The 288358-nt window shown below is 44.1% G+C and overlaps 4 protein-coding genes and 3 pseudogenes across 20 annotated transcripts in view; 4 read left to right on the top strand and 3 right to left on the bottom strand.

Moving 5' to 3' along the window:
- ZMYM3 (zinc finger MYM-type containing 3) overlaps positions 1-13606 on the bottom strand; it is a 14113-nt gene extending 507 nt beyond the window's left edge. The window contains exons 1-24 of one of the 5 annotated variants that reach the window (XM_066357483.1): positions 13533-13606; positions 10895-11571; positions 9889-9932; positions 9487-9559; positions 8804-9098; positions 8416-8593; positions 7792-8010; positions 7350-7500; positions 7016-7131; positions 6769-6855; positions 6490-6640; positions 6102-6274; positions 5751-5916; positions 5004-5101; positions 4758-4923; positions 4361-4473; positions 4082-4256; positions 3754-3900; positions 3196-3299; positions 2699-2867; positions 2292-2443; positions 1606-1720; positions 846-1100; positions 6-123 (exon numbers count right to left, since the gene is read on the bottom strand). In XM_066357483.1, coding sequence (XP_066213580.1) covers positions 6-123; positions 846-1100; positions 1606-1720; positions 2292-2443; positions 2699-2867; positions 3196-3299; positions 3754-3900; positions 4082-4256; positions 4361-4473; positions 4758-4923; positions 5004-5101; positions 5751-5916; positions 6102-6274; positions 6490-6640; positions 6769-6855; positions 7016-7131; positions 7350-7500; positions 7792-8010; positions 8416-8593; positions 8804-9098; positions 9487-9559; positions 9889-9932; positions 10895-11571; positions 13533-13582 — 3992 coding nt within the window. In that variant the 5' untranslated portion in view covers positions 13583-13606. Of the gene's footprint in view, positions 1-5; positions 124-845; positions 1101-1605; positions 1721-2291; positions 2444-2698; positions 2868-3195; positions 3300-3753; positions 3901-4081; positions 4257-4360; positions 4474-4757; positions 4924-5003; positions 5102-5750; positions 5917-6101; positions 6275-6489; positions 6641-6768; positions 6856-7015; positions 7132-7349; positions 7501-7791; positions 8011-8415; positions 8594-8803; positions 9099-9486; positions 9560-9888; positions 9933-10894; positions 11572-12329; positions 12483-12959; positions 12984-13381; positions 13491-13532 lie in introns of those variants that run through there. The other 4 variants (XM_066357484.1, XM_066357486.1, XM_066357487.1 and 1 more) reach the window with 4 other exon arrangements.
- A 13189-nt stretch (positions 13607-26795) lies between these two features.
- Positions 26796-44589, top strand: NONO (non-POU domain containing octamer binding). 2 transcript variants are annotated; one of them, XM_066357489.1, is made up of 11 exons: positions 26796-26920; positions 33728-33887; positions 35793-35986; positions 37198-37499; positions 40176-40271; positions 40464-40660; positions 41001-41085; positions 41840-41942; positions 42481-42520; positions 42743-42852; positions 43561-44589. In XM_066357489.1, the coding sequence occupies exons 2-11, from the start codon at positions 33737-33739 to the stop codon at positions 43693-43695; spliced, it is 1413 nt and encodes a 470-aa protein (XP_066213586.1). In that variant the 5' UTR covers positions 26796-26920; positions 33728-33736; the 3' UTR covers positions 43696-44589. The 2 variants fall into 2 exon arrangements, with proteins under 2 accessions (XP_066213586.1, XP_066213585.1); XM_066357488.1 differs by having other exon boundaries at positions 42466-42520.
- A 764-nt stretch (positions 44590-45353) lies between these two features.
- ITGB1BP2 (integrin subunit beta 1 binding protein 2) lies at positions 45354-65676 on the top strand. 5 transcript variants are annotated; one of them, XR_010747879.1, is made up of 13 exons: positions 45354-45783; positions 46028-46077; positions 46166-46222; positions 46302-46444; positions 47331-47425; positions 47528-47586; positions 47708-47778; positions 47896-47995; positions 48607-48720; positions 48956-49018; positions 49335-49576; positions 54087-54125; positions 65503-65676. XR_010747879.1 is itself a non-coding variant. In XM_066357353.1 (11 exons), the coding sequence occupies exons 1-11, from the start codon at positions 45720-45722 to the stop codon at positions 49560-49562; spliced, it is 1044 nt and encodes a 347-aa protein (XP_066213450.1). In that variant the 5' UTR covers positions 45354-45719; the 3' UTR covers positions 49563-49732. The 5 variants fall into 5 exon arrangements, 4 of the variants coding, with proteins under 4 accessions (XP_066213450.1, XP_066213452.1, XP_066213453.1 ...); XM_066357353.1 differs by lacking the exons at positions 54087-54125; positions 65503-65676 and having other exon boundaries at positions 49335-49732; XM_066357355.1 differs by lacking the exons at positions 46028-46077; positions 46166-46222; positions 54087-54125; positions 65503-65676 and having other exon boundaries at positions 45722-45783; positions 46302-46455; positions 49335-49732.
- A 65831-nt stretch (positions 65677-131507) lies between these two features.
- Positions 131508-132739, top strand: LOC136386360 (rho-related GTP-binding protein RhoG-like; annotated as a pseudogene).
- A 10775-nt stretch (positions 132740-143514) lies between these two features.
- TAF1 (TATA-box binding protein associated factor 1) lies at positions 143515-257737 on the top strand. Of its 8 annotated transcripts, none has more exons than XM_066357606.1 (38): positions 143515-143726; positions 144583-144697; positions 144833-144949; positions 149775-149897; positions 150997-151238; positions 152005-152223; positions 153221-153439; positions 153778-153985; positions 155612-155788; positions 156533-156660; positions 156758-156865; positions 156985-157158; positions 157603-157776; positions 158009-158113; positions 160030-160230; positions 160379-160520; positions 160906-161036; positions 161687-161767; positions 165554-165703; positions 165882-166001; positions 166276-166451; positions 167243-167421; positions 169919-170132; positions 170624-170789; positions 172715-172926; positions 176930-177038; positions 177284-177382; positions 178054-178231; positions 183260-183327; positions 184924-185046; positions 186261-186353; positions 186436-186520; positions 201812-201879; positions 202557-202673; positions 206183-206308; positions 207719-207875; positions 208447-208624; positions 257355-257737. In XM_066357606.1, exons 1-38 carry the CDS (start codon positions 143547-143549, stop codon positions 257467-257469), a joined length of 5577 nt encoding a protein of 1858 aa, XP_066213703.1. In that variant the 5' UTR covers positions 143515-143546; the 3' UTR covers positions 257470-257737. The 8 variants fall into 8 exon arrangements, with proteins under 8 accessions (XP_066213703.1, XP_066213704.1, XP_066213705.1 ...); XM_066357607.1 differs by lacking the exon at positions 257355-257737 and adding an exon at positions 225069-225304; XM_066357608.1 differs by lacking the exon at positions 257355-257737 and adding an exon at positions 218994-219114.
- A 26227-nt stretch (positions 257738-283964) lies between these two features.
- LOC136386359 (suppressor of cytokine signaling 6-like) lies at positions 283965-285259 on the bottom strand (annotated as a pseudogene).
- A 410-nt stretch (positions 285260-285669) lies between these two features.
- LOC136386358 (suppressor of cytokine signaling 6-like) lies at positions 285670-286212 on the bottom strand (annotated as a pseudogene).
- Between the last annotated feature and the right edge of the window lie 2146 nt (positions 286213-288358).

Raw genomic sequence — 288358 nt, 5'->3', positions numbered from 1 at the left:
CTTACCATTTGGAGAGATAGAACTCATAGAACTTGACAGGGCAGCGGAGGGGATTCATTCGGTTCTCACGCTGCTCTAAGATGGGGGTTTCATCTTCTCTCTTCCGTTTCCCAGGACCCATGTCTGTAGGAGGCAAATGAGCCAGACTCGTTAAAGGCAGTCTCATGAAGCCACCCTAGGTGCACAGTGTGGGGCACAGCGGGAAGGCCTCAGGACACACAACACAGGCTCATAAAGAAAGGCAGAAGACGAGTTGGTCAGTCTTCCCACACCGGGGCCGTTGCTCGGCAACCTGCACCCCCCTCAGTCCAGATAGCATGGTTAAGGTCTTGCCTGACAATCTCCCCAAAGGTGATTTCGTGAAGAGGCCATCTCAGAAGTTGGACACATAAACTGACAAAACAGACCCAGCTGCAAGGTTGAGCTTGCCTTCTGGGCTAGAGAAACCAGGATGGCCTTAACCCCCAGGACAGTAGTCTAGGTAGAGGCTTGGGTCCAGAGAAGGAAGGGACCTTGGGAACTGTGCTCAGATGGGTTAGGATTTCAGGACCATCACGGAAACCGAGGTGCCATTCCTGTCACACCCAGCAGCAAAGAGCCACGCAAAGACTGTCATTCACCCTGTCAGCTCGCTCCCAGAGCCAGCACAGCCAACCACTCCCACCTGTCCACTCCCCTGCCTGACAGTAGGCAAAGCAAGGAAGTCAACTCTTCTGCAAAAGGGGGGCATGGAAGGAGAGGGAAGAAAGTGCCCCAGAGGGGGCCGACAGGCGTGGAGGAGGACACAGAGGGGGAAGCGGAGAGGAGGGGAAGCAGAGGAGAGGAAGCAGAGGGGCAGCCCATACCTCGCCCTTTCCTCTGGCGCACCGGGGCGTAGTAGCGGATGCTCACCACCTTGGTGGTGCCCCGAGGGGTGGTGCACTTGCGGGACTGCCGCACCACATTGGTGAAGGAGAGCTGCATGTGTTCCTCAGCCGTCTGCAGCCCAAAAAACTTCGTGTTGAAGAACATGAGGGTGTTGAGAAGGACAAACGGTGAGTAGACGCCCAGCTGCTTACACTCCCAGAGGTGCTCTTCCTCCACTCGGGAGAACACCGTATCTGCAATGGTCGAGGAGGAGAAGCCGGTCAGGAGCGAGCAGCTGCCTGAGCCCGGCCACTTCTGACCCAGGCGTCCTGCCCGTCAGCATTTCCGTTCAGCAGGTGACCACTATGTATAAAAGCCTGATGCCTCACTACATTACCCAGTAGGGACTAGACGGTTTTTCTGGTTTCCACCTGCATTGGGAGTTTCTCACACTACGCCCAAGGCATAGGCAGACAGATGTAAACTTTGGGGAGTCACACAACTTCTTCCCTTTTGTTTCAATTACCACCCAAACTCAGGCCACCTTTTATGGCTCCAGACATGGTTATTCAGAGCTAAGCGTTGATCCCCTTCTCATGAGGCTCCGAGTCCTCTAGCTCTAAGCCCCGAGGCACCCAGCTGTGTGCTCCCACCCCGAGACCCTTTGGGAAGAGGGGCAGGCCAAAGGCCTGAACTCGAGAAGGTGGAGCTGGAGAAAGGAGGGAAGGCCGCGGGGCTTGCCAAGTCCCTGTCCCTTACTGTTGGGGAGGAGTGTGGGCTGCCAGGTACTCAGAGATTTGTTGAGTTCTTGAACAAAAGTCAGGTAGTAAAGGTCCGTGAAAATGTTCACCATTCGGTTGTTTTCCAGCAAGTACTGGAGAAGGAAAAAGAGACACGTATAAGGCTCGATAGACTTTGGGTGCCGGAAGAAAGACAGCAATGTCAAAAGCCCAGGGCACAACCTTGATAATTAGGGGATGGTGGAAACCAGCTGTTTGATCATGTGACCCAGAGTGCTTTTTCCCAGGTACACCTCCAACTCTGAGGTGCCCAGGACTTGCTGAAAGGGGAGGTGGCCTGGAGGGGACGTGTCACAGCTGGTTCTTCACAAGCCCAGGCTCCTGGTCAGGCCATGATGCTCGGCTGTCCTGTCCAAGTGGGATCTAAGCATTCCCCATCACCCACAGAACACAGCTGTCCCCCAGGCCAGAACTGCTTGGAGGAGGACAGAGGGGCCCAGCGAGCTTGGCCAACAGTCCCGGGGTGCGGCTTTGGTTTTAGAGGAGCATGGACATATGCTGTGCTGCCTTGAGGAGATGGAAGGCTGCCCGCCTGGGTGGCAGGCGAGGTGAGGAACAGGGAGCAGGACAGAATCATTTCCGGGACCTTGCCTGCTGTGTTGACAGTGACTGACAGCAGTGAGGTGGGGTGCACGGGGTACCTACCTGCTGGATGCCGAGACACAGATAGTAGATGCTGTCAGGTTCATAACGTTCACCGTTGGGCCGAGTGATTTCTCTCACAAACTGGGCCAGACCGTAGTTGAGCTCGGCAGCTGAGCATGCCAGGATGTCTTCTTTGATCCGCATAGGTTTGGCTGCAGTGATGCGCAGTGAAGGTGAAGAGGATTCAGAAATGAGAATGTCATTTAGCTCCACCATGAACTCTTCCATCCCTTAGTCACGTCAAGCTCCAGAACAAAGGCTCAGTGACCAAAACCACCCTAAGCTTTGGAACCTGCAGCCCTCCCCATGTTCATAGAACGCCCACCCATAAGTGCCCATAGCCCCGCCCCCGCCCCTACCCCTGCCCCGCCCCTTCCCTGCCCTGCCATCCACCACTGGGGACTTACGGCCAAAGCGCAGCTCATCACCCTTGCTGGTTTCTCCATTGGCATACTTGGACTGCACCCAGCACTTCCAAGCATTGACACCGTACGAATAGTTGAGTCCAGTACAGCTTGGCTGGCTGCTCATGGAGTCCCGGGAACAGCTCTCCGAAAGCATCAGCCGCTTTTGACCCTGGATGGGAAGAGGAAGGAGAGGCGTGGAGGAGGTAAGGCCAGGGGACCCATGATAACCAGTCAGGACAGTGTTGACCACCAGGGCAGTGGGGGAGTGATGTGAGAACACAGCAAGCTGCCACAGCACAGAGCCCCGGGAATGGCTCTGATGACTTCGGGAACCGGGGACAGAGCAAAGTTCAGCTGCATCTCAGTGCTCACGGTGGTAGAGAAGGGAGGTCAGTCAGCGAAGGTCACACTAAAGCTGCTGACTGGGCTCTGAAAGCACCCCCTCCAGTCCTGTGAGCCTCCATCCCTTCCATGGACACAACGGCCCCAGTCCTCACCTTCCTCATGGTTCGGGGAAGGTCTTGTTCAGTAGAAACGTCCTCGGGCCCTACCAGGCCACAATCAAAGAGGAAGTCTACGCTGGGGTTAATGTCCAAAGGATCTGTTAGAGGGGAAAGGAAGCAACCTGATTTTTAAGATTCCACCCTGCAGCCCACCCCAACCCTGCCACCCGCGCAACTGACTCTGGACGAGCCTCCCAGACAGCTCCAGCTGCACCCAGTAGGAACCAGCAAAGCCAGGCCAGGAATATGCTTAGAGGTGCGCGCACAAGCGCAAAAACTCACAATGGGAAAGCTCATAACACTACTGAACTGCATGCTCAAACATGGTCAAGATGGTAAATTTCATGTTATCTGTTTTATCACAATTAAAACAAGACTCAAATGTCAAATCATACACTTGTCCCAGTATCTCTGCCACTCCTCCCTGTGAGAACCTTTGTCACTGGGTCAGAAGAAGCACTGTTAGGGTCACACTCAGGGTCAGAAAAAACCCTCCTTTCCTTATGGCACGATACTACTGCACTCAGAGGGTACATCTTGAATCCCACTCACTCTTGGGGAAATCCGCCTCCAAGTCTTGCCCAGGCTCATCCAAGACATTGGCCATTTTGACAGCCATGGCCAGGACATCATCTCGAGCTGGCCCAAACAGGTCACAATCTTCCAGAAGTCCCTCTGCACTCTGGTTGCTCACAAGATCTGGGAGGCAGAGAGGTTGGCTTAGTCTCTACAGCTCGGACCTAGTTCCCTCACAGGTGTTCAGGGGCCGAGTCACACAATTTCCGCATCCCATTAGGTCCCAAGGGTCACTGCTCTCCAGCCCCTTAGGCGGAGACCGACTAGAATCCCAACTCCCTCAGCGCTGCTGTGCCCCACGTACCGCAAAGGTCAGATGAGGCCTTGTCTAGCTCCTCAGCCTCTGCAATCATCTCTGCCATGGCCAGGATGTCGGCCTCCAAGGGGTTGGAGGGGATCTTCACCTTCAGCTCCTCGATGGTCTCCACAATCTTGTCTGTGCTCTCCAAGGTAGTGGGCAGGAACATGGGCACAGGCACCTGGAGACATGAATGCCAACTAAACGCCAGGAACCAAACGAGTGCATGAGGGCCAGGTGGAGAGAGTGCGGGCAGGGTGGGCCCGCTGCAGAGGGGATGCTTACCGGGATTGGCATTGAGAAAGGCACCGGGACTTTCTGGCAGTACAGGTGCATAGGCACTGGCACAAAGATGGGCACTGGGATGGGCAGCACGATCACCTGTGGCTGCCACTCTTCTGCTGACAAGAAAGGGGCTCTGAGAAGACTCTTTAGATGGGTCACACCCGGCCTGGGACCCAATGCTTGCCTGTCACCCCCAAAGCTCTACCCAACACCTGCTTTGCGTCAGAAAACTGCCTGGGCATCCAAGGGGAAGGGTCAACTCTGTGATTCTAGGCCAACCACGCCCATGATACCTCAGCCACATACGAAAGCCCTTGGGGCAGCTCCTAGGCACAGGGTTGGAGGTCCAGGGCTCCGGAAGACAGCCTGGGGTGTGCAGGCAGGCACACTGGCTCACCTGTCTGGCTCCCTTTAGACTTCATCTCCACCTTGCAGGAGACCCCTCGATTCTGCATCAGAGGCTTACACATGGCCGCTTTGTTTTTGCGAGGTGTGGCGGTGGGGGGCGGGGTGTGGGGAGGAGGGGTTGAAGCAGAGGGAGCCAACCGGATCTTCACAGGGATCTGCAGACAAAGGCTTGTCAGTACCACCCACTGCTAGACTCTCCCCCGAGACTGTCCTCCCCCTGGGCTTGCGCGCTGACCTTGCCCAGAGTCCCGTTATCCACTGGGGTCTTCACTGTATTGCTGGGCTCCACTTTGGTTTGAGAGGGTGTCTGGGGCTTCGACTCAGCAGAATGACCTGCAGATCAAAACAAATGAGTGTTTTCCTCTGCGGAACTAGCACCCCGTTTCCATCACCCTGTTCTAGGAGCCTCAGTAAGAGGCACATGAACTGTGGATGGGAAGGCCAGTTCTCCTCCTCACCGCCCCAGCCCTGGTTTTCACTAGGCCCCAGCAACAGCAGCCAAGGAGATTTTCACTGCTGGCTCCTACAGAGAATGAAAAAGATGAAGTTTTCCCAATAAGCTGTATTTTGAGCCCTTCCATTTAATGGCCCTCAGGGCTTTGGTACCCCTGGAGTGGCAGTGAGGCCAGGGAAACGTTACTGAAACGACAACAGTCCCCAGTCTCACTAAGGGCAGAGCTATGCTGACGCTGCCTTCTCTCTGAACCCTAAGCACAGCCCTCGCGTGCTGCATCCTACCCAGGGAGGTATCCCTCCCCTGAAAATACATCCTCCACAGAAAATCGGTCCAATCTAGCTCTGGAAACCTTTAAGCAAGATTCCCCCTAGTGCCTGCACAGTCCAGAAGCTGAAAGAGAGCGCAGGACCAGGAGTTCTGGCCAGGGATGAGACGAAAGCAAACCAGGAAGGAGAGAGGGCTGGGTCCGGGCCCGGCGAGTGCACCCGCTCCGCCGGCCAGCGAGTGCCCCCGCCTGGGACTCACTGTTCAGGAGGCTCTCGGGCCCGCTCTGCGTGTCCAGGTTGGGCTGGTTCTGCTGGCTGTAGAAGCGCAGCAGACACTGCTGGTTGCAGAAGTGGCGGATCTGCCCGCGCCAGTGGATGGTCTCAAGCAGCTTCCCCTGGCGCTTACACGCGTGGCAGCGGGCAGCCTGGTGGTGGGGGGCGCCGGTCAGACCTGCCTCCCCAAGATGCACCGGGCCCGCTGCCCTGGGAGAAGCCATGATGTCCCCTGCAGGCTGGGCCTGCCAGGGCCCCTCCTGGGTCAGGTCCACAGCGAGCACAGCACACGGCCTATACCCCTGGTCACCCAGCCCTCCCTTTCTGCCCGCCTCACCTTGCAGTACCACAGCAGGTACTTGCTCTTGCAGTCCTCGCTGCAGAAGTCCCACGTGCTGCCGTCCAGCTGCTCGGTGACTCCGCGCTGGCAGGTCTGGGAGCAGTAGGTGCAGGTGATGCAGCACAGCCCCAGCTTCTTAGTGAAGTCCTGTTTGTATAGCAGCACACAGCCTGCAGCCAAAACACAGAGATCTCTGTGCCATGTTCACCTCTCCAGGGTGGCACCCTGGACTCCTCTGCCCAACAGTCGCTCAGGCCCAAAGCCTTAGAATGGCCGGTCGGGCAGAGCGTCCCAAGCAGAGGCCATTGCCCAGGGCCATGCCCCAAGCCCTCCACCTTTCTCTGTCCTTCTCTGGGCTGTGTGGCCCGGGGCCTCTGGGCCTTACCTTCACTGCAGAAGCTCTTCTCCACCCCGCTGAATCGGAGCTTCTCGTGCAGCAGCTTCTCCTGCCGGCAGTGCTCACACTGGGACACCACACCCCGAAGCCGCTTGAAGTCCTCACAGCAATCCCGGCAGCAGAACTGGAACACCTGGTCCTGGGATGAAGGCACAGGGCAGGGAGGACAATGCTCTGACCTCTGGGCCTGGCGAGAGCCAAGCGGAAGGACCCCTTCAGTCTGAGGTCTGGTCATGTGGCAAGATGCAGGCAGGGTGGGGGTCTTACCTGCCAGTCCAAGACCTCAGGCTTGCCACTGAAGAGGCTATGGCAGTAGTGACAGCTCAGGTGAATGCCCCCCTCGGGGCTTGTGCGCTGGAGGGAAGGAAGACAAGTAAGGGGGCACCGAGGGTGTGGTGGTGGTCGGGAGGGGAAGTCAGGCTTGTCCTTCGCTCTGCCCAGGCCTACCTACCCCAGTCCTCATACCCTCTCTACGGCGCCACACCCTTTAACCCTGGTCCAGGGTCTCAAGTACCTGGAACTTGGTCCAGCAGCTGGGGCTGCAGAATTGGTAGACTGTGCGATCGACCTTGTTGTAGTAACAGGGGTCAGAGAGGCTGCGGCGGCAGAAGCTGCAGGGTCGGGGAGGGCCTGGGGCACAGAGAGAAAGGAAGAGAAAGAGAAGCGAGACAGGGAAGGAAAGAGAGAGAGTGCACAGAGGTGTAAGGCAGTGCAGAGATGGAACAGGAAGTCCACGGAAAGATGTGGTTGGGGCCGAAGTCAGGCAGCGGGGGTTACTTGAGAAGAGGGGAGCATGGGGGTAGAAGGAGGGCCAGCAGGGGTCTCAGAGAAGAGGGCTTTGCACCTACCAGTGAGCCCTGCCTGCTTCACTTTGTAAGAGGTGGTACAGCAGAGGGAACAGAACAAGCTCGTCTTGCCATTACGATCCACATGTGAGAGCATCTCAAAGTTCTTACACAGGGTCTTGCACCAGACACAGGGGTACACACGTGTGTTTTTCTGTGAGGATGGGGAAGGAGAGGCTGAGGCTGGGTTTGTCCCTTTGCTTTTATTTTTTAAATTTTTAAAACAGGAAATATTTCAAGCATACAAAAAAGTATAGATGATACTATAACAAAGACCTGTGTATCCACCAGCCAGCTTCAAAAAATAAAACATAACAGATACAATGGAAGCTCCCTTTATTCATTTTATTCCTCCCAGCCCTCGACCCATCAGGCACCTTTATTTCTCACCCAGGAACCGCACCCCCGGCCACAGCCCTCCAACGCACTACTCCCTCAGCCCCACCTTCTTGTACGCCCCCAAGCAGCTTGTGTTGCAGAACCGCTTTTGTTGGCCCTCATGGAAGAGGAGCTCGGGCCCAGGGCTCCCGGTCTTGGTGTAGATGTAAGCCCCACACTGGTCGCAACAGTTGGTTTTCAGGCCCTTGTTGGCCCGGAATTTGGAGAAGCAAGAATCACTGCAGAGGCGGTGCACCACGCTGCCATTGCTGACCTCATGCTGGACCTGCCACACACACGCACACACATGCACACACACACACACACCCTGAGCCGAGGCCTGGCCACCATCACTGTCAATGCCACCGCCACCCACCCCAGTGCCCAGTGTGAGGCCAGCCCGCCCCGCCTCACCCTACACCTTCACAGTACACACTGCACCCAGGGACCCCCCAACCTGCACATCAGGCTGCTGACTTGCTGCTGAGGTCCTGGGAGGCAAGGAAGGCGTGCCGCACACATCCTGGAGAGGCTCTAATCTTGAATACACTCCCTGTGGATGGCTGCCTGTCCTCCCCACACCCCGCCTCCACAGGGCCTGGCCCCCACAGCCCCAGGATCAGCCCCAGGATCTCAGGGGCGCATCAGGGCTGGCCAGGCTCTGCGAGTCAGCCCCACTTAGCTTCCTCACCTCTCCGGTCTTCTGGCAGATGCTGCAGCGAGTGGCATCGGCAGGGTCCCCAGCCTGAGGGATTGGGCGCTGCTGCTGGGCCTCATACAGGGAGAGGCAGACTGATGTGCAGAACTCGTGGAAGGAGCCTCCTGAACCAGTCTGCGCCACAACTAAGTCCTTGGTGTTCCAGATCTCCCTGCAGGTGGGGACAGGTTTGAACATTCCCTCATTTCATCAGCTGCCACCCTCCCCTGGGATCAGTGGCCACAGAGCCAAATGCTCTCAAACCCCCGACCCCAAGCACCTCTCTCTCCCAGTTCCATGAGGTTCTTGCCAGCACTGTCTGTCTCAGCCGCTATTCCCGGCCTGACGCTTGCCTTCCCCACACCCCAGGACCCTCACGTACTTTTTGCAGAAGGTACAGGTCTTTTTGCCTGAGGGCTTCTTGGAGAAAGTAGTGAGACAGGACGAGGAGCAGAAGAGCTGAGGCAGTCCTTTGCGCTGGTAGGCCGTCTGCCCCTTCTGCAATGGTGTCCGGCAATGTGCACAAGTCATCTTGGTGCCCGCCGAAGAGCGCCCGGCCCTCTGTGCCACGCTGGAGCGTAGAGACATGCGAGGAGAGCGCCGGGGCCGGAATGGCACAAAGTCCTCATCATTGGGGTCATCTACCATGGCGTCAGAATCCTCATCTGACACTGGAACTGAGGGCGGGGGGAGGAGCCATGAGAAAAGGCGACTGGACCAGGTCTCCAGCCATGCCCTGACCAACAGGTAGCTCTGCTGCTCCTGGGATCCCCTTGGTTCTTGCCTGGATTCTCCCCAACCCCATCACATTGGTATCTTAAGCCACTGGTGTCGCTCTCCCGCGGGAAGGTTCTAAGTGGGGAGATTCTTCAGCACAGGAATGGCAGAGCTGAAACAGGAAACTCCATTCTCCCTGTTCTTGTTTTCGATCTCCCCCACAGCCCCTGGTTCCCATGCCAACCCAGAGCAGAGATAAGGACATCACACTGTGCATGGAGCCAGGAGATCCATGGTGGCCACTTCCCACTCATCCCACTGGGTCACACTTCCTCGAGCTCTACTCACTGCTCTCGGTGGAATCCACAACCTCAGGTTTGGGAGGTTCTGCTCTTCTAACGCGCTCACTTCTCTTCTGCACCTTGGAAACATGGGGAGGGAAGGAAAGCTGACACCAGGGGCAGGCTGAAGGGCCAGCTGCACTAGCACAGGGCTTACGGGGTACAGAGATGGTAGGGGGAAGGCAGAGTAGGGACCCTCGGCCCAGCCCGTAACAGGAGGGGAGAAAAACAGGCTGGACTTCGCTTTAAGAAGCAGTAGACATAAGAGCTCCCTCCCTCCTCCTAACTCGCCTTGCCTTGCCTCACGCACACCCTCCACAGAACAACATCTGGGAGGGAAAATGAAGGGTCTGTCCTTCCCAGAGCTATAGGGGGAACTAGACTCCTTCCAATCCCCTCCCCCCCTCACCCTCTCAGGCGGCTTCTCACTCGCTTTCCCAGTCAAGCCATCTCCTGCAAAGGAAGCAGAAAGCAGCCTAAATATTCAGCCTGCCCTCACACCCCCCTTCCCTGGCCTTAAACGTCCGCCTCCATTCCTGGGGAAGAACTTACTCAAAACTGAAAGGGAAAATTCAAGTGCCTGTGGCTTCTTGGGGCCCCTCTCAGGGTTACCTCAAGCTCTGCAATAAGGGGAGGATGGTGGCACAACTACTCTCCGTGGGAAAAAAAATCCTACCCTTCCCACTAGCTTTCGGTCCCAATCTTTGGGAATCGGGGAAATAGAGGTAACATATCTCTCATCAAGAATTGATAGATTACCAACAGAGACCAATGCAATCCCCGCAAAGGCAGACAGCAAGGGGAGAAGTGGGGCCCCTGGACTCGGGCGGTTATATAAGCACTGAGACCCTGGTCACTGCCTGGGAGAGGCACACCACTAGGCAGAACAGGAGAGAAATAACAGCCTCTCCAAGTCTAGGCTGTCCCTCCCGTGGGCGATTCAATCCTAGGACCTGCATTTCTGCCATTCCCATGATTCACAATGTTGTCGGTGCCTCCAGAACCAGTCATCATTGATCAGACCCAGAACCCCTACTCTCTTTAGGAAGAAACAGCTGGAAAGATCTTAAGAGCCAAGAAGCCTGGAGTCTTCCTCAAATCCTAAAGGAAGGACCTGGCTCCAAAAGCCCACTGGGCTAAGATGGAACCTCTCGCACCAAATCCACACTAGAACCAAGCCCTGAAACCTCAGCCCCATCCCTCCCCCACAGCAGCAGAGCTGCCCCCTCCTCTTCCCTCCTTAATCTTCTTCACCACCCTCATTTCTCCCTTCCAAACAGCCCGTTCCTTTTCATACACATCCCTATCTTTCCACCCTCCTCCTCCTCCCCCTGCTCCTTCCCTGAACACACAGCAGCCCTCCTGACTTCCTCCCTCTCACCAGCCTTGCTTCTCCAGCTGAGTAGGCAACCTACCTGGCAAGGAAGGGTGTGCAGGGGGGCTAGTGCCCCCAGGTTTGGTCTGAGAACTGTTCTCCCTTAGAGCCTCTCCCACTGAAGGGCTGGGGGGGCCGTTTGGGCTCTGTGGCTGCCCCTGGGGAAGCTCGTCCTCCTGCCCAGGGGAGACCCTTCTCCCTCTAGCTATGGAGGTGGTGTCCTCCTCTTCTATATGTGGGGACTGAAAGGTTATTGGAGAGTCTGGCGCCAGCGGCTCTAGCAGCCCCCCAGGTGAAGAGGGATTTGCCCCAGTCCCTGGATCAGGTGGCACCACCTCAGGGGTCTGGCTCCCCGGTCCAGGCTCTAGGGCCTGATCTGCATCCCATGCAAGGGTCTCCTCAGGACCAGGGTCCACGTCTGGGGGGGAGGGGACCTTATAGAGCAGCCCCCCCAGCCCGAGCAGCTCAGTGGTTCCATCCAGCACTCCAGGGTCTTTTTCCAGGCCAGCAGGGGTATCAAGCAGGTCCAGGGCTCCTGAGGATGGAGAAGGGCCAGGGGGACCCCATCCTCGAGTTGGGGCAGTCTGGGATTCCAGTAGATCCTCTCCAAATTCCATGTCTACTGGAAGGTCTCCAGCCAGGGGCTTCTCTGGCAGGGTCAATGGGTCAAATGGACTGGGGAAGTCACTGGGGTCCATGAGGATGGCTGGATATGGGCTGTGGATTAGGGGTAAAAGAGGGGGCAGAAAAGGTGGTCTTCGCCAGAATTCCTTCTTATATAGGCTCTGGGACATACCCCATCACCCACTTGGATTTCTCATGAACAGCCCCCACCGCAAACGACAGGCATTTCCACAGGCTTTGGTCCAAACGACCACTCCTCCCCCCACCACCACCAGCAACAGCGCCCCCTGTGGGAAGAGGCGTTCCGCGCCCTGGCTAGGCACCCACACTCACCCGGCCGTCGTTGGTCCTACCGGCCCTCCTGCCCCCGCCACCCCACTGCAACTCCCAGTTTCCCTCCTCCTTTACCTTTCAGCCCCACCTCAACTCGGGCTTAATGCCCCATTAGAGTCTCCCAGGGCCACTGCCACCAGGAGCCCTCCCGCCCCCGCCATCTCAGTTTCCACCCCCTCCGCTTGTCCCTAGAGCCCCCCAGCTCCTGAGTCTCTACCCACCCCGGGCCGGTCCCACCCCCTCCCGCTGCAAGGTCCCCCCTCAGCCTTCCCCTCGCCCCCACAAATTGCCCTTCCTAACCCCTCCCCCCAGTTACCTCTCAGGGTCGCCCACTTCCTCAGCCCCGTCACCCTTTCCTATAGCTCCCTCAGTCTTCCTTCCCCTGTTGCCCACCCCCCACCTCAGGCATTTACAGGAAGACATTTTGGAGCTACGATCTCTCCTCAGAGCCCCCCCTCCCGGCTACTGCGAACGCCCGCCTGCAGGTTCGGTTCGGCTTGATCAGGCCCGACCCCTACCTGCGGCAGGGTTAGTGTAACGGCTATAAGCCTAGAACTGCAGACAGAGACGGCCCCGCGTTCCTTCTCCACCTCCCTCCCTAGCAGCCGGGACAGGGGTCGCGGCCCCTTTAAATGGCAGCGCGGCTCACAGCGCCTAGCGCTCTGCACCAGGCGGGCGGGCGGTGCCAGCAACCAACCCCATTGGCTGGCTCCAGGAGGGGGCTCGCGAGACAGCGCCGGCTCCGGGCGCGAGACTCCCAGCCCAGTGGCCGCCCGGAAATTGCGGAGTGGAGCCCAGTTGTTGGAGATGGAGCTTGTGCCTCCGCCCGGGGCCCCGTTAGTTGAAGAGGAAAACATAGGCTCTGGAGCTTTGAAGCCCACCCCCAGGAAAGGTGGCACCCCCTTTCCACCGAAGGGCCGAATACACTAACCCACAAAAAAACAGATCTACGCACCTGCTTCTCTTACCTGGCTCAAGAGTCTGCCCCCACCCCCCACGCCCGTGCCCGCCCTACCTCCTGGAGCCCACTCTACCCGTGATCCCCTCCTCTCATTCAAATGGTTCCCGGTCCCCTCCCCCTCCGGTGTCTCTCTTCGCTTCCCACTCGTGTTCAAGCCCCCAGCGTCCGCCCCCTCAACAGTCCCTACCTACGCCATGCAGCAAGCGTCTGCCAAGATTACCCTCCCCCCAACCCCACTTCTCCGGGCCCGCCCCCTGGGCGACTGTTGGGGTGATGAGTGACAGCAGAGGGTGGGGGGAGGCAGGGACCCAGCCCTCACGTGCCCCTCCTCCCCTTGTCTGCAGCCTCGGGGGCCCCCCTAACCAGCCATTCCCAGTCATAGTTTTGGGGTGTCTTAAGCTTGGTTTCCAACCACCCAGGGCGAGTTAAATGGCTCTGGTTCAGTGACAGCGCCTATGCAGTAACCGTTACTGCCTGATGACTCCCAAGCCAGGTCCCGCAAAGACAGTCCCCCCACTCCCTCAAGGGTCTTAGGGTAAGTTCTGGGATTTCGTCCCTGACTCTTCCTGCACGGGTTCCCTGCGTTATCTCCTCAGTAGTTTTCCTCACCTAAGCCGGTAGCTCTCCTTCCTCCTTTCTCTCTCTCTCTCTGCCTTTCCCTGTCTCTTCTCTCTCTCTCTGTCTCCCTCTTCCTTTAGGTCCCGGTCGATCTCTTCCCTCCCCCACCACCGTCCCCCCTCTCCCTCTCCCTGGTGCGTACTCTCTCTCCTGGTCTCTTTTTGTCTTGCTCTCTGTCTCTCTGCCTCTCATACGCACGAGCACGCACGCGCGCGCGCACACGCTCCCCTCCTGGATGGTCCTTAGCGTGTGGGTGTGGCTGAGGCTGAAGCTGGAAATGCGGGCTAAGGGGAAGGGGCACTAGAATTAGGCCTAATGGCTTTAGAACATGTGTGGCAGGATCAGTTCTCAGTCCCCACGATAGTTTGAGCACTTGACAGGCCCCGCTCCCCACTTTTCTCCTCCAGCCCCTAAGGGCTGAAGAGCATTTACTAGCTGAGATACTACAGGAGGCCCAGGCTAGAACAGAGAGTCCTGCCCCAGCTTTAGGAGCAACAAGGTTTGCTGTCCTCTGCCTCCTCCAGCCTGCCTCTTTACTCTTTTGCTCTGGCTCTTTCTTCTTTCCCACACTAAGCCTTTCCTAGCTTAAACAGTCCTCCCTTGTCTCATTCACTTTCCCAGAAACCTTATCCTTCCTGACTCCCACATGGTCTTGAGGTTGTCTTTGCTCTCTCCTTATACAGAGATAAAACCAAGAATTTCCCCCTTCATGTTCTCAAACCCAGCTTTCTTTTTATCTTAACTGATACTATGTGTACCCATATTTCCACCTTCTGCTTATTTATATGTCTGTCTCTTTCTTTGCATTTTCAATTTGTTCCATCTCATTTGAGACACCTTTCTGCCCTTCTCAACACCCGCTTGAATCCCTTGGCCACACTGATTGTGGAGAGTGCCTGGTTTCAAGTTGAGGGGAGACAATCTAAGGGTGAGGGTAAATGGTGTATTATTCACAGGCAGTGTGGTTGCATAAAACTGGGTGGATTCTGGAGAGATAAATGAGGATTCTAACTAATCTCAGTTCTACACACTTTTTAGCCAGTTGACTTTGGACGAATCACTTGTCAAGTCTTAGATTTCTCATCTTTAAAAAGAGATAAGAAAATAATCTAAATATCCAGTCATATGGGAACTCTGTACTATCAGCTCATTTTTGCTGTAAACATAAAACTGCTCTAAAATATAGTTTATTTAAAAAAACTAATAGCAAAACTGCTCCTGATACATTTTTAGAAAGGAGTTAAAATGTGATATTTGTAGGGAAATTCTATATACATGTACACAGAGAGAGACACTAGAAGGAAATAATGCAGATAATACCTCATATGCATGTTATTAAGATTAAGTGGACTTGGTGGAGGTGAACACACAATGTGGGGTACAGAGACGTGTTGTAAAAATGGCACCCCAAACCTGTATAGTTTTGTTAGCCAGTGTCACTGTAATAAATTCAATTTAAAAAAAGATTAGGTGGGAGGGTGGGGAGAAGGGGTGCCACAGCAGGACGGGTAGAGGACTGCAGAGGCCATGGAGGTTAGGGGCCTGGCAGGGGCAGTGGGGTGTGGGCAGGAGGGGCATGGCAGGAGGATGAGAGTGAGGGTGGGAAGGGGCTGGCTGCCCTGAGCAGTCTCCTTCCCCCCTCAGAGGCCACCTCCATGCAGGCCTATGGCCGCTGCCAGACAGCAGCTCTGACCTCTGACCTTGCACGCTGCCTCCTCCTCCCCTGACTCCAAAAAAAAAAAAAGGAAAAAAAAAGATTAAGTGAGCTATACACCTACCTGACATATAGCAGGTGTTTAACAAATACTGGTTACTGTTATCATTACAAGAGAAATATCTCCGGCTTCATGCACGATCTGGGACTTCATACCCTGGAGCCTTCATATTATTTTTTTGTCTTTGACTAAGCCAAGAGTGCCCACAGTTGATAGGTTTTAGTATATATATCAGTCACAGATGAAAGGCTCTAACCAGTGGTAGCATTAGAATAATTTTAACAACCGGTTCTCTGCCCTCATGACTATTTTAAATATAAAAAAACAACATATTGAAAGGTTGTTTATTATTTCATGCACTTAATAAGTAAGAATTATAAAAGATGTACACAAAACTAGATTGTTATAAGGGTTTTAAAATATTAATGAAAAAGTATTAAATAATATTTGACAATAAACAATAAAACTGTTATTTAAGATATTTCCTTATTGCTTCTTGATTGGTGTTCTCACTTGCCATTTTTTTCACCTATGAACGGAATTAACATTACTGCAGGTGCTTAAAATATGCTATTGTGCAGATAAACATAAAAAAAGAGTAAGGAATGTAAATCTGTAATTTTCACACTGGGCGGCTGCCAAGGCGCCCACCTTAGAAAGAACCCCTGATGACAAGTGCCATTTTAACAACCGGTTCACCGAACTCAACAACAATTTAAGTATTGGTTCTGCAGAACCGGTGCAAACTGGCTGAATCCCACCTCTGGCTCTAACAAAGAATGAGCTGATTTTGAGAGGGAGGGTGTATGGTAAGTGTAGTCTGCCATTCAAATGCTTTCATCTTCAGCCTTGATTGTAATAGTTATGGCTTGGTGCTCATTCTGTTATTTGTTATTCAACATTTATAAAACACTCCTTAAATGCTGTAAGCACTACTGGGTGGAACAAAAGTAGGTTTACATGGTTCATATGGAAAATAATAAAATAACTAATAAATTATAATACAAGAATAAACTATTTTGTGAACTCACAACCGTAAACCTTCGTTTGCCCCACCCTGTATGTTACGTGTAAAAACTCAGTCACTGTTCTCTAGAGAGTCATTTCATTTTAATTATAGATATAGTTTTCTGATTATAAAAATATAAATAAATGTTCACTGTAAAAATCTTGGAAAGCATAGAACATCTGAAGAAGAAAGCAATAATCACTTATATCCCACCTATTATACTTGGAAATAGCCACTGCTTTTTTAAATGCATATCCTTTTAGCTCTTTTTTTTGCATACATATTTTTTCTTACAAAATTGGAATTATCTTGTATAATGCATTCTATGTATAATTGCAATGGTTGTACACTGTCCCAGCATTTGGATGCACCATATTTATTTAAGTAATTGCTTCTGGATGTCAAACTTTGATTTTTCTCACGAGAGGCAAGTCTACATATAAATTGGCCAAACAAATGGAGTTATTATTTAGCAATTATTGATTAGAGTGAGGCTCACTTTTTAATTTAATTTTATTTTTTTACTAAGTGAGAGGCAGGGAGGCAGAGACAGGCTCCCGCATGCATCCCCATCGGTATCCACCAGCAAGCCCCCTACAGGTTGATGCTCTGCCCATCTGGGGCCACTGCTCTGTTGCATGGCAACTGAGCTATTTCAGCACCTGAGGCAAGGCCATGGAGCCATCCTCAATGCATGGGGCCAACTTGCTCGAATGATTTGAGCCATGGCTGCTGGAGGAGAAGAGAGAGAGAGAGAAAAAGAGAGAAGGGGGAGGGGTGGAGAAACAGATGGTTGCTTATCCTGTTTACTCTGGCCAGGAATCCGAACACCAGACTTCCACACACCAGGCTGACATTCTACCACTGAGCTAACCAGCCAGAGCCGTGAGGTTCACTCTTTAAAACTAACTCTGAAAAAACAAAGAAACAAACAAAACTAATTCTGGAAAGATATGGATTACTTTTTGAAATTTTTTTTTTAATTTTCAATTACAGTTGACATTCAATATATTACTTTCATGTGTATTGCATACTGGTTAGACATTTATATAACTGATAAGTCTAGTAACCCCCCGACACAATAGTTATTACAATATTACGATATTCTTCTCATACTGTACTTTACATCCCCATGACTAGATCGTATTAAGTGAAATAAATCAGAGAAAGACAATTAGCATATGACTTCACTTATATGTGAAATCTAAAACACAAAATAAACAAAACTGAAACAACCTCATAGATAGAACAAGCTGATGGTTGCCAGATGGGAGGGTTTAGAGCAGGGGTAGTCAACCTTTTTATACCTACCGTCCACTTTTGTATCTCTGTCAGTAGTAAAATTTTCTAACCCCCCACCGGTTCCACAGTAATGGTGATTTATAAAGTAGGGAAGTAACTTTTCTTTATAAAATTTATAAAGCAGAGTTACAGCAAGTTAAAGCATATAATATTAATTACTTACCAAGTACTTCATGTCGGATTTTTGCTAAGTTTGGCAGAATAAATCTTTATAAAACAACTTACTATAGTTAAATCTATCTTTTTATTTATACTTTGGTTGCTCCGCTACCGCCCACCATGAAAGCTGGAACGCCCACTAGTGGGCGGTAGGGACCAGGTTGACCAGTACTGGTTTAGAGGGTTGAGGAAAAAAGGTGAAGGGATTAAGAAGTAAAAATCAGCACTTACAAAACCCATGGATTCTTATTTAGTGTTTTATACTATTCTAAAGTACCCTGAAATGAAAAAGAGGGAAATGTGCCTCAGGGAGACACTAGGAAAATGCTAGCTTGTGAGCTCTTCAACAAGAGAACAGTTCTTACACATCTCTATCTCCAGCATCCAGCGTAGTCCCTGATGAATACTCAATAAATGTTTATCGAATGAAATCAAATTGTTGCCTGACCAGGCGGTGGCACAGTGGATGGAGTTTTGGCCTGGGATGCTGATGACCCTGGTTCTAAACCCTGAGCTTACTGGCTTGAGTGCAGGGTCGCCAGCTTGAGCAAGGGGTCACTGGCTCAAGTGGAGCCCCTTGGTCAAGGCACATATGAGAAAGCAATCAATGAATAACTAAAGTGCTGCAAGTAGGAGTTGATGCTTCTCATCTCTCTCCCTTCTGGTCACTCTGTACCTGTCTGCCTGTCTCTCTCAGGCGTGCGTGCAAAAAATAATCAAATTGTAACAATATTTATATAATTAATATAAGGCCTGATAAGGAAAGAAATGAGATCACTTCTCAGCCTTTTGGCTAAGATCAAATGTAGGAAAGAAATGCGAGTGAAACAAAAGAGAAGCAAAGGCAGGCAGGCAAAGATGGGGAGTTTTCATCTTTATCTTTAAAAAGAAGGATAAGTGAAATGTAGTAAAAAGGCACTTGTTTGTCCTTATCAGCAAGTCCAATGGTGGCAGTTTGACTTAATAGTGTGATTGAGGCCAACGCATTATTTAACATCCACTCTCTCTTATCCAAACATCTCTCGCAACTTTGTAGGCAACATAGCTGTTTAATCCACAGAAGTTCAACATTTTTTAAAAAAAAAACCTTTATGTATTGATTTTAGAGGGAGGAAGGAAGAGAGAGGCAGAAATATCCATCTGGCTTGACCTGTGGTGGCACAGTGGATAAAGCGTCGACCGGGAACACTGAGGTTGCTGGTTCAAAACCCCGGGCTTGCCTGGTCAAGGAACATATGGGAGTTGATGCTTCCTGATCCTCCCCGCTTTCTCTCTCTCTCCCACATCTCTAAAAGGAATAAAAAAAAAAAGGGAAAGACATATCAATCTGTTCCTGTGTGTGCACTGACCAGGGATCAAACCTGCAACCTTTGTGTATTAGGATGACACTCAAAACAACAAGCTATCTGGCCAGGGCAAGAAGTTCAACTGATTTTACGAGATGTACTCCCTAGGTTCTATGTGGGTCCCAAGGTCTCTATAGGACTTTATGCTATGGCACTATCCCTTGAGAAATCAACTTGGGTTAGTATTACATCTTTGGTTCCCACTTATACTGATTTTTAAACCTCTTTTTTATTGATTTTGGAGAGAGAGAAACATCGATTTGTTGTCCCACCTCTTTATGCATTCATTGGTTGATTCTTGTATGTGCCCTGACCAGGGATTGAACCTACAACCTTGGTGTATCAGGACGATATGCGTATTTAAAAAACATTAGAGCTTTAGTGAGATAGCATTCATATATTATACAATTTTCCCATTTAAAGTGTACAATTCAATAGACAGATATGTGCAACCATTACCACAGTTTTACATTTTCATCATTTTAAAAAGAAACCTGTACCCTTTAGCTATCTCCCCCTATGTCCCCATGTGCTACAGCCTATGCAAGCTACTATTCCACTTTCTGTTTCCATAGATTCATCGGTGCTGGATATTTCATATAAATGGAATCATATAATATGTGGTCTTTTGTGACTGGCTTTTTTCACTTAGCATAATGTTTTCAAGGCCTATCCATGCTGTATCAGAATTTCATTCTGTTTTACAGCTGAATAACGTGCCACTGTATGGATATATCATAATTTATTTAACCACTCATTAGTTGATGTACCTTTTGGCTAGTATCAATAATGCTCCGATAAACATTCACATGCACAAGTTTTTACAAGAACATAGGTTTTCAGTTCTCTTGAGTAGATAACAAGGAGTAGAATTTCTGGATCATATGGTAACTTTATGTTTAATTGAGTAACTGCCAGACTATCTTCCAAAGTAGCTGCACTATTTTATATTCCCTCAACAGAGCTCCAGTTTCTCCACATCTTTGCTAATGCTTGTTATCTGATAAATCAAAGTCCATTTATTTAGATCTTAAATTTCTTTCAATAATATTTTGTAGTTTTCAGATAACTTTTGCACTTTTTTCAAATTGTTCTTAAGCCTTTTATTCTTTTTAATGTTATTGTAACTGGAATTGTTCCTTAATTTAGCTTTCAAATTGCTCATTGCAAGTGTATAGAAATGCAATTGACTTTTTACATATTGATTTTGTATCCTGAAACGCTGCTTAACTTATTATTTTACTCATTTTTAGTGGTGTCCATAGGATTTTCTATATACAAGATCATGTCATCTGCAAATAGAGATACTGTAGTTTAACTTCTTCCTTTTCCCTTTTGGGTAACTCTGATTTCTTTTTCTTGCCAATTGCCCTGACTAGAACCTCTAGTACAATGTTGAATATAAGTGATATCCACTTATAGTTCTTAAAACAGAGTCTTGCACATTAGGCCATTGACTTTTTCTTTTACTTATTGATTTTATTAATAAGATTTTATTTATTGATTTTAGAGAGAAGAGAGAGAAAGGGGTAGGAAGTATAAACTCATAATAGTTGTTTCCCTGTGCCTTGACCCGGCAAGCCTAGGATTTCAAACCAGCGACCTCAGCATCCCAGGTTGATGCTTTCTCCACTGCACCACCACCTGGTCAGGTCAGACTCACTCTTTCTTGATTAACATTTTATATTTATCTAGTTATTTGGTAATTTATTGAGGACAGTAATCAACCTTAGTACTGATAGACCACATGTTATTATGTTCAGTACCTTGAAAGTACTCGATAAATATTATATGTCTGATAATAGTAGTAATTCGAAAAAGAATTACTCCTTGGCCAGATAGCTCAGTTGGTAAAAGCATCATCCCAATGAACAGTTGCGGGTGCGATTCCTTGTCAGGGCACATATAAGAATCAACCAATGAATGCGTATATGAGTGGAACAACAATTTTCATTCTCTTTTTCTTTTTTTAGAGAGAGAGATATCAATTTTGTCCTGCATGCGCCCCGACCGGGGATCGAACCTTTACATATCAGGATGACACTCTAACCAATCGAGCTATCTGGCCAGGGCATAAATAATTTTTTTTAAAAGAAAAGAATGGCCTGACCTGTGGTGGCGCAGTGGATAAAGCATCTGCCTGGAACGCTGAGGTTGCCGGTTCAAAGCCCTGGGCTTGCCTGGTCAAGGCACATATGGGAGTTAATGCTTTCTGCTCCTACCCCCTTCTCTGTCTCTCTCTCCTATCTCTCTAAAAAATGAATAAATAAAATCTAAAAAATAAAAAAAAGAAAAGAATGGCCTGACCAGGCAGTGGTGCAGTGGATAGAGCTGTTGATCTGGGATGCTGAGGACCCAGGTTCCAAACCCCAAGTCCACCGGCTTGAGCACAGGCTCATCCGGATTGAGCGCAGGCTTGCCAGCTTGAGTGCGGGGTCACCAGCTTGAGTGTGGGATCGTAGATATGACCCCATGATCGCTGGCTTGAGCCCAAGGTCCCTGGCTTGAGCCTAAGGTTGCTGGCTGGAGCAAGGGGTCACTGGCTCAGCTGAAGCCCCCCAGTCAAGGCACATATGAGAAAGCAATCAATGCACAACTAAAGTGCCACACTACAAGATGATGCTCCTCATCTCTCTCCCTTCTTGTCTGTCTGTCCCTGCCTGTCCCTCTGTCTCTCTCTATCTGTCTCTTGCTAAATAAATAAACAAATGAATAAATAAATAAAAAGGAAAAAAAATGACTTCTCAGAGCCTCACTTGGACTCTTTTCTTCCTCTTCTTCTCCTTCTTCTTGTTAAATTTTTTCTACTGATTTGAGAAAGAGAAGCATCAACTTGTTTCACTCATTGATTGCTTCTCGTACATGGCCTGACTGGGGGTTGAACTCATGACCTCTGGCATGCTGGGACAATGCTTTATCCACTGAGAGATCCGGCCAGGGCTTTTGTGAGAAAAAAATATTCTCTCACAGTTCTGGAAGCTGAAGTGAAAGTGTTCTGAAAGCTCTAGAGAAAAATACTTCTTTATCTCTTCTAGTTTCTGGTGGCTTCCAACAGTCTTGACACTTCTTGCTTGTAGCTGCATCACTCTGAGCTGCCTGTCTTCACATGGTCGCCTTCTCTCTGTGTATGTTTCTCTGGACCCTTTCCTCCTGTTACTTGGCTGACTACTCTCACCTCGAATTCAACTTGACCAAAACTGCACTGATTGACTTTCTCCTAATGGTGCTCTGCCTCCTAGATTTCCTCTTCTGGTTAGTGGCACAACCAGACAACCAGGCACCCAAAACAGAAATCCAAGAATCGTACTAGTTTTCTTCCTCTTCTTACCTCCTACATTTTTTTTGGTTAGTATGTCCCCTTGATCCTACCTTCCAAATATGTGTAATTAATTTCTTCTTCTTTAGCCTTACAACCACTGTCTTAGTTCATGCCTTCCTCATCTTTCATGTGAAATGATTATTTTTGTGTTTTAACTTGTGTCCCTATCCAATAGCTTATTTCCTCCAATCTCTTCTACACTGCTGCCAGGGTGATTGTGATTAGCTAAATGATGCACCCCCAAATAGATCCCTGTCCTAATTCCTGGGGCCTGGGAATGTTACCTTATATGGCAAAAATTAAAAGTAGGACTTTGCAGATGTGATTAAGTTAAAGATCTTAAGATGGGGAGATTATCAAGGTAGGCCCTAAATGTAATGACAAGTGTTCTTATAAGAGAGGCAGACAGAGATTTGACACACAAAGAGAAAAAGGGCATTTAACTATGAAGGCAGAGATTGGAGTGATGTAGCCACATGCCAAAGAACGCCAGCAATGCCTGACCTGCTGTGGCCCAGTGGATAGAGTGTCAACCTGGAACACCGAGGTTGCTGGTTTGAAACTCTGGCTTGCCTGGTCAAGGCACATATGGGAATTGATGCTTCCTGGTCCTCCCCTCCTTGTCTCTGTCTCTTTCTCCTCTCTCTAATATGAATAAATAAAATCTAAAACAACAACAACAAAACACCCTAGGTTCGCCTGACCAGGAGGTGGTGCAGTGGATAGAGCGTTGGACTGGGATGCGGAGGACCCAGGTTCGAGACCTCGAGGTCTCCAGCTTGAGTGTGGGTTCATCTGGTTTGAGCAAAGCTCACCAGCTTGGACCCAAGGTCGCTGGCTCAAGCAAGGGGTTACTAGGTCTGCTGTAGCCCCACGGTCAAGGCACATATGAGAAAGCAATCAATGAACAACTAAAGTGCCACAACGAAAAATTGATGCTTCTCATCTCTCTCCCTTCCTGTCTGTCTGTCCCTATCTGTCCTTCTCTCTGACTCTCTCTCTCTCTGTCAAAACAAAAAACAAAACAAAACAAAAACAAAAAAACAACCCAGGTTTGCTCTGGCCAGCTGGCTCTGTGGATGGAGCATCAGCCTAGTGTATTGGATATCCTGGGTTCAATTCCAAGTCAATGCACACAAGAGAAGTGACCATCTGTTTCTCTCTTCCTTTTCTCCCTGTTCCCCTCCCACTGCCAGTGGCTCAATTGGTTCAAGCATTGGCCGTAGGCACTCAGGATAGTTTGGTTGGTCTGAGTGCCTCAGCCTCAGGTGCTAAAAATAATTCAGTTGATTGCAGTGGCAGCCCTAGACAGTGGTTGCTGGGTGGATTCCAGTCAAGGTGCATACAGGAGTCTGTCTCACTATCTCCCCTCTTCTCACTTAAAAAAAAAAACCAAATAAAAACAACAACAATAAAACAAAGCCCCAGGCTTGCCCTGTTAGGGCACATACAGAAGCAACTACTACAAGTTGATGCTTCCTACTCCTTCTCTCCCTTTATTTCTCTCTCTCTCCCCTCTCTCAGTAAATCAATGCCTTTAAAAAAGAATCTATAGTACCTTTTAAATAATTTCCCTCCACAATAGATACTAAAAACCATCATGTGGTAATTAATATTAAACAGTCCTCATAAATCTTTATTTATATGGAAAATAGCTAAAGCACTTTTTTTTAGTGAGGTCATGACTCAGACAAGCATGCATAGCTAATCCTACATATATATAAAAAAGTATAAACATTTCTGTTTGGCCAGGGCAGTACAAACATAGAAAGTAGAAATGCAAAAAAGTGATCAAAATTGTAACCATTGGAATGAGTAAAGAAAGAGACTCTCCTTTATATACTGTTGGGTATTGTTTGATCTTTTTTTTCCATGAGCAGAAAAAAATGACTTTTTCAGAAAAGATAGAGGTAAAATTTCTTTTTTTATAATACAGGGTTGGTGTTTTTTTTTTTTGTTGTTGTTGTTTTTTTTGGGTTTTTTTTTAGTGAGAGAGACAGACAGACAGGGACAGACAGGGAGAGAGATGAGAAGCATCAACTCATAGTTGCATCATTAGTTGTTCATTGATTGCTTTCTCATATGTGCCTTAACTGAGGGGTCTCTAACCGAACCAGTGACCCCTTGCTCAACCCAGTGAGCTTGGGCTCAAGTCAGTGACCTTGGGCTTCAAGCCAGCAACCTTTGGGCTCAAGCCAGTGACCAGCGACCATGGGGTCATGCCTATGATCCTACATTCAAACTGGTGCCCCTGCATTCAAGCTGATGAGCCCACACCCAAGCCAGATTAGCCCGTGCTGAAACCGGCAACCTCCGAATTTCTTTTTTTTTTTTAAATTAAGTTATAGGTGGGGAGGCAGAGTAACAGACTCCCTCATGCGCACTGACTGGAATGCACCAGGCAAGCTCCCTACCCGGTGATGCTCTGCCCATCTGGGACCACTGCTCCATTGCTCAGCAACTGAGATATTTTAGTGCCTGAGGTGAGTCCATGGAGCCATCCTCAGTGCCCGGGGCCAACTTTTTCTCGAGCCATTTGAGCTATGACTGCAGGAAGGGAAGAGAGAGATAGAGAGGGAAGTGGGAGGGATGGAGAAGCAGATGGTCACTTCTCTCGTGTGCCCTGACCAGGAATCAAACCCTGGACTTCCACACACCAGGCTGATGCTCTACCACTGAACCAACCGGCCAGGGCTGACCTCAGGGCTGATGCAGGCCGATGCTCTATCCACCAAGACACTGCCTGGTTAGGCAATACAGGTGCTATTCTCAAAAAGTTTGGGGGGCCTGACCAGGTGGTGGCGCAGTGGATAGAGCATCGGACTGGGTTGCAGAGGACCCAGGTTCGAGACCCAGAGGTCACCAGCTTGAGCACGGGCTCATCTGGTTTGAACAAAAGCTCACCAACTTGGACCCAAGGTCACTGGCTCGAGCAAGGGGTTACTCGGTCTGCTGTAGCCCCACGGTCAAGGCACATATGAGAAAGCAATCAATGAACAACTAAGGTGTCACAACGAAAAACTGATGATTGATGCTTCTCATCTCTCTCCGTTCCTGTCTGTCTGTCCCTATCTCTGACTCTCTCTCTGTCTCTGTAAAAAAAAAAAAGTTTTGGGGAAAAAAGTTTGGGAACTACTGGCCTAGATACATCTGATATGGTGGCCACTGTGTGACTATCATATTTAGTATGTGACTAAATTTTAGCTGATTAGAATGGAATAGGATAGCCTGACTTGTGGTGACAGAGTGGATAAAGCATTGACCTGGAATGCTGAGGTCATTGGTTCGAAACCCTGGGCTTACCTGGTCAAGGTGTATATGGAAAGCAACTACTGTGAGTTGATGCTTACCACTTCTCTCCCCTTTCTCTCTCTCTCTCTCAAAAAATAAAAATAAATAAATAAAATGAAATGGAATTAACAATTCAGTTCCTCAATTGCACTAGTCATATTTCAAGCCCTTAATTGTTACATGAGGCCAGTAGCTACTATATTGAATAGAGCAGGTACAGAACATTTCTATCTTTGAAGAAAGCTCTATTGGATAGTGTAGGTCTAGGTCACTGTGTCCCCACATAAGGTGGAGCCCTGAAACCATGAATATGAATTAGTTAGAAGAATTAACTACAAATACTTATCAGTTGAGCCTTGTAGCACTTGATTAACCACAGGGCTAGTTAGGCATTACTGAAAAATTATGGTGATTACCTAATCGATATGTCCTACAGAATATAGAATCATTCTGGTCTTGAGTGGGACACATAATGTATCCATGGCAGTGATGACACCTGTTGAATCCCTGTAAATCCTTGGAACAATAGTGGTGTTTGGATTTTCTGGTTACCATGTAATTGAGTACCTGGCTACAATTCTGTGCAGTCACAGAGAATAAGGTATCAAGGCTTCCTCCCTTTCTCTACTCCTTTTTATATAACCATAACCATAACCACAACCACAACCATATTCATAAACCATAGTGATGATTATTTCAGTTGGGCTTCATGAGCAGACCTGGCAGCAGCAGAAGCAACTAGAAATCTGATTAAGTATGGAGTGTCAGAGTGCAAGCCCTAAGGAGGAAGTGTGAAAAAGAAACATGGCGGGGCCTTTTTTCAGTAGGAAAAGGCTAGATCTACTACAGTGAATACAATGACATTGTTACTCTTGCTTCTTGCACAGGCGCAGTACAGGAATGCTCAGAGCACGCCTACGCACACATTTTCTCCCCTTCTCTCTCTTTCCATATCCCTCTCTCTCCCTTTCGCCCTCTCCCTTCCCCCTCCAATCATTTGGCCTTCCAGTCTTTCCGTTAGCCCGGTTACGTCTCTTCTTTCGAGCGCCCACCCCCTCCCCCTATCCTTTTCGGTCTCAAGCGGACGCAAGTAGCGCATGCGCATTAGATACGAAGCCTCGCTCTTTGTCCCCCATCTGTCGTTCACACGAACCTAAGTCTTTCGCATTCGGCAGCCAATAGGATCGTAGAAATGGCGGAAAATTGATTCCGCCTCTGAAGATGAACCTTGATTGGCAGTTTAGCGGACCAATCGAGAATGCCACTTTGTACCTCTGGGGAGGCACCGAGCTCCGTCGTCTCGTTTCCGGCGGCCGCGCGCTCTTTTCTTGGGACGGTAGAGGCCGTGTAGTGTCGCCGTTACTCCGAGGAGAGACGTGTCGGTTGAGGGTGAGTTTGGGGATGACTTAGTTGTCGTTTGAGAGGGGAGTAGTTTTTCTGGCAACGATCGGTGAAAGAAGAGGATGGGGCCCAGCCAGATTTGGAGGGAGGCTGGCCATTTTTTCCAAGGCTCCTTGAGGCCTTGTCCCCGCCACCCCACGGGCTTTGCAGCCCACCTGCGCGCGGGGGCCCGTCGCACTCGAGCCTCACTCGCGCTGCTTTTCCCGCCGCGACTCTGGGCCGCGTGGCCTCTCGCCTTCGTCCTGTCGGCGAGTCCCCGGCCCTGGGGCTGCCTCGGGCCCGCCTCGGGCCCGAGGGTGTGGGGTCTAGCATCTCCCAGCCCCGGAGTCGCAGCAGGAGGAGGAGGAGGCGCTTTGTCGGGTGCTCCTCCCATCGGCCTCGCGAGGCCCTGAATTCCGAATGAGCCGCTGGGCCCCCCCGAGCGACGTTTCTTTGTCAAAACTCTTGGCTGGGAAGTTCAGCTGCTCTCCAGACCCCGCGCTTTCCTGCTCGGGTTCCTCCGTGCCCTCTTTTTAGTCTTGTTGCCTAGCTGCTTGACTCATGTGTAGCATCACTTTAAAAAAATGAAACTTAGGTTAATGGATTTTTTTTTAAAGTATTTTCCACTTGGACAAACAATTGTCGTGACACCTTTCTTTGTGTTCTTAACAGTGAAGTCAAGGTTAGAGAAGACTGGGAGTTAGTACTTTGCTATCTTAAATCTAGGTTGTAGCAGGTGTTGGGTAGCCAGATAAAATATAGAACAGCCCATTAAATTTGAGTTTCACGTAGACAACGAATTATTTTATACGTTGCATGGGACTTACAGAAGCATATATTTTTAATCGTAAACTCAAATTTTACTGTGATGTGTATTTTATATTTGGTAAATCTACCAACTCTAGTGGGGGAACACTGGGTAGATTTATATTTTGTCCAAATTCTTTGTTATTAAATGAAAGGTCCTAAGAAACTCTTAGACAATGAAAAAGGACCTTATCATGTCACTGTATTCTACAGCTTTCAGGTTGGTCCATATGCAGGCACCATCTCGGTCTGGTAGATTTTTACCAGGTTTCCCCCACTATTTACACTTAAAAAATTGATCCTTATCCTGGAAATTAAAGGAACACTTATTTAGATTTCAGATCTGTGATACAGTACTTGATCCTGTACCTAAATATTTCTGCAGTTGCATCTCAAACCCCAATCTTTCTAAACCAACAATACATATTTTCTCAAGCAAGTCCTGCATCAGGATTAGTCCTTCGGACAGAATTCTTTGCTGTTGGTCCTTGTACTTTGTTTTCTTCTCGGCTAGGCCCCATGGTTAGGGGGCAGTGGATTTATTACTCTTAGAGTTGTGCCCAGATTTCCAAATTATATTGGTGGTCATCATCAGAAGTAGGTGATGGGGGGGCAGTACTTACCAAGTACTTCGCTACTCTGTGGGCACTTTGAAATGGTTTATACAATATTACCTAGCCTGCTTGGAAAAGAACAAATTGAAGGGAAAGACTATAAAGCAGGGGTTGGGAACCTATGGCTCGCGAGCCAGATGTGGCTAAAAAAAAATAATGTTAAAAATATAAAACATTCTCATGTGCTACAATCCATTCATTTCCTACCTAACGCTCTTGTTCATGGCTGTGGGTGGCTGGAGCCAATCACAGCTGTCCTCCTGGACAACACCAGATTTTTATTGGATACTGTGTAAGGTACACTGGTGGTTATACGGTTCTCACGGAGTTACATTTTAAAATATGTGGTGTTCGTGGCTCTCAGCCAAAAAGGTTCCCGACCCCTGCTATAAAGATTAGTGCAACTATGTGTGTGTGTGTACATTTCTTTAACAGCATAAAGGTAGGGAATTTGGTTTTACAAATGATTTTGCTAGAATCAGAAGAGTGGAGAAATAATTAATGACGTGTTTAACTGAAGCACCCACCATATACAGAAATAGGGTTGTGGCTGCCAACAGAAACAAGTGCCTGCTATGTACATGATCTCATTTGGTCCTTAAAATAACCAGCCCTGTCAGGTAGATATTGTCATCTCGATCTTACAGGTGAGGCCACTGAGGCTCAGATGTTAGGTGATATGGCTGGTAAGTTTGTTGGCCTCTGAACTCTGAAATTGAGATCAGTTTGATTACAAAGCTCCACTCCATGCTTCATCACACTGTGTGACCTTGGATGGGCATCATTTTTCTTGTCCAGAAGAATTAATAGTGTGAGTACTAAATATGAGATGATGCAATGCAGTGCCTAACATATAACGATTGATAAATATCTTGTATTATCACCTTAATTACCAGTGTGCGCTTTCTAAAATCAAAAGCAATCTCTCTTGAAGTAATCTTAAATGGTTTAGAACAGTGGTCCCCAACCCCTGGGCCGCAGACCGGTATCGGTCTGTGGACCATTTGGTACTGGTCCACAGAGAAAGAATAAATAACTTACATTATTTCCGTTTTATTTATATTTAAGTCTGAATGATGTTTTATTTTTAAAAAATGACCAAATTCCCTCTGTTACATCCATCTAACACTCTTGACGCTTGCCTTGGTCACGTGATACATTTATCCATCCCACCCTAAAGGCCAGTCATGAAAATATTTTCTGACATTAAACCGGTCCGTGGCCCAAAAAAGGTTGGGGACCACTGGTTTAGAACATCCTAGCACTTGATCCTCAAAGAGGTAGGTCATTTCTACTACAAAGTTGTAAAATTGTCCTTCTGAAATGAAATGATGAGTGGTGGGTATGACATAAATACAGAATTTTTAATATTTCAGTTTTGAGTAGATCTCTAAGGATTTCTATTAACATGTAAATCATAAATTGTAGATTCCTGAATGGGATGTAAGGTACTGAGGCTAGTACCTCAGTTAAAGGCTGGGGAAAAAAAACGGTCCTTGAATTCTAGCCAGGGATAAGATCTAGTTGAAGAAATGGCCGGGAAGATATTCAGGTTTTTGTTATAGGCCACTTTGGGGTCAGGGAAGGGAGGTGTTTGATAGCTGGGATTCAAATAGGAAAAGATGTGATGTTTTTATTTCTTCTACATATTATTTTAAAATCATGACTTTCCATTTTTTGTTTGTGAAGTATTCCATTTGCCGAGAATTGCTGTGCTTGTTCATGGCATGTAAAGTTACTACAACTTTTTAAGAAAACAATGCTGCACTATGTGGCACGAGTCACGGATTCAGTTATACTATTTTATCCTGAGGAAATAATGAAGCAGAAAGCTACAAGCACAGAGATATTTACTGCAGCATTATAATAGGAAAACGTTGAGAACCACCTGAATGTCTCATAGTAAAGAGTAGTTCAGTACTTCAGTAAATCCATATGGGCTTTCTGCAACTGTAACTGTTAAAAATTGTAATTATGTTGACACTAGAAATTAGGAAAAGCTGAATATAAAATGGTGCGTTATGATTGTAGTTACTGAACTGATAATATATGTTTTGGAAAGTAAAGCAAAACTGTATGGAAACAGAAAATTTACTCAGGGATGTGCCCTATGAGCATTGTTTATAATGGTGAAAAATTAGAAACAACCCCAAGTGTCCAACATTACAATGGCTTCGTTGACAGCTGAATATCGTGTCCATTAACAATGTAGAAGATTTAGTGACATGAAAACTATTGTATCATAAAGTAGAAAAGGCATTATAAATCTGTTACAAATGGTTTTTGTAATATCTTATTTAGAGTAGGACAAGTATCTAAATTAGTGACTGAAGGGGTGTACCAGAATATTAACAATGATTTTTTTAGTTTTTGGTCTTTGGATTTTTATTTTATTTATTTTTATTTTTTCCTATAACAAAGAGGTGTTTTGTGATAGGTGCCTTATTAATGAGAAACATAAAATTGATGACATGTCATAAATGAGAAAATTCAAGTCTAGGTTTAATAAATCTATTTTAAGTTGCTAACTTCCACCTTCCACTCCCTGTCCACTTAGCCCCCTATAGCCCTTCCTCCGCCCTTTTCCCCCTTTATTTGTGATAACATCTCAAGTACTGTGCAGTATAATTATTATGTAGATTGTTTTGTCTTTCACTAGAAGGTAAGATTCCAGATGGCAGGAATCTTTGCTTCGTTCATTGATGTATCTCAAGCACCTAGTATAATACCTAGCAAATAATAGGCATTCAGTGAATATTTATTTGCAGTTAGTTAAAAAAATTATCAATGACTTACAAGCAGGACAGTTTTTATTTTTGCCTACCTTCTGTTCTTTGTTTACATTCATGCATTTTTAAAAGACCCTTTCCCTCTTAAATTATCAACATTTTTCATGTTTACACGTTCTTTATAATTTTTAATACTTGTGACATTCCGTTGTATAGATGTACCATAATTTATTAAAAACTATTCCCTAATTGTGGGTATGTAAGTAATTTTTATTGTTTTGTTACCATAAAGGCCTTTATAGTATTTCACAGGTGTGCGATTTTTTTATTTCAAAGTGATAGGTTTAGGATGAATTTCTAGGGCTAGAATTCCCAAGTTAAAGAATATGAACATCTTGATAGCTCTAGTTACAAGTTGTCTTATGAAACAACTTTTTGGGTATACTATTTCATAATTATATCAAGGTGGGATATGATATGAAATATATTAAAGCTTTTATACACATAAAAGTATTCTCATGCCCATCATCCAAAATAACAGTTACCAAGCCTTTGTCACATTTTCTTCGTCTAAGGCAGTGGTCTCCAACCCCCGGGCCACAGACCAGTACCGGTCCGTGGGCCATTTGGTACTGGCCTGCAGAGAAAGAATAAATAACTTACATTTCCGTTTTATTTATATTTAAGTCTGAACGATGTTTTCTTTTTTAAAAATGACCAGATTCCCTCTTAAATCCGTCTTAAGACTCACTCTTGATGCTTGTCTCGGTCATGTGATACATTTATCCATCCCACCCTAAAGACCAGTCCGTGGCCCAAAAAAGGTTGGGGACCACTGATCTAAGGAATATAAAAACTATTAAAGGAATCATAATGTTAACACAGTATTCACAAAAAAGTCCTTTTCTGCATCTTTCCTTCAGCTGAATTCTGACTAGAGGGTCATGTATTTAGGGGAAAGGATTTAGAATTAATTTTGCCCTTTGTTTCGTTTACTGAAGAATCATCCTTGGATTCTGAAGACTCTCCTTGGTTAATCTGATCAGTTAGAAAATTTGCATTTTAAAACCGTCAACTTTTGAATTCAGTCTGAATTATAGCAGGAATTTTTATTTTTTCTTTTAATCTTATTTTTTTTTACAGGGACAGAGAGAGTCAGAGAGAGGGATAGACAGACAGGAACGGAGAGATGAGAAGCATCAATCATCAGTTTTTTGTTGTTGTTGCGCATTGCGACACCTTAGTTGTTCATTGATTGCTTTTTCATATGTGCCTCGACCGCGGGCCTTCAGCAGACCGAGTAACCCCTTGCTCGAGCCAGCGACCTTGGGTGCAAGCTGGTGAGCTTTTGCTCAAACCAGATGAGCGGTCAGGCTGGTGACCTCCGGGTCTTGAACCTGGGTCCTCTGCATCCCAGTCTGACGCTCTATCCACTGCGCCACCACCTGGTCAGGCTTATTTTAATTTTTAAATGACAGAATTTAATATTTTATGTTTATATTGTATATTGAGCTTTGTATTTGCTGCTGTTTCTGCCTTGGTAGCCATTTATCTTTCTATTGTGATTAACAACATTTACTCTTAAGTGCTAATAGTATATGCCAGTACTTGACCTAGTGTTTATTTATTTATTTATTTTTATTTATTTATTTATTTTTTTTACTGAAGCTGGAAACGGGGAGAGACAGTCAGACAGACTCCCGCATGCGCCCCGACCGGGATCCACCCGGCACGCCCACCAGGGGCAACGCTCTGCCCCTCCAGGGCGTCGCTCCGCGGCAACCAGAGCCACTCCAGCACCTGGGTCAGAGGCCAAGGAGCCATCCCCAGCGCCCTGGCCATCTCCGCTCCAATGGAGCCCTGGCTGCGGGAGGGGAAGAGAGAGACAGAGAGGAAGGAGGGGGCGTGGGGGGTGGAGAAGCAAATGGGCACCTCTCCTATGTGCCCTGGCCGGGAATCGAACCCGGATCCCCTGCACGTCAGGCCGACGCTCTACCGCTGAGCCAACCGGCCAGGGCCTTGACCTAGTGTTTTCACATATTTATTAATCCTCATGGCCACCTTGAGAGGTAGATATTTATTGTACCTTTTAACATCTTAAGTCCATACAGAAGTAATTTACTAGGTAGTAGTACATAGGTAGTAATTAGGACTATGCTGAAACCTAAATGTGTCTAACTCTGCAGCCTGTACTTTTCCTGCAGTTCATTCCATAGTGTCTGGTGGAGGCTAGGACTGTGCACAGTGCCAGAGAAGAACAAGACTTATTCTTGTCCTTGGGAGAACTAGACTCTACTTCAGTCACATTTTTATAATGTGCTTTAATATATATTATGATGGGGCCAGTTTTTAGGGGTTAGAGTCTTTTGGGAAAGTAGTTTCTTATTATGTGTAAAATTATTGAACTAGAAGATTTCTCAGGTCATTGTAGTGCAAGCTGTTCTTGTCTGGTACTTGTCTAGTTTCTATGTGCAACATAACTGCTGATGCCTGGCTGTTTTTTTATTTTTGAATTGTACCTTTTCGCCAGACTTGTTCAAACCAATTGTTTTGATGTGGCAAAAGCCAGAATAGCAAAGGTGTTTGGTGACTTAAAAGTCATCAGGAAGATGACTGGTTGCATTCTTAGCACTGAATGTATTTGACAGTCCACATTTTCTTTTTAGGGTGCAAAAATGCAGAGCAATAAAACCTTTAACTTGGAGAAGCAAAACCACGCTCCAAGGAAGCATCATCAACATCATCACCAGCAGCACCACCAGCAACAGCAGCAGCAACCGCAGCCAACATCAGCACCTGCAAATGGGCAACAGGCCAGCAGCCAAAGTGAGTATATGCTAAGTAACGGGATAGAGATAGGTTCCTCTTGGGAATGGGTTCTTGGTTTTTAGATTAGGCTTTTGGGATTATAAAGGAATAGAATAGGCCTTTGTTCTTATTTTTTCTGTTTACCTCTTAGAACTTCTTAGGGTAGAAGAGGCTGAATCTCTCTTTTTTATTTATTTATTTATTTATTTAATTTTTTTTATGTGCCCTTGACCGTGGGTCTTCAGCAGACCAAGTAACCCCTTGCTTGAGCCAGCAACATTGAGCTAAAGCTGGTGAGCTTTTTGCTCAAACCAGATGAGCCTGCGCTCAAGCTGGTGACCTCGGGGTCTCGAACCTGGGTCTTCCGCATCCCAGTCCGACGCTCTATCCACTGTGCCACCGCCTGGTCAGGCAAGGCTGAATCTCTTAAACCAAGGAGCCAAACGTATTGTGGAATAGCTGTTAAACAGATGTCTGCATGTTTTACTCAGAGCTTGTTTTCTTAGAGGTAATCAGATAACTGGTAGTTAGGGGACATATAGAACAAGCCTTTAAGACTTAATGAAGAAGTAGTTTGGTACTGACTGTTGTTACACGTTCAGCCTGGGGGCTTTGCGAGCCCATTTTTAGTCAGTGAAAAAAGTGTGAAGGTATGTACCCATTCGTTCAGCAAACTTCTGTATGAACAGCTCTTGTGTGCCTCTAAGACTAGAACCTATTCAACCCTCTATTTCCAGAGATTTCCACAAAGACTACTCTTTCCTAACTCATTTCTTTTTATTCTATTACCTTCCAACCTGAAAGAATGGCAACTGTTATGGTTATGAAATTGGGAAATGGAGCAGTTAATCTTTTATATTTTAAAATTTTGGCCCTTCTCACATAGAGTTCCCTACTTGCTTAATTTTCTTTTTGGCCAGTAGCTCCTGTATTGTATTTCTGTTTCTGACTTAGTCCAGGTTGACTCTTGGTCCCACCTGGAGTCAACTGTTGAGCTGTTGAGAAGTTCCCCCCAGATCTCTGCATAGTTTTTTTTTGTTTGTTTTTGTTTTGTTTTGTTTTGTATTTTTCTGAAGCTGGAAACAGGGAGAGACAGTCAGACTCCCGCATGCGCCCAACCGGGATCCACCCGGTACGCCCACCAGGGAGCGATGCTCTGCCCCTCTGGGGCGTCGCTCTGTTGTGACCAGAGCCACTCTAGCGCCTGGGGCAGAGGCCAAGGAGCCATCCCCAGCGCCTGAGCCATCTTTGCTCCAATGGAGCCTCGGCTGCGGGAGGGGAAGAGAGAGACAGAGAGGAAGGAGGGGGGGTGGAGAAGCAGATGGGCGCTTCTCCTGTGTGCCCTGGCCGGAAATCGAACCCAGGACTTCTGCACACCAGGCCGATGTTCATAGTTTTTTTGTATGTTTGTTTTTCAGGGGCAGAGAGAGTCAGAGAGAGGGATAGATAGGGACAGAGAGACAGAAACTCAGAGAGATGAGAAGCATCAATCATCAGTTTTTCGTTGTGAGACCTTAGTTGTTCATTGATTGCTTTCTCATATGTGTCTTGACTGCGGGCCTTCAGCAGACTGAGTGACCCCTTGCTCGAGCCAGCAGCCTTGGGTCCAAGCTGGTGAGCTTTTTGCTCAAACCAGATGAGCCCACGCTCAAGCTGGTGACCTCGGGGTCTCAAACCTGGGTCCTCTGCATCCCAGTCTGACACTATCTACTGCGCCACCGCCTGGTCAGGCTCTGCATACTGTTTTTACATTCTAAGGTGCAATATAGTGAGAAGTGGTTAGTGGATAGATTGCTTTGGGAAAGGATGTTTGCCTTTTCTTACAGCAATTAGATTTTCTAATCTAGAAGTAGTTGTATCTCTTTGAGAATGACTGTACATCTCTTTCTTCAATCTTTTGAGTGACTGTATGTCTTCTCTCAGATGAAGGCTTGACAATTGACCTGAAGAATTTTAGGAAACCAGGAGAGAAGACCTTCACCCAACGCAGCCGGCTCTTTGTGGGCAATCTTCCTCCGGACATCACTGAGGAGGAAATGAGGAAACTGTTTGAGAAATATGGGAAGGCAGGCGAAGTCTTCATTCATAAGGATAAAGGCTTTGGCTTTATCCGCTTGGTAAGCAACTGTAGGCTTATAGAGCAAAGGTGGGGAAACTGGGGAATGATGGATATGGAGAATTAAGCAGTAAATAATTCTCAGATGGTCTGTTAAAGCTTGTAGTTGTACTTGGTGGAACAGGATCAGAACAATGCAGATAAAAAATTTTTTCTCCTCGTAGGTTTTTGTTTTGTTTCAAGGACAACATAGGTTTATTTGCCTAAGAGAGTAGGGCTAAGGTATGCCCTTTGGAACTTTGTTTTAATTGGGAAATTTTAAATATACAGAAGTAGACAGGATAGTGTATGGAACCTGCACATACTGCCCAGCATCAGTAGTTAACAGCTCATAGTTAATCTAGTTTTATCTATACTCTTCCCCTATTTACTACCCCATAAATATTTTAGTATGTTAGATTTTTTTTCCAAGAGAAATGATGATTCACATTTACTAATGGTCAAGGTGTATATAATTTATTTCCAGAGCCCTTCCGTGTGTAGTCTCTCACTTAAGACTCTAAAACTGTGTGGGGGCAGGGGTGGGGGTTTTTTTGTATCTAAATTTTATATGCACATAACAAAGTTTTATATTAATCCTTTTTAAGTATAGATTTTTTTTTTTTGTATCTGATTTAGGAAGCGGTTGAGTGTATGGGGGGCCTTTCTAGGCATTATCTGCATACATGAGGGCTGTGATTTGGTCAGCACTAGTATTCCTTCCAGATCTACCACTCACTTGAGACTGTAGACAGGTCATTTTCTCTGGAGCTCAGCTTCCTCTTTAGTAATATGAAGGGGGTCTCAGCAAGGTCTGGGGTTCTAAAGCGACCTCTTAGAGGGCATAAGTGATTCTGGGTAACTGTATGTAGCTAGCTGAAATTTAAATATTCTAGCTACTGTATTTTAAGGGTAGGTTTCAGGCTGGTCATTGTCCAGATGATCTATTATCACTTGGGCTAATAACCTGGGATACTGATGATTATGTAAGTATTAGTAACTTTCAGGATTTCCAATTGGTTTATTGTATGTAAGGCCATCGGGGCAGTTAGGTTAATCAGAGTTACCTGAAACACACAATCCCATTCTTCTAATTTTGTCCATGTTCCTTTGTATGCTTGTTGCCAAGCACTTTTTTGAGATATTTTGTATTGAGCTATGCTACTTCAGACACTTGAGAGCTATACCGTTGGTCTGTCTAAAGGAGTTATTCTAACTTTCCTCTGCTCCTAGGAAACCCGAACTCTAGCGGAGATTGCTAAAGTGGAGCTGGACAACATGCCACTCCGTGGAAAGCAGCTGCGTGTGCGTTTTGCCTGTCACAGTGCTTCCCTTACGGTCCGAAATCTTCCTCAGTATGTGTCCAACGAACTGCTAGAGGAAGCATTTTCTGTGTTCGGCCAGGTGGAGAGGGCCGTGGTCATTGTGGATGACCGAGGAAGGCCCTCAGGAAAAGGCATCGTTGAATTCTCAGGGAAGCCAGCTGCTCGCAAAGCTCTGGACAGATGCAGTGAAGGCTCCTTTCTGCTAACCACGTGAGTGTGGGGTTGTTTTCAGAAACAGACCTTAGATTGCTGCTTCCTCTTGTGGTCTGGGGAGTTAGCCTTTAGGAGTCCTGTTCCTGTGCTCATCTAAACACTGTTGATACAGTGGATCAAGTGTTGACCTGGAACACTGAGGTTGCCGGTTCGAAACGGGGCTTGCAGTCAAGGCACATACAGCAGTTGATGTTTCTTGTTCCTCCCCTTTCTCTGTGTGTCTCTCTCTCTCCTCTCTAAAATGGATAAATGAAATCTTTTTGTTTTTTAAGGTTTTCCTTTTTTTTTAATGGCTAATTTTTTTGAAAAACTTTTTGTAGTTTATTGATTTTAGAGAGAGAGATCAGAACCTAGAATTGCTCCTGTGTGTGCCCTGACTGAGGATTGAACTGGCAACCTCTGTGCTTTGGGACAGTGCTCTAACCAACTGAGCTATGCAGCCAGAGCCCCCCCTTTTTTTTAACAATTGCAATGGGTTTACCATTTCCCCACATTTTTTTTTTTTTACAGAGACAGAGACAGGGATAGATAGGGACAGACAGACAGGAACAGAGAGATGAGAAGCATCAATCATCAGTTTTTCGTTGCGACACCTTAGTAGTTCATTGATTGCTTTCTCATATGTGCCTTGACCTCGGGCCTTCAGCGGATGGAGTAACCCTTTGCTCCAGCCAGCGACTTTGGGTCCAAGCTGGTGAGATTTTGCTCAAACCATATGAGCCCACACTCAAGCTGGTGACCTCAGGGTCTCAAACCTGGGTCCTCCGCTTCCCAGTCTGATGCTCTACCCACTGCACCACCGCCTGGTCAGGCGACTTCCCCACATTTTTTAAAAATATTTATTAATTTTAGAGAAGAGAGGGAGAGACAGAGAGAGAGAAGGGGGGAGGAGCTGGAAGCATCAACTCCCATATGTGCCTTGACCAGGCAAGCCCAGGGTTTCGAACCAGCGACCTCAGCATTTCCAGGTCGACTCTTTATCCACTGCGCCACCACAGGTCAGGCATCCCCACATTTTTAAGCATTTAATTAAGGCATTCATTTCCTTATAGTTGGACATTGAGAGTTTTTCTGGTTTGGCACTGTCAGGATTAAGTGGGGGGAAAAATCCATGTAAGACCTTCAGTCCATTTTCCATCTTTGTGCCGGAAATACTAGGAGAGTGCACTTACTACTAACTTGGTGACAAACAGGCATTTTCACAATGTCAAGGTCGATAGTCTTGGTACCTGTTTTATACTGAAGATCAACAAGTATCATCATCTCTCTTATTTAAAACCTACCTTAGCGGAAGGCCAGAACCCCGCCACCAAGTGCCGGCAGTGACCCAACCTCCGGCGCTTTCAGGGAATGAGAGGAGGCCTCTAGTAGGGATTTCAATGTAGGGATTTGCAATGTAACGCAAATAGTGTGAGGGTTAAGAAAGAAACTTGCCCTGGTGGAGTAGCTGAGTTGGTTACAGCAGTGATCCCCAACCCCCAGGCCGCGAACCGGTACAGGTCTGTGGGCCATTTGGTACTGGTCTGCAGAGAAAGAATAAATAACTTACATTATTTCCGTTTTATTTATATTTAAGTCTGAATGATGTTTTATTTTTAAAAAAATGACCAGATTTCCTGTGTTACATCAGTCTTAAGACTCACTCTTGACACTTGTCTTGGTCACGTGATACATTGATCCGTCCCACCCTAAAGGCCGGTCCGTGAAAATATTTTCTGACATTAAACCAGTCCGTGGCCCAAAAAAGGTTGGGGACCACTGGGTTAGAGCATTGTCCCGAGATGTGAGGGTTGCCGATTCGGTCCACGGTCAGGGCACATACAGGAACAGACTGTTGACTGTTATTCTGCCTCTCTCACTAAAATCTGTAAATAAAAATTTTATAAAAAAAACTTTTCCAGTTCTTCAATGAGTCGTTGTATAATCAGTGTTAACTCTCCTCTTTGAAGTTTTATAACTGAAAAGTTGTTTTGTGGCCCTGGCCAGTTGGCTCAGTGGTAGAGCGTCGGCCTGGCGTGCAGGAGTCCCAGGTTCGATTCCCGGCCAGGGCACACAGGAGAAGCGCCCGTCTGCTTCTCCACCCCTCCTCCTCTCCTTCCTCTCTGTCTCTCTCTTCCCCTCCCACAGCCGAGGCTCCATCGGAGCAAAGATGGCCCGGGCGCTGGGGATGGCTCCATGGCCTTTGCCTCAGGTGCTAGAGTGGCTCTGGTCACAACAGAGCAACGCCCCCTGGAGGGCATGCCGGGTGGATCCTGGTCGGGCGCATGTGGGAGTCTGTCTGACTGCCTCCCCATTTCTAGCTTCGGAAAGATACAAAAAAGAAAAAGAAAAAAAAAGTTGTTTTGTGCATGCAACGTCTTACTATATACCCCAGGTTATTGTCTAGAGCTCTATGGATAACCATGTATTTAGGCTGCATGTAAGTACTATATCTGCTTACTTTGAACATCTTTTTTTAAGGCTGTGTTCAGAGATCTAAAGCCGGACTCAGTCCAATAAACCCCAGATTCTACATCATGCCATTGAAAGGAATTGGTTACTTGGGACTGAGTATAAAACCCCTTCAGAAGTTTAATTGTCTAGTCCTGACCCCTAAAACTAGTTTATTGAGTCAGCAGCAGGTTTAAAGAAGAAGCCTAATGTCAGGTATAATTTGATGTTTCTTTTTCTCAGATTTCCTCGGCCTGTGACTGTGGAGCCCATGGACCAGTTAGATGATGAAGAGGGGCTTCCAGAGAAGCTGGTTATAAAGAACCAGCAATTCCACAAGTACGTGGTCCTGAAAGATTCCTTCCCTATTATGTGTCTGACTATTCCAAAGGAAGCTTATAAAGGGACGTGTAAAAGAGGCAGGTCTTTGCTGTGTGTTTTCACATGCAGCCATTATCTTGGCCCTCAGGAGAAACGCATTGCTTAGTTGGAGTCTTGGACAAGCCAATAACCTGGGCATGTTGTCTTTAGGGAGCGGGAGCAGCCACCTAGATTTGCACAGCCTGGCTCCTTTGAGTATGAGTACGCCATGCGCTGGAAGGCACTCATCGAGATGGAGAAACAGCAGCAGGACCAAGTTGACCGCAACATCAAGGAAGCTCGTGAGAAGCTGGAGATGGAGATGGAGGCTGCTCGCCACGAGCACCAGGTCATGCTGATGCGGCAGGGTGAGTGTAGGCCTAGGAGTCTGAAAACTAGAAGAATGGAAAGTATTTTCCCGAGTTTCTTTGTATCAATCGGTAGAGAAAGGCCTAAACCTCTGCTTTTATTCTCTGAAATATTTTATTGATCTTGGTAGGCAGATGAGCTTGGAGATGTGGCAGAAAATACTGGATTCTGTGGAGAAAGAAATAATAGGTTTGGCTTTATTTTGGGAATCTGGATACCTCTGATGGCCACTCAGGGATTATATATCCCCTTTGCTTTCTGGATCTTTAATTATGGACGATTATTGGGCCCATATGAGGAGAGGGAAGCATACTCTCAATCAATCTGTTGTTTTTCTAGATCTTATGAGGCGTCAAGAAGAACTTCGGAGGATGGAAGAGCTGCACAACCAAGAAGTGCAAAAACGGAAGCAGCTGGAGCTCAGGTAACTTCTCAGCCCTTTTTCTCGGACAACTCTAAAAGGCGGTGTCTCCCTCCTGCTTCCTACGATGCGACCTTGTGCACTGTAAATGCATTACAAACGCATTTCCAGGCTGCTTCCAAAGCTCTCCCTTTGGAGGGCAGATGTTTCAGCTGCCCGTGCTTCTGGGAGCTACCCAGGGCCATGCCAGAGAGAAAGCGGCTGAGTGCTGGTCTCATGAGGCTCCTTTGGGAAGGGAGACCTTTGTGCCTGAGGGCCACATCTGTGCTGCTCTGGGGCTGGGCTGTTTCCTGGCAAGATTTCCTGGAGGGCTGTGGTAGTTTTCAGCAGGCTCTCGGTCCCCTTAGCTGAAACTTCTAGTGCAGGGGTCCCCAAACTATGGCCCACGGGCTGCATGTGGCCCCCTGAGGCCATTTATTCGGCCCCCGCCGCACTTCCAGAAGGGGCACCTCTTTTATTGGTGGTCAGTGAGAGGAGCATAGTTACCACTGAAATACTGGTCAGTTTGTTGATTTAAATTTACTTGTTCTTTATTTTAAATATTGTATTTGTTCCCGTTTTGTTTTTTTACTTTAAAATAAGATATGTGCAGTGCATATAGGAATTTGTTCATAGTTTTTTTTATAGTCCGGCCCTCCAACGGTCTGAGGGACAGTGAACTGGCCCCCTGTGTAAAAAGTTTTGGGACCCCTGCCCTAGTGAGATCATTGCTCAGCTCCTGGAGTGTCTCTCTCTAAATACCTCGGTGACTCTATAGGCAGGAGGAGGAGCGCAGGCGCCGTGAGGAGGAGATGCGGCGACAGCAGGAAGAAATGATGAGGCGACAGCAGGAAGGATTCAAGGGGACCTTCCCTGATGCGGTATATCTTCTTTGTGCCCATGCTGTATCAGGCCAGTCACGATATGACATGCCCACCATGAATTGTCTGCCCACTAGGACTGTACAGCACACCAGGTTATGATCAAGTTTTCCATTCTCTGAAACTTTTAGAAAGAATTCGTAGGAAGGGAAGGGAAGGTGGAAAGTAGAGCTCTTTCTGCCCTACAGGCAATTTAGAATGAGAAGCTGGGGCTGTTCAGACTCAGTGCCTGCAGGATGGGATGTCCTCAGTTCCGTAGCCGTCTCGCCTAGTCTTCTGCTGTCCTCGCAATTTACTGGTTAAAGCTGTAGAACAAAATCAGCTGTCTTTCTCCTCCTTCCACCTCTCCTGTACCTAGTAAGGGACTCTGATCTTGAACTCATCGTATAGTTAGTGAGGTGCTGTTGGTGTTCCTCAGCTTGCTCTCAGTGCACTTGGGATGTGTTATCACTCTTATCTGCCCACCCTAGTGTGTGCGCCTCGGTGGACTGTGGGATGCAGTGCTGTCATAGACTGTCTTTAGTGTTTTGTTTTTCAGAGAGAGCAGGAGATACGGATGGGCCAGATGGCTATGGGAGGTAAGGACTCAGGCGGTTAATGGCTTTGATTTCCTTTTTTGTCTTGTGTCTGGTGAACTAGATAGCTTCTCTTACCTAGTCCAGATTAAAGAGTTCACATTTTGGGGGAGTACGGTGGGATAATGTCTTAGCCTAAAGGTCTTGTTGGATTATTTCCTTTCAAACGGAGAGGCTGGCAGTGTCTGTCTCTTGTACTGATCACACTACTCTACTCTACTTTAGGTGCTATGGGCATAAACAACAGAGGCGCCATGCCCCCTGCTCCTGTGCCTGCTGGTACCCCAGCTCCTCCAGGACCTGCCACTATGATGCCAGATGGAACCTTGGGATTGGTAATAGACTGTGGGGCTTTACAGTAACTCTAAATTCAAATAGGAGCAGAAAGGACTTTGCCTCCACGGTCTTGCTACAGATAGCAGTATTTAGAACATTGTTACCCATTAAATGTAATCTCAAGATCTTGATTTTTGAATCTTGAACAAACCCAGTCTCAAACTACACTTAATTTAGGAGTAAGCAGTTGCTTCTGACTGTTCAGTGGTTACCCTGGGTGAACAGGTTTTTTGGGCGAGAAGGCATTGAAAATGAGGCATTATCACATAAAATAGATGGGAATCCAAAAGGCCTTATGGTTTGTACAGTCCTGAAATGGTTTTGGTTCTGTCAAAATATTAAAACTGGTGGATAGGCTTCAGGTTGCTGAGGAGTGATGGCCTGCCCTTGTCCATGTACCTAGTTCAGGAAAAAGGATGTAGGTAGAACTTAGCCATCCTAGGAATTTTGTATGTGATAATGCTTAACCAATAAGAATAGGGATAAAAAGCTAACGGTAGGATGGTTGGGTGGGTCCATAATTCATGCAGCCTGCCTTTCATGAAGGGACATCTATCAACTAGAGTTTTAAATAAGCCTAGGCACCCCTAATATCAGGACCCTTGAGAAATTGGGGTGGAAGTGAGCTCTGAGGGAGGGGCTGCAGATGAGTGGGAAGCTTAGGACTTAGGTTATGTTGTAATGTTGCTCTTTTTTTTCTTTTTCAGACCCCACCAACTACCGAACGCTTTGGCCAAGCTGCTACAATGGAAGGAATAGGAGCAATTGGCGGAACCCCTCCTGCATTCAACCGTGCAGCTCCTGGAGCCGATTTTGCTCCAAACAAGCGTCGCCGATACTAAAAAAATTGCAGTATCTAGATTCCCAAAACCCTTAAGAGAAGGACCCTTTTTGGACTAGCCGGAATTCTACCCTGGAAAAGTGTTAAGGATTCCTCCCAATAGTTAGGTCTTCCCTGCCTGTACTACTCTAGGGAGTATGTGGAGGCAGAGGGCAAAGGAGGGGTGATACTACCAAATCAGTTCTGTGTGGTATATCATTTAATCATATCTGCGTGGTGCATTTCTGGAGTCTCCTGTGATTATTGAGGGTCTGGGAGGGGGGAACAAGGAATGACAAAGTGGATCCAGTTCGAGCCCACATCCCCCATTCATCATGATCATTCCATTCTTTGTTTATCCTGTTTTATTTGTGTCCTCATTCTTCAATTCCCCAACCCCAGAGACACTGCCACATAATACCACAAGCATCCCCCGATGACCTTAGCCTCATCACTCCATTCCACTCCCAGGTGGGAATTCAGGCACATGTCCACAGAGGTCACAGATAACCTAAGTACGGTTCTGTTATATCCTATATATTATCCCTTCATGTCCTAAGGAAGACATTTTCTCTTAGAGATTTTCATTTTAGTGTATCTTTAAAAAAAAAAAAATCTTGTGTTAACTTGCCCCCATCTTTTTCTTGGGTATGGACAACCCAGGAACAGCCCTTTTGTGTCTGATGTTGCTGTTCACAGCTTTTCTTGATAGGCCTAGTACAATCTTGGGAGCGGGGTTGCTGTATGCCGAATTTCAGACAGTAGCTCTTAGCCTTGCCTATCTTAGGTAGTTATGCTGTGCATTTTTTTTATTGGTGTATTATGTTTTAGTTGTCTCTGATACCTTTGGAGTTTTTCTGAGAAATGGAGCAGTAATGCAGCATCAACTTATTAAAATACATTTTAAGCCTTTTAATTTTCTGTGCTATTTTTGAAGGGGAAGGGAGGGAGTGAGGGGTCTTTTGTCTTGGGAGATGAGCAGGTCTCATGAAGTATAGCCATCTAGGCCAGTGGTAGTCAACCTGGCCCCTACCGCCCACTAGTGGGCGTTCCAGCTATCATGGTGGGCAGTAGTGGAGCAACCAAAGTATAAATAAAAAGATTTAACTATAGTAAGTTGTTTTATAAAGATTTATTCTGCCAAACAGCGAAAATCTGACATAAGGTACTTGGTAAGTAATTATTACATGCTTTAACTTGCTGTAACTCTGCTTTATAAATTTTATAAAGTTACTTCCCTACTTTATTTTTTTTATTAAAATTTTTTATTTATTCATTTTAGAGAGGGGGGGGAGAGAGAGAGAGAGAGGGAGAAGCAGGAAGCATCAACTCCCATATGTGCCTTGACCAGGCAAGCCAGGGTTTTTGAACTGGCAACCTCAGTGTTTCCAGGTTGACACTTTATCCACTGCACCACCACAGGTCAGACTACTTCCCTACTTTATAAATCACCATTACTGTGGAACCGGTGGGCAGTTAGAGAATTTTACTACTAACATACAAAAGTGGGCGGTAGGTATAAAAAGGTTGACTACCCCTGGTCTAGGTAAACATGAGAAGGGTTGATGCACACTATGGCTGAAATGATTGACAGATTAGCGCTATTGGTGGTACATAGGTCATAAGATGGGAGGAAAACTGCTTTGAAAGAGTAAAGGCTGGGGGGATTGGGGTACCATCATTGAGCTGGGAGGGGTCTCAAAATTGGATTTGTATCTGAGCAGCTGCTGGTATGTCAGAGGCTTGGAATTGGCATGGGAAGTCTAAAACGGTCTTGGTGGTGGTTAGCTGACCTCAGCCAAGTTCCCAGCCCTGTTCTGCCTGGTCCTTTCCTAGAGCCTCAGAGCTAAAGTGCTCTGAGCTGCTTCCTATTGGCTGGGAAGGCCCGTTGAGGTTCCCTTGCCCATGTTAGGAGGTGGACGCCTCCTGAACTAAAGATAGATGCAGCTGGCCTGTCCAGGCAGCTAAAAGCTTCCAGACTGAGAGGTGTTCCCCACTCGGCAGCCAGGCTCCTTGAAATACCCTTTCAGTAATTCTAACGCCTCCATGTCTCGACTCTGCTGTAACAAAGGCTGTGGGCAGCACTTTGACCCCAATACCAACCTGCCTGGTGAGTAACCCTGAGTTCACCAGGGGTCTCTGGGTGCTGGGGAGTGGTCCCCTGGGCAGCCTGTTAAAGGAGTAGAAAAAAGTGTGCCTGCTCTAGTGTAACTGATCGGGTGCTCTTCAGTCTTTACTGAAAAATTTTTTTTTTTACATTACATGGAAAAGCCATAGCGTATAAACCTGGGGAAGAGGTAAGACATTTGGTATTGTTACCTTTCCTTTCTTGATCCTTCTACCGGTATCCACAGATTCCTGTTGCCACCACCCTGGGGTCCCAATCTTCCATGATATGCTTAAGGTGAGGTATAGGTAAGGGGGGGATAGTGAGAGCATTTCCCAAAGGCAACAGACCCAGGAACCTAAGCTGATCTGGGTCTCCTTATCAGGGTTGGTCCTGCTGCAGGAAGCGAACCGTTGATTTCTCTGAATTCTTAAACATAAAGGTAAATTCTTTAATTCCTTCAAATTCTGCTCCTAATAGAAGGATTCTATGTCTAATCCTTCTCTCCTTATCTGTACCAGGGCTGTACTGTGGGACCGCACTGTGCTGAGAAGCTCCCTGAAGCCCCTCAACCTGAGGGCCCTGGCCCAAGCAGTGCACTTCAGGAGCAAAAATGGACTACAGTTCCAAAGTCAGCAGAGACTTTGCACCGGGAGAGGCCCAAGTAAAGAGGAGGTCCCAGGGTTTTTGTTACATTCATGGAGCTTAGTAACGGGTTTGGGAGCTAGGGAGTCAAGATGTGAGGAGGGCCAGTTGTCAGGGCTTGGTGTATATTTTGAGCCATATAGGAACACTGTCTGGAAATAATGTCCCTTTCTGTAAGGTGGTATGATGTGATAGGTAGGCATAGCTACTTTGATTTAACAGCAGATAGCACCTCATGAATAACTAACTGGTTATAATACAAGAGGGGATTATTAGGAAGGACTTGATTTTCTTTTTCTTTTTGGAAAAGAGCTTTAAAATGGTTTTACATCAAGAAAAGGATATGGTGCAGGCGTCCCCAAACTACGGCCCACAGGCCGCATGCGGTCCCCTGAGGCCATTTATCCGGCCCCCACCGCACTTCCGGAAGGGGCACCTCTTTCATTGGTGGTCAGTGAGAGGAGCACTGTATGTGGCGGCCCTCCAATGGTCTGAGGGACAGTGAACTGGCCCCTGTGTAGAAAGGTTGGGGACCCCTGAATGGTGGTAGTGTCGGCAGCCGGGAGGCTGCAGAGGAGAGGAACTTAATTTTGTAGAAATAGTATGAACAACAGAAGAAAGTCCTATTAGGTTCACAATGAGTCAGAGGAAGAGGAAATGGCACGGTTCTACAAAGAAGTGTAAGAGTTAGAGCAGCTGGGTAGATGGGCAGCAGAGTCCTGGGACTCCCAGGCTCGGGTTTGGAATGTACACAGAGAAGAACATGGGCAATAGGGCTGTTGGCCACCTCCTCCAGCGCTGACCCCACTCTCCAGACCCAGACGCCATTAGCACTGGTGGGAATGTTGGAGCTGTGGATAAATCGTGAATGATTCAGAACTCAATCACTCCGCCCTTACCCCCAGGTCAGAGTTATCTCCAAAGCTGCTTCCACTAAATATATCCAAAGCCCTGGAAATGGCATTGGAACAGAAGGAGTTAGACCAGGAACGTGGAGCAGGTAAGTGGGTCCTTAGTCGGACAGGCCTCACAGACAAATGCAGTGCAAAGGCAGTTGGGTGGAGGGAACGGGTAGGTTCCTGACTGTGTTTCCCTTGCCCAGGACTTGACAGTAGTCTGATCCGGACTGGTTCCAGCTGCCAGAACCCAGGATGTGATGCTGTGAGTGAGAGTTAGTGGCCAGGGGCTACCATACCCAAGGGATGACTGGGTATAGACGTGAAGTTGGGTGGGGTATACTTCAGAGTGACCTGATTCTTTTCCTCTTCTTGATTTGTCTTAGGTTTACCAAGGCCCTGAGAGTGATGCTACTCCATGTACCTACCACCCAGGAGCACCTCGATTCCATGAGGGGTGAGGGAGGGTCCTGGCTGGGCTGGGAGAGAGGTTTTGCTCAATATTGACCATAAGGTGGGAGTGGGGACTTGTGTAAGCAGAAAGAGATTCAAGTGAATTACTCTCCTACCTCAGGATGAAGTCTTGGAGCTGTTGTGGCATCCAGACCCTGGATTTTGGGGCATTCCTGGCACAGCCAGGATGCAGAGTTGGTAGACATGACTGGGGGAAGCAGGTGAGCCCCAACTCTCCTGAATTCTTGACTAGAACCCAATTCCAGAAATAATTTCTCCTCCCTGTACCTCATAGTCAGGCTCTCTAGCTTTTCCCTTCTGCATGGACCAAATAAGATTCTACTCCTGCCTGACCAGGCGGTGGCGCAGTGGATAGAGCATCAGACTGGGACGCGGAAGGACCCAGGTTCGAGACCCTGAGGTTGCCAGCTTGAGCACAGGCTCATCTGGTTTGAGCAAAAAGCTCAACAGCTTGGACCCAAGGTCGCTGGCTTGAACAAGAGGTTACTCAATCTGCTGAAGGCCCATGGTCAAGGCACATATGAGAAAGCAATCAGTGAACAACTAAGGTGTCTCAACGAAAAACCGATGATTGATGCTTCTCATCTCTCTGTGTTTCTGTCTGTCTGTCTCTATCTATCCCTCTCTCTGACTCTCTCTGTCCCTGTAAAAAAAAAAAAAAAAAGATTCTGTTCCTTACCCCTCCGCAGCCTAGAAGCTTTGCAATATAGGGTAGCGTTAACCTTTCTGAGACTGTCTCTTCACACAAATCCTGAGAACTCTTGAGGTGAGAGTTCATTCTTCCCACCCATGTTTCACATCTTCTCTTTAGCTACCAGCATCTTGCCGTCACGACTGGCACCAGACGGATTCCTTAGTCGTGGTGACTGTGTACGGCCAGATTCCTCTTCCTGCATTCAACTGGGTGAAGGCCAGTCAAACCGAGGTGAGGAATGTGTGATGCTGGCTGGGAGGCTGGCTGCTACTACAATCCGACAGGCAGGGATGCTGTATACAGTTAGCATGGCGACTCCATAGTCCCCTGCAAAGGTAGAGCTATGGGGTCAGGGTTATCTGACTGACCTGGGGATGAATGGATCACACCTCTGGCCTGGCTGGCTCATAATGACTTGTTCTGACCTTCTGGGAGGGCTACTACCTCCGTCCTTCTTTTCTCTCAGCTCCATGTGCACGTTGTCTTTGATGGTAACCATGTGTTCCGAGCACAGATGAAACTCTGCGGGGTAAGTGCAGAGGAGGTGCCCGGAGGGAGGGCAGTGGGCTGAGCAGAAGTGCCAGGGCACAATGACTAGAGGGCTGTCGTTAGAAAAGGTGGACGTTTTCTCTTCGTTTGCTTTGATTTTCTCTCCTTCTCCTTCCCTCTTTTTCTTCCTCTCCCCCCTTCCCTCTATCCTTTCTTCTTTCTTTCCCTTACTGTGTTGTCTTATTCCTCCATCTTTTCCCCCACTGTACATTTTGATTTTTCTCCCCGTCCCCAACCTTTTTGATTTCCTCATTTTCTCTTTTTTCTGTGTTCCTCTATCTTTCCCTCTTCCTCAGGTCATAAGTGTGGAGCAGAGCTCTGTCTTCCTGATGCCATCTCGGGTTGAAATCTCCTTGGTGAAGGCTGACCCAGGGGCCTGGGCCCAGCTCGAGCACGCTGACGCACTCGCTGAGAAGCCACAGGCAGGGCTTGAGTTAGAGATGGGGGAGGAAGAATCTGAGGACTCAGATGATCTGAGCTGGACAGAGGAGGAGGATGAGGAAGAAGCGATGGGGGAACAGTGACACCAGACAGTCAAGTATCTAGACAGGACCTCAGTGACTCTCCTAGGATCTCAGAGACCAGGACATGGTTGGCCATGTGGTTTTGAGCAGCAGGAGGCTGAAGGAGGGGAGAACAAAAGTATCCAAACCATGCTGTTTTTTCCCTTAAATAAATCTGCTATTCTACAGTTTCCCATAGCGTCGTTCACTCACCTCACTGAGACTGTGTTCATTCCCCCCAACCTCTGTGTGTGTTCGACACACGTGTGAAAATAAGCACATGCACATTCAATCTGTTCTTCACAACCACCAGGTATTCACTGAGTCCTTACCGTGTGCCCAGTTATGTGTTAGGTGGTTTAGAGAGATTTGAGAAACAGAAGACTTACTCATTCCTCTGAGGAAAATACAGTCTGGCTGATAAGTCATAGCTAATCTATGCGAAATAATAATAAACATCAGATAGTTAAACTGAGTGCTAAACTGTGCAGTATAGTTTTTAAGAGCTGTAGGAGTTGAGAGAATGGAGGGATTAATGTGGACTGTGTGCCTGACCAGTACTGGCACAGTGGATAGAGCATCAACCTGGACACTGAGGTCCCAAGGTCGCTGGCTTGAGTGTGGGCTCATCTTGCCAGATTGAGCGTGGGATCATTGATATGATCCATGGTTGCTGGCTTAAGCTCCAGGTCGCTGGCTTGAGCAAGGGGTCACTGGCTCGGCTGGAGCCTCCCACCCCCGTCAAGTCATGTATAAAAAGCAATCAATGAACAACTAAGGTGCTACAACTATGAGTTGATGCTTCTTATCTCTCATCTCTCTCCCTTCCTGTCTCTCTCAAAAAATAAAAAATGTGGACTACAATGGAGAGGGAAGGCTCCATGGAAGGAATAATTTTTTTTATAGCTTTGGTGTGATACAATTGACATGCCATACAACACATACTTGAAGTGTAAAACTCTTGTTTTTTTTAGTATATTTAGAATTTTACAATCGCAATCAATTTTAGAATGTTTTCATCACTCCAAAAGAAACCTCGTACCCTTTAGCGGTTACTCCCAATTTCCCTTCAAACATATAGCCCTTTGCAAACAACTCATCTACTTTCTGCCTCCATGGGTTTACCTATTGTGGATATTTCATATGAATGGAGTCATATAATATGTGGTCTCTTATTACAGGCTTCTTTCACTTAGCATAGTGTTTTCAAAGTTCATCGATATATCGTTACATCATTCCTTTCTTTTTTTTTTTTGGCAAGCAAGAGAGACAGGCAGGTAGGAAGGAGAGAGATGAGAAGCATCAATTCTCATTGCAGCTCCTCAGTTGTTCATTCTTAGCTTTCTCATATGTGGCTTCTTTCACTTAGCATAGTGTTTTCAAAGTTCATCCATGTTGTAATATATCATTACATCATTCTTTTTTATTTTGGCAAGTGAGAGAGACAGACAGGCAGGAAGAGAGAGAGAGAGAGAGAGATGAGAAGCATCAGTTCTTCGTTGCAGCTCCTTAGTTGTTCATTGATAGCTTTCTCATAGGTGCCCTGACCGGGGGGCTCCAGCCAAGCCAGTGACCCTTGCTCAAGCCAGCAACCTTGGGCTCAAGCCAGCGACCATGGGATTGTGTCAACGATCCCACACTTGAGCTAGTGACCCTGTGTTCAAGCTGGATGAGCCTATGCTCAAGCCAATGACCTTGGGGTTTCGAACCCAGGACCGCAGTCTCAGGTTGATGCTCTATCCACTGTGCCACCACCAGTCAGGCAGTAAGTAGTTTATTTCTATTTTTTTATGAACAAATAATATTCCACTGTATGATATACCACATTTTGTTTATCCATTCATCAGTTGAGAGATATTTGGGTTTTTACTAATTTTTGGCTTTTATGAGTATTGCTGCTATGAACATTCATGTACAAGTTTATATGTGGACTTGTGTTTTCATTTTTCTTGGATATATACTGAGGAGTGTAAGCTCTGGATCAAGTGGTAACTTTAACTTTTTGAGCAACTGCCAGACTCTTTCCAAAGAGGCTGCAAAATTTTACATTCCCACCAGCTCTGTAAAAGGGTTCCTGTTTCTCCACATCCTCAATATCACTTTTCTGCCTTATTTTATTCTAGCCATCCTTGTGGATGTGAAGTGGTGTCTCATTGTAGTGTTGATTTGCATTTTCCTGATGGCTAATGATGTTGAGCATCTTTACATGTGCTTATTGGCGATTTATGTCTCTTATTTAGAAAATATCCATTCCTATTCTTTGTTCATTTGCTAATTGGGTTGTCTTTTTTTTTTTTTTTTTTTTTTTTTTTTTTGTATTTTTCTGAAGTTGGAAACGGGGAGGCAGTCAGACAGACTCCCGCATGCACCCGACCAGGATCCACCCAGCATGCCCACCAGGGGGCGATGCTCCGCCCATCTTGGGCACCGCTCTGTTGCGACCAGAGCCATTGTAGTGCCTGAGGCAGAGGCCATAGAGCCATCCTCAGTGCCCGGGCCAACTTTGCTCCAATGGAGCCTCGGCTGCGGGAGAGGAAGAGAGAGACAGAGAGGAAGGAGAGGGGGAGGGGTGGAGAAGCAGATGGGCACTTCTCCTGTGTGCCCTGGCCAGGAATCGAACCCGGGACTCCTGCACACCAGGCTGACGCTCTACCACTGAGCCAACCGGCCAGGGCCAGTTATTTGTTTTTTTATTGAGTTGTAAGAGTCTTTAAAAATATATTTCGGAGACAAGTTTCTTGTTAGATATATGACTTGCAAATATTTTCTCCCATTGTGTGCATTCTCTTTCCACTTCTCAGTGGTGTTCTTTGATAAACAAAAGTTTTTAATTTTTATGAAGTCTAGTTTATCTACTTTTCCTTTGGTTTCTTGTGCTTTTGATGCCATATCCAAGAAACCATTGCCTAATCCAAGGTCATGAGATTTTCTCCTATGTTTTCTTGTAAGAGATTTATAGTTTCAGCCCTTACATTTAGGTCTTTGATCCATCTTGAGTTAATTTTATATGTTAATTTTTGTATGAGGTAAGGAGTCCAACTTTACATTTATGCATATGGATTGCATTCAGTTGTCCCAGCACCATCTTTTGAAGACTCTTCTATCCCCATTGAATTGTTTTGGCACCTTAGTTGAAAATCAGTTGACCATAAATGTGAGGGTTCAGAAATACATTTTGAATGGAAATTTGAAGAATGAGAAATTTGGATGGGTGTGGAAGAGAGGGAGAACCAGGATGGGGCAAGAAGCTGTTTTATTTTACTTTTTGTGTTTTAGTTTTAATTCCAGGAGCAGTACATTGCCACTTTAAAAAGATAATCTCAAGTGCAGAAGTATATAGAATAAAAAGTAAATGATTCTCTTCAGGTGCTCCACAAGCTTAGGCCTTTGCTGTTTGAAATGACCGCTAACATATAAGAAGGCATATTTAAGGGAGGTGACAAAAAAGCTAAATGGAGTGTGGCCAGAGTTGGAGGAGCCTAAGATTCTAAGTCAAGGATTTTGAACATGATTTAAAAGAGAGTTAAAAAGGCATTATAGGCTTTTTCTTTTTAAATGTAGATTCTGAATCAAAGGATAATCTCTTTTAAGTCTCCCCCGAGTCAAATTTACTCCCTCAACAGTGTGGCCAAGAATTTGAGAGATTCAAACTCCAAGAAACATCAAACTAGGAAGCTTACCAAACCTCAGATGACCTCAAGTTCTTTTTTCTTTTATTTTCTTTTTTTTTTTTTTTTTACAGAGTCAGAGAGAGAGTCAGAGAGAGAGATAGACAGGGACAGACAGACAGAAATGGAGAGAGATGAGAAGCATCAATCATTAGTTTTTCGTTGCACATTGTGACACCTTAGTTGTTCATTGACTGCTTTCTCATATGTGCCTTGACCGTGGGCCTTCAGCAGACCGAGTAACCCTTTGCTCTAGCCAGCGACCTTGGGTCCAAGCTGGTAAGCTTTTGCTCAAACTAGATGAGCCCGTGCTCAAGCTGGTGACCTCAGGGTCTCGAACCTGGGTCCTCGGCATCCCAGCCCGACGCTCTATCCACTTGCACCACCGCCTGGTCAGGCTCAAGTTCTTTTAATAGCATCCTTCCCTCTCAGTTTAGATTCAAGAAACCGAAGGTCTCATTGGGAGCTAGGAGCACAATGGGGGTAAGGGAGTGGTCATGGGCAGCAAAAGTGAGGGGCCACAGCATACTGTGGCTGAGAATTGGGAGACTGAGGCAAGATTAGAGGATGTTAGGCAGTGAGTTTGGGGATACCTCACAGATTGAATAGTCAACAATTATCAATCAGCTCTCTGCTTTCATTCTATGGATTTGAAGTGCAAATCAAATTTCCCCCTTGAACTAAACTCTTCAGATCCTTTCTAACCCTGGGAGCAGTTCATTTTTAATGTCATTTTTTTTCTGTGGGCGAGTTGACATCCATAGGGGCTTTGGTGGACATTTAAAAATATGTAGAAATGAAAATGCATATGCAAAAGTGCATAAAGTGCAGTAATCTTAAATGTACAACTTTTTTTCTGTCTTCTTATCAAAATCAGGAGACCAGCAACTACCCAGAAATCCTGGACAGGATGGAGGTGAGGAAACAGAAAATTCAAGTAACCCTTGTTGTATATAAACTTGATCTATCAAATTTCCAATTTATAGCATTAACAAAGTAGTGTACGAGTTCATTTTGCATAGCCCAAGGCCTAAAATGTCAGAAATTTTCAAGCAAGTGTATAACAATACAGCAACAGTAACATAGCTGCCATTTCTGGTACAAACTAACCTGACAGGCACTACTGTAAGTGCTTTGCATGCATTATCTAGTCTAACCCCCACTGCGCACCACGAAATGTATATATTTATTCACATTAGCACAAACCCTCTCCTTATCTCCTTTTACACTTCTCATTTCTTTCTACTGTGCTTTGTGTCCTACCCCCTCACACCTTTCCAGAACCTTACACATTAATTATTATTTCTCTTTTCTGTCTATTCAACCGTTCCCTCTTGTTGAATATTTTCATTGGTATTTAAGTATCCTCAAGTCTCTCTGATCTTAACAAAAACAATTTCCCTTGAGTTTACATCCCTCTTTAGCTACTACCAAATTCTCTTCTCTCCTTTATACTATACTTCTTGAAATAATGACTTTTCCCATTTCTTTCTTCCTAATTCCTTCACAATACATTTCATTCTGTCTTCTAACCTTTTCAATCTGTGTTGATAATGTCACCACTGGCCACCAAGTCACTAAATCCAATAGATACTTTTAGTCCTCATCCTGCTTGATCTCTCAAGCAAAATTTGATATCCGTGATGGTTTCTTTTTTTAAAAAAATTTTTAAAAGATTTTATTTATTGGTTTTAGAGAGAGGAGAAAGAGAGGGAGAGAAGAGAGGGTGTGGAGCTGGAAGCATCAACTCCCATATGTGCTTTGACCAGGCAAGCCCAGGGTTTTGAACCAGTGACCTCAGTGTTCCTGGTTGATGTTTTATCCACTGCGCCACCACAGGTCAGGCCCATGATGGTTTCTTTCTCGAAACACATTGGCTTCCAGGACCCATTGCTCCTCTTGGCTCTCCTCCTACATCTCTGGCCATTCCTTTCAGTCTCCTTTCCAAGCCCCTTTTTTTTCTGCCTGGCCATTCAATGATGGAGTTCTTGGGGACTCGGTCCTAGGCTTCTGTCCTCTATGTGACTCTTCTAGACACTCATTTTGACCATGATTTCAAATATCACCCACATGTGGGTGACTCACACATTTTTATCTCTGACACATACATGTCTCTCCTTCGAGGTCCAGATCAGTATACCAATAGCTAACACATATCTGGAACAGTCTCTGGCCTATAGGAAGTACTAGATAAATGTTTGCTATTATTAGTACTACTACTCTTCGATCTCTTCATCGAAAGCTTTCCCCTCAGAAAGTTGGAGTGTTTTTTCTTAGGAGGGACACATCTCAAATATCAAATTTTATTAAGTTTTAGGAAGAAAATAGCATATTCTTGAGAGTCGGTTTTGCTGTTCCATAAAGTGATAACATATTTGCCATAACATTGCATCAGCTTCAAGATTAATGGATATTGTATTCACCTGCTGAGGAAATAAGTTCTCATGAGTAGAATAACACTGAGTGAGGCACTTCTGCCCACATTATTGCACTTACCATATTTTTCGCTCCATAGACGTACCTGACAATAAGACACACCTAGGGTTTTAAAGAGGAAAATAAGAAAAAAATATTCTAAACCAAATGTTGTATTAAAATATTTAATAAAATACCGTATTTTTCTCTTCATAAGACACACGGGCATTTTCCCCTCCACTTTTTTTGGGGAAAAAAGTGGGTCTTATGGAGCAAAAAATACAGTAATCCTCACACCTGCTCTGTGAGGTAGGTATTCTCCCAAATTTTTATAGATGAGGAAACCAAGGCTCAAAAAAGGAAGTATCTGGCCTGACCTGTAGTGGCGCAGTAGATAAAGCATCGACCTGGAAACTGAGATTGCAGGTTCAAAACCCTGGGCTTGCCTGGTCAAGGCACATATGAGAGTTGATGCTTCCCACTCCTCCCCCTTCTCTCTCTCTCTCTAAAAGTTAATAAAATCCAAAAAAAAGAAGAAAAGGAAGTGGCTTGCTTGAGGTTACAAAGCTACGGGTCAAAACCTCAGTCATTGCTAAGAGCCGTCCTAGAGCCACTTGAGAACATCCCAAACCTAGGGACCCACTGGGACCTTAGAAGAGGAAGTTGATACCACGTCCCTCTAGTCCAGCAGTGTCCCTTCGACAAGCCTGACTGGAAACCAGTGGGCCCTTGATGGATCAATGGTATCTCACACTGATGGAATGCTTTTCCAGACAGTGTTGATGTCTCTGATTGCTTCATCTCGAACTTCAGTGGGACTCCTAGGTACCTTACTTCTCATCTCATCCAGATCAGTAATCATCTCCCAGGCAAAACAGGTTCAGTGTGACTGTCTCTGGGACCCCGGCCTCCACCATTCTCTTCCCTTCTGCTCCCAAAGTCCCAACACTGCTGCCAGGAGAACCAAGCAGACCAGTATGAATTCATGCTGTTCAATTTTAACTTGGCCCTTGCAGCTGCTCAGCAACCCTTTTATTTGTCTCATACATTCCCTGGCTTGCTCCCCACAGAGGCTGTTCCAGATCTTCCTCTTCTCAAATTCCAGCTCCTCCCGTTTCACTCCTTCAAAATAACACTCACACTTTCATCAGATGCTCGACAATCCAATAACATTATTGTAAAACTTTTTTATGGAGAACTTAAAACACGTCCTAAAGTTGATAACAATAGAATGAATCCCCAGTTACCACTTAACTTTAGCTAGTATCAACTCTTGGGCTCTCTTGTTTTATCTATTTCCTCCTTCCCATATTACTTTGGAGCAAATCCCAGACATGATATCATTACATACCTAAATATTTCAGTATGTCTTTTTAAAAGGTAAGGATCCATTTAAAAAAGTCATAATTGTGGGGGAAAAAATAAATTAAAAAAAATTAAAAAGTCATAATTGTGATACCATTAGCACACATAAAATAAACAAGCAAGAATCTCTTAATGTCATCAAATATCAAGTCAGTATTTAAGTTTCCAGTAGTTTTCATACATGTCCAAAGAAATTTTTACAGCATTTTTGTTTAAATCAGTATTTAAGTAAAGTTCATGCGTTGTGATTAGTGAATACCTACTATAAGTCACTTTTATTTTTATTGTTTTTTTTCTTTAGAGGTAGAGACAGGGAGGGACAAAAATCGATTTGCTGTTCCACTTATTCACACATTTATTGGTTGCTTCCCAAATGTGCTCTGCAGGGATCAAACCCACAACCTTGGTGCATCAGGAAGATGCTGTAACCAAGTGAGCGACATGGCCAGGGCTCTGTTGTGTGTCACTTCTAAACTACAGCTGTCCCTTTATTTCTTCTCTTCCTTACAATTTTTGTTGAGGAAATTGGTTCGTATTTTAGTAGTTTCACACAGTCTGGACTTTGCTGGTTACATTTCTGTTGTATAGTTTGCTTGTTTCCTTGACCTCTGTTGTATATATTAGTAAAATCAGTAACATCTATACAATGCATCCTCTATATTTATTATCCTATTTTCAGTGGTGTGAGGAAATTGTCCATGTGACCAAAGAAATGGAAAGTTTCTGGCTTGGAGAGTGACTCAGGAAGGAGCTAGAACTTCTTTATCGGGACTGAAACAGATGGTTGGAGTCAAAGCTCAATAAATAGAAACAGAAGTCTAGGCAAGATAGGACGGGTGAGGGGTCATGTCGTGTCGGATTTCCACTCTGCTGGTATGTAGAGCAGGACAAGCAGGGAAGGAGTGATCAGGCTGAAGTCAGAACTGGAAGAGGAGAGGTAGCACTTGAGGCAGCACCTGGGATTATTTCTCAGGGGATTAGTCTATTTGCTATACCCTGTTTTCAAAATATATCTTATTCATTCCCACCTCCGTGCTGTTGCCCAGGGTTTCCTCTGCTTGATACCATCTCCCTTCTCTCCAAACCCTACTTATCTATAAAGACCAGTGCAAGTTCCCTCTTTCTTTTGTAGAATCATATACTCTCTCTGAAAGGATAAGAGACCATTGATTCTTTCCCAGGAATGGAACTGGATGGCCAGAGGACAGGGCTGGAAGGGAGAAAGACATCACTGATCTGTTGCAGTTGGGACAGTTCATCTGATAAAAGTACCTAAAAGAAGTCTGTGAAAGCACCATATGGAGATTGGAATTTGAAGTTTGAGGAGAAAGAAGGAGGTCTGGAACAGCCTCTGTGGGGAGCAAGCCAGGGAATGTATGAGACAAATAAAAGGGTTGCTGAGCAGCTGCAAGGGCCAAGTTAAAATTGAACAGCATGAATTCATACTGGTCTGCTTGGTTCTCCTGGCAGCAGTGTTGGGACTTTGGGAGCAGAAGGGAAGAGGATGGTGGAGGCCGGGGTCCCAGAGACAGTCACACTGAACCTGTTTTGCCTGGGAGATGATTACTGATCTGGATGAGATGAGAAGTAAGGTACCTAGGAGTCCCACTGAAGTTCGAGATGAAGCAATCAGAGACATCAACACTGTCTGGAAAAGCATTCCATCAGTGTGAGATACCATTGATCCATCAAGGGCCCACTGGTTTCCAGTCAGGCTTGTCGAAGGGACACTGCTGGACTAGAGGGACGTGGTATCAACTTCCTCTTCTAAGGTCCCAGTGGGTCCCTAGGTTTGGGATGTTCTCAAGTGGCTCTAGGACGGCTCTTAGCAATGACTGAGGTTTTAAGCAAGTAGATTTCATCACTGAAACTGGAGCTTCTGAAAGAGATACATTTGAAAAATTAAAGAAACTATTTTGTATTGAGCCTTTACTATGATCCAAGCACTATAATAAAGATATATTGTTTTTCTCTGTTCTCTCATATATATGTATCTGAAATGAGAATATATATTATCATTTAATTCCCACAGCAGTGTATTAAAGGCATTATTGCCTTACCAGGTAGTTGCACAGTAGATAGAGTATCGGCCTGGGACACAGAGGACCCAGGTTTGAAACCCCAAGGTCGCCCAGTTGAGCACCAGCGTGGGCTCATCAGCTTGACCCCATGGTCGCTGGCTTGAGCCTAAGGTCGCTGGCTTGAGCAAGGGGTCACTCAGTCTGCTGTAGCCCCCTGGTCAAGGCACATATGAAAAAGCAATCAATGAACAACTACGGAGCCGCAATGTAGAATTGATGCTTCTCATCTCTCTCCCTTCCTGTTGGTCCTTATCTGTCCTCTCTCACTTTCTCTCCCTAAAAAATAAATAAATAAAGCATTATCATCTTTTTAATAGATGAGGAAACTGAAGCTCAGGGAGGTTAGATAATTTTCCCTGGGTCACCAGGTTTCTCGTGTCAGAGCTGGAACTCAAAATTCAGGTCTGACCACAAAGCAAAAATTCAGGTCTGTGTTCTTTGGTGCCAAGCAGCATTTCAAGCAAACACTTCCCTTTAATAAATGAATCTTATTTTGCCAGTGACATCTGTTATAAAATTATAGGTGCATTTCCAGCAAAAAGAATTATACAGGCCCTGGCCGGTTGGCTCAGCGGTAGAGTGTCGGCCTGGCGTGCGGGGGACCCGGGTTTGATTCCCGGCCAGGGCACATAGGAGAAGCGCCCATTTGCTTCTCCACCCCCCCTTCCTCTCTGTCTCTCCCTTCCCCTCCCGCAGCCAAGGCTCCATTGGAGCAAAGATGGCCTGGGCGCTGGGGATGGCTCCTTGGCCTCTGCCCCAGGCACTAGAGTGGCTCTGGTCGCAGCAGAGCGACGCCCCCGGAGGGGCAGAGCATCGGCCCCTGGTGGGCAGAGCCTCGCCCCTGGTGGGCATGCCGGGTGGATCCCAGTTGGGCGCATGCGGGAGTCTGTCTGACTGTCTCTCCCCGTTTCCAGCTTCAGAAAAATACAAAAATAAATAAATAAATAAATAAGAATTATACAGAGAATTTTAAGCTTTTGGTGAGTCAGGAGTTAACTGAGGAGGTTGGAAGAGCCGTTTGGAGGCAGTGAAACTAATTGGCTAACTGCAGTGGTCCAGGGAGAAAGAGGAAACTCCAGACCAAGTTGGTATGGTAGTAAGAGTGGAAAAGAGAGTGAAGAATTTAAGAGCTATGTCTTAGTCCAGGCTGTTACAACAAAGTACCATATCCTGGGTGGTTTATAAACACAAAAATATATTTCTTACAGTTCTGGAGGCTAAAAGTCCAGAATCAGGGCACCAGCATGGTTGAGTTCTGGTGAAGGCCCTCTGCCAGTGCAGAGCAGAGAGAGCAAGCTGTGTCATGAGTTTTATGAGGGCACTAATCCCATTCATGACCTCATCTAGTCCTCTTCACCTACCAAAGGCCTGCCATCTTCTAGTACCATCCCAGTGAGGGATAGGATTTCAACATCAGAATTTTAGGGGGACACGTTCAGTCTGTAACAAGATAGTTCCACAGGTAGGAGTAAAGTTATGTGGCCACAATGGTCTTCTGTGCTCTTTGAACTTAATGCAGTCCACTCCTTTCTCAGTGCTCTGTACTATCTGATCCCCCTGTGTGGGGTTAAGTCTTCCTACAGGTTTTTGAATACCTGGGCCCTTGTCATTCATGTCTCGGCTCAAATATCACCTCTAATTATAGGAAACCAATTCATTATCTTGAAAATTCATCAGTAAAGGAAGAGAATCAAGCATTTATCCTGCCTTTCCTAGATGAACCAGGTAACAAAAGAGTAGGATGAAAGGACATGTCTTTTTACAAAAACAATTTCAATGAATAAGAAATAATAGTGGCCCTGGCTGGTGGCTCAGTGAATAGAGCGTTGGTACAGCATATGGACATCCCAGGTTTGATTCCTGGGTAGGACACACAGGAGAAGCAACCATCTGCTTCTCAACCCCTCCCTCTCCCCCTTCTCTCCCTCTTCCCCGCCCATAGCCAGTGGCTCGATTTGTTCGAGTGTGGCCCCAGGCACTGAGGATAGTTCGGTTAGTCTGAGCATATCAGCCTCAGGTGCTAAAAATAGTTCAGTACTCAAGCATCAGCCCCAGATGGTGTTGCCAGGTGGATCCTGGTCAAAGTGCATGTGGGAGTCTGCCTCGCTATCTCCCCTCCTCTCACTGAAAAAAATAACAATAGTAAAATTAGAATATCATTATTCTGCAACCCTTAATAAATAGATATCAATAGTAAGCATCAACAGCTTTAAAATTACAAAAAAAGAGACATCAAATGTTGCATCTATCCTATAGACCAGGGGTCTCAAACTCACGGCCCACGGGCCGCATGCGGCCCGCCAAACAATTTTGTGCAGCCCGCAGACTAATCCACGAAGTTCAAAATATTTTGGATAAAATTAAGTAAGCCTAGAGGCCTACTTGTATTTGCCAAACGGCTGGGATCTTGCTCTGCGGCCCACATGCTGAGTTGAGTTTGAGATCCCTGCTATAGACCTATCAAAGGGATGGAACTGAGTTTGATCTAGTCTTTTGATCTAGTTGCTATTTTGCAGGAAATACAGAGGACTGCACAATGCCTGTGCAATTAGGAAAACCCACAGTGACAAAACTAAGTTCTTCCCCAAACAAGTCACCTCTCAGAAAGGTCTTTCTTGGCCATGCTCTTTAAACTAACACCAACTATTCAAGTTACTATCATATTTACCCTGTCTGATTTTCGCCACAGCCCATATAAACTAAAGTTTCCCCACATAGAAGCAATATAGCATTAACCGTTTAAGAGGACAAACTATAACATCAGGCTGCCCAGGTTCAAATATTTTAAAATTTTTATTAATTTTAGCAAGAGAGGAAGGGAAGGAGAGAGAGGGAGAGGAACACTGAGCTGCTCCTGCATGTGCTTTTACCAGACATCAAATCGGCAACCTCTGTGCTTCTGGATGACGATTTAACCAACCAAGCCATCTGGCCAGGGCTAAGGTTCAAATCTGGACTCTTCCACTTACTACCTATCTGACCTTAAGCTACTTAAAAGCTATGTGCCTCAGTTTCCCAAATTATAAAATAGAGTTAATAATAGTACGTATATCACAGGGTCATTAGGAGTATTAAATGAATGTATCTGAAGGGCTTAGTACAGTGCCTGGTACAGGATAAGCCTTATAAAAGTGTTAACAATATTATTGCATATGCAATGTCTTTCTGTATGATTCCAGTCCCTAAAACTGTCTAGCGCATACATAATATGTGCTCAATAAATATTTGTTAAGTGAAGGGTCTGAATTAGGGTGGCAAAGAATACACAGGAAAGAGACATGTAAGATATTTAAAAGTAAGAAAAAAATGCCTTGGACATGATGATTTTTTTCTGATAAAGGAGGGAAGGATATAAAATGACTAAGGCTTCAAGCTTAAATAATGGGGAGAAGGCTAGTGCTTTTGACAGAAATAGGAAAACGAGGAACTAGAACTATTACGGAGAGAGAGGAAGAGAGAGAGAGGAGGAGAGTGAGGGGAAGAGAAACAGATGGCCGCTTCTCATGTGTGCCCTGACCACAGATCAAAACCGAGATGTTGCACACTGGGATTATGCTCTATCCACTGAGCCAACTGGCCAGGGCCAAGAAATATATATATTTTAAAAAGACAATTACAGTACTAAACCAGACTCCTTCAACCAAATCACAACCTCTTCTTAGATGTGCTAATATTTCTTGTGGATATATTCATAAAAGTGGGGTGCATATTCTTCCATATCTAAAATTTTAATAGCCCTGGCCAGATAGCTTGTTTGGTTGGAGCATCGTCCCAGAGCACAGAGGTTGCCGGTTCGATCAGTCAGGGCGCATACAGGAAGAGATGCTCCTGTCTCTCTCCTGCTCTCTCCCTTTCTCTCTAAAATCAATAAAATAAACATTAAAAAAATGTTATAAGATGCTGCTGAGTTATTCTACATAAAGGCTGTTCCAATTTACATGATTACCTACCAGTGTATGAGCCTCTGTTTCCCCATGACTTTCATCAATACTTTATCAATTAGCCTGACCTGTGGTGGCGCAGTGGATAAAGCGTCGACCTGGAATGCTGAGGTCGCCGCCGGTTCAAAAACCCTGGGCTTGCCTGGTCAAGGCACATATGGGAGTTGATGCTTCCTGCTCCTCCCCCTGTTCTCTCTCTCTCCCTCTCTCTCTCTTTCTCTCTCTCTCCCCTCTCTCTCTAATAAAAATGAATAAATAAAATAAAAAAACTTTATCAATTAAAAAAAAATTACCAACCAGATGTGCAAATAATGGTACCTAATTTGTATTTTGCGTTTCCTCTGATTATAGGAGAGGGTGAGGATTTTTTTTAACTTTTTTTTTTTTTTAGAGAGAGAGAGAGAGATAGACAGGGACAGACAGACAGGGAGAGAGATGAGAAGTATCAACTCTTTGTTGCAACACCTTAGTTCATTGATTGCTTTCTTATATGTGCCTTGACCTGGGGCTCCAGCCAAGCCAGTGACCTCTTGCTCAAGCCAGGGGTTTTGAACCTGGGTCCTAAGCATCCCAGACCTGCACTCTATCCACTCCGCCACTGCCTGGTCAGGCTGGGGAAGGTTTATTTATTGATTTTAGATCGAGAGAGGAGACACAGACAAAGGTGGGGGTAGGAGCTGGGAGCACCAGGTTATAGTAGTTGCTTCTCGTATGTGCCCTGACCAGGCAAGCCTGGGGTTTCAAACCAGAGACCTCAGCATTCCAGATAGATGCTTTATCCACTGTGCCACCACAGCTCAGGCTGTTTTAGGTTTGTTTTTTCTTTTTTTGTGTTTTTTTTTTAGTTTTTTAAAGCAGGATCCAGCCCTGGCCGGTTGGCTCAGTGGTAGAGCATCGGCCTGGCGTGCAGGAGCCCAGGGTTCGATTCCCAGCCAGGGCACACAGGAGAAGCGCCCATCTGCTTCTCCACCCCTCCCCCTCTCCTTCCTCTCTGTCTCTCTCTTCCCCTCCATTTCTTCTTACCTTTTTTTATCACAAATGGTAGCATATTATCCACTCTTTTTTCTCAATATATCTTTGAGATTGTGTCATATCAATAAATGTGTAGCTGCCATAGTCTTTTTTATGGCTACATCTCAATTTATTTAACCAGATCCATGATTTCTGTTTTTTTCTTTTTTTTTTTTTTAAATTTTTTTTTTCATTTTTCTGAATCTGGAAACAGGGAGAGACAGTCAGACAGAATCCCGCATGTGCCCGACCGGGATCCACCCAGCACGCCCACCATGGGGCAACGCTCTGCCCACCAGGGGGCGATGCTCTGCCCATCCTGGGCGTCGCCATGTTGTGACCAGAGCCACTCTAGCGCCTGAGGCAGAGGCCACAGAGCCATCCCCAGCGCCCGGGCCATCTTTGCTCCAATGGAGCCTCGGCTGCGGGAGGGGAAGAGAGAGACAGAGAGGAAAGCGCGGCGGAGGGGTGGAGAAGCAAATGGGCGCTTCTCCTGTGTGCCCTGGCCGGGAATCGAACCCGGGTCCTCCGCACGCTAGGCCGAGGCTCTACCACTGAGCCAACCGGCCAGGGCCTGTTTTTTTCAATATCTTGTTTTTATAATAACAGGACATGTTTGAACATACTTACTTGTGTACATATGCCAGTATATTTGGAGGATAGATTCTTAGAAGTATAGTTCCCAAATCAAAGTATATTGTGGCTGATGTGCTTCCCTACTCAACATCTATTTTGTGTCATCCCTTCAGTCATAAAGTTTGAAGGCCTAGAATTGATCTCTCCCCCAGCTTTTGGCAGGTGGTACCACCCGTGCTTGTATCCCAATCAAGGTAGGTCCATGCCCTCGTGCCTCAGTGATTGGTTTAGGCAACCCAGGCTTTAACCAATCAACATATACCATTGTCCTGTCAAGGAGATTGTTCAGGAATTAGTCACTGACCCAATTCAAATTAAAAAGTGTTAGAGGGCCCTGGCCGGTTGGCTCAGTGGTAGAGCGTCAGCCTGGCGTGCAGAAGTCCCTGGTTCGATTCCCGGCCAGGGCACACAGGAGAAGCGCACATCTGCTTCTCCACCCCTCCCCCTCTCCTTCGTCTCTGTCTCTCTCTTCCTCTCCCGCAGCCGAGGCTCCATTGGAGCAAAGATGGCCCGGGCGCTGGGGATGGCTCCTTGGCCTCTGCCCCAGGCGCTAGAGTGGCTCTGGTCGCGGCAGAGCGATGCCCCGGAGGGGCAGAGCATCGCCGCATCGCCCCCTGGTGGGCAGAGCATCGCCCCCTGGTGGGCGTGCAGGGTGGATCCCGGTCGGGCGCATGCGGGAGTCTGTCTGACTGTCTCTCCCTGTTTCTAGCTTCAGAAAAATACAAAAAAAAAAAAAAAGTGTTAGAGGATTTTTGTTGAAGTATTTGGGGGAAGAAGTTTTTTGGTTTTTCTTCTTTGCTCTTCTGAGATAACAGAAGCCAACTTTGTTTCTTCTTTTGGACAGTGTGGTTTGGCTGATGTGAAGCATTCAAATGGTAGCCCTTTTGCTACCAAGAAGGGAGTCAAATTTACCTTGAAGCTCATACTATGGAAGGCTAAACTGACAGATGGGAGGAAATTACATCTTTGGTGATATTGTTGATCTGCGGAATCAAACCAATTGCAAAGCCTGCTTATCCCCTGGAATTTGCGTTGTATGAACCAATAAATCCTCTTTATTGTTTAAGCCTATTGGAGTTGGGTTTTCTGTCAGTTACCAATAGAAAAGGCATATTTACTTTTAAAATTTTTTGACAAGCTGTCTTCCAAAAGTTATAATTTACAACCCACAACAGAATATGAGAGTGTCTGTTTCTCCACACACTTGCAAAAACAATATATGATCAGATTTTTGATATTGTCATTTTTATAGGAAAACAGTGGTATCATATTTTTTAAATTATTTTTATTCATTTTAGGGAAGAGAGAGAGAGAAAGGGGTGGAGGAGCAAGAAGCATCAACTCCCATATGTGCCTTGACCAGGCAAGCCCAGAGTTTTGAACCGGCAACCTCAGCATTCCAGGTTGATGCTTGATCCACTGCGCCACCACAGGTCAGGCTGGTATCATATCTTTAACGATCTTTTTTATCATAAGGTTAAGTTTCTAATATGCAGTATTCTTAAGTCAACATATATGTCGTGTGTGAGTGTGTGTGTAGACTGCTCGTGTCCTTTGCCTTGTTTTCTATTTCTATTTATCTTTTTATTGCTTTGTAAAAGCTTTTTGTATACTTTATCATATGGGTTGAAATATATATTGTGAGTTTCTCCTTTAGCTTTTGACTTTTTTTATTTTTGTGTTTTTATGGCAAAATGTATAAAACAATTTACCATTTTTAAGTATACAAGTCAATGGTCCGACCTGTGCTGGTACAGTGGATAAAGCTCGACCTAGAACGGTGAGATCGCCGGTTCAAAACCCCGGGCTTGCTTGGTCAAGGCACATATGGGAGTTGATGCTTCCTGCTACTCCCCCCTTGTCCCTCTCTCCTCTCTAAAATGAATAAATAAAGTCTTAAAAAATGTTTTTTTTAAAAGTATGCAATTCAGTGGCATCAAGTAAATTCACAATATTGTATACTCATCACCGCTATTTATTTCCAGAACTTTTTCATTATCTCAGAGAAACTCTGTGCCAATTAAACAATAGTTCTCCATTATCTCTTCCCAATAGGCCTTCATAACCTCTGTTTTCTTTCTGTCTCTGAATTTACCTATTCTAGGTACTGTGTATGAGTGGAATTATACAAGATATGGACTTTTTTTTATTTTTTATTTTTCTGAAGCTGGAAACGGAGAGGCAGTCAGACAGACTCCCGCATGCACCTGACCGGGATCCACCCGGCATGCCCACAGATGCTCTGTCCATCCGGGGCGTCGCTCTGTCACGACCAGAGCCACTCTAGTGCCTGGGGCAGAGGCCAAGGAGCCATCCCCAGCGCCTGGGCCATCTTTTGCTCCAATGGAGCCTCGGCTGTGGGAGGGGAAGAGAGAGACAGAGAGGAAGGAGAGGGGAAGGGGTGGAGAAGCAGATGGGCGCCTCTCCTGTGTGCCCTGGCTGGGAATTGAACCAGGGACTTCCACACGCCAGGCCGACGCTCTAGCACTGAGCCAACCGGCCAGGACAAGATATGGACTTTTATGTCTAGTTTATTTCATAAGCATAATGTCTTCAAGGTTTATAATTATGTAGCATGTATCAGGATTTTATTTTTTTATGACTGAATCATATCCTATTGCAAGTATATACCATATTTTATTTATCCATTCATCTGTTGATGGACACTTAAGTCATTTCTACCTATTTCCTATTGTGAATAATGCTTCTGTGAACATCAGTATATAAATATCTGTTTGAGCCCAGGCCAAATGGCTCAGTGGTAGTTGACCCAGTGTGTGGATGTCCTGGGTTTGATTCCTGGTCAGGGCACACAGGAGAAGTAACCATCTGCTTTTCCTCCCTCCTCCCACTCCTCCCTCTCTCTCTCTCTCTCTCTCTCTCTCTCCCCCTCCCATAGCCATGGCTAGATTGGTTCAAGTGCATCAGCCCAGGCGCTGAGAATGGCTCCATGGAGCCTCTGCCTCAGGTGCTAAAAATAGCTCTGTTGTGAGCATGGCCCCAGATGGTCAGAGTATCAGCTCTAGATGGGGGTTGCCAGGTAGATACTGGTCAGGACACAAGCATGGGTCTGTCCCTATCTTCCCTCCTCTCAGTTGGAAAAGAATATATATATATCTATATTATATATGTCTGACTCTCTGCTTTCAATTTCTTTGGATATATACCTAGGGGTGGAATTGTTGGGTCTATGTTAATTCTAGGTTTAGCTTTCTGAGAAACCAAAATAGCTGCAAACATTTTACATTTCCATCAGCAATGTACAAGGGTTCTAATTTCTTCACATTCTCACCAATACTTGTTATTTTCCAATTTTATTTTTCTTTATTTTTAACTGGCCAGGGCTATATGTACCATGGCTTTTTTTTTTTTTTTTTTTTTTTTTTTTACAAGGACAGAGAGAGAGTCAGAGAGAGGGATAGATAAGGACAGACAGACAGGAACGGAGAGAGACGAGAAGCATCAATCATCAGTTTTTCGCCGCAACACCGTAGTTGTTCATTGATTGCCCTCCCACACATGCCATGACCGCGGGACTTCAGCAGACTGAGTAACCCCCCTGCTCGAGCCAGCAACCTTGGGTCCATGCTAGTGAGCTTTTTGCTCAAGCCAGATGAGCCCACGCCCAAGCCGGCAACCCCGGGGTCTCGAACCTGGGTCCTTCCGCATCCCAGTCTGACACTCCATCCACTGCACCACCACCTGGACAGGCTGTCATTGTGATTTTAATTTGCATTTCTCTCATGACTAATCATGCTGAACACCTTTTCGTGTGCTTCTTCGCTGTTTGTTTGAATATATCTTTGAAGAAGTATCTGTTCAGGTCCTTTGCCCATTATTTAATTGCATTGTTTATGAGGGGTTTTGTTGTTGTTGAGTTGTAGTTCTTTATGTATTCTGTATATTCATTTTTTTGTGTGACAGAGACAGAGAGAGGGACAGGTAGGGACAGAAAGACAGGAAGGGAGAGAGGTGAGAAGAATCAATTCTTTGTTGTGGCATCTTAGTTATTCATTGATCGCTTTCTCATATGTGCCTTGACCAGGGGCTACAGCAGAGTGAGTGATTCCTTGGTCAAGCCAGTGACCTCAGGCTTCAAGCCCGCAACCATTGGGCTCAAGCCAGAGACCATGGGGTCATGTCTATGATCCCACACTCAAGCCAGCAACCCTGCACTCAAGCCAAATGAGCTTGTGCTCAAGCCGGCGACCTTGGGTTTGTTTGGGGTTTTTTTTGTATTTTTCTGAAGTTAGAAACGGGGAGGCAGTCAGACATACTCCCGCATGTGCCCGACCAGGATCCACCTGGCATGCCCACCAGGGGGCGATGCTCTGCCCATCTGGGACATTGCTCTGTTGTGACCAGAGCCATTCTAGCGCCTGAGGCAGAAGCCATGGAACCATCCTCAGTGCCTGGGCCAACTTTGCTCCAGTGGAGCCTCAGCTGCGGGAGGGGAAGAGAGAGACAGAGAGGAAGGAGAGGGGGAGGGGTGAAGAAGCAGATGGGCGCTTCTCCTGTGTGCCCTGGCCGGGAATCGAACCCGGGACCCCTTGCACGCCAGGCCAATGCTCTACCACTGAGCCAACCGGCCAGGGCCGACCTTGGGGTTTTGAACCTGGGTGTTCTACATCTTAGTCTGATGCTCTATCCACTGCACCACTGCCTGGTCAGGCTAGATATTAATCTCTTATTAGATATGTGATCTGCAGATATTTTCTCCCATTCTATGTGTTGTCTTTTCACTTTCATGATAGTGTCTTTAGAAGCACAAGAGTTTTTGATTGTGATAAATACCAATTTATCTATGTTTTCTTTTTTTAAATTTTAATTACAGTTGACATTCAATATTATATTAGTTTCAGGTATACAACATAGTTGCTAGACATTTATATAATTTAAGAAGTGATCCCCCAATAAGTCTAGTACCCAGTTGGCACCATACATAGTTATTCCAATACTATTGACTATATTCCCTATGATATACTCTATCTATATTTTCTTTTGTTGGCTGCAGTTTTACTGAAAAGACTGTCAATTCCCCATTGGATCTTCTGGCAGCCCTGGTCAGTTGGGTCAGTGGTAGAGTATCGGCCTGGTGTGTGATGTTCCGGGTTCAATTCCCATTCAGGGCACACAGGAGAAGCGATCATCTGATTCTCCACCTCTCCCCCTCCCACTTGTTCCCCGTCTCTTTCTCTTTCTCTCCTGCAGCTATGGCTCGATTGATCAGAGCAAAGCTGGCCCCGGGTACTGAGGATGGCCCCATAGCCTCACCTCAGACACTAAAATAGCTCAGTTGCCGATCAACAGAGCAATGGCCCCAGATGGGCAGAGCATCCCTTGGTAGGGTGCTTACTGGGTGGATACCAGTCAGGATACATGCAGGAGTCTGTCCATCTGCCTCCCCGCTTCTCAATTAAAAAAATCTTTTGGCACTCTTGTTGAAAATCAATTGACTATATACGTGAGGGTTTATTTCTGGGCTCTATATTCTATTCCATTGGTCTATATGTCTGTCCTTATGCCAGGACCACACTGTTTTGGTTACTCTAGCTTTATAGTAGTTTATAATTTTGAAATCTGTGAGTGTGAATCCTCCAAGTTTATTCTTTTTCAAGATTTGTGTGTGTGTGTGACAGACAGAGAGAGGGACAGATAGGAACAGACAGACAGGAATGAAGAGAGATGAGAAGCATCAATTCTTCATTGCTGCACCTTAGTTATTCAGAGATTGCTTTCTCATATGTGCCTTGACTGGGGAGCTACAGCAGAGTGAGAGACCCCTTGCTCAAGCCAGTGACCTTGGGCTCAAGCTGGTGAGCCTTGCTCAAACCAAATGAGCCTGCATTCAAGCTGGCGACCTTGGGGTCTCGAGCCTGGGTCCTCTGTGTCCGAGTCTGACACTCTTATCTACTGTGCTACCGACTGGTCAGGCTTCAAGAATGTTTTGGCTATTCAGGATCCCTTAAGATTCCATATGAATTTTAGGATGTATTTTTCCATTTCTGCAGAAAAAAATTCTATTGAGATTTTGATTGGAATTGCATTGAATCTGGTACTGTAGATAACTTTAAGGAATATTTTCATTGTAACAATATAGTCTTTCACCTGACCAGGCAGTGGTGCAGTGGATAGACTGTTGACCTGGGATGCTGAGGACCCAGGTTCGAAACCCCAAGGTCACTGGCTTGAGCCCAAGGTCGCTGACTTGAGCAAGGGGCCACTGGCTAGGTTGGAGCCCCCTGGTAAAGGCACATATGAGAAGCAATCTATGAACAACTAAAGTGCCATAACTACGAGTCGATGCTTCTCATCTCTCTCCCTGTCTCTCTCTCTCTTGCAAAAAAATAAACAAATAAACAACAAAAAAAAAACCCCATGAAATCCAGTATATATCCATTTGAATTAGAAAAATTTAAAAGGCTGAGGTCTGCCTGACCAGGCGGTGGCGCAGTGGATAGAGCATTGGACTGGGATGTGGAGGACCCAGGTTCGAGACCCCAAGGCTGCCAACTTGAGCGTGGGCTCATCTGGTTTGAGCAAAAAGCCCACCACCTTGGACCCAAGGTCGCTGGCTCGAGCAAGGGGTTACTGGGTCTGCTGTAGCCCCACGCTGTAGCCCCATGGTCAAGGCACATATGAGAAAGCAATCAATGAACAACTAAGGTGTCACAATGCGCAACGAAAAACTAATGATTGATGCTTCTCATCTGTCTCCATTCCTGTCTGTCCCTGTCTATCCCTCTCACTGACTCTTTCTCTGTCTCTGTAAAAATAAATAAATAAATAAATAAAAGGCTGAGGTCTGACCTGTGCTGGCGCAGTGAATAAAGCGTCGACCTGGAATGCTGAAGTTGCTGGTTTGAAACCCCGGGCTTGCCTGGTCAAAGCACAAATGGGAGTTGATGCTTTCTGCTCCTCCCCTCCTTCTCTTTCTCTATTTCCTCTCTCTCTAAAAATGAGTAAATAAAATCTAAGAAGAAAAGGCTGAAAAAACTAAGTGTGGTGAAGATGTGGAGCCACTGGGACTCTCATGCTTAGTTTAGAGTATAAAATGGTGACACCACTTTGGTGTATTATTTAGTAGTTTCTTATAATGTCAAATATACATAGTTAAACATACACCTACCCAAAGACCCAACAATCCCACTCCTAGATATTCCTCAAGAGAAATGAAAATATATGTCTACAAAAAATCTTATGTACAAATATTCATAGTAGTTTTATTCATTATGACCCCAAACTGTAAACAAATAGCTATATATCTTTGTAATCGAATACTACTAAGCAATAAAGAGGAATGATTACTGTTATGCCCAAACAACATGAATAAATCTCAGAGACATTATGCTGAGCAAAAAAGTGTACGCAAAACAGTACATGCTGTATGATTCCATTTATAGAAAAGTCTACAAATAACTAATCTTTAGTGACAGAAAGCAGAGAAGTGATCTTCTGGGGCCAGGAGTTGTAGGGATTGACTGCAAAGGGGTTCAAGCGAACTTTTCTTTTTCAAGGTGACTTTTAAAGGTGATGGAAATTTATGTCTTGATTGTGGTAATAATTACATGGGTGCATATATTTGTCAAAAGTCATCAAACTAGGCCCTGGCCGGTTGGCTCAGCGGTAGAGCGTCGGCCTGGCATGCAGGGGACCCGGGTTCGATTCCTGGCCAGGGCACATAGGAGAAGCGCCCATTTACTTCTCCACCTCTCCGCCGCACCTTCCTCTCTGTCTCTCTCTTCCCCTCCCGCAGCCAAGGCTCCATTGGAGCAAAGATGGCCCGGGTGCTGAGGATGGTTCCTTGGCCTCTGCCCCAGGTGCTAGAGTGGCTCTGGTCGCGGCAGAGCGACGCCCTGGAGGGGCAGAGCATCGCCCCCTGGTGGGCTGAGCATCGCCCCTGGTGGGCGTGCCGGGTGGATCCCGGTCGGGCACATGCCGGAGTCTGTCTGACTGTCTCTCCCCGTTTCCAGCCTCAGAAAAAAAAAAAAAAAGTCATCAAACTATAAACTTAAAAGGAGCTTTTTGTTTGTTTGTTTGTTTTCCTTATTTTCCAAGTGAGAGGAAGGGAGACAGAGAGACAGACTCCTGCATGAGCCCCAACTAGGATCCACCCAGCAACCCCCATCTGGGGAAGATGCTCTGCCCATCTGGGCCCATGCTCACAATCTAGCTGTTATTTTTTTTTTTAGCACCTGAGGTGGAGGCTCCACGAAGCCATTCTCAGTGTCCGGGGCCAATGCACTTGAACCAATTGAGCCATGGCTGTGGGAAAAGAGAGAGAGAGAGAAAGGAGAAGAAGAGGGGTGGAGAAGCAGATGGCTGGCCGCTTCTTCTTTGTGCCCTGACCGGGAATCTAATCTAGGAAGTCCATGTGCCAGGCCAACGCTCTACCACTGAGCCAACCGGCCAGGGAAAAATGAGCTTTTTAAATGTCATGCCTCTCTAAATTTCATTTTAAGAGAAAAAATACAATTCTACAATAAAAAGGGATGAAGTACTGATACATGCTACTACATGAAAGAAACTCAAAACATTGTGCTAATTGAAAAAATCCAGATACAAAGAAGAGAAGAGATACATTGTGTTATACCATTTATGTGAAATCATTAGGAAAGACAACTTTATAGAGACAATAAGTAGATTAAACATTGCCTAGGGGCATGAAGCATCTTTTTTTTGGGTAACACAAATGTTCTAAAAATGGATTGTGATAATAGGAGCTCAACATTGTAAAATTACTAAAAATCATTTCATTGTACACTTAAAATTAATGAATTTATGGTATGTAAATTATATATTCAGGCCCTGGCCGGTTGGCTCAGTGGTAGAGCGTCGGCCTGGCATGTGGGGGACCCGGGTTCAATTCCTGGCCAGGGCACATAGGAGAAGTGCCCATTTGCTTCTCCATCCCCACCCCCTCCTTCCTCTCTGTCTCTCTCTTCCCCTCCCGCAGCCAAGGCTCCATTGGAGTAAAGATGGCCCGGGCGCTGGGGATGGCTCCTTGGCCTCTGCCCCAGGCGCTAGAGTGGCTCTGGTCGTGGCAGAGTGACGCCCCAGAGGGGCAGAGCATCGCCCCCTAATGGGCAGAGCATCGCCCCTGGTGGGCGTGCTGGGTGGATCCCAGTCGGCGCATGCGGGAGTCTGTCTGACTGTCTCTCCCCGTTTCCAGCTTCAGATATTAGAAGAAAAAAAAATTATATATTCATAAAGCTCATTTTAAAAAGATAGCCAGACCAGGTGGTGGCGCAGTGGATAGAGCATTGGACTGGGATGTTAGAGGACCCAGGTTTGAGATCCCGAGGTCACCAACTTGAGCGCGGGCTCATCTGGTTTGAGCAAAAAAGCTCACCAGCTTGAGCCTAAGGTTGCTGGCTCGAGCAAGGAGTTACTCGGTCTGCTGAAGGCCCACTGTCAAGGCACATATGAGAAAGCAATCAATGAACAACTAAGGTGTTGCAACGCGCAACAAAAAACTAATGATTGATGCTTCTCATCTCTCCGTTCCTGTCTGTCTGTCCCTGTCTATCCCTCTCTCTGACTCTCTCTCTCTCTGTCTCTGTAAAAAAAAAAAAAAAAAAAAAAGATAACTGATCATATGGTCCAATCAACACTCTTTGGTATTGACCCAAAGGAGATGAAAACTTTATGTTCAGAAAAAAGCCTGCACTTGTTTATAGTGCTTTATTCATAATTGCCCCAATGTGGAAGCAACCAAAATGTCCTTCAGTGGGTGAACAGATAAATAACCTGTAGTACATCAGATGATGGAATATTAGCACCAAAAGGGAATAAGCTGCGAAGACATAAAAAGCCACGGGGCCTGACCAGGTGGTGGCACAGTGGATAGAGCATTGGACTGGGATGCAGAGGACCCAGGTTCGAGACCCTGAGGTCACCAGCTTGAGCACGGGTTCATCTGGTTTGAGCAAAGCTCACCAGCTGGGACCCAAGGTCGCTGGCTCGAGCAAGGGGTTACTCGGTCTGCTGAAGGCCCGCGGTCAAGGCACATATGAGAAAGCAATCAATGAACAACTAAGGTGTCACAACAAAAAACTAATGATTGATGCTTCTCATCTCTCTCTGTTCCTGTCTATCTGTCCCTGTCTATCCCTCTCTCTGACTCTCTGTCTCTGTAAAAAAAAAAAAAAAAAAAAAAGCCATGGGGAAACCTCAAATACAGATGACTAAGTGAAAGAAGTCAATCTGAAAAGACTACATATTGTGTGGTTTCAACTATATAAAATTCTATAAAGGCCCTGGCCGGTTGGCTCAGCGGTAGAGCGTCGGCCTGGCGTGCGGGGGACCCGGGTTCGATTCCCGGCCAGGGCACATAGGAGAAGTGCCCATTTGCTTCTCCACCCCCCCCTTCCTGTCTCTCTCTTCCCCTCCCGCAGCCGAGGCTCCATTGGAGCAAAGATGGCCCGGGCGCTGGGGATGGCTCCTTGGCCTCTGCCCCAGGTGCTAGAGTGGCTCTGGTCGCGGCAGAGCATCGCCCCCTGGTGGGCAGAGCATCGCCCCTGGTGGGCGTGCGGGGTGGATCCCGGTCAGGCACATGCGGGAGTCTCTCTGACTGTCTCTCCCCGTTTCCAGCTTCAGAAAAATACAAAAAAAAAAAAAAATTCTAAAAAGGCAAAGCTATGGAGACAGTAAAAAGATCAGTGGCTGCCAGGGGTGGGGAGAGGGCAGGGATGAATAGGCAGACCACAGAGGATGTTTACGGGAGTGAAGCTGTTCTGTATGTTATTATAATAGTGGATATATGCCATTATATATTTGACAAAACTCATAGAATGTACACCAAGAGTAAATCCTAATGTGAACTGTGGACTCTAGGTGATGATGATGTGTCTGTGTAGGTTCATCAGCTGTAACAAATGTGCCACTCTGGTGAATGTCAATCATGGGAGCAGCTGTGCATGTGAGGGGCTAGGGAATACATGGCAATTCTCTGTATTTTCTATCCAATTTTGCTGTTAACCTAAAACTGCTTTAAAAATAAACTCTATTTTATTTTTGCTAAAATTTTTATTTTTATTTTTATTGATTGATTTCAGTGAGAAAGGAAGGGTGAGAGAGACAGGAACATCTATCTGTTCCTGTATGTGCCCTGACCTGGGAGTGAACTGGCAACGTCTGCTTTGGGACAACACTCCATCCAAGTGAGCTATCCAGCCAGGGAATAAACTCTATTTAAAAAAAAAGAAGATATGGAATATGGCTGGTGGTTCAGTGGATAGAGCATCAGCTTGGCATATGGATGTCCTGGGTTTAATTTCTGGTCAGGGCACACAGGAGAAATGACCATCTGCTTCTCCTCCCTCCTTCTCCTCTTCTCTTCTTCTTCCTCTCCCACACCCAGATCGATTGTTTTGAGCAACAGCCTGGCCTGGGTGCTGAGGATAGCTCGATTGATCTAAGCCCATCAGCCTCAGGTGCTAAAAATAGCTAGGTACTCCAGCATTGGTCCAAGACAGGGTTGCCAGGTAGATCCTGGTTGAGGCACATGTGGGAGTCTGTCTCACTATCTCCCCTTCTCTCATTAAAAAAAAATGAACTGTTAAGCCATGGAAAGACATGGACAAACCTCAAATGCACATATGACTAAATGAAAGAAGTCAATCTGAAAAGGCTACATATTGTGTGATTTCAACTATTATATAAAATTCTAAAAAGGCAAAACTATGGAGATAGTAAAAAGATCAGTGGCTGCTAGGGGTGGGAGGTGGGCAGGGATGAATAGGTAGATCACAGAGGATGTTTATGGCAGTGAAACTATCCTGCATAATAATATAATAGTGAATACATTTGTTAAAACTCATAGAATGTACAACATCAAAAGTGAATCCTTGCCTGACCTGTGGTGGCACAGTGGATAGAGTGTCACCTGGAATGCTGAGGTCACTGGTTCCAAACTGCAGGCTCATCTGGCCAAGGCATATATGACAACCAAGCAATGAACAAGTAAAGTGAAGCAGCTATGAGTTGATACTTCTCACTCCCCCCATCCTCTGTAAAAAACAAATATTTTTTTACAGGCCAATATATATATTGGGCCTGACAAGGCAGTAAATAGAGCATTAGCCTGAGGCGCTGAGGACCCAGGTTCGAAACCCTGAGGTCACCAGCTTGAGCGCGGGTTCATCTGGTTTGAGCAAGGCTCACCAGCTTGAGCCCCAGGTAGCTAGCTGGCTTGAGCAAGGGGTCACTCAGTCTGCTGTACCCCCCCCCCACCCAGTCAAGGCACATATGAGAAAGCAATCATTGAACAACTAAGGTGCTACAACTGAGTTGATGCTTCTCTTCTCTCTTCCTGTCTGTCTGACCCTGTCTGTCCATCCCTCTCCCTCACTCTCTTGCTAAAAGGTATATATATATATATTTCCTTTCCATATATATATATATCTATCTCCAGGGGCTATGGGAAGGAGGAATTGAGCAATTGCTTAATGGGTACAGATGAAAAGGTTTTAGAAATAGACAACAGTGATGGTTCCACAATATTGTCAATGTATTTAATGCTACTGAATTGTACACTTAAAAATGGTTAAATGGCAAATTTTGTTTTATATATTTACCACAGTTTTAGAAAAGAATATACCAAAACCCATCGAACTGTACAATTTCAGTAGTTGAATTGTATGGTATGTGAATTTATATCTCAATAAAGTTGTTTTTAAAAGTGCATACTCTATGATTCCATTTATGTATCGAGAAAATGCAAACTAACGTAGGGTGACAGAGAGCAACCGTAATTCGCTCACTTACCTCATTTTCTTTTACCATCTCCGTTTTTCCTAACACTTTCTTAGTTCCCTGATGGCTTCTTTGTGTTAATATTGGTCCCGAGGAAAAACGGGCCTGGAGTGGCCTCATTTTACCAGCGGAAAGGTGAGGCCGAGGGTCCCTCGAACCACGATACTGGTCCTGGGGTCAGCATCTAAGTTGTCATAGATTATCAGGAGGTGTAGTTTAGGATTCTGTGACATGCAGCCACCGAGGCTGGCCCCGGGACTCCAATACCCAGGAGGTCTCGGGCACCGAGTGGAGACTACGTCCCACAACAGGGTGGGACTTGGTCACTGCCTAGATGTGTCTTTGAGCCTGCTGCCCTGGCCCGGCCCAACAAGAGATGCTGGGAGGCTCAGCGGGTGGCGGTTGAACTGCACAGGATGATGCATGCTTTGCTTGGTAATACCCCCTCCAGGAGGTGTCCATCTGCGCTCTTTTCCCGAGCCTCCAGGTCCCGGGAACCAAAGCAATGAGCCACTCCTGGTATGGAGGGGGTCTGAGGGTGGCCTGGGCTGTATGTGGAACAGGGGAGCATGAGCCTGATAGATACGTGAATTCCAAACTGCCCTCTTGATGTTCCGCTTATCTGTCAGACCTCACCCTTACTGGACTATCGCCCCCCAGAGGAATTCCAAAAAGCTGACAAGCTGCCGCAAGGAGGGGCTCCGGACACACCAGGACTTTTGATTCAATACCCACATGCTCGAAGCCCCCCAAGGAGGAGCATTCTGGACATACCAGGACTTTTTCCTCAGTATCCCCTCAGGCTCTCCCAAACACTATATAACTGGCCCCTAGTCTGTAACCAGTGCTCTTCTCCCCTGGAGAAGTGCCCGGCAGGGTTCCTTTCTTCCTTTCAATAAAGCCTGTTACTCTGGTCTTTCGGACTCCCATGGATTCCAACATTTGATGCCGAAACCCGGGACAGGGTACTAACTGACTGCACAATCCCTCTTGCCATCCAAACTTACAACCAGGGAAGCAATGGGCAGCGGCAGCTCGTCCCGGGCTTACTCCCTGATTCTGTTTGGACGTGTAATTGTAGGTTGATTGGCCGTCAGTCTAACCCTGTCCTGAGCCCCTGCTGGACCAGAAAGGTAACGAGTTCCTCCCTTCTCCTTCCCCGGTTGGCCTCCAAATTTCTCTCCAAAACACCCCTTCCTGGACGGACGGTTTTGACTTCGGATCCCATATCTACAAGTGGTCTGCCTCTACTCCTTTATGGACTTCTACGAAAGTCTAGACGTGCCTAGCCAGGCCCCTCTCCTACGTCCCGGGATCTCAGCCTTAGGGTGACAACCTCTTGTCTGAGACTCTTTTTCTACGGAGATTTTCTCCTCTCAGAACTGTGACTGAAGGTGGGGACGCCCCCTTCTCTCACCAGTCTCCTCTACTGTGGGCTCCTCCCAGTCCAAACAGTCCAGCCAGACTCCCCTCGGAACATGGGCTCCTCCCAATCTCAGGCCTCAGAGACTACTCCTCTACTCCTTTGGGACTCCTCTACGCCTTTGGGACTCCTCTACTCCGTTGGGACTACTCCTTAGAGACTCCTCTACTCCTTCGGGACTCACCCTACTCTCTGAGGTTCATAGTTTGGGAGGTTTCTACTCTGAGCGGCTAGCTTCTATGGACTTTCTCGAAAGTCTAGGCACCTAGCCAGGTTGCTTTCTACTACCGTTACAATATCCTAAGAGATCTTGACAACTTTTGCCACCGGATGGGAAGGGCATCAGAAATTCTTTATGTGCAGGCTTTTCTTTTCCCTTCTCTCCTGTCCTTAATTTCTGTACTGCTTGTTCTACATGCAGGCTGTTTTTGGCCAGAGAAACCTCACCTAAAACCTCTGCTCCTAATCTTTCTTTCTCCGTGGACTCCCAACTCTCTCCCTCCTGCCTGACCCCTGAGGGCAACCCTCTCTCGGGACCCCTCTCTGGTCCATCTGCAAATCTTTTCCACTCGAGTCTCTTCCCTCCAAGAGCCCCCTCCTTTCTCCACTGTGTTGTTCGTCCCCTCCCCCCTCCTTTGAAGCTGTGGCTCTGGCTGCAGTGCCTGTCTCTTCTCTGACCCCTCCTCCCTCCTTACAAACTGCAGTTCTGTCTGTCTCTGACCCCTCCTTACAAACTGTGACAGTGCCTCTTTCCTCCTCGCCCTCTCCCCTCTCCTCAGAGCTCTAAATCTTTTTTGACTCCTCTGACCACGTAGTGCCACACCAGTACTTTACCCTCCTCCTCCTCCTCCTGCAGATTCTGAACCTCTTTCTTTCCATCCAGCTGCTCACACTGTCCATCCATCTACTTTCTCTCTTCCTCACCTCTATGCTGGCAACTCCCTGCCATCTTGAAAAACTTAAAAAAGCAGAATTGTATATTAAGCTATGTGAGTAAGTAATCTGTCTTGTCTCTTTGTTTGTCAGAAAATATCTCTAGTATAATTTGAATTGAAACAAGTAAAGCATGCTCATTTAAATTCCTTAATTCATAACTTTTATGTAAAGTCTTTGTTTAATGTGTAACTGTGTCTGTTTCTAAGGCCTTAAACCAATAATTACCCACCTCTTAAACCAGGCTTACTCATCCCCACGGACCCTCCCTGCAATACCCCCATCCTTCCTGTTCGAAAACCTTCAGGGGCTTATCACCTCGTACAAGATTTATGCCTAATCAATGAGGCAATAATTCCCCTCCATCCAGTAGTCCCTAATCTCTACAAGTTACTATCACACATTCCCTCAAACACCACTCACTTCACAGTCCTAGACCTCAAGAATGTCTTCTTTACCATTCCTCTACACCCTGACTCTTATTTTCTGTTTACCTTATTTAAACTGACCTGGACGCCTGACCTGTGGTGGTACAGTGGATAAAGTGACAACCTGGAAATGCTGAGTTTGCCGGTTCAAAACCCTGGGCTTTGCCTGGTCAAGGCACATATGGGAGTTGATGCTTTCTGCTCCTCCCCCTTCTCTCTCTCTCCCCTCTCTATAATGAATAAATAAAATCTTTATAAACTGACCTGGACACTATTGCAGCCCAGCAACTTACATGGACTGTCTTACCTCAGGGGTTCAGAAATAGCCCACACCTGTTTGGGCAGGCACTAGCTAGGATTTAGCAGCATGCAATCTCAAAACTAGTCCTCTCTTACAATATGTAAATAACCTACTTCTCTACAGCCCCTCCATGCCTGCCTCAACACCGCCACCCTTCTTAATTTCCTCGCTATGAAGTGATATCGGGTCTTCTCTGCTAAGGCTCAACTTTATTCTCAGTCCCTAGTCTATCTAGGCATCGCCTTAACCCCCACCACCTGAAGTCTCACCCTAAATCGAACTCAGACCCTCCACAGTCTCCAACCACCTACCACCAAAGACCAAATCCTTTCTCTCTTCAGTCTAATAGGCTTCTTTAAACACTGAATTCCCAATTTTGCTCTTAGTCAAGCCCCTCAGTGAGATCTTCTGAGCATGGCTTTTTTTTTTTTTGGAATTTTTCTGAAGTTGGAAACGAGGAGGCAGTCAGACAGACTCCCGCATGCGCCCAACTGAGATCCACCCGGCACGCCCACCAGGGGGCAATGCTCATCTGGGGCGTTGCTCTGTTGCAACCAGAGCCATTCTAGCACCTGAGGCAGAGGCCACAGAGCCATCCTCAGCGCCCGGGCCAACTTTGCTCCAATGAAGCCTTGGCTGCGGGAAGGGAGGAGAAAGACAGAGAGGAAGGAGAGGGGGAGGGGTGGAGAAGCACATGGGTGCTTCTCCTGTGTGCCCTGGCCGGGAATCGAACCTGGGACTCCTGCACGCCAGGCTGAAGCTCTACCACTGAGCCAACTGGCCAGGGCCCTAAGCATGGCTTTTATAGTCTATAATGGTCAAGGAAGTAACAGAAAAGGCAAATAAGGCCCAAAAGAGGTCAGAAAATACCAGCTTTTGGCATATGCTCTTAAAGGCTCCAGCACCCTAAAAGGCTTCATAGGACTCCATCAAGGCCCTGCTCCAGAGTGGAAAGAAAGGTCATTGAACTGAAGCCTGCCAGGCTTCCCGGCCCCACTGGTTGACACGTCTGTGCTGTTGAAAGAGGGACATGAGAAGGTAAGCTGCCCCCTTGCTCCATGGAGGGAGGGTTCAGTCTCTTCTAGCCCTGCTCCAGCTACCTGTAACCTGACCATGCCCAGCATGCTGGGAATTGCCACCGAAGGCCCAAGGACATCGTTCATGAGCCTAAGGAATTTCTTCCAAGTAGCAGATAAACTGATCTTGTTTCTTTTTTTTTTTTTAATCTTTTTTTTTTAACTTTATTTATTCATTTTTAGAGAGGAGAGAGAGAGGGAGAGAGAGAGACAGAGAGAAAGGAGGGGGGAGGCGCAGGAAGCATCAACTCCCATATGTGCCTTGACCAGGCAAGCCCAGGGTTTTGAACCGGCAACCTCAGCATTTCCAGGTCGACACTTTATCCACTGCGCCACCACAGGTCAGGCCCTGATCTTGTTTCTTGTAAACACAAGGGCCATCTACTATGCCTCGCTTGAATATTTGAGTTTTATTTATCCCTCGAAGATCTCTACTGTGGGTATTGACAGTCTGGTTTTGTTACTTTATTTAATGTATAGTATCTCCTTTATTCTCTTGTCTCAATGCCCCATGCCTATTGTGGGCTGGGACCTGCTGCTAATTCCAGCTAGAAACAGTGGTCACTAGGACTTAAACTCTAACTGCAAAGTGTAGAAATGTAACCACCCTTTCCCTAAGTACTTGTAGGATTTACAGGTTACTCAGCAAACTGTCCAAGATGCGCTTCCAGCAGTACATCACCCAAGGACTGACTTTCACATGGACAGGTCCACATACCATGATCCTGACAACTCCCACTACTGCTAAGGGTGACTCTTTCCTCCACCCTGACCATCTGGAGCTCAGAAACAGAGAAACAAAACCGACTCCTTGTCCTTCTATTCTCTATTCACCTCTCAGCCTGCCTCATCAAATCAGGGGTTTTCGACTCATATGGGACCAACACCTAATATGTGTCTCCTTACTAATTGGACAGAAACCTGTACCCTAATCTATCTCTCCCCAAATATCAACCTAATCCCACCTCATGAGCCTCTTTCAATTCCTAGTACACTACCCGTCAATATAAGGACCAAACGAGCTATACAGGTAATTTCTCTTGTTGCTTTAGGAAGCCTAGCGAATTTGTATACATGGAATCAGTGGTTTCACACAAACTGGGTGTCTTGACTATTGCCTTTCATTAGTCCACTCACTCTCCTATTTATTTTTCTAACTTTTGTTTTATTTTTCATTTTATTTTATTTTTTTCATTTTTCCGAAGCTGGAAACGGGGAGGCAGTCAGACAGACTCCCGCATGCGCCTGACCGGGATCCACCTGGCATGCCCACCAGTGGGTGATGTTCTGCCCATCTAGGGCGTCGCTCTGTTGCATCCAGAGCCATTCTAGTGCCTGAGGCAGAGGCCATGGAGTCATCCCCAGCGCCCGGACCATGTTTGCTCCAATGGAGCCTCGGCTGTGGGAGGGGAAGAGAGAGACAGAGAGCAAGGAGAGGGGGAGGGGTGGAGAAGCAGATGGGTGCTTCTCCTGTGTGCCCTGGCCAGGAATCGAACCCGGGACTCCTGCACGCCAAGCCAACGCTCTACCGCTGAGCCAACCGGCCAGGGCCTATTTTTCTAACTTTTGGACCCTGCCTCTTATGTTTGTTCACTAGTTTCTTACAGAACCACATGCAGACCTTCGCCAATCAGAAAATTGGAAAAGTCTACCTAACCCTATACAGCAAACCTCCTAAATCCTATCTTTCAACCTCTACAGGTTCCCTAACCCTAAAGCTCTCCCATATTCCTGAAGAACTAGGAGAATGAATAGCATTCACCTCTTAACGCTTCTCAGTCTTTTTACCCTTTACATAGTAAGGGGACAAGATCACTGGGTCTTCTTGGCTGAAGAAGAGCCTACAAATGGACATGAAACATTTCTTTTAGCTCAAGCTAACTGCTCTCTCTCCAGGGATGCCAGGAAAGAATATCTCTAACTTTACCATGGAAGAACTTTCACCCCCTGCTATACAACCCTCCTTATCTCTGCATTCCTAATCTCCAAATACTTGCCCCCTTCTTTATCAAGCTCCTACAGGCCCAGATGAGAGAAATCTCTAGGATTACCTACAATCAAATGCTCCTACACTCCTATTCCCCAATGCCCCAAGGAGAACTTCACAAGGGAAATATCAAATAGGGATGACAGCAGGAAGAAGCTGCCCCTCAGCCCGAGAAGTTTCCCCCGGAATGTTCTCCAAACCCCCTTCCTTTTAAACCACACATACTCAGTCCTTCTAAAACTTACATCAACAGGTTCTCTGTCTCTTAAAAATCTCCACATGTCCTCCCATTCGAGAGGAACCAGACCAGCATGTCTCATGAGGCTCATCCAGGAGACCATGTATCACCATGTCACCCTTTTCAATCAGTACTCACAGCAAGCAATTCACAATTATTACCTCGCAAAATTTTTTACTTCCTCAGGTTTTTGGAGACATCGCCTGGTTCAGACCTCACAGCATGGAAATTGACGACCTCCTTAACTGGATGAGAACCTGGATTGGCAAGGTTCTTTTCTTGAGTTCTCTCCAGAAGAAGTAATAATTTTCCAATTTTTTCTCCTCATCACCCCTTATTGTATATTATAAAATTAATAACTGCCTTTCTTTTATATGTAACCACAGAGTTGAGAAATGATAGATACGTGAATTCCAAACTGCCCTCTTGATGTTCCGCTTATCTGTCAGACCTCACCCTTACTGGACTATCGCCCCTGAGACAGAGGAATTCCAAAAAGCTGACAAGGCCCTGACTGGTTGGCTCAGTGGTAGAGCGTTGGCCCAGCGTGTGGAAGTCCTGGGTTCGATTCCTGGTCAGGGCACACAGGAGAAGCGCCCATCTGGTTCTCCACCCCTCCCCCTCTCCTCCCTCTCTGTCTCTCTCTTCCCCTCCAGAAGCCAAGGCTCCATTGGAGCAAAGTTGGCCCCGGGCGCTGAGGGCTCTATGGCCTCTGCATCAGGTGCTAGAATGGCTCTAGCCACAATGGAGCATTGTCCCAGATAGGCAGAGCATTGCTCCCTGGTGGGCATGCCAGGTGGGTCCCATCAGGTGCATGCTGGAGTCTGACTGCCTCCCACTTCTAACTTTGAAAAAATAAAAATTAAAAAATTTTAAAAAAAAGCTGACAAGCCGCCCCAAGGAGGGCCTTCGGACATACCAGGACTTTTGATTCAACACCCACATGCTTGAAGCCCCCAAGGAGGAGCATTCCTGACATACCAGGACTTTTACCTCAGTATCCCCTCAAGCTCTCCCAAACACTATATAACTTGCTCCTAGTTTGTAACCGGTGCTCTTCTCCCCAGGAGAAGTGCCCAGCAAGGTTCCTTTCTTCCTTTCAATAAAGCCTGTTACTCTGGTCTTTTGGACTTTCATGGATTCCAACAGAGCCAGCGCTATTTGTGAATCCGATGTGAGGCACCCCTGTGCTCCAGGTTCAAGGGTCCAGATGAAGCCCCCAAACCCACCACCCTTGGTGGGAAAGGATGATGTGAATGTGTCAGATAAGCTTGTGGTGGTTATTGACCAGTCGGTGGGATTGCCTCCCTGGTGAAGTTGCCAGGGACCGGACCTGGGTCTGGGTTGGGGAACATGCTATCTGAAGTGCTTGACTGCACATGAACCAAAGAAAATAGTCTTAAGTGTGAAAAAGCTCCCTGATTTAGTGGAAAACTAAGTCACAGAAAATAGTAAATAAAAATGGGGGTGTCTTAAATAGGGGATCTCCTGCTGAATTGTTTTGGTTTCAAAAATAGTGGTTTCCAGTGTGTGAAGCCAGTATCCATGGCCACCATCACAGCCACCTGGCCCATGCAGGTTTGCATTAGATTCGGACAGATGTTAATGAAACAACGGAGCCAAGAACTGGTGGGCCATTAGCTTTAATCCTAGCTTGCACCCGACAGGCAAGTAAAAACATACACTGGGCTCCAAAACCCACTCATTCAGTGCTCACAAAGCTACTGACTTATCCGAGTTTCCTAGAATCAAAGGTTTCTAGCTCACCAGACTTATTCACCTCTGTTCCCCATCTCCTTCCTTCTCCCTGCACAAACTCTGCACAAACCGGCTTCTCCTTCAACACTCCGTTATCTTGGCTGCTTCTCCTGGCCTCCTCCACGTGGCCTTTCTCTGCTCTCCTCTCTAATGCTAATCTCAGGAACCAAGAGAGAGCAAGCTCCCAGTCTGCCCCACTTTATAGTGCAGAAATCAAAACTTTTAATCCAATATACAAAATAGGGAAGTCTCTAATACAAAGTCACTTATCTGAGGCATGATGGGATTGCACAACCCTACATCAAAAAGAGTGGGAAAGCCTGACCATGTGGTGGCACAGTGGATAGAGCGTCGGACTGGGATGCAGAGGACCCAGGTTCAAGACCCCAGGTCATCAGCTTGAGTGCAGGCTCATCTGGTTTGAGCAAAGCTCACCAACTTGGACCCAAGGTCGCTGGATCAAGCAAGGGGTTACTCGGTCTGCTGAAGGCCCATGGTCAAGGCACATATGAGAAAGCAATCAATGAACAACTAAGGTGTCGCAATGTGCAATGAAAAACTAATGATTGATGCTTCTCATCTCTCTGTTCCTGTCTTTCTGTCCCTATCTATCCCTCTCTCTGACTCTCTCTCTCTCTGTAAAAAAAAAAAAGAGGTGGGAAAGGCTTAGTCCTACAAGGATCCTGCCTGCCCACAGCCTGCTCCAACACACATTAATATAATCACGCCCATTCCAAGGAAGAAGGGCAACTAATATCACCTGGGCGATGGTTTTCCACATGGGCAGTGCCATCGTTAACAAAGTGAGCATAATATATTTTATCTTCCCAACACAGTGGATTAGACTGAGACTTGCTGAAAGGGTGAGACTTAGAAGAGAATGAGCTAGAAACAGTAGCACTTTGAGCTGGACTCTTGTCTTCACTGTTATTGGGTCTTGTATATTGTGTGTCCAACCTAGGAGAGAGTTGACTGCTGTGTAGACTGTATATGTGATACTTTCTCAGATAAGATGGGAAGATTGAAAAAAACTGTAATTCCAAGATTAACAGTAAAGGACTAACATGAAAGGCAGCTTTCTGTAGTGCTAGAGCCCACAGCTCCTGGCCTCTCCCTCTTTCGCACCCCTGAGGCCTCTGAAAGATCTCAGAACTGCTCTACCATCTACTGGACGGTGCTACTGTGAGGTTAGAATAAGAGCTGCTGGGTGTGTTGTAAAGTACCGTACCCCAGTATTGGTCAAATAAGTTTGTAAATATGATACATATGTTTGCTTGCTTATAGTTTGCATTGGGTGTGGGGGACAGGCTCTAAGCAGGCAGGGTGGCTATAGCCTAAGGCTTAGTTTTAAGACTAAGCTTTTCCCCACCCCCTTGGCTGTTGCATGATGTGGGGTGATGCACTCTCATGAGAAATCCCATTATGCCTCAGATAAGTGACTTTGTATCAGAGACTTCCTTGTTTGTATACTGGATTAAAGGTTTTGATTACTATAGAGTGGGGCAGACTGAGAGCTTGCTCTCTCTTGTTCCTGCTATCACCATTGCAGGGGCCTCCCTGATCCCTTGCCCTTCATGGGAAAAGCTGGTTTTCTGCTTTTCTCTTGGCTTCTCTTGTGGTTTGCCTGTCTTGGTGAGACACCAATAAACGGAATGGCTCACTGTTGGGCAGATAAAATATATTATGCTCACTTTGTTAAAGATGGCGCTGCCCACATAGAAGCCATCACCCAGGTGATATTAATGTGTGTTGGGGGCGGGCTGTGGGCAGGCAGGATCCTTGTAGCCTGGGGCTTGGTTTTAGGACTAAGCCTTTCCCACTCTTTTTGATGTGGGGTGGTACAATCCCATCATGCCCCAGATAAGTGACTTTGTATTAGAGACTTCCCTATTTTTGTATACTGGATTAAAGGTCTGGATTTCTACATTATAAAATGGGGGCAGCCTGACCTGTGGTGGCACAGTGGATAAACCGTCGACCTGGAAATGCTGAGGTCGCCAGTTCGAAACCCTGGGCTTGCCTGGTCAAGGCACATATGGGAGTTGATGCTTCCAACTCCTCTCCCCCTTCTCTCTCTCTCTGTCTCTCCTCTCTAAAATGAATAAATAAAATAAAAAAAATAAAAATAAATAAATAAATAAAAATAAAATGGGGGCAGAACGGGAGCTTGCTCCTTTAGTTCCTGAGATTAGCATTAGAGAGCAGGGAGCAGAGAAAGGCCACGTGGAGGAGGCCTGGAGAAGCAGCCAAGATGGTGGAGTACTGAGTGAGAAGCCAGTTTGTGCAGATTTTGTGCAGGGAGAAGGAAGGAGATGGGGAACAGAGGTGAATAAGGCTGGTGAGCTAGAAACCTTTGATTCTAGGAAACTCGGATAAGTCAGTAGCTTTGTGAGCACTGAATGTGAGTGGGTTTTGGAGCCCAGTGTGTTTTTACTTGCCCACCGGGTGCAAGCTAGGATTAAAGATGATGGCTGTAAAGCCAGGAGTCAGGGCCAGGGCCACCATCAGAGCAGCTCAGCCCATGCAGGTTCGCATTGAATTCGGACAGTCGGAAAAAAAACAATGGAGCCACAAACTGGTGGGCCATAGTCTTTAATTCTAGCTTGCACCTGGCGGGCAAGTAAAAACACACACTGGGCTCCAAAACCCACTCACATTCAGTTCTCACAAAGCCACTGACATCCGAGTTTCCTAGAATCAAAGGTTTCTAGCTCACCAGCCGTATTCTCCTCAGTTCCCCATCTCCTTATCCCAGATTCAAACTCTGTACAAAGTGGCATCTCACTCAGCACTCCGCCATCTTGGCTGCTTCTCCTGGCCACATGGCCTCTTTCTGCTCTCTGCTCTGCTCTCTCCTCTAATGATAATCTCAGGAACCAAGAGCGCAAGCTCTCATTCTGCCCCCATTTTATAGTGTAGATTCCAAACCTTTAATCCAATATACAAAATAGGGAAGTCTCTAATACAAAGACACTTCTCTGAGGCATGATTGGATTGTACCACCCCACATCAAAACGGGTGGGAAAGGCTTAATCCCAAAACCAAGCACCAGGCTACAAGGATTCTACCTGCCCACAGAGACACACACATTAATATCACCTGGGCAACGGCCTCACGTGGGCAGCGCCATTTTTAACCAAGTGAGCATAATACATTTTATCTGCCCAACAATGGCCCACCAATTTTTGGCTCCGTTGTTTCTTTACCGACTCTCCGAATCCAATGCGAACCTGCATGGGCCAGGCTGCTGTGATGGTAGCCCTGGCTTCTGGCTTTACACTCACCATCTTCCAACTCCACCATTTCTTTACTGTCTGCCCGAATCCAATGGGAACCTGCATGTGAATGGCCACGATGGCGGCTCCTGGCCTTACAACTGGTGTAGTTTGCGGCAGGATTTGGAGATCGGTATGGGGCCGCCACCCTTAATGGGTGGGGTAGAATACTGGTTCCTGCTCTGGCTCCCCATGGCTGTCCTTTTAGGGGCTATGGGCTACATGTTTTTACTCAAGAGGAAACCAGGAGTTCTGTGCTAGAAGCTGCCTGAGGTCAAAAGCTTCAGTATGAATTGCAAATTGAATGGCAGAAATGGCTGGAATTGGAGCGAGCACTGGAGAAGGAATTATGGGTTCATGAGTTGCAGTTTACACTGTGTTGGGCAGATAAAATATATTATGCTCACTTTGTTAAAGATGGCGCTGCCCACATGGAGGCCGTCGCCCAGGTGATATTAATGTGTGTCTCTGAGGGCTGTGGGCAGGCAGGATCCTTGTAGCCTAGAGTTTGGTTTTGGGATTAAGCCTTTCCCACCCTTTTTGATGTGGGATGGTACAATTCCATCATGCCCCAGATAAGTGACTTTGTATTAGAGACTTCCCTATTTTGTATATTTGATTAAAGGTTTTGATTTCTACACTATAAAGTGGGGGCAGAACGGGAGCTTGCTCTCTTGGTTCCTGAGATTATCATTAGAGGAGAGAGCAGAGAGGAGAGCAGAGAAAGGCCACGTGGAGGAGGCCAGGAAAAGCAGCCAAGATGGTGGAGTGTTGAGTGAGAGACCAGTTTGTGCAGAGTTTGTATCTGGGAGAAGGAAGGAGATGGGGAACAGAGGTGAATAAGGCTGGTGAGCTAGAAACCTTTGATTCTAGGAAACTCAGATAAGTCAGTGGCTTTGTGAGCACTGAATGTGAGTGGGTTTTGGAGCCCAGTGTGTGTTTTTACTTGCCCGCCGGGTGCAAGCTAGGATTAAAGATGATGGCCCATCAGCTTTTGGTTCCATTGTTTCTTTACCGACTGTCCAAATCCAATGCGAACCTGCATTGGCCAGGCTGCTGTGATGGTGGCCTTGGCCGCTGGCTTTACACCCTAGAAGCTGAATGTTTGCACCGGCGGATTCAAGAGCTCGAGTCTCAGCTTCTGACCAAAAGCCAGCAGCCACAGGAGCCTAAACGGTCGCCAAAGGAGCAGCAGCACCCATGCCAGTGGATTGGCTTTGAGTCAGTGGGAACAGACGCATGCAACTCCTCTTCTGAGGATGAGAAGGCTCAGACGGAAGCTGCCGTACGCACACTGAGAGCCCGACCAGTGGTCGCCAAGAAAGTAAAAACCCAGCAACAAAGAGTCACTCAGGGGCAGCCATAGCTTCTTGCCCAGGTAATGGAACACTCTATGGTCCAGCCCTATACTCAGGCAGAGCTGATGGAGTTGGGGGCATGTAAAGCCAGTAGCCACAGCTACTAAAATCAAAACTGCTAGCTCACCAGACTTATTCACCTCTATTCCCCATCTCCTTTCTTCTTCCTGCACAAACTCTTCACAAACTGGCTTTTCCTTCAGCACTCCACCATCTTGGCTGCTTCCCCAGGCCTCCTCCATGTGGCCTTTCTCTGCTCTGCTCTCTAATGCTAATCTCAGGAACTAAAGGAGCAAACTCCCATTCTGCCCCCATTTTATAGTGGAGAAATCAAAACTGTAAGGTCGGTAGATAATGGGGAAAGGTCCGCCCTGGGAACTTTGGCTAGGACCGCCCACAACCAAGCACGCCAAAAAAACTTCCCAGAAACCCTTTAGCAAACAGGGACCATCAATTTCACCAGCCAGTGAGATTTCACAGGTCATATTAGCTCGACCACCCTAGGGACCCTTTAAATATCTCCCACATGGGTCACCACTTGCGACTTCCTTGGCCTCCATCTTTCCTCGTGGCCAGGGAACAATGCCGGGCGGGATGCGCGCTCTGTACTCAATAAAGCCTTTTACTATTCCACACTTCATGGCTCCGGCCCCTTCCTTCCTTCTCCGCGGGGAAAAATACCTAACAAAAACCTTTAATCCAATATACAAAATAGGGAAGTCTCTAATACAAAGTCACTTATCTGAGGCATGATGGGATTGTACCACCCCACATCAAAAAGGGTGGGAAAGGCTTAGTCCTAAAACCAAACCCCACGCTACAAGGATCCTGCCTGCCCACAGCCCGCCCCCAACACACATTAATATCACCTGGGTGACAGGCTTCCATGTGGGCAGCGCCATCTTTAACAAAGTGAGCATAATATATTTTATCTGCCCAACAGGGCACAATTTAAGCAGAAACCTACTGAATCCCTGGTAGCCTGGTTACTACAATTATGAGACATAGGGGTGGATGGCATCATGCTCTCCGGAACAGAGATGGAGAAATTTGCTGCCATTACCACATATTCCTCCTTGATGCAGTGTCTTCAGAACTGCCATGGCAACCCAGGAGACCATACTCTGTTAGAATGGATGATGGCTGCCATTCGTATGGTCTGGCAGAATGCTGGAGAATTGCCAGGGGCAATGAGTTGGTGGCAATGCTACAGTGAGTTAGTAAAGGTCCTTCAGGAACTAGATATGAAGAATGCTGTTTTCAACCCTGGGTCCTGTGGGCCAGACGAGAAAGTGTTTACGGCAAAGATGAGGGAATTTGTCCTTGCTAGCACCCTGTCAGCCCTTTTTGGGTCACTAGTGGCTATCTTGGGCCGCTATGTGGGGCAGCCCATCAGTGCAGTTACACAGATGGTAGCAGATTTGGGAGAGCTGGAGGCCGCTCGGGATCATAAAGCAGTGAGGGCTGCTGCCTATGTTGCCCCCCCAACTAACAAGGGAAATGGGCCTGTAAAGGTTACCTGAACACAGATGTGGGTAGACTTGATTGCAGCTGGAGCAGATCAGAGAAAGTTGGATGGCCAGTCTAATAAAATTATTTTGGAGCTTTGGTGGCAGCTGAAACCAGAACAGAAGTTCCAGCCACTGAGATGAAAGGCCCCAGCAGCTACCAATAAAACGTTTGGTGCAGGCAGCTCAGTTACAAGATTATATGATAGAGACAGCCAAGGGAGAGGAGAACTCCCAAGACCCATTGTACCAGTTTGAATAGGAGAAGGGCTGAGGGACCCGTCTAACGGATGGGCGGGGACCAGAGGCCATACATGGAACTGGCTATCTACCAGTCCCCTTCCAATGTACAATGGGTGTTGGCCTTGGTGGATACAGGTGCAGAATGTCCCCTCCTCTATGGGAATCCAGAGTGGTTTGCTGGGACCCCAGTGGCCATTGACAGTTATGGGGACCAAACTGTTCAAGTGAAGCCAATAACTATTCCACTGGGGATAGAAAGACTGCCTCCTAAGCCATATAAGGTGTATGTATCTCCTATTCCTGAATATATTTTGGGGGTAGATGTCTTGCAAAGACTGTGGTTGGAAACTACAGCCGGGGAGTTCTGGCTGCGGATCAGGGTTGTGAAGGCAGTATTGCGGGGACACGCATCACATTCCCCTTTGCAATTACCCATCCCTCGACATGTGACTAACACCAAGCAGTACCGCCTGTTAGGTGGTTATGAAGAAGTCACAGGGACAGTCCTTGAACTAGAAAAGGTGGGGTCATCTGGCCAGCACACAGTCCTTACAACTCCTCAGTATGGCCTGTGTGCTAACCAGATGGAACCTGGAGAATGACAGTAGATTACCGAGAACTTAATAAAGTAGTTCCCCCTTTGCACACTGCTGTTCCCTCGATAGCTAACATGATGGATCGGCTAAGCCATGAGTTGGGGACATACCACTTTGTGGCAGACTTGGCCAATGCCTTTTTCTCTATTGATATAGCTGCAGAGAGTCAAGACCAATTTCCCTTCAGTTGGGAAGGGAGACAACAAACCTTTACAGCAGCGGTCCCCAAACTATGGCCTGCGGGCCACATGCGGCCCCCTGAGGCCATTTATTCGGCCCCCGTCGCGTTTCCGGAAGAGGCACCTCTTTCATTGGTGGTCAGTGAGAGGAGCACATTGACCATTTCATTAGCCAAAAGCAGGCCCATAGTTCCCATTGAAATACTGGTCAGTTTGTTGATTTAAATTTACTTGTTCTTTATTTTTTATTTATTTATTTATTTTTTTTGCATTTTTCCGAAGCTGGAAACGGGGAGAGACAGTCAGACTCCCGCATGCGCCCGACCGGGATCCAGCCGGCACACCCACCAGGGGCAACGCTCTGCCCACCAGGGGGCGATGCTCTGCCCCTCCGGGGCATCGCTCTGCTGCAAACAGAGCCACACCAGCGCCTGGGGCAGAGGCCAAGGAGCCATCCCCAGTGCCCGGGCCATCTTTGCTCCAATGGAGCCTTGGCTGCGGGAGGGGAAGAGAGAGACAGAGAGGAAGGAGGGGGGGTGGAGAAGCAAATGGGCGCCTCTCCTATGTGCCCTGGCCGGGAATCGATCCTGGGTCCCCCGCACGCCAGGCTGACACTCTACCGCTGAGCCAACCGGCCAGGGCCTGTTCTTTTTTTTTTTTTTTTTGTATTTTTCTGAAGCTGGAAACGGGGAGAGACAGTCAGACAGACTCCTGCATGCACCTGACTGGGATCCAGCCGGCACGCCCACCAGGGGCAACGCTCTGCCCACCAGGGGGCGATGCTCTGCCCCTCCGGGGCGTCGCTCTGCCGCGGACAGAGCCACTCTAGCACCTGGAGCAGAGGCCAAGGAGCCATCCCCAGCGCCCGGGCCATCTTTGCTCCAATGGAGCCTTGGCTGCGAGAGGGGAAGAGAGAGACAGAGAGGAAGGAGGGGAGGGTGGAGAAGCAAATGGGCGCTTCTCCTATGTGCCCTGGCTGGGAATCGAACCCACGTCCCCCGCACGCCAGGCCGACGCTCTACCGCTGAGCCAACCGGCCAGGGCCTGTTCATAGTTTTTTTTATAGTCCGGCCCTCCAATGGTCTGAGGGACAGTGAACTGGCCCCCTGTGTAAAAAGTTTGGGGACCCCTGCTTTACAGTATTACCCCAGGGCTATTTGCATAGCCCCACCTTGTGCCATGGGCTGGTGGCTACTGACCTGGCTAAATGGAAACAGCCAGAGGTAGTTCGCATGTACCATTATATTGTTGATATTATGCTAACTAGTGATTCTCTTCCAGAATTGGAGCTAGCAGTCCCTACCCTGCTATCCCATTTGAAAGCATGTGGCCGGGCAGTCAACAAGAACAAATTACAAGGACCTGGGTTATCTGTTAAATTCTTGGGAGTTGTCTGGTCGGGTAAGACAAAAGTTATCCCTGACGCAGTTATAGATAAGATTCAAGCATACCCCGTGCCCACTAAGGTAAAACAGTTACAGGAATTCTTAGGTTTGTTGGGGTATTGACGAGCATTTATACCCCATTTGGCTCAGTTACTATGCCCCTTGTACAACCTTATTCGGAAGGGGGTTCGTTGAGATTGGACTGAGCAGGCGCAAGGTTCATTTGCAGCAGATAAGAGAGCTGTCAAGGTGGCACAGGCCTTGAATGTGTTTGATCCTGCCAGGCCCTGTGAGCTGGATGTTCATGTAACCTCGGAGGGGTTTGGATGGGGCTTGTGGCAACGGACAGAATGCTTATGGCAACCTATTGGGTTTTGGTCCCAATTGTGGAAAGGTGCTGAAGTCCGTTACTCATTAGTGGAGAAGCAGCTGGCAGCTGTGTATGCTGCCCTCCTGGACATTGAGAGTATTACAACTACAACACCAGTTACAGTCAAGACAACATACCCTATTGCAGAATGGGTGAGAGATTGGGCAACCAAACCACATAGTGGTATAGTCCAAATGTCCACCCTGGCCAAGTGAGGTGCTACCTGCAACAACGCTGTGCTCTTAGCACCAGCTCATTGAGGGCAGAACTGCAGGAAGTCTTGGGTCCAGTCACCTATGTGACCTTAGAGTCAGGTGCAGCTGGGGCTCAGGAAGCAGAACCTGATGTCAGTCCCTACCAGGAGGGGCGTGTGCCCATCCCCAAGGATGCCTGATATACTGATGGTTCCAGAAGGGACCAACCTGCTAAATGGATGGTCATAGCCTTCTATCTGGCCACTGAAAGACTATTTGGATGGACACGGGTACAGGCCAAAGCAGCCAATGGGCAGAATTAAGAGCTGTTTGGCTAGTTGCCCATAATGAACCTTCACCTCTGGTGATATGTACTGACAGCTGGGCTGTCTATTGTGGACTGACCCTTTGGATTGCTACTTGGCACATTAACCAGTAGATGGTAATGCACCGTTCACTATGGTGTCAGGCCATGTGGCAGGACTTATGGGAAATAGGACACCAGAAGCAGGTGACAGTATATCATGTCATGGGGCATGCCCTCTAGCCCATCCTGGGAATGATGAGGTAGATACGTTGGCAAGGGTGCAGTGGTTGGATACTATACCAGCAGGTGATGTGGCGAAGTGGCTCCACTGGCACCTGCTCTATGTGGGACAGAAAACTATGTGGGCTACGATTAAGGCATGGAACTTGCCTGTGTCCTATGCAGAGGTACTTGCAGCCTGTGAGCAATGTGCAGTGTGTTCCAAAAAGCACCCTCGGAGACCACTGGTGTCACCTGGACAGATCCAGAGGGGTCATGTTCCACTGACACGATGGCAGATAAACATCATTGGACCCTTACCAAAGTCAGAAGGGTACCAGTATGCAATCACTTGCTTAAATACTGCCACCGGTCTGCTTGCTGCTTACCCTGCCCGTAACCCTGACCAGAGAGCAGTCATACAGGCTCTGGACTGCCTGAGTGCTGCATATGGGCGACTGCTGGTCCTTGAAAGTGACAATGGTACCCATTTCACTGGTTCAGTGGTGAGGCAGTGGGCTCAAGAGCTGGGGGTGGACTGGAAGTACCATGTTCCCTACCACCCCAGGCTGCTGGTATCATTGAGGGTATAATGGACTCTTTTTTTTTTATAAATAAATTTTTATAGTCTTTGTGTGTGTGTGTGTGTGTGTGTGTGTGTGTGTGTGTGTGTGTGTGTGTGTGTGTGTGTATTTTTCTGAAGTTGGAAACGGGGAGGCAGTCAAACAGACTCCTGCATGTGCCTGACTGGGATCCACCTGGCATGCCCACCAGGGGGCAAAGCTCTGCCCATCTGGGGCGTTGCTCTGTTGCAACCAGAGCCATTCTAGCGCCTGAGGCAGAGGCCACAGAGCCATCCTCAGCACCCGGGTCAACTTTGCTCCAATGGAGCCTTGGCTGCAGGAGGGGAAGAGAGAAACAGAGAGGAAGGAGAGGGGGAAGGGTGGAGAAGCAGATGAATGCTTCTCCTGTGTGTCCTGGTCGGGAATCAAATCTGGGACTCCTGCATGCCAGGCTGACGCTCTACCACTGAGCCAACCAGCCAGGGTAAATAAATTTTTATTAATTTTAATGGGGTGACATCAATAAATCAGGGTGCATATATTCAAAGAAAACATGTACAGGTTATCTTGTCATTCAATTATGTTGCATACCCATCACCCAAAGTCAGATTGTCCTCCGTCACCTTCTGTCTAGTTTTCTTTGTGCCCCTCCCCCTCCCTCTTCCCTCTCCCTCCTCCCCCCCCAATATAACGGACTCTTAAAGCAGGGACTGCAACAGGAGGGGGGCACTGGCTCCCTTACTGGATGGACACACCGCTTATGAACAGTACTCTGGATTTTGAATGAGAGACCTTGACAGGGGAGCCCAGCTCCAGTAGAGGCCCTCCTGCATTGGGCAGCTTCCCCCATTCAGTTGCAGAAATGCACCAAGGACATTTTACTCAAGCCAGGTTTTGGACAGCAGGGCAACATGCTCTTGCCTGCCCCAACAGCCCTTCTTAAAGGCCAACGTCTTCGATGGACTTGGCCCTGGACTGTACAGGCCCCCCATCTGAGATGGGTGGCCTTGTTGGCATCATGCGGAAAGGGGCTAGAGGTGGACCTCCAGTTAACTCCTTGGGCAACCAGCAGCTGGCCGCCGAAGGTAGAAGTGTATTACCCCTTGCATGCTCAAGGGGACAGCATTATGAAGGGCACCTTTATAATTTCTTTATGGCCAATAATGAGTTCTCCTATTTTACTACACACTGAACCAGCAAATGCTGGTGTATTGGCCAATAAGGTTTGGTATGCCCGCTCTGGGCGGCCTCTGGTACCAACTACGGTGCTGTCTGCAGACAAAACTCTGGCCTGGCCTGACCAGGCGGTGGCACAGTGGATGGAGTGTCGAACTGGGATGCGGAGGGACCCAGATTCAAGACCCCGAGGTCGCCAGCTTGAGCGCGGGTTCATCTGGTTTGAGCAAAGCTCACCAGCTTGGACCCAAGGTCGCTGGCTCTAGCAAGGGGTTACTCGGTCTGCTGAAGGCCTGAGGTCAAGGCATATATGAGAAAGCAATCAATGAACAACTAAGGTGTCGCCACAAAAAACTGATGATTGCCTGACCAGGTGGTGGCACAGTGGATGGAACGTTAGACTGGGATGCGGAGGACCCAAGTTCGAGACCCCAAGGTTGCCAGTTTGAGCGCAGGCTCATCTGGCTTGAGCAAAAAGCTTGCCAGCTTGGACCCAAGGTTGCTGGCTCGAGCAGGGGGTTATTCGGTCTGCTGAAGGCCCACAGTCAAGGCACATGTGAGAAAGCAATTGATGAACAACTAAGGTGTTGCAATGCACAACGAAAAACTAATGATTGATGCTTCTCATCTCTTCGTTCCTGTCTATCTGTCCCTGTCTATCCCCCACTCTGACTCTCTCTCTGTTTCTGTAAAAACAACAACAACAACAACAACAAAAAACTGATGATTGATGCTTCTCATCTCTCTCTGTTCCTGTCTGTCTGTCCCTATCTATCCCTCTCTCTGTCTCCATTAAAAAAATTAAATACGCCTGACCTGTGGTGGCGCAGTGGGATAAAGCGTCGACCTGGAACACTGAGGTCACCGGTTCGAAACCTTGGGCTTGCCTGGTCAAGGCACATATGGGAGTTGATTCTTCCTGCTCCTCCCCCTTCTTTCTCTCTCTCTCTCACTCCTGTCTAAAAAAATCAATAAATAAAATATTTTTTAAAAAATTAAATAAAAATAAATAAATAAAATTACATTTGAAGATTTGGGTTTTTTTAAAATATTTTATTTATTCATTATGGGGGGGGGAGAGAGAGAGAGAGAGAGAGAGAAGGGGGGAGGAGCAGGAAGCATCAACTCCCATATGTGCCTTGACCAGGCAAGCCCAGGGTTTTGAACCAGCAACCTCAGCGTTTCCAGGTTGATGCTTTATCCACTGCGCCACCACAGGTCAGGCCATTTGAAGTTTTTTTTAAAACAAACAAAACAAAACTCTGGCCTGTATTCTGCCAGAGGGGAAAGATTTGCCTCTCTTGGTGCCACTAACAGCTCTCACATTTTGCCCATAGCTTTTGATTTGTTAATCCTATTGCTGTAGTTGTTACTGTTTCTGTTTATGCAATGTATCCCACTCCTTGCACAGTGACCATCATGGAAGATACCTGTGGTTTAGATTGTGAAACGAGCAGAAGGGGTGGAATGTTGGTGTTGGGCGGATAAAATGTATTATGCTCACTTTGTTAAAGATGGCGATGCCCACGTGGAGGCCATTGCCCAGGTGATAATTAATGTGTGTTGGGGGCGGTCTGTAGGCAGGCAGAATCCTTGTAGCTTGGGGCTTGGTTTTGGGATTAAACCTTTCCCACCCTTTCTGATGTGGGGTGGTGCAATCCCATCATGTCTCTGATAAGTGTCTTTGTATCAGAGACTTTCCTATTTTGTATATTGGATTAAAGGTTATGAATCTACACTATAAAATGGGGGCAGAACAGGAGCTTGCTCTCTTGGTTCCTGAGATTAATATTAGAGGAGACAGCAGAAAGGAGAGCAGAGAAAGGCCACGTGGAGGGGGCCAGGAGAAGCAGCCAAGATGGCGGAGTGTTGAGTGAGAGGCCAGTTTGTGCAGAGTTTGTGCAGGGAAAAGGAAGGAGATGGGAACAGAGGTGAATAAGGCTGGTGAGCTAGAAACCTTTGATTCTAGGAAACTCGGATAAGTCAGTAGCTTTGTGAGCACTGAATGTGAGTGGGTTTTGGAGCCCAGTGTGTGTTTTTACTTGCCCGCTGGGTGCAAGCTAGGATTAAAGGTGATGGCCCATTAGTTCTTGGCTCCGTTGTTTCTTTACCGACTGTCCGAATCCAATGCGAACCTGCATGGGCCAGGCGGCTGTGATAGTGGCCCTGGCTACTGGCTTTACAGTTGGTCAAATAAGTTTGTAAATATGATATATATGTTTGCTCGCTTATAGTTTGCATTGGGTGTGGAGGACAGGCTGTAAGCAGGCAGAGTTGTTATAGCCTAAGGCTTAGTTTTAAGACTAAGCTTTTCCCCACACCCTTGACTGATTGCATGATGTGGGGTGGTGCACTCTCATGAGGAATCCCATTATGCCTCAGATAAGTGACTTTGTATCAGAGACTTCCTTGTTTGTATATTGGATTAAAGGTTTTGATTTCTATACTATAAAGTGGGGCAGATTGGGAGCTTCCTCTCTCGGTTCCTGCTATCACCATTGCAGGGGCCTCCCTGATCCCTTGCCCTTCATGGGAAAGGCTGGTTTTCTGCTTTTCCCTTGTCTTCTCTTGTGGCTTGCCTGTCTTGGTGAGACACCAATAAACAGAATAGCCCACCATCCTCCAACTCTGCCATTTCTTTAACGTCTGCCCGAATCCAATGGGAACGTGCATGTGAATGGCCATGATGATGGCTCCTGGCCTTATACCCAGATTCTGAAAAGTACCATACCTCACTTCAGCGGGTTTACGTAAAGACACCAAGTCCAAAAATGAATTTTGAGGAGTTTTATTGATTAAGCCAGCGGCATACACGGGGGATTCTTCAGACCCAAATCATGCAGCCCCGAGTGTATTTCAGAAGCTGGTTATATACCCTTTGACTACATACAGGTTGGGGGGGGGGGGCATGACAGCATGACACAATTATTAACAAATTATAACATTTGTTTAGGGGATTTACAAAAAATGTTAAAACTTTCAAGGTAATACAATTAAAGACATTCATAAACCTTTTAGTGTTTATCTCTCTTCCTTTGCCTAGAGGTACATGTTAATCTCAGGATTCCAGGAAGGGAGGGAGAGCTAAGATCAGTGTAGAGTGGTATGTAAATTTTGCCTCTTATTGAAAGAGAAAGGCAGTTTTTCAGATAACCTTAATCCTTTAGAGAACTTTTTTTTTTTACAGGGACAGAGAGAGAGAGAGTCAGAGAGAGGGATAGATAGGGACAGACAGACAGAAACTGGAGAGAGATGAGAAGCATCATTCATCAGTTTTTCCTTGTGACACCTTAGTTGTTCATTGATTGCTTTCTCTATGTGCCTTGACCGTGGGCGGGCCTTCAGCAGACCGAGTAACCCCTTGCTCAAGCCAGTGACCTTGGTTCCAAGCTGATGAGCTTTTTGCTCAAGTCAGATGAACCCGCGCTCAAGCTGGTGAGCTCAGGGTCTCGAACCTGAGTCCTCCGCATCCCAGTTCGACACTCTATCCACTGCACCACAGCCTGGTCAGGCCTTTCAGAGAACTTAAAACCAAATGACCCTAGTTGTCCTTGTAAGTTAATCGTCCTTGTAAGCCAGGAGACTTCTATATTCTTTGTAGAGCCAGAAGCCTTATTCTCCTCAGTTCCCCATCTCCTTCCTTCTCCAGCATCAAACTGCACAAACTGGCCTCTCACTCAATACTCTGCCATCTTGGCTGCTTCTCCTGGCCACATGGCCTCTTTCTGCTCTCTGCTCTGCTCCCTCTGCTCTCTCATGCTAATCATCCCAGGAACCAAGAGGGCAAGCTCTTGTTCTGCCCCCATTTTATAGTGTAGAAATCCAAACCTTTAATCCAATATACAAAACAGGGAAGTCTCTAATACAAAGTCACTTCTCTGAGGCATGTTTGGATTGTACCACCCCACATCAAAAAGGATGGGAAAGGCTTTTAATCCCAAAACCAAGCCCCAGGCTACAAGGATTCTCAACACACATTAATATCACCTGGGCGACGGCCTCACGTGGGCAGCGCCATTTTTAACAAAGTGAGCATAATACATTTTATCTGCCCAACATTCTTTTTCCTCCATTTTCCAAAGAAAGGACAGGACAGAAAGCCTGACTTTTCCTTTTAAAATGGCATTGCCAATACTAAGTTTTACAGTTCTCTGGCACCTTACCACAGGGGCAGGTACTTTCCACAATACCTACAGCAGCCTCTCAAGTTTTTGTTTGCCTTTGTTTCACCAGAGCAACTTTAAGTCCTCTGAGCCTTGCATTAATATTGTAAGGCCAGTAGCCGCGGCCACCATCACAGCCACCTGGCCCTTGCAGGTTTGAATTTGATTTGGACAGACGGTAATGAAACAACGGAGCCAAGAACTGATGGGCCATTAGCTTTAATCCTAGCTTGCACCTGGTGGGCAAGAAATACACTCAGTGTGAAAACACTTCCCTTTCCATTCAGGGCTCCCAAAGCCACTGACTTAACCGAGTTTCCTAGAATCAAAGGTTTCTACCTCACCAGCCTCATTCACCTCTGTTCCCCATCTCCTTCTCTGCACAAACTGCACAAACTGGCTTCTCCTTCAGCACTCTGCCATCTTGGCTGCTTCTCTTCTCCTCCACATGGCCTTTCTCTGCTCTCCTCCAGCATGCGCTCCTCTGCCCCATTTTATAGTGTAGAAATCAAAACCTTTAATCCAATATACAAACAAGTAAGTCTCTGATACAAAGCCACCTATCTGGGCCATAATGGGATTCTTTATGAGAGTGCACCACCCCATATCATGCAACCATCAAGGGTGTGGGGAAATGTTTAGGTTTGAAAAGATCTTAGTATTAAAAGGGTGAGAAACCCTGGCCAGTTAGCTCAGTGGTAGAGCGTCGGCCTGGCGTGCAGAAGTCCCAGGTTCAATTCCCGGCCAGGGCACACAAGAGAAGCGCCCGTGTGGTTCTCCACCCCTCCCCCTCTCCTTCCTCTCTGTCTCTCTCTTCCCCTCCTGCAGCCAAGGCTCCACTGGAGCAAAGTTGGCCCAGGTGCTGAGGATGGCTCCATGGCCTCTGCCTCAGGCACTAGAATGGCTGTGGTTGCAGCAGAGCAACACCCCAAATGGATGGAGCATCGCCCCCTGGTGGGCATGTCGGGTGGATCCTGGTCGGGCAAATGCGGGAGTCTGTCTGACTGCCTCCCCATTTCCAACTTCAGAAAAATAAATAAATAAATAAATAAACAAACAAACAAATAAACGGTGTAAAGTTTCTTTTAAAAAAAAACGGGGTGAGAAAGGCTTAGTCTTAAAACTAAGACTTAGGCTATAAAAACCCTGCCTGCTTAAAGCCTGTCCCCCACACCCAATGCAAACTATAAGTGAGCAAACATATATATCATATTTACAAACTTATTGGACCAACAACTGTGTACTTTTATTTGCCTTTTTGTGAGTCCTGCCCTTATCACAAGACGGTAAGCTTCTATCATTCTTTTTCTTTTTTTGTACCCTTTTCTGAGTCCTCCTAACAGTTCCTTGCCAAGAGGAGTATTTGGGACAGTGTGGATAGTGGTGGTGATGGACAGGCAACAGCGATTGCTGGATCCTGGAACTAAAGTGCTGTAAACAAGCCTTTCTCACATAGGTGGTAAACAGAATATTTGCCTTTCTATTCTAATTCCTAGTCTTCTCTCAGAGCTCCTGAATGGCCAGAAGCCTCCACTGTCATGGCCATGCACATGCCGGTTCTCACTGAAGTCCGGCAGACGGTAAAGAAACAGTGGAGCCACAAAATGGTAGGACATCCTTTATTAAAGTCTTGCACTAGCCGAGGAGCAATACACAGGGAAAAATACTTCCCTTTACTCAGGGCTCCCAAAGCCACTGGCACATTCTCTGGTTCCACAACCAGGAGAATCGTCTCTGGTTTCTCCTAGAATCAAAGGCCCCACCTGTCTCAGTGGAGCTCGCAAAAGTCCCTCACTTCTGTTCCCCATCTGTTTATCTTCTCCCTTCTCTCTGCACAAACTCTGCAAAAACATGGCTTCCTGCCTTCTTCACAAAATTTCTGGTGCGAAAACCTCTCCTCTAGCAAGTGTTAGTAAGACAGTGGCCCTTCCCAAGCAGGAAGGTAATTTTCAATCTCACAGATCACATGCCTGGTGCTGCCCAGCGCCATTTTTTAACACTAAAAGGAAGCAAACTAAAAAATACAAACTTATTTGCCGAACAGCTCCCAACCCTTTAAAAAAGTATATTTTTAGTGTTTTTAAGCATTTTATGTGTACAGTATTTGTTGGTCAAATACATTTGTAAATATTATATTATATATGGGTTTGCTTGCTTATAGTTTGCACTGGGTGTGGGGGACGGGCTATAAGCAGGCAGGGTCCTTATAGCCTAAGGCAGTGGTGGGCAATCTTTTGACCTTAGTGTGTCAAAATTTGCCAAAAAACTAAGCATAACTCGGGTGGTGTGTCACTTTGAGAAAAAAACCATAATATTGCAATGTTTATAGTTTAAATAACAAAAATGTATAATTATAATATATAACTGTATTTAATAAACCAAAAACTAATTATTTAACTTACCTGCTTAGTGACTTCTTTGTTCATCTGTCAGTCAGTTTCTTTTGTTGGTCTTGATTTTTTTTTTCAAAGACTGGGGGCAGGGAGAGGAAGAGAGAGAAGGGGGAGAAGCAGGAAGCATCCCATATGTGCCTTGACCAGGCAAGGCCAGGGTTTCAAACCAGCGACCTCAGTGTTCCAGGTTGACACTCTATCCCACTGCGCCACCACAGGCCAGGCGGTCTTGATATTATTTAACTTGTGTGGGATGCCGTGAACTAAGATAAGTGAGGGGGAGGGGGAATTCTTTAACTAACCTGCCTATTAGTGACTTTTTTGTTGCTGAATTTCATTGGCTAAATCTTCAATTGAAGGTTGGTATTTTGTACACTTCAAGCCCAAGCAAGCACTACTAACTTCATCTGTCAATCTGTTTCTTTTGTTGGTTTTGATATTATTTAACGCTGAGAATAAGGTTTCACAGAAGTATGTAGAGGAAAAAATTGTGATAAAGCCATTGCTTTATTTTTCAGGGTGCTAAAAGTGTCCGGTAATCGGTTCCAGGCACTCCAAATTTCCTGTTCGTAGTGGCACTCCTCTTGATTCTCCAAGCGGCACCTTTCCAGATTCTCAAGCTTTGACCTCAAGTCGACAAACACCTGAGCCCAGATGCTGTCTTGACATTCTGCAAGTTGCATCTTATGTAAATTAAGATGGCTGCAGCTATTTCTAATGGCGGAAAATGGCACCCCTAGCACAGGCCCTCACCTCTCCCAGCCTCCCCCTCACTTATCTCAGTAATGATGGTCAATTATAAATCCACGACACCCCAGAACAGTAGATTGGATGATGGTTGCTGTGGTTATGTGGTTGCTGGTAATGGCGATCACAGGGCCCCCAGAGATGCGTCCCCTGTGGCATTCCACTGCTCCCTGCTCCATCAGCCGGAAGTGAGGTCAAAGATCCCCTAACAGCCTAACCGGAAGTCCCAGAACTGGACGCTCTGTGCCAGAGTTCTGTTGTTTTGGCCTACAGACCTTCAGCACAGAGTGTCTACACTACAGCAAATATTTTATTCTCGGCTACTGCACCTGGCCGTGCAGGAGCCGAGGATGAAACATCCTCGGCATGTAGCCCCATACTTCTCTGGTATGCAGCCGCATGCGGCCGCGTGTCATCGAAAATGACACGGCTACACGTGTCAGTGCTGACACGCATGTCATAGGTTTGCCATCACAGGCCTAAGGCTTAGTTTTAAGACTAAGCCTTTCTCACCCTTATAATACTAGGATCTTTTCAAAACTAAACTTTTCCCCACACCCTTGATGGTTGCATAATGTGGGGTGCTGCACTCTCATGAGGAATCCCATTCTGCCTCAGATAAGTGATTTTGTAGCACAGACTTCATTGTTTGTATATTGGATTAAAGGTTTTGATTTCTACACTATAAAATGGGGCAGAGGAGCCCATGCTAGAGGAGAGTAGAGAAAGGCCATGTGGGAGAAAGAAGCAGCCAAGATGGCAGAGTGCTGAAAGAGAAGCCAGTTTGTGCAGAGAGAAGGAGATGGGGAACAGAGGTGAATAAGGCTGGTGAGGTAGAAAACTTTGATTCTAGGAAACTCAGATAAGTCAGTGGTTTTGGGAGCCCTGAACGGAAAGGGAAGTGTTTTCCCACTGTGTGTGTTTCTTGCCCACTGGGTGCAAGCTAGGATTAAAGTTAATGGCCCACCAGTTCTTGGCTCCATTGTTTCATTACCGTCTGTCCGAATCAAATGCAAACCTGCATGGGCCAGGTGGCTGTGATGGTGATCATGACTACTGGCCTTATATTTGGCATAGTCTGTGGCAGGATTCAATACAGATCAGTATGGAGCCACCATAAACTTTGAGCAGTGGAGGTAGAGGACTGTCTGCTCTTATGGTTCCCCATGGCTCTCCTTTTGGGGGCCATAGCCTGGCTGACTTTTACAGCCATGTGTGAGAAAACTGAGTACTCTGTGGAAGAGGCTGCCTGAGACCTGCAAACCAAGCAGTGGAAGGAGCTGGAGCAAACTTGGGAGAAAGAGATACGGACCCTGGAGCTGGAGCAAGCACCGGAGGAGGCCGACCAGGTTCTTGAGATTTGCTTGGAAATGGAGCAGCCTCTGGAGAAGGAATCTCAGGTTTGTGAGGTGAAGATTGCCCTGGACATTCTGGAGAGCCAGCTGTGGCAGGAGGCCAGGGCTAAGGATGGGGCCAGGGCTAAAAGGCCCACAGAGCAGAAGGCGGCGGTGGCCTGGGGCTCAAGCTCGGCAGCAAGAGCTGGTGTTTTCAGTTCCTGTTTGGAGGATGAGGAGAATCGGGCTAGAGTTGCAATCTGCAGTCTCCAGAAGGTGAGAGCCCAGCAGCAATGAGTACCTACTATGCCCCTGATAAGTCTGTGATTTGGAGACATAGGGGTAGATACCATCATGCTCTCTGGAGCAGAGATGGAAATGCTAACTGCCATTGCCACATGCTCTTCCTTGGGACAGTGTAAGACCTGCCAGGACAGCAGGGATGAGGGGGGTGGCTGAGGCCCCGTGTGCGTGGACTGATTTCCTGGACTACAACCGGAGTGAGCACTGGCTCCTTTGTTGGATGAACTTACAAATTTTGTACAATTTGAAATACCCTGATGGGGGTGGGGAGCGGCTTTGCTGGAGGCCTTCCCCCTGCCCCGGGAAGCTTTTCCCATAGCTAGAAAGAAGTCACAGGACATTTTGCACTTTTGGCAAAGTGCTCAGAGACTGGTGAAATGTACCTTTGTAATTGTTGTCCTTGTGCAGGAATACCTGTGCTTTAGATTGTAAGTGAGCAAAAGGGGTGAAATGTTGGTCAAACAAGTTTGTAAATATGATGTATGTTTGCTCGCTTATAGTTTGCATTAGGTGTGGGGGACAGGCTGTAAGCAGGCAGGGTCCTTATAGCCTAAGGCTTAGTTTTAAGACTAAGCCTTTCCCACCCTTTTAATACTAAGATTTTTTCAAAACTAAGCTTTTCTCCATACCTGTGGGTGGAGCGCAGAGCGCATTCCTAGCAGCTGTGGTTGATGCAATGCTGTGAGAATACTCCGGCTCCTTGGGTATACCCAGGAAGGGAGCTTACCCACTATAAGGAAGTGACTCAGTGCCAATCAAACAGCTCCCTGATCTTTTCAGCCATTGGCTATGAAGGATACACTGTAACACCCTATAGGCTGAACCTGTGTATATAAGCTAGCTTACTTCCTGAATAAAGTGGATCTGCATCACTGAACCTGGTCCCCGGAGTTGGGTCTTTGTGTCTCCTCACCTCCTGCAGGACTCTTCCACAACTGGCACCCAACGTGGGACAGGGACCTAACCGGCATCCAAAGGATGGGTGAGTGACTCTTTGCAAAGGGAAACCTTCTCCCCCACTCTCGAGCCGTGCAGGCTCGAGCCTTGCGTGCCCTATTGCAGAGTAGGCGAGTTGAAGTTTGTGAAAAGGATCTCTGTACTTATTGGGAGATTCTCTCTGGTCTCAATCCCTGGATTGAGGACATGCCCCTCTGGGACCCGGATACTTGAGCCTGAGCTCTCCAATGCGTTCATTCGGCCGAGGTACATGAAGGACAAACCTCCCTCTCAGCCTCACTCCTGCCTTATTGGCAATACATGCCTGCTTGGCCGGTGCTCCTCCTGGGGACCCTCTGCCAGTGCCAAAGATATTGCAGACTGCCTCTCTGTCTGGGGAGCCACTACCTTCCTATTCACTCCCCTCCACTGAAGAAGAAAGTAGTTTAGCCTCTGAATTTGACAAAATCGCGGCTGAGCGCGCAGAAACAAAACCAACCGAATTGCTAACTGCTCCATCAGTTCTGCTGCCATAAAAAGCGGAAGTCGCTACTTCTGTATTCCCTGCCAGGGCTCAATGCCCCACCCCAGCCTCTCAGACACCATTTTCTACCCCAGCTTTAACTCCAACACGTGTTCCTGCTGCAGACCCATGGGCCAACCTATATGCCCCCATGTGTCTTTTTTCTTTCTGTCTGTCTTGTCTATTTTTCTTTATATCTCACTCTCTCTTTCCCCTGTCCCTCTCTCTGAAATGATGCTGGAAAGACCCAGCCACGGCACAGTGGCGGGGACCACACCCTCTTCTAACTCAAGGGAGAGGTTATGCTTGTGTTTTTCAGCCAGTTTGGATCCCACGAACCCCCCAACCTGCTTGACAAGGTTTCTTGGGCACCCACTAAGTGGTTCAGTCTCAGCCATCCAAAGCCACAGCCCTGGCCTTCTCCACACCAACTACGCCTGAGGGGAAGAGGTCCTCAGCACTCCAGAAGAAGACCTCACGGCCAGTGTGCACACTCCATCACCTGGGGAGATGTGGAGGCTTTGGCGGGGCAGGCCCAGAGAATTGCCCGTGATGGGCACCCAGGCCCTGGTGCTCTGTTCTTGCTTATGTGTGCTATAGTAACTGCTAACTCCCAGATGCAGGCGGATCCCCATGTCTGTGCTGCTTTTCCCCACCCTGGCATTATTCTGCCCATAGAGACAACATACACCCTTGAAAGTTGTATGATGTGGGGTGGTGCATTCTCATGAGGAATCCCATTATGCCTCAGATAAGTTACTTTGTATTGTTGTAAAGTACCCAATCCACAATTCCACGGTTTTTCGTAGAGGCACATAGTCCAAATAAGTTTTTGAAAAGTTTTATTAAAGGAGGAAATTTATTAAATATGCTGGCTGCATATATCTTACACAGGGTCAGTCCCAAATTGTATGTCTCATTAATATTCTAGAGGTTGGTTTCATACCGTTAATTATACATGGGCGGGAAAACACCTGACATCATGGTGTAAGCCTATATCTTTTGTTTTCTCCTATACAGGTTTGGAGAAAGGATGAAGGGAGGGGGGATGGGACACAATTCATTAGCAAGTTTATAACATCTGTCTATAGCAGCAGTAGTCAACCTGGTCCCTACCACCCACTAGTGGGCATTCCACCTTTCATGGTGGGCTGTAGCGGAGCATCCAAAGTATAAATAAAAAGATAAATTTAGGCCCTGGCTGGTTGGCTCAATGGTAGAGCATTGGCCTGGCGTGCAGGAGTCCCGGGTTCAATTCCCGGCCAGGGCACACAGGAGAAGCGCCCATCTGCTTCCCCACCCTTCCCCCTCTCCTTCCTCTCTGTCTCTCTCTTCCCCTCCCGCAGCTAAGGCTCCATTGGAGCAAAGTTGGCCCGGGCGCTGAGGATGGCTCTGTGGCCTCTGCCTCAGGCGCTAGAATGGCTCTGGTCACAGTAGAGCAGCGCCCCAGATGGGCAGAGTATCGCCCCCTGGTGGGCATGCCAGGTGGATCCCGGCCAGGTGCATGCAGGAGTCTGTCTTACTTCCTCCCTGTTTCCAACTTCAGAAAAATACACACACAAAAAAAATAGATTTAACTATAGTAAGTTGTTTTATAAAGATTTATTCTGCCAAACTTAGGGAAAATCCGACATAAAGTACTTGGTAAGTAATTATTATTATATGCTTTAACTTGCTATAACTCTGCTTTATAAATTTTATAAAGTAAAGTGCTTCTCTACTTTATAAATCACCATTACTGTGGAACCGGTGGGCAGTTAGAAAATTTTACTACCAACAGAGACACAAAAGTGGACGGTAGGTATAAAAAGGTTGACTACCCCTGGTCTAAAGGATTCATAAAAAACGCTTTTACATTAAAACTTACAAAGCAACATAATGGTAAAAAAATGTCACTTTACATACTAAAAGACATTCCTATAATTTCTAGTGTTCATTTGCTATTCCTTTGTCCATAGATACATACATTGATTATATGCTTTCAGGAGGGGAGAGGTAGTTCTATGGGAACAAATGCCTGTAAATGGTCCATTAGTATAAAAAAAGGTTTAATTTAATCTTTCTCTCCCTACACCTGGCTAGCTATTCACCCATTTCCCCATAGGTATGGGGGAAGGTCAGAGAATCCAAGTCTCCTTTCTCTTCTGCATTTACAACACAATGCCATCGGCCATCTTGATTTTATGCTAATTACACAAGTACAAAGATCATTTACAAAATCTCTCTGTACACCTAGCCCAAGTTAATAAAATGTTCTTTAAGCTTCCTAAAATATTAATATTAATTTTGTAGCCTTTGGTATCTTACAACAATCCCCACTGGTTCCATTTCCTAAGTCAAATCCTTGACTTAATTTACTGAAGAGCATAAGGCTGTTGTTTAGGAATATTAACTTATAACATGTAACAGATATTTAACAGACAGCATTAATAGCAATATAGTTCACTAAAGAAACAAATATTACTGATTGATTTCCTTTTGCAACATGTATAAAATTAATTGGCTTTTATAACAATTTACCTTTAGTCAAAATTCTTAATTTTAAAACTTTTAACTTTTAGTGACAATTGACTTCCTTTTTACCCTAGTTTCCCTTTTCCCCAAAGTCTGATTTAAAAGTCCTTAGAGCCCTGGCCGGTTGGCTCAGCGGTAGAGCGTCAGCCTGGCGTGCAGGGGACCCAGGTTCAATTCCCGGCCAGGGCACATAGGAGAAGCTCCCATTTGCTTCTCCACCCCCACCTCCTTCCTCTCTGTCTCTCTCTTCCCCTCCCGCAACCAAGGCACCGTTGGAGCAAAGATGGCACGGGCGCTGGGGATGGCTCCTTGGCCTCTGCCCCAGGCACTAGAGTGGCTCTGGTAGCGGCAGAGCGATGCCCTGGAGGGGAAGAGCATCGCCCCCTGGTGGGCAGAGCTTCGCCCCTGGTGGGTGTGCCGGGTGGATCCCTGTCGGGCGCATGCGGGAGTCTGTCTGACTGTCTCTCCCCGTTTCCAGCTTCAGAAAAATACACACACACACAAAAAAAAAGTAAAAAGTCCTTAGTTGGTTTCTTCATATATTCACCATACATATACCAACCAGCTTCCATTATGTGGTTGGAGTAAGGCACATAGTCCTTCTCAGGGTTAACTTACAAGATTTGGCGGGGTCAGTCTCTGTTGTCTATAAGGGTGTCTCCGCTGGGTTTGCAGGCTTAAACTGGCTATGATGGACCCAGGAGGTTATGCCTTCTACTTTGGCAGCAGTGGGAGTTGTTAGGATCACGGTGTGTGGACCTGTCCACATGTGAGTCAGTCCTTAGGTGATGTACTTGATTTCCTAACAACACTAGAAGTGCCTCTTGGACAGTCTTTGAACAATTTGCTGAGTAACCTGTAAATCCTGCAAGTACTTAAGGAAGGAGTGGTTTATGTTTCTTTTATTATTTGATTCATGTAATTTACTTGCCCTGAACCTTTGGGATCCTGTGGGCACAATGTAATTTCAAATTAGCTTCTAATTAATATTGGGTTTCTTTCCTACCAGCTTTGAGATTGTGGATACAAATGTAGGTCCAATACTAAAATGGGCAAGCTAAACCTGGAAAGAACCATATATAGTAATTTACTAACAATTGTCAATTATTTTATTAAAGTCTATGTTCAAATATTTACCTGAGAAAATTCCTTTTTTCCCTGTTTTTAAATATTTTCTAATTGGTTTTGAATAAACCTTTGGCAATAAGAGTCCCAAAACCCCACTGGTTCTGGGTGGCATCTATTCATTTGAATTACTATGTTCCGATTTTGGGGCAGACTGGAAGAATACACAATTAACAATAAAATTCAAATAGCTAATGTTAACAAATACTATAACAAGTGTCTTAATACAATAAAGTGACTAAAGCCTATTAGATTATTAAATGAAACAAAGTTCTAACTAATATAGCAGGATCCAAAATAAAACTCTTATAGTCACAAATGTTCTTAACATGTTAACGCAATTTTACTAAATCTATGTTGACACTATTATTGTTTTATATTATTCATAAAATGTAACTTAATTTATATTTCAGTCTAAGAAATGTCCTAAAGAGCAGGAGATACACACATTCAGGAAAAGTTCACAAGGCACTGGAACCGTGGTCACATTTCTACACTTTGCAGTTAGAGTTTAAGTCCCAATGATCATTGCTTCTAGCTGGAATTAGGAGCTGGTCCCAGCCTAAAATAGGCATGGGGCATTGGGACAAGAGGAATAAAGGAGACACTATACATCAAATAAAGCAACAAAAATCAGACTGTCATTACCCCTAGCAAAGATCTTCAAGGGATAAATAAAACTCAAATATTTAGGCAAGGCATAGTAAATGGCCCTCATGTTTATAAGAAATGAGATCAGTTTTTTTTTGTTTTGTTTTTTGTTTTTGCATTTTTCTGAAGCTGGAAACGGGGAGGCAGTCAGACAGACTCCCGCATGCGCCCGACCAGGATCCACCCGGCATGCCCACCAGGGGGCGATGCTCTGCCCCTCTGGGGCGTTGCTCTGTTGCATCCAAAGCCATTCTAGCACCTGAGGCAGAGGCCACAGGGCCATCCTTAGCACCCGGGCCATCTTTGCTCCAATGGAGCCTTGGCTGCGGGAGGGGTTAGAGAGAGACAGAGAGGAAGGAGAGGGGGAGGGGTGGAGAAGCAATTGGACGCTTCTCCTGTGTGCCCTGGCCGGGAATCGAACCTGGGACTCCTACACGCCAGGCCGACGCTCGACCACTGAGCCAATCGGCCAGGGCGAGATCAGTTTTACCTGCTACTTGGAAGAAATACCTCAGGCTCATAAATGGTGTCGTGAGATGGGGCCAATCTAATCCTTCAGTGGTAAGTCCCAGCATGCTGGGCAAGGTCAGGTCACAGGTAGCTGGAAAGGGCTAGAAGAGACTGAACCCTCCCTCCGTGGAGCAAGGGGTCAGCTTACCTTCTCATGTCCTTTTTTTTTGACAGCAAAGACATGTCCTCCAGTGGGGCTGAGAAGTCTGGCAGGCTTTTGCTCAATAACCTTTCTTTCCACTCTTGAAGCAGGGTCCTGATGGAATCCTGTGAAGCCCCCTTGGGGCTCTGGAGCCTTTTGAGGGTATATGCCAAAAGCTGGTATTTTCCTGATCTCTTTTGGGCCTTATTTGCCTTTTCTGTCTCCTTTCTTGGTTATTATAGACCTTAAAAGCCATGCTCAGAAGATCTCACTGAGGGGCTTCAGAACCCTTTTCTATCTATATAAACTCTTGGAAGAAGACAAAAGACAGCATTATTAGCTGGATTAAATCAAGAAAAACAGGTTTGTGGTGCCTCCTTTAGAATTCCAGAGTCTCTTTGCTGCTGAATAACTCAGTACATTAGTATTCAAAAGAAATTTTTACAGAAGCATGATAAAATAGATTTGCAGGAGTTCCAGGATATGACTTCTTTCTTCTTATATTACCTAATATTGTTTCAAAATGACAATAAACTAAACATTATATAAAAAGACATTATTAACAACTTCTAATTTTTTTTTTTTTTTACAGAGGCAGAGATAGACAGGGACAGACAGACAGGAACGGAGAGAGATGAGAAGCATCAATCATCAGCTTCTCGTTGCGCGTTGCGACTTCTTAGTTGTTCATTGATTGCTTTCCCACACGTGCCCTGACCGTGGGCCTTCAGCAGACCGAGTAACCCCCTGCTGGAGCCAGCGACCTTGGGTCCAAGCTGGCGAGCTCTTTGCTCAAGCCAGATGAGCCCGCGCTCAAGCCGGCGACCTCGGGGTCTCGAACCTGGGTCCTTCCGCATCCCAGCCCGACGCTCCATCCACTGTGCCACCACCTGGTCAGGCGACAACTTCTAATATTTAAACTAAGATTCTAATATTACAGGGCTATAAAACAGCAAATAAAGAATTAACAAAAGGCCTTTCAAATAACATATACATTTTAACATGGAAAATATTTTTTTACACAATAGTGGGGGGAAAACAATAAGTCACCACTCCTAACCCAGTAGTTAGAAAACCCATTAGTTAATAGAGCCAATTACTATCAATACAATAACTGAATTTTCTTTTAAGAGCCAAATGCTAAATTTAATCTATATATGTAGGCACCTTTCCTATTGAGGCAGCACCCACACTTGGCACTCCATTGGAGAGCTATACCTAAGGGGCCTTATGTGGCCTGCGAGCTGTTTGCAAGTGGCAGTTTGCTGAGCAGAGTTCTTAGGAGAGGGGGCAAAGGAAGAGGCATTCAACATGTCTGTCCCTCTTTGCACAACTCGAGGGCTGACTTGAACCTTAGCCTGGCCAAGCGGCGAGGCTCCAGGCTCAGTCCCAAAGCGGCACTTTCTCGGGGCTCCCGTTCCCTTCTCCTTTGCGGCTGGATTAAGGACACGGTTGCCATGGAAGAGGTGGTGCAGACGGGTGGGCGTTTGGACCTAGCGTTTCTAAAAGCCAAGCTGACTTTTATTCCCTCCTCTCTGGGCAGCTGTTTAGCTTTATTTCTTACAATAAAAGCAGCAAATAAAATATACAATTTTTATAAATTTACCTTCATAACAATGGGCTGCTTTTAGCCTATATGAGGTTTCCAATCTTTCTGGTTATTCCCTGAAAATTCTTTTTACAGTTTTTACCATTATGGTTAATGCTGTGGGTCTTCTTTATGAACTCCATGTCTTCTTCTATGTAACTGAGAGACTTGGAGGAGGTTCTAACACCCCCTCGGCCCACAGGAGAGTGTTGGAACCTTTCCCCTCATTTTAACACCAGCGGAGGGAAACAAACCATCATCCCCAACCCACGGCGAACTTATTTTTAATTCTATTCCCTATAATCCTATTACTCATGCTTTTATCACTCCTTCTGGAGTTGCAATTTAATTTAAGAAACCGTCAATTAACTAGCAAGGTCCACACCTACGGTTTGTTAATTTCTAAATCCTTTTTCTTTCCTTTAAGATTTTTCTAAAGCAAAGTTCTAATTTTAATACTATTTTTATCCTGCATTTTCCAAATGGGCAAAACTTCCTTTGGTCTGCAAGTGGATATTTGAAACTAACTTTTATTCTATATTTTAATCATCCTTATTTTATTGCCTTTCCTGTCGCTTCACACAAAGCAAGCTGAATCCTAGCCTAACTGTGCACCTGGAGGCAGCGGATTGTTTACTGTTTGCCTGCCACTTGGGTGCAGCGCCTGCGGAGATGGGGGAATGGTGGAGAGGGGAGGGACAATGCCTATGTCTGCCTCTCCTTGGCTGCGGCCCAACCCCTTCGCTCTGCGCACCGTGCAGCCCAGCTCGATTTTTCTCTCACTCAAACTGCTTACTTGCTAGTTCTTCAGCTTTAGAGGATGGAGGAACACTTTCAATTTGTGAACTCCGCTTTTCTCTCTTACCCGTGGCTGCTTGTAATATGGGACATTTAATTTTCCAATGTCCATTTTCCTTACAATATGCGCATTGATTCTTTTCTAGCTTAATCCTATTCTTTCTTGAATTCCTTTTTTTCCAGAATTTACATTAAGTATCTCATAATCCTTCTCAAGGGTAGCTATGTCCTCACATGCCTCGGAGAACTCTCCTTCCTCCTCCGATGGTCTCTTACCCTTAGAAGAGTTTGTCTCTTGGAATGCTGCTACTATTGCTTTAGTTATTCTTTTTTCCTGTTTCTGACTCAAATTTTACATGACCAAGAAGACGTGGCACCCACTTTGTATCGAGCATATTTTAAGCTACTGTGGTGGATTCATTATTAAATTTAGCCACCGATTGATGTATGGAAACGGATCGGAACAACCTGGGTTCCCAATTACTATATTCCAGACTGTCCTTATTTGGGGATTAGAATTCCTGGTTGTTATTACTTATTACAAAACTGAAACTTGTTTCAGGAGAATCTAAGAATTAGTGTGCCAATAAAAAAAAGATTAAGACAGATAATTAACTAGCACCCAGAATAAGAGGGTGTTTGACTATAGAGGTATTAATTATTACATAAGACAAGGTGAAGCCTGACCAGGCGGTGGCGCAGTGGATACAGCGTTGGACTGGGATGCGGAAGCCCCAGGTTCAAGACCCCGAGGTCGCCAGGTTGAGCGCGGGCTCATCTGGTTTGAGCAAAAGCTCACCAGCTTGGACCCAAGGTCACTGGCTCGAGCAAGGGGTTACTTGGTCTGCCGAAGGCCCGCGGTCAGGGCACATATGAGAAAGCAATCAATGAACAACTAAGGTGTCACACTGAAAAACTGATGATTGATGCTTCTCATCTCTCTCTGTTCCCATCTGTCTGTCCCTATCCATCTCTCTATCTGACTCACTCTGTCTTTGTAAAAAAAAAAAAAAAAAAAGACAAGGTGAAGAAGCCAACAGAAAAGAATAATTCCTTTCAGAGGAGAAACCTGACAGTGCTCCCAAAGCTAATTTAAGAACAAAGAGAGGACAATGATTTTCCACTTAAGATTGCTTTTTAGTCAGAAGCTTCCAGTTTTAACACAAAAGACCGAAGCCAGGCTTTAAAACACATAGTTAGACGTTAAACAAAGGACTTATATACAAACACACAGGAGCGAACTTTCATAGATAAGGGGAGGGCTCCCCCTCCTGGCCACTTAGGTGCAAGGACTTTAGACTTTAAACCCAGGAATTTTTTTTTTTTTTTTTTTTTTTTAGACAAAAGTAAGGAGAACAAAGAAGAATGAGATCTTGATAAATACAAAGGTGTCTTAACTCAGGTTTTTCTTTGAGACCATAACACAACTAGCTGCCTCTGGAAGTACAGGATCTCTACTCAGTCCCTTTTAATTATCTTTCTCGAGAAATATATAAATGTGCAAACACAAAATCGCGATAAAAGCTGATGGATTTGGTCACTTCAGCTCCTACTAATTGTCTTTCCAGAGTATAACTAAATGCATCCCAGAGAATCCTAATTAAGACAACGGATCTCCTACTGATGTCTCGGTCTTTGGAGAGTCCACAATGGGATTAGATTCACCTCAGTAATGCCGGAAAGCTGGCTTTACCTGTATACTTCCGAAGTTACTACTCTGTTTTACCTACACACCTCTGGAGTTACAATTCAGTAAAAGCAATGACTTTCCTTTATCTACAAAATTCCAGAGCTATAACTCAGCAAAACAGAAGATCTACCTCACCTACAATTTTCGGAGTTTCAGCTCAGAAAAGCAGCTTTAAAGGCCCTACTTACATCACCGGAGTCACAACTCCGGAGTCACAACTCAGTGAAGCCCCCAAATTACCTACATTCTAGTCCCAAACAAATTTGACCAGTACCAATCTCAGACAGAAAAGCAAAAGCAAGAGTTCATAGAAAAACTAGACAATTCAGTAAAGCAAAATGGAGTTGCTTTACTTACTTCCTTGAGTTCTCTGCCGAATAGTCCAAATTGTCAAATTTGGGAACTGGGAGTGTCTACTGGGGAATTGTCCAGACCCACAGGAAGACCGGGAGCCCTGAAAACATTTCAGGTGGTGCACCTCTCCTCAGGACTCAAGTAGGACCGGGCAGCCTCCCGGAGAGACCAGCCAATTTGGGGTGCCTCTACCCGGTGACACAACACACCGTAGGCCCTGCATGGGCGCCAAATGTAAAGAACCCAATCCACAATTCCGTGGGTTTTCGTAGAGGCACATAGTTCAAATAAGTTTTTGAAAAGTTTTATTAAAGGAGGAAATTTATTAAATATGCCGGCTGCATATATCTTACACGGGGTCAGTCCCAAATCGTGTGTCTCATTAGTATTCTAGAGGTTGGTTTCATACCGTTAATTATACATGGGCGGGAAAACACCTGACATCATGGTGTAAGCCTATATCTTTTGTTTTCTCCTATACAGGTTTGGGGAAAGGATGAAGGGAGGGGGGATGGGACACAATTCATTAGCAAGTTTATAACATCTGTCTATAGGATTCATAAAAAATGCTTTTACACATTAAAACTTACAAGGCAACACAATGGTAAAAATGTCACTTTACATACTAAAAGACATTCTTATAATTTCTAGTGTTTATTTGCTAATCCTTTGTCCATAGATATACACATTAACTACATGCTTTCAGGAGGGGAGAGGTAGTTTCCATGGGGACAAATGCCTGTAAATGGTTCATTAGTATAAAAAAAGGTTTAATTTAATCTTTCTCTCCCTACACCTGGCTAGCTATTCACCCAGGGGGGAAGGTCAGAGAATCCAAGTCTCCTTCCTCTTCTGCATTTACAACACAATGCCATCAGCCATCTTGGTTTTATGCTAATTACACCTAGCCCAAACCAACAAAATGTTGTTGTTTTTTCCAGAGACAGAGAGAGAGAGTCAGAAAGAGGGATAGATAGGGACAGACAGACAGAAACGGATAGATGAGAAACATCAATCATTAGTTTTTCGTTGTATATTGCGACACCTTAGTTGTTCATTGATTGCTTTCTGATATGTGCCTTGACCGTGGGCCTTCAGCAGACCAAGTAACCCCTTGTTTGAGCCAGCAACCTTGGGTCTGAACCGGTGAGCTTTTTGCTCAAACCAGATGAGCCTGCGCTCAAGCTGGCGACCTCAGGGTCTCGAACCTGGGTCCTTGGCATCCCAGTCCAACACTCTATCCACTGCACCACTGCCTGGTCAGGCTAAAATGTTCTTTAAGCTTCCTAAAGTATTATTAATTTTGTAACCTTTCATACTGTAAAGCCAGTAGCCAGGGCCACCATCACAGCAGCCTGGCCCATGCAGGTTCGCATTGAATTCGGACAGTCGGCAAAGAAACAGCAGAGCCAAAAGCTGGTGGGCCATCATTTTAATCCTAGCTTGCACACGGCAGGCAAATAAAAACACACACTAGACTCCAAAACCCACTCACATTCAGTGCTCACAAAGCTACTGACTTATCCGAGTTTCCTAGAATCAAAGGTTTCTAGCTCACCAGACTTATTCATCCGTTCCCCATCTCCTTCTTTCTCCCGGCACAAACTCTGCACAAACTGGCTTCTCACTCAACACTCACCATCTTGGCTGCTTCTCCTGGCCTCCTTCATGTGGCCTTTCTCTGCTCTCTGCTCTCTCTTCTCTCTGTTCTAATGTTAATCTCAGGAACCAAGAGAGCAAGCTCCTGTTCTGCCCCCATTTTATAGTGTAGAAACCAAAACCTTTAATCCAATATACAAAATAGGGAAGTCTCTAATACAAAGTCACCTATCTGAGGCATGATGGGATTGTACCACCCACATCAAAAAGGGTGGGAAAGGCTTAATCTCAAAACCAAGCCCCAGGTTACAAGGATTCTGCCTGCCCACAGCCCACAGAGACACACATTAATATCACCTGGGTGACGGCCTCCACGTAGGCAGCGCCATCTTTAACAAAGTGAGCATAGTATATTTTATCTGCCCAACAGATACCTTACAACAGGATCAGAGACTTTCTTGTTTGTATATTGGATTAAAGGTTTTGATTTCTACACTATAAAATGGGGCAGAGGAGCCCATGCTGTAGGAGAGCAGAGAAAGGCCACGTGGAGGAGAAGAGAAGCAGCCAAGATGGCAGAGTGCTGAAGGAGAAGCCAGTTTGTGCAGAAAGAAGGAGATGGGAAACAGAGGTGAATAAGGCTGGTGAGGTAGAAACCTTTGATTCTAGGAAACTCAGATAAGTCAGTGGCTTTGGGAGCCCTGAATGGAAAGGGAAGTGTTTTCCCACTGTGTGTATTTCTTGCCCACCGGATGCAAGCTAGGATTAAAGGTAATGACCCACCAGTTCTTGGCTCCGTTGTTTCATTACTGTCTGTCCGAATCAAATTCGAACCTGCATGGGCCAGGCGGCTGTGATGGTGGCCATTGCTACTGGCCATACTGTATTGTAGTGTTAACTATATTCACATTGCTGTGCAACAGAGCTCCACAATTTTTTCATCTGACAAAACTGAAACTCTATTCCCATGAAACTACTCCCCATCTCCTCACCCTCAGCCCTGGCCAGCACCATCCATTCTACTTTCTGCTTCTGCGAGTTTGACTTCTACATAACTCATATAATTGGAATCATGCAGTATTCAGCTTGTGAATGAAAAAGGGGCCACGTGCTGAACCTGACAAGCTCAGGGGAGGCCTGCATGGTGGCCTTGCAGACTCAGAGACAGAAAGTGACCACACAAGATGGTCTGAAATGAAAACTTTCTAACTGAAAGCAGTTCATGTTGGGTAGTCATGTTGTAGGGTGATAGGGTGATATTTTTCTCTAAACAAAGGTCAATGTTTACCTTAATTGAGCCTATCTACTGTCCTTTGCATCTACAATAACATACCTGATAACATGCCTTTGAAATGTAAGGGTCATTTTATTTTCTGGCCTCCTCAGGGTAGGCATCCCACCAGAGCAGGAACCAACAAATCCCTTCATTGTTATTATCATGTTAATTGTTAGAAATTTATGTAAAACACATTTCAGTATATACATTTTTACTTTTTATCCAATCCCAGAAATTTCCCCATTTTGCTTTCTCCTATCTCCCTAATCTGTCACCAATCAATTTCATGGAACCCTTTACGTTTTCCCCTTTGATTCTAATGTATAAAATAAGTGGTGAGACCATTTTCCAGAGCATGTTCAATATTTGAGACTTTGCTTTCTGGCAATGGTCAACAGTTTGGCTCAAATAAACTCATAAAAAGTTCTTATAGGTTTGGAAATTTCTTACATCAACAGGCTCTTTGTGACTGGCTTATTTTGCTTAGCATAAAGTCCTCGAAGTTCGTCCATGCTGTAGTATATGAAAATATTGCCTTCTTTTTCAGGCTGAAATAAATTGATGAATATAACTTTTTTTTTTTTTTTTTTTTGTATTTTTCTGAAGCTGGAAACGGGGAGAGACAGTCAGACAGACTCCTGCATGCGCCCGACCGGGATCCACCCGGCACGCCCACCACGGGCTACGCTCTGCCCACCAGGAGGCGATGCTCTGCCCCTCCGGAGCGTTGCTCTTTTGCGACCAGAGCCACTCTAGCGCCTGGGGCAGAGGCCAAGGAGCCATCCCCAGCGCCCGGGCCATCTTTGCTCCAATGGAGCCTTGGCTGCGGGAGGGGAAGAGAGAGACAGAGAGGAAGGAGGGGATGGGGGTGGAGAAGCAAATGGGCACTTTTCCTGTGTGCCCTGGCCGGGAATCGATCTCGGGTCCTCCACATGCCAGGCCGACGCTCTACCGCTAAGCCAACTGGCCAGGGCTGAATATAACTTTTTATTTATTAATAAACTGATGGAAATTTAGGCTGTTCTTTTTTTCTTAATTTAACTTTCTAAAATTGATTTGAGAGAGAGAGAGAGATACATCAATTTGTTGGTTTGTTGTTTCACCTATTTATGCAGTGTTGGGAAGATAAAATATAATGTGCTTATTTTGTTAAAGATGGCACTGCCCACATGGAAGCCCGTCGCCCAGGTGATTGCCTGGGATGGGCATGAGTATATTGTGTGTTGGGGCGGGCTGTGGGCAGGCAGGATCCTTGTAGCCTGGGGCTTGTTTTTAGGACTAAGCCTTTCCCACCCTTTTTGATGTGGGGTGGTGCACTCTCATGAGGAATCCCATTATGCCTCAGATAAGTGACTTTGTATCAGAGACTTCCTTATTTGTATATTGGATTAAAGGTTTTGAATCTACACCAGGGGTCAAGAACCTATGACTCCTGAGCCAGGTGTGGCTCTTTTGATGGCTGCATCTGGCTCGCAGACAAATCTTTAATAAAAAAATAATAACATTAAAAATATAAAACATTCTCATGTGTTACAATCCATTCATTTCCTACCTCTCATGTTCATGGTTGCGGGTGGCTGGAGCCAATCACAGCAGTCCTCCGGGACAACACCAAATTTTTATTGGATAATGCGTAATGTATACGGGTCATTGTATGGCTCCCATGGAATGAAATTTTAAAATATTTGGCTTTCATGGCTCTCTCAGCCAAAAAGTTTCCTGACTCCTGATCTACACTATTAAGTGGGGCAGACTGGGAGCTTGCTCTCTTTCAGTTCCTGAGATTAGCATTAGAGCAGAGAGGAGAGCAGAGTAAGGCCATGTGGAGGACAGGAGAGGCATCCACGATGGTGGAGCACTGAAAGAGAAGCCAGTTAGTGCAGAGTTTGTGTAGAGAGAAGGAGATGAGAAACAGAGGTTGTTGGTCAAATAAGTTTGAAAATATGATATATATGTGTAAGGCCAGCAGCCACAGCCAGGGCCACTATCGCAGCAGCCGCTTGGCCCATGCAGGTTCGCATTGGATTCGGACAGTCGGCAAAGAAACAACGGAGCCAAAAGCTGATGGGCCATAGTCTTTAATCCTAGCTTGCATTCGGCGGGCAAGTAAAAATACACACTGGGCTCCAAAACCCATTCACATTCAGTGCTCACAAAGCCACTGACTTATCCGAGTTTCCTAGAATCAAAGGTTTCTAGCTCACCAGCCTTATTCTCCTCAGTTCCCCATCTCCTTCCTTATCCCAGATACAAACTCTGTACAAACTGGCATCTCACTCAGCACTCCGCCATCTTGGCTGCTTTTCCTGGCCTCCTCCACGTGGCCTCCTTCCGCTGCTGGCTCTACTCTCTCCTCTAATGATAATCTCAGGAACCAAGAGCGCAAGCTCTCGTTTTGCCCCCATTTTATAGTGTAGAAATCCAAACCCTTAATCCAATATACATAATAGAGAGGTCTCTAATACAAAGACACTTCTGAGGCATGATTGGATTGTACCGCCCCACATCAAAAAGGGTGGGAAAGGCTTAATCCCAAAACCAAGCCCCAGGCTCCAACAATCCTGCCTGCCCCCAACACACATTAATATTACCTGGGCGACGGCCTCCTTGTGTCATCTTTAACAAAGTGAGCATAATACATTTTATCTGCCCAACAATATGTTTGCTCGCTTGTGACTTATATTGGGTGTGGGGGACAGGCTATAAGCAGGCCAGGTCGTTGTAGCCTAAAGTTTGGTTTTAGGACTAAGCTTTTCCCCACACCCTTGACTGATTGTATGATCTGGGTGGTGCACTCTCATGAGGAATCCAATTATGCCTTGGATAAGTGACTTTGTATCAGAGACTTCCTTGTTTGTATATTGGATTAAGGGATTTTGGTTTTCCACACTATAAAGTGGGACAGACCAGGAGCTGGCTCACTCAGTTCCTGCTATCACGATTGCAGGGGCTTCCCTGATCCCTTGCCCTTCATGGGAAAAGCTGGTTTTCTGCTTTTCCCTTGTCTTCTTTTGTGGTTTGCCTGTCTTGGTGAGGCACCAATAAATAGGATGGCCCCCCATCCTCTGACTCCGCCATTTCTTTATCGTCTGCCCGAATCCAATGGGAACCTGCATGTGAATGGCCACGATGGCGGCTCCTGGCCTTACAGAGGTGAATAAGGCTAGTGAGCTAGAATCCTTTGATTCTAGGAAACTCGGATAAGTAAGTAGCTTTGTGAGCACTGAATGAGTGGGTTTTGGAGCCCAGTGTGTGTTTTTACTTGCCTACAGGGTGCAAGCTAGGATTAAAGCTAATGGTCCACTGTAAGAATGAGATGGCACTCGAACACCAGATGTGCAGGCTTTATTACAGGAGAAAAACCTGCCGGGGCACTTCTCCGGGAGTACAGACTAGGGGGTGAATTTTATAGGGTTTGGGAGATCCTGAGGAGATACTGAGTCAGAAGTTCTGGTATGTCCCCTCTTGCAGATTTATGGTTTTGGCTTTCTGAAACACTCCTCCTTAGATTGGTTGACCAGCTTCTTGGAATTCTTCTGCCTCAGGGGCAATTATCCAGTAAGTAAGGGCGAGGTCAGGCAGTCAGGCAGAACAACCAAAGGCCAGTTGGAATTTCTGGTAAATTTATATATCTATCATTTCTCAACTCTGTGGTATGATAAAAATGGAAAAGAGGTGGGGGGAAGGAAAGGGTATGGGGTTCAGGAAGGAGATTTGTCTCAGACCGACTATCTTCTGAAGCTCCTTCCTGCTGTTATTCCTATTGGGGGCCTCCTTTGTGAACCCCCCCCCCAGAGTAGTTGGAGTAGGAGTTGTAAAAGCATTTGATTCTAGGTAATTCTGGAGATTTCTCTCATTAGAGCCTGCAGGAACTTGACAAAGAAAAGGGCAAGCATTAAAATTAGGCACAAAATTAGGATTGGTCCTATAATGGTGCTAGCATCGAGAACAAGGCATTTTTCCACCATTGTTCGAAGTAGGGATGTATTTATAGGGTTCCAGATTTTTCTGTTTTGTGAGGGCAGGTTTCATGGTTATTGTGTAGGTTTAGGTAGATTTTTCCAATTTTCTGATTGGTGAATGTCTGTATGCAGTTCTGTAAGAATCTAGTGAGACCAACCAGCTTCTGGTTTGTGGTTGGAGTAAGGCATGCCGTTTTTCTATTTTAGCAGCAGTGGGAGTTGTCAGGATCACGGTGTGTGGACCTGTCAATGTGAAGGTCAATCCTTGGGTGATGTAATGCTGGAAGTGCCTCTTGGACTATCTTTGAACAGTTTGCTGAGTAACCTGTAAATCCTGCAAGTACTTAGGGAAAGAGTGGTTACTTTTCTACACTTTGCAGTTAGAGTTTAAGTCCTAGTGACCACTGCTTCTAGCTGGAATTAGCAGCAGGTCCCAGCCTACAATAGGCATGGGGCATTGAGATAAGGGGAATAAAGGAGATACTATACATTAAATAACGCAATAAAATCAGACTATCAATACCCACAGTAGAGATCTTCGAGGGATAAATAAAACTCAAATATTCAGGCAAGGCATAGTAGATGGCCCTTGTGTTTACAAGAAACAAGATCAGTTTATCTGCTACTTGGAAGAAATACCTTAGGCTCGTGAACGATGTCCTTGGACCTTCAGTGGCAATTCCCAGCATGCTGGGCAAGGTCAGGTCACAGGTAGCTGGATCAGGGCTAGAAGAGACTGAACTCTCCCTCCATGGAGCAGCTGCTTCCAAGGGGCAGCTTACCTTCTCGTGTACCTTTTCCACAGCAAAGACGTGTCAACTGGTGGGGCCAGGAAGACTGGTAGGCTTCAGTTCAGTGACCTTTTTTTCCACTCTTGAAGTAGGGCCCTGATGGAATCCTATGAAGCCCTTTAGGGTGCTGGAGCCTTTAAGAGCGTATGCCAAAAGCTGGTATTTCCTGACCTCTTTTTGGGCCTTATTTGCCTTTTCTGTTACTCCCTTGGCCATTATAGACCTTAAAAGCCATGCTCAGAAGATCTCACTGAGGGGCTTCACTAAGAGAGTAAAATTGGGAATCCAGTGTCTAAAGAAGCCTATTAGATTGAGGAAAGAAAGGATTTGATTTGCAGTGGTAGGTGGTTGGAGACTGCAGAGGGTCTGAGTTCGATCTAGGTTGAGACCTCAGTTGGTGGGGGTTAAGGCGATGCCCAAATAGACTATGGACTAAGAGTGAAGTTGAGCCTTAGCAGAGAAGACATGATATCCCTTCACAGCAAGGAAGTTAAGAAGAATGGCGGTGTGTCTCCTTGAGGCAGGCAGGGAGGGGCTGCAGAGGATTAGGTTATTTACATATTTTAAGAGAGTACTGGTTTTGAGATTTCATGCTGCTAAATCCTGAGCTAGTACCTGCCCAAACAGGTGTGGGCTGTTTCTGAACCCCTGGGGTAGACAGTGCAAGTAAGGGTAAACGTAAAGTAAGAGTCAGGGTGTAGAGGAATGGTAAAGAAAGCATTCTTGAGATTTAGGATTGTGAAGTGAGTGGTGTTTGAGGGAATGTGTGACAGTAACCTGTAGAGATTAGGGACTACTGGATGGAGGGGAATTATTGCCTCATTGATTAGGTATAAGTCTTGTATGAGGTGATAAGCCCCTGAAGGTTTTTGAACAGGAAAGATGAAGGTATTGCAGGGAGAGTCCGTGGGGATGAGTAAGCCTTGATTTAAAAGGTGGATAATTTTTGGTTTAAGGCCTTAGAAACAGACACAGTTACACTTAAACAAAGACTTCTCATACAAATTATAAATAAGGCATTTAAATGAGCATGCTTTACTTGTTTCAATTAAAATTATAGTAGATATATTTTCTGACAAACAAAGAGACAAAACAGATTACTCACTCACACAGCTCAATAGACAGGGAGTTGTCAGCATAGAGGGGAGAAAGAGAGAAAGCAGCTGGATGGAAAGAAGGAGGGTCAGAATCTTCAGGAGAATGAGGAGGAGGTTAAAGTGCTGGTGGTGGTGCCACGTGGTCAGAATAGTCAAAAAGAGTTAGAGCTCTGAAGAGAGGGAAGAGGATGAGGAGGAGATGGGAATAGCTGTAGCCGAAGCCGGTGGGGAGGGAGGATAGGTAAGATACAGCTGATGTCGGTGGGATAGGGGAATGGGTCAAAGAAGATACAGCCAAAGCTGTTGGGGAGAGGGGATGGGTTGAGAGAGAGGTACAGCCGAAACCAGTGGGGTGGGAAAATGGGTCAAAGAAGACATAGCCAAAGCTGTTGGGGAAAGGGGATGGGTCGAGAAAGATACAGCTGAAACTGGTGGGGAGGGGGGGAATGGATCAAAGAAGAAAAAGAGACAGAGCTGCCCATGTGTAAGGAGGGAGGAGGGGTTTAAGAACACAGTGGAGAAGGGAGGGGCCCCTGTCCAGCAGTGGAGGAGAAAGAGAGAATGGTATTTGCAGGTGAATGAGAAAGAGGATTCAGTGAAGAGAGGGGAGGGGGCTTTCTGGAGGGAAGAGACTCAAGTGGAAGAGATTTGCAGAGGGACCAGAGAGGGGTCCTGAGAAAGGGTTGCCCCTGGGGGTCAGGCAGGAGGGGGAGAGAGTTGAGAGTCCGCAGAGAAGGAAAGATTAAGAGCACAGGTTTTAGGTGAGGTTTCTTTGGCCAAAAATGGCTTGCACGTAGAACAGGTAGCACAGAAATTAAGGACAGGAGTAAAGGGAGAAGAAAGCCTGTATGTAAGGAATTTCTGATGCCTTCCCCATCCGGTGGCAAAATTGTCAAGATCTTTTAGGATATTGTAATCGAATGTTCCGTTTTCAGGCCAATGGGAGTCATTGTCTAATTTGTATTGGGGCCATGCCGTGTTACAGAAGAAAATGAGGTTTTTTTGGCTTAAGGTCAGAGAGGCCCAACTTAGTGAGGTTTTTTATGAGACATCCTAGAGGGGTCTGGTCAGAAGGCTTAGACTCTGAAAAGCCCATAGTGGAGACAGGTGAGCAAGAGGGGCGTCCCTGCCTTTTGTCACTGTCCCAAGAGGAGAGAATCTCCGTGTGGGGAGTCGTCCCTTATAGAGGTCGTCACCACCTGTCAGGGAGCTCCGAGAGAGAGAGAGAGAGAGAGAGAGAGAGAGAGAGAGAGAGAGAGGAGAGAGGAGAGAGGAGAAGTTTAGCTAGGTGCCTAGTCTTTCTGAGCAGTCTACTGAGAGTGAAAGTCAAACTTCTCAAAAGGCCCTGGCCGGTTGGCTCAGCGGTAGAGCGTCGGCCTGGCATGCAGGGGACCCGGGTTCAATTCCTGGCCAGGGCACATAGGAGAAGCGCCCATTTGCTTCTCCACCCCCCCTCCTTCCTCTCTGTCTCTCTCTTCCCCTCCCGCAGCCAAGGCTCCATTGGAGCAAAGATGGCCCGGGCGCTGGGGATGGCTCCTTGGCCGCTGCCCCAGGCGCTAGGGTGGCTCTGGTTGCGGCAGAGCGACGCCCCGGAGGGGCAGAGCATCGCCCCCTGGTGGGCAGAGCGTCGCCCCTGGTGGGCGTGCCGGGTGGATCCCGGTCGGGCACATGCGGGAGTCTGTCTGACTGTCTCTCCCCATTTCCAGCTTCAGAAAAAATACAAAACAAAAACAAACAAACAAAAAACCTCTCAAAAGCTGAGCATGTCCGAGAAAACTGTCTGACCAGGAAAATTTTGTGGAAAAGAGAAGCTGACTGGGGAAGGGGAAGGAAGAAAACTCCTTTCCTTTTCGTCTGGCAGGGGTTCGGGACAGGGTCAGATTGCCGGCCAATCAACCTACAATTGCTTGTCCAGGCTTTGTTTGGACAGCAAAGAGGGATCGTCCAGGCAATTAGTACCCTGTCCCTGGCGAATTTTATAGGGTTTGGGAGAACCTGAGGAGTTACTGAGTCAGAAGTTCTGGTATGTCCCCTCCTGCAGATTTATGGTTTCGGCTTTCTGGAATGCTCCTCCTTAGGGCTGTTGACCAGCTTCTTAAAACTCTTTGCCTCAGGGGCAATTATCTAGTAAGTAAGGGTGAGGTCAGGCAGTCAGGCAGAACAACTAAAGGGCAGTTGGAATTCTGGTAAATTCATATATCTATTACCCACCAGTTCTTGGCTCCATTGTTTCATTACTGTCTGTCTGAATCTAATGCAAACCTGCATGGACCAGGTGGCTGTAGTGATGGCCGTGCCTACTGGCTTCATATGCAGTCATTGGTTGATTCTTATATGTGCCCTGACTGGGGTCAAACTCGCAACCTTGGTGCATGGGGAAGATGCTCTAACCAACTGAGCTACCTGGCCAGGGCTGCTTCCTCTTGGCTCTTGTGAATAATGAGGTAATGAACGTGGGTATGCAAATATCTCTTCAAGATCCTGTCTTTGCCTGACCAGGTGGTGGCGCAGTGGATAGAGTGTCGGACTGGGATGTGGAAGACCCAGGTTCGAGATCCTGAGGTCACCAGCTTGAGCGAGGGCTCATCTGGTTTGAACAAAAGCTCACCAGCTTGAGCCCAAGGTTGCAGGCTCGAGCAAAGGGTTACTCAGTCTGCTGAAGGCTCGCTGGTCAAGGCACATATGAGAAAGCAATCAATGAACAATTAAGGTGTTGCAATGCACAATAAAAAACTAATGATTGATGCTTCTCATCTCTCCATTCCTGTCTGTCTGTCCCTGTCAATCCCTGTCTCTGCTCTGTAAAAAAAAGAAAAAAAGAAAAAAAAGATCCTGTCTTCAATTATTTTGGATATGTTTTTAGTATTATTTTTTTAAGTGAGAGGAGAGGAGATAGACAGACTCCCGCATGTACCACAACCAGGATCTACCTGGCAACCCCTGTCTGGGGCCAATGCTCAAATCATCTGAGCTATCCTCAATGCCCAGGGCTGATGCTCAGACCAATCAAGCCACTGGCTGCGAGAGGGGAAGCAAGAGAGAAGGGGAAGAGGGAGGGGAAGAGAAGCAGATGGTTATTTCAGATGTGTGCCCTGACCTGGGATCGAACCTGGGACATCTGTATGCCAGGCCTACACTAGCCTGTCTAGGATCCTTTTAGTATTACTTTAAAACTTTTAACTATGGAGAATTTTAAACATATACACAAGTAGATAAAATAGTATAATGGATGTGTAGGCTGAATAAATGAGTCAGTTTGTACAAAATAGCTTCCCCAAATACCTGGGACTTTTGCTGAACCCTCCCTTTCTTAAAGAATTTGTTCTGCGTGGATGTGCTTTGAGTTTTGTTTCAAACCCAATATGTTCAGCTGTATTTCCATATTTAAGCCCTCAGCCACCAGTGTGACTTGAGTGCCCCGCTGCAGATTGGATCTACCAGGAGTGTTGGTAGATAGAAACAAGAAGAAGTGAATTTTGATATTTTTTCCTAGTTGTAGAGATGAGGAGCTGAGCTTGGGGTGCAAAGTGATCTTTGTGCCTGAGAGTTTTGCTCTGGTTCAGCAACCCTCTCAGATGCACTGGTGTCCTGAAAGCAGTCATTCTGAGCAGCGCTGTTTGATACTGGGTGATTCCTAGAAGAGGCTGGGAAGATGAGTTGTTGAACAGTGACTGCTGTAGGAACTCAGAAGAGGAAGAAATTAATCCAGACTGGGAAAGTCATGGAAGGCTATTCTCAAGGAATGTGGCTGTAACTTTGTCCTGCTTCTATTGACCTTGTGTGTTTGATTCTTACACCTATTCCTAGATGGCAAAAGACAGAATTGTTGGTCAGTGAATACCCTGGAATGGTTGCCTACTAGTTCCAGGGGTCGTCAAACTTTTTAAAAAAACCGCCCACTTTTGCAGTGCTGGTAGACCTGGTCCCTACCGCCCACTAGTGGGCGTTCCAGCTTTCATGATGAGCCAATCGCGGCACTGTTTGGTTGCACGTTAGGGACCAGGTTGACCAGCACTGCAAAAGTGGGCGGTTTTTATAAAAAGTTTGACGACCCCTGCCTGGACTTTTAACTGTGGGACCTGTGCTACCAAAAGCTTCTCGGGTAGAATACCTCCCTGGTCAGAATTAGCTGTATGAGAAGAGAGCTACCCCTACTGGGCCTGTGTGGAGCATACTCAGAAGGCCAGCTTTTCTTTACTGTGACCTGAATGTGTTGCTTTTGTCTTTGATATGAGCCTAATATAGACATATGCTAATAAGCAACAGGATATTGGATGTGTCTATTCCCCCAAATTCCGAAGGTGAGAGACTTATTCTCAGTTTTTTAAAATGTTTATTTAATTGATATTAGAGAGAGGGGAAGTGGGAGGGAGAGAGAGAGAGAGAGACAGGAACATCAATCTGTTCCTGTATGTGCCCTGACTAGGGATCGAACCCGCAATCTCTGCGCTTCGAAACGACACTCTAACCAACAGAGCTATCTGGCTGGGACTTAGTTATTTTTTTATATAATCAAATACATATGACAATTCATCCTTTCCTCCACGTTCTGACACTTGAAGAAGTGGAGGCTACAAGGATCAGGTCTGAAATTAGGACAGTAGTTAAGAAGCTGAAGGAACTGGAGAGCTGTGAGGCACTAACAGTCTAGAACTTTGACAGGGTGTGAATATGGGTGTTCAAACACGGGAGCTTATAGTAAACCTGCTACTTGGAGATCATCTATACCATGCTGTTAACTTCCGTGTACTTTCTTCATGTTATTCTTGTCTATACTATAGACAAGAGTATGGTGCTCCCACGACCTGTAGTTTTACTCAGATAAGGTGGGAAGGGATGAGCGCTGTAATCATTTCTGCAGAACTTCTGCCTTCTCCAGAATAATAGAAGGAGAAGAATTACTGTGAAGTCATATTAGCTTCTGAGACTTAATAAGAACTTCTGGTGTGGCAGGCACTAATCATATTTACAGTACCTGTATTATTCTTTCATCTAAACCTCAGGCTAGAATTCACAAGGCTTAGGAAAAAAGAGGACTGTTTTTTGTGTTTTTTTTTTTAAATATTGATTTTTTTTTTAATTTTTTTACGGGGACACAGAGAGAGTCAGATAGAGGGATAGATAGGGACAGACAGACAGGAATGGAAAGAGATGAGAAGCATCAATCATCAGTTTTTCGCTGCGACACCGTAGTTGTTCATTGATTGCCCTCTCATATGTGCCATGACCGCGAGCCTTCAGCAGACTGAGTAACCCCCCGCTAGAGCCAGTGACCTTGGGTCCATGCTAGTGAGCTTTCTGCTCAAACCAGATGAGCCCACGCTCAAGCTGGCAACCTGGGGTCTCGAACCTGGGTCCTTCCGCATCCCAGTCCGACGCTCTATCCACTGCGCCATCGCCTGGTCAGGCAAGAGGACTGGTTTTTGACTACAGGTAATCTGACCTCAGAGCTTGGACTCTTCACTGCTTCTCTATATGGTGGACTCTTCCTGGCCAACCTTCCACCCCAGTAGATGATGTTGCTCTTTTTTCAGGAAGTCTATAGTCACAGACCCAAAGTGAGAATCTTGTTTCTTGTGTTCAACTTTGGGAGCAGTCTTTCTATACTTTTTAAAAAAAATTAGTTACCATTTATTGAGCACCTCCTATATCTCAGCACCTTTGACAATATATTAAGACCTTATGACAACAATGTAGCATAAATGCCTGTGTATATGAATGGCTTTTTGTCCTTTTGGGCTCAGAGCCCTTTTCAAGAATCTGATAACAGCTTTGGATCTTCTTTCCAGAAAAATTCACTTAAGCGCATACATATACGATTGCACACAACTTCAGAGGTGGCTTTTAGGACCCACTGAAGTTTGTCCTTTAGCAGCCCACAGTAAGAACTCTTGCCCTATACCACCTTTCCCGGCTGACTCTTCTATGATGTGAAGGGGACAGGCAGTGGGGTGGGGGGCGCCTCACCTCCTCTCCTTTTCCTCAGAGAAAAATGTTTATAAAGCCTAGACTCCCTTAATTAACCAAGCATCTGGGGACATTCTTCATTTCTCTCTTGTACATAGAACTCCAAGTGGAGAATGCATACTATCAGATGTGTGGTTGTAGGAGATGGGGCTGTAGGTGAGACCTGCCTCCTCCTCAGTTACACAGCAAATGCCTTTCCTGAACAGTGTATCCCCACTGTCTTCGACAACTAGAGCCTCCAGACATCTGTGAATAGCCAGATCATCAGCCTCAGCTTGTGGGACACAGATGGTCAAGAAGAATATGACCGCCTGACCAGGCGGTGGCGCAGTGGATAGAGCGTTGGACTGGGATGCGGAAGACCCAGGGTGCAGGCGTCCCCAAACTATGGCCCGCGGGCCACAATGCGGCCCCCTGAGGCCATTTATCCAGCCCCCACTGCACTTCTGGAAGGGGCACCTCTTTCATTGGTGGTCAGTGAGAGGACCACTGTATTTGGCAGCCCTCCAATGGTCTGAGGGACAGTGAATTGGCCCCCTGTGTAAAAAGTTTGGAGACCCCTGGCAGCATTGGACTGGGATGCGGAAGACCCAGGTTCGAGACCCCGAGGTCGCCAGCTTGAGCACGGGCTCATCTGGTTTGAGCAAAAGTCCACCAGCTTGAACCCAAGGTCGCTGGCTCCAGCAAGGGGTTACTCAGTCTGCTGGAGGCCCACGGTCAAGGCACATATGAGAAAGCAATCAATGAACAACTAAGGTGTCGCAATACACAATGAAAAACTAATGATTGATGCTTCTCATCTCTCTCCATTCCTGTCTGTCTGTCCCTGCCTATCCCTCTCTCTGACTCACTCTCTGTCTCTGTAGAAAATAAAAAAATAAAAAAAAGAAGAATATGACTGACTGAGAACGGCCTCCTGCCCCAGACCAGTGTCTTTGTAATTTGTTTTTCAGTTGACAACCCATCCTCCTATGCAAATGCAAGGCATAAGGGGCACCCAGAGGTCTCCCATTTTTGCTCCAATGTGCCTGTTCCACTGGTAGGCACCAAGAGTGACTTGTGGAGTGACCTTGAGACAGTGAAGAAGCTGAAGGAATGGTGCTTGGTGCCCATAACCCCTCAGCAAGGCACATCTCTGGCTAAGCAGGTGGGCTCAGTGAAGTATCTGGAATGTTCTGCCTTGATGCAAGATGGGGTACATGAGGTATTTTCCAAAGCTGTCCGGGCTGTGCTTTACCCTGCCACAAAGAAGAACTGCAAGAAGTGCATCCTTTTACAGCTTCCGGGTTGGTACTTGGGGACTGTGCCCAGGAGAATATGGAGGGCTGCCTCTGACAGCATTTAGCAATGCCAGCAGAGCCGTTTGCTTCCTCCTGGAAACCCAAGACTCCAGGTTACTCGGCTCTCGGAGGAATGAAGACGGGCTAGTGCATGCATGCACTCTGGTCTGGACCTTTTTGGTGTGTGTGTGTGATCAAAGTGGTAAGAGGAGACACCACCAAGCATTGTTCTGCTGTTGTGTCCTATCCCAGCCATGCCGCAGCGAGGCAGAGTGGCCTCATACTGTTCCTTGTAGACTTCTGTTGGTCTGTTTTTAAATCAAACTTCAGCTTTCCTGGATGTATTTACCACTGAGCAAGTGCCTCACAGGACAAGTCTCTCCAGTTGTCAAATCATTGGCTTAAATTTTCTGGCATACTGGTACTCTCTCTCTCTCTCGCTTTTTAAGCGAGAGTGAGAGGGACAGGAGGACAGGGACAGACAGACAGGAAGAGATGAGAAGCACCAATTCTTTGTTGCAGCTCCTTAGTTCTCATATGTGCCTTGACCGGGGTGGGGCTACAGCAGAGCGAGTGACCCCTTGCTCAAGCCAGTGACCTTGGGCTTCAAGCCAGTGACCTTTGGGCTGAAGCCAGCAACCATGGGGTCATGTCTATGATCTCACGCTCAAGCCAGCAACCCCACACTCAAGCTGGTGAGCCCACAGTCAAGCCGGGACTTCGGGGTTTTGAACCTGAGTCCTCTGCATCCCAGTCCAATGCTCTATCCATGTGCCACCACCTGGTCAGGCTGACATACTCATTTTTGAAAACCAGTTTGTGTGTGGTTCTGGGGTGTTCCCGGTGTTGACATGTTCTTCCCATTCTTCAGATGAGACATTTTTGCAAAACTCGTTAAGCAGTATTTTCCAAAGTTCTGTGACATGGTAATAGATAATCCTTAAAAGAGTTCTGTGGTTAAATAAAGTCAGGGACCAGCTATTTAAATAAAGCTAAAAAAGTTCCTCTATTGTAGGAATTTACAACTTTTAATAAGACCACAACATTTCCTGAACTATTTTTATTTCTTTGGTCTTATGCAATACTTATTAACATCTCTATGGAGAATTTTAAACATACAGTATACGCAAGTAGATAAAATAGTATAATAGGCCTGACCTGTGGTGGCGCAGTGGGATAAAGCGTCGACCTGGAACACTGAGGATGCCGGTTCGAAACCTTGGGCTTGCCTGGTCAAGGCACATATGGGAGTTGATGCTTCCTGCTCCTCCCCCTTCTCTCTCTCTCTCTCTCTCTCTTTCCCCTCTCTCTAAAAATCAATAAATAAAATATTTTAAAAAAATAGTATAATGGACATGTAGGTTAATAGGAGCCAGGAATTCCCATGGAGGAGGCTGTAGAAAAAAAAAAAAGCATAATGTGACCATCTTTGTGCCTTTGAAAAGAATGTCAGTCACAGACCTGTTATTGTTCCTCTCCCATCCTTAGGAGCTGAGTTTGGCACTTGGTCACGATAGTGCATTGGATGTGGGCTCTGATGGTCAGATCTGCTATGAAGTTCTTTTATTATTATTATTATTATTATTATTATTATTATTATTATTAGAGACAGAGAGAGGGGGAGAAAGAGAGAGGGAGAATGAGAAAGAGGGGAGAGAAATGGGAAGCATCTATTCATAGTAGTTGCTTCCTGTATGTGCCTTGACTGGGCAAGCCCAGGATTTCAAACTGGCGACCTTGGCATTCCAGGTTGACATTTTATCCACTGCGCCACCACAGGGCAGCTGCTAGGAGATTCTGATAGGTAGAATTAATCTTTCTGAAAAGCTATGTCTCTGTGGCTTCTGTGTGGCTTTTTCTTTGTTACTTTCCATTTTCAGGAAACACCACTGAAGGTTAACCCCCTAAATAAAACCAACCAACCAAAATGTCTTGTCAGTCATTGTGAGGGAGTTCTGTGATTCCCTCTGAGACTTCTCTTTTGCTGTCATTCCTCTGAGTTACTATAAACACTACCTTGCTCTTTTCTTGTTGTTCCCTCCTCAATACATGGTGTGTGTGTGTGTGTGTGTGTGTGTGTGTATGTGTTCAACCCTGTGTGCTTTTTGAGATCTTAGTTGCTCCAAGAGATTTGGGGTATGTTGGATCTCTAGATCCTGGGGCTGGAGTTGCTCAGCCCGCCCTGGGGCAGTATGAGTTAGATTCCTTATCCCAGTGAACCTGCTTCTCCATAGTTGTATTTCTGACCTTCTTTTATTTTTTTATTCATTTTAGAGAGGAGAGGGAGAGAGAGAGAGAGAGAGAGACAGACAGACAGAGAGAGAGAGAGAGAGAGGAGAGAGAGAGAGAGAGAGAGAGAGAAGTGGGGGAGGAGCAGGAAGCATCAACTCCCATATGTGCCTTCACCAGGCAAGCCCAGGGTTTCGAACCGGCGACCTCAGCATTTCCAGGTTGACGCTTTATCCACTGCGCCACCACAGGTCAGGCCCTGACCTTCTTTATTTGAAAATGGAGGAAGAATTTACTTCTTCACCTGGTAGGTAGCCGTTGGCAACTCCACCATGTGCATTGCCTCTCATCTTGCCAAAATCGCATTGCATTTTTTAGAGCTTGGCAGCTGAAAGGATCACATACCTCCCTACCTCCCCCCTGTGGTGGGTGAAGGGTCTGTGCTTTGCTCTGGATAGTCTTGCTGTGGCTCTCTGACGAGATGTGATGAGAGAAGGCTCAGGCTAACTGGACCTCCTAGATAGGGTTGGCAGAAAAAACATAGTAATATTTTACATGACAGAAGGAGACTAGACTAGACCATGAGTAAACAATGGAGTATGCAGATGCTGTATTATATAGTTGTACACCTGAAGCTTATATAATGTTATTAACCAATATTACCACAATACATTTAATTAAGTTTTAAAAAATTAAATATTTTTTTTTACAAATAACTTTTTAGTATAAGTATGTACCATGCAATATTTGAGACATACACTAAAACATCATTTGCTGTTTATCTGAAATTCAAATTTAGTGGCGGCATCCTGTATTTTTACTTGCTAAATCTGACAAGGCTACGCGGGGAGAATCTGGAACCTGGAGGTCAGGGAGAAATCAAGTGTTGATAGAAGATAAAAGATCATGTCAGCTCTCTACTCCTGCTCTTCTGGTTTCCATTCTCCCTCACCAGCAACTATAGTGTTTTGTTTTCCCTTCATTGTTGTACCCTCTACTTCATACAGTGCTTTCTGAGTATTTATTTTCCTTTTTTTCTTTTGTGAGAGAGACACACAGACAAACAGACAGGAAGCGAGAGAGATGAGAAGCATCAACACATAATTGTGGCTCCTTAGTTGTTCATTGATTGCTTCTCATATATGCCTTGACCTGGGGGCTACAGCTGAGCCAGTGACCCCTTGTTCAAGCCAGCGACCTTGGGCTTCAAGCCAGCGACTTTGGGCGTCAAACCAGAGACCTTTGGGCTCAAGCCAGAGACCTTTGGGCTCAAGCCAGTGACCTTTGGGCTCATGCCAGTGACCATGGGGTCATGTCTATGATCCCAAGCTCAAGCCAGTGGTTCTGTGCTCAAGCTGGCAACTTTGAGGTTTTGAACCTGGGTCCTCAGCATCCCAAGTTGATGCTCTATCCACTGCGCCACTATCTGGTCAGGCTTAACTGGCTTTCTAAAAATGTTTATTTTATTGATTTTAGAAAGAGAAGAAGGGACACACACACACACACACACACACACACACACACACACACAGGAACATTGATCTGTTCCTGTATGTGCCTTGATCGGCGATTGAACCTGCAAACTCTGTGCCAGAGGCCAATGCTAGGACCAGCCAAGCTATCCTCAATGCCTGGGTCTAATGCTCAAACCAACTGAGCCGCTGGCTGCGATAGGGGAAGAGAGAGAGAAGGAGGAGAGGGAGGAGGAGAGAAGCAGATGGTCACTTGTCATGTGTGACCTGACTGGGAATCGAACCTGGGACTTCTGCTCTCTGGGATGATGCTCTACCCATTGAGAAAACCAGACAGGGCATAATTGATTTTAATTTAATAGTGTTTCCTTCTCTTCTTGCCTGGCAAATTCCCAAATGTAAGCCTAGATTTGGTTTGGGCAAACTTGCGTCCCCTAATAAATGGAGGTAGATCCACAAGTCTGAGAGAGTGTTTTTGTATTGGACTGATTTGATGATCCTTAAGCATACCCTGACATCTTGATTTTTATACTTAAAGAGAATTTGAAGACTACATACTAATATCACTTTTAAATTACTCATAATGGATGATAATAGACTTTTGACTTTAATGGGTCTGTTGCTTTATAAAAATCAAAGCAATTCCTCACGTCCCCCCATTTTGAGTGGTTTTGAACTGCTTTTCAGCTTGCAAAGGATAGAATAACTCTTTATAATTGTTGCACTGAACAGTTGTACCTGGGTGTAACTGTACTTATTTTTCTACATCAGACAATCAGTGTATAGATCTGTCTGCCCTGCTAACATTGACTCTCTAGTTTCTTCCCCAGCACCTGCCTGCCCCATCACATCAACTCATTTCCAGGATTTAGCTTCATTTTTCTGGTTTTTACTAAGGAGAAACCAGTTAGTTCCCTGTCGAGGATTTTTCTCATTTATTACACTATATTCAGTAAATAGTCACCAAGCTCCTACTGTGTTATAGGCATTACTTTACTAGGAAGTAGGGTTGTAAAAATGAGACATACCACTTAATGTCTTTTGCCTCTCTCACTTATCTCAGGAAAAGATTCTTCCTGTTTGTTATAAAAATTAACTAGTCAGGACTGGTAATTGTATATAGGGCCGATACACTATTAAGTACATTAGTAAGGAAGAGCTCAACCATATTTTATTTAGTAAATAGCTTTATTGAACTATAATTTACATACCATAACATTCACCCAAATCCAGTTTTAAAACATTTCCATCACCCCAGAAAGATCCCTCATTCTGCTAATCCCTATTCCCACTCCCAGCCCGTGGCAACCACTTACCTACTTTGTTTTTTCTGAACATTTTATATAAATGGAATCAAACAATATGTGACCATTTGGACTTATTTCCTTCATTTAGCATAACAATTTCAAGATTTATCCATTTTCTAGCACATTATGGGTACTTCATTTCTTTTTATTGCTGAATAATATTTCATTATATGGATATACCATATTTTATCTACTGATAGTTGAGGAACATAGGATTGTTTCTAGTTTTTGGCTATTGTGAATAATGCTGATGTGAACATTTGTGTACAAGGTTTTGTGTGGATATGCTTTTAATTCTCTTGGGTGTTTTTAGTTCCACCTATTCATGGAATTGCTGGGTCATATGGTAAATCTATGCAAAACCACATTTTGAGTCAAGAATGACATTTTAATATTTTTAGTATCTGAAATCCCCTTCCACAAACCTCCACCTACCTCTCATTATATCTGCTCTTCCTCAAGCACAAGCGTCCAAGAGGCAGTATAAGGTACACTAAAAAAAAACACATTCCAGCTGACCTATGGTAGCGCTGTGGATAAAGCATTGACCTGGAGCACTGAGATCCCTGGTTCAAAGCCCTGTGCTTGACTGGTCAAAGCACATACGGGAAGTATCTGTGAATTGATGCTTCCTGTTCCTCCTCTGCCTTTCTCTCTCTATCTATATATATATCCTCTAAAAATCAATGAATAAAAAATTTAAAAAACAAACACATTCCATCTTGCTTTTTTTGTCTTAAATATTAGTATAGCAATAGTATTCTACTAACTTTTCATTACCAAAGTGCAGCATTTCAGCTACCATGCAGGTTTGGCAGAACTACGTCTCCTGTTCTTGAAATGTACTGTACAGCCCATGGACATCCATGCAGCAAGTACTAGGCAGTCATTAAAAAAAATAGAGGAAGAGTGCTATGAAGTAGTCCAGTGTGATTTTCAGGCTATGTTAGTAAGTGAAAAAAAGCAAGGTGAAAAGGGTACATATAGCATGCTACTTTTTTTTTTTTTTTAAGCGGACAGAGAGAAAGTCAGAGAGAGGGACAGACAGGGACAGACAGACTGGAATGGAGAGAGATGAGAAGCATCAATCATCAGTTTTTCGTTGCGACACCTTAGTTGTTCATTGATTGCTTTCTCATATGCGCCTTGACCGTGGGCCTTCAGCAGACTGAATAACCCCTTGCTCAAGCCAGAGACCTTGGGTCCAAGCTGGTGAGCCTTTGCTCAAGCCAGATGAACCCGCGCTCAAGCCGGCAACCTCGGGGTCTCAAACCTGGGTCCTCCGCACCCCGGTCCGACGCTCCATCCACTGCGCTACCGCCTGGTCAGGCAGTATGCTACCTTTTGTATAATGAAAAAGTAGAAATTAAAAAAATGCACTCATTTGCTTATGTTTGCAAAAAAAACACAGGAATTATATTATTTATATTTTTTTAGAGAGAGAGGGAGAGAGAAAGAGAGGTAACAGACAGACAGACAGACAGGAAGGGAGAGAGATAAGAAGCATCAATTCTTTGTTGCGGCACCTTAGTTGTTTACTGATTGCTTTCTCATATGTGTCTTGACCGGTGGGGGAGGGGGCTGCAGCCGAGCCAGTGACCCCTTGCTCAAGTCAGCGACCTTGGGCTCAAGCCAGCAACCTTGGGCTTCAAGCCAGCGATCTTTGGGTTCAAGCCAGCAACCATGGGATCATAACTACGATTCCACACTCAAGCTGATGAGCCCGTTCTCAAGCTGGAAACTTTGGGGTTTTGAACCTGGGTCCTCAGCATCTCTGGCCAACGCTCTATGCACTGAGCCATCGCCTGGTCAGGTAGGAATTACAAATATTGAATCATTATATTGCACATCTGAAACTATGTTATGTTGATTACACCTCAATAAAAAATAACCACAGGAAGGATAAACCAGAAATTAATGTAAATGGTTACTTATAGGGGAGTGTGTGGGAATGGGGTAGAGGGCATAGGCATGGGAGCAAGACTTCTTTGGGAATAGTTTTTCATATAGTTTTGACTTTGAACCATGTAAAAGTTTACAGTACATACATTTTTTTTCCCTAGCGATACAGACAGGAAGGGAGAGAGACAGGAAGGGAGAAAGCTGAGAAACATCAACTGATAGTTGTGGCACCTTAGTTGTTCATTGATTGCGGCACCTTAGTTGTTCATTGATTGCTTTTTCTCTCTCTCTTTTTTAATTTATTCATTTTTAATTTATTCATTTTAGAGAGGAGAGGGAGAGACAGAGAGAGAGAGAGAGAGAGGAGAGACAGAGAGAGAGAAGGGGGGAGGAGCTAGAAGCATCAACTCCCATATGTGCCTTGACCAGGCAAGTCCAGGGTTTCAAACCGGCGACCTCAGCATTTCCAAGTCGACGCTTTATCCACTGCACCACCACAGGTCAGGCAATTTATTCATTTTTAGAGAGAGAGAGAGAGAGAGAGATGGGGGGGAGGAGTAGGAAGCATCAACTCCCATATGAGCCTTGACTGGGCAAGCCCGGGTTTTGGACTGGCGAACTCAGTGTTCCAGGTCAATGCTTTATCCACTGTGCCACCACAGGTCAGGCTCATTGATTGCTTTCTCATAAGTGCCTTGACCAGGGGACTCCAGACGAGCCAGTGACCCCTTGCTCAAACCAACGACCTTGGGGTTTTGAATCTGCGTCCTCATTGTCCCAGGCTGATGCTCTATCCATTGCGCCGCCACCTGGTCAGGTGGTTTACATACTTTAAAAATAAAATTATTTTAAAAAGATAATAAAAATATCCTAAAGTTGAATACGAACACCAACTCTACAGAGGGGGAAAAAATGATTCAAGTAATTTTTAGTATACCCTCAGTGCGATATAGTCTAAGGATTGAAAACTAAAAAGCACTTACTAATTTAGGTTTATTGTTGAAGTGGTGTCAGTCTTGTAATTTTGAAATAAGTAAATATATTGATGTTGGGAACCAGAATTTTCCTTTGTAAGGTACAAATATGAAATGGGGAAAAGTGAGGGAGAACCATGAGGTATTGGATTTGAATTGGAGATATTAGTATAAAGTCTATTTTTTTTTAGCTCTCTCCACTGAAAGGGCATACAAGCAATGATGTCCCAGTTTCTTTTTTTCTTTTCTTTTTTTTTTTTTTTCATTTTTCCGAAGCTGGAAACGGGAAGGCAGTCAGACAGACTCTCACATGAGCCAGACCGGGATCCACCCGGCATGCCCACCAGGGGGCGATGTTCTGCCCCTCTGGGGGGTTGCTCTGTTGCATCCAGAGCCATTCTAGCGCCTGAGGCAGAGGCCACAGAGCCATTCCCAGCGCCCGGGCCATCTTTGCTCCAATGGAGCCTCGGCTGTGGGAGGGGAAGAGAGAGACAGAGAGGAAGGAGAAGGGGAGGGTTGGAGAAGCAGATGGGCGCTTCTCCTGTGTGCCCTGGTCGGGAATTGAACCCGGGACTCCTGCACGCCAGGCCGACGCTCTACCACTGAGCCAACCGGCCAGGGCCTGATGTCCTAGTTTCTAAACACCATTTTCCCCTAAAAGGAACCAGAGCTTCTTGGAGAAATGGGTTATATCAGGTCCTGGACAGAGAATGTGCAAGGTAAACCTGGAACATCTTGTACAAAAAAACAAAGAAATGCTCAAAGACTAGTGGGTCACGGTGAAAGGACACAGGAGCCAGATTGAAGGGGTTCCTATTGGACCAATTTGGGACAGTTTGAGCATCAAAAGGGGAAATGAAGGTGCTACATTTTAACATAAAAATGTGAGAAAGGAGGTAAGAAAAGATGAGTTCTTTTTTACTGATAATGAAGTCCAGTTAATAAATGCAGAAGGAAGAATCAGAAAAATCACCCCTTTGCACTCTCCCAATAGAATTGATTCAGGCAAAGATCATCAATGTATGCTAAAAACCACTGGGTGCAAGAGTAGGGTTAATAAAGTAGTCACACAATCTCAAAGGATCACCTCAGAGATTATTTACTGATGACAAAAGGAAAAATGTGCCTTTGTCATGGAGAGGGTCACCATTTTTTAAAAATATGAACAATTTTAGCACCACTAATATTGATACAATCTTACGCCTTTTGGTAGCTGGTAAAATATTTAACCTGAATCAATTTTAAGAATCAATAAGAGGAACTGCGAATATGGAATATTTTCAGGATGATTTGCCTGGATTCTTCCACAAATGTAGTGTCATGCAACACAAAGAAAAAGCTATATTGCCTGACCTGTGGTGGCGCAGTGGATAAAGCGTCGACCTAGAAATGCTGAGGTCGCCGGTTCGAAACCCTGGGCTTGCCTGGTCAAGGCACATATGGGAGTTGATGCTTCCAGCTCCTCCCCCTTCTCTCTCTCTGTCTCCCTCTCTCTCTCTCTCTGTCTCTCCCTCTCCTCTCTAAAATGAATAAATAAAAAATTAAAAAAAGAAAAAGCTATATTAAGGGAGTAAAGGGCAATAACCAAATGCAATGCATGAACCTTGATTGAGTGGATTGTGGATTGAAATGTAAAATGCTCCAGCTTGAGGACAACTGGGGAAGTTTATGGATTGCATGTTAAATAATATTGGATTAACGTTAATTTTTAAAAATGTGGTCATGGTGAATTAGTTATGTAGAAAAACATGTTTTTAGGTATGAAGAATCACCTACCTGTAACCCACTTTCAAATGGTTCAGAAAAAAACATGGCAACATGTTAACTATTGTGAATCTAGGTGAAGGACCGGCTGCTTATTCTACTCTTTTTTTTTTTTTTTTTTTTACAGAGACAGAGAGTGAGTCAGAGAGATAGACAGGGACAGACAGACAGGAACAGAGAGATGAGAAGCATCAATCATTAGTTTTTCATTGCGCATTGCAACACCTTAGTTGTTCATTGATTGCTTTCTCATATGTGCCTTGACCGCGGGCCTTCAGCAGACCGAGTAACCCCTTGCTGGAGCCAGCGACCTTGGGCTCAAGCTGGTGGAATTTGCTCAAACCAGATGAGCCCGCGCTCAAGCTGGCGACCTCGGGGTCTCGAACCTGGGTCCTCCGTGTCCCAGTCCGACACTCTATCCACTGCGCCACCGCCTGGTCAGGCTACTCCGTGTTTTTTTTTTTAACGCCTGTTTTCTTTTAGTGAATAATGCCACTTACTTTTTATTTATTGATGAGACACACAGAAACATTAATTTTATTGTTCCACTTATTTATACACTCATTGGCTGTCTCCTGTATGTGCCCTGACCGGTATCAAACCCGCAACCTTGGCATTTGGGGACCACGCTCTAACCAACTGATCTGCCTGGCCAGAGCACTGACGTTTCACTTTGACATTTCCCTAAATAAAGCGGAGGGAAAAATCCGTTTTTGTGGGGAAATGTCAATTAAAAACAACTTACAAAGGTACTTCTGGCAAAGTGCAATTTACAGACGGATTCACCTTGGCTGAATGGTGAAACACCACAGCGAACAAGAACGAACAGTTCAGAGTTCCGCGTACTGTACTGTGTTGTGGTGAACCGACCGTAAGTCACGCGACACGGGCGTACGCCACGTGACCCAGGCTGCTCCTTCCGATTGGTGGAAGTTCCGGCACAATGAGAACGAACGTTCCTGCGCAAGAAAGGGTAAGGGGGCAGGATCGAACGTTTACTTTGACCAATCGCTTTCCATATATCCAGCTTCCTGATTGCGTGGAATCGCAAGCCGTTAGTAAAGTTGTATGGCCAGTTCTACTGTCTACTAGGAAAACAGGTTTTCCGGGGCGTTTCTCTCTTTATTCTGTTTCCGGTAGGAAGCTGGTAGGGTCAAAGAACGTAGTGAGTGAGTCATTTCTGGGCGAGTCATTTCGGGGCGACTCCTTTCGCGTATCCAGCACATGAACTCCTGTTGGGATTTGGTGGTTCCCGCAGCCGCTGTGGGTACCGCGACCGCCATCATGTCAGACACGGACAGCGATGAAGATTCTACTGGCGGCGGCCCGTTTTCTTTAGCCGGTTTCCTTTTCGGCAACATCAATGGAGCCGGGCAGCTGGAGGGGGAAAGCGTCTTGGACGATGTGAGGGGTGGTCTTGGGGGGAGGGCTGGGCGTGGAGCGACTCGGGAGAGGGAGTGTAGTGGGGAGAGGAGAGGAGTGCCTGGGGCCCGAGGACAGGGGGCGCTGTCGGCGCAGAAGCTGGTACGCCGACGGGGGGCAGGCAGGGAGGACGCGGCAGTCTCCCCGATCGGATGCTGGGGCGGGCAGCCTCCCCAGTGAGGGCACACCCTCCGCAACGAGGCTGCCCTCGGACCGGCGCTAGGAGAACTTTCTTGGGGGTTGTTGGGACTGCATTTCTGTCATCGCTGCCCTGAGGTGGCTCTAGCGCTCCGGGACTGAACGGAACCTGCGACAAATCTTGTGGTTTCGGCCCTGGTTCTCAGAGCAGTGGGCGTGCGAACCCTGCAGGCGGACCTGGCCGGGCGCCCCCCAGTCCCCCGCCCCCAGTGCTCGGGACGCCCCGCGCCCACGCCAAACACTCCTTTCATTTTGGTTCATTTTCTCTTGAAAATATACTGAGCAGCATCTCTCCTCCCCTGCTACACATACACACACACACACACACACACACACACACACACACGCTAGCAACCAAAGTTCTTGCCTTGCCTTTATCCCACATGCCCTCAGTTGCCTTAGCCTTTATTCCTAGAGTACTGCTCCCTTCAGTCCTGGTGGCGATTCTTTGATTTATCTTAACTTTAAAATGCAGTGAGGAAATTGGACATACATTAATAAAGGCCTGATGATGAAACATGGAGTTTAGTGGGCAGTTACTTTGTAGTCTTGAATGTGATAGATGACTAGGGAACTAAGCTTTGCGGTGTAGGAAGCTTGAGTTTAGTTGTCTTCCACTCTGGTGCTGTCCCTTTTTCAGGAGTGTAAGAAGCACTTGGCAGGATTGGGGGCTCTGGGTCTGGGCAGCCTGATCACGGAACTCACCGCCAACGAAGAGCTGACCGGGAATGACTGTGCTCTGGTGAATGATGAAGGTGAAGTGGGTCGTGGGGAGAATGGAGGGCAGGAGGCTGGCCACTTTCTGTCCATGTCTTTTTCCGTAGAAATTATCTAAGGGAGTGAGAGTTACTTGCTCTTTGTTGAGCTCTGTGCCCCCCTTTAATTTATAGGATGGATCAGGAGCACGGAAGATGCTGTGGACTATTCAGACATCAGTGAGGTAGCAGAAGACGAAAGTCGAAGATACCAGCAGACAGTGGGGAGCCTGCAGCCCCTTTGCCTGTCAGGTGATTCATGGACGTCATTGACAGTATTCCAGTGCATTGTCTTGCTCTGTTTAATTTGTTTCTGTGCATGCTCTCTGCCATTGTTCCTGCCCTCTGTGCCTTTGTTCTGCTTCTCTTTTTGAGCTCAGTTCTAAGAGCTGCTATCCTTATTTTGTGTTCTGGGACAGAGTATGTCACCATACTCAGGTGTTAATTATTCATACTGGTTATTCCCAAATTCTTGATGGATGCCAAGTAAGGATGAGAAGAATGCTTTCATTCCTACCATCTGGTATTTTAGTAGCTACAGCATTCATGATACTTTCTTAGATGCTATTTAAACTCAGTCTTAGTCCTCAAGGAATGGTAGTTCAAAAAGGATTAAGTCAACGATGTCATATAATGAGCACGTGTATTTCTCGACTCAACTTCTGTTAGTCACTCACCACATGTATGCTGACACAACGTACGTAACGCTTACAACACATATATGATGCTGCATTTTAGAATTAGAATGTCAGAGTTGGAAGGGGGTCTTAGTGATTATTTATTCTTAACCTCATCATAGATTAGGAAAACTTGAACTTTAACAAAATGTGGAACTTTTATCAAAAGTTCTACAGTTACCTAGCAGTAGACCTTAACTAATTCAGCAACTCAGTATGTTAGACATTGGTTGAGCACCTGTTGTGTACTATAAACTGTAGTTACACAAGTGTGGTACAAAGATAATAAAATCAATTTTCTGACCTTGAGCAACTCAGTTCTGTGGTGTAGAACCTAGAGCTATTGGTCATAGTTCATTCTTTCCACAGCCCCACACTACCTCTCACTGCTTGAAACTTTCATGTGATCTTGCTCATTGTGTTTATTCATTGTCCACCTGTTTGAATTAGATTTTGGGTTGCTGAGAAATGTAGGTAAAATCTTGGTTAATATTTGAACTTCGTTTCTTCAGGGCCACTTAATGGATTTGAGTACTGCTTGTATAAAGAGAGTTAACTGCACCACATACACAAGAAGTAACCCAGAAAAAATAGAAGATAGAGGCTTTACCCTTAGGGATATTGTTATCATCGGGGAAGGTGGAATAAATGAAATACGAGGCAAAATTATTTATCATAAGAAGACAAACCTGGCAACAAGTTCATGTTTCTATACAGTATTATTTAGTTTTTGTTTTTTGTGTGTGGTAGAGACAGAGAGAGTCAGAGAGAGGGACAGATAGGGACAGACAGACAGGAAGGGAGAGAGATGAGAAACATCAATTCTTCGTTGCAGCTCCTTAGTTGTTCATTGATTGCTTTCTCATATGTGCCTTGACCAGGGGGCTACAGCAGACCAAGTGACCCCTTGCTCGAGCCAGCGACCTTGGGCTCAAGCTGGTGAGCCTTGCTCAAACCAGATGAGTCCGCGCTCAAGCTTGCGACCTCGGGGTCTCGAGCCTGGGTCCTCTGCATCCCAGTCTAACGCTCTATCCACTGCACCAACCGCCTGGTCAGGCCAGAGTGTTATTTAGTTTTGAGGAGCTGCCAGAATAGCTAAGACAAACAGCGTAACTGTTATTTTTGACTACCCTGCCTTAGGCCAAGGGAAAGTGGTAGCAGCTCTGATTTTCAGGGGGCATTGTCATTTGCAGATTTTGGTTTGCTGCCTTGGCTAGGGGTGGGCAGTAAGGCTGGCTGGGTTTTATGAGATGACCTGGAAAGGATGATGCTGTGTTAGGTAGACACTCAGTACTCCGGGAGGTTCTTTTCTAAGTTACCTTGTCCTCTGACGATGCTGTCATCTATGCCTTTAGCTTCCTCATTTACTGGCATTGGCCCCTTCACACAGCTTGATTTACAATAATTTGAATAATTGGTAATAGGTGGAGGTCATTAGAAAAGGCATCATGGAGGTGAATTTTAAGTAAAAATTTGAAAGACGGAGTTGGATGGGTGGATAGGAAGCAGCAGGGCATTTTGGTTTGAAAATAGAAATCAGTGAGTAGTGTTGGGGAGATTGATCAGCAGGCTTTTTTGAAAGGAGTGGAAAACATACTGCCAAACAGCAAGGACCAGGGATAGAACAATTTGGTAGCACCTTTTTGTATGTATTCCTTAGGATTTGATGCCATAAAGGATTGTGAGCCAACATGGATTATTAAGTAAAAGGCAAGGTAGTGTAATGAAAAAATGGACTTTGGAGTCAGCAAGTCATAAGTTCAGATCCCAACACTGTATTTAGTTTGACCCTGGGAAACTTGCTCATTCTCTGAGGTTTGGACTTCTCATTTGTAATAATCCCTTAGGTTTCTTGTCTGCAATGAAGATGATAATACCTATCTCATTAATAGGGCTTTTGTGGGAATTACAGGTCATTATTATGTGGTGTGAAAGCACTTACATAATAAAGCTTCATGAGAGTTTCCTAGAGATTTCTGTTAACATTAGTCACCTTCATAAATAAAAATGAAAAGTGATAGTTCATGCTTTGGGTTTTGATTAGAAAAGGGGTTAAAGGGGAAGAGTTACTTGGAGATTGTTTTTGCAGGCTGGATGTAAAGTTATCAAAGTTTAGAGTAGAGTGGCAATTGTGGGAAATGATTGGCAGAGTCATACTTTAGAGTTGCTGATAAAGGATCAGTAGGACTTGGTGAGTGGGGAAGTCTGTTGGAAAGAGTACAGGCTTTGCCCCGGCCAGGTAGCTCAGTTGGTTACAGCATCATCCCGACATGCTGAGGTTGCGGGTTCCCTGGTCAGGGCACATGAAAGATCAACTAGTGACAGCATGAAAAAGTGGAATAACAAATCAATTTTTCTCTCTCACACTGTAAAAATCAATAATAATAAAAAAAAGTACAGGCTTTGTTGTTATACGAGGATTGGATTCTGACTTTGTCACTTAAAACTGTATGATCCTGAGTAAGTTGCTTAACTTCTATATCAGATTAATTCTGCATTGCTGCATTACTGGGAGGATTATAAATGAAAAAGCTACAAATGCCAGACACATAATGGGAGCTCAATAAATGGAAGTTGCTGTAATGACTTAATGATTGGCTGGAAAAGGTGTGTTGGGGTAAGAGATTGATGGAGACAGGAATACAGTTATAAATGAAGATGGAGGAGAAACTGATAGTAAAAGGAATTTTAAAAGAGGTGAAGGATAATTAATTCAGTGTGATATGAGATACAGTTGCTGGATGTTTGAGTGGGAAGGTTCTTTTTTTGTGACAGAGAGAGGGACAGATAGGGACAGACAGGAAGAAGGAGAGATGAGAAGCATCAATTCTTTGTGGCACCTTAGTCATTCATTGATTGCTCCCTCGTGTATCTTGACTGGGGTGAGGGTACAGCAGACCGAGTGACCCCTTGCTCAAGCCAGCAACCTTGGGCTTAAGCTGGTGAGCCTTGCTCACACCTGATGACCCCGCACTCAAGCTGGCGACCTCAGAGTCTCAAACCTGGGTTCTCTGCTCCCAGTCCGACGCTCTGTCCACTGCGCCACTGCCTAGTCAGGCTGAGTGGGAAGGTTCTTTAGGCAGCAGAACATGCATTGTGATTGTAGAGGGTGTTAGGTCAGGGCAAGACAGATTTGAGTTAAATATGGAAAAGGTGATTCTTGAGGAAAGGGACTGAGAGTGTGTAGAGGAATAAAAGAGTGTTCAGGGCCAACTATTGAGTGAGTAAGCTGTGGAAGGTAGAAAAAATGTGTCAAAGACTTGGGAGGTAAGAAGAGAGAAAGTCCTGTCTTAAAGGAAACTGATAGAGAAAGAATGTTAAATTCAATTACAAGGTTGAGCAGGGTGAAAAGAAATAAAGTAGAATTTGATCAGGAGCAGGTTTAAAGGTTTTAAGTAGTTCTCTTGCAAGCTCCCTCAATTCCTATATGTGGTACCAGTGGTGTTGTAGCATTTGGCAATACTATGATTTCAGCTATTTCTGAAGGCAGAAGCAGTATCTCTTGTGTGTACTTTTTTTTTTTTTTAAACAGAGACAGAGGGATAGACAGGGACAGACAGACAGGAACAGAGAGATGAGAAGCATCAATCATTAGTTTTTCGTTGCGCATTGCGACACCTTAGTTGTTCATTGATTGCTTTCTCATATGTGCCTTGACCGCGGGCCTTCAGCAGACCGAGTAACCCTTTGCTCGAGCCAGTGACCCTGGGTCCAAGCTGGTGAGTTTTTGCTCAAATCAGATGAGCCCGCGCTCAAGCTGGTGACCTCGGGGTCTCGAACCTGGGTCCTTGGCATCCCAATCCGACACTCTATCCACTGTGCCACCACCTGGTCAGGCTGTGTGTGCTTTTTAAAAATTTTTTTTGATCGTTTTTTTTTTGGGGGGGTGGACAGGAAGAGAGAGAGAGAGGAAATCATCAGTTTGTTGTTCCACTTGTTTATGCATTTATTGGTTTATCCTTATATGTGCCCTGACCAGGGATGGAACCCACAACCTTGGTGTATGGGGAGGACACTCTAACCTAGTGATTTTCAGCTGCTGGTCCACAGACTTGTGCTGATCTGCCAGGATTTTGTGCCAGTCTGCGAAAGATTTAACTACCCTGATGTATGAAGATTATAGACCCAGTGATCTTAGTGGAATTTGCTTATACTCCGGGTGATTTCTGCCTTAGCAGTCCCCAAAATAATTCTATTATTGCTTGCCCCCAAGTGTAAAAAGGTTGAAAGCCACTGCTCTAACCAATTGAGCTACGCAGCACGCAGCCAGGGCTCTTCTGTGTATTCTTAAGGGATTTGCATAGTACTTCATGTGGTACTTTAAATTCTTGAGTGACGAGGGAGCCCAACGCTGTTTTCTGATATTCTGGATATTGAAGAGCTCACTTTCTTGGTTTTAGTAGATTATGATGATGATGATTATGATGCTGATTGTGAAGACATTGACTGCAAGTTGATGCCTCCGCCACCTCCACCCCCAGGACCATTAAAGAAAGAGAAGGACCAGGATGCTATTACTGGTGGTAAGCAGAGATTGTCTACTTTTATCTAAGGAGCAACTTCCATTCCTTAGTCCAGGCTTTTGGCATACTCATAGGGGAATATGAAAATTAAGCTGCTGGGAAAGGCTATTACTTCCAGAAGTGATTCATACAATTTTCAAATTTCTGTGTTAAAGGAAAGTTACTTTTAAAATGTTTGGCAGTAGTATGTTAGTGTGCGTTCAAAAAAACTTTTTGGTCAGTGGTTCTCAAATCTGGCTACCTGTCAGAATCACCTCAAATCTTCAAAAAAAAAAATACAGATTTCTGACTCTCAGCCCTGCAAAGTGTGATTCAGAAGATTTGGGGTAGACGCCGAGAATTTCAAGTCATTCCCCAGGTAATTTCTGAAGCAACTGATATGCATATTAGTATTTAGAAGCTACCTGTTTAGAAGAATCTTGAAAAGAAATGGTTAAATAAGGAAGGCTCCCTAGAATGTGTATAATCATATAGAGCCAACTACCAGATTCAGAGTTTTCAAAGGCAGGGTCTTCAGGAATAATCTTACCTATTTCTCTGTCTGCAGCAATAGATTGGGAAAAGCATTGTGTTTGGCCATCCTGTATTTTGAGGCTTATGTTAACTTAAATTCTTCCTATTAGAGCTTTAAGTCATTTCCTTTTTAGTTTGCAGACTAAATAGCATCGGTTAACTTTATGTCATAGATCTTATTTTATGCTAAATAATTTCATTGTCTTGTGGGCTTAAAAAATTATTCAGCTTATGGGTCCCTGAAAAGGACAGGATAAGGCCTGAAGGGCATAAAAGTGTTATATAATTTTATTATTGGTCATATTCCTTTAACCTGACATACTTGCAGAAAGTAGTAAATGTAGTAATAGTATTTGTTTTCTCTTATCACAACCCTAGGGTCCCAGGTACAAGGTGATTTGGGGATGGTGGGAGATACTGAGTTGGACTGAATTTTCTGGGTTGCATACCACTGGTAATCTCTGGGTGCTTGGAACTAGATCCCTTGCCACTGAGCCGTGCGTATCGCCTGGAGTGGATGTTGGCTAAATTTGAGGAAATCTGCTCACAGTTACATGCCAAGGGGGGTTTTTCTTCCTTGTTGCAGTGTCTGAAGATGGAGAAGGCATCATCTTGCCCTCCATCATTGCCCCTTCCTCTTTGGCCTCAGAGAAAGTGGACTTCAGTAGTTCCTCTGACTCAGAATCTGAGATGGGACCTCAGGAAGCAACACAGGCAGAATCTGAGGATGGAAAGCTGACCCTACCATTGGCTGGGATTATGCAGCATGATGCCACCAAGCTGTTGCCGAGTGTCACAGAACTTTTCCCAGAATTTCGGCCTGGGAAGGTACTTTCTTTTTTTCCTTTTCTTCTTCTTCTTTCTTTTTTCTTTTTTCTTTCTATTTAGAGAGACAGAGTCAGAGAGAAGGACAGATAGGGACAGACAGACAGGAAGGGAGAGAGATGAGAAGCATCAATTCTTTGTTGCGGCTCCTTAGTTGTTCATTGATTGCTTTCTCATATGTGCCTTGACCACGGGCCTTCAGCAGACCGAGTAGCCCCTTGCTTGAGCCAGCCACCTTGGGTCCAAGCTGGTGAGCTTTGCTCAAACCAGATGAGCCCGCTCTCAAGCTGGCGACCTCGGGGTCTTGAACCTGGGTCTTCCACATCCCAGTTCGAAGCTCTATCCACTGTGCTACCACCTGCTCAGGCCTGGGAAGGTACTTTTTATGGAGAATCCTTACATTGAAAACCACTGACCTCTTCTAAAGACTGAGTTCTGTTGTTAAAGTGCTGAATATAGAATAGATGAGATCTAAACGTTTCCTTATTCAATGACATTGTATTGGGTCATTTTTTAAAGTTGTATGCATTGTAGTGCATGTGATTTATATAGTTCTCATTATAACTTGTCTTTGTTGTCTTAAAAGAACTAGTTCAAATTATCAAGGAATACTTTTTACTTTTTGGATAGGTGTTATAAATCTGAATTTAGCACTCCTTGATCCCTCCCTGACAGTTGAGTAGACCCCTCAAAGGAATTTTCAGACCCAGATCCTGCTGTTTCTCTACTTGACATTTAGTCTGACATAGTAACATGTTCTGTGTTCTAGGTGTTACGCTTCCTACGTCTTTTTGGACCAGGGAAGAATGTCCCGTCTGTTTGGCGGAGTGCACGGAGGAAGAGGAAGAAGAAACATCGTGAGCTGATACAGGAAGAGCAGATTCAGGAGGTGGAGTGCTCGGTTGAATCAGAAGTCAACCAGAAGTCTCTGTGGAACTACGACTATGCTCCTCCACCACCTCCGGAGCAGTGTCTCTCTGATGATGAAGTAGGCAATATAGAGACTTGGGATTAAGACCTGTAGGGGGACAAATGAGTTTTCCTCTCTTATATCTAAATTGGCTGTAACAGTTTAGCAGGCAGAGTCCTGTGCTGATTATCAATGAGTAATCAGGAGTTCATTCCCAGTGGCTGTCCCTTCCCTATTGTAATAACAAATGTATTGGGGGCAGACAGATGATAATATGCACATTGGTATAAAAGAAAGTTTAAGTGATAGGCAGTGTGCTGTGATATACAGTGTGTCCGTAAAGTCATGGTGCACTTTTGACCGGTCACAGGAAAGCAACAAAAGACGATAGAAATGTGAAATCTGCACCAAATAAAAGGAAAACCCTCCCAGTTTCTGTAGGATGATGTGGCAGCATGTGCGCATGCGCAGATGATGACGTAACACTGTGTATACAGCGAAGCAGCCCACGGTCATGCCAGTTGAGATGTGGACGGTACAGAGGAAAGTTCAGTGTATTCTGTGGCTCGCTAAATTCGAATCCATGACCAAAGTGCAACGTGAATATTGGTGCGTTTATAACAAAGCGCCACCACATAGGAATAACATTACTCGGTGGGATAAGCAGTTGAAGGAAACCGGCAGTTTGGTGGAGAAACCCCGTTCTGGTAGGCCATCAGTCAGTGACGAGTCTGTATAGGCTATACGGGATAGCTACCTAAGGAGCCCTAAAAAATCTGTGTGTGAGCCCACATCGAACTGCACTTCAGGTATGAAACTGGGAGAGTTTTCCTTTTATTTGGTGCAGCTTTCACATTTCTGTTGTCTTTTGTTGCTTTCCTGTGACTGGTCAAAAGTGCACCATGACTTTACGGACACACTGTACTTCCATTGTTTGTATTCTAACTCCGGTCCTGTTCAAAAACTATCCTTATGGCTCCTCTAAGCTCACCTCCTGCCTGTTAATTCTCTATAGCCTTTGGACATCTGGGATCAAGAAATCCCTCTCCCCTTCTGCTTCTTTGTTCTGTTGCAGATTACAATGATGGCTCCTGTGGAATCCAAATTTTCCCAGTCTACTGGAGATATAGATAAAGTGACAGATACCAAGCCAAGAGTGGCTGAGTGGCGATACGGGCCTGCCCGACTGTGGTATGACATGCTGGGTGTCCCCGAAGATGGCAGTGGGTTTGACTATGGCTTCAAACTAAGAAAGCTGGAACGTGAACCTGTGACAAAAAGTAGAATGATGGAGGTAAGCAACGCTGGTATGTAAGAAAAGAACCGATGTGCCCAGGGCCCTATCATTTCTACTTTTCTTTCTATTTGAGAAAATATTGGGTAGACAATTGGGTGTCCTCACTATTTTGCTTGGTATGGTTTATCACCTTAGCAACTAGGCCCCATTGCATGGATTCTGTTTGTGAAATGACTGCTATGTTAGACTAGGAGTGGGAGGAGGCAGATAGTTCCTTCATTATCAGGTTTTTCTCTCAAATCGGACCACATTTGATGTATCTGCTGTGGGATTTGGAGTGGGAACTTTGACCAGTGACCATTCAGGGATTTGTTGATCGTTCCCTACTTCTTCAGGACTCTAGGAACCCTGAAGAAAATGGTAGCACTGATCTTCTGGCTGATGAAAACTTCCTGATGGTGACACAGCTGCATTGGGAGGATGATATTATCTGGGATGGGGAAGATGTCAAACACAAAGGGACAAAACCTCAGCGTGCAAGCCTGGCAGGCTGGCTTCCTTCCAGCATGACTAGGAATGCCATGGCTTACAATGTTCAGCAAGGTATGCGTCTGTGCCAGCTCTGTCCAGCGCTGCCCTTCCTCTCGGTAATCCTAAGTGGGCCTGGCTGTGATCTTCTCTAATGCTGAGGGACAGTGAAATGTTTTAGATGAACCTTGAATTCTAGTCTGTAATCGTTTTTTGTTTTTTGTTTTTACACTATTAACAAGCTAGAATGGGACTCTTGGCTTCTCATTAGGAAAATGTGAAAACCACTTGGAAGTTAAAGATCTTTCTGAACTATAGCAATACTTTATAGTCTGTTTTTGTTTTTGAAGCTCCTTTGTCTTTACCATTCTAGAATTTGCTTTTCCTGTCCTTAAATATGCAAAAAAATGTATGCCATATAGAAAACTTAAAAAATACAATACGATATCAAAAATTGCTAGTAATCCTATCCAGAGATTATCCCCATTTAACTTTTTCATGTATTTTGTTTTTAGTTTTCTGTATTCTGTGTGTATATAGGTGAACTCATGCCTATAGGTACAGTTTTGTATACTGTGTTTCTCTCTTAACTAAAATATTCTGTATCTTTCAAAGTTCATTAAAAAAGTTCAATGACATGGGAAGCTCATTTTAAATGGAAAAAAGATATGCAGTAGCATATTTAATATTCAATTTGTGTAAGTGAAAACACGCTATATAAACAAAGCTGACTAAAAGAAAATATGCTATAGGGTTCACAGTGGTCATTTCTGGTTTGTAAGATCAGACTTCAGTTTTCTTCTTTAAATCTTTCTCTGTTTTCCAAATTTTTCTCAGTTAACCTGGATTACTTTTATAATTTGGAGAAAAAATAAAAACGTCTTATTTTTAAATCTAAGAAAGAGTTGTTTTCTTCTTCCCATGTTCTATCTAAATGCTATATTGGTGTGTAGTATTCTTTTAAAAAAAAAAAAGATTTTATTTATTGATTTTCAGAGAGAGGAGTGAGAGACAGAAAAGGGGGGGAGGAACAGCAACAACTCGTAGTTGCTTCTCATATGTGCCTTGACCAGGCAAGCCCAGGGTTTCAAACCGGCACCCTCCACCTCCCAGGTCAATGCTCTATCCACTGTGCCACCACGGGTCAGGCCGGTGGTGTAGTGTTTTTCCATGGATGTTTTCATAATATACCAATAATTATTATAGTTCTAATATAATGTATTTGCTACCATCATTAGCATATTTTACCATACCATGTATTACCACAATTTAACCAAGCACTTATTAGATATTTGGTCATTCATATTTTGCTTATCACAAAAAGTTAGGGCAGTGGCCCTGGCCGGGTGGCTCAGTGAACAATGTCATCCCGACACTCTGAAGTTGTGGGTTTGATCCCCCGTCAGGGAGCTTATGAGAACAGGCAATAAGTGCACTACTAAATGGAACAAGTAAGTGGAAGTGGAAAAAAAAATAGGCAGTAGACATTTTTGTTTGCAACATTTTATTAAAATGAGAGATACACTTTGTCTTTTAGGTTCCTTTTCAATAACATGAGTAAATTTCCAGTCACATGATTAACTCTACTAACATTTGCTCCTTTTCCATTTGCTAGAATTACAATTGAAAGGAGCATAAATGTTTTGTGTTATAAAAATGTTTTGTCTGTTATTGCGTGTTTCTTCTTTCTGTTTTGACTAGGGTTTGCAGCCACTCTGGATGATGACAAACCCTGGTACTCCATTTTTCCCATTGACAATGAGGAGCTTGTATATGGACGCTGGGAGGACAATATCATTTGGGATGCTCAGGCCATGCCCCACCTGTTGGAGCCTCCTGTTTTGACACTTGATCCCAATGATGAGAACCTTATTTTAGGTATGGTACTGGCAGGGGCCAGTGTCACTCCTCCATAATTGATAGCTTGCAGTTAATGCCAAGGAGCAGGAAGAAATCGGAAGGGTAAGGAAGATCAAGACTAGAAGCTTCTAGGTAGCAGTTTGAGAGAGGAAAGTTGTGCTCAGTTTCTAGTATTTGTGTATTGTTTAGGGAAAACAGTGTTGGAATGTTAGAAAGGAGTACCTTTGTGATGTCAGGAGTATAGCTTGTTTGGTTAGAGTGAATCATGGACTAGAAATGGCCTGGGGTAGGATGACAGATCTGGTTCAGAACTGCAAAGGTGCCTGACCAGGCAGTGGCGCAGTGGATAGAGCGTCGGACTGGGATGCGGAAAACCCAGGTTCGAGACCCCGAGGTCACCAGTTTGAGCGCGGGCTCATCTGGTTTGAGGGAAAAGCCCACCAGCTTGAAGCCAAGGTCGCTGGCTCGAGCAAGGGGTTACTCGGTCTGCTGAAGGCCCGCAGTCAAGGCACATATGAGAAAGCAATCAATGAACAACTAAGGTGTTGCAATGCGCAATGAAAAACTAATGATTGATGCTTCTCATCTTTCTCTGTTCCTGTCTGTCTGTCCCTATCTATCCCTCTCTCTGACTCACTCTCTGTCTCTGTAAAAAAAAATAAAAATAAACAAAAATTAAAAAAAAACAAAACTGCAAAGGTGTCGGTAGGGAAGGTGAATCTTCAGGATAAGCAACTCCAGAGTGACTTGTTTCATCCTCAGAAATTCCTGATGAGAAGGAAGAGGCCACCTCTAACTCCCCCTCCAAGGAGAGTAAAAAGGAATCATCTCTGAAGAAGAGTCGCATTCTCTTAGGGAAAACAGGAGTCATCAAGGAGGAACCACAGCAGGTTTGTGAAGGGAGGAGGATCTTGGTGTTTAGAAGAACAAAGAAAGGTAATGCAGAATGGGAGTCTCACTAAGGTTTATTCGATGACCTGTCATTAGAACATGTCTCAGCCGGAAGTGAAAGATCCGTGGAATCTCTCCAATGATGAATATTACTACCCCAAGCAACAGGGTCTGCGAGGCACCTTTGGAGGAAATATTATCCAGGTGAAAGCACCTCTTTTGTGGTGGATGGGAATCACTGCTGTGTTCTGACGGAGGATATGGGTATACCTTGTCAACACTGGAGCCCAGTTAATTTCAGTTCCTTGTATTTTCTGTCTTAGCACTCAATTCCTGCTGTGGAATTACGGCAACCCTTCTTTCCCACCCACATGGGGCCCATCAAACTCCGCCAGTTCCATCGCCCACCCCTGAAGAAGTACTCCTTCGGGGCACTGTCTCAGCCAGGTCCCCACTCAGTCCAGCCCTTGCTAAAACATATAAAAAAGAAGGCTAAGGTATGATTGGATCATGGTTGTAAAAGTAATTTATAAAAGTTAACGTTAAAGTATAAATTGGAGAAGTGGACTGGATATTAGATGATATCAGGAAATTATTGTTTATTTTCTCCGATGTGGTAGAACGTTGTGGGTATTGAGAATGTCCTTATTCTTAGGAGATGCATATGAAAGAACTTAAGTGTGAAGTGTCATGATGACTGAGTTTCAAAAGTGGTTCAGCAAAATCTATGGAGAGATAGTTATGGGTAAAACATATGACAATATGAACAATTGTACCTAGGATGTGGGATAATAAATGTTCAGATGTTTGAAAATTTTTACAATGAAATTGGGGGGGGGAAAAAGGTAAAATCATTTTTGGTGTCATTGAGAATAAACAGCATTAATATGTGTAGTTACTGTCCTCTCAGAAGCTGGACATACTCTCTTTGTTCTGGGCAGATGAGAGAACAAGAGAGGCAAGCTTCAGGTGGTGGAGAGATGTTTTTTATGCGCACACCTCAGGACCTCACAGGCAAAGATGGAGATCTTATTCTAGCAGAATACAGTGAAGAAAATGGACCATTAATGATGCAGGTTGGCATGGCAACCAAGATAAAAAACTATTATAAGCGGGTGAGTCTGCTCAGAAAAATCTCTATTAATATAGCTATAGTTAGATACCCAGCAATAATCTGTGAACATGTATATATTTTGTCTTTTTGATGTTATAAATTTCTTGGGAGAAAGGAATGGTATCTTTTTTGTAGTTCGTCATATTAGTAAAATGCCATGCTTGTGGAATGTTTTCTACAGGCTTATTGATTACATTCTGTGGTAGTGATTGGGTCCGCTGTGTTCCTTACAGAAACCTGGGAAAGATCCTGGAGCCCCAGACTGTAAATACGGAGAAACTGTTTACTGCCATACGTCCCCTTTCCTGGGCTCTCTCCATCCCGGCCAGTTGCTGCAGGTGAGCAATTCTTTCCTCAGGAAATTGACAGATGAGTAGCTAGTCAGCTCAGAAAAGACCATTTCTAGTTGATTGAAATACAGGCACTATTCATACACTGAGTAGGGGGAAGATCAATGTAATGCAAAAGTTTTTTTGATCTTTTTATTAAAATGCTCCTAATTATGTTATTCATAAACTAAATTTAAAATAGTTCTTTGAAGATACACATTGGGTAAGAAGTCCAGAAACATCTGGCTGGCATAGGGAAGTCAACCTTGGTGGAATGATAATTTACTATAGTTAATTTTGTTATGTATGTGTAAAAATGGTGTATTTTGATTATATCAGTTGTTTTAGAGTATTGAACCACACCTGAGCCTTACAGTCCCTAGCCACAGCGAAGTATTTTTTTTAACCCCTTCTTTGTTCTGATGGATGTAGAGAGACCCTCTAGTAACCTAGCTTTAACGTATTGGCTCTTGCATATTTTGTTAAGGGGCAGTATAGAGGTCTACAAATGATGTGAGGAAATCTCGACCACTTTCCTATCTTTTTTTCCTCCACTCCCATTTTTTGTAGCAATCTTAAGCACTTTCCCTACTCTTGTGCTGAGTTTATTAAATTATTACTATCGCTTATTCTTCTAAAGCACAGCCTCTTTTTCCTTATCCTTTACATCTCTAGTCCATTTCCCACGATATTTTGGGTATTTGTTGTTTTTTTTGGATTGTTCCTGGCATTCTTGCTCTGTAACTTCCTTTTGAGATTTTCTAACCAATCCATCTCCTTCATTTGTGGCTACTTTGTAGTCTCTTAAAGATTTTTTTCTTTTATCCTTTGTAATTTTTTCTTTACATTTTACATTTAGAATTTTCTTTTGAAACCATATATTGAAGAGCTTTCTTCTTCCTGTCCACTTTTCTGATTTTCTGAGAAGGCTTTCCTTAGGATCTGAGGCTTCTGTGACAGGTGATCCCCAGCTGGCTGCACTTTAAGCATGCTCAAATGCGTTTGTCCTGTGTGTTTAAGTCTTCTCTAGCACACATTCTACTTTCATTAGTTGTTTTTTAAAAAATTTATTTATTTAACAAATGTTCTGATCTTATTTGTATTCAGTCTGGGTCTATGCTGGGGTTTAGATTACCTAGTATAGTACTTGCTAGTTTTTAGAGGGATTTTTATTTTTTATTTTTTTGTATTTTTCCGAAGTTGGAAATGGGAGGCAGTCAGACAGACTCTGTGCGCCTGACCGGGATCCACCCAGCATGCCCACCAGGGGGCGATGCTCTGCCTGTCTGGGGCTTTGCTCTGTTGCAACCAGAGCCATTCTAGCTCCTGAGGCAGAGGCCATAGAGCCATCCTCAGTGCCTGAGCCAACTTTTGCTCCAATGGAGCCTTGGCTGTTGGAGGGGAAGAGAGAGACAGAGAGGAAGGAGAGGGGGAGGGGTGGAGAAGCAGATGGGTACTTCTCCTGTGTGCCCTGGCCGGAAATTGAACCCGGGACTCCCGCACGCCAGGCCGACGCTCTACCACTGAGCCAACTGGCCAGGGCCAGAGGGATTTTTAAATATATCTTCATAGCAGTCCTGTGAAGTATTAGGCATTTTAAGTAACTCAGTTTTTATGTATATGGGGAAAATTAAGCTCAGAGATAGCAACTTACCTGGTGTCATAGAGTGAATAGCAGCAGAGCAGTCAGTGTCATTCAAATCCAAATCATTTAGTTTTCCCACTACTGACTCTATAAACAATAGCCAGTGGGAAAAATTATCTGTCTAATCCTATTTGATATTTCATATTATAAATTGTTTACATTACTGGATAGAGGGCTTAGTGGGATGGAGAGCAGATTAGCATGATTTTCCTGTATCATTAGTCAACTACGTTTTCTAGGGTTTCTCCATATCTACGTTTTGTGTTTTTATTTTTGTTAGGCATTTGAGAACAATCTTTTTCGTGCCCCAATTTATCTTCATAAGATGCCAGAAACTGATTTCCTTATCATTCGGACAAGGCAAGGTTACTACATTCGGGAATTAGTGGATATCTTTGTGGTTGGCCAGCAGTGCCCCTTGTTTGAAGTTCCCGGGCCCAACTCCAAAAGGGCCAACACACATATTCGAGACTTTCTCCAGGTGAGAAGGAGAGGGGAGGGAGGGGACCGGGCTGCACAGGAAAGGGTATATGTGTTTGGGGGCACATTGGGAAAGATCAAAACAGAAGGAGTCCTGGTGAGTTTTATCCTTTACTTTGTCACATAAAAAAATGTTGTTTGTCGAGCAGGTTTTTATTTACCGCCTCTTCTGGAAGAGTACCGATCGACCACGGCGGATCAGAATGGAAGATATTAAAAAAGCCTTTCCTTCTCACTCAGAGAGCAGCATCCGGAAGAGGCTGAAGCTCTGCGCTGACTTCAAACGCACAGGTCATCCATTGTGATCGATTCTTTGTCCTCTTTGCCTCTTTCCAAGAACAGAATTATGGCTTCCAGTTAAAGGATACAGCATACAGCTAATAAAACAGAAATTGATAGTTATCAAAAGGAGGAGGTTGCAAATCTTACGCTTTAAAGCTCTAATTACTTTTGTATTTTGCTTACCAGGAAATTCAACATGATCACTAGATGTCTTAAATCAGATGTAGAAAACCTAGCAGCAGGGCTCTCTTGGCTAGTCAGGCTAACTGTGGCTAGGCCTGTACCTTGTAGGAAAACATTGCCTGGTTCAGTCTTGGTTTGCTATTCCTGTTGGCATCAATAAAAGGGCCTTTGGAATTCAGTACAGTCTTATTCTCTCCTATATCTTTTCTAGGGATGGACTCAAATTGGTGGGTACTGAAGTCAGATTTTCGTTTACCAACTGAAGAGGAGATCAGAGCTATGGTGTCTCCAGAGCAGTGCTGTGCATATTATAGCATGATAGCTGCAGAGCAGCGACTAAAGGTGACTATCTTTCTGTGGGGCACTGCCTATGCCTGTGGGTTTTTCCAGAGACAGAATGAAGACTGTTCTCACTGGTTTAAAAGTGATGGCTATTAATTACCAGTTACTTGGAATTACCAGTTACTTGGAAATTCTAGCTGTATGAGGTACATGGGTTCTGGGGAAATGACGGTGTAGGTAAATATCAGTGGGAAGGCTGACTGAGGGACTTAGGGCAGATTGTTTTTCCTTGAAAATGAATGCTCATCCATTTGGGGGTGACTTTAAATGTTCTTTGTAAGGCAGGTCTGTAAACAGGGAAAGTACTTTTCAGTTGTTTTCCACAGCTTTCCAGGTGGGTAGAGATGGTGGAGGTGCTGCACTGTGGTTTAAAGAAGCACAGTGTTCTTGTCAGGCCAAAATATGGCAGCTCTAGCTGGGGTGGGGTAGTACAGCTCTGTCCCACCGAGTTGATGGGCATTTCTATTTAGCTTCCTATGTTTTCTAGTAGCCTGCAGATGTAGAATGGTGATAAATACAGCAGAGACTTTACAAAATCCATTCTGTATACAAAATGTGCTTTGATATTCTGTATTTGGTGTTGAATGAAACTTGAGCTTTCTGTTTTCTAATCTATTTGTTGATTTATGGATGGATTTGCCCTCTTCCAGGATGCTGGCTATGGCGAGAAGTCCTTTTTTGCTCCAGAAGAAGAAAATGAGGAAGATTTCCAGATGAAGATTGATGACGAGGTAAGGCTTTACACTGCTTTTTATTAGTACGTCTTATTTATCCTTTAAAAAAACCCTGCTTTTTTGAGATATGATTGACATAGAATAAACAGCCCATACTTAAAGTGTACTATTTGGTATGTTCTGATGTATGTTTATACCTATGAAATCCTCATAACAAGATATTGAGAGTATCTGTCACTCCCAAAAGTTTCTTAGAGTGCCCCTTTGAAATGGCTTTCTCTCTTCTCTCCATCCTCACTGTTCCCTGACAACTACTGATCAGCTTTCTGTCACTATAGTTTTCATTTTCTAGAATTTCAGATAAATGGGGTCATATATAGTATGCACCCTTTCTTTTTTTTAATTGTGGTAAAATATAGGTAATACATAATTTACCATTTTATTTTATTTTTTTTAAATTTTTTTAATTTATTCATTTTTTTAGAGAGGAGAGGGAAAGAGAGGGAGAGAGAGAGAAGAGAGACAGAAAGAGAGAAGGGGGGGTAGGAGCTGGAAGCATCAACTCCCATATGTGCCTTGACCAGGCAAGCCCAGGGTTTCGAACCGGTAACCTCAGCATTTCCAAGTCGACGCTTTATCCACTGCGCCACCACAGGTCAGGCACCATTTTAATCTTTAAGTGAACAGTTTAGTAGTGTTAATACATTCACATTGTTGTGCAGCAGATCTCCAGAACACTTCCTCCTATAAAATTGAAACTCTAGTATCCATTAAACAGTAACCCCCCAGTCCTCCCTTCTCCATCCAGCCTCTCCACAACCGCCGTTCTGTTTTCTATCTCTGTGAATGTTACTGCTCTCAGTCCTTCACTTAAGTGGAATCATACAGTATTTGTTTTTATGTGAATGGTTTCTTTTCTGTAGTATAATAGCCTCAAGAGTCACCCGTGTTGTAATGTGTCCATTTTCTTCCTTTATTTATTTATTTTTATTTTTATGGAATGTATTGGGTTGACACTGGTTAATAATATTACACAGGTTTCAGGTGTTCAGTTCTGTAACACACCATCTGTGCTCACTAACCCCAGATAAGTCTCCCTCCATCACCATCAGTCCTTTACCCCACTCTACCTTTACCTACCCCCCATCTCTCCTAGAATCTTCTTCTTTAGGCTAAATAATAATATTTCATTGTACTTACACATCACATTTTGTTTATTCATCTATTGATGGACAGGTGCTTCCATCTCTTGGCTATTGTGACTAGTACTGCTGTGAACACAGGTGCGCAAAATCTGCTCAAGACCTGCTTTCAGTTCTTCTGCACATACACCCAGAATTGGGATTACTGGATCATATGGCAGTTCTAGTTTTAGTTTTCTGAGAGGTATCTATGCTGTTTTCCAAAGCAGCTGCACCATTTTACATTCTTCTCAGTGGTATGTAAGAGTTTCAGTTATTTTACACTTTTGCCAGCACTTGTTAGATATTGTTTTTTTGATAGTAGCCATCCTAAAGGTGTATCTCATTGGGGTTTTGATTTGTATTTTCCTAATGATTAGTGATGTTGAACATCTTTTCATGTGCTTGTCAGTCATTTGTATGTCTTGTGAGAAGTGTCTATCAAGTCCTTTGCCCATTTTTGAATCAGGTTGTTTTTTGTTGTTGTGAAAATTCTTTATATATTCTAGATATTAACCTTTCAGTAGATGTGATACACAATTATTTCCTTCCATTCTTTTTAAATCTTTTTTTTTAGATTTTATTGATTGATTTTACAGAGAGGAGGGGGGGAGTGAGAATTCTCTTTAGTTGGTCATTGGTTGCTTGTCATATGTTCCTTACTGGTGACCTTAGCATTCATTCCAGGTGGAGGCTGTATGCACTGGGCCACCTCAGGCCAGGTGGTTTTTGTTTGTTTGTTTTTTAAGCCCCTCCTAGTGAGTGTGAAATGTTCTCTGGTGGTTTTAATTTGCATTTCTCTAATGATTGAGGATGTTGAGCTTCTTTTCATGTGCTGATTCATCATCCAGCTAATTTCTTTGGTCAAGTGTTAGTTCATTTCTTTTGCCCATTTTTATTTTTAATTAGTTGATTGTTTATTATTATTGAGTTTTGAGAGTTCTTTATATGTTCTGGGTCTGGTTCTTTATTAGGTATGTGATTTGCAAAGATTTCTTCCAGTCTGTGGCTATCCTTTTGTCTTAACAGTGTCTTATGAAGAACAGAAGTCCAGCTTGTCAATCTTATCCTTTGTTGCTCATGGGTTTGGTGTCATATCTGAAAATTTTTTATCTAACTCAAGGTCACAAAGATTTTATGTTTTCTTCTAAAAGTTTTATTGTTTTAGATCCTATGTTTAGATACAGTTTGAGTTAATTTTTGTATAGAGTACATGGTATAGATTAAGGTGTTTTTGCATATGAAAGAATGTCCAATTCTAGCACCATTATTTAAAAGTTGAATAATTTTTTAAAACCAAAATTTGATCATAACAGAGACGTGTTGTAAAATTGGGCACCTGAAATCTGTATAATTATGTTAACCAATGTCACCCCAATAAATTCAATTAAGAAAAACTTGATCATATCACAATCTTGCCTAAAGATATTCTTTATGTCCTTCTCTCTCTCAGGAAGAAGTCCTTGACATGATTTACAAGGATCTGTATGATTTGGGTCTTGTATATAACTGTGACCTCCTCTCATCTCCTGTCATTGCCCACCTTGTACTCTAAGCTACAGTTTTCTAAATGTCTTTCTGTTACCTTCCAGGATTTTGTGACTGCTGTTCCCTCTGCCTAGAATGTTTTTGCTCAACTCTTCTACCATCTGACCCTCATCTACAAATTATATTCTCTTAGAGGCCTTCCCTAACTCTTGCCCTCACTTGCACCCTTCAATCAGATTGGATCATCATTGTTCTCTTCTTTATGTACATAAAGTACTTTTTTCTTTACCGTCATGGAACTAATCATCCAGTGTTGAATTTGGTTGGTTGGTTGTCTCATCACTAATATGAAGTCCTTGATAGTGCTGGTATATGGTAGATATTTAATCAATTAGTGAGTGAACTATTCATTGTAAATGAGGTCAGACAGGGTGAGTGAAAAAGCCTTGGTGTACTATTCTTTTGAGGTTCAGGTGTAAAATGAATGGATATCTTAAGAATTTCAGAAATTGAGGATTCTCTTGAATGGCCTTAAAGATCGAGTCTTGAATGGAGAATTGGCTTCTTTCTAGCTAATTATGTGTACTCTTGACTCACCTGTGTAGATAAGCACATTCTCCTTAATTCCCTGATTATTTTGTGGGGTTAGTAAACATGTATTTAGGGTCCTAGAAGAAGACATGTCTTTTGACCAAACCAGTAGTAGAAGTAGAATGGATTTTGGTTTAGTGTTGCTGGGGCTGGGGTCGGTGGTTTGTAAAGTAATTATGAGACTGTATGGGTCATTCTAAAGCCATGTGAGCAGTTGGCCAATCAAATACAGTTAGTCATCAGTCTAACTCATCTCTTTGCACCTTGTAATGGTAGTTGCAGCACTGTCTGAAAACTCACAGTTAAGCCCAAGGGATGTGGGGCTGAGGGCATCACTGTTCCACATATTCCTTCTCACTCTGTCTGAGATCTTGACCTCTATTTAATAACATGATTTAAACACCATAGAAAAGAAGGACAGTAAGCTGAGTACTGGTTAGCTTTATGTAACTATTGAACTTTGTGGACACTCTAAGAACTTAGACATCAAATTGTGTGTTATTATAATTATTTCAACCATCTAAGTATGGCTAGATACGCAGCAAAGTTTCCTGCAGCTTTAGGACCTTTTCCTATACCTCAGGTTCGTACTGCACCGTGGAACACCACAAGGGCCTTCATTGCTGCCATGAAGGGCAAGTGTCTCTTGGAGGTGACCGGGGTGGCAGATCCCACAGGGTGTGGTGAAGGATTTTCCTATGTGAAGATTCCCAACAAACCAACACAGCAGAAGGTGAGACTGAATTTCTAGAAGGTGAGAATCAAGGGAGGAGGAAGCGAAGGTTCAGTAATGGTGCTGAACAGGATGGGAGGTCTGGAACGTAGGCACATGGACAGGGTGGACCTAGGTGTCTATTATAAGGAGTTAAACTGATTGAGATTCTTGCCTGTTTGTTTTGTTTTTGAGATAGGATGACAAGGAGCCTCAGCCAGTGAAGAAGACAGTGACAGGGACAGATGCAGACCTCCGTCGCCTCTCCCTGAAAAATGCCAAGCAACTTCTACGTAAATTTGGTGTGCCTGAGGAAGAGGTGGGTGTTGAAGAGGAAAACTTACAGGCTCCTGGGGGCTTTGCATAAAGAGGGGAACCTGGGAGGCAGATGTGAGGAACAGCCTGAAGAATTCTGTGGGATATATTAGAGCAGACTGGATCTTGGATATTTTTTTTCTGGCGCTACCTTGCCCAGAGCTTTCTGTTTAACCTGCTTTGGGTGAATTTTTATGTCTGCTTCTCTGTGTGCCTTGGTTTGTTCTTTGAGAGCCTCGAGTGATTTGTTTATGTGTGTGTGGGTATTTGTCTCGTAGATTAAAAAGTTATCCCGCTGGGAAGTGATCGATGTGGTACGCACAATGTCAACAGAACAGGCCCGGTCTGGAGAAGGGCCCATGAGTAAATTTGCCCGTGGATCAAGGTTTTCTGTGGCCGAGCATCAGGAACGTTACAAAGAGGAATGCCAGCGTATCTTTGACCTACAGAACAAGTATGTTGTTTCAGTGCTGCAGAAAATGCAACCTGGAGAAGGGGGGTGAGGTCCCAGATAGTATTTTATAATGAATGAGTCTCCTAGTAATGTGACTTAGGCAGTCAGGTACCTGAGATTTCAGGGTGGTATCTGTTCATAATAGTGCTCGAGTCCCTACTCCCTTCAAAGCAAGATGGCAGAGATTTTGAATGGCAAGAAGTGCTAGGTTTGAGCTTTGGTTCCATGGCAGCTTTTGTGGTCTGCTTGGGCCTGGCAGCCACTACAGTGGTGACAGCAGACAGGTATGCTTTTTCTGAAGGCTTACTGGTGAGAGGATGGTAATGCCCCGTTAAAAATGAGCAGTGTGCTGATTTATATCTTTGGCTTTCTCCAGGAATTCTGAATAAGAAATGCTGTACCACTTCATATTTCAAATTTGCCTTGTTAGCTAAATGTCTAGGAAACTTTGTGAAGCTTTTCTGTTAAGGTCCCATGTCTTGGTGGATTTTGAGTATTCCTTTAAAAAATTTTTTCTTGATTTGGAAGAGACACATTTATTTGTTGTTCTACTTCCTTATGCACTCATTGGTTGGCTTGTTATATGCTCTGACTGGGGATTGAACCTGCAACCTTGGCTCATCAGGTTGATGCTCTAACCAACTGAGCTACCTGGACAGGGCCTAGAGTATTCCTTTTTAACGTTGCTTTTTCAGTTTCCTACTCTTGCTGAAAAACATACTTGATCAGCTCTCTACACTTTCATATTTCCCCTTGTCTTTATTTACCACTTTTTTATTTTTTATTTTTAGAGTTTTGTCATCAACTGAAGTCTTATCAACAGACACAGACAGCAGCTCAGCTGAAGACAGTGACTTTGAAGAAATGGGAAAGAACATTGAAAACATGTTGCAGAATAAGAAAACCAGCTCTCAGTTGTCACGTGAACGGGAGGAGCAGGAGCGGAAGGAATTACAGCGGATGCTACTGGGTGAGGGTTGTGGCTTAGACAGACAAAAAAGAGAAGGATCGAAGATGTATAAATAACTTCAGACTAATAACTGAGGCAAAACCAGAGGCAGAAGTAGTAAGGTATGAGTGTAGAAAAGCCTGTAGGTGAGGTAGATATTTCTTAGAACTGGATTCTAGGTTTGACTGTGGGGCACAAATTAAAGAGATGCTGGCAATGTACTACGACCTCAGACTGTGCCAGGCCCGGACAAGCCAGGGCTAGCAGAACTGTCCATCAGCTGAGCCTTCTGGGCACTCATCCTTGAGGATAAAAGTAAGAGAATCTGTGCATGAGTTTGGGGGGTTGTTCCTGAACCCTCTGGAATCACATGTAAAATTCTGGGCAAATGTGCCTTTCTGAGGAGATTCATGACCTTCAGAAGAGGCTCAAAGTAGTATTAGACCCTAAAAAGGATTTAAAATAACCAACCAAAATTCTAGAAGTTCAGGGTGGGGATGATAAAGGCCTGACCTGGTTTGGGATATACATATTGGGAATGGAAAGAGAAGAAAAACCAAGGCCACCTTAAGAGTTCACTCTGGGCTTGATATAAAGATGGTGGTATCATTGATTAAAGTAGTAAATTTTTTTTTTTAATTTTTTATTTTATTTATTCATTTTTAGAGAGCAGAGAGACAGAGAGGGAGAGAGAGGAGAGAGAGAAGAGGGGAGGAGCTGGAAGCATCAACTCCCATATGTGCCTTGACCAGGCAAGCCCAGGGTTTCGAACTGGGGACCTCAGCATTTCCAGGTCAATGCTTTATCCACTGCGCCACCACAGGTCAGGCTAAAGTAGTAAATTTTAAAGAAGCATTATTAACCGTCTGAGTAGTGAATTTTTTCATGCTCACTGACCCCCGGGAGTAAGTTTATTTTTAAAAACATGAAATTAGTTACAGTTACAGTTTTATGAACTTAAAGTCATGTTTGTTTGGGGGCCCTGGCCGGTTGGCTCAGCGGTACAGCGTCGGCCTGGCGTGCAGAAGTCCCGGGTTCGATTCCTGGCCAGGGCACACAGGAGAAGCGCCCATTTGCTTCTCCACCCACCCCCATCCTCTCTGTCTTTCTCTTCCCCTCCCGCAGCCAAGGCTCCATTGGAGCAAAGATGGCCCGGGCGCTGGGGATGGCTCCTTGGCCTCTGCCCCAGGCGCTAGAGTGGATCTGGTCGCGGCAGAGCGACGCCCCAGAGGGGCAGAGCATCGCCCCCTGGTGGGCAGAGCGTCGCCCCTGGTGGGCGTGCCGGGTGGATCCCGGTCCGGCGCATGCGGGAGTCTGTCTGACTGTCTCTCCCCGTTTCTAGCTTCAGAAAAATACAAAAAAAAAAATCATGTTTGTTTGATAGCTAATTTATGGAAACAAAAAGAACATACATTTGCGAATTTTTAATGTTGCCTTACACATTTTTAAAATAAATATTTTTGTTAAGATTGTACTCTGGATGATAGGAGGCATGAGGACGTACATGAACGTTCGTACTACTCCAAGGGTTAAAAAGGGAAAGGGTAATGTGTGGCATTTGAGATCCCCTTGACCCTTCCCAGTATGGGTGTTAAGCAGACAATTGAAGACTTGAATATAGATACGGAGAGAGAGGCTAAAGGCAGAAGATGGAGTTTAGATGACTATTCTCACTCATAGTATTTCCTTCTCTCTGTAAAAGTTTTATGTAGTTTTGTTACTCTGACTACTTGGTAAATGTGTGACAAAGCCTTTTCACCAGAATGATCTTGGATCAGCAGTATCTACATCACATGAGAGCTTGTTAGAAATGCACGGTCTCAGGCCTCACCCCAAACCTACAGAATTAGAATCTGTATTTTAAGGAGATCCTCAGGTGACTCTTTTTCATTCACATTCAAGTTTGAGAAGTATACTCTCCAGGCATCCCCAAACTACGGCCCGCGGGCCGCATGAGGCCCCCTGAGGCCATTTATCCGGCCCCCGCCGCACTTCCGGAAGGGGCACCTCTTTCATTGGTGGTCAGTGAGAGGAGCACTGTATGTGGCGGCCCTCCAACGGTCTGAGGGACAGTGAACTGGCCCTCTGTGTAAAAAGTTTGGGGACCCCTGCTAGGCCTTCAGACTCTCGATTTGTTTCTGTGGTACCATTTTTTGCCCTGGGTGCTTGAGTGTTTTTCTTTAGTATTCTTATCAACCACTTCCTTCTTGAACTTGCCTCTTGCACTGTCACTCCAAGGAATCAGTGCAGCTCCTTACTGCTCTTCTGTCCCCTATAACAGACATGTAGTTCTTTAAGTTACTTTCAGAACTTCGTACCTTTAAAAATGGGAGCATTGGCAGTGGTAAAATGAAGTCAGGAAAGGACAATTTCGTTTATTTGGAGGATAACGGACTTTTATACTTTCTGCAGAACCGTTGTTTTGTGGCATGTTGAGCTTTGAGGTTTTCACTGAACCCCAAGAAAATGACCATTTGGGTGGTAGGGGCAATTTTGGAAATCTTTTGCTGCCTTGCAGCCGCGGGCTCAGCAGCAGCAGGAAACAATCACAGAGATGACGACACAGCTTCTGTGACCAGCCTGAACTCTTCTGCCACTGGCCGGTGTCTCAAGATTTATCGCACGTTTCGAGATGAGGAGGGGAAAGAGTATGTTCGCTGTGAGACAGTCCGGAAGCCAGCTGTCATAGACGCCTATGTGCGCATCCGGACCACGAAAGATGAGGAGTTCATGTGAGTTGGACTCGCCACTTTCCACTGTGATAAGAACGGTAACAGTAAAAAATACAAAAGAACGATAGTGGTGGGGAATGGGAGTGAGGGTTGGGGCTTGAGTTTTAGTGACAGCATGGTGCAGTTGGCCTTGGAAGTCTGTTAATTGAGAACCATATTGGCTTTTAGATCTTTGCCTTTGAATAGAGCCAAATCACAGAGAGAATCCATATTTGCCACAAAACAAAAGTGTGTTTTCATTTCTACCTGGGTCCTTTGCACTCCGGTTAGTTGGTTGGCTGGCAGAAATCTTAGGGATTACTCTCATTCTGAGAGAGGTGCCACTCTGCAAATGGAAGGTTGGTGAGTGGAGGAGGTGGGAAGGCCAGGTAGCCCCTTCTAGTCCAGTGTGGGTGGGTTCCTTTAGTTTGTGGATGTGTAGCTGATAGGCCAGTCTCCTTGGTTTGTGTTTCCTTATGGTCCTGTGATTTCCACCCCCCTCTTTTATTTAGTCGAAAATTTGCCCTTTTTGATGAACAGCATCGAGAAGAGATGCGAAAAGAACGGCGGAGGATTCAGGAGCAGCTGAGGCGGCTTAAGCGGAATCAGGAAAAGGAGAAGCTTAAGGGGCCTCCTGAGAAAAAGCCAAAAAAACTGAAGGAGCGTCCTGACCTAAAAGTAAGTGTAGTGTGGCACGATCATGACAAACCGAAGGAAGAAAGCATCGCTTTCTCTTTAGTTTTTGGGATCCTCGCTTATTGGGAATGAGGGCAGTGTCATTGAAAGCTGATGTGAATTGGCATGGCTACTTGGGTGTTTTCACTACTGGTGTGACTGGTAACAACGATGCCAGACCTAATCTTGTGCCATTGGGTGTCATTTTATACTTCATCTAGTGGAAATATTTTTGTGGAGTTGAGATAGGTTTGGTAGATTTTTTCACATGTGCATTTATGTACATGTGTACACACATGTACATACACATGCCTCTTGTTTTGAAATTATATATATATATATATATATATATATATTTATACTTTAAATTAACTGAGAGGTGAGGGGGGCAAGGAGACATACTCCCACGTGCACCCTAATGGGGTGCTGCCCAACAAGCCCCTTATAGGGCGCTGCTCTGCCCATCTGAGGCAGATGTTCTGTTGCTTGGCAACCGAGCTATTTCAACGCCTGAGGCAAGGCCATGGAGCTGTCTGCAGCATCAGGGCCAACTTGCTTGAACCATTCGATCCATGGATGCAGGAGGAGAAAAGAGAGAGAGAAAGGGGGGGAGAGGGGTGGAGAAGCAGATGGGCGCTTCTCCTGTATACCCTGACCAAAAATCGAACCCAGGACTTCCACATGCTGGGCTGATGTTCTACCACTGAGCCAACCGGCCAGGGTGTTGAAATTATATATATTAAAAGAAGCAACAGAAACAAATGTAAAATCCACGTTGCTTTGCATAACTTGGGATTCCAGATATTGCTATGCAATGTAACTGATGTGTACCATAAAATAAGGCAACTGTGGACTTGCAAACAAAAGGTCTGGATACAGGTGTGGTTGCCATTTATAGCTCTGTGACAGTGACCTATCCACACCTGTTTTCTCTAAAATGATATTTTTCTCACAGTGTTGAATTAAGTAATATAATGCACAGGAAGCACTTTATAAACTATAAAATTCTCAGCAAATTTAAACTGCTGTTAACATGAAGTTACTAAATTATTTTAATGTTCCTTTCTTGTATGTGATCTTACATAAATAAGATAAAGTATTTACCCCATTTCCCAGGTGATAATGTGCCCATACTGGCTACCTGTGCCGTCGCATGCAGCCCTGGGATTCCAAAGCCTTTTCTTCTGTATATTTACTGTTTTCATAGTTTACAAGTTAAACGGAATGGGAACCCTCTCCCTTTCCTTTCTTACTTGATTTTTAAAGACATGTTCATTCTCTGTAGTTTTTAAATCTGTTCTTTCTATATATGCACTTTTGTCCAATGCCTTCTGGTTGAAGGGTGTTTAACAGGGTTTTTTGAACAAAAGTTCTGAGCCTGCCTTTGTTTCTCTCCTGCCTTGTATGTATTACTTTCTTTTTTTTTTTTTTTAGCAGACTTTTGTTTAACTTCATTTTTCTATGCAAACAAAAATTTCATTGAAAATTAAATTTGGCCTGACCAGGTGGTGGCGCAGTGGATAGAGTGTTGGACTAGGATCCGGAGGACTCAGGTTCGAGACCCCGAGGTTGCCAGCTTGAGCACAGGCTCATCTGGCTTGAGCAAAAAGCTCACCAGCTTAGACCCAAGGTTGCTGGCTCCAGCAAGGGGTTACTCAGTCTGCTGAAGGCTCACGGTCAAGGCACATATGAGAAATCAATCAATGAATAACTAAGCTGTCGCAACGAAAAACTGATGATTGATGCTTCTCATCTTTCTCCGTTCCTATCTGTCTGTACCTGTCTGTCCCTCTCTCTGACTCTCTCTGTCTCTGTAAAAAAAAAAAAAAATTAAATTTGTTTTATTCTGGAACGATCCGGGGCTGAACTACCTGAGTTATATTTATTTTTTAAAGCTGCCTCTGATATTGATACTTTTCCTCCTGCAGCTCAAATGTGGAGCTTGTGGTGCCATCGGGCACATGAGGACAAACAAATTCTGCCCCCTCTACTATCAGACAAATGCTCCACCTTCCAACCCTGTTGCCATGACAGAGGAACAGGAGGAGGAGCTGGAAAAGACAGTCATTCCTAATGATAACGAAGAGCTTATCAAGGTTGAAGGAACCAAGATTGTCTTGGGGAAACAGCTAATTGAGAGGTAAGGAATGGCAGGCAGGCAAAAGTGCCACAGAAAGGATCCACTGGAGGGTGGCGATGTTCATGGTGGCACGGGTGGATGCAGTGTGTTCTCTGACGTTGATCTGAGGGCAAAGGACTTTGATGGGTTTTCCTCTGTAATTGTTTCCAGTGATGAAAATTACAATCTTTTGCTGTGAAGTACTTACTAAGTTCCACCACCTGCCTTTGGGCATGTACCTAACCTTTCTAAGTCTCAGTTTTCTTATTTACAAGATAAAACCACCCTTCCCAGGATAGTTATGAAGAGAAAAATGACAGAGACTATAAAAAGCACAGTGCCTGGTAGATAGTAGATGCTCTTCCTATTCTATTTCAGGCACTCATAATATTTGTGAGGTTCTTAATCTCAGAATGTGCTAATTATATACCACCCAAAGAGATTAAGGTGGCAAAAACTGTGGTTATACCTACCTGGCTCTTGCACTCAGAGAATTTAATAGGGAAGTGACGTTTTTAAGTTAAAAAATGGTTCCCTAACTGTTTAGTTTGAAAACTGCAAACCTATAGAAAAGTTGAAAGAATAATAAATACAACATACTGTTCCTCTAAATTTACTGTTAGCATTTATCACATTTGTTTTATCTTTATGTATTTGACCTTTTTTTTGCTGAACTGTTTGGAAATAAGTTGCAGGGAACAAGACATATCACTTATAAGTACTTTTGCATAAGGACATGAAGGCATGATACTTATTAGTACACCTAAGAAAATTAACATTAATTTGATAGTATTTTATATCCAGTCCTTATTCAAATATCCTTAGTTATCTTAATGTTCTATATCCCCAAATTCAGGACCCAGTCCCAGTAAAACATTAAGTATCTTGAGTCTCTCGTAATCTAGAACTCTCCCCAACTTTTTTGGTTTCTGTGACACTGGATTTTTTTGAAGAGTCCAGGCCAATGATCTCATTCTGGATTTTCTGGTTGTTTTCTCATTGATTATATTCAGATTAAGTGTCTTTGGCAAGATTATTTCATACATAGGTAGTATTATGTACTTAATATACCATATCAGGAAGCTCATAATGTCAGGTTTCTTACTATTTTAATCATCTTATTAAAATGATGATCCCCAGATTCCTTTATAACATGGGTCCCCAAACTACGGCCCGCGGGCCACATGCGGCCCCCTGAGGCCATTTATCCGGCCCCCACCGCACTTCTGGAAGGGGCACCTCTTTCATTGGTGGTCAGTGAGAGGAGCACATTGACCATCCCATTAGCCAAGAGCAGGCCCATAGTTCCCACTGAAATACTGGTCAGTTTGTTGATTTAAATTTACTTGTTCTTTATTTTAAATATTGTATTTGTTCCCGTTTTGTTTTTTTACTTTAAAATAAGATGTGTGCAGTGTGCATAGGGATTTGTTCATAGTTTTTTTTATAGTCCGGCCCTCCAACGGTCTGAGGGACAGTGAACTGGCCCCCTGTGTAAAAAGTTTGGGGACCCCTGCTTTATAATAAAGGTATATCTTTCCGTTTATAATTAATATGTGGGTGAATATAGTGTTCTTTAACAGTCGTTCTCTCAATAGTTTTAGTATCCATTGATCATCACTTCCTAATTCAGTTATTACACTGGGGGTTTCAAAACAATGTTTTTTTTCCACCTAATTCTAACATTTTTTCCCTGTTAAATGGCATTTTATAAAGAAAAGCTTCCCTTCCCTTTTTGAGTACTACTATGGATTCCAAAATTTCTTTCCTCTGTTAACTTAACCTCAATATTAATTTTAATTCCCATACTGTCCCAAATTTGACTCCTTCAAACCAGATCCTGTGTCATTTTGAAGTGAGCCTATAAAGCAGGGGTCCCCAAACTACGGCCCGCAGGCCGCATGCAGCCCCCTGAGGCCATTTATCCGGCCCCCACTGCACTTCCGGAAGGGGCACCTCTTTCATTGGTGGTCAGTGAGAGGAGCACATTGACCATCCCATTAGCCAAAAGCAGGCCCATAGTTCCCACTGAAATAACAGTCAACAAACTGACCAGTTTGTTGATTTAAATTTACTTGTTCTTTATTTTAAATATTGTATTTGTTCCCGTTTTGTTTTTTTACTTTAAAATAAGATGTGTGCAGTGTGCATAGGGATTTGTTCATAGTTTTTTTTATAGTCCGGCCCTCCAACGGTCTGAGGGACAGTGAACTGGCCCCCTGTGTAAAAAGTTTGGGGACCCCTGCTATAAAACTTTGAGAACTTTGCTTTCTGGCACAAGATGTTCTAGGCTCTCCTTCAAATTCCCCTGTCTCAGGTGTAGAATCAGCCATTTCTCTAAAGGATCCTGGTTCCATTTGGGTAATGGTGTTTAGAAACCATTATCCGATGACATTGCTTCTAGACTCTTACTGGACAGAACTAGTAAATATAAATGTATTGTAAATCACAACTTCATAGAGATACCTCCAATTCAAATTGCATCTACAGATTCTTCATCTCCCTCCATTTCGTATTTGTATCTTTTTCCTGGTTCCCAACATCAATATATTTATTCATTTGCTTTGTCCTATGATACTACAAAATAGTTTAAGAGTTAAAATACCAAGATCACTACCAACAGCAAACCTGTTTTCTGTAATTTGTTTTCCTTGGACTATATGCCACTCAACTTGTACAGTTGGTATCATATTTAAAATATATTTGAATTATTTTTTGTATTTTTTTTAAATTTGATATTCAGTTATATTCACTTGTTTCTGATTCTTTTAAGTTTTGTTATCTTTTTCTATCCTTGTTGATTTATCAATATCTATAATAGTCATTTTTTTGTTTGTTTTGTTTTTTTTAGAGAGAGAGACAGGAAGGGAGAGAGATGAGAAGTATCAATTTTTCATTGTGGCACCTTAGTTGTTCATTGATTGCTTTCTTATATGTGCCTTGACCAGGGGGTTCCACCTAAGCCAGAGACCTTTGGGCTTAAGCCAGTGACCATAGGGTCATATCTGTGAGTCTGCACTCAAGCCGGCGACCTTGGGGTTTTGAACCCGGGTCCTCAGCATCCTAGGCTGATGCTCTGTACACTGTGCCACCACCTGATCAGGCTAGTCATTATGATTTGAAGCACATCAGAAATTTTTCTCATTTCTGTAGTCCTCTTGATCCTGTAGAGTGGAAGGGAAGAAGGTGGATGGGCTTTTAATAATTGAAGGAAACTCAAACTAGGTTTTTTTTTTTGTTTGTTTGGACTTTTTTTGTATTTTTCTGAAGTTGGAAACAGGGAGGCGGTCAGACAGACTCTCTCGTGCACCTGACCAGGATCCACCCGGCACACCCACCAGGGGGTGATGCTCTGCCCATCTGGGGCGTTGCTCTGTTGTGACCAGAGCCATTCTAGCGCCTGAGGCAGAGGCCATAGAGCCATCCTCAGCGCCGGGCAAACTCTGCTCCAATGGAGCCTTGGCTGCGGGAGGGGAAGAGAGAGAGAGGAAGGAGAGGGGGAGGGGTGGAGAAGCAGATGGGCGCTTCTCCTGTGTGCCCTGGCTGGGAATCGAACCCGGGACTCCTGCACGCCAGGCCGACGCTCTACCACTGAGCCAACCGGCCAGGGCCTTCAAACTAGTTTTGTTCGTTTTGTGTTTTTCTTCTTTGCAAACCAGTTTTTAATTTCTTCTTTTTATTCTGAGTAAATTAAGTTTCCTAGCCTTTTAACCCTAAAATAGATTGTTGGAGCTAGAAAAATTCTTAATGATTCCTTTAGCCTAGTTTCCTTGTTGTCTAAATATTGAGGTGAAGTTGTGAAGTTGTGGCTTGCCTAATTCTTTATTAATTTAGGGATCCTATGGTGATCTGAGCCTTAGAATGTGAAAGTCTGGCCTGTAGTGTTTTTTTTTTCTGTTGGTTTTGTTTTTTTGTTGTTGTGCAGGCTCATGCTCAGGTACTTTGGACTATTTTACTGCAATTGCTTTTTTGGGGGGGAACTAGAAATAGGGACTGCACGCTATGAAAGTGTTATTGATTGCAGTGCAGATGAAGTTCGCAGAAAATCTCTGGTTCTGAAGTTCCCTAAACAGCAACTTCCTCCCAAGAAGAAACGGCGAGTTGGAACCACTGTTCACTGTGACTATTTGAATGTGAGTATTTGCATTGCTGCTTTCTGATCAAATGAGATTCTCATTGATTGCCTTAGCCCTAAGCCATTGGTTCTGGACATAGCCTTAGGTTTTTGCTTTGTCCTTGCCCTGAAAATTATGTGTACTTTTCATTATAAGACTTCTAAATTACAGTTATTTAGCTAGAAAGTATTCTTGTTGTTTGATTTTTAGACAGTGTTGATTTTTAATCTGTAGAAACATTCTGATTTCTTGTTTCTCTTTAGAGACCTCATAAATCCATCCACCGGCGCCGGACAGACCCCATGGTGACATTATCATCTATCTTGGAGTCTATCATCAATGACATGAGAGATCTTCCAAATGTGAGTTTATTATATTCATATTTACAGTTTGGATGACAAGGTTCTTCTGTCTGTGATTGCATAGAGAAGGCAGTACAGTCCTAGGTACAAGAAACTCCTTATTCTTTGGGATGTAGTTTTTCAGTTTTGTGGGGGTTTTGTTTGTTTGTTTGTTTGTTTTTAAATGAGAGAAGGGGAAATAGTAAGACACAGACACCCACATGTGCCCAGACCAGGATCTACCTGGCAAACCCTGTCTGGGGCCAATGCTCGAATCAGCTAAACTATTTTTAGCACCTCAGGCTGATGCACTCAGACCAACCAGTCTATCCTCAGTGCCTGGGGCTGATACTCAAACCAGTTGAGCCACTGGCTGCAGGAGGGGAAGAGAGAGAGAAGGAAGGGGAAGAGGGGCAGGGAAAGAACCAGATGGTCGCTTCTCTTGTGTTCCCTGACTGGGGATCAAACTCAAGATATCCATACCCTAGTCTGATGCTGTATACACTAAGACAACTGGCCAGGGCCAGTTTTCTTTTTTTTAAACAGTTTAGTAGAGGAAACAGACCTCCATCTAGAAAGAGTCCTTTGAGAGTTGATGGCCAGGTAAGCAGATAAGATATAAGAGAATCTTCAGGAATTGGCTCTGGCAAGTGTTCTTTATTTATGGATGGTGTTGGCTCTTGTTTGCACAGACGTACCCTTTCCACACTCCGGTCAATGGAAAGGTTGTAAAGGACTACTACAAAATCATTACTCGACCAATGGATCTACAGACACTCCGTGAAAATGTACGTAAACGCCTCTATCCATCTCGGGAGGAGTTCAGAGAGCATTTGGAGCTCATTGTGAAGAACAGTGCAACATACAATGGTAAGAATCACCTGTTCTCTGAAGAGGTCACCTTTCAGATCCTTGTTTATCCCTTACCACATTCAAACTAGATTGGACTGACTGAAAGTTTCTAAAATGTGTTAAATGCATTTTGGAGTTATGAAAATCAGATAGTATACATTGTAAGTGTTTCATATGCAGCTGTTCCTTGAACAACACAGGTTTGAATTGCATAGGTCCATTTATATGCGATTGTTCAATTGACCCTCACAGTTCAAACCCACATCATTAAGGGTCAACTATATATTGCATCTTTTTATTACAACTTTTTAATGTATCCTTTGGAGAATTTGGAGTCTGTTGGAAATGAAATAATTTTATGGGGTGTACTGGGAGGAAGAAGTGAGCCTAGGTAAAAAGAAGGGAGAAACATTCAGTGTAGGTGGAACCTGTGCGAGTATATGTTTGTGATCATATTTGCTGTGTGTGAGTCTTTGATTTGGTCTGCAAATCTATTATAGGGGATGTTATATATCCACTTAGCTTAAAAGCTGGAAAGGCAAGAAGGAAGGAACCTTTCTGAGTCTTTAAAGGTGAGAAAACCATACAGCTTCTGCACGTAAAGGATAAAGTTTTCTGGTTTTCATTGTATCCTTGAGCACAGCTTTGTGTATAAGTGTAGGTATTAAAAGCAGGGGTCCCCAAACTATGGCCCACGGGCCGCATGCGGCCCTCTGAGGCCATTTATCCGGCCCCCGCTGCACTTCCAGAAGGGGTACCTCTTTCATTGGTGGTCAGTGAGAGGAGCACATTGACCATCTCATTAGCCAAAGGCAGGCCCATAGTTCCCATTGAAATACTGGTCAGTTTGATTTAAATTTACTTGTTCTTTATTTTAAATATTGTACTTGTTCCCATTTTGTTTTTTTACTTTAAAATAAGATATGTGCAGTGTGCATAGGGATTTGTTCGTAGTTTTTTTTTTTTAGTCCGGCCCTCCAACGGTCTGAGGGACAGTGAACTGGCCCCCTGTGTAAAAAGTTTGGGGACCCCTGTATTAAAGAGTACAGATAAGAGTACGAGTCATGGCTCTGCCTCTTACTAATTGAGTTACCTTAGACAAGTTCCTGAACTGCTTGTAGCCTCCTCAGTTTTCTCATCTGTAAATATGGGGCGGTTGTAGTACATAGATTTTAAGACCTTTCACAAGCAAGCCTGAGCCACTTATTTAAGTGTCATCTCCAAGACTGGCTCCCATTCCTACTATAGACTCCTACTATATATTTCAATATCCTAGGCCAATTTTTTATATACCTTTCCATAGTCTATGCCCTCTATCTGGAATGCCCTTTCTTCCTTTTCAGTGGTAAATTTCCATTCATGTTTCCAGACCAGTTCATGTCATCTCTTTATAAAGACTTATTCAAATTGCCCAAGGTATCCATTTTTTGATCTTCTGTGCCCCCTAGCAGAGTTAAATCAACTTTTATAGTTTTTACTATATATAATTATTTATATAAAATATATCTGATTCTTCCACCACTTTTACAGATACTGAGAGAGAGGCATAGACAGGGACAGACAGACAGGAACGGAGAGATGAGAAGCATCGATCGTTAGTTTTTCGTTGCGCATTGCAACACCTTAGTTGTTCATTGATTGCTTTCTCATATGTGCCTTGACCGTGGGCCTTCAGCAGACCCAGTAACCCCTTGCTCAAGCAAATGACCTTGAGTCCAAGCTGGTGAGCTTTTGCTCAAACCAGATGAGCCTGTGCTCAAGCTGGCGACCTTAGGGTCTTGAACCTGGGTCCTCGGCATCCCAGTCCGATGCTCTATCCACTGCGCCACCACCTGGTCAGGCAAAGACTGTATTTTATTCATCTTTGTATTCTGTGGCCTCTCAGAGTGCCAGACACATGTAAGGGAAGAATAAACTTGTTAGGCCCGGCTGTCATTTAAGCTGCAAGGACAAATACTTAAAAGCCACATTGTAAGAGAAATGGGAAGGAAAGAGTTGATTTTGAAAATACGGAATTTGTAATTTAATGACAAAATAACCTAGACATGTTTTCTTAGAATATATGTACCCTGATTTATTAATGTCATCCCATTACCATTAATAAAAATTTATTTAAAAAATAATAATAAATAAACAAATCACTTAATATAAAAAAAAAAAAAAAAAAAAGAAAATACGGAATTTGAGATATCTGGTTAATTTAGGTGGAACTCTTAGTAGAAAATTAGAAATTTAAAAGTTATATTTTTCTCACAGCCTTACATATATGTATATGTCATACATACAGCAGTGTTATCTATAGTCATTATGTATTACCTTACATCCCTAGTGGTTATTTATCATATAACTCGAAGTTTGTACCTTTTGACCACCTTCCTCCAATTCCCCCTTCCTCTGGTAATCACAAATCAGATTTATTTTTCCATGATTTTGTTGTTTTTTTTAGGTTCCATATATAAGTGAGATCTTACAGTATCTCCAGCCCATACCTCTCTTCTGAGCTCCATAGTCACGTTTCCAGTTGCTTGCCAAACATACCCATTTTTCATTGCTCCTGGAAGCTCTCCAATTACCTTATTTAGATTGATAACGTTACCATCCATCTAGCTATGCAATCTAGAAATGTTAGTCGTTTTTGATTCTACCCTCCCTTTCCCACACTCCTAGATCACTAAGTTCCATAAGTTGTACCTTCTAAACTTTGCTGGAACACGTCCCTCCCTTTCAGTTGTCATCACTCCTATCTTAGTTGAAGTCCTTCTCATCTCTTGTTTGACCTCTTGCAACAGCTTCGAAATATTTCCTCTGCTACTTGCCTTAATTCTTCACACTGCTGACAGGATATATTTTTTTAAAACACAAATTTGAAAAATTATCCTCCAGCTTAAACCTTCAGTGGCTTTCTATTTCTTATGAGACTTTTGTGATTTGGCCCCTCCTGCCCTTCCAAGTTTCATTTCCTGTTTTTCCTCAACACATACCTGTATTCCAACTGTATCAATCTAGTTCTGGTTCCTGCTGTGAAATGTGCTATGTATATTTCCATGAATTTTGCTTATTTCTGTGTCTTTTCACAATTCTTCCTCCCTCTGGAGTATTTTTCTGTATTATTGTCTGTCTGCCTGATGGACTTTTCTTCATTAATGACACTGCAAATGTCAGTCACAGCAAGCCTTCCCTACTCCTCCTTGGTATACAGACTTAATTGTTATAAAACAACTTACAACATATTTCATATGAAACCCCTCCATAGTTTATAGCAACCAGTATATCACTCTATTCACATTTACACTCAATTCTTAAAAGTTTCTTATGGAAATTGTCAAGAATATACAGAAATGGAGAGAAGAGTAAATAAATCTCAGTACAAATATTGATCAACTTACGACCTATGCAACTTACAACCATTCAACTTTATGACCACAATCACTAGCCACGACTGCTCCGCATCTGCCAGTGCAAGCGTTGCCCAGCTGGGCGTACGACAGTGTGGACCAGCTTCCGGCAGCACTACCATCTCCGTGTGCACCATTTCAACTGTTATCCCAGACTCGGTACAGCAATTTGTGTTTTGTGTCTTGGATATTTTTCATCAAACCCTCCCAAGATGTCTACCAAGAGGAAATTGTCTTTGCAAATATTAAATCAGTTGTACTGGTAATGCAGTGTTTTACTTAAACCTGACGAATAACCTGTAAAAATAAGAAACAAAATGGTGTAGAGATGATACAAATGGCATAAAATGAACAAAGAAAATTATGATATATAACAATAATGAAAGAAAATTATGATAAAATATGACTTAAAGATTTTTATAACATCATTTCACAGTACTGTACATATAGCCTACTCAACTTAGGACCAAATCATGTTACGACTGGTCGGAACCAATCATGATCGTAAGTCGAGCACTAGCTGTACACCTATTCATCCAGCTCAGCAGTAACTAGCATACGGCTGATCTTGTTTATTTTGTTTAGTCTGTATTTACAGACATAGTATTATTTCATCCATAGACACTTGAGCACTTAATATTTGTCTTACAATAATTTATTGCATGTCATTCTCTGACTAAACCAAGAACTGTCTAAGATAGGAACTATTTTCCTATTATTCTCATCATTGAACATGTCAAACATTTGTTGAATGAATAAACAAGTGAATGCTAAATTAATTAGTGATCAAGAAAAGAGCTGAGCTTTAGTCTCTGGGGAACACTTGCATGAAAGAATAGACAGAGGAAGATACGCAAAAAATGTACTGAAAGGAGGGAATAAGAATTACTGTCTAGATGACAATGTTTTAACTATCTTGGTGAGCTTAAATTAGGGCAGCCAGCAGCATGGAGTGTAGGAAATGGTTTGAGGATTGTCTAAAGCTCTTGTTAAGATTTTTGGAAACTAAAGTAATAGTCTGAGGTAGGATGAGGATTATTTTTAATGTTACTGATTTTAGAAAGGAAGAGGGAGAGAGAGACAGGAACATCAAGCTGTTCCTGTATATGCCCTGGCTGGGGATCGAACTTGCAACCCCCGTGCTTCAGAATGATGCTCCAACCAACCAAGCCATGTGGCTAGGGCTAGAGATTCTTTTATGATAAAGGCTTTGGATTAGCTGTATGTTGGGAGGACATCACAAACCATGAGTTCTGCAAACAAGAATTGAAGTCAAATTCTATATGCTAAGTATGGAAAGATTTAAAATCATATATTGATTTCCTCAGCCATCCTTAAACAAATTGTCATTCCCTATTCATAGTATTATTTTCAAGGTATTAAAGGCAGTGGTATCAACAATAGACCTGCTATGTGTGGATATACACAGATAAGGAGGGTTATAATTAGTTTATTTATTCATTATGTAGCTATTATTTGTTAGGCACTAAAAAGGGACATAATCCTGGTGTATCTGTAATACAGCAGCTAAGCTGGTACCTGGCCCATACTTGGTGCTTAACTAAATGTGGTAAAAGTGCTGGTGAAGTGTTGGTAGCTCTTGCCTCCCGTTTTTAACAGTTCCATCTCTTCTTTTTGCTCTATAATTAAGGGCCGAAGCACTCATTGACCCAGATCTCTCAATCCATGCTGGATCTCTGTGACGAAAAACTCAAAGAGGTGAGATATTTAAAATGATAAAGGCAGTGGAATGAGAAGCTGGTGGGTAGCGGGGTTGAGAGAGTAAGGAATGTAATAGAAGGAAGAGGAGAGAAATATAAGAGTAGCAGATGTTTGGTATGTTAGCATCTGGAAGGGACCTTAGAAATGATGATAATAGTACAATTCCTTCCTTATATAGATGGAAAAACTGAGGTCCGTAGAAGAAAATGACTTGTCCTGGGCATCATTATTATTAAATAGAGCTAGGATTAAAAGTCATCTGGAGCTAAGAGACTGTATTGGCAGGGAAGTGTGTGTGTGTGTGTGTGTGTGAGAGAGAGAGAGAGAGAGAGAGAGAGAGAGAGAGAGATAAAGAGTGAGAGACATATACACAGACAAGAAGGGAGGGAGACAAGAAGCATCAACTCATAGTTGTATTACTTTAGTTGTTCATTGATTGCTTTCTCATATATGCCTTAACTGGGGGCTCTCCAGCTGAGCTAGTGACCCCTTGATCAAGCCAGCAACTTTGGGCTCAAGCTAGTGACCTTGGGCTTTTCAAGCCAGCAACCTTGGGATTTTGAACCTGGGACCTCAGCTTTCCAGGTCAGTGCTCTATCCACTGTACCATCACTGGTCAGGCGGCAGGGAGGAATTTTAATTTTTAAAAGCTAATCTAGCTAGCTTGGCCTATGGTGGCCCAGTGGATGGAACATTGACCTGGAACGCTGCAGTCACCAGTTCAAAGCCCTGGGATTTCCCAGTCAGAGCACATACAAGAAGCAACTACGTGAGTTGATACTTCTTGCTCCTCCCCCCTTTTCTCCCTCCTCTTTCTAAAAATTCAGTTTAAAAAAATAAGATGGTCTATATTTGATTTTTTTACCAAAAAATATTGTACCTGATAAGCTTATAAAAATGCAATGATGATAATGATGTTAATATTGAACTAGACACTTTGTGAAAGAAGATAATCAAATGGCTAGTAAACATGAGAAGATTCTCAACTTGATTGATCATTGGGGAAATGCAAATTTAAACCATGATTAGAAAATACTACATACCCACCTGAAAGGCTAACATTTAAAAAGACTTAAAAAAAAAAGATTGACAATGCTGAGTGTTGGTGAGGATGTAGAGCAATTGGGACATAAACTTTTTCCTAGAACAGTCTGAAATGAATATATTGGACTAGGTTCTCTTAGACAAAAATCACTAATCAACAGTAATGTGGTCAGCATTTTCAGCTATAGTTTTACAGCAAAAGCAGAATGATATTAACACCTAACTTGGTGATGGTAGTTCTGTTATGGAAGATAAGGTTTTGATGCCCAGGGATGTATTTTTGGTGATCTACAAGAATAGAATACAGAATACCTAAGGTTGGTTGGTACATTTTTTTAAAATAAATTTTTATTAAAGTTGGTACTTCTTTAAATCCTTTCACTGGAATATCCTTTATCTGGACTTTTTGCCTGGAACTGAACAATTGACAGTTTATAGTTAGACTTTTTGGAGCAAGGGCAATAGACAGCTGAACCTTAAATTATTCAAATTACCTGTGGTGATCACACCTCAGGGAAACCTGCCTTTGTTTTGCTTTTTTCATGTCAGAAAGAAGACAAATTGGCTCGTTTAGAGAAAGCTATCAATCCCTTGTTGGATGATGACGACCAAGTGGCATTTTCTTTTATTCTCGACAATATTGTCACCCAGAAAATGATGGCAGTTCCAGATGTAAGTGGTCTCTGTGCTAAATATAAATATTGTGAAGATGGTACAGGGGAAAGGAAAGGACAGTAGCGTGTGCATGTGCATGTATGTCAGGGAGTCTAGAGGGTGGTGTTTGTCAATTCAGGATTGTTTATTAATCTAAAAATTACTTTTTTGCTCTACATGTGTATTATTATTGAAATCAAAGAGGCCAGGAATCTATGGATATAGAGAGATTTCTTTCTTCCTGTTGTTTACATTCAGTATTTGAATATTCCTGAACAGCCCTGGAGAGAAGCTAGTATGCCAGCTAATGGGATGCTTTGGATTTAGAGTTGCTTCTTGAAAAATGACAGTTTGATAATTGCCCAGTGTTTCTTGTCTTTTTTTAAATTTTTGTTTTTTTCAACTTTATGACAGGGCTGTCATATTGATTTTTTTTTTAAGTGAGAGGAGGGGAGATAGACAGAATCTTGCATGCGCCCCAGCCAGGATCCAACTGGGATCCACCCTGCAACCAACATCTGGGGCTGATGCTCGAACCAACCTAGCTATTCTCAGCACCTGAGGCTGATGCTTGGACCAACTGAGCTATCCTCAGCGCTCGGGGCTGATGCTCGAACCAACCTAGCTATCCTCAGCACCTGAGGCTGATGCTTGGACCAACTGAGCTATCCTCAGCGCTCGGGGCTGATGCTCGAACCAATCGAGCCACTGGCAGTGAGAGTGGAAGAGAGAGAAGGGGGAGAGGGAAGGGAGGAGAAGCAGATGGTCACATCTCATGTGTGCCCTGACTGGGGATTGAACCTGGGATGTCTGCCCACTGGGCTGACGCTCTATCCACTGAGTCAGCCAGCCAGGGCCTGCCATGTTGATCTTGTGTGCCATTTTATTGTAAGGATTCTGCCTAGGAATCCTGCACTAAGTTTCCTTTTATGTTTTAGTCATGTGTTGTATATGGGTAATGCTATAAAAGTTCTGGATGGGACTAGGGAATGAGAAATTTTCATTGTGAATGTGGAGCACAGGTTTTTATTTTATCCGGGCATAGGAACCCTTAAAGGATTATGTCAACCCCTTAAACTTCATGCAGAGTTTTGTGTGATTATGTGTCTCTCTGGGGAAAGGTTCTAGAGCTTTTGTCAGAGTCTTAAGAATATCTGTGACACAATGAAGGTTGAGAATTTCCAGTATAAAGAGTGGTTTTTATTTAATTTCTCATGCTTTCTTTTTACTAGTCTTGGCCATTTCATCACCCAGTTAATAAGAAGTTTGTTCCAGATTATTACAAAGTGATTGTCAGTCCAATGGATTTAGAGACTATTCGTAAGGTGAGTGATCTGATCTAAGATGTCTTTTTGGAATTAAGTAGTTTTGTATGTGTATCTGAGTACCTGATTCTTTTAATCACAGAATATCTCCAAGCACAAGTATCAGAGTCGAGAGAGCTTTCTAGATGACGTCAACCTTATCCTGGCCAACAGTGTTAAGTACAATGGTGGGTTATGTCTCCTTGTTTTTCTCTTTCCATCCATTAGTTAGCATTATTAAAATTTAAGTTCACAAAAAAGCCTTGAGCAGTGATAATTGAATCAATCAGGTGTCTTACTCTGCCTTTTTTTTCCCCCTGAGAGAGAGGGACAGGAACATTGAGCTGCCTCCATATGTGCCCTGACTGGGGATCGAACCCACAACCTTGTTTTGGGATGATGCTCTTAACCGGCTGAGCTCACTGGCCAGGGCTTACTCTGTGTTTTTTCAAGGCAGTCACATATTTTAGTGTGTGTGTTCTGTAAAGTGTGTTCATAAGGGTTTTTTTTGTTTGTTTGTTTGTTTTTTTGCAGAGACAGAGAGAGAGTAAGAGAGAGGGATAAATGGGGACAGACAGACAGTAACAGAGAGAGATGAGAAGCATCTATCATTAGTTTTTCATTGTGACACCTTAGTTGTTCATTGATTGCTCTCTCATATGTGCCTTGACCGTGGGACTACAGCAGACTGAGTAACCCCTTGCTTGAGCCAGCGACCTTGGGTCCAAGCTGGTGAGCTTTGCTCAAACCAGATGAGCCTGTGCTCAAGCTGGTGACCTCGGGGTCTTGAACCTGGGTCCTCCACATCCCAGTCCAACGCTCTATTCACTGTGCCACCGCCTGGTCAGGCCATAAGTTTTTTTGATGATAAAGCAATGAACACTATTTTTTAAACTTTGGAAAGCACAGAAAAATGAGATGAGAATAAAAATCAAGTGGGTAGTACTTTGGACTTTGAGTCATCACTACTTTCTGTGAGCTGTGAAAACTTACTTATGCCCCGGGCCCTTAGATGGAGCTTAGGGAAATAAATGTGTGACATACAGACCATGGTGAGCTTCTCTAGAGCATGGAGTTTTTACTCAGTATATGAGCTGATTGAATAATATATGCCAGGTTCTGTGCTAGCTACTTAATTCTACTGACAGGAAAGACATATATATATCACTGTCCTCATATAATCCACAATCCATTGAAAGGGAAGGCAGTTCAAGTGCAGCTTGGCAATGGCTATGTTACAAGGACATACAAAGTTCACTAAAAGCAAGGAAGTAGCTCCTTCACCTAAAGCTTAGGGAAGACTTCTTAAACCAGTTACTAAATTTTGGTTTTAAGTGACTCACTTGTTAAGTAAACATTGGTTGAGCACCTAATAGTTGTTGGCACTGATAGATGCTACAGATAGAAACTCAAATTAGATAACGTCTCTGCCCCCAACTTGGTTATAGTTTAGTTGGGGAAACAGAAAAGAAAAATTAAGGAACTTAAATATTATGCTAGATGCATGCAGAGTGCTAAAGAAACACAGAGACAGGGCATCTAAATCAGAATGATATTAAAAGCAGCTTTCTGGAAAAGAGTTTTCTTAAGCTGAGTTCTAAGGGATCAATGGAGTTTGCTAGTCAGAGAGGACAATAATACATAAAGACACACAGGTTTGAAATTACATTGTAGGCGTAGGGAACATGTTGTTGGGGTTGTATTAAGTGTACGTGTTGGTGAATGACTGGTTATCTGTAGAGAGCTCCACAGGAGCCAAGTCATAGAGGGCCTGTGTGCCAAATACCATAATTAAGAGTTTTACTTTACCCGATGTGGGGGCATGTTGAAGGAATGAAGCAGCAAGGTGATGATACCATGTAACTCATTAAGGGAAATAGAAGAGGGAGCTAAGGGCATTTGAGAGAATTGACTAGCATACTGAGGTCTCAATTTAAAATCTACATGGTTGTAGGGCTTTTCCCTGGCAACATTCAGCAACCCAAGTAGTATGGCTGTAAGTTTGCCAGATAGAAGGGACAGAGACTTGGAGGGAGGAGGTAGAGGAAGGACAGCTAGAAAGATAGATGAGGAAATGGGGATTCTCGGCAGGGACAACAGAATGGTCAGCATCGTGGAGAAATGAAAGAACAAGGCAAGTTTGGGGAACTCTATTTGACTTAGAACCTATATACTTTACTGGAGGAAAGGGTGGGAGATGGCCTGCATTTCCGTTTCATGCGGGTTGGGTTAAAAGAATGTACTTTTTCCCTTATTCACTTCTTATTGCTCATTGGAAATTATATGCCCTTTGTCAGATCAGTTATATATCCATTATTGTCTCCTGAAAACACCTAAAGCTAATCTGCCAGAATCCCAGCGATATAGAAGTGTTGGTAGTCTCACAGATGTCTGACAATGGTTATAACAAATGATAAACAAGCAAGGTATTAAGAAAGGCTGCTTGGCCTGGTGATGGCTGGCTTAAGATATGAGGAGCTTATGGAAGGCGGTAAGAAAGACCCAGAAGATGCTAACTGAAAAATGAGCAGAGGGCAGATGGACAGATCACAGAAGACAGAAATTAAATAGCTAATGGATGTAAGCATTCAGTTGTACCTAGGAATTAAAGAAATGCAAATTGAAACAAAAAGGCATCTTTTTTTCGCCATTAGATAAGCTCCATTTTTTTTTAGATTTTTTTTATTTATTCATTATAGAGAGGGGGGAGAGAGAGAGAGAGAGAGAGAAGGGGGGAGGAGCAGGAAGCATCAACTCCCATATGTGCCTTGACCAGGCAAGCCCAGGGTTTCGAACCGGCAACCTCAGTGTTTCCAGGTTGACGCTTTATCCACTGTGCCACCACAGGTCAGGCTCATTTTTTTTTTTTTGAATGGAAGAGTTCAGTGCTAGTGAGGCCGATGCTTTCACGTATTGCTATATTGTTGGTATAATATTGTAAAACATATGAAAAACTCTGGCAGCATTGAGAGATTTAACAATAGTTAAGGGAACAGACTTTATACAGGCTTGAATTTGAGTATTGGCCCCACTGCTTAATAGCAGTGTGACTTTGAGTATCTTAGCCTTTGTTTTCCCGTCTCTAAGATGGGAATAATAATGGTACCCTCCTCAGAGAGCTATTGTCAGGATTAAATGAAATGATGCCTGAGTTCTTAGCACATGGTAGTAGAACAATAATTTATCTTAATAAGAGATAGAGACAAAGATGTTTATGGTCATGTTATTTATAGTAATGAGAAATATACTAATGGTTAATATAAAGGGAATGTTGAGTTATTGTGGCATCTATGTGATTGATTATTATGTAAAGATTGAAAGCTTTTTAAAAGAATTACTAATGGCAAAAATGCTTGCAATGTTAAGTGAGAAAATCAGAACACAAAACTTTATTTCATGTCAGTTATGCTTTTAAAAATATTTATATATACACACATAGAAAAAAGGTTGGAAGGAAACATACCAATGTGATAATAGTTATTATTTCTAAGATAAAGGGTTAGGCTAATCTTTATTTTCATCTTTTGTGTGTTTTTCAAGTTTTCTGCTGGTAGGAAAAGCAGAAAACTTCCTAGAGGAGGTGACTTTTGAGTTGAATTTGGAAGGATGATGATTACAGTAGGCAATTCTTTATTGATCACCTACTGTGCTAGTCAGATAGTCAGGTAGAGAAGGGTAGAGAGGAAGATCCAGGCAGAGAACAAATGCAGAAGTAGATGAGTGTCTTGGATAGGGAAGTGCAAGTAGTTGAGTTTGGCTGGGGTGCAGAGAGGGAGCTAGTTTTGGTGGTAGGAGGTGAGTTTTTAAGGTAAATGGGATCAAATTATGAAAGGCATAGTGTGTCACACTAAACCTTTAAAAGGAAAGGGCCATTACAGGTATTTTAGTAAGATCATTCTGGAAACTATTTGAAGACTATATTGAAGGAGAATGAGGTATAGAGGCCAATAAAGAAACTATTGACAACAATCCAAGTTAAAAATACTGAGGGCTTGTACTAAGGTAAGTAGCAATAAGAATGAAAGACGGGGACAGATTGTAGAGATACTGAGGAAGTAGAATTGATATTTTCATAAGCAGTTGAAGTTGGGGGTATGGATAAAGGACAGAGAAAATTCAAGGTGATGCTAAATACTCATATGCTCTTGGTGAAAACAAATTGGTATAAACTCTTTAGAAGACTGTAAATGTTCACTCCCTTTGTCTAAGTAATTTCACTTCCAGGGAATACTCAACACAAGTTTGCAAAGGCACATGTGTAAATATACATATATTTGTAAATGTAAAATTATTCATAATTGCAAAAATGTGAGAGCATTCTGAATATCCAGCAACAGGAAATTGGTTAAATAAATTATGGTCATATGGTCATCTTTATGATGGAATACTATTTAGTTATCAAAACGGTAGATTATCAAAATATATTCTAGGCCCTGGCCAGTTGGCTCAGTGGAAGAGCGTCGGCCTGGCGTGTGGGGGACCCGGGTTCGATTCCCGGCCAGGGCACATAGGAGAAGCGCCCATTTGCTTCTCCACCCCCACCCCCTCCTTCCTCTCTGTCTCTCTCTTCCCCTCCCGCAGCCAAGGCTCCATTGGAGCAAAGATGGCCCGGGCGCTGGGGATGGCTCCTTGGCCTCTGCCCCAGGCGCTAGAGTGGCTCTGGTCGCGGCAGAGCGAGGCCCGGGAGGGGCAGAGCATCGCACCCTGGTGGGCGTGCCGGGTGGATCCCGGTCGGGCACATGCGGGAGTCTGTCTGACTGTCTCTCCCCGTTTCCAGCTTCAGAAAAAAATACAAAAAAAAAAAAATATATATATATATATATATTCTATATGTATTTTTGAAAACTAGATTACTCAGTAGTATATACAGAAGGTATTGCATATTCACATCCTCTAGAGGCCAGAGAGGAAACATAACTGAGTGAAATGGGCTCAGCACAAAGACTGATGAAGTAGAGATCACATACCCCACCTAACAGGATCAATCATTATTTAGCTCAGCTGTTGCCATAGAGTAGAATTACTAAAGGGATTGATGATAATGTTTACTTTATTTGTACTTAGGTATTTGAATTTTTAAATTCAGCACACAATACTTTTGTAAATAACAAAAGAAATTTCTATTTTTGGAAAGATGGGAAAATCTTTTTACTCTATTTTTTTTAGCACACACAAGAGAGAGAGACAGAGAGGGAGGTACAGACAGGGACTGACAGGAAGAGAGAGAGATGAGAAACATCAACTCATAGTTGCGGCACCTTAGTTGATCATTGATTGCTTTCTCATATGTGAGCCAGTGACCCTTGCTCAAGCCAGTGACCCTTGCTCAAGCCAGCAACCTTTGGGCTCAAGCCAGCGACCTTTTGGCTCAAACCAGCGACCATGGAGTCATGTCTATGATCCCACGCTCAAGCCAGCGACCCCGTGCCCAAGCCAAGATGAGCCTGTGCTCAAGCCAGCGACCTTGGGGTTTTGAACCTGGGTCCTCAGTGTCCTAGGCCAATGCTCTATTCACTGCACCACCGCCTGGTCAGGCAAATCATTTGGCATTCAGAATTGTGACTTGGGCAGCTGATGGTGCCATCAACTAATATAGGAAATATAGAAGGAGTGGTTTTGGAGAGGAAGTGTTTTGTATTGAGGTAGGACATTTGAGTGAAGATTTTTAGTAATTAGTTAGCTATATACAGGTTCAAAGCTCAGAAGAGAAGTTTGTACTGTAAATAGGGATGTTTTTTCAAATTACCAGCATATATGTAAATGAGCTCAAATAGGGAATAGGGTACATCTTTGAACCCCCTGGTGCAGTATTAAAATATAGCTGTATGTTTTTCTGGGTAGAAAGACCATAGCTTCATCAGATTATCAAAGTTGATGTGACTCAAAGAAGTTAAAAACCACTGTTTACTTAAGAATGAATGTAGGATTAGAATAGAATAAACAAATTCCAACATTTAAAGGATCAGGTGGAGGATACTGAGGAGTGACCAGAGAGAAAGAAGGAAAACAAGGAGAGAGCAGTGTCCTGGAAACCAAGAGAATAGGAGGCCAAAGAAAATGGTCGTTAGAAGAGCTGTTTCAGTGAAGTGTTGTAGTCAGAAGCCAGACTGCAGAGGATATGAATGAAAGGGAAGTGAGAAAGTGGCAACTGAAATTTGCCTGTGACAGGAAGAAGGAAAACTGATCAGTATGTTGAAGGGGATATAAGATAAGGTCCCTGTGGAATTGGGAAAACACATTGAGAAAGATTCTGCCCAGTAGCCTCTTATTTTCTCTCTCAAGTAGGAAATGGACGTGTGCTGAGAGTAGGTGAGATGGTGGGAGAGAGAATTTGAAGAGAAGTGTAGATAAGGGTTTGAATGATTTGTTGTAGGAAATATGAAAAGGAGCTGGCTTGGGGACATTGCAGAACTGTTGAGCAGCCTTTGAGGGTCCAGCTGAAGTTGGAGACCATTAATTTTTATAGCCACATCAGTTGGCACAGTTGTGTTATTTTCTTTGTCAGTGTTCATCAAACCAAGTTAGCAACCTTAGAAAGCAGATGACGGGGCCCTGGCCGGTTGGCTCAGTGGTAGAGCGTCGGCCTGGTGTGCAGAAGTCCTGGGTTCGATTCCTGGCCAGGGCACACAGGAGAGGCGCCTATCTGCTTCTCCACCCCTCCCTCTCTCCTTCCTCTCTGTCTCTCTCTTCCCCTCCTGCAGCGAGGCTCCATTGGAGCAAAGATGGCCCGGGCGCTGGGGATGGCTCCTTGGCCTCTGCCCCAGGCGCTAGAGTGGCTCTGGTCGCAACAGAACGACCCCCCCCCCAGGGGCAGAACATCGCCCCTGGTGGGCAGAGCGTCGCCCCCTGGTGGGCGTGCCTGGTGGATCCCGGTCAGGTGCATGCAGGAGTCTGACTGACTATCTCTCCCCATTTCCAGCTTCAGAAAAATACAAAAAAAAAAGAAAGCAGATGACAGAACTGATTCAGAATTGGGATTTTGTTTTCTGGATGTGTTAGATCAAGAATTGAAGGTGTTAGCAAGAAGGAAAAACAGGTTTCCATAGAAGTTGTACCTGTTTATGGTAAAAATAATAGTGATAGAGAAGAAGCCTTTTTTTCCTACAACCTCTCCAGACACTGGGAATTATCAGTATTTAAAAATCTTTGCCAATCAAATTATTTCTGTAAAATTCAAGTGTATTACTTAAACCAAAATTTTCCATCATGAAAAATTACATGCTCATTTTAAAACATCAAACCATATGGAATTATATCAAGTGAAAAAGAAAAATTTGTTTTTTTCCTCCTTCCATCCTGTTTTACAGTGTAGCCAATGTCAAGTTTGGTATGATGCAGTCTGGACCTTTTTTTGTACAAATAATATACTTTTTCCTTTTTTTGACAGAAAAAATAATTTATTTTACATATTTTATATTCTGTTCTATAATTTTTTCACTTGACACCATGTTATGGACAATTTTTCATTCATGTGACTGTGTTTCAGTAAAATCTGTTCATATGTGACTTAAAAAGGCAAAGGAGTTAAATGAATGTCATTATGAATGTTGCAGAAAAAAGATATCTAAATTGGATTTCCACTTTGTTTTTTAAAAATACTGTGGCTGAAGTGGGGGTAGATTGCCTGGTAGTTATTGTCATTTGACATTTCATTTCTTGAGACTCTGCTTTGTTGTTTAAGAATTTAGTTTCTGCTTAAATTTGTTGGGGAGTACACATCTGATGTACATAACTTACCTAGGCCTCTTTTACATACTGTGTTGAGCTAGGAGATAGTGATGCAGCAATCTGGTAGAAGGCAGCAGGCATCTCCCTGAAAGTCCCTACTTGTGATGAGTGAGATAGTATATGCCAGTAAACAAATATGCACCAGAAGATAGTAAAGCTATATACAAAAAAGTTCATGTTTTAAAAAAGTAGCATTTGGGGCCCTAGCTGGATAGCTCGGTTGGTTAGCATCGTCCTGAAGCACAGAGGTTGCCAGTTTGATACCCAGTCAGGGCAAATACAGGAACAGATAGACGTTCCTGTCTTTCTTTTCTCTCTCTCTCTTTCTCTCTCTCTCTCACTCTCACTCCCTCCTTCCCTCTCTCCTTCCCTCTTCCTCTCTCTAAAATTAATAAACATGTAAAAAAAATTTTAAATAGCATTTGGGGAAATGAAGGTTATTATTTACTAAAAGAAAAAGGAGACTTAGGAAAAGGGCTTTCTTTTAGCCCTAGAGTTTCTCTAATGTATTTTCATGGAGAAACAAAACAAAACCTTACCGTGAGGGATATAAATCAATGTTAACTTCCTCGTTTATTTTATATAAGCTATTATAGTAGGTATTGTGTAAAGTTGGGTGAAGAGTGTAAGAAAAATTAAAGGGCACAGATATACTTAGTGGCCTAAATCTAGTACAAATATTGATCGACTTACGACCTATGCAACTTACAACCATTCGACTTTATGATCACAATCGCTAGCCACGACTGCTCTGCGTCTGGCAGCGCAAGCGTTGCCCAGCTGGGCGTACGACAGTGCGGACCAGCTTCCGGCAGCACTACCATCTCCGTGTGCACCATTTCAACTGTTATCCCAGACTCGGTACAGCAATTTGTGTTTTGTGTCTTGGATATTTTTCATCAAACCCCTCCCAAGATGTCTAACAAGAAGAATTGTCTTTGTAAATATTAAACCAGTTGTACTGGTAGTGCAGTGTTTTACTTAAACCTGACGAATGTAAAAATAGGAAACAAAATGGTGTAGAGATGATACAAATGGCATAAAATGAACAAAGAAAATTATGATATATAACAATAATGAAAGAAAATTATGATAAAATATGACAAAATCATTTCACAGTACTGTACATATAGCCTACTCAACTTAAGACCAAATCGTGTTACAACTGGTCTGTCGGAACCAATCGTGGTCGTAAGTCGAGCACTAGCTGTAAGTGATTTCTGTAAGCCCCATAAAGGCAGGAACTGTGTTTGACTTATTTCACTAATGCTTAGGATGATACTTGGCACGTAGTACACACTCAGTATCTGTTGGATGAACTAATGACCAAAGATGAAGAGAGGTGCACTACCGGGAAAGAGTGGGCAGTGGTCTGCAGAAACCGTGGGGCTAGAGAGTTTCAAGGCAGATGCGAATGGCACTTATAAATATAACATGGCTTCTAGGATAGAGTCTGAACAGTGTTCACTGGATCCGGTAGTTAGCATGTCACTGTGGACTTGATGAGAAAAATTTCCCCAAAATGTTCTTCAGTACTGCCTCATTCAGTGACATAGTTGCTTCTTTCTGTACAGTCCCATAGAACTTTGTACATTATTGAAATAATGAGTTTGTGCCCTGGAATCTTCCCTGAGACAATGAAGGGCATCAAGGCAAGGATTTGTCTCTTGGTTTTTTTTGTTTTGTTTTGTTTATTTTGTTTTGTTTTTCTAATTTTGTACCACCAGAGCCTGGCACTATATCTGGCTTATATTAAGTGCTTAAAAAGGAAGAGTCAAGCCCTGTTACAAATTTTACTCCACAGGAAAAGTTGTTTTGAAGTGTCTATATTGTTATTTTTCTAATTGTTGTAGAGATATGAGATGAGTGAGATTAGCCAAGACTCTGTGTGTGTGTGTGTGTGTGTGTGTGTGTGTGTGTGTGTATGTGTGTGTGTGTATTTTAAGTTGATAAGTGGAATGGTGGTTCATTTGGAATTAAAGAAGCATTTTTTAGGTTTTGGGGGGGCTTTAATCAGAGAGGGACTACCCTTGCCCAGTCGGATGTATTACTCCAGTTCCCCTCCGGATAGTTTCTAGCTTCTTCATGTAGTCCAGATTCCGAGCAAAGTTCTCTTACTCTGATTTGAGAGATCAAACCTCTTATCTCAGAAACTAAACATCTTAATTTGCATTTGATCCATATTTAACATTATGTAAAGAGCCTAGTCTGAAAGATTATATTCACTTCTCTTTCACCTTTCCTGGAACTAGTAAATATTTAAGGTAAATATTTACTAGTTTGAGGTAAATATTTAAGACTCGGGAGACCCCAAGCTTATCTCTTTGGGATAAGCTATGCATAGTTGAATTTAGTAATTCTAGTTTCTTTATGAATCAGCAGTGCATATTTTTTGTCTTTTATTTTAAAATCTGACACTTATTTTGTTTTCAAAGCTGCCTATTGCAACTGGGATTTTATTTTTTAATTTTAGTGATTCACATTGGAATGCACCCACACTGTTCCCTGTCAAGATAATAACCTATGCTTGTTTTGGCAGAGTACTCATTTTCTTAGGAGGAAAGTTATTTTTAGTTTTTGTGGAAAGGTTCTCAAAGGAAATGTGAGCTTAGAAGTGATTATAAACCTCTTCTCTCCTTATTGTGGAAAACTGCTCACCAACTTGACTGGTACTTTTCTCTGACACCCTTCAGATACTTGCTTTACCTCTCTAACTGGGAACATGAAGCTTTTCTTTCTCCTTACATCACGAAAGAATTATCTTAGAAAAGACAAAAGGAATTTTCTTGATTTTAGTTGAATATCAACTTTCCAAAGCTGTCATTGGAATTACCACTATTTGAAGACATTTGGATTTGAATTATATATGATACTGTAGGTTACTGCCAATTGTTATTTGGAATGAGGCAGAATATATTTTTTGACAAAACATTTGTGGTTGCTTTGCCATGGTTTAATAGAGACAGAAAGAGCAAAATAAACTCAGAAAAGCATTTTTTTTTGTCACTGGGTAGATTTATCCTATAGGTCATTCATAGATCGCCTTATCTTTCATATTCATTTTCATGTCATTCTCAAAATTACTCTTTATAAATTAATTCTGATTTTCTGTATAGTTACCCTTGGAATTCAGTTTCTACTCCCCCCCCCCCCCCAACCCAACAATCTCAGCACTTTCATTCCCACAGTGGCCCTGTTACCTTTGTGGTCTCTTCACTGGACTCCTCTTTTGTTCCTAAGCTGTAAATCCTCAAGCTGATCGTATTACTTTTAGTAAACTCCTCATTGCTTCAGAGTATAGAGCAAGATTTTTAGTTTTAATGAAGTCGTTACAGATACTTTTGAGAGTCTGACAAAGAAACAGATTTTTCTACCCAGAAAAATTTATATTACATACAGACTTTTGTTTATAGTTTCAGGAGATTCATGGATCTGTTTCTCGTTACCGTCCTGTTCAGAAATTCCTGGTGTAGAGGTAGAGATAAGAAAACACCTGGGTATTTTTGTCCTTTTTTGGTGGTGTTAACGGGGGTTTGCCAGCTTCACCCTCTTGCACCAAAAATACTTCACCGCTACTTTGCGTAAAGTAATAAAGTTAAATAGCCGAAACTCTTGTAACTCTTGAGTACATGGGCTGTCAGAAACTGAAAACAGACACAGCTAGTAATCAAAACACATAGACAAGTGTATCACCTGTGTAGTATATGTATATTTTTATATTCTAAGGGTATTAATGGGTATTTCTTTAGAGTTATGTTTTGCTAAAAAAAAAAAATGGGGATGGAAGAGGTCCCATCTTCAAAAAGTAAGAGAAAACTTCACAGTTGTAGAAACTGTGAGATGTTGAAGGGCTGGTTTATGTTTGGGCTTCAGAACTGAAGTGTACTGTACAGGAAGCCCTGTAGCTTAACCTGTAGCTGGAATTTTGAGCACGAGTCAGGTCCCTGTAGGCAGGACAGCTGGCACACTGTAAGAAGCTGACGTACTGGCTCGGTGAAGGAGGCCTGTAGCCTGTGTACAGCCTTTTTCTCTAGCATCATGCAGTACTAGCAACATGAAAGTTGGTCTGATAACTTTATTTTTGTATTTATTTATTTATTTGTTTATTTATTTATTGTATTTTTCTGAAGTTGGAAACGGGGAGGCAGTCAGACAGACTCCCACATGCGCCCGACCGGGATCCACCCAGCATGCCCACCAGGGGGTGATGTTCCACCCATCTGGGGCGTTGCTCTGTTGCGACCAGAGCCATTCTAGCGCCTGAGGCAGAGGCCACAGAGCCTTCCTCAGCGCCTGGGCCATCTTTGCTCCAATGGAGCCTTGGCTGTGGGAGGGGAAGAGAGAGACAGAGAGGAAGGAGAGGGAGAGGGGTGGAGAATCAGATGGGCGCTTCTCCTATGTGCCCTGGCCGGGAATCGAACCTGGGACTCCCACATGCCAGGCTGATGCTCTACCACTGAGCCAACTGGCCAGGGCTGGTCTGATAACTTTTGAAGTCTGTCTTCATCAGTAGTTTGAAGACCAACCTAGAAACTTGAGCTGCCGTCTTTTTATTGTTCAGACTATTCTGGATTGTGAGCCAGCTCTGGCTGTATATGTGTGTCCTAAATATCCTTATGGTTGACTTAGTTTTCCTTATGATTTATTTGTATTTGGCAGGGTCAGCTTGTGTGAGGACACAGTTTTACATCTTTTAAAGAATAGATGGCATATACTTAGAGGTTTTAACTGAAAGAGACTTCTTGACTCATATAATAGCTGTGATCATCGGAGTAGGCATGGCATGAAAGCTTTACATGCACATGTCTATTTTTTGTTCTTTGCATTCTGATAAACAGTAGGTTTAACTCAGGGATCACCTCTTCTGAGAAGCCTTTCCTAATTCCTGTTTCCCTCTTACCTCCCGAATCAGCCATTTCCTCCTCTGTGCCTGAGGAACCCAGTGTGTCTTTTTCCACAAATAGTATTCCTATTTGTTTATAGTCTGTCTCACTGTACTAGACTAGAAGCTTCTTGAGGATATGGTTTATGTCTTACTCATTTCTGTGTGTAATGCCTGGCACATTGAAGGTGCTCAAATATGTTTAATGAATGAATAGGTGAATAAACAATATATTAAAGAATACAATAAAGCACACAAGGAGGGATTGGAAACTAAGATGCCTTCAGGGTCCAGGTGTAGATGAGTTAAGCAGCCCTGGTAGGGACTTTGCTGACCTGGAGGACACATGCCTTATCTAGAAGGGACAGCCGCTCAGCTCCGGCCCCATTGGTGCCTTGTGGGAACAATGACCCTGTGTTAGCAGACCTTTTAATTTTTAAAGAGAAGTTAGACATTTTGGGTTTTGTGTGAAATCACTCAATTGTTAAATGTTGTCAGGTAGTTCAGATTTTTAAACTTTACTGGGCATAATTTACATAAAAAGTTTATATATTATGAATGTATAGCTCAATCCATTTTCACATAATGGACTTTTTTTTTTGGTATAGGTCAAACAAAACTTGATTGACCTACAAGGCACCAGTTTGCAACTTGTGACAAAGGCCACGTGAGGGAACTGTATAGTTTAGTTAAGAATCACCTAATAGGCAGAAGTATCTTAGGGAGACACATCAGCCAAATGCACTGTATAGGTTTTATTTGGATTATGATCTAAAGAAATTAAATGTAAAAACATTTATGAAATTACTAGGGAAATTTGAATATGACTGGCTTTTTAATAATGTTAAAGAATTGTTAATTATTTTAGATCAGTGGTCTCCAAACCCCAGGCCGCGGACCAGTACCAGTCTGTGGGCCATTTGGTACCGGTCCACAGAAAAAGAATAAATAACTTACATTATTTCCATTTTATTTATATTTAAGTCTGAACGATGTTTTATATTTAAAAAATGACCAGATTACCTCTGTTACGTCCGTCTAAGACTCACTCTTGATGCTTGTCTCGTAAGTTTGATAATTATATTTAAAAATACCACAGTTTTTATGCTGGTCGCATAATTTTATTTTGTGCATTTATCTGTCCCACCCTAAAGGCTGGTCCGTGAAAATATTTTCTGACATTAAACCGGTCCGTGGCCCAAAAAAGGTTGGGGACCACTGCTTTAGATGTAATACAGTATATAGTTGGGTTTTTATAGACTTTTTTTTTTTGAGCAGTTTAGAGCAAAGTTGAACTGAAGGTATAGAGAGTTCCTATAAACCATGTGCTCCTATACATGCACAGCCCCCCCATCGGCAGTATTGTTCCCCAGAGTATATATTTGCTACAATGAGCCTACATTGGCACGTCATTACTACCTGAAGCCCATAGTTTATATTAATTAGGCTTCACTCTTGGTGTTATACATTCTGTTGGTTTTGAAAGCATTTTATAGTATCATAAATGGTTATATTATTTTATTTTTTCAGTCAGAGGATAGGAGGCAGAGAGACTTTCACATGTACCCGAACCAGGATCCACCCAGCAAGCTCACTAGGGGCGATGCTCTGCCTATGAGGGGTGCTGCTCCATTGCTCTGCAACTGAGCTCTTCCTAGCATCTGAGGCAGAGGCCATGGAGCCATCCCCAGTGCCAACTCACTCCAATTGAGCTATGACTGCAGGAGGGGAAGAGAGAGAGAGAAGCGAGGGTGTGTGTGTGTGTAGAGAAGTAGATGGGTGCTTCTTCTGTGTGTCTTGATCGGGAATCGAACCCAGGATATCCACATGCCTGGCCAACGCTCTACCACTGAGCAGACTGGCCAGGGCCATACATGGTTATTTTTTAAAAGAGTCCTTAAAGATATATACTGGTTGTGCCTGACCTGTGGTGGCGCAGTGGATCAAGTGTCAACCTGGAAATGCTGAGGTCGCAGGTTCGAAACCCTGGGCTTGCCTGGTCAAGGCACATATGGGAGTTGATGCTTCCTGCTCCTCCCTCCCTTCTCTCTCTCCTCTCTCTCTCTCCCCCCCCTCCTTTCTAAAAATAAATAAATAAATAAATAAATAAATAATAAATAAATAAATAAATAAAAAATGTGGCAATGCAGCAAATCTAAAAAAAAAAAAAGATATATACTGGTCAATTTGTGGATGAAATGAAATGATACTAGAATTTGCTTCAAAATAATTTAGGAGAAGGAGTGTGAAAGTTCAAGTTTAAATGAAATAGGATTGACCATGTATTAATAATCATTGAAGCTGAGTAGTGGGTACATGGGAGTTCATTATAATTAGTGTCTCTGTGCCTGACCAGGTGGTGGTGCAGTGGATAGAGCGTCGGACTGGGATGCAGAGGACCCAGGCTCGAAACCCTGAGGTCACCAGCTTGAGCGCGGGCTCATCTGGTTTGAGCAAAAGCCCACCAGCTTGAACCCAAGGTCACTGGCACTAGCAAGGGGTTACTCAGTCTGCTGAAGGCCCGCGGTCAAGGCACATATGAGAAAGCTATCAATGAACAACTAAGGTGTTGCAATGTGCAATGAAAAACTAATGATTGATGCTTCTCACCTCTCTCCGTTCCTGCCTGTCTGTCCCTGTCTATCCCTCTCTCTGACTCACTGTCTCTGTAAAAAAAAAAAAAAAAAAAATCTCTGTTTTTTATTATATTTGAAGTTTTCTACCTCCAAAAGTAAAGCAAGAGTCCAACTTAAAGTTTAAGCATGATATTTAGGGTCTAGGATAATAGAACGCCAGTGCTGGTGACAGAATGTAAATTTCTGGAACTGAAGTCTGCAAAGGTAATGGCATTTTGTTTTTTCATTTATAGGGCCTGAAAGTCAGTACACTAAGACTGCCCAGGAGATTGTGAATGTCTGTTACCAGACATTAACTGAGGTAGGTGATAAAGAGGGAGTCCCCTTGGTGTCAGCTTTATGGAATCCCTTTGTTTCCTTGGTTGAGAGGGCCTTCTTGGTTCTTTTTTTATTTTTTAAGTAAGAGGAGGGGAGATAGACAGATTCCCACATGCACCCCGACCTGGGTCCACCTGGCAACTCATCTGGGCCCAATGCTCAAATCAACTGAACAGTTTTTAGCACCTGAGGCTGATGTGCTTGGACCAACCGAGCTATCCTCAGTGCCCGGGATCGATGCTCAAACCAGCCGAGCCACTGGCTGTGGGAGGGAGAAGAGGGATAGAAGGGGGAGAGGGAAGGGGAGAGAATCAGATGGTCACTTCTCTTGTGTGCCCTGACTGGGGATTGGATGCAGGCCATTCATATGCCAGGCCAATGCTCTATCCACTGAGCCACCTAGCCAGGGCCTATTCTATTTTAAAATGTAACATAATACCCTCCCACCCTCACCTCACACTCATTTCCTTCCCTGCTTTATTTTCCTACCTAGAACTAAATGTTTTTAACAAACTTTATAATTATTTACTTTGATTATTATGTGTCCTGCCTCTAGAACAGAAGCTCCATGAAAAGAGGAATTTTTGTTTGCTTTGTTTACTTTTGTATCCTCAGTGCCTAAAACACATGTTGAATGAATTCACTGCTTTTATTTCTCAGTATGATGAGCATTTGACTCAACTTGAGAAGGATATTTGTACAGCCAAAGAAGCAGCTTTGGAGGAAGCAGAATTAGACAGCTTGGACCCAATGACCCCGGGACCTTACACACCTCAGGTGAGTCTGCGGACTAGGAACCCCCTCTTAGAGTTTTCTTATTGGTTTGGGATATTGGGAGCATGTTAACAGATATATTTACTGAGATGCCCTTCTTCTCTGTCCTTCCTCTTCATATGCCTTTCGTGTGCTTTCTTGTCTTCTCAAAGGCTAAGGTGAGTGAGGGCCATGGGTCTTGGTGGCCTTGTTGAATTCAGAAGAGGCAGGTGTGGGATGAATGAGTGGGGTGGGGTCTTAGTTGTTTAAGCAGTATTTAGGAATACCAGATTCCTGACTACTATGGCCAGAGGCCTTCCCCTTGTCTCTCCAGACCTCCCCTTGCTTATGAATTAGGGCTCCGGCACGTCCCTAGAGTGTCAGCTTCTCAGTTATAGCTAGTAGGCTACATTGTTCTGTGCCTTATAAATGCCTGATGACTCATTTTCTCAGAGGTAACTAACTCAGTGTAGCTTAGATGTCACCCATCTTCCTGGATTGACTCCCTCTCTTCATAAATGAAGACAGGTAATGTTTATCTTCAATATACATGCCCAATAGAGAGTAGGATTGATAAGAAGTTTTTAGTGCTTCTGTTGTGCCCCTTGAATATACTAAGTTTCACATATACTATACTCTTAGAGGGATGGCATATTTGAAGAATAGGACCTACCAGAATATAACTGGTGCTTGATTTCTGTATTGGAGGCAGTATGGTAAAGTAGAAAGTACATGAAGTTTGGCATAAGTAGGCCTGGGTTTGGATCTTAACTCTGCTGCTATCTAGCCTTGTGAACTTGGGAAGTTCAGTTAACCTCTCTAACTCAGTTTCCTTTTCTCTAAAATGTACTTGTCAAGATTATTATAAACATGAAATGAGTTTAATTTGCCTGGCACATGGTAGACATTCAGTAAATATTTGTTTTCTTGTCTGTGAAAGTTGTCTACAATTTTTCAAAGGCTCTTTCAAATTTAATGAACTATTTTAATGCAAAACTTTCCTTAGTTCCCACTGGAAAGCTTTTTTTTATTCTACTCAGATTTTGCTCTGAACTGATAATGCAACAACCTATATGATTTCTGTTGGGTTATTGCTATCTGTATCTCGCTCATACACTCACCCTACCTATCTCTTGTTCTCTCCTTCATCCCAAAATATAGGTTACTGAGGGGCCATGTATAAGGAACCTTAGGGTGCTTCTTCCAGGCCCAGAACACAAGGGGAAAGGCTTTGGGAGTGTGGGCAGATTGGGTCAAGGGGGCTTGGCTGAACGATGTTGCCCAGGAAGGCCTTGTTTGCTAAGAGGCCTCCAGCATCCGCAGGTGCTTTCTGGTCAGTTAAAGCTTGGGTTTTAGTCATCATCCCCAGGAGACTCGAGCCACGAAGAGGCACGTGATTTGCTCTGGTCGGCGACAACGTAGGCCTAGTTCTTTAGTGAGTCAGAGCCTTCTTCCTTTTTTTCCTAACCCTCCCATGCTATCTCAAGTGGCTGAGGAAAACCTGGCAACTGTTCTCCCGCTGAGCAGTAGCTGTAGTTTGGTGCAGTTAGAGGGTCTCCTACGAAGAACGAAATGAAGAGTGTTCACCCTCTCGTGATTATCTTCACTCGCAAACACAAATTTTAAAAAGTAAGCCCTGCTCGTTACCTTTTCGCTTGAGGAAGATGCACCCGGGCGATTGTCTTTACTCTCAACTCCTCTCAAGCCCAAACGTTATCAGTGAGAGTTGCATAAGGTTTACCTGTCACAGTACAATTCTGGTTGTATGCAAGTGTAATAGTAATCATTCTTTACTTCTGGCTCTAAATGATGGTAGTTGATCATTTCTTTTCACTCAGCCATTTTCCACCCAGCTTGTATTGTATCATACATTCAGCTTCACACTTCATCTAAAACTGCTTACTTTGCCCTTTCCTACATAGCCTTTCATTCCCTGATTTTTTCTTGGTCCATAATTAGTTAATTTGCTCTGTAGTCACTTTTATTTTTTGTGACAGAGACAAGAGAAACCAAGAGGGACAGCTAGGGAGACAGGAAGGGAGAGAGATGAGAAGCATCAGTTCTTTGTTGCGGCTCCTTAGTTGTTCATTGCTTACTTTCTCATATGTGCCTTGACTGGGGGGCTACAGCAGAGTGAGTAACCCCTTGCTTGAGCAGGCGACCTTGGGTTCAAGTCAGTGACCTTGGGCTTTAAGCCAGCGACCTTTGGACTCAAGCCAGCGACCATGGGGTCATGTCTGTGATTCCACGCTGAAGCCGGCGACCCTGCATTGAAGCTGGTGAGCCTGCATTCAAGCTGGCAACCTCGGGGTTTAGAACCAGGGTCCTCTGTGTCCCAGGCTGATGCTCTATCCACTGCACCACCACTTAGTCAGGCCTGTTCTGTAATAATTTAGATTCTGTTTTGCCTCTATTTCTCCAAAACCCTCTTCTTAATCAGCCTTGCTTATTAAAAAACCTCCACAAATTAACATATAGTGGTTTTTATCGATAAAAGTAATGTGGTCATTGAGAAAAATTGGAAAATATAAAGAAGAAATAAGTTACCTAAAATACAGTTCACTACTCAAAACCAATCACTGAACATTTTGGTGTATTTCTTTCAAATTTGTGGTGTATGTCTTTATAGGCAAACTTTTAAAGTGAAATTGGTCAGGATGGTTTTTTGTCTTGTTTTCACTTCACATTATATTATGAGCACTTTATTTCATTAACTAATGTTTGAAAGCATGATTTTTTAATAACTTCATAATATTTCTACCTTCAGAGAACTGTTTCCTATTTCTCCAGCCTGTTCTTTATTGGGCCCTCCTGCCCCACTGTCACTAAATAAGTCAATTTGTTAAATCCTTGTTCTCTTCAGGAGAAAGAAGAGGCAAGAAGGTATCTGTATAATTTATTGAATACCAGGCATTGGGTAAGGAGCTCACACATGTCTCTTAAGTGTTCCCAACAACCTTACAAGGTAGACATTATTATCCAGGTTTTACAACTAGGGAAACAAAGGCTTAGAGAGATTAAATAATTTGTTAAAGTTCCTCAGCTAGCAAGTGGTGGAGCCAGGACCCAAACCCAGGGACGTTTATTCCAAACCCATGGTTTTTCACCACACCATTGTGCCTCATAGCATCCTCTGATGAGCTCTTGTTAAGGTTGAAATTTCTTGATCCCATTTCCTATTAGATGCCTCTAAAGTCTAAACCAATCAAAATAGCACTGGGCCTAAAAAAAATAACACAAGACTTAGAAGAAACCAGGTTATTGATCAGAAAGACTGTTAGGACATAGAATTATCCCATACTTGATGTTTTTCTGCTTCAGGTATATAATAATCATATACATTAGATGCCTTTCTGCTAGAGCGAACAACATAAGACTCCCCAAAACCTATCAATAAAGTTGTTTCAAGCTATGTTTTATCTTTAAATGGGTTCTTCTGCATGACCTTCTTCTGCAGTGGGTGCTCTAAATGGGAATTCTCTGTGGCTCTTATTCCCTCTTCTAAAAGCTAAGTTGTATGATTTGTGCTACAGCCTCCTGATTTGTATGATAACAACACGACCCTCAGTATGTCTCGAGATCCCTCTGTATTTCAAGATGAGAACAGTATGTCTGTCCTGGATATTCCCACCACCACTTCAGAAAAGCAGGTGACACAGGTAGGGTATTCTGTTTCTCCCTGTGAAATTGGTAGTGCGCTTTGGCGTGGGGGTTGGGGGACTGGTGGCGGTGGTGATACAGATGTGTGTCAAGGGTAACTGAGTTCCTTGGACCTGGGAATGTAGGTTAAGAATGTGATTTCGTGGTGGGATGGTGGTAGGTTTCATGATGCACCAGGGCCTAGGTAGGCTGGGTGAGGAAGACTGCTTTGGTACTGAAAGGAGGAGGAGGAGGAGGAGGAAGGTGGGGAACTAAGACTCCAGCCCCAGTGAGCATGCCTACGGGAGGCTTATGGTTACATTATACCTCTATATGCTAGGAGCCCCGCCAGTACAGGGCAGATCAGTTCCGAAGGCGGTATCAGCGGGTCCCCATAATGAGTCCCAGACTGACTTTGATTCTTGGAACCAGCTAAATACGTCCATCCAAAATTACTGTCTACTGTCCCCATGGGCAGAATCAGGCATAGCAGAACTTCCGGGAAAGCACAAGTGTGAGGCATCAAAGCAACCTGACAGGCGACTAAAAGATTGACTGTATTTCGACATAGTTCAAAATAATTGCTTTGTTACTCTACTGTATGTGTGCTATAATCTAAATTCAAATTATTTATAAAATTAGATAAATTCTTAAAAATTGACCTCTTCTAGCAGTTTCAGAAGATGCTTCTGATCCCAAGCTAGAAATCCTATCAGCTGATCTCAGTCAGCGTTCGGCTGAGAGTGCAAAAACCCAAAGGCTTTTTCTATCCCAGTGTCTGACCAAGCTAAGGAATGCTTGAGTTAGAAAGGAAGAGTGTCCTTGTGATTATAGAGTAAGAGTAGACCAAGGACCTTCTGTTCTTTGGGGTTTTCTTACCCCATCCTTGATTTCCAGAGAAGGAGTGGGGAAAAATGCACATGCCTTGAGCTGTGTAAACAGCCCCCACTAGTTGTGGGTGGGCTTGGATGTCAGGGAGGAGCCTCTGTCCTGGGTAAGAGCTGCTGTTGTTAACTCCTCCCACAGGCACGGCCCTCAGTTATGTGCTATTTGTGTTCCTTACTCAGACGTGCAGTTAGGTTGGCAGAGGAAGACTGATGTAGATATTGAAGTGTATGAGGAGGAGGAGGAAGAGGAGGAGGATAGGAAACCTAAGACTCCAGCCCCAGTGAGCATGTGTACGGGAGGCTTATGGTTACGTTATACCTCTATATGCTAGGAGTCCCACCAGTACAGGGCAGGTCAATTCCCAAGGCGGTATCAGAGGGTCCCCATAATGAGTCCCAGCCTGACTTGAATCCTTGGAACCAACTAAACAAGTCTGTGCACCAAAATTACTTCTTGTGAGGCAGCAAGGGGGACTGGTGGTGGCTTCTGGTTTCTTACTTGGGTTATCAATGGGACTTTGACCCCCAACTGGTCTTATTCAGGATGGGGAAGATGTAGATGGTGATCTTGCCGATGAAGAAGAAGGAACTGTGCAGCAGCCTCAATCCAGTGTCCTGTATGAGGATTTGCTTATGTCTGAAGGTGAAGATGATGAGGAAGATGCTGGCAGTGATGAAGAAGGAGATAACCCTTTCTCTGGTAAGCATTGCTCCTTTGTGTCTGTTCCTGTGTAGCTCAGCATGGTGCCCTCAGGACTGGGTAGGAAGCTCTTGGCCACATAAGCTCTATTAATGACTTCTATTAATAGCCTCAGAGGACTGAGCTCTCACTCATTGGCTGGTCAAATTCATTAGCCTTAAGGAAGTGAAGAAATATAACACAGGAGATACAGAAGATGACAGTAGAACATTCAGTGCCTAAGTGGCACCTTTGATGTGAATACTTAATAAAAACAAAAGAAGTGTTGTATGTAGCAATAGAGAAGGAAAATGAAGAAAAAAGATCTTGCTTTGAGATATTTTGTGGGTCACTGGCGATGGCAGGAGAAAAGTATAGGAGGAAAACAGACAGGACTGAGATGTGAAAAGAAAATGTGTTGTTTGGATTTAGTTTCTATACTGAAGATCTTGCCAAAGTTGGCCTGGGGCACTCCTCCAAGGTCAGAAGTCCAGACAGGATGCCTGTAGGGAGTGTGGTATAACTGGTTGTGGAGGACTGAGCCAAAGATGGTTATTCTGTCAAGCTTATCTCAGCCTCTGTCCTTTCACAGCGATCCAGCTGAGTGAAAGCGGAAGCGACTCTGACGTGGCCTCTGGGGGGATGAGACCCAAACAGCCACGTGTGCTTCAGGAGAACAGCAGGATGGGCCTGGACAACGAAGAAAGCCAGATGTCCTATGAGGGAGACAGTGGGGAGGCTTCTCATGGTTTGGAGGATAGCAACATCAGGTAATCGACAGCAACATGCTGCAGGGCAGTGGCATCAGTGCCCAGCTGGGATGGCAGAGGGCCAGCATCAGATTACTTTCATCCATCCAACACTTCCTGAGTGCCTGTGAGGGCCAGGCACTGTGTTAGGCCCTTGGGGACACACAGAGGAGCAAGACACATCCTGCCCTTGAGGAGCTCACAGTCTCATGGACGAGACTGATACAGACAAAAGTATTACAGATCGCAAATACAATGTGTTAAGCTATAGTGTAAGTTAAGTACAAAGTGCCGAGTCACAACTGAGAAGGGAGTGTCTCCCTGCTTGGGAGCACTCGGGGGGGGGGGGTTCACACAAGAGGGGACATTTGAACTGGGCCTTACAAGATAACTAGGAGTCTACTAAGTAGATAACAGACAGCAAGTAAGGAGATCCTTGGAGATAGAATAATAGTATATTCAAAGTCACAGAACTATAACAAAGTATGTTCCAGAATGAAGGGCAGTTGTTGGGAGTTGTGGCTCCAATAGTAGCAACGTTTTATATTACAGAAGACCTTAAGTGGCATGCTAAAGACATTTGGATTTGGGTTCATGGGAATCATGTAAGGAAAAGGAAATAACATCAAATTTGTGTATTAAGTAACTAGGACAGCAATAAGGATCTCAACTGAAATCTGTTGGGTTGGGGAAAGGGACATATTCCAGAGCTACTTAAAGGGTCGATTGATTGGATTGAAGAAGATCAGGAATATAATGAATGGGAATGTCACTGAGATAGGAAAAGGGAACAACTGGCATTAGACAGGATGGGAAAGGAGGAAAATGTTTAGACATGTTAGATTTAAGGAACATGATACATCTAGCCAGGGGTAGACAGGAAGCAGGTAGAGCAGGGGTCTCCAAACTTTTTACACAGGGGGCCAGTTCACTGTCCCTCAGACCGTTGGAGGGCCGCCACATACAGTGCTCCTCTCACTGACCACCAATGAAAGAGGTGCCCCTTCCGGAAGTGCGGCGGGGGGGCCGGATAAATGGCCTCAGGGGGCCTCATGCGGCCCGCGGGCTGGGCCGTAGTTTGGGGATGCCTGAGGCAGAGTCTTTATTTATTAAGTCAGCAAATGCTTTTATCATAAGTACAAAAGTCACTACAATATGGTCCCTTCCTCCAAGGAGTTCAGTCTAATTGGAAACCTAAAGCAGGTCAACAGATGACTGGTCTCAGTGTAACCTGAAAAGTTCCATGATGGGTGATCACAGGATTTTTCTGGGACTTCAGTAGGAGTGCGTGAGGGGAGCTGGTTTGACAAGGAAATTGTGTTGAATCAGAACAAAAATTTGCGTGCCCTTTGGCCCCCAAATTTCATGTCTAGGAAATTCAATGGGAATAATAATAAAACACCTTCATCAGGATGTTTGTATAAGGATGTTTATCACAGCATTGTTTCTAAAAGTGGGAAAATTGGTGACAGCTTAAATGTATTAGAGACTGTTAAATAAATCCTGTGACAGCCATACAGTGGAAGACCGTGCAGCTATTAAAATGATGCTATAGATGTATGTTTATAAAGATGTTTATTATAATCATTAGTGAAAAAAGCAGATTCCTAAAGAGTATGTAGAGTATTCTACTTTTGTAAATAAAATGTTTAAGCATCTAAGTGAAGTGCGTAGAAAAAAAATTGGAAGGTCATATACCAAGATTATCTCTGGATAATGGAGTTGGTGATTTTTCTTCTTTTTTTTTTTTCTGGTTGTATCTTCTAATTTTTAAAAACCAGTGAACGTGCATTATTTGTGTGATATTTTTAAAAAGTAAAATTAAGAATAAACAAACAAACAAAAAATAAAGCACACTCTGGCAGAAGTGTGAAGAATTAATTGGAGGAGAGCAAGACTGGGGTCATGAATACTGATTTCAGTGATGCAGGCACAGATGACAAAGGACTAAGTCAAGGGGTATGGAGTAGGGATGGAAAGGAAGGGATAAAAATAAGATACACTGAAGAGGTAGAAACTTTAGGACTGTTGACTAACTGGATATGTAGAGGAATGGAGCCGGAAGTGGTAGATGAAACTATGAGGCTAGTAGAGCATTTATGGTCACATAAGGTGGCAGTGTGTTGCTCAGGTATAGGGAAGTTTCTTTTACTTAGGTTCTTGTGCAGTTGGCAAGTCGATGTTTTTGAACAGGATCATTTTTCTCTCGGGAACCTGTAGAACAGTCCAGAACCAGTCGCTTTAGTGTCCAGGGGAGGTAAGATGGGCTGATCCCTTGGTGGCACCAAGGACGGGACTGGTTAGCTAGAGGATGGTGCCCGACTTGAGAGATGACATGTTTCTCTTCTCAGTTATGGGAGCTATGAGGAGCCTGATCCCAAGTCGAACACCCAGGACACAAGCTTCAGCAGCATCGGTGGGTATGAGGTATCAGAGGAGGAAGAAGATGAGGAGGAAGAGCAGCACTCTGGGCCGAGCGTACTAAGCCAGGTCCACCTGTCAGAGGACGAGGAGGACAGTGAGGATTTCCACTCCATTGCTGGGGACAGTGACTTGGACTCTGATGAATGAGGCTTCCTTTGGGCCTCCTTGGTCAGCCTTCCCTGTTTTCCAGCCTAGATGATTTTGTTTATATTTGTACAGTGTCTGGTCCTGAAATCAGTAAACTAATACCTTAGCCTTTACAATAAGTTAATCATGAATGAATCTCCTCTCCTGGTCTTTCTTGGGGTAGTGTCACCCTCTGAATTAAAATCAAGCAACCCCCTCCTGCCTACCATTGATGAAAATGGAGCAATCTCCTCCTCCTCCTCCAGTGCCCGCTTTTAACTTCAATTATTGCTCTTGGTATCATGTTTCCTGGGGAAGGAGGAGAAATTATGAACGGACTGATAACTATGTCCTCTTGGTGTATTAGACAGTTTCCAAGCATGGTATTATCTCAGTTTTCTAGCAGGCTGGGACAGGTAACAGCCCCCCTGTGGGACAGGGAACTGAGTTCTTCCTGGCGGAGTCTATGCCACACTGAATAGATAAACCTATTGGACAGACTGCCCATTATTTTATTTGATTATGCAATGCCTTGTTCCTAAACGGGTTTGAGGCAAATGATTAAAAATCTTGGAAACAGCCTACACATCAGAAGAGATATGTTGCCATGTAAATGTGTTCTGTCCCCCCCACCCCTAGGGGAAGTGGTAGGAAAATGGTAAGTTCCTTAGGGCAAAGACTGTGTCTTCTGTTTCTTTTCATGCTTAGGATATGGTTCTGTGCATAGTAGGTAACTCAGTACATGTTTCTAGAATCACAAAATTCTCAATAGATTTGTCATTGAACATCCGCTTCATCATAAGCACTCTATCAGATCCTGGGGATGCAAAGCTAAATAAGACACATTCCTTTTACCCAGAGAGCTCATCTTCAAGTTGGGGGAGGGAGTAAAATTCAAAACATATTAATAAATCATTATAGTTCTGTGAGATAAGCACAATTAAAGAGCCAGATATAAAGTGTAGGGGAAGCGAAAGGAGTGATCATGTCTGCAAAAGTCAGGGAAGTCTTCCTAGAGGTAATTTTTAGCCGACTATTGAAGAAGTAGGAGTTTACCAGATGGGGAAGTCCAGGCAGAAGGTGACGTGAAGTGAAAAGGCCGAATCTAGAAATGGCAGAGTGTGTTCCTAGTTTGTTTGTTTGTTTGTTTGTTTGTACCTACCTTGTTCCAGAAAGGATTTAAGATTGTTTGCTTCCAGTCCTTTCATGCTGGACTGGCTAGAGATGAGACTGGAAGATGGGCAAGAAGCATGTCAGGAGCTTTGAATTTGATGCTAATCAGTGTGAATTTTATATTATTAGGAAACGAGCTCTAGTGGAGTGATGTTTAATCAGGACTGTGTTTTAGAAATTTTCTGAATATTGAACTGAAGAAAGAAATTGAATCATGACAATTGTGATCCCATTTTTGTAAAAGACAAAATTGTGTGTATATTTATATATGCTTGTGTGTACAAAGGAAAGGGTCTAAAATGATACATGCTAAACTGTTCACAGTGATAACCTCTGGGGAACGGGATTGGAGGTGAGGGGCTCTGGGGTTGTATGTGTAACAAGTGCGATGTGCTTTTATTTCTGTATCATTTGAATTTTTGCAAGTATGTATTATTTTTGTAATAAAAATGTTTTTAAATTATCAAGCAATAGTGTGGAGAGTGGTTTGGAGGGGAGCAAATCTAGTTCAAGGAAGAGGTAATGGAGCCCAAACTAGGGCTGTGGCATTAAGATGGAAGGAGTAGGATGAATCAGATCTTTCGGGTTAGAATCAATAGAACTTGATGACCAGTTGGCATTTGGGGGTAGAAGAGGACGAGGAACGGAAGGTGGCTTTTAGAATTTTGGTTTGGGAGAGTGGCTAGGTACAGGGTATTCATTCATTCATTTATTCATTCATTCATTTATCAAGCCACCTGGTTTTTTTTTTGTTGTTTTTTAGTGAGAGAGATGGAAAGGGAGAGAGTTGATGAGAAACATCAACTCATAGTTGTGGCATCTTAGTTGTTCATTGATTATGTGCCTTGACCCGGGTGCTCCAGCAAGCCAGTGTCCCCTTGCTCAAGCCAGCAACCTTGGGCTCAAGCCAGTGACCATGGGATCATGTCAATGATACCATGTTCAAGCCAGTGACCCTGCGCTCAAGCTGGTGAGCCTGTGCTCGAGCCAGCGACCTTGGGGTTTTGAACCTGGGACCGCAGCGTCCCATGCCCATGCTCTATCCACTGCGCCACCACTGGTCAGGCTCAGGCCACCTATACTGCTCACAAAAATTGGGATATTTTAAAATGAATATGAGGCAATCAGCTATCCCCTAATTTTTGTGAGCAGTATATTTTTATTTTTATTTATTTATTTATTTTTTTCATTTTTCCGAAGCTGGAAACGGGGAGGCAGTCAGACAGACTCCCGCATGCGCCCGACCGGGATCCACCCGGCATGCCCACCAGGGGGCGATGCTTTGCCCCTCTGGGGCCTTGCTCTGTTGCGTCCAGAGCCATTCTAGCGCCTGAGGCAGAGGCCACAGAGCCATCCCCAGCGCCGGGGCCATCTTTGCTCCAATGGAGCCTCGCTGCGGGAGGGGAAGAGAGAGACAGAGAGGAAGGAGAGGGGAGGGGTGGAGAAGCAAATGGGCGCCTCTCCTGTGTGCCCTGGCCGGGAATCGAACCGGTGACTCCTGCACGCCGGGCCGACGCTCTACCGCTGAGCCAACCGGCCAGGGCCTGTGAGCAGTATATTTTTAGCAAGCAGTGTGCCAGTGTGTCAGATGCTGATGCTGAAGTAAGATACTGTTTTCTGATTGCAGAGAACTTAGGTCCAGAATGAGAAGTAGATAATATAAATAGCAGAATAAGTGATCATTGCAATACATGTTTACAAGATCTGTGGTGAAAGGAAGGAGTCGCCAGCTCTGCTTATGAAGTAAGAAGGGGAAGGCTTCAAGAGGAGACCCTTGAAATAGATCATGCAGAGTAGGAAGGAGTTTTCCAGACAGTGAGAGGGGAAGGAAAGGGAGGGGACGTTCTAGGCAGAGGGAACAATGCTTAGGGGCATGAAATGCCTGGTTTGTTCACAGGACATGTAGTTTTGGATGTGTGGAATATTGAGAACATATGTGGTGCAGTGGTTACAAGGCCCAGGATCAAATGCTTACTTGAGAGAGAGCACTCCGGCAGCAGTGGGAAAAGGGATGGACTGGAGACGGGGGAACTGATGGCAGAGAGGAGAGAATGGGGACTTAGCCTGGCTGGGGCATTGGCAGCAGGGGATGGAGAAGAGCATCGTAGTGACTGATTGGAGAATGGAAAGAAAATAGAACCTAAGTTTCTGAGTTAACTGACTGGATTAACGGTGATGCCATTCTCTGAACAGGTTGAGGATGGGAGGTAGGAAAAACAGCTCAGTTCAGTTGGAAGCATGTAAGTTTAAAGTATGACAGGTAGAAAGCAAAGGGTTTGTGCAACCTTGGGAGTAGGTGAGATCACCCGGGCTGCATGTGCAGTCAAATCAAGGAGGACAGAATCCTGGTGAAGACCAGTGTTGAGGGGTGGTGAGAAACTGAAGGAAAACCTGAAGAATGGTATTTTTCAAGCCAAGGAAGGAGTTTGCAGGGGGAAAAAAATGACAATGTATATACCACAGAGAGGGGAAGTAGAATGCATCCTGAGAGACAGACAGTCTTGGGTTTGGGCACCTGGGAAGTCCCTGGTGACCTTTGCTAGCAAAAATGGTTTTAGATGCGTGAGATAGGAGTCAGCCAGCAGCAAGCAGGGTGCGGAACAGATGGAAGAAGACTTAGTAATGATAGTGACCATGGACTATGCTGCCAAGAAGTGAGAGTGTGAGGAATGAAAGGGAGAGCAAATAGGCCTGCTTACGTAGGCTTGAGGTAGACAGTAATAGAGAAGAAGAGGTTAGAAACGAGCAAGAGGACAGTTGTGGGAAAGACCTCTGAAAAGAGGGAATGCCAGTTACCACAGGTAGCATTCCCTCCTGTAGGAGATCTTGACTCTGAGATAAAAGGATGGAGATAGTTACAGAATCAGTGAGATCAGTGTAGATAAGGGAGATAAGAAGTCATACTCCATAGCTACAGGTAGGTTCCTGTGTGAAATAGGTGAGATTATCCTTGTGAGAAACGTGAAAATGGGATGGGAGCTTGAGTAAGTGTTGACCTCCTTAGGGGGACAAGTAAAAACTGGAAACAAGCTAAATGTCCACCAGTAGCAGAGGTGTTTAATTATGGTACATCCATTCAGTAAAAATGCACATCTGTTAAAAAACAATGAGGAATATCTCTCTGTGCTAATATGGAAATACATTATTTTTAATATATAGTTTCGGATGTACATTATAATTCAACACCCATATACTTTACAGCAGGCTTACCCCCCAAAGTAGTTACTATCCATCTCCATGCAATTGATCCCCTTGACCCCTTTTGCCTACCCTCCCCCCAACCCTCTTGTCCTCTGGTACCCACAGCTAATCTGTTCTCTGTATCTATGAATTTGTTTTTGTTTGTTTATTTTTGTAGAGTCCTCATATTAGCAAAATCCTACAGTATTTCTCTTTCTGACTTGTTTCACTTAGTGTTATACCCTCAGAGATACTCTTGGGAAAAAAAGTGGTAGAATGGTATACAGTGTTTAATTTCATTTGTTTGGGAGACAAAGAAGATATAACTTGATGTTTGCATATTTACAGAAAAGATTCAGCAAAATGTACTTCACACTGTTTAACACCTGTGAGGTATAGAGTAGGGGAAAGGCTTGTTCTTTTCACTGAAAACCCTTCTGTTGACCTGTTTTCTTTTTTTGGACTGAACTGTTTGTTTTAAAGATTTTATTTTTTCATATTACAGAGGGGAGAGAGAGAGAAGGGGGGAGGAGCAGGAAGCATCAACTCCCATATGTGCCTTGACCAGGCAAGCCCAGGGTTTCAAACTGGTGACCTCAGCGTTCCAGGTCAATGCTTTATCCATTGTGCCACCACAGGCTAGGTGTTTTCCTTTTTTTAATGGTCACTGAGGGAAATGGAAGTTGGAGCTGACTAAGGATTCATAAAAGGATTGCTGGGTGTTGAGTATACCAATGAGGTTAGAGACCATTAATTTCAAATGGTACCAATGTACTTTATTGTGTGATTTTTCTTCAAAGGCACTTAGCAACACAGCTATCAGGGAGTAGAAGCAGAAAAGATAAAGCAGTTTGGGGTGAAGACCTGGATAAAAGAGACAGATTGGTGAATTTCCTTCCAATAACCATTTCATGACTATTCTATACCAAGCACTGTGCTGGGTGCTGTGAGTAGTGTTGGGGATGGATGAGTCACACACCTGAGGGCATTAAGTGAAGTGATAAATGCAGTGTCCTATTAAGGTGCAGAGGGACGGGGTGTACTTCCACGTCCGGAGCCACAGGAGACAGACCTCAGAGGTGACTAGTATGAGTTAGCCAGGCAAAGAAGGCAGTTGGGGGTAGAGAATGGGCATCATTGGAGGCAGAGAAAAGAGCATGTGAATAGTTAGCAATGGCTTGAGCACAGTGCACACGGTGGGGGCTGGTGAGAACTGAAAGCAGAATCAGCCAGGGTCCAGAATCCCAAAGATTAGACGGATCTGTTGAAGGACTTGGGTGATCTTAGCAGCAGTTTAGAATATAGATTGTGAGAGCATAGGACTGGAGATAGTGTGGCAGTCATTTAGGCAAGATGTGAGTCGGTTGTGAGGGAAGAACAGTGGGCAGAGATTTGAGAGACTTGAGGAGGTAGACTCTACAAGTGACAAATTCGATGTGGGGGATATTTCGGTCAATTAATAAATACTGATTGAACCTAGTGGGTACCAGGCACTGTTCTATGTGCTCTGTATACAGCAGTGAATAAAACAACCCCTTCCCTCAAAGAGCTTAGAATTTTAGTGAAGTAGCTGGACAGTAAACAAGTAAATAAGAGTGACTTGGCCTGACCTGTGGTGGCGCAGTGGATAAAGCGTCGACCTGGAATGCTGAGGTCGCTGGTTCAAAACCCTAGGCTTGCCTGGTCAAGGCACATATGGGAGTTGATGCTTCCTGCTCCTCCCCCTTCTCTCTCTCTCTCTCTCTCCCCCCCTCTCCCCCCTCTCTAATAAAAATGAATAAATAAAATCTAAAAAAGTAAATAAATAAATAAATAATCTTAAAAAAAAAGTGACAAGTACTGCGAAGCAAAAACAGTGTTGTGAGAGGGCTCAGGGTGAGGGTGCTAATGCATTAGGCCAGGAAGCCCTTGTGGAATGGCTGTCACTGGCACAGAAATATAAGTGTATTACTTTGATACAGTTAAAACGATTTTTAGAAATTTTAAAAGATAAGCAATGAAATAACCACAAAAAGATACTTGAAAAGACTGGTCAGAGAAGTATGAGGAAGCCAGGATACACTGTGGTTAGGGACGCCAGAGGAGAATTCCACAGGCGATGTGGTCAGTGAGGGCCAGCACCTGCAGAAAGGTCAGTCAGTTAAGAACTGACATTTGTCACTTGGACTTGGCAGTTACTGAGCCTAATGAAAGCAGTTGCTGTGGAATGGTGGGTGCAGAAACCAGATGGCAAGTGGGTGGAAGAATTGAATGTGAGGAAGTAGAAACAGTGTGATTTGATTAAGTAAGAGCTAGCATTCACTGTGCCAGCCTCTGTGGAGAGCTCTTTCTACCTGACCTTCTTTAATTCCAAACCTCCTGAGGTATTATTAATCCCATTTTCCAGATGAGAGAACTGGTTCAGGGGCACAAAGGATGGAGGGATCAGCCTCGGACTACAGGACCACCTTTAAATTATGACCAGAAAGATGGGTATTGGACATATGTAAGCAGCAGGAAGGGGGCAAACCATGTTTTTGGGTGCTGTAGACTCTAATGAGGAGTTTTTATCCTAAAAGCAGTGGGAAACTTTTCATAGGGAGTGCGGAGGCGCTTGAGAAGGTAACCTCAGGTTTGTGTTTCCAAAATGTTAGCTTTTTCCATATCAGTGTAAAAATAGCCACTTCTTTTCTGCTGCTAGTCAAAGCTTCTTTTGCAGGGTCTTAGGCATTACAGTACAATATTTGCCTAAATATAATACCCTAACTTGTTTTTTGTCCAACTTGGAAGACAACTGGTGTGCTTGTTAAAAATACTGCTTCCTAGTTCAGTTCAGGCCTCTTGAGTCAGAACATCTAGGCAAGAAGACTGATGGAAAAAAAAAAAAAAGAAAGAAAGAAGAATGATGGTCTGTTTTACAGATGATCCAAGTGATTCTTATCTGAGAAGTCTGGGAAACTAATCAAGCAATGTTTCCAAATTAATGTTATCTTCAGCTGTTCTTCAAACAAATTATATCAAAATGGAAGCACTAGTTTGCCTATTAAAAATTTTAATTCGCTGGGTGGATCCTGGTCAGGGTGCATGCGAGAGTCTGTCTCTGCCTCCCTGCCTCTCACTTAATTACAAAAAGCAAATTTAAATTCTTGGGCTTGGAATGTGTGTTTTTAATATGCACATCTGTAATTCTGATGCAGATAGCCATTAAAGTAATAATAGCAACAGTATTAATAATCCTTTGGTAAATGTAAGTCCTTTAGAAGAAATATAGAATTACAATATTTTAATTATCAGGTATGTAATACTGCAAATTTATCCTTGGCTTTTTGGTTCATAATAATGATTCAAGGATTTTCAAAGTATTACTTTTAATATTATATATCTCACCTATTTATAAATATGCATAAACTGTGACAATTTAAATTATATACAAATTATAAGTTCTGCAAATTGGTTTAAATAGGTGTAAGACTTTCAAAATCATTTCTTTTAAATTTTGCCTATGTAGGTTTGAATTCTCCAAACTTTGGGAACTTCGAATCCGGTTTTTTCAAACAACTCCATATTACAAGTTTTCGACTTTTTTTAATGTCCTTCATCCTGATTTACAATAAAATAAAAATGTATGCTAATATCTCATGTTTCTCTCTCACTTAAAATAGTCCAAGTAAAATTTTTTATCAACCAAAAATTTGACTCAGTTATTTATAATACTATATATAAGCAGTGGTCTAATAATAGAATAAGCAAAATTAAATTACATTTTAGTAGGTGGAAGGTATATCACATCTAAAAACTGAAGGCAAATAAGTGCTCAGAACTAGAAGGATGGTTAAATAGGAAGGAAAACGAATTTATAAATGAGAAATGAAGATTGCTAGGGCGCTAGATATATTTTGCTTCACTTTTATCAACTGTGTAAATATAGCAGAAGAAAGTATCTCAGTAAGTGTATTAGAGGCTGTTTATTTTAGACAACTCACTTCCTAAATTTCTTTATTCTAAATTTTGACATCCTGCTTTATCTTTAAAGTGTCAGCACAGTGTGCATGTTGTGATCATGAAGGCAAGAGTTTAAACCAGTCCTTTCATTTGTTGCTTTGTGTCTTCCCACCAAATAGAGGTTCTAGATTCCCAATGGTGTACCTTGTAGATGTGATGAGGAACTCATCAGAGCCTGGGAGGAGGATCTTTTTAAAGCCTCCCAAGTGATAGGGAGGCCTGCCGCCTTCTTCCCCAACCCCTGAAATAGACAACTTGATGCAGTTTCTCCATTACTGCAAAAATTCATAGGTGTCAATATTCCAATTCCAAACCAATTGATTCCTTATCAATAAGGAATTTTCAGCCTTTTGCCTTTGTTCTGCTCTACCAAACAGCTTTCACTCTAGCAAACAGTGGTTAAAATAATGAATCTTATCCAGTTTGGGATGTATGACAATTTTGAAAATATGGTAAAAGCTGTGGAATCTCCCTCCAGAAGAAAAATATAAATACAAGGTTTTGTGTAGATAATATTGAGTGTTTCTTGGACTCCTGGTTAAAAAACGAATATAAAAAAAAGAGGTGTAGTCTGAGGTTTCAAGTAACTTGATCTCCAAAGGTGTCTAAGTCTTGGACAATAGAGCATAATTTAAATACTCCTAAATATTTTTTAAAATATTTTATTTATTGATTTTGAGAGAGAGAGAGAGAGAAAGGAAGGGAGAGAGAAAGAAGGAGGAGAGAAATGACAAGCATTAACTCATAGTTACTTCACTTTAGTTGTTCATTGATTGTTTCTCCTATGTGCTTTGACCCGGGAAACCCAGGATTTCGAACCGGCGACCTCAGCATTCTAGGTCGACCCTCTATCTACTGTGCCACTACAGGACAGGCAGTACTCCTAAATCTTAAGAAAGAAAAAATCATAAGTTTCAAGTGAGATTGTCAATTTACAACAGAAAAGTTGGGACAGCACATTTTCACTCTCTTGAGATAAATTTACAAGTTGTTCCACTTCCCCCCAACCTTCTAAATGCCAGCTGTAACTCAGATTCCGGTAGAATCTCTTTGTGAAGGGGAAAAAAATAAACAAAAACCCACATTTCAGGTCCAAGTGTCTTAGAAAAGTGTAGTGTGGTGGTTTCAAATACAGGCCTGTTATACTGTGGCATCCACAACTTACTAGTTACATGACCTTGAGCAGTTAACTAAGGTTAGGCTTCTTCAACTACTTGACAAGGTTGTAGCTGAGAGTTAAAGGTTTAGCATCTTAGCCGCTCAGCACAGTGCCTGCTGCATCATACACAGGCAGTAAATGTCAGCTATTCCGAATAAACCGGAGTTCACAGTTTACACCAACTTAAGTTACTCTAACTCCTGAAAGTAAAATCTGAATGTTAAATTCCTTAACAGCGGTTAGTCTTCTTGTATTCCTAAATCAGAATTACCTTCAAGACTTTTGGAACTCCCATTGTGCCCATTAATCTTCCCTGCAGTCAGATTTGCTGCCCCGCCCACCCCTTGGCTGAAAGCCAGCACCCCGTCTCTCTCTCTCTCTCTCTCTCTCTCTCTCTCTCTCTCTCTCTCTCTCTCTCCCTCCCTCCCCCCCCCCCCCCCACTGATCCAAGTGAACGTGTGTAAACAGAGGGGAAAAGTTTCATAACCACGTGTTGACTTCACCTCCCGTGCTGGTGGGACCAGAAAACAGAACTTTTCCATTTATTTGATGCTCCTTTATTTAAAAAAAAATCTTTAGGACACAAATAAAAGTAACACAATTACTTGAAGGCCCTGGACAGCTCCGTGCATGATTACAGCTTCAAATGCTATAATAGGAACTGTATTGCAGATATGAAAAAGGTCTAAGAATTTGTTTAGCATTAACTTTTGTAATTTAAATATGTTAGCTTTTCTTCCAAATTTCTAGACATGTTTCCAAAATTTAAATTTAGAATGCAAATTTTGGGTTTTGAAAGGTTTGCTTCTCATTTTATTTTTTGTATGATTTCATTTTTTTTACTTTAAAATTAAATTACAGTATAAGATACGCATTTAACTCAGATCTCCAGATAAGTATGGCTTCTCCTAACTTTGAGCAACAAATATCAGACTGGACAGAATTTGTTTATCAGAAAATGCAATATAAATTCTTTAAAAGGTAAGATGAAGAAAATTCTCACAGTAAAACCAGAAGTTGTTCTCTTTAACTCCATCCTAGCGTGATGACTTTTATTTTCTTCTTTTTCCAAGTGAGAGGAGGAGAGATAGAAAGACAGACTCCTGCATATGCCCTGATCGGGATCCACCTGGCAACCCCCATCAGGGACCAATGCTCTGCCCATCTGCCTGTGCTCGTAATGGAGCTATTTTTAGCACCTGAGGCAGAGGCTCCACGGAGCCATCCTCTGTGCCTGGGGCCGATGTGCTCAAGCCATTTGAACCATTTGAGCCATGGCTGCGGGAGGAGAAGAGAGAGACAGAGAAGGGGGAAGGGGTGGAGAAGCAGATGGTTGCTTCTCCTGTTGCCCTAATTGGGAATTGAACTAGGGATATCCACACACCAGGCTGACACTACCACTGAGCAAACTGGCCAGGGCCACATCATGACTTTTAAAAATATATATATATTTTTATTTTAGAGAGAAAGAGAAAGAGAGAGATCAATTTGTTTTACTTAAGCATTCATTGCTTGATTCTTTTTTTTTTTTTGCAAGAGAGAGAGAGACAGAGAGTCAGAGAGATGGATAGTTGGAGAGATGAGAAGCATCAACTCAGAGCTGTGGCACTTCAGTTGTTCATTGATTGCTTCTCATATGTGCCTTGACTGGGGGGCTCAAGCTGAGCCAGTGACCCCTTGCTCAAGCCAGTGACCTTTGGGCTCAAGCTGGCGGCCTCGGTTTCAAACCTGGGACCTCAGCATTGACACTCCATCCACTGAGCCACCACCGGTCAGGCCATTGGTGCATTCTTGTATGTGCCCAGACCAGGGATTGAACCTGCATCCTTGGCATATCGGGATGTTGCTTTATCCAACTGAGCTGTCTGGCCAGGGCACAAGATGACTTTTTAAATCTTTATTTAGAAGTTATTACATATTAATACATCCATTCCATTAGTACACATTTTATATCACAGTTTAGTCAATTGACTTCTAATTTTAAGGGCTCCTCATAACATATAAAAACTGTGTTTTTCCATACAAACTTATAATTACTAAAATTTTTAAGCTTAAACTGCTTTTGATATTAGAGCTGGGTGAAGAGGACTGCCTGGAGCTTCTCTAGGTATCAAATCTTACCATAAATAGAGCCCAAGACTTAAAAGACAATCTCTAAACATATAGGTCAAAGAGGGTGTGCTGCTTTGTCCCCTCCCCCAGTACTCATTACAAAATAACAACTGAATTTCCATGAACTCTTCCATTCTCCAGTATATGCTATCTTGGTGCATTTTGCGAGGGATGTGTTTACTTGCCAAGTCCGTGATATGCTGCTTTGGAGCCTAGAGACAGTTCAGAGATACTCATGTACACAATTTACAAAATAATTAGACTTCTGACATTGTCTAATTAGACTTCTGACATGTCCAAATTAAGGTGTCATAGTACCTAAGAAATAGGGCTTTAAAATCCAATGCTGCCCTGGCCGGTTTGCTCAGTGGACAGAACATCAGCCTGGTATGTGGATGTCCCAGGTTCAATCCCCAGTAAGGGCAAACATGAGAAGCGACCATGTGCTTCTCTTCCCCTCCATCTCCTTCCCCTTCTCTTTCTATTACTCTCCCTCAACCAGTGGCTCAATTGGTTCAAGCATAGCCCCAGATGCTGAGGATATAGCTTGGTTGGTCTGAATGTGTTAGCCTCAGGTGCTAAAAATAGCTTGGTACTCGAACATTGTCCCCAGACAGGGGTTGCTGGGTGAATCCTGGTCAGAGTGCATGTGGGAGTCTGTTTTTCTATCTCACTTAAAAAAAAAATTCAAACTCCTATGCTGCATCTGGCTCTTTAGGCAAGTCCCCTGGGTCTTAGTGTTCTCATCTGTAAATATAGGATAGTAGGATCATCATAAAAATTAAATGAAATAATATTGTGAAGTGCTTAGTAAGCACTCAGTATATGTTGACTATTGTTTTATTATTACAAATAAATGGGTAGGAAAGGGGAGATGGATCTTCCCCTGTTCTGATTCCACAGCTCATCAGTTAGGAAATCACAGTCCACTAGTGTTGCAGTTCAAGTAGAAAAGCAAGGCATGCTGCTAAACCAGTGAATGCAAAACTATTGGAAGCAAGTACGTCCACTCTGGGAAGACAAGGTTTCAGTCTCAGCAATCAGCTGTGTCCAAACCTTAAGTCAAACTGAAATGAACATTTACTGATTTATTATTATTCAGCAATGAGAAATTTAACAAATAGGCAAGTACTCGTATTTGCTCGTTAGTGCATTCTCCACTAATTGACAAATCTAGGCCCTGGCCAGTGGCTCAGTGGATAGAGTGTCCACCCAGCCTATGGACATTCCAGGTTCAATTTCCGTTTAGGGCACACAGGAAGCAACCATCTGCTTCTTCCCTCCTCCCTCTCCCCTTATCTCTGCCTTCCTCTCCCACAGCCAGTGCCTCTATTGGTTCAAACATTTCCCTGGGTGCTGAGGATAGCTTGATTGGTCCAAGCATGTCAGCCTCAGGTGCTAAAAATAGCTGATACTGGAGCATCAGCTCCAGATGGGGTTGCTGGGTGGATCCTGGTCAGGGCACATGCAGGAGTCTGCCTCACTATCTCCCCTCCTCTCACCTAAACAAACAGGACAAATCTACATGAGAAGTCACTGTAATCAGAATGTTACTTAGTCAAGGAGAAAATCAGAACCAGGACAGGAAGTTGGATTTTTACTTTATTTATTTATTTATTTATTTATTTATTTATTTATTCATTCATTTTAGAGGAGGGAAAGAGAGAGAGAGAGAGAGAGAGAAAGAGAAAGAGAAAGAGGAGAGACAGAGAGAGAGAAGTGGGGGAGGAGCTGGAAGCATCAACTCTCATGTGCCTTGACCAGGCAGGCCCAGGGTTTTGAACCGGCGACCTCAGCATTTCCAGGTCGACGCTTTATCCACTGCGCCACCACAGGTCAGGCCAGATTTTTACTTTTTACTATGGAAAATCTCAAACATGCTTAAAAGTAGAAAAGTATAATGAAAATTATCAACATTTTGCCAGTCTTTTTTCATCTTTCCTATCCCTTTCAGGGAGAGCTGTAGTATTTTAAAACGAATTCTAGACATCATATTTTGCCAGTAAATTCTTCAGTGTATATTTTTTATGGATAAAAGCATTAAATATAAATAACTCCTCTACCTTTATTATATATTGGGTTGGGGAATAAGTTCGTAGCGTTTTTATATTTTCTTTTATTTTACAACGATTTGTTTGCTGTTTGGCAAAGGGTAAGTATTCATTCGATAAGACTCTTTCTGCTCTACAAAACTGTTAATTGTATTTTTGAGTTATTTAATTATTTATTAGTTTTGAGGCTTAGAAATGGAATACCCAGGAGGCAAAAATCAACATTTTCGACACTTGCTCTTCTTTGCTTTTCATTGAGGTCAAAAAGCTGCCGAAGCAGCCCAAGACATTTGCGACGTGTACGGAGAAGGTGTCATAGGCGAGTCTACAGCACGGAAATGGTTTGCAAAGTTCAAAAATGGCGACTTTGACGTCGATGACACGTGCCGCAGCGGAAGGCCTTCTGAATTTGATGAAGAACTGGGAAATGCTCGAAAAGAATGCCATGGTCAACAAGGAGCTCTACATTGCCCAGCTACACCGCGTGAATGAGGCTGTTCAACTGAAAAGACCTGATCGACATGGACAAACCATACTCCTTTACGACAACGCCAGGCCCCATGTTGCACAAGTCGTCAAAGCCGCACTCCAAGAGCTCGAATGGGAGGTCCTTCAGCATCTGCCGTATTCTCCGGACCTTGCACCGACCGATTACCATCTTTTCCGCTCCCTGTCAAACGATATGAAGGGCGTTACCTTCGATAACCAGGCCCTTAAAAACTGGCTCAAAAACTTCTTTGACACCAGACCAGGCGATTTTTGGCAGAATGGCATCAACAAATTGGTCGAGAGGTAGGAAGAGGTTGTAAACAGCAACGGCGAATATATAATAGATTAACTTTATTGATATAATCATTGTTTTTTGTTTAAATAAAAGTCTTCGTTAAAAACGCTACGAACTTATTCCCCAACCCAATACTTGAAGCCTCTACTGCTTTTCTAAAATGGCTCAAAGTTTATCTTCAGGACATTATTTCTGCTTATTTCTTCTAAGTTTTAGGGTTTCAGTAAGAATGCCATTCATTTCTGTTATCCTGCTTTCATAATAATTTAAATAGCTACCATTTATTGACCATGTAATATGACAGATACCATGTTTTATGTATTGAGTTGAACCATACAAAAAACATGTTTGTACATCAAAATGAGATTGAATATTGGCAATTTCATATAGTTCAACTTAGTACATTATCTTCTTTAATCCTCACAATTACCCCAAGTATAGATGGTAATATGTCCATTTTTACAGATGAGAATAATTAAGTGACTTTCCTGAAGTCACATATGTATAAATGGTAGAGCCAGGATTTGGGTACAGGTCTGTTTCTAAAAACCCATGTGTTTTAACACAATACTGCTTTTATTTTAAATCCTTTTTAATTTTTTAATTACATACATTATTATATTAGATTCAATGATTAGATATTACATAAGCAAGTGATCAAACCAATAAACTTTGCAGCCACCTGGCATTATACATAGTTATTAGAATATATTATTGACTATACTCCTTATGCTGTGCATCCCCATGACTATTCTGTAACAACCCATTTGTATTTCTTTTCTAAAAAATACTTTTAAAATTTTAATTTATTGATTTTAGAGAGAGGGGAAAGTAGAGAGAGAGAGAGACAGAAACATGGATCTGTTCCTCTATTTGCCTTGACCGAAGACTGAACCGACAACCTCTGTGTATCGGGGCAATGCTCCAACCATTTGAGCTATCCAGCCAGGGCCAGCTTGTGCTGCCTTTTTTTTTTTTTTTTTACAGAGGCAGAGAGAGAGAGAGAGAGAGAGAGAGAGAGGGATAGATAGGGACAGACAGGAATGGAGAGAGATGAGAAGCATCAATCATCAGTTTTTCGTTGCGACACCTTAGTTGTTCATTGCTTTCTTATACGTGCCTTGACCATGGGCCTACAGCAGACCGAGGAACCCCTTGCTCGAGCCAGCAACCTTGGACTCTAGCTGGTGGCCTTGCTCAAACCAGATGAGCCCGCACTCAAGCTGGCGAACTCGGGGTCTCGAACCTGGGTCCTCCACATCCCAGTCTGACGCTCTATCCACTGCGCCACTGCCTGGTCAGGCAACTTGTGCTTCTTAATCCTTTCATTTTTTTCACCCAATTTCCCCTCCCATTTGGTAATCGTCAAAATGTTCTCTGTATCTATGAGTCTGTTTCTCTTCTGCTTGTTCATTTATTTTGTTTTTCTTTTAGAATCTATTGTTGATGAATATGTATTTATTGCCATTTTATTGTTCATATTTAATATCTTTATTTTCTTCTCTTTTTTTAAGTGAGAGAAAGAGAGACAGAGAGAGATGGACAGACAGGAAGGGAGAGAGATGAGAAGCATCAATTTTTCCTTGCGATGTCTTAGTAGTTTATCGATTGCTTTTTCATATGTACCTTGACCCACGGGGCTCCAGCCAACCCAGTGACCCCTTGCTCAAGCCAATGACCTTAGGCTCAAGCAGGTGACCATAGGGTCATGTCTATGATCCCACACTCAAGCCAGTGACCGTGCACTCAAGCTGGTGAGCCTGTGCTCAAGCTGACGACCTTGGGGTTTTAAACCTGAGTCCTCAGCCTTCCAGGCCATTGCTCTATCCACTGTGCCACTGCCTTGTCAGGCTTTTTTTCTTCTTTTTAAGAAGACCCTTTAACATTTCATATAATACTGGTTTGGTGGTGATGAACACCTTTTTTTAAAAAAAATTTATTTATTGATTTTACAGAGAGAGGGGGTGGGGAATAAGAAGTAGTTGTTTCACTCTAGCTGTTCATTGGTTGGTTGTCATACGTGCCTTAACCAGGCAAGCCCAGGGTTTCAAACTGGTGACCTCAGTATTCCAGGTTGGTGCTCTATCCACTGCACCACCACAGGTCAGGCTTAGCCTTTTCTTGTCTGGGAAGCTCTTTATCTGCCCTTGGATTCCCAATGATATCTTCTTTGGGTAGAGTAGTCCTGGTTGTTGCTCCTTGCTTTTTTTTTTTTTTATCACTTTGAATATTTCTTGCCAATCACTTCTGGCCTGTAAGGTTTCTTTTGAGATATCAACTGACAGTCTTATAGGTAATTAATGGCTTTTCTCTTGCTGCTTTTCTCTTTTAAGATTGTCTCTTTGTTCTTAATCTTTTGCATTTTAATTATGATGTCTTGGTGTGGGCCTCTTTGGGTTTGGGACTTTCTGCACTTACTGGACTGGTATGTCTATTTCCTTTATCAAGTTAGGAAAGTTTTCTGTCATTATTTTTTCAAATAGGTTTTCAACTTGTTGCTCTCTCTCTTCTCTTTCCAGCACCCCCACAACATGAATGTTGGTACACTTGAAGTCTCAGAGACAGGCTCCTTACACTATCTTCATTTTTTTGGATTCGTTGTTTCTTTTGGCTGTTCTGATTGGGTGTTTTTTGCTTCCTATTCCAAATCACTGATTTGATTCTCAAGTTTCTTTTTTTTTTTTTTTTTTTCATTTTTCTGAAGCTGGAAACGGGGAGGCAGTCAGACTCCTGCACGCGCCCAACCAGGATCCACCCGCATGCCCATCAGGGGGCAATGCTCTGCCCATCTGGGGCATTGCTCTGTTGCATCCAGAGCCACTCTAGCACCTGAGGCAGAGGCCACAGAGCCATCCTCAGCACCTGGGCCAACTTTACTCCAATGGAGCCTTGGCTGCAGGAGGGGAGAGAGAGACAGAGAGGAAGGAGAGGGGGAGGGGTGGAGAAGCAGATGGGCGCTTCTCCTGTGTGCCCTGGCTGGGAATCGAACCCGGGACTCCCGCACACCAGGCCGACGCTCTACCGCTGAGCCAACCAGCCAGGGCCTCAGGTTTCTTTATTCTACTGTTGATTCCCTATAAATTATTCTTTATTTCAATTAGTGCATCCTTCATTTCTGACTGGTCCCTTTTTATGCTGTTGAGGTTCTCACTAAGTTCATTGAGCATTTTTATAAGCAGTGTTTTGAACTCTGCATTTAGTAGTTGTTTGTCTCTTTTGTTTTGTTCTTTTCCTGGAGTATTGTTCTGTTCTTTCATTTGGGATGTTTCTTTGTCTCCTCATTTTATTGCCTCCCTGTGTTGTTTCTGTGTATTAGGTAGAGGTGCTATGTCTCCCAGGCTTGTAGAGTGGTCCTATGTAGTAGCTGTTCTGTAAGGTCCAGTGGCACAGCCACCCTGATCATCCAAGCTGGGCACTTGAGGTATGCCCCACCCCCACCTCATGTTGGTTGTGTACATCCTTCTGTTGTAGTTGAGCCTTGATTGGTATTGGTACGTCAATGGGAGGAATTTACCCCCAGGCCAATCAGATGGAAGGGTTGGATGTGACCACCAACCTCCAACCACTGTGGAGGATCAGCTGTGCAGGTGCCCACCTCACAGAGCAGGACTTACCTCAGCAGGGTTCTGGTGCCCCCTGAGCTCACCCTTTGAGTGTGTCACTGGTGGAGGTGGTTGGGTAGCAGCGCTTCAACATGAACGGAAGCTGTCCACTGGTGCGCTTGCCTGTGTTCTGCCCGGGGCCACCCAGCATGAGCTAGAAAGTGATCTGCAGGTGGCTGCTACTTGTGCTGGGCTTGGAGGTGCCCAGCAGAGGCCAAGCAGCGAACCATTCCTGGCTGCTGCTAGTGCTAGGCCTGGGGCCACTTATGTTGGCATGCTGAGGCCAGATGCTTGTTTGAGAGCTTTTAGGAAAATCTGAAGCATGAGCCAAGACAGGCCATCATGTGGAAAAGGCACTGGCAACCCTCGAGTGGGCCTGCAGGTGGAGTGGGTAGGACTTCAGGGAACCACCAGGGTGGGGCAAACTGTGAGCCAGGTTGATGGGAGTCTCAGGTAGGGGCCTGCCTGCCAGCTCTGTGGGGAGAAGGCTCATCAAAGGAACAATGGCTTCTGCCAGCACTGCGTCTGGGAGAAAAATGCCACTCCAGCGCTTGCCTTGGTGCTGGACAATCCAGTTCCTCTCTGCATGTCTCTAACGCCTGTCAAACTGCTGGCCCAAAGGGAGGGAATTTGACTTAGTCTGTGCGTGGGCCCTTTAACAGGAACTTCCTGGGACTCCAGCAGCCCTCTGTCCCCCTCAGCCTCAATCCTCACTGGCTTTTACAGCCAGAACTTATGGGGGCTTCTCCTCCTGGCACTGAAACCCTGGACTGGAGGGCCTGCTATGGGGCTGGGACCCCTCACTCCTCAGGTGGGACCTCCATAGCCGAAATATCCCTCCCAATTTTTATCTGCCACACGTGGATATGGGACCAGTCCGTCCAAAATCTCTGGCCTTCCTATCAGTCTCCATGTGGCTTTTTCTTTAAATCCCTAGCTGTAGACTTCCATTCATCCAGATTTCAGGCAGTTTTGAATGATGGTTCTGTAGTTTAGTTGTAGTTTTGACATGGCTGTGGGAGGAGGCAAGTAACACATTTATGTATGCCACCATCTTGACCCAAAGTCTCTAACACAATACTGCTTTTAAAAAATGTATCTTGCGGCTGGTGGTGGCACAGTGGATAGAGCATTGACCGGGGATGCTGAGATCCCCAGTTTGAAACTCTGAGTTTGCTGGCTGGAGCACCTGCTTATCCAGCTTGAGCGGCAGGCTCACCAGCTTGAGTGTGGGATTGCTGGCTTGAGCACAGGATTATTGACACGACCCCAAGGTCTTTGGCTTGAGCCCAAAGGTCGCTGGCTTGAGCCCAAAGGTCGCTGGCTTGAGCAAGGGGTCACTGGCTCATCTGGAGCCGCTCAGTCAAGGCATATATGAGAAGCAATCAATGAACAGCTACAAGTTGATGCTTCTCATCTCTCTTCCCGTCTGTCTCTTTCTCGCTTGCTAAAAACAAAGAAAAAAACATTCTGTTCCTTGTCAGGTAGCTTAATTGGTTAAAGCCTCATCGTGATACCCCGAAGCTTCAGGTCCAAGCCCTGGTCAGGGTATACACAAGAATCAAACAGTGAGTTCATGAATAAGTGGAACAACAAATCAATGTTCCTCTCTCTCCCTTTCTAAAATCAAAAATGTTTTAATGTGATAAGGATGCGACAAAGCAGGCACTGACACACTGTGATTGTGGAAGTGTAACTTAGTATGACTTCGCTAAAAACTATTTGACACTGTGCATCAAGAGCCTTAAGAATTTTCATCTTCAAAATGTGGCCTGTGGTGGCGCAGTGGATAAAGTGTCAACTTGGAATGCTGAGGTCTCTGGTTTGAAGCCCTGTACTTTCCTGGTCAAGGCACATATGAAAGGTGATGCTTCTGGCTCTTTCCCTCCCCCCTTTCTCTCTCTCCTCTTTCTAAAAATAAATAAATAAAATGTTTAAAAAAATTTCTCTTCAGCAGCTCTGTAAGAGTATCCTAAGGGAATAATCAGAGATGAACCTGAAGATTTATGTAAAATATGCTCATCAAAGTATTATTATTATTATTATTTTGCAAGAGAGAGACAGAGACAGAGAGAGTGAAGGAGGAAGGGAGAGAGATGGGAAGCATCAACTCATAGTTGCAGCACCTTAGTTGTTCATTGATTGCTTTCTCATACCTGCCTTGACCGGGGGGCTACAGCAGAGTGAGTGACACTTTGCTCAAGCCATTGACCATGGGATCATGTCGATGGTCCTGCGCTTAAGCCGGTGATCTTGGGGTTTTGAACCTGGGACCTCAGCATCCCAGGTTGACTCTCTTTTTTTTTTTTTTTTTTTTTTTTCATTTTAGAAAGGAGAGAGGGAGGGAGGGAGAGAGAGAGAGAGAGAGAGGAGAGAGAGAGATAGGGGGAAGGAGCTGGAAGCATCAACTCCCATATGTGCCTTGACCAGGCAAGCCCAGGGTTTCGAACCGGCGACCTCAGCATTTCCAGGTCAACGCTTTATCCACTGCGCCACCACAGGTCAGGCCAGGTTGACTATCTACTGCACCACCACCAGTCAGGCAAACTATTATATTTTTAATATTAAAAATTGGAATAAATGAGTGTTCAACAGTAAGGGATTAAATTAAGGTACAGCCAAAAGATAGACATGGGGAAATGCTGATGATACAATATCAAGTGAGACTAGCACTATACAAAATTAAGGATGACCATATTTTTTGTTAAAAAAAATATAGAAAAAGCCTAACCGGGTGGTGGTGCAATGGATAGAGCGTCGGACTGGGATGCGAGGACCCAGGTTCGAGACCCCAAGGTTGCCAGCTTGAGCGCGGGCTCATCTGGTTTGAGCAAAGCTCACCAGCTTGGACCCAAGGTCACTGGCTCCAGCAAGGGGTTACCGGGTCTGCTGCAGCCTCCATGGTCAGGGCATATATGAGAAGGTAATCAATGAACAACTAAGGTGTCAAAACGAAAAACTAATGATTGATGCTTCTCATCTCTCTCCGTTCCTGTCTGTCTGTTCCTATCTGACTCTCTCTCTCTGTAAAAAAAAAAAAAAAATTATATATATATATATATATATATATATATATATATATATATATATATATATATAGAAAAAGTCTAGGAGGAAATACAGGAAAATTACAACAGTGTTTATGTCTACACAGTGATATGAAGAGTGGCTTCATTTTCTTTTTTAAATTTTTCTATAATTTCTATAACATATACTTTCCTCATAAAAAATACTGAAAATAAATTTTGGTAAAGGAAAAAAGTCAGTTATAATCCCACTACTCTAATACATTAACTTTTAATTTTTGCATATCATCCCCCAGTCTTTTTTCTCACATTGCATTATTTACCTGATAGCAGTTATGGTGAGCAAAGTATATGGGTTTTTTTTAACTTTAAAAAATTACTGTTATGGGCCTGACCTGTGGTGGCACAGTGGATAAAGCGTCGACCTGGAATGCTGAGGTTGCCGGTTCAAAACCCTGGGCTTGCCTGGTTAAGGCACATATGAGAGTTGATGCTTCCTGCTCCTCCCCCCTTCTCTCTCTCTCTCTCTCTCTCTCTCTCTCTTTCTCTCTCTCCTCTAAAATGAATAAATTAAAAAAAAATTACTATTATGTTGCCTGACCAAAGGTGGTGCATTGGATAAAACGTCGACCCAGAACACTGAAGTCACCTGTTCAAAGCCCTGAGGTCTCTGGCTGTGAGCTCAGACTTATCAGCATGGAGTCACTGTCTTGAGCACAGGACCACCCACATGATCCCAAGGTCGCTAGCTTAGGCCCAAGGTTGTTGGCTTGAGCATGGAGTAAGTGGCTTGGCTTGAGCCCCCCAGTCAAGGCAAGTATGAGAAGCAATGAATAAACAATTAAAAATTTTATTTATTTATTTATTTTTTACAGAGACAGAGAGAGAGTCAGAGAGAGGGATAGACAGGGACAGACAGACAGGAACGGAGAGAGATGAGAAGCATCAATCATCAGTTTTTCATTGCGCGTTGCAACACCTTAGTTGTTCATTGATTGCTTTCCCATATGTGCCTTGACCGCGGGCCTTCAGCAGACCGAGTAACCCCTTGCTGGAGCCAGTGACCTTGGGTTCAAGCTGGTGGGCTTTTTCCTCAAACCAGATGAGCCCGCACTCAAGCTGGCGACCTCGGGGTCTTGAACCCGGGTCCTTGGCATCCCAGTCCGACGCTCTATCCACTGCGCCACCGCCTGGTCAGGCTCAATGAATAAACAATTAAAGTGAAGAAATACGAGTTGGTGTTTCTCATCTCTCTCCTCCCTCTCTTTCTCCTTCTCTCTCTCTCTCTCTTTCTGAAAAAAATAAAAAAAGAATAACTATTCTGAGTATATATATACAGTGGTACCTTGATATATGAGTTTAATTCGTTCTGTAACCAAGCTCATAAGTCAGTCAACTCGTATATCAAACAAATTTCTCCCATTTAAAATAACTGAAATAGATTTAATCCGTTCCAGCCCTGTGAAACATCCCCGAACCATCCTAAATTATGAAAAAGACATGCTTTTAATTAAGAAACACACATGTATACTTTACCAATGCATAACAAAATATATGAAATAAAAGAAAAAAGTGTTATTTAGTACTGTATTCTTACCTAAGAGACAGACGAGTGTGGCTAATGGAGGAGAATGGCAGAGGAGGAGGAAGGGAGGAAGGGATACAGACACTGTAGACACGTAAACTAAAACTGCACCTTCTTAACACTAAATGTAAACTAAAACTGCATTTTTTTTACTTTAAACAAAACTAAAACTGCACTTTCTTTACTTAAAATGAAACCACAAAAACTTAATTGTAAAAAAATGCACTTTCTTAACTTTAAACTTAACCTAAGCTTAACATTACATATTTTTCATTTAATCATTACCTGTTTTTGCCTTTTTGGCTGCACTTTCGGCACTTTCACTTGCAGGACTTTTGAATAAAAATCTATCCAAAGAGGTTTGCTTTTGCCTGCCTTTTAAAATGTTATGGAAATGTGATAAAGAAGTGTCATTGAAAAGTGCTGAAGCACAACCAGTGTTTCTTTTCAATGAAACTTGAAAGCTTCTCCCACATCGCCAGCATGTCTTTAATTTTACTTGTATAAATCACTTCTTCCGACTCGACCTCCTCCTCACTGCTAATCTCTTGCAGAAGCTCCGTATGTTGCATCATCTGTAGCTCCTTCAACTCCTCAGTTGAGAGTTCCTCCTCATGTTCCTCGACGAGCTCATTTAGGTCACCCTCATCTACCTCCAAACTCATTGACTTTCCAAGGGACACAATCTCCAACACTTCTACCTCAGTCTCGGTCTCTGGTTTGAATCCTTCGAAGTCCCTGTCTGCAACAAGATCAGGCTGTAACTTTTTCCATGCCGAGTTCAAGGTTCTTGTAACCTCTTGCCATGCCAAGTCAATAATATGTAAACATATCACGATGTTGTAGTGATCTTTCCAAAACTCTCAAGGGGTTAGATTTGTATTCTCAGTCACCTCAAAGCAGCGGTGGAACAAGTGCTCTGTGTACAGCTTTTTAAAGTTGGAAATGACCTGCTGATCCATAGGTTGCAAGATTGAAGTCGTGTTGGGTGGGAGGTAGAGGACTCACGAATTTGAACTCATCGAGAATGTCATCTTCAAGACCAGGTGGGTGGGCTGGAGTATTTTCAAGGATTAGTAATGCTTTCATTGGGAGTTTATTTTCTTGAAGACATTTCTTCACTTGCAGGACCAGAGACAAGATTTACCCATTCAGTAAAAAACTACTGCATAACCCATACCCTAGCATTGGCGCGCCACATAACCTGCAATTTTTCTTTAAGAATCTTGTGAGTCCTAAAGGCTCGAGGATTTTTGGAATGATACACTAGCAGTGGCTTTACTTTATAGTCACCGTTAGCATTTGCACACAATGCAAAGGTCAGAGGGTCCTTCATGGGTTTATGGCCTGGCAGCTTCTCCTCTGCGGTGATGAAAGTCCTCTGGGGCATTTTTTTCCAAAACAATCCTGTTTCATCACAGTTGAACACTTGTTGGGGGATGTAGCCTTCCTTTGTGATAAATGCAGCAAAATATGCGATGTACTCCTCAGCTGCCTTAATGTCAGTACTCACAGCTTCACCATGCCTCACCACCGAGTGGATGCCAGATCTCTTCTTGAAATTTTCAAACCAGCTGTGACTTGCCTTAAACATATCTTCTGCTGTCTCTTTTGAGGTTGATGGTTCTTTTTTCTTCAAGTCGCCGAAAATAACACGTGCCTTTTCACATATTACAGTCTCCATCACTATATCTCCTGCCAGCTCTTTCTCTTTCACCCACACCAGCAGAAACTTCTCCATTTCTTCATGGATATTTGTCCTTAATTGGGACAGAATTATAGTTCCATTCGCTGGATTTGTGCTTTTGATGGCATCCTTTTGTTTAAAGATGGTACAAATTGTAGATGTATCGCAGTCATACAGCCTTGCCAGTTCAATCACTCGGACACCACGCTCATGTTTTTCTATTATTTCTTGCTTTACTTCTATTGACATCATTCTCTTTTTCTTCTCACTACTGTCCTTTATACTCAGTTTCTTCGGCCCTATGATAGCACACAAAAAAAGTTAGTAAAAAATGCAAAAACGATGCAAGAATGAGTACAGTTCATGAGATTCGACTTGATTCTGCGGGTAACACGTGATAAAGAATGAGATGCTGGTGTTGTGCTGCCGATACTGGACCCGTGCACCAACGCACCAACTAGCGGCAGCTTCCAGAATCACAACTTGTATCTCGGAATTTTGCTTGGATCTTGAACAAAAATATGGACCAAGTCACAGATTGTATCTTAAAAAATTCGTATCTGCTCGTATCTCAAGGTACCACTGTATCTTTAAATTATTGCATATCAGTAAGAAAAAGACAAGCCACCGAATAGAAATTGACCAAAAGACATGAATGGGCATTTCACAGAAGAGGAAGCAGGAATACCAATAAACAATAAAAAGATGAGCAATCTCATCCGTAATCAGAGTACTTCAAAGTCTAACCACAATAAGATTCATTTATACTTATCAAACTGACAAATATTAAAATGTTTGATAATACCAGTGTTGTGGAGGAGGTTGTGCAATAGAAATTTTGCTACAGAAGTGTACCATCACTTTGAATACATTTTGACATTTAGTGAGTCTGAACATAGTTAAAGGCATACCTAGTTTTAGTGCCCTTCACTTTATTGGGGTTCACAGAGGTTTTTACAAATTGAAGGCAAGACCTTCCACCAGCAAAAAGTTTACAACTGCCTTTATTGCAGTGTTCTGGAACTTAGGCCACGCTGTATTGGAGATACAGCTGTATACCCCATAACTCAGCAGTTCTACCCCTAGCTATCCACTAGAAAAGTTCTTGCATAAATGTACCAGGGGCCTGTGCTGTGGTGGCGCAGTGGATAAAGTGTCAACCTGGACGCTAAGGTCGCGGATTCAAAACCCTGGGCTTGCCGGGGCAAGGCACATAAGAGAAGTCACTACTAGGACTTGGTGCTTCTCGCTCCTCCCCCCTTCTCTTTCTTTCTGTTCTCTCTGATCAATTTAAAAAAATATATATATATACAAGAATGCAAGAGTACTCTTAGCACTGATTTTAATAGCAAAAAGCCAGAAACGGTTCAAATATCCCTCAGCAGGATATTTTGCTTTAATAAATTGCAATATAGTAAGGTGACCAACTTTTTTACAGTGAAAAGGAGGACAAAGATAAACTGAAGAAAACAATATCGTAAATAAAAGAATCATTCATTGCAACAATAATACACTATAATATACATGGCATAATAAAAGCATTTGTAATATTTTATATTGTCATTATGCTTACATGCCTATTCATTTTTTTTTTTTTTAGTTTTTTTTTTTTTTTTTCATTTTCTTCTCTGAAGCTGGAAACAGGGAGAGACAGTCAGACAGACTCCCGCATGCGCCCGAGCCTATTCATTTTTAATAATAATTGTAAGAAAAAAGTACTCATTTAGATACAAATATGTCACATCACACGTAATGGATCGACTCTGCATTGATTGAATATGAACATTTACAGATGAGTCTTCCAATATCAAAAAGTGGGACATGTAGGAGGACACTTTTCAAGGGAGGATGGAACTTACAAAAGAAAGACTATCTTCCCTAAAGGAGTACGATTGGTCACCTTAAAAATAGTCCTGGCCGGACAGCTTAGTTGGTTATAGCATTGTCCTGAAGTGCAGAGGTTGCCAGTTTGATCCCTGGTCAACGTTCCAGTCTCTCCCCCCCACCCTCTAAAATAAATTACAATATAATCATGAAATGGAAAACGACATACTGGTGAAAAGGCATGCCAGTAGCTACAAATATCAACATGGAGATGCCCCATGAAAAAAATGTGTAGAGAAAGTTAAGAAAAATTTGTACAGTATGATTCTATGAATGTGAAGTCCAGAAACAGGTGAGAAAGCAATCAGGAAAAGCAAGATCCCTAGAGCAGTTCTGTCTTGCAGAGGAGGAGAACGTGATCCCGAAGAGCACAGACAGCTGCCCCAGTGATGTTTGTTCTCCAGCTGACTGGTGGGTGCATGGGTGTTCGTTTTACTATTCTTTAAATCACACGCTTTTGTTATTTTATCTATATGATTTTAAGAATTAAGTCATAAGAGTATGTATGTATATATGCTTATATTTCTGATATGCTTATATTACCTTTTAAGGTAAAAAATAGTTATTGGAAGGTAAAAAGGCTAGGTTGTGAAAAGAACGAGAATAATAGTAACAACTAGAGGGAGAAATGAGACCATCATAAAATTTTTTAAAAACTTGTAAGATATGAGCTTATTTACAGGCTTCATTCATTTAAGAGACATTTATTGAATTCCAACTGCATACCTGGTACTATATTGGGCCCTGGGGTACAGAGATATAATTATTCAGTTATTTTATTTATTTATTTTTATTTTTATTTATTGATTTTAGCCAGAAAGGAAGGGAGAGAGACAGGAACATCAATCCATTCCTGTATGTGCCCTGACCAGGGATGGAATCAGCAACCTCTGCAGTTTGGCCAATGCTTCAACCAACAGAGCTATCTGGCCAGGGCTATAATTATTCAGTTATGAAGTTACCCCACTGTTCTTAGAATTAGAAATCATTTATTTAATAAATATTTATTGAACAAATGAATACTACAGGCCAGGTGGTGATCTAAGTGCTGGAAATATAGCATTAAACAAAATAAAATCCCTCCTCTTGTGGGGGTGGGGGAAAGACAATGAATAAATATATGGAAGGTGGTGATTAGTACCATGCGGATGACTAGAGTAAGGTAAGGGTGTAGACAGAGTGTATATGTGTGTGAGGGGGCAAGTTGCTAATATTTTGGAGTGTTCAGGGAAGGCCTTTCTGAGAGGTGACATTTGCACAGAGAACTTAATGAAGTGAGGGAGTAACTTGTGTAGCTTCCGGGGAAGAGAGTTCTGGGTAGAGAGAGCAGCAAGCACCCGGATGCTGAGACAGCAGAGGTGTGTGGTGTGTTAGAGCAGGACCCAGAAGGACGTCATGTCTGTGGTGGTGCCAACAAAGGGGAAGTGGTAGGAGATGAGGTCATGGAGGTTTCCTGGAACCAGATTCTGTAATTTCTTGTGGCATGGGAAGCCATTAGAAGGTTTTAAGTGTGAAATGACATGATTTTATTTATGTTTTAGAAAGGATCAGTTAGGCTTTGTGGCAAATACTAGGGGGCAATGGTGGAAGCAGGGAGACTAGTTATAGTAGGCTAGTGAAGTAATCCAGGCAGGAGAAGATGAGGGCTTGGATGAGGTTGGCGGTGATGGGGATGGTGAGAAGTGAGAGTAGGGTTGTATTCTGAAGGTAGAGACAACAGGATTTGCTGATGGATTGGATGTGAGATAGGAGACAAAGAGAGGAGTCAGGGATGCCCCCCCGTGCCTGAGAGACTGGAAGGCCGGAGATGCTATATAATGCAAAGGGAAACATTGAGGGAAAGGAAAGTTTGGAGGGGAGGGGAATAAAAAGTTTTGCTGTTAGATTGAAGTGTCACTTAGACTTCCAAGTGGAGAATGTTGAATAAGCAGTTGGCTAATGAGTCTGGAGTTGAGGGAAGTGGTTGAGGTCAGAGATAGGAATGTGGGAGTCATCACCACATAGATGGTATTTTTATATTTTTGACAGAGAGAGGGACAGATAGGGACAGACAGACAGGAAGGGAGAGAGATGAGAAGATCAGTTCTTCATTGCGACATCTCAGTTGTTCATTGATTGCTTTCTCATATGTGCCTTGACTGGGGGAGGGCTACAGCAGAGCAAGTGACCCTTTGCTCAAGCCTGTGACCTTGGGCTTCAAAACAGTGACCTTTGGGCTTAAGCTAGCAACCATGGGGTCATGTCTATGATTCCATGGTTAAACCAGAGACCCCATGCTCAAGCTGGTGAGCCTGTTCTCAAGCTGGCGACCTTGGGGTTTCGAACCTGGGTCCTCTGTGTTCCAGTCCGATACTTTATCCACTGGACCACCTCCAGGTCAGGCACCACATAGATGGTATTTGAAGCCAGGTGAGATTGCCTACGAACTGAGTGCAAAGAAGAGAAGAGTTGTTAAAGGACTGAATTTGGGGGCACTTGCACAAATAGGGGCCAGGAACATGCAGACAACTCATTTAAAAGGCTGAGAAAGACCAGACGGTAAAGTAAGAAGAAAATCAGAGGATGGGATACAGTTCCCAGAGTCCAAATGAAAGAACTCCAAAAATGAAGTCATGATCAACATATAAAATGCTGCTGAGAGGTCCCATAGGCTGATGCCTGAGAACTGAGGCAAAATGAAGGTAATTGCATTATTGACAAGAACAGATTCAGGAGAGTGGTGGTAAGAAAAACCTAATTAAGAGAGGATGGTTTGACTTTGAGTGATGGATATACAACATAATCAAAGTCAAAATAATCTGGAGATGTTTTCTCTGAATCTATGTACTCTAGGTGATCAATGTCACCCCATTAAAATTAATTGTATAAATTAAAAAAAAAAGATGATGGGTGGTAAGAAGTGAAGACAGTGAGTATACCTGTGAGGAAGGTTTTTTTAAGAAAAATGAAAAAATTTTTAAATTGAATTTATTGGGGTAAGACTGGCTGACATAATTATACAGGTTTCAGGTGTGTAATTCTATAACACAACTCTGTATATCACATTGTGTGTTCACCCCCCAAGTCAAGTCTTCACCAATAACCATTTATCCCCCCATTCCCTCCTCCACCTCTTGAGGAGTTTTAAGGAGAGCAGAGAAAGAAGACAGTATCTCAAGGGGGAGGGGAGGAGCTCAAGACGGTGTGTGCATGTGTGTGTGTTACATAGGAGATACACTTTAGATGCTGGAATTTAGGGGAAATTTCTTATGCTCAAGTAGTCTTCAATCTAGGAAATGGAGAAATATAAGTAAATCAAATCTATGGCCTAATAGGTAAATTTAGTGAAATGGCTAGAATTGATACTATGGTAGCAGAGAGGGATCACCTCACATTGCCCAAGGAAGTTAGGAGGACTTTACAGATCATAATCATTAAACTGATATCTGAAAGAAAAAAATTATATAATTGTATAAATCAGGAAAGGCATTCCAGAGCAAACAACCCATCCATAGGCAAGGATGCCTAAGAACATATTTCACTGTAGATCTGCAGGTGTTTTGGAATATCTGAAATCATGCTGGAAAATGCATCTAGAAAGGAGATGGGAGCCAAATATTGGTGGACACCATATCCCATTCCATGAAGAATGGGTTCTATTCTAAAATTGATGGTTTTATGTTTGAAAGTTAAATGATAACATTTCTGTGGCTGCAAGTAACAAAACTTGACTTAAACAAGTAGGAATTTCTCATTCTTACATAAAAGGTCTAAGGATAGGTAGTTGCTGGTATTGGTTCAATAGCTTAGCAATGGTATCAAGTATTCAATCTCTAACTTTATGTGTAACTCTCCTTAACATGTTGGCCTTTTGTCCTCATGCTTGTTGCCTCATGGTCACAGGATGGCTGCTTCAGCCCCAGCAATCATATTCATGTTTGGAGAAGGGAAAAGGGGAGAAGGTAGTAGTGACACCAGTTCTGACTGCCCCTTACGTCATGAAAGCAGAAGCTTTCTCCCACTATCAACACACTGTCCTTTATCTCCTGGACAATACTGGATCAGATGTCAACTTGCAGCTTAGGGGAGACTGCACACGTAGGAATCTGACAAAGGGAGACAGATTTAGACCAAGCATGAGTCATTGCCTGGGGTTGGGCATATTTCTTCGCTGCACACATCTGAGTTCTCTTAGCAAATAAAAAAGTTAGGGGAACAAAAAGAATTAAGGGACATGGACAACAATGTGGAGATTGCTAGCGGGGGGGGGGAGGTAGAAGAGGGTACGGGGGGATAAATGGTGATGGATGGAGACCTGACTTGGGGGGAGGTGAACACACAATACAGTATACAGAGGATGTGTTGTAGAATTGGGCACCTAAAATCTGTATAATTATGTTAACTAATGTTACCTCCAATAAAATTCAATTTAAGGCCCTGGCCGGTTGGCTCCGCGGTAGAGCGTCGGCCTGGCGTGTGGGGGACCCGGGTTCGATTCCCGGCCAGGGCACATAGGAGAAGCGCCCATTTGCTTCTCCACCCCCCCTGCTTCCTCTCTGTCTCTCTCTTCCCCTCCCGCAGCCAAGGCTCCATTGGAGCAAAGATGGCCCGGGCGCTGGGGATGGCTCCTTGGCCTCTGCCCCAGGCGCTAGAGTGGCTCTGGTCACGGCAGAGCGATGCCCTGGAGGGGCAGAGCATTGCCCCCTGGTGGGCAGAGCGTCGCCCCTGATGGGCATGCCGGGTGGATCCCGGTCGGGCGCATGTGGGAATCTGTCTGACTGTCTCTCCCCGTTTCCAGCTTCAGAAAAATACAAAAAAAAATTTAATTTAAAAAAAGAAAATTATTGTAATAATTCAGAAGAGAAATAATGAATGAGGATAAAGGACAAAGGAAACAGATTCACTGGATCTTTAAGAATATTGGTAACCAAATGAATAATAGGAATGAGAAAGGGGAGAAGGATAAATATCGAAGTCATTGACCAAGACAGAGAACTTCAAAAGCAAAATACATTTGATGGGCATGGTAAAGGGATTTAAGATATTTTCTTCTACTTTATGAACTAAAGCTTTGTTTTTCCTGACCTGTGGTGGTGCAGTGGATAGAGCTTCGACCTGGAATGCTGAGGTCACCGGTTTGGGGCCCTGGGCTTGCTGGGTCAAAGCACATATGAGAAGCTACTACTAGTTGGTGCTTCCCTCTCCACTCCTCCTTCACCTCTTTCTCTCTCTAAAACCAATAAATAAAATATTTTAAAGATTTGTTTTACTGAGTTTTGGTATAACTTATATACATTTTTCTTTCTTTCTTTTTTATTTTTAGTGAAGTGAGAGGCAGGGAGGCAGAGAGACTCCTGCATGCACCCTGACCAGGATCCACCTGGCAAGTCCACTAGGGTGTGATGCTCTGCCTATCTGGAGTCGCTGCTCTGTTGCTCAGCAACCAAGCCATCTCAGCACCTGAGGAGAGGCCATGGACACATCCTTAGCACCAGGGCCAACTTGCTCAAACCATTTGAGCTGTGGCTGCAGGAGGGGAAAAGAGAGAGAGAGAGAGATAAGGCAGAGGAAGAAGGGTGGAGAAGCAGACGGGTGCTTCTCCTCTGTGCCCTGACTGGGAAATGAACCCAGGACTTCCACACGCCAGGCTGATGCTGTGCCACTAAGCCAACCAGCCAGGGCTATAAAATTTTTGTAAGAAATAATACAAATTTTTATTTATTTAATTTTTTTTACAGGGACAGAGAGAGAGTCAGATAGAGGGATAGATAGGGACAGACAGGAATGAAGAAAGATGAGAAGCATCAATCATCAATTTTTCGTTGTGACACCTTAGTTGTTCATTGATTGCTTTCTCATATGTGCCTTGACCGCGGGCCTTCAGCAGACTGAGTAAACCCCCACTCGAGTCAGTGACCTTGGGTTCAAACTGGTGAGCTTTTTGCTCAAGCCAGATGAGCCCACACTCAAGCTGGCAACCCTGGGGTCTCGAACCTGGGTCCTTCTGCATCCCAGTCCGACGCTCTATCCACTGCGCCACCGCCTGGTCAGGCAGAAATAATATAAATTTTTATCAAAAAGATCCTACTACATATATTCCGCAACTTCCTTTTTACACTTAATATATTGTAAATGTCTCCATCCACACACACACCTCATTATGTTTTTCAATTTTTTATCAGTTAATTTTAGACAAAGGAGAAGGGAAAGAGAGAGAGAGAGAAACATTAGTTTATTGTTCCACTTATTCACACATTCATGGGTTGATTCTTGTATGTGCCCTAACTGAGAATCGAATCTGCAACCTTGGTATATTGGGACGATGCTCTGACCTACCTAGCCAAGGCACCTCATTCTTTTTTATTTTTTTTATTTTTAAATATTTTATTTATTGATTTTTAGAGGGGGGGGGAGAGAAAGAGAGAGCGAGAGAAGGGGGAGGAGCAGGAAGCATCAACTCCCATATGTGCCTTGACCAGGCAAGCCCAAGGTTTCGAACCGGCAACCTCAGTGTTCCAGGTCGATGCTTTATCCCACTGCACCACCACAGGTCAGGCTCATTCTTTTTTTAATTGAAAAAATTTTTGTGATAATTTTAAGAAATATACTGTATACTTTGTCCAGTTTCTACTGGCAACATTTTGCAAAACTATAGTATAATATCACAATAAGGCTATTGACACTGATACAATCCACCAATCTTTATTCAGATTTCTGTTTGCCTCATTTTTTTAACATCCTATTGTGGCCATTTAGTTTTCTAGTTTTTTGCTCTAAACAATGCTTGTATTTTCTGAGCTCAATTTAGTTGTATTTAATCTTTTTGTTTATTTCTGGAGCACTATAACACTGTTTTAATTACTATGCATTTAATTCTCTCTGAAGGGTTAAATAACCTTATTTTATTTTATTTTTTAAGACTTTATTCATTTTAGAGAGGGGGAGAGAGAGAGAGAGAGAAGGAGGAGAGAAGCAGGAAGCATCAACTCCCATATGTGCCTTGGCCAGACAAGTCCAAGGTTTTGAACCAGCGACCTCAGCACTTGATGTCGACACTTTATGCACTGTGCCACCATAGATCAGGCCAAATGAACTTATTATTCACTCTTTAAAGTATTTTCTTTGGCTACTCTGGTGGACAGATGACATCCAATGATTCCTACCTCCTGGTATTCTTTTTTTTTTTTTTCCGAAGCTGGAAACGGGGAGAGACAGTCAGACAGACTCCCGCATGCGCCCGACCAGGATCCACCTGGCACGCCCACCAGGGGTGACGCTCTGCCCCTCCGGGGCGTTGCTCCACCATGACCAGAGCCACTCTAGCACCTGGGGCAGAGGCCAAGGAGCCATCCCCAGCGCCTGTGCCATCCTTGCTCCAATGGAGCCTTGGCTGCGGGAGGGGAAGAGAGAGACAGAGAGGAAGGAGGGGGGGGTGGAGAAGCAAATGGGCACTTCTCCTATGTGCCCTGGCCGGGAATCGAACCCAGGTCCCCCGCACACCAGGCCGACGCTCTACCGCTGAGCCAACCGGCCAGGGCCCCTCCTGGTATTCTTGCCTTTGTTATTATCCTCTCCTCTTGACTGCGGGCTGGACTTAACAAGATAGAATACAGCAAAGGCAATGGAATGTTGCTTTCAAGACTAACTTACAAAAGCTCGTGATTTCCATCTTGCTAGCACACTCTTACTTGCTCGCTCAGAGGAAACCAGCTGCCATTGCTGTGCGCTGACCTACGGAGAGGCCAAAATAGTAAGTACCTGAGACCCTTAGTTCGACAGTGCACAAAGAACTTAGAATTGCTGTCAGTCATGGAATGAACAGGAAAGCAGAGCTTGCTCTAATCGAACCTGGAAATGAATGCAGTCCTGAACGACACTCTGATTGCAGCCTGTGAGACTGAGCTGTAGAGCTCAGGTAAGCATCACCCAATTTTCTGACCTAAAGGAGCAATAATCTAATAAATCTATGGTTTTGCTTTAACTTTTTTATTTTCAGGTAACTGTAGACTCACAGAAAGTTGTAAAAAAAACAAATAAACCAGAAATCCCAGTATCCTTCACCCAGGTCCTCCCATGGCAACATCTTGCATAAATAACCATAGGACACTATACAGCCAGGAAATTGACACAGATACAAGTCCCAGACCTTATTCAAATGTTGCCAGCTTAACATACACTCATTTGTGTGTATTTGGTTCTATGCTGTTTTTAAAAATATTTTTTAGCAACCTCTATACTTTAGTTCTGGCTAAGTAAGAATTCAGAATGAAGACTCAAATATGAGCCAAAATTTCTTTAGAAAGTCACAGAGATGCCTGATCTGTGGGGGCACAGTGGATAAAGTGTCAACCTGGAACACTGAAGTCACTGGTTCGAAACCCTGGGCTTCCCTGGTCAAGGCCCATATGGGAGTGGATGTCTCCTGCTCCTCCCCCCTTCTTTCTCTCACTCTCTCTTTCTCCTCCCTAAAATGGATAAAGTCTTAAAAATGTAAAAAAGAAACCTGTATAATTATGTTAACTGGTGGTGTCACCATAATAAATTCAATGAAAATAAATAAAAAGAAAAAAAGTCAGAGGTAGAAAAAGTGAGCCAGTTGGGTTGTGTGGGCTTAGAGAAAGAAAGCCTGGGGGAAGGAGCGGGGAAAGGTGCCTGGGTGAGAAGGAGAGAGAAAAGGAGAGAGAGCCGGTTGTATGCTGTTTTATCACATGCATACATCTGTGCAACCACCACAACCGTCGGAAAGCATCCAGAACAGTGTCACCCCTGGCCGCCTGCAATTCTTTGCCACCACTGAGCATAGCTGCTGGCATATTTTTCTTCAGTACTTCACAGATGTTGCTCTACTGACATCCGGTTTGCATTTTTCTTTTTCTGACAAGGAATCTGTTGTCATTCTTATCTTTATTCTTGTGTACATAACAAATTTTTTGCCTCTGGTTCCTTTTAAGATTTTTTCCTTATCACTAGTTGTAAGCAATGTAGTTATGCTGTGCTGTGGTGTGTGTGTGTTTTTTAAATTATGGTAAATATAAGCATATATACATACATACATAAAGTTTACCATTTTAACCATTTTGAAGTGTACAATTCACTGGCATTAACTGCTTTCACAATGTTGTGCAACCATCACCACTGTATTTCTAATACCTTTTATCATTTGAAATAGAAACTCTGTACCCATTAAGCAATAATTCCATTTCCCTCTGCACTCAGGTCCTAGTAACAACAATTCTACCTTCTGTATCTATGAACTTGCCTACTCTAACTACCTCATACGGGTGGAATTTTACAGTATTTGTCCATTTGTGACTGACTCATTTCACCTAACATAATGTCTTCAGGTTTATGTGTGGATTTTTTAGTGCTTTTTATTCTGTATAAAATCATGTCATCTGTGAATTGAGCTTGTTTTGTTTCTTCCTCTCCCCTTTGAATGCCTTGTAGTTCTTTTTCTTGCCTGATGCCTCTGGGTATAATTTTCAGTACCTTGTTAAATAGAAGTGGTGAAAGTGGACATTCTTGCTTTGTTCTGGAAAAAACTTTAGTCTTTCACTAGTGAGTATGATATTAGTGGTGGTTGTTTCAAATATTGACTTTATGATGTTTAGGAGTTCTATTTCTAGTTTATTGAATGTTTGTATCATGAAAAGGTATTAGATTTTGCCAAATGCTCTTTCTGCATCAAGATGATGATGTGTCTTTTTTCTTCATTCTCTGTTTTGTTTTGTTTTTATAGAGGAAAGAGAGAGAGGAAGGGGGAGGAGCAGGAAACATCAACTCCCATATGTGCCTTGACCAGGCAAGCCTAGGGATTCAAACCTGTGACCTCAGAATTCCAAGTCGACACTTTATCCACTGTGCCACCACAGGTCTTCTTCATTCTCTTAATATGGTGTATTACATTGATTTATTTATTTTAGTTTTATTTTTTTAGTGAGAGAGAGAGAAGGAGGGAGAGAGGGACAGAGGGACAGACAGACAGGAAGGGAGAAAAAGATGAGAAACATCAATTCTTCATTACAGCACCTTAGTTGTTCATTGATTGCTTTCTCTATGTGCCATGACTAGGGGCTCTAGCTGAGTCAGTGACACCTTGCTCAAGCCAATGACCTTTGGGCTCAAACCAGTGACCATTGGTCATGTCTTTGATCCCACACTCAAGCCAGTGACCCTGCATTCAAGCTGGTGAGCCTCAGCTCAAGCCAGATGAGCCCACGCTCAAGCTGGCAACTTTGGGGTTTCGAACCTGGGTCCTTAGCTTCCCAGGGTCATGCTCTATTTGCTGTGCCACCACCTGGTCAGGCCATTGATTGATTTTTATATTTTATACTATCCTTGCATTCCTGGGTTAAATCCCACTTAGTCATGGTGTATAATACTTTTAATATGCTGCTAAATTTGGTTTTCTATTATTTTGTTGTAGTGTCTGCATTTATATTCTTAAGGAACATCAATTTCTGGGTTTTTTGTGTGTCTTTGTCTGCCTTTGGCATCAGAGTATGATGGCTTTGTAGAATGAGTTAGGAAATATTCTCTACAATTTTTTTTGAAGAGTTTTTGTTTTTTTTGTGGCAGAGACAGAGAGAGTCAGAGATAGTTATGTTTATTGTCCTTGTCTACTAACTTTATCACCTGTGTCATTTCTGGGTCTGTTTCAATTGTTGATTTTTCTCTTTATTATGGGTTATATTTTCCTGCTTCTTTGCATGTCTGTTAATTTTTCACTAGATGCCAGACATTGCAAATTCTACCTTGGCAGTCGCTTGATATTTCTGTACTACTGTAAATGTACTTAAGCTTTGTTTTGGAAAGTTAAGTTACTTGGAAACAATTTAATTTTTTTGAGGCTAGCTTTTAAAAATTTTTTTCAAAGCCAGAGTCAAAGCAATCTGTTAGTCTCAGGCTAATTTTACTCCACTACTGAGGCAAAACCTGGCTGGTGTGAATACAAGTTATCTGGTCCCACTGTGAACTTTGAGTATTTTTCTTTCTAATCTTTTCAGGTGGTTCTTTCTCCAACTTTAGGTTGCAGCTTTATGTGCATTCACTAACCAATACTCAGTTGAAGACTCAAGGGGCATCCTCTGCAGATCTCCAGGACTTTCTCTTTATGCAGCTTCTGCTCTCCAGCACTCCGTCCTGTGAACCTTAGCTACCTTGGCCTCCCTGGGGTCCCAACTCTGTCTTCTCAGACCAGAGAGACTACTGGGCACCATCTGGGTTTCACCTCTCTGCCCTGTGTCTTAGACTTTATCTCCAGACAGTATGTTAGCACAATCAAAAGACTTGTCTTGTTTGTTTTTCCTCTCTCTGTGATTATTATCATGTACTGCCCAATGTTGAATGTCTGAAAACTGTTGTTTCATAGTTTGTTTATTTGTTGTTGTTGTTGTTTCAGGTAGGAGGATAAATTAGTCAATTTTGGCCACAAGTGATAGTCCTCTCTGGCTTTTTGTGAGACCGGGGTTAAGATTTTAGATGTCGGCCCTGGCCTGTTGGCTCAGCGGTAGAGCGTTGGCCTGGCGTGCAGGGGACCCGGGTTCGATTCCCGGCCAGGGCACATAGGAGAAGCGCCCATTTGCTTCTCCACCCCCCCTCCTTCTTCTCTGTCTCTCTCTTCCCCTCCCGCAGCCAAGGCTCCATTGGAGCAAAGATGGCCCGGGCGCTGTGGATGGCTCCTTGGCCTCTGCCCCAGGCGCTAGAGTGGCTCTGGTCGTGGCAGAGCGACGCCCCGGAGGGGCAGAGCGTCGCCCCCTGGTGGGCAGAGCGTCGCCCCTGGTGGGCGTGCCGGGTGGATCCCTGTCGGGCGCATGCGGGAGTCTGTCTGACTGTCTCTCCCCGTTTCCAGCTTCAGAAAAATACAAAAAAAAAAAAAAGATTTTAGATGTCATATTTCTCTGGGCAATGAAGAATCCCAGGCTGTGGCTGTAAGAGTGAGGGCTGAAATGTGACAGAGAACAGAGTTCCTGGAGTAAAGGTAGGATAGGAAATGGAAAGCTAGATCATTAAATGCATCGTTCATATGGCTGCTCAATAGGCAAATCAGGTGGGGGAGGAAATTGGTGCTATGGAGGGATGAGAATGGGAAGAGCCTAGAGGAATAAGTTATCAGTGGCTTTGGGAAACTGTCAGGTGTTTCCTATAGCTGGAATATAAAGTACCTAAGAAGCCATGTCAAGAAATAATGAAGACTGGTAAGTGTATTTGAAAGATGTTGTCTGTCATACTAAAGAATTTGAGAATTTTCTTGATGCCAATTGAGAAAGTCAAGAAGTTGGAAAGCTAGGGGTCAGATGGTCATCTAGATCAATTCTGGAGTTTTCTACCTGATGACAGGACATGGGGTAGAAAGGAATACTGAAAGCTAGATTAAATTATTCTTACCGAATAAGGAGGCTCGGATGATAGTTTAAAGTTGTATGGACAGTTATAAAGCCAGATACCATGAGCTTCAAAGGAACAGAAATTGTTCACCTGTATTGGTGAACTTGGCTTCTGGGAGCAGGGGGAAAGCTTCCCTTATCTGTTCCCCAACTCCTCGTCCCTGTGGTAGTCAGAGTATAAGAGAAGAAGCAGCCCTGGCCGGTTGGCTCAGTGGTAGAGCGTCGGCCTGGCGTGCAGAAGTCCCGGGTTCAATTCCCGGCCAGGGCACACAGGAGAAGCGCCCATCTGCTTCTCCACCCCTCTCCCTCTCCTTCCTCTCTGTCTCTCTCTTCCCCTCCTGCAGCCGAGGCTCCATTGGAGCAAAGATGGCCCGGGCCCTGGGGATGGCTCCTTGGCCTCTGCCCCAGGTGCTAGAGTGGTTCTGGTCGCAGCAGAGTGATGCCCCGGAGGGGCAGAGCATTGCCCCCTGGTGGGCAGAGCGTCGCCCCCTGGTGGGCGTGCCGGGTGGATCCGGTTGGGCGCATGCGGGAGTCTGTCTGACTGTCTCTCCCCGTTTCCAGCTTCAGAAAAATACAAAAAAAAAAAAAAGAGAGAAGAAGCAGTCTCCTGGGGGAGAGCTGCAGGAAAACAGGGCCGCAGGAGAGGGTCGCAATTCAGATAAGGGAAGGAGTGGGTGGTAAAGTGCAGTGACACAAACCAGGGTGTAGGATAGTCTGCTTTTCATGGAACTGGAGCTCCAGAGGACATAGCAGAAAGGACTCTGAGGAAAGCAATGAGTGGGGAAAACAAGTTGAGGGGTTTTGTGTAAGAAAAAGAACATGTGGAGCTCTAAATATTAGTTTTTACCTCTTTTCCAGTCTTGTAAAGATGGCAACACCTCCTTTATATAGTCTCCCCTTATCTATAACTTTGCTTTGCTTGGTTTCAGTTACCGGCAATTAACCACAGTTTGAAAATATTAAATAGAAAATTCCAGATATACACAATTTTTAAGTTTTAAATTTTGTGTCATTCTGAGAAGCATGATGAAATCTTGAGTCATGCCACTCCGTCCTACCTGGGACATGAGTCACCCCTTTGTCCAGCGTCTCTGGGCTCCCTGCCCTTGAGGCACTGAGTAGCTGCCTTCGTTATAAGATTGATCATCATAGAGAAAGAGACCACGTTCACATAATTTTTATCACAGTATAGTCTTATAACCATTCTATTTTCTTATTATTATTGTTAATCTCTAACTGCACTTAATTTATAATTTAAACTTTATCATAGGTATGTATGTACAGGAAAAAACAGTACACAGGGTGGGGCAAAAGTAGGTTTATAGTTGTTTGTGTGGAAACTAACACAGCAAATAACAATGCAAAAATAAACTGCCTGGCCGGTGGTGGCGCAGTGGATAGAGCATTGACCTGGGCCACTGAGGATCCAGGTTTGAAACTCCAAGGTTGCTGGCTTGACCATGGGTTCATCTGGTTTGAGTGTAGGGTTACTGGCTTGAGTGTGGGATCATCGACATGATCCTGTGGTTGCTGGCTTGAGCCCAAGGTCGCTGGCTTGAACAAGAAGTCACGGGCTCAACTTGAGGCCTGTGGTCAAGACACATAAGAGAAACAATCAGTGAACAACTAAAGTGACGCAACTACGAGTTGATGCTTCTTATCTCCCTTCCTCTCTCTCTCTGAAAAACAAACAAAGCAAATAAACTCTGTGTTTCACATACTCACAACTGTAAATCTTTTGCTCCACCCTGTGTATAGAGGTTAGTACAATCTGAGGTTTCAGGCATCCTCTGGTGGTCTTGGAACGTACCCCCTGAAATAAGGGTAGAATATGGAACTGTCATTCCTTCTTTTTTATTTTTATTAAAGATTTTATTTATTCATTATAGAGAGGGGAGAGAGAGAGAGAGAGAGAAGGGGGGAGGAGCAGAAAGCATCAACTCCCATATGTGCCTTGACCAGGCAAGCCCAGGGTTTTGAACCGGCAACCTCAGCGTTTCCAGGTTGATGCTTTATCCACTGCGCCACCACAGGTCAGGCCTGTCATTCCTTCTTCAAGCCATTCTTAATTTGTTCCATTTCAATCCATTTTAGTTTCACTTGAACATATTTCTAACTCTTTTTTTTTTAATTGACAGAGTTTATTTATTCATTTTTAGAGAGGGCGAGAGAGAGAGAGAGACAGAGAGAGAGACAGAGAGAAAGAAGGGGGGAGGAGCAGGAAGCATCAACTCCCATATGTACCTTGACCAGGCAAGCCCAGGGTTTTGAACCGGCAACCTCAGCATTTCCAGGTCGATGCTTTATCCACTGCGCCACCACAGGTCAGGCCATATTTCTAACTCTTACTTTGTTTTCTGTTTAAAATCCATATAATCAGATTAGGATGTCTCTAGCCTTTATAAAATGTGCTCTCTATGTAGCAGAAAAACCATTTCATTCTAATATCTTAAGTCATGGTCTGAAAGGCCAAATTGTCTTCTCTGACACTATCAAACCGCTATGTGTTCACCACTGTTCATATCCTTCCTGCTCTTCCAAACCCTTTGCTTTCAGTTTGAGGAAAAAATAGAAATGCCCCCTTACGCTTTCAAGGTTGTCAGTTTTTGCCCAGACGTCATTCCTGAGAAGCACTTTGTAAGTTACTTGTACAAGTGCTGTTGGAAGCAACAGGAGCAGACAGACATCAGAAAGTTTGATAGAGCCTGACCGGGTAGTGGCATAGAGCATCATACTGGGATGCAGAGGACCCAGGTTTGAAACACCAAGGTCACCAGCTTGAGTGCGAGCTCATCTGGCTTGTGCCCGGGGTCGCTGGCTTGAATGTGGGATCCTAGACATGACCCCATGGTTTTTGGCTTGAGCCTGAGGTTGCTGGCTTGAAGCCCAAGATCACTGGCTTGAGCAAAGGGTCACTCGCTCTGCTGTAGCCCCCTAGTCAAGGCACATATGAGAAAGCAATCACTGAAAAGCTAAGGGGCCGCAACAAAGACTTAATACTTCTCATTTTTCTCCCTTTCTGTCTGTCTGTCTGTATCTGTCCCTCTCTCTGTCTTTCTCTATGACATTCTTCAGATTCACAGTTTGGGAAAACAGCACCTCATCCCCTTTCAACATTACATACAGCATTTAATTTTTGTATACATAATGTATAGTACAAAAATTAAAATCTATTAAAAGGTATGTGATAAAGAGTAAGTTTTTCTTCCCTCTCTATCCCCCAATTCACTTCCCCTCCAGTTATCATTTTTTCCAGAAATATTTGATACATTTATCAATATATACCTATATATTCCATGAAAAAACACAAATTAGAGCATTATATGATCACTGTTTTGCGCAATCCTTTATTCACGTAACAGCATGTGCTGGAGATCTTCTGAGTCAGTCTACATAGTGCCACCTGCCAGCTGTCCCATGGTTTATTTAATCAATTTCTTACTGGGGGACGTTTAGGTTACTTCCGAGTTTTAGCTCTCAAATCAATGGTCTCAGTGAATATTTTTGTACAGCTGTCATTTCAAACATATATTTATAGACTATACATAGGATAATATATAAACTATAAAGAGAATAAATAAATATAGAATACATCCCTTAAAATGGAATTTCTAGATCAAAATACTATGGCAGTATGACTTAAAATTTTTTTTTTTCAATTACAGTTTACATTTAATACTATCTTGTACTAGTTTCAGGTTCTCAGCATCGTGGCACTCGGCTTTTGAGCCCTGAGGAGGCTCCCCCACACCCCCTGCCCTGGCTCCCTTAACATCATCAGCAACAAGTCAACCACTCCCACATCCACTTCTGCTACTGCTGCCACGGGCAACTGTTTCTTCTTTTTGTTTCACTTACAGAATCCTCCCTCTTCTTCTCTGGAGTATGTGATAAAACATCTTGTCTAGTGTATCTATATAAATCCTTCACAGAGAATGCTTCGTATCTGTGGTGTAATGTGTCTGGTTCAACTTACTATTTTTTTCATATTCTTGTACTTATTATCATAACTTTGGTTATGGAAAACCTCTCCTGGCATGTCTGTCTCCTATTTCTTCCTCTTCCCCTCCCCCTCCTCCTCCTTATTCTCCTTTAACCCCTTCTTATTTTCCTTTCCCTTCTCATTCTTTCTTTGCCTCTCTCTTCTTCCTCCTCCTTTGTGATCGTCTTTTGATATGTCAACTTGGTTAGGCTATAGTCCCCATTTATTTTTTTATTGTTAGATATTTATTTCCAATAAAAGTCTTTAAACACTTCACTCAATCCCCACTTATTGAATCAAACTAATTTTGGTGTTACTGTGCAGATATTTTGTAGACGTGATTAAAGTCCATAACCCATTGACACTTTAAATAAGGGAGATTATTCTAGATAATCTGGGTGGTCCTGATCCAATCAGTGGAAAGGTTTTAAGAGTGGAGTTGAGCTCAGTTGGTTAGAGCATCGTCCTGATACCCAAGGTTGCGGGTTCTTCTCTGGTCAGAGCACATATAAGAATCAACCAATGAGGCCCTGGCCGAATGGTTCAGTAAGCAGAGTGTCATCCGGGCTCTATGAGGTCACTGGTTTGATCCCTGGTCAGGGCACATATGAGAAGTCATCACTGAGTACACTACTAAAAGGAACAAATAAGTGAAACAGCGAGTTGACGCTTCTCTCTCTCTCTTCCTTCCCTCCTCCCTTGCTCTCTCTCTCAAATCAATGGAAAAACCTATTAAAAAAAAGAATCATCCAATGAATGCATAAATAAATGGAACAACACTGATATTTCTCTCTGTCTTTCTACCTTCCTCCTTCTCTCTAAAATTAATAAATTTAAAAAACTTTAAATGAGCAGAGCTGAGGCTTCTCTAATGAAGAAATTCCTGCTGTGAACAGTAGCTTTGAACTGTGTCTGAGTTTCGGCCTGCCCTTCTTCATAGACTGCCCTATGAATTTTGGACTTGTCTAGCCAGCCTCCACAACTATGTAAGCCTCTTTCTTTCTTTTTTTCTTTCTTTCCTTCCTTTCTTTCTTTCTTCCTTCCTTCCTTCCTTCCTCTCTCCCTCCCTCCCTCCCTCCCTCCCTCCCTTCCTTCCTTCCTTTCTTTTTTTTGACAGAGACAGAGAGAGAGAGACAGATAGGGACAGATGTGGACAGACAGACAGGAAGGGAGAGAGATGAGAGGCATCAATTCTTTGTTGCGGCTCCTTAGTTGTTCATTGATTGCTTTCTCACGTGTGCCTTGACCGGCGGGCTACAGCAGAGCGATTGACCCCTTGCTCAAGCCAGCGAACTTGGGCTCCAGCTGGTGAGCCTTGCTCAAACAAGATGAGCCCGCGCTCAAGCCAGCAACCTCGGAGTTTCAAACCTGGGTCCCTCCGCGTCCCAGTCCAACTCTCTATCCACTGTGCCACTGCCTGGTCAAGCTGTAAGCCTATTTCTTACAATAAATCTTTTTCTAAAAGAACTTTAAATTTTATTTTACAGTTACAGTTTACATTCAATATTATTTTGTATTAATTTGGGGTGTGTACAGCATAGTAGTTAGACAATCCTTTACTTTACAAAGTGATTTCCTCTGATATTTCTAGTAATCCACCTTACACCATCCATACTTATTACAATATCATTGCCTATATTCCCTGTGCTGTACTTGACATCCCCATGACTGTTCTGTAACTGCCTATCTGTGCTTCCTAATCGCCCCACCTCTTTCACCTAACCTCCAACTCCCTTCCCGTCTGGCAGCCGTCAGTCTATTGTCTGTCTATGGGTCTGTTTCTGTTTTGCTTGTTCATTTGTTATGTTCTTTAGAGTCCACTTATAAGTGAAATCATATTGTATTTGTGTTTCTCTAACTTATTAGTACCTTCTAGGCCCATCCATGCTGTTGCAAATAGTAATATTTCATTCTTTTTTACGGCTGAGTAATGTTCCATTATAAATATGTACCTCATCTTCTTTATCCACTCATCTATTGGTGGGCACTTGGGCTGCTTTCAGAACTTGGCTATTGTAAATAACACTCCAGTGAACACAGGATATATTCTTTCAAATTAGTGTTTCATGGTTCTTTGGATATATACACAGAAGTGGAATTGTTGGGCCATAAGACAGTTCTATATTTAATTTGTTGAGGACCCTCCATACTGTCTGCTACAGTGGTTACACCAGTCTGCATTTCCACCAACAAGGGTTCCCTTTCCTCTACATCATCAACATCACTTATTGTTTTGGATTTATTGATGATAGCCATTCTGACAGGTTTGAGGTGATGTATCTTTTTTATTGAATTTATTGTGGTGATATTAGTTAATAAAATTATATACGTTTCAGGTGTACAATTCTATAGTATATTATCTGTATATTATATTGTGTGTTTGCCACCCCAAGTCAAGTTTCCTTCCATCACCATTCATCCCCCTTCTCCATTTCCTACCCGCCTCCCCTTTCCCCTCTGGTAATCAACATACTGTTGTCTGTCTATGAAGTTTTATTTTATTTTTTGCTCAGTCCTTCACCTTTTTCACCCAACACCCCTACTCCCACTTCCTGGCACCTGTCACTTTGTTCTCTATCTATGAGTCTGTTTCTATTTTGTTTGTCAGTTTATTTTTTTAAGATTTTATTTATTGATTTTGAGAGAGAGAGAGAGAGAGAGAGAGAGAGAGAAAGGGGGGAGAAATGGGAAGCATCAACTTATAGTAGTTGCTTCCCATATGTGCCTTGACCAGGCAAGCCTAGGGTTTCAAACCAGCAAACTCATTGTTCCAGGTTGACACTTTTATCCATTGTACCACTACAGGTCAAGCTTAAATAAAATCTTAAAAATAAAAAAGAAATGCAACTGCTTTCTGGATGTTTATTTTGTATCCAGCTACTTTAATGAATTCATTTATCAGGTCTAATAATTTTTTGGTGGAATCTTCAATGTTCTTTATACACAATATCATGTCATCTGCAAATACTGACAGTTTTACTTCTTCCTTTCAATTTGGATGCCTTTTATTTATTCTTCTTGTCTGCTTGCTGTGGCTAGGACTTCAGTACTGTATTGAATAAGAGTGGTGAAAGCAGACATACTGTCTTACTCCTGATTTTTTTTTTTTTTTTACAGAGACCGAGAGTGAGTCAGAGAGAGGGATAGACAGGGACAGACAGACAGGAATGGAGAGAGATGAGAAGCATCAATCATTAGTTTTTCATTGCACGTTGCAACACCTTAGTTGTTCATTGATTGCTCTTTCATATGTGCCCTGATCGCGGGCCCGCGGGCCTTCAGCAGACCAAGTAACCCCTTGCTGGAGCCAGCGACCTTGGGTTCAAGGTGGGCTTTTCCTCAAACCAGATGAGCCCGCACTCAACCTGGCGACCTCGGGGTCTCAAACCCGGGTCCTCTGCATCCCAGTCCGACGCTCTATCCACTGCGCCACCGCCTGGTCAGGCTTACTCCTGATCTTAAAGGAAACACTTTTAGCGTTTATCTGTTGACTATGATATTGGCTGTGGGGTTTGTCATATACGGCCTTTATCACGTTGAAGTATGTTTTCTCTATTCCTACTTTGCTGAGAGCTTTTATCATAAATGAATGTTGGATTTATTTTTATTTTCTTTTTTTTTTTTTTACAGAGACAGAGAGAGAGAGTCAAAGAGATGGACAGACAGGCACAGACAGGCAGGAACGAAGAGAGATGAAGAGCATCAATCACCAGTTTTTGGTTGGGACACCTTGGTTGTTCATTGATTGCTTTCTCATATGTGCTTTGACCGCAAGCATTCAGCAGCCCGAGTAACCCCTTGCTCAAGCCAGCGACCTTGGGTCCAAGCTGATGAGCTTTGCTGAAACCAGATGAGCCCACGCTCAAGCTGGAGACCTCGGGGTCTCGAACCTGGGTCCTCCGCATCCCAGTCCGAAGCTCTATCCACTGTGCTACCGCCTGGTCAGGCCAGATGTTGGATTTTATCAGATGTTTTTTCTGCATTTATTGATAGAATATATGGTTTTTTTCCTTCATTTTGTTTATGTGGTGTGTTATGTTAATTGATTTGCTGATATCATACCAACACTTCATTCCTGGAATAAATCCCATTTGATCATAGTGCATAGTGTATGATCTTTCTTTTTTTTTGTATTTTTCTGAAGCTGGAAACGGGGACAGACAGTCAGACAGACTCCCGCATGCGCCCGACCGGGATCCACCCGGCACGCCCACCAGGGGGCGACGCTCTTCCCACCAGGGGGCGATGCTCTGCCCCTCCGGAGCGTCGCTCTGTTGCGACCAGAGCCACTCTAGCACCTGGGGCAGAGGCCAAGGAGCCATCCCCAGCGCCCGGGCCATCTTTGCTCCAATGGAGCCTCGCTGCGGGAGGGGAAGAGAGAGACAGAGAGGAAGGAGAGGGGGAGGGGTGGAGAAGCAGATGGGCACTTCTCCTGTGTGCCCTGGCTGGGAATTGAACTCGGGACTTCTGCACGCCAGGCTGATGCTCTACCACTGAGCCAACTGGCCAGGGCAGTGTATGATCTTTTTTAACATGTTGTTGGATTTAGTTTGCTAATATTTTGTTGAGGATTTTAGCATCTATGTTTATCAGGGATATTGGCCTCTAATTTTCTTTCTTTGTCATATTTTTATCTGGTTATGGAATTAAAATAATGCTGGCTTGGTAAAATGAACTTAGGAGTCTTCCTTCCTTTTGAATTTCGTGAATAGTTTGAGAAGGAATGGTATTAGTTCTTCTTTGAATGTTTGGCAAAATTCTCTTGTGAAGCCATCTGGTTCAGGACTTTTCTTGTTGGGAGATTTTTTTTTTAACTGATTAAATTTGACTAGTTCTAACCTGACTATTCAGATTCTCTCATACTCACTGATTCAGTTTTGGAAGACTGTATATTTCTAGGAATTTTTTCCATTTCATTGAGATTGTCCAATATGTTGGCATATAGCTGTTTGTATTCATAATGTTTTCTTACAGTCCCTTGTATTTCTATGGAGTCAGATATTCTATTTTATTTATTTGGGTTCTCTCTCTTATTTTGTTGATGAGTGTGGTTAAAGGTTTGTTAATCTTGTTTGTCTTTTCAAAGAATCAGCTGTTGGTTTCATTGATCTGTTGTATTGTTTTTTATTTATTTATTTTTATTTTTTTATTTTTTGTATTTTTCTGAAGTTGGAAATGGGAGAGGCAGTCAGACAGACTCCCGCATGTGCCCGACCAGGATCCACCCAGCACGCCCACCAGGGGGTGATGCTCTGCCCATCTGGGGCGTCACTCTCTTGCAACCAGAGGCATTCTAGAACCTGAGGCAGAGGCCACAGAGCCATCCTCAGCATCCGGGCCATCTTTGCTCCAATGGAGCCTTGGCTGTGGGAGGGGAAGAGAGAGACAGAGAGGAAGGAGAAGGGGAGGGGTGGAGAAGCAGATGGGTGCTTCTCCTGTGTGCCCTGGCCGGGGATCAAACCTGGGACTCCTGCACGCCAGGGCGACACTCTACCACTGAGCCAACTGGCCAGGGCCTATATTGTTTTTTAGGCTCTGGGTTTTTTTGTTTTTAAATTTTATTTATTTATTTATTTATTTATTTATTTATTTATTTATTTATTTTACAGAGACAGAGAGTGAATCAGAGAGAGGGATAGACAGGGACAGACAGGAACGGAGAGAGATGAGAAGCATCAATCATTAGTTTTTCATTGCGCGTTGCAACACCTTAGTTGTTCATTGATTGTTCTCTCATATGTGCCTTGAACGTGGGCCCACGGGCCTTCAGCAGACCGAGTAACCCCTTGCTGGAGGCAGCAACCTTGGGTTCAAGCTGGTGAGCTTTGCTCAAACCAGATGAGCCCGCGCTCAAGCTGGCGACCTTGGGGTCTCGAACCTGGGTCCTCTGCATCCCAGTCCAACGCTCTATCCATTGCGCCACCGCCTGGTCAGGCAGGCTCTGTTTTGTTTATTTCTGTTCTGATCTTTATTATTCCTTCATTCTACTTAATTTGGGCTCTGCTAGTTTTTCTTCTTTAGTTCCTTTAAATGTAAAGTTAGGTTGTTTATTTGGATTTTTCTTATCTGCGGGAGGCTTATAATGCTATAAAATTTCCCTCTCAGGACTGCTTTCACTGTGTTTCATAGATTTTGGGTTGTTGTGTTCTCATTTTCATTTGTTCAAAGCATCTCTTGATCTCACTGTTAACCTATTCATCTTATTTATTCTCCATGTCTTTGTGTTTTTTTTCTTTTGTGATTAATATCTAGTTTCATACCAATATGGTCAGAGAAGATACTTAATAGGATTTTAGTCTTCTTAAATTTATTGAGACTTGTTTTTCATCCTAACATGTGGTTTATCCTAAAAAAAATTACCGTGTGCACTTCAAAAGAAGTATATTCTACTTGGGGTGAAATGGTCTGAGGATATTAATTAAATAGCTGATCTAGTGTTTCATTTAAGGCCACCATTTCCTTGTTGATTTTCTGTCTGAAAAGAAATGAGACTACATTAAACTAAAAAGCTTTTGCACAGCAAAAGAAACCATCAACAGAATAAAAAGGGAACCCACTGAATGGGAGAACTTATTTGTCAATGATACATCTGAAAAAAAGTTAATTTCAAAAATATATAAAGAACTTATACAAGTTGATACCAGGAAATCAAACAACCAAATTTAAAAAATGGGCAAAGACCTGAATAGACACTTCTCCCAAGAGGACATACAGATGGCCAATAGACATGAAAAAATGCTCAACGTCACTAATCATCAGAGAGATGCAAATTAAAACCACAGTGAAATATCACCTCAAACCAATGGCTATCATCAATAAATCAACAAAAAACAAGTGCTGGTGAGGACGTGAAGGAAAGGGAACCCTCAGGCACTGTTGGTGGGAATACAGATTGGTGCAACCACTGTGGAAAACAGTATGGAGTTTCCTTAAAAAATTAAAAGTGGGCCCTGGCCGGTTGGCTCAGTGGTAGAGCATCAGCCTGGTGTGCAGAAGTCCCGGGTTTGATTCCGGGCCAGGGCACACAGGAGAGGCGCCCATCTGCTTCTACACCCCTCCCCCTCTCCTTCCTCTCTGTCTCTCTCTTCCCTCCCGCAGCCAAGGCTCCATTGGAGCAAGGATGGCCCGGACGCTGGGGATGGCTCCATGGCCTCTGCCTCAGGCGCTAGAGTGGCTCTGGTTGCAACAGAAGCAACGCCCTGGATGGGCAGAGCATCACCCCCTGGTGGGTGTGCCGGGTGGATCTGACTGCCTCCCTGTTTCCAGCTTCAGAAAAATACCAAAAAAAAATTAAAAGTGGATCTGCCTTTTGACCCAACAATTCCACTTCTTGGAATATATCCTAAGAACTCCAAAATAGTAAACAAAAGAATATATGCACCCCTATGTTCATTGCAACATTATTTACAATAGCTAAGATACAGAAGCAGTCCAAGTGCCCATAAGTTAACAAGTGGATAAAAAGTTATAATATATTTACACATTGGAATACTGCTTGGACATAAAAAAGGAAATCTTGCCTTTTGTGACAGCATGGATGGACCTGTAGATTATTATTATTTTTTTAAATGAATTTTTATTAATGGTAATGGGATGACATTAATAAATCAGGGTACATATATTCAAAGAAAACATGTCTAGGTTATTTTGTCATTAGATTATGTTGCATACCCCTCGCCCAAAGTCAGATTGTCCTTCGCCATCCTCTATCTAGTTCTCTGTGCCCCTCCCCCTCCCCCTAACTCTCCCCCTGTCCTCCCTCCCCCCACCCCTGGTAACCACCACACTCTTGTCCATGTCTCTTAGTCTCGTTTTTATGTTCCACCAATGTATGGAATCGTGTAGTTCTTGTTTTTTTCTGATTTACTTATTTCACTCCTTATAATGTTATCAAGATGCCACCATTTTGCTGTAAATGATCTGATGTCATCATTTCTTATGGCTGAGTAGTATTCCATAGTGTATATGTGCCACATCTTCTTTATCCAGTCTTCTATTGAAGGGCTTTTTGGTTGTTTCCATGTCTTGGCCACTGTGAACAGTGCTGCAATGAACATGGGGCTACATGTGTCTTCACGTATCAATGTTTCTGAGGTTTTGGGGTATATACCCAGTAGAGGGATTGCTGGGTCATAAGGTAGCTCTATTTGCAGTTTTTTGAGGAACCACCATACTTTCCTCCATAATGGTTGTACTACTTTACAGTCCCACCAACAGTGAATGAGGGTTCCTTTTTCTCCACAGCCTCTCCAACATTTGCTATTACCCGTCTTGTTGATAATAGCTAATCTAACAGGGGTGAGGTGGTATCTCATTGTAGTTTTGATTTGCATTTCCCTAATAACTAATGAAACTGAGCATCTTTTCATATATCTGTTGGCCATTTGTATCTCTTCCTGAGAGAAGTTGGACCTGTAGATTATTATGCTAAGTGAAATAAGCCAGGCAGGCAGAGAAAGACAAATCCCATATGATATCACCTATATGTGTAATCTAATGAACAAAATAAACTGAGGAACAAAATAGAAACAGAGGCAGGGTCACATGGATCAGGCAGACAACTTTCAGAGGGGAGAGGGGAATTTGGGGACTGGATAAAAGGTGAATGGATTAAGCAAAAAGACAATATATATATATATATACACACACACATATATATATATATATATAAAACATGTAGACACAGACAACAGTGTGGTGATAGCCAGAAGGAAAGGGGCTGGGGCGTAGGTGGAGGTGGGCAAAAGGGGGGGTATATGTGGAAATGAGACTGGAAAGAGACTTTGTTTGGGGTGATTGGCCCATGATGCAGTGTGCAGATGATGTTTTATTGAGCTGTACAATTGAAATCTGTATGGTTTTGCAAACCAGTGTCATCCCAATCAATTTAATTAAAAATATTTTTAAATGATTGAGCATAAAAATGAGTGGATAAAGTATAAAATAAATGCCTATGTATCCATACTGATATAAATAAGTGATTGATTGAATAAATAGATAAATAAATGGAAGAGGCCAATTGCTCATGCAGAAGAATTCCAAAGAATTTATCCACTCTGTCCTTAAGGAGGTAGAACATTCCTATTTTTTTATTTATATTTATTCTTTAAATTAAAATATATTTATTGATTTTAGAGAGAGGAATGGAGAGAGACAGACACAGAAACATTGATCTGTTTATTTACTTATTTATTTTTCTTCTTTTCCAAGTTGAGAAGAAGGGAGATAGAGAGACAGATTCTGCATGTGCCCCGACTGGGATCCACCCAGCAACCCCTATCTGGGGCCAATGCTCTGCCCATATATGGCCATGCTAGCAACTGAGCTATTTTTAGTGCCTGAGGCAGAGGCTCCACGGAGCCATCCTCAGTGCCTGGGACCAATGTGCTCAAACCAATTGAGCTATGGCTATGAGAAGGAAAGAGAGAAAGAGAGAAGGAGGAGGGGGAGGGGTGGAGAAGCAGAAGGTTGACTACCACTGCTCTAATCAGTCAAGCTACCCAGCCAGGGTCTTTTTTTTTTTTTCAGCAAGAAGGAAGAAAGTTTATTTAATGTCCTTTTAGAGTCAGTGGAGTCCAGTAATAGGTCTCAGGGTGAAGGTTAGCCCATATTAAGTTAAGCTCTGGAGGAAGCCCAGCCTGTCCTACAGCAGCCCTGGGGCTCAGAACAGGTGGTGAGCATGGGATGATTTGTTGCTGGGCAGCAGGCTGAGCCAACTTAGGAATGTAGAAGAGTGAGTCTGGGCTCCCTCAGACATCCCCAAATTGGGTGTGCACAGCAACTTCCTTCCAAAGATTGCAGTTTGGAAAGTGAGAAAAAGAAAGAATAACTTTATAGTGGAGAAATATGATAAACATCACCTCAGTCAGGTGATCAAGACCAACATCAATGGTGGAAAGTCATGTTAATAATATATGTTATAGCTAGGATGTGATGAAAATGTCATTTTACCTCTGTGGCATTCCACCCTAAAACCTATCACTCTGGTCTAATGATAAAAACAGCAGAAAAACCCCAAATGAGGGTCATTCTACCAAATGCCTGACCAGCACTCCTCAGAACTATAAAGGTCATCAAAAACAAGGGAAGTCTGAGAAACTATCACAGCCAAGAGGAGCCGAAGGAGACATGCTGACTAACTGTGCTGTACTGTCCAAGATGAAATTCTGAAATGGAAAAAAGACATTAGGTAAAAGCTTAGGAAGTCTGAGTAAAATATGGACTTTGGTTAATAATGATGTATCAATATTGGTTCACTAATTATAACAAAGGCACCACACTGTTGCAAGATGTTCATAATTGAAAACTGCATGTGGAGGTAGAAGTGGGTAGAGATAGACAGGGCAGGTGTGTATACATTATAGAACTTTATGTAATACCTGCACATAATCTATAAATCTCAAACTGTTCTAAAAAGATTGAACAAAGGACTTCAATAGACATTTCTCCAAAGATGCTACACACACAGCCAACAAACACCTGAAAAGATCAACATCACTATTCATTAGGGCAATGCAAATTAAATCCACAAAGAAATGCAACTTTATACTTATTTGTGCATTCATTGGTTGATTCTCATATGTGGCCTGACCAGGGATCAAGTGTATCAAGACGGAGCTCAGAGCCCTACAAACAACACACCCAAACACACAAACATAATGAGAAGGCAGAGAACTGCAATCCAAATGAAACCAGAAGAGAAATCTCCAGAAAAGGAACTGAGTGATATGGAAATAACCAAACTGCTGGATGCAGAGTTTAGAATAATGATTGTTAGTATGCTTAGGGATCTTAGAACAACAATGGATGGTCATTATGAACACCTAGATAAAGAGATAGAAAGTATAAATAAAACATTGAAATATTAAAAAAGAATCAGTTGGAGGTGACAAATACAATATCAGAAATGAAGAACATAATGGAAGGAATTAAAAGCAGGATGGATGAAGCTGAGGATTGAATCAGCAAGTTGGAGGACAAGATGAACAAAGGCACAAAAGCAGAGCAGAAAAAAAGAAAAGAGACTCAAAAAGTCTGAAGAAACTCTGAGAGAGCTCTGTGACAACATGAAGAGAAATAACATCCACATCATAGGGGTTCCTGAAGAAGAAGAGAAAGAACAAGGGATAGAAACTTTATTCAATCAAATCATAGCTGAAAACTTCCCTAAATTGATGCAAGTAAGAGTCTCACAAGTTCAAGAAGCACAGAGAACTCCATTAAAGAGAAACCTAAAAAGACGTACACCAAGACACATAATAATTAAAATACCAAAGCTAAGCAATAAAGAGAAAATATTAAAAGCTGCTAGAGAAAAGAAGACTATCACCTACAAAGGAGCCCCCATAAGGATGGCATCTGACATCTCAACAGAAACACTTGAGGCCAGAAGGGAATGGCAAGAAATATTCAAAGTAATGCAGAACAAGAGCCTACAACCAAGACTACTTTATCCAGCAAGGCTATCATTTAAAATTGGAGGAGAAATAAAAAGCTTCCCAGACAAAAAAAAACTCAAGGAATTCACTACAACCAAACCAATGCTGCAGGAAATGTTAAGGGGCCTGTTGTAAACAGATCAAAGTGGAAAAAGAATATAGCAAAAGAGGAATACAGCTTTAAAAAATAAAATGGCAATAAACAACTACATATCAATAATAACCTTAAATGTAAATGGATTAAATGATCCAATCAAAAGACACAGGGTAGCTGCTTGAATAAGAAAACAGGACCCGTACATATGCTGTCTACAAGAGACACGCCTTAAAACAAAAGATACACATAGATTGAAGGTAAAAGGATGAAAAAAACATTTCATGCAAATGGAAATGAAAAAAAAAGGCTGGGGTAGCAATACTTATATCAGACAAAATGGACTTTAAAACAAAGACTATAGTAAGAGATAAAGAAGGTCATTACATAATGATAAAGGGAGCAATCCAACTGGAAGATATAACCATCATAAATATCTACGCACCTAATATAGGAGCACCTTTGATGAATATAAAGAGTGAGATCAACAGCAATACTATAATAGTAGGAGATTTCAATAACCCACTAACATCACTAGATAGATCCTCAAGAAAGAAAATTAACAAAGAAACAGCAGACTTAAAGGACACACTAGGTCAAATTGATTTAATAGATATCTTTAGGACCTTTTACCCTAAAGCAGCAGAATATACATTCTTTTCAAGTGCTCATGGTACATTCTCTAACACAGACCACATGTTAGGACACAAAAGCAGTCTCAATAAATATAAAAAGATTGAAATCATATCAAGTATTTTCTCTGATCACAATGGCATGAAACTAGAAATCAACCACAACAGAAAAACTGAAAAATACTGAAACACATGGAAACTAAATAGCATGTTATTAAATAACAAATGGGTTAACAATAAAATCAAAGAAGAAATAAAAAAATTCCTAGAAACAAATAATAATGAGCAAACAACAACTCAAAATTTATGGGACACAGCAAAAGCAGTCCTGAGAGGGAAGTTCATAGCACTACAGGCATTCCTTAAGAAGCTTGAAAAAGCTCAAATAAACAACTTAACCCTTCATCTAAAAGAACTAGAAAAAGAACAACAAGTAAAGCCCAGAGGTAGTAGAAGGAAGGAAATAATAAAGATCAGAGCGGAAATAAATGACATAGAAGTTAAAGAAACAATTCGGAGGATCAATGGAACCAAGAGCTGGTTCCTTGAAAGGGTAAACAAGATCGATGAACCTTTAACAAGACTCAACAAGAAAAGAAGAGAGAGGATTCAAATAAATAAAATTAGAAATGAGAGTGGAGAAATAAAAACCGACACAACAGAAATACAAAATATTTAAGAAAATATTATGAAGAACTGTATGCCAAAAAATTAAACAACCTATGTGAAATGGACAAATTCCTTAAAACATATCATCTTCCAAATATCAATCTGGAAGAATCAGAAAACCTAAACAGACCGATTACAACAGAAAAGATCGAAACAGTTATCAAAAAGCTCCCAAAAAACAAAACTCCTAAGCCCGGTGGCTTCACTGGTGAATTCTACCAAACATTCAAAGAAGAACTAACTCCTATCCTTCTCAAGCTATTTCAAAAAATTCAGGAGGAAGGGACACTTCCAAGTTCCCTTTATGAGGCGAGCATAATTCTGATTCCAAAACCAGGCAAAGACAACACAAAGAAAGAAAATTATAGGCCAATATCCCTGATGAATTTAGATGCTAAAATCCTCAACAAAATATTAGCAAACCGGATCCAGCAATAAATGAAAAAAATCATACATCATGATCAAGTGGGATTTATTCTGGGGTGGCAAGGATTGTACAACATTTGTAAATCAATTAATGTGATTCACCACATAAACAAAAGGAAGGATAAAAACCACATGATAATTAAATTGATGCAGAAAAAGCATTTGATAAAATCCAGCATTCATTTATGATCAAAACTCTCAGCAAAGTGGGAATACAGGGAACATACCTCAACATGATAAAGGCCATCTATGACAAACCCACAGCCAACATTATAATTAATGGACAAAAATTAAAAGCAATTCCCCTAAAATCAGGAACAAGGCAGGGTGCCCCCTTTCACCACTCTTATTCAACATAGTACTGGAAGTCCTAGCTACAGCAATCAGACAAGAAGAAGAAATAAAAGGCATCCAAATTGGAAAAGAAGAAGTAAAACTATCATTATTTGCAGATGATATGATATTATATATAGAAAACCCTAAAGACTCCATCAAAAATCTACTAGACTTAATAAACGAATTCAGCAAAATGGCAGGATATAAAATTAATACTCAGAAATCAGAGACATTTTTATACATGAACAATGAACTGTCAGAAAGAGAAATTAAGGAAACAATCCCCTTCACTATTGCAACAACAACAAAAAAAAGTACCTAGGAGTAAATTAAACCAAGGAGGTTAAAGACTTGTACTCAGAAAATTATAAAACATTGATAAAAGAAATCAAGGAAGACACAAACAAGTGGAGGCATATACCGTGCTCATGGTTAGGAAGAATAAACATAATTAAAATGTCTATATTACCCAAAGCAATTTATAAATTCAATGCAATACCAATCAAAATACCAATGACATACTTCAAAGATATAGAACACATATTCCAAAAATTTATATGGAACCAAAAAAGAACATGAATAGACTCAGCAATCTTGAAAAAGAAGAATAAAGTGGGAGGTATCACACTTCCTGATTTCAAGTTATACTACAGGGCCATTGGACTCCAAACAGCTTGGTACTGGCATAAGAACAGACATATAGATCAAGGGAACAGAACAGAGAACCCAGAAATAAACCCACATCTTTATGGACAACTGATATTCAACAAAGGAGGTAAGAGCATGCAGTGGAGTAAAGACAGTCTCTTTAACACATGGTGTTGGGAAAACTGGACAGCTACCTGCAAAAAAATGAAATTAGACCACCAACTTACACCATGCATAAAAATAAACTCAAAATGGATAAAGGACTTAAATGTAAATCTTGAAACCATAAGTATCCTAGAAGTAAATTTAGGCAGTAAGCTCACCGATATCTATCGCAGCAATATCTTTTTTTTTTTTTTTTTTTTTTTTTCATTTTTCTGAAGCTGGAAACAGGGAGAGATAGTCAGACAGACTCCCGCATGCGCCCGACCGGGATCCACCCGGCACGCCCACCTGGGGCGACGCTCTGCCCACCAGGGGGCGATGCTCTGCCCCTCCGGGGCGTCGCCATATTGCGACCAGAGCCACTCTAGCGCCTGAGGCAGAGGCCACAGAGCCATCCCCAGCGCCCGGGCCATCTTTGCTCCAATGGAGCCCTGGCTGCGGGAGGGGAAGAGAGAGACAGAGAGGAAAGCGCGGCGGAGGGGTGGAGAAGCAAATGGGCGCTTCTCCTATGTGCCCTGGCCGGGAATCGAACCCGGGTCCTCCGCACGCTAGGCCGACGCTCTACCGCTGAGCCAACCGGCCAAGGCCGCAGCAATATCTTTGCTAAATTATCTCCACAGGCAAATGAAATAAAAGTCAGGATAAAAAAATGGGACTATATCAAACTAAAAAGCTTTTGCACAGCTAAAGACAATATGAACAGAATAAAAAGACAAACCACACAATGGGTGAACATATTCGACAATACATCTGATTAGGGATTAATAACCAAAATTTATAAAGAACTTGTAAAACTCAACACCAGGAAGACAAACAATCCAATCAAAAAATGAGAAAAAGAAATGAATAGACACTTCTCCAAAGAGGACATACAGATGGCCAATAGACAAGTGAAAAAAATGTTCAACATTACTAATCATTAGAGAAATGCAAATTAAAACCACAATGAGATACCACCTCACATCAGTCACAATGGCCCTCATTGACAAAACAACACAGGATAGGTGCTGGCGAGGATGTGGAGAAAGGGGAACCCTCCTGCTCTGCTGGTGGGAATGCAGACTGGTGCAGCCACTGTGGAAAACAGGATGGCGATTCCTCAAAAAATTAAAAATGGAACTGCCCTTTGACCCAGCCATCCCACTTATAGGAATATATTCCAAGGACACCATATCACCGACTGAAAAGAAGAAATGCACCCCCATGTTTATGGCAGCATTGTTCACAATAGCAAAGATCTGGAAACAGCCCAAGTGTCCGACAGTAGACAAGTGGATTAAAAAGCAGTGGTACATATATACAATGGAATACTATGGGGCTATGAAAAAGAAGGAAATATTACCTTTTGCAACAACATGGAGGGACCTGGAAACTATTCTTTTGAGTGAAATAAGCCAGGCAGAGAAAGAAAAAGATCATATGACCTCACTCATTTAAGAAATCCAAGGAATAATGAGAACTGAGGAATGTAATTGAGACAGAGGAGGGATCAAAGGGACCAGAAGAAAAGAGGACAGAGGGAAAGGGGATGATAGGATGGGATAAACCTGAAGGGAAGGGGGGAGGGCGCTGTAGGAAGGGGGGCAAGGAAGATGTTGAAGGAAATAAGGGGGAGGGGGAAGGCATTCGGGGTGACCCTAGAATCTATGTTAAAAAAAAAAAAAAGACGGCGCTCAAATCTACTGAGCTGTCTGGCCAGAGCTGTTGGTCTGTCTACCTATCTCTCTCTCTCTCTCTCTCTCTATCTATCATCTATCTACCTACCTATCTATCATCTATCATTTTTTAAAGGAAAATAGGTGTTGATGAATATGTGGGGAACTTGGAATCTTTTGCATTGCTGTTGGGAATATAAAATAGAGTAGTCACTATGGAAAAACAGTTTGATGGTTCCACATATGTTTTTTTTTAAAAAAAATAGAATTGCTATATGATCCTGCAATTCCATTGCTAGTTGTATACCCAAAACTTGTACACAACTCTTCACAGCAGCACTGTTAGCAATAGCTAAAAAGTGAAAACAACCCACATGTTCACCAATAGATGAATGGATAAATAAAATGTAGTTATATACATGCAATGAAATTTTACTCAACCGTGAAAAAGAATTAAGTATTGATACATGATATAACATGGATGAAACTTGAAAACATGCTATGTGAAAAAAAAGACAGACACAAAAGGTCACATATTGTATGATTTCTTTTTTGTGTGTGACAGAGACAGAGAGAGAGACATAGAGAGGGACAGATAGGGACAAACAGATAGGAAGGGAGAGAAATGAGAAGCATCAAGTCTTTGTTGCAGCTCCTTAGTTGTTCATTGATTGCTTTCTCATATGTGCCTTGACTGGGGGTCTATAGCAGAGCAAGTGACCCCTTGCTCAAGCCAGTGACCTTGGGCTTCAAGCCAGTGACCATGGGGTCATGTCTATGATCCCACACTCAAGCCAGTGACCCTGCACTCAAGCTGGATGAACCCACGCTCAAGTCCGCGACCTCGGGGTTTTGAACCTGGGTCCTCTGCATCTCAATCCAATGCTCTATCCACTGCCTGTTCAGGCTGATTTCTCTCTCTCTCTTTTTTTTTAAATCTCCAAAATAGATAAATCCAGAGAGACAGAAAGCTGATTAGTGCTGGCCAGGGGCTGGGGCAGGGTGGAAAAGGAAGTGAGTGCTTAATGTACGGGAGGCTTCCCACTGGAATGATGGGAATATTTTGGAAGAAGATAGAGGTGATGATTGCACAATATTCTGAATATACTTATATATGACTGAATTGTATTTTTTAAAATTGTTAGTTTTATGTTATGTGAATTTTGCCACAATTAAAAAAAAAGGAAATGGACAAAGTGTATAGAGGAAGGAACCACTAACTGCTTTAGCAGAGGTCCAGAAGATGGCAGGGTGGAAATTAAAGAAATTTTCATAGAAGTGATGTTTGAATTGAGTTGAATCAATAAATTTATAAATCAATTATCAAACATTTATTATGTGCATACTAAATGCCATGCAGTTTGGTAGGCATTGAGGAGATTTTATATACATATATAAAATCAGATTTCATTTGCCCCTCAGGACACTCACCATTCAGGTGGGCAATTACAATGCCTTGTGGTGAGTACAGTGATAGATGTATGCATAAGATATTATGGACTTGTGGTGGTGCGGTGGATAAAGTCTAGACCTGGAATGCTGAGATCACTGGTTCGAAGTCCTGGGCTTGCCTGGTCAAAGCCCATGGTAGAAGCAACTACTATGAGTTGATGCTTCCTGCTTCTCCCCCCTCTTTCTCTCTCTCTCCTCTCTATAAAAATCAATCAATCAATAAATGAAAAAGATATTATGGAAATAAGGAGATAGACTGACTGGTGGTGGCACAGTGAGCTGAGTATAGGCTGGGGATGCTGAGGACCCAGGTTCAAAATCTTGAGGTCTCTGGCTAGAGCACATGCTCTTTGGCTTGTGTGTGGGGTCACCAGCTTGAGTGTGAGATCATCAACCTGATCCCAAGGTCACTGGCTTGACCCCAAGGTTGCTGGCTTGAGCAAGGGGTAACTGGCTTGGTTTGAGCTCCCTGGTTAAGGCACGTATGAGAATCAATCAATAAACAACTAAAGTGAAGCCACTAGAGTTGATGCTTCTCATCTCTCTTCTCTCGATCTCCTTCTTGTCTCTCAAAGGGAGGAAAAAGGAGGAGGTAAGGAGAAGAGTCGCCTGACCTGTGGTGGCGCAGTGGATAAAGCGTTGACCTGGAAATGCTGAGGTTGACGGTTCAAAACCCTGGGCTTGTCTGGTCAAGGTACATATGGGAGTTGATGCTTCCAGAACCTCCCCCCTTCTCTCTCTCCTCTCTCTCTGTCTCTCCCTCTCCTCTCTAAAAATGAATAAATAAATAAAAAAAAATTAAAAAAAAAAAATGAGAAGAGTCATAGGCCTGACCAGATAGCTCAGTTGGTTAAAGCAGTGGTCCCCAACCTTTTTTGGGCCATGGACCGGTTTAATGTCACAAAATATTTTCACGACTGGCTTTAATCCAGCGCCTTAGACCGCTCGGCCACGCTACCCGGGTTCACGGACCGGCCTTTAGGGTAGGACGGATAAATGCACAAAATAAAATTATGCGACCAGCGTAAAAACTGTGGTATTTTTAAGTATAATGTCGAACTTACGAGACAAGCATCAAGAGTGAGTCTTAGACGGATGTAACAGAGGGAATACAGAGGGAATCTGGTCATTTAAAAAAAATAAACCATCGTTCAGACTTAAATATAAATAAAATGGAAATAATGTAAGTTATTTATTCTTTCTCTGCGGACCAGTACCAAATGGCCCAGAGACTGGTACCGGTCCATGGCCCGGAGGTTGGGGGCCACTGGGTTAGAGCATCATCCTGATATTCCAAGGTTATGGGTTTGATCCCCTGTCAGGGAATATACAAGAATCAAGTGGAACAACAAATAGATGTCTTTCTTTCTCTCTCTCTCTCTCTCTCAAAATTAATAAATAAAATTTTTAAATTTTTAAATAAAAAGAGAAGAGTCACCTATCACAGCCTGTGGGTATTTGAAAAAAGTATACAGGAAGTGGCCAAGTCAAGAGGGGAAAGGAAAGCCATTTTAGGCAGAGGGAATAACACAAGCAAAGGTGTGGAGCCAAGAGATAGAAGTATGTATGTGCGTGTACGTGCATGCATAGGGAGTAATTACAAGAAGTTCCATGTTACAGTAAGAAAAATTTTCAAAAAGGAAGTGGCGAGTAATGAGGTTTAAAGCAAGTAAATGTCGATCTCCAGTCAGAGCGCATACAGTAACAGATTGATGTTCCTGTATCTCTCTCTCTCTCCCAACCTCTCTCACTAAAGTCAATCAATAAAAAAAAATTTAAACAAGTGAATGACACAGTCAAGCTTATGTTTTAGATAAGTCCCTCCATTAACAGTGTGAGGCTAGGATTGGAAGGAGACAAGACTGGAGGCAGGGAGACTAATTAGGAGGCTGTTGTAGTAGTCCAGATGAAAAATTACCAGGGCCTGAACCAGGAAAGTGGTGACTGGGATAAGGTGGAAGGGTCAGAATCAAGAAATGCTTAAAAGATAAAATTAACAGGACTGGAGGATTGATTGGATGTTGGTGGTGAGGGAGAGTCAAGGATGACTCCAGGTTCTTTTTTTTTTTTTTTTTTTTTTTTTTTTTTTTTTATTTTTCTGAAGCTGGAAACGGGGAGAGATAGTCAGACAGACTCCCGCATGTGCCCGACCGGGATCCACCCGGCACGCCCACCAGGGGGCGATGCTCTGCCCACCAGGGGGTGATGTTCTGCCCCTGGGGGGGTCGCTCTGTTGCTACCAGAGCCACTCCAGCGCCTGGGGCAGCGGCCAAGGAGCCATCCCCAGCGCCCGGGCCATCTTTGCTCCAATGGAGCCTCGCTGCAGGAGGGGAAGAGAGAGACAGAGAGGAAGGAGAGGGGGAGGGGTGGAGAGGCAGATGGGCGCTTCTCCTGTGTGCCCTGGCCGGGAATCGAACCCGGGACTTCTACACGCCAGACTGACGCTCTACCACTGAGCCAACCGGCCAGGGCTCCAGGTTCTTGTTTTGTGTGCTGGGGTGTATATCTGTCAGATATATTAGTTGATAGCAACAGAAGCTGACTCTAATTGACTAAGCTGAAAAGGCATTTTATAAAAAGGATATTGAGGGGATCCCACAGAGATGTTTGGGGTGAACTGAAGAACAAGGTTGGAGGCTAGGTTTCCAGAAACAATGTGCCAAACCATTACAGAAATTGCCTAGCCTGACCAGGCGGTGGTGCAGTGGATAGAGCGTTGGACTGGGATGCGGAGGACCCAGGTTCAAAGCCCCAAGGTCACCAGCTTGAGCATGGGCTAATCTGCCTTGAGCACAGGGTCACTGGCTTGAGTGTGGAATCATAGACATGACCCCATGGTTGCTGGCTTGAGCTCAAAGGTCACTGGCTTGAGCCCAAGGTTGCTCGCTTGAGCAAGTGGTCTCCTGCTCTGTTATAACCTCCTTGGTCAAGGCATGTAGGAGAAGCAATCAGTGAACAACTAAGGTGTCACAATGAAGAATTGATGCTTCTCATCTCTCTCCCTTCCTGTCTGTCTGTCCCTATCTGTCCTTCTCTGTCTCTGTCTCAGTCACAAAAAAAAAAAAAAAAAAAAAAAAAAAAGGCCTGATGAGACAAGTGTCCCCACCCAGAGCACAGGAGGAAACTGCTATTGCTGCTGCTGCTGACAAGAAGTCAACCTTGAAAACACTCAAAATTCCCTGATAGAAAAAAAAAAAAAAAGTGGAAGCCCCGCATAGAGCTGGTTGCCTCACTGTCGCTCAATTCTGAATCTGAGTCTCATGCACGTGTTTCTGATTGAAGGGGCGTAAGTCCCCTGATTGTGTCCTGGCTACAAGGGAGGCTGACAAATGGTTCTGACTCTTACATAAAGCAGGAAGAACTCATAACATGGAATTTTTTCACTAGTATGACACAGACGGTGCTGCCCTCCACTAATGTAGAGAATACAAGGGTTTGGGGGTGGGCTGAAGAGTCCCATGCGGAACACGTTGAGTTTGAAGTGCCTGTGGAACATTCAGATGTAGGTGTGTAGCAGCTAGTGGGATGTTTGAAATTCTTAGCCTACAGGATCATTTAAAACGACAGGAGTGGCTGAGGGGGATGGGAAGAGCATGGAGAGAGAGAGGAGAAGGCAAAAGAGAGAGGCCTGGCATGGGAAAGAAGACTGCTGGATTTCTCAGGGGCCTATAAAAATCCCTAGCACCCTGAGACACGAGAGAGTATACAATATACAGACAGGAAATGCTCACTTTCACTTCCCATAGATGCATTTCACTTTTCACATACCATGAGGATGCTGTCTCCAGCCATTTGTCTGGTTAACTGCTCTGATCCAAACGGATGATAAAACTTACCTTCCCAAGAGATTCAAATGGTTAACAGGGAGGACTAGGTCCTCAAGCGAAAGTCCCAAGGAGCCAGGAAGATTGCAGCACTATATCCCTAGGTATTAATGCTCAAAAAGGATCTCAGAGACATCTCTCTGGGCTGTAAAAGCTGAAGACACAGCTTACCAAGCCCTTGGAAAGACATGTTAATATTACAAATGTTAGCAAAATAACCAAGATCCTGCCCTGACCAGATAACTTGGTTGGTTAGATGTTAGAGCATTGTCCTAATGTGCAAAGGTTGTTGGTTCAATCCCTGGTCAGGGCACATACAGGAACAAATAGATGTCCCTGTCTCTCTCTCACTCTCTTTCTTCCTCTCCTTAAAATCAATTTTAAAAAATTACCAAAAAGAAAAAAAAGGACTGAGAAGTAGCTATCGGCTTTGGCAATTTGGAAGTCAATGGTGACTTTTGTCAAAAGTAATTTCAATGGAAACTTTTTTTAAGTAGGTTGAAGCATGAATAAATTTGAGGAAGTGGAGACAGCAAATGTAGACTACTATGATGTGTAAAAGCTTAAGCTGAGAAGGTAAGGACAGCAATTGGCACCTGATGGAGACTTAGGATCAAGGGAGAGTTTTATTGTGGTTTTTTTTTTTTTTTTTTTTTTTTTTTTTTTGTGACAGATAGGGACAGACAGGAAGGGAGAGAGATGAGAAGCATCAATTATTCATTGCGGCACCTTAGTTGTTCATTGATTGCTTTCTCATATGTGCCTTGACCATGGGGGCTACAGCAGACCGAGTGACCCCTTGCTCAAGCCAGCGACCTTGGGCTCAAGCTGGTGACCTTTGCTCAAACCAGATGAACCTGCGCTCAAGCTGGCAACTTCAGGGTTTCCAACCTGGGTCCTCCGCGTCCCAGTCCGACACTCTATCCGTTGCGCCAACGCCTGGTCAGGCTTATTGTTTTGTTGTTGTTGTTGTTGTTGTTTTTTTTTTTCATTTTTCTGAAGCTGGAAACAGGGAGAGACAGTCAGACAGACTCCCGCATGCGCCCGACCGGGATCCACCCGGCACGCCCACCATGGGGCGACGGCTCTGCCCACCAGGGGGCGATGCTCTGCCCCTCCGGGGCGTCGCCATGTTGCGACCAGAGCCACTCTAGCGCCTGAGGCAGAGGCCACAGAGCCATCCCCAGCGCCCGGGCCATCTTTGCTCCAATGGAGCCTTGGCTGCAGGAGGGGAAGAGAGAGACAGAGAGGAAAGCGCGGCGGAGGGGTGGAGAAGCAAATGGGCACTTCTCCTGTGTGCCCTGGCCGGGAATCGAACCCGGGTCCTCCACACGCTAGGCCGACGCTCTACCGCTGAGCCAACCGTTATTGTTGTTTTTAATGGGAGATACCCAGGCAGATGTAAGGCTGAGGAAAAAGCACCAAAGACAAATGAAAAAGTAAGGATAATTGATGGAGCAAGTTTCTGAAAGAGATGGAAAACAATGGCACTCAGGGCACATTGAGTGGATGGTGGGTGTTGAACAGAAAGATGGAGTGGACAAAAGGATAGGTGTGAATGTAATGTTTGTAGAAGAGATTCAGCTTAGGCTGAAGACCATGGATTTACAGTGGTGCTAATTTCTATGGTTTTATGGATTTCCTCTAGCAGGTATAATCACCCAGTGAAGGAGAGGATGAGGGTGGTTTGTGGCACCCACCCAAGGTGAGAGGTTCATGTGGCTGGTTTGGCGGGCAGGGGTGGAAAGGGCATTGAGGGTGCTGGTGAGAACGAAGTTCAGGTGATCAGGCATGGGGTTAAGAAGGGTTGAAAAGGGAAAGAAAAGAAGCCAGGAGAAGCTGAGAGAATGAGAGAAAATTGAGGACTCAAAGAACTAAACGGGTCTCTATGAGGTTAAAAAAAGTTTCACGTGGGTAAGAGCCTGAGGAAGCAGGTAAGAGAGGAAATTGTGGTCACAAATGGAATACTGGAGCCTTGGCTGGTTGGCTCAATGGATAGAGCGTCGGTCCGGTGTGTGGACATCCCAGGTTTGATCCCTGGTCAGGGTGTGGATGAGAAGCGACCATCTGCTTCTCTCCCCTTCCCTCTCCCACTTGTCTCTCTCTTCCCTTCCCGCAGCCAGTGGCTCAATTGGTTTGAGCATTGCACATTGGCCCGGGCATTGAGAATAGCTCAGTTGCCGAGTGGATCCTCGTTGGGGTGCATGCGGGAGTCTGTCTTTCTAACTCCTCTCCTCTCACTTAAAAAAAAATGGAAGCCTGACCTGTGGTAGCGCGGTTGATAAAAGCGTCAACCTGGAATGCTGAGGTTGCTGGTTTGAAACCCAGGCTTGCCTGGTCAAGGCACATATGAAAAGCAACCATGAGTTGATGCTTCCTGCTCCTCCCCCTTTCTCTCTCTCTGTGCTCTAAAAATTGAATAAAATTTTTAAAAATCTTTAAAAATATTCTCTAAAAAATACGATAAAAAGATGGAATACTGGAAGGATAAATATTAGAGGTGTTTGGGTGTGGTTGGCTGAAGTGAAATGGGGAAGGTAACTGAGAGTGAAGAAATGGAGAGGTTTCTTTGTTGTGTCACCTCCATGGACACTGAGACCCCTAGTGTGAGTGCCAGGAATTAGAGCGTAGAGGGAGCTCATGGGCTGAGTGCCAGTCTTTGCTTAAGGAGGGGAGAGTGAAGGACATATAAAAATTTCCTAGGCAAACTAGGATGGAGGGGATGGCCATTCTAGACAGAAAAGATAGAGGGGGGCAAGGTTGGATGGGTGAAATAGCCGGACCTCTCCAGAGAACTGGGAACAGTACAAGTGTGAGTACAGGGACAAGGCCACTGGGGCTTTAGAATATTGACTTAATTCTGATTTTCTAAGGTGAAGGGTGGAAAATTAGAATCAGGGCTGGAGACCAGTTAGAGGGCTGTTGTGATTTCCCAGGCTAGTACCAGGGAGCAGCACTGACTGTGGAGTGAGAAGGTGAATCCCAGAGCTATTTTGATTGAAAGAGCTACTAAGGTATATGAATGTTAACTCAGCATGTGAAGCTGACAGGCCCCAGGTAGCACTCTCCTCCTCCCCCCCCCCCGAAGTTGGAAACGGGGAGGCAGTCAGACAGACTCCTGCATGCGCCCAACCGAGATCCACCCGGCAGGCCCACCAGGGGGCGATGCTCTGCCCATCTGGGGACTCGCTCTGTCGCAACAAGAACCACTCTAGAGCCTGGGGCAGAGGCCACAGGGCCATCCTCAGCGCCCGGGCCAACGTTGCCCCAGTGGAGCCTTGGCTGCAGGAGGGGAAGAGAGAGACAGAGAGGAAGGAGAGGGGGAGGGGTGGAGAAGCAGATGGGCACCTCTCCTGTGTGCCCTGGCCAGGAATCAAACCCGGGACTCCTGCACGCCAGGCCGATGCTCTACCACTGAGTCAACCAGCCAGGGCTATTCTCCTCCTTTTTCAGGGTTACTTCACCATTGGTGATAAGGCAACTCTAAGATGGCCCCAAGATTCCTGCTCCCTCCCCATGAACACACACCTTCCCCAGTTAGTAAAAAACTAATGTAGGTTCGGATTGTGTTTAAGGCCTCAAATCAATTAACCTTAAGAAATAGCGATTGCCTGACTAGACAGTGGAGCAGTGGCTACAGAGTCGGCCTGGGATGCAGAGGACCCAGGTTCGAAACACTGAGATCACTGGCTTGAGTGTGGGGTCTCTGGTTTGAGCATGGGATGATAGACATGACCCCCATGGTCACTGGCTTTAGCCCAAAGGTCTCTGGCTTGAGCCCAAGATCACTGGCTTGAGCAAGGGGTCATCTGCTCTGCTGTAGCCCCCTGGTCAAGGCACATATGAGAAAGCAATCACTGTTCAACTAAGGTGCCGCAATGAAGAATTAATGCTTCTTATCTCTCTCCCTTCCTGTCTGCTTTGTCCCTGTTTGTGTGTCTGTCTCTCTCTCAATTAAGAAAGAAAGAAAGAAAGAAAGAAAGAAAGAAAGAAAGAAAGAAAGAAAGAAAGAAAGAAAGAGATTATCCTAAGCAAGCCGACCTAATCAGATGAGCTCTTAAAAGGGATTGGGGTCTTCAGTTACAAAAGGACAAACACTGTGTGATTCCACTGATAGGAAGAATCTAAAGTAGTCAAGTTCATAGAAACAGAAAGCAGAACCGTGGTTGCCAGGGGCTGGGGGAGGGGAAAGGGGAGTTGTTGTGTAATGAATATAGTTTCAGTTTTGCAAGATGAAAAGTTCTGGAGATCTGTTGTACAATAATGTGAACGTACTTAACACTATTGAACTGTACACTTAAAAATAGTTAAGATGCATGTTTTTTTAATCACAATTTTTATAAAAGTGGGAGAGACTGGGCTCTTTCTGGTGAAATTCTAAGTATGAGAGGAGTTTGAAACGAGGGAGACACCCCATTGCTGACTTTGAAGATGGAGGGGGCCACAGGGCGAGTAATGTGGATTGCCTCTAAGAGCTGAGAGTGGCCTCCAGCCGACTGCTCTGAAGGATATGGGAACCTCAGTCCTGTGACCTCAAGGAAGTAAATCCTGCCACAACCACATGAGTTTGAAAGAGGCCCCTAAGCCTCAGATGAGTTTGTACCATAGCTGACACCTTCATTTTAGCCTGTGAGACCTTGAGCAGAGGACCCAGTTAACCTGTGCCTGGATTCCTAATCCATGGAAACTGAGAAAATAAGTGTGTGTGTTTTGTGTGTGTGTTAATGAAATTTTTATTTATACATTGTATATAGAAGCTGATACAGCCCTGGCTGGATAGCTCAGTTGATTAGATCATCATCCCAAAGCGTAAAGATTGCCAGTTCAATCCCTGGTTAGGGCACATACAGGAACAGCTCAATGTTCCTCTCTCTCTCTTTCTTTCTCACTGAAATCAATCAATCAATAAAACAAAAAGGAAGCAGATACATCAATTTTATACAACTTATTTACAGAAATGTGCAAAAAGTTACTATTATTTGTTTATAAACCAATGACACATTACAATTGATGGACTTGTGATGATTCACTCTGTGGGTTTCTCTGTACAAATGGTACACACCTGGTTCACAGCATACGGAGAAATGATACATTACAGCAGTCTGAATTGCAAGGATAAATTTAATGACACTTCACATGACTATTTCCTTAACCCAACATGTATATTTATTACAAAATTCTATAAGAATTTTTCATCATCTCTAGATGTAGAGTTCAGAAATAGCACTGAAATACTCAACTGAAATACTCAGTAACACTCCAGAAATAGCAACTGCACATTTTGCCATGTCATGGTTGATTAATAAAAAGGATGTTTACAAGAAACCTTCTTTTTTTTTTTTTTTTTTCATCTTTCTGAAGTTGGAAACGGGGAGAGACAGTCAGACAGACTCCCGCATGCGTCCGACCGGGATCCACCCGGCACGCCCACCAGGGGCTACGCTCTGCCCACCAGGAGGCGATGCTCTGCCCCTCCGGGGCGTCGCTCTGCCTCGACCAGAGCCACTCTAGCGCCTGGGGCAGAAGCCAAGGAGCCATCCCCAGTGCCCGGGCCATCTTTGCTCCAATGGAGTCTCGGCTGCAGGAGGGGAAGAGAGAGACAGAGAGGAAGGAGGGGGGGGTGGAGAAGCAAATGGGCACCTCTCCTATGTGCCCTGGCTGGGAATCGAACCCGGGTCCCCCGCACGCCAGGCCGACGCTCTACCGTTGAGCCAACCGGCCAGGGCCGAAACCTTCTTTTTTTTTTTTTTTTTTTAATTTATTTTATTTATTTTTTACAGAGATAGAAAGTCAGAGAGAGGGCTAGACAGGGACAGACAGACAGGAATGGAGGGAGATGAGAAGCATCAATCATTTGTTTTTCCTTGCGCTTTGCAACACCTTAGTTGTTCATTGATTGCTTTCTCATATGTGCCTTGACCATGGGGCTACAGCAGACTGAGTAACCCCTTGTTGAGCCAGTGACCTTGGGTCCAAGCTTGTGAGCTTTCTTTTTTTACTCAAGCCAGATGAGCCTGCGCTCAAGCTGGTGACCTTGGGGTCTCGAACCTGGGTCCTCCGCATCCCAGTCCGACGCTCTATCCACTGCACCACCTCCTGGTAAGGCTACAAGAAACCTTCTTTACAGGATTAAAAAAGTACTAAGAGAAACTAAATTTGTGATTACTATTGCACCAACACTTTATTTTAGAAATTTAAAGTTAATTATGGAACTGGCAATTGTTCCTTATTAGAATATTTAACAAAATTGTCTCTAGAATCCAATGATATAATCCAAATGTACTTAGATCAAACTAGAGGATGGAGTTTTCTTTTTCCCCTTCCATTTTCAACCAGACTGTGTGAGTATCATACAAAGTTAACCCTTCACAATATGTTTGCTATCCATGTAAAATGGCTATCTCTCTATACAAAAGCAAAAGATATTATAAAATCCCTTTCCTTCTGTTGACAAATTTAATTAATTTTTTTTTGTATTTTTCTGAAGCTGGAAACGGGGAGAGACAGTCAGACAGACTCCTGCATGCGCCCGACTGGGATCCACACGGCACGCCCACCAGGGGCGATGCTCTGCCCACCAGGGGGCGATGCTCTGCCCCTCTGGGGGGGGGTCGCTCTGCCGCTACCAGAGCCACTCTAGTGCCTGGGGCAGAGGCCAAGGAGCCATCCCCAGCGCCTGGGCCATCTTTGCTCCAATGGAGCCTTGGCTGCGGGAGGGGAAGAGAGAGACAGAGAGGAAGGAGAGGGGGAGGGGTGGAGAAGCAGATGGGCGCTTCTCCTGTGTGCCCTGGCCGGGAATCGAACCCGGGTCCCCTGCACGCCAGGCCAACGCTCTACCGCTGAGCCAACCGGCCAGGGCCAACAAATGCTTTTATTTTTATTGATACACTATCAGAACCTAACAATTTCAGATTGCATTATAACAGTATATTTCTTTAAAGTATTTTATATTATGGATGTACCAAGGCATATCGAAAATTGGCTTTCTGAATAGAACAATATAACATCTGCCCTCTCAAACAACACAAAATAAAAATGTTAAAGCATTTAGATGAAATTCAGAATACTCTTTAAAAAAATTTTTTTTTAAATTTTTCTGAAGTGAGAAGTGGGGAGGCAGAGAGACAGACTTCTGCATGCGCCCAACTGGGATCCACCCCACAAGCCCACCAGGGGGTGATGCTTGGCCCATTTTGGGCATTGCTCTGTTCCAACTTGAGCCATTCTAGCACCTGAGGCAGAGGCCATGGAACCATCCTCAGTACCCGGGCCAACTTTGATCCAATGGAGCCTTGGCTGTAGGAGGGGAAGAGAGAGACAGAGAGGAAGGAGAGAGGGAGGGGTGGAGAAGCAGATGGGCGCTTCTCCTGTGTGCCCTGGCCGGGAATCGAACCCGGGACTTCCACATGCTGGGCCAACATATTACCACTGAGCCAACTGCCCAGGGCCAGAATACTCTTAACTTGACACTAAATAGCTAGATCTTATATACCTTGTAGCACATAAGGAAACCGTGGGGAGTAAGCAATGTATCCATGATAAAATGGGGTTCAAGGCAGTCCAAAGACCTCTGTGTACTATACTTTTATAAATACTACATGTAAATGCTTCTAGAAACATGGAGAAGTCATTTCAACAATTATCAATATACAGTGGCCTTCTATCCTTGTCACCTACGGTAGATACACAAGAACTTTTTTTTTCTATTTTTCTGAAGCTGGAAACGGGGAGAGACAGGCAGACAGAATCCCGCATGCGCCCGACTGGGATCCACCCGGCACGCCCACCTGGGGCGACGCTCTGCCCACCAGGGGGCGATGCTCTGCCCCTCTGTGGCGTCGCTCTGCCGAGACCAGAGCCACTCTAGCGCCTGGGGCAGAGGCCAAGGAGCCATCCCCAGCGCCCGGGCCATCTTTGCTCCAATGGAGCCTTGGCTGCGGGAGGGGAAGAGAGAGACAGAGAGGAAGGCGGGGGGGGGGGGGGTGGAGAAGCAAATGGGTGCTTCTCCTGTGTGCCCTGGCCGGGAATCGAACCCGGGTCCCCCGCACGCCAGGCCGACGCTCTACCGCTGAGCCAACCGGCCGGGGCCGCACAAGAACTTTTAACTGTAACTTTTAACTCACCCTAGATAGATTTTAAATTGTTTTAAAATAGCTTTCAAAAGAATCATTTAAATGTCTTACATTAATTTAATAATGACTTTACAATGCTGTAATAATTATTTTTTTAATTTTCTTTATTTTATTTATTTATTTATTTAATGGTCTTTATTGATTTTAGAGAGAGGAAAGAAGAGAGACAGAGAGAGAGAAAACAGAGACAGGAATATCTATATGCTCCTGTATGTGCGCTGACCACGGATCAAACTGGCAACCTCTGTGCTAGGGCCAATGCTGGAACCAACTGAGCTATCCGGCAGGGCTGTAATAATTCCTAATACAAATATGTATAGTCAGCAGGGGGCTGGATTGAGCAGGGGATCATCCACATGCTCCCCAGTTTGAGCCCAAAGGTCACTGGCTTGAGTAAGGGGTCACTGGCACACCCCAGTCAAGGCACATACGAGAAGCTCAATGTACAGCTAAAGTGAAAGCAACTGCAAGTTGATGCTTCTCACTTGTCCCTCTCCTTGTCTCCCTCTACCTCTCTAAAATCAACACATAAAAAAATTTTTTAATCTTTAAAATCTGAAGACTTTCCTCTTTAAAGAACCAAAAATAAACTCAAGATACCTTGGTGACGCTCTTCTACCCTTAAACTAAAACTGATTACTCTTTTCACCTAAAACTGAAACTGTTAGAGCAGCAAAAGATTCTCCTAGCAATGAAAGTTTGTAAACTAGATTTCCATCTCTTTTTCTTAAACCCAGAGTACAAGATGCAGGGTTCTCCTAACCTTTCACTAATGCTTTTCCTGTCAATAATCCTTCATTTTGTTTGGCAAAGGCTATTTTGAAAATGCCTATTCTGGTATACTGACACACGATAAAACAACACAGGTCCTTCAAAGACCACACCTGCGTGAATGGCGGTGATACTCTCATTTGGTATATTACAAATCCAGGTGACCAAGAGCTTGAATAACCAAAAACTCCATTTTTAGAGTCCCTGGTTGAATGTTTAATTATATCAGTGCATTTTCCATGCACATCTGGTTGTTCACAAAAGTAAAACCTACCATTTGAGTGCTCAACTCTAGTGTGAAGTGTTTTACTATGAGAGTGAAAGCTGGAGCTTAAAAGATAACGGTCATTAGAACTATCCCGAACAAGAAAAGAACCATCTGGCACACATTTACTAGCTATCTTCTGCCTCCCAACATGTGACTGGTGTCTAGTACCATCCTTACTTCGCAAGTGTTTTCAGCTCCCCTGCATGTGAAGCTTGTCACAACCCCAAACCACTACTTTCCATGGAGTCATAAACTCTTGCAACCCCAGGAGCAGAGTCAGGGCCAAACTTGAAATGATAGCACATACTTCCTGCCACTGAGGTTCCTTTGGATTTCATCCTTCTGCATTGGAGGTAGGAATAGCAAGCATGGAGGGACATCATCCTGACTTGCTCTTGGGCTCTGTAATGGCACCTGTGGTGCCAATGAACAAACCATTTTTTTTTTTAAGGTTTCCGTACACTTTTTTTTTTCTATTTTTCTGAAGCTGGAAACAGGGAGGCTGTCAGACAGACTCCCGCATGCGCCCGACCGGGATCCACCCGGCATGCCCACCGGGGGGCGATGCTCTGCCCATCCCGGGCCTCGCTCTGTTGAGACCAGAGCCATTTTAGTGCCTGAGGCAGAGGCCATGGAGCCATCCCCAGCGTCCGGGTCATCTTTGCTCCAATGGAGCCCTGGCTGCGGGAGGGGAAGAGAGAGACAGAGAGGAAGGAGAGGGGGAGGGGTGGAGAAGCAGATGGGCGCCTCTCCTGTGTGCCCTGGCCGGGAATCGAACCCGGTACTCCTGCACGCCAGGCCGACGCTCTACCACTGAGCCAACCGGCCAGGGCTCAGATTGTTGTTTTGGCAAAAGAGTTCTCTCCAATTTGAGAAGGAACTGCAACTGCAGAAACTTCCAGGGGAGCAGCCGCCCAGAAATAGCTAGGTGATCCTTCGGAAGGCTACAGCCCCTCGTGGGCAGGCACAGAATCCCAAACGCAGTCTGGAGGCAGTAGTCCATAGGTGAAGATGCAAACCTCCATTAGGCCATTCTTTTTTTTTTTTTTTTTGTATTTTTCTGAAGCTGGAAACGGGGAGAGACAGTCAGACAGACTCCCCGCATGCGCCCCACTGGGATCCACCCGGCACATCCACCAGGGGCAACGCTCTGCCCACCAGGGGGCAATGCTCTGCCCCTCCGGGGCGTCGCTCTGCCTCGACCAGAGCCACTCTAGCGCCTGGGGCAGAGGCCAAGGAGCCATCCCCAGCGCCCGGGCCATCTTTGCTCCAATGGAGCCTTGGCTGCGGGAGGGGAAGAGAGAGACAGAGAAGAAGGAGGGGAGGGGTGGAGAAGCAAATGGGCGCTTATCCTATGTGCCCTGGCCGGGAATCGAACCCGTGTCCCCCGCACGCCAGGCCGACGCTCTACCGCTGAGCCAACCAGCCAGGGCCATTAGGCCATTCTTAACTCCTTAACGAATTGTTCTGTCCTTGGCACAGTTTCAGGCCAAAGATGGTGACAGTCTTTTTGAACATCACTCCTTGTTGGACTTGGATTGGTAACAACGGAGCAAGGCTTTGACTCTCGCCTCCTCCATTTTGATATGTGCCTGGTCAGTGTTTGTACGTCAAAAGGCCAAGGGGTAAGGACACTCGTCCTGATTGTGATGGAAGTGGAGCTTATTGAGCTGTGAGCTCTCCCATCTTGAAAGACTGTTGGAGCCTGGAGAGAAAAGCCATCCCCATTTGGCAAAGCTCCCAGAGGGTGCGCGTCCCTCGCCTTGCTGCCTTTGTTTTGTAGAAAGCTGCCTCTTACCCGTGAGGCTTTCACTCTTTGATCTCATTTTCCACCTTTTCCATCCTGGCTACCAAATAAGGAATCATTCTTTCCAAATTAACTGGCTAGTGATGGTTGTTGTACTACCACGAAATCCGTTTCTTTCCTTTTATCCAGGCTCAAAGATTTCTGGAAGGTTTAAAGACTAATTTTCTTCATTCAGCCTAGTTACCTAATCTGCCAGAGGTATGAATCTCTCGCTGGGATATTATACCCAAACATCTGGAGAGACAGCGGTGCTACATGCACGTATTTTTCCAGCTACATTGAACATTCGGAGCCATTTTCCAGCGGTAGCGGCGACAGCAGCCAAAGCTTGTCACACGCTCGCTCGCTCGCTCGGCGCGGGCGCGACGGCGGCCGAATGGGGGCTGTTTCAAGCCGCTGAATTTGCGGTGATTTGTTACACAGTAACAGCACACGAGCACAACACTAGTGGTGTCATTACCGGGGCAAACTTTGGGACCGGGGCTGAGGAAGCGGCTGATTTACTTCAAAGGATGACGAATTGAGAATTGCTGCACGTAAAAGGGAGGGAGGGAAACAAGCGGCATTAAAGAGAACACACAAAAAAGCACCCCCCTGAGCCTTCCTGTTCGCCCTCCTCCAGCCTGAAGTGACTCTTCTCTCCCCAGATGTTTATATAATGTAACCTGTTTTCGTGTTACAGGCGCTATCGGCTTTTTTTTTTTTTTTTTTTTTTTTAACCTAATTGGGCTTCAGGCTCCTCCTGGAGGGCAAAGATTTCCGTGTTGATTGGTGTGTCCCCCGCAGTGCCTCGCACACAGAGATAAAACTGTTACAAGATCGGCCAAAGAAGGTGTATTTTTGCCCGATGAGTAAGTCCTTCAAATTAAACGCTCCAGGTGCTATTCCTGGAAGGAACCCGGAGTTGGTTCTTGAGACTCCAACGGGCGCTTTCCCTTATTAAACTGTGAGCCACACCGTGCAGTTTTCCAAGCAGCAAAATGTGTCATACATCCGCCTGCTCTCCTCTCAGGACAAGGACCACAAGTATGGGTGGCCAAAATACCTGCCTGCCTGGGAACACGACCTGGCATTTAACAACAACAACAGCAACAACAGTTTAACTTAATTAGCTAGCACCCACTAATCAGTACGGCCTAAACATCTGCCAATGGAATCTGAGAAGTCTGTTCTAAAAGAAGAGCCAAGTTTATTCACCACAGATGGGGCATTTGTGGGGGGGATACTTTACCAGTTAAATAAAATTAAGAGAAGAGGTTGGTGCCCGATTTCCAGGAGGGTATGTGTAGTGGATGTGATGGAAAACAATATAAATATGATTTTTCTCTGTGCTCATTTTCGTAATTAACAGTTTGTGAAACTATCTCAAAGAAATGGAAACAACTTAAGGACCTGGTATTTTTTTTTTAATGTGGTCACGTGGCTAGGTAGTATACACGTGTTGAATAGTTACCGACCTGTTTTCCTAGATAAGGACTTTTTGAAATTAAAAGGCTCTGAGAGATGCAACTTGTTGCCTCCCTTGGTTTATAATTTCTTGCTGATGTGACAAGCTACCTTAAATCTTTCTGGACCAAGAGATGAGGTATAAACACTAATGTGACAAAATGTCTACAGAGTGGACCCGAAACTGAATAAGGATCATAAAAGCTAATGTGTTCAAGGAAGCGGAGGCAACTCCGATTCAATCTAGAGGCGTGGTTTAGGTAGACTAGCAAGTGAATTCACTTGATTGCTGCACTGCCTTGAGCTAAAAGAAATTTTCGATTGTGAGGATTTGTAAAGGTCTTTGGTGGACTTGAAGTGATGACTCAGGAGAAAGTCCTGGATTTTAACAAATACGAGTCACCTTTAACATTTTAATGGTTGCCTTTGGAATGCAAATTCGCAGCATGTTCGTGCGTTAGGAAGCTTTTGCTCTAATACAATGGGCAGAAGTGTCTGAATACTAAAACGATTTGGAAGTTTCGGGCTGAATGGCCAAGATATGAGCTGTTTGGATTCATCTGGCCCTGTGAAAGGACTAGTCCTTTTCATCAAAGTGCTTAAATCCATGGCTGAAGTCAGAATTAAGACGTGTTAAAATTGGAACATGCTTCCCATGGTTTCGAAGAGTTCAGTTTTTGAAATATAACCGTTTTACATTTGCATGCTCAGAATTGCCTCATCAGCCTTGTAAGCAGGCGTTTTTTGTAGGAATAAAGTTGATTAAACTTTTATAGACGCCTTTGGCATTTATGTTAACGTCTACATTCTTGGCTAGGTAAGAGACGATACCACTTTGGCAAAAATGTATCGGTCACGTGTATGGGTTTCT

Source organism: Saccopteryx leptura, chromosome X (assembly GCF_036850995.1).
Source record: "Saccopteryx leptura isolate mSacLep1 chromosome X, mSacLep1_pri_phased_curated, whole genome shotgun sequence".
Taxonomy (NCBI): Eukaryota; Metazoa; Chordata; class Mammalia; order Chiroptera; family Emballonuridae; genus Saccopteryx; species Saccopteryx leptura.
This window is presented reverse-complemented; position numbering and strand designations above follow the sequence as displayed.

Excerpts from the sequence above, each read along its gene's own strand:
- NONO (XM_066357488.1), top strand. The coding sequence starts at position 33,737 with ATGCAGAGCAATAAAACCTTTAACTTGGAGAAGCAAAACCACGCTCCA. Across the intron at positions 40,661-41,000 it reads GGTCATGCTGATGCGGCAGG|ATCTTATGAGGCGTCAAGAA; the intron begins GTGAGTGTAGGC and ends TTGTTTTTCTAG. Across the intron at positions 42,853-43,560 it reads CAGATGGAACCTTGGGATTG|ACCCCACCAACTACCGAACG; the intron begins GTAATAGACTGT and ends TTTCTTTTTCAG.
- ITGB1BP2 (XM_066357353.1), top strand. The coding sequence starts at position 45,720 with ATGTCTCGACTCTGCTGTAACAAAGGCTGTGGGCAGCACTTTGACCCC. Across the intron at positions 45,784-46,027 it reads CCCCAATACCAACCTGCCTG|ATTCCTGTTGCCACCACCCT; the intron begins GTGAGTAACCCT and ends CGGTATCCACAG. Across the intron at positions 47,587-47,707 it reads AGAACCCAGGATGTGATGCT|GTTTACCAAGGCCCTGAGAG; the intron begins GTGAGTGAGAGT and ends GATTTGTCTTAG.
- TAF1 (XM_066357601.1), top strand. The coding sequence starts at position 143,547 with ATGAACTCCTGTTGGGATTTGGTGGTTCCCGCAGCCGCTGTGGGTACC. Across the intron at positions 156,866-156,984 it reads TTGGAGGAAATATTATCCAG|CACTCAATTCCTGCTGTGGA; the intron begins GTGAAAGCACCT and ends TTTCTGTCTTAG. Across the intron at positions 165,704-165,881 it reads ACAAACCAACACAGCAGAAG|GATGACAAGGAGCCTCAGCC; the intron begins GTGAGACTGAAT and ends TTTTTGAGATAG.